We start from the raw sequence: 288358 nt of genomic DNA on the forward strand, positions 1-288358 counted from the left end.
TTTGGATGTAGGATGCGCTCTTCAAAACAATCACTGCTCTGATTTGTGGCAGTTTCAATCCATAAACTAGAGGATTAGTAATGGGAGGAAGGGCCAAATATGCCAAAGATGAAAGAATTGCAATGACTGGACTCATTTCAACAACGGTATAACGACTAAATGTTTGCTCACAGAAGAGAGAGAACATTATGGTGAAAAATGATACAGTGTGAGGCAGACAGGTTTGAAACGCTTTCCATCTGAATTCAGACGAGTTTCTTCTGCAGACAAGCAGAATACGCAGGTACGTGTACAGGACAAAGACCAGGGGGCTAAGAAACAGGATCATAAACACCTGACCCACAATCTGGTTACTCTTATAGTTGTTGTCACATGTGAGCTTTGCCACAGGCCAGTTAGAGCAGAAAGTCCTTTCCAGTTCGATTCCACACAAAGTTAAACGAGCAATAAAGAAGACACCAAACAAACACACACATGCAGAATAGATTATATTCAATAGTATCAGACCTAGTACCATTTTAGATGTCATTATATTGTGATAGTGTAAAGGCTGGCAAATAGCAATATATCTATCATAGGCCATGATAGTGACAAATTTATAATCACATGAAATATACAGGTAAATAACATACATCTGAATGAAACAAGCCGGACGTGAGATCAAATGAGTGTCAGACAGAATATCCATCAGAAACCTGGGAAAGAATCCAGACGAGCCAAACAGAGCGTTAACAGATAGACAGCAGATGAATATAAACATGGGCTGATGCAGAGACTTCTCCTGGCAGATTATTATAATTATAACAACATTAGCAAAGATTATAGTCATGTAAAACAACAGACATAGTGTGAAGAAAAAATATTTGAGGGGCCCGTAGTCTGTAAACACTGTGAACTGAAAATAATAAGGATTCACACTACTGTTGTTTGTCATGTCTGGAAAACAGCAGAGCTGCGAGAAGAAAAGTGAGAGTTATGGAGAGAAAGAAGTTGATCAGATAGATTAAATGAGGACTTAACTGTAAAAAAAAGTGTTTTTAAGAAAAGTCCTTTTTGAACATGTTGTTAACAATCCTCAAGTAAATACATACATTTAAGTTGCAAAAGCTACACGTTTCAGACACATAAATCACAACTAACACATTTTAAATGATTCCTAAACAAATAGTCAGAAATCAAATCTGGGGGGGAAATCACACGTTATGAATGCACATGAAACATTTTCAATAGAGGGTTATCAATGTGTCCATGATTAAAACATCATAACATCATAGTTCAATGAATGAGGAGGAAATGAATACAGGTTTTCAATACACCAAGATGACAGAAAGGCAAAATCTAAAAGTCACATGTTAAATTTCACAAAGTAAAAAATGTGACCAAGAAACACTATCAGCAAATGCAGTTTGAAGTGACATAAACAGTTTAAATAGTTTAAAGAAATGCGCTTACGTCCTGTGGTCTGTGCAGCTAGTGAAGGCATAGAGACGTTCAGAAAAAAGTCTTCGCAACAATGCATGAAAACTTCGATCGAACTGACATGATATACTTTTATCTTATTCTTCTGTTACACTGAGAACGGTCACATGAACCAACAAAGTCCAAAGGGAGATAAAGTACATCATTAAGGGACTACATGTGTAATTTTTCACTGGGACTGAAAAAACAAGCCAACACGGAATCCCACAGATGGCAGTTCCTGCAACATGTTGCAAGAGTAAGAAATAGTTTGAGATTATCCCATGTGACAATTATCTGTCACGCACTCCTATTTTTCCTGTTAAGAAAATAAGAGAAAAGGAGCAACCTACAGAGTGGAGATTTAAACAAGACCGGCAGGCAGTAAATAGTACTGTACGGCCAAGAGCGCCAAATGTGCCAACTCCATATACTGTTTTATCTCAAGTGCATCCTAACGCACAATATTTCTCAATTATTGATTTGTTAAATGTTTTCTTTTGTGTTCTTGTTCTTCCAGACAGTCAGTACTGGTTTGTCTTTAGCATAAAAGGCAAAGGTTACACATTTACCAGACTGTGTAAAGGCCACTGCGAAAGAAGAAAAAGGAGGAGTTGAAAATCTATACTGACTTAGATTATACTTTTGGTGTTGTTTATGACATTTGCTGCACTTTGGAAACAAAGGCTTTCATTTTTTATTCATTTTTTAGGTTTTAGAGTTTGATGGCAAACATGTCTACCTAAACTTTTTTTCCTTCCTATGCTAAGTTGAAACATGGTTTGCACCATGTGTCACAAAGGGGGGATAGTTTAAGGAATGCTATGGATACAGGTGGTGCCTGTGGTACTGATGTACATGAGAATGAGGAACAGGTCCAGAGTAAATCTCAGTTCATTTGAGATACTGTTTGGACATCCACCAGCCTTGGGAGTGGTTACTGTAACTCAATGCTTCTCAGGTATTTTCTGTTACGCCCCCCCTAGGAAGAAGAAAACATTTCGCGCCCCCCCCCCCCCCCCCCCCGACTTTCAGCCGCCACTATAAATAGTATCTTTTGTCTATAAAATTGTTATAAGTACACCTCTGCATAACATTGTTTCCTTATTAACCCCTTCATGCCTAGTGTTGCGAATTCGCGGCGCACTGTTTCCGCTCAGACTGCAGCCAAAATAATGCATGTAATACTCCAATGTCGGTTTGTGCACATTCAAAAATTTCCTGGGAACCTTTTGCAAGCACGAGTTTCTCGTGGTAAGCAAAAACACAAATAATTAATTTCTTTATATAATTGAAAAATCAATTCAGGCGTTAAGTGGTTAACATTAAAGAATAGCGTTAGCCAAGCACTACATACGCTTCGTCATATTTCCTCGTCTTAGCTTTCGGGAGACTTTCGGTTGTCTCATTATCTCTGTCTCTCTCTGCCTTTCTTTTCATCCCTGAAAAATATTTTTCCATGGTGATTCTTGAGGGTTTGTTCACTGCACTTCATATTTCCCGCTTTGTTCTGTGTGTGCGCATGCTCAGTGCAAAGAAACAAAACAAAACATACACCATAGAGCCAATACTCCCTGCGCACACTCTGACAATGAGAGCGCCACTGCCACCTACTGTAGTGGATGTGCAATTACACTTTATTCTAGTACGGCAAAAAAAAAGTGCCCCACTATTTGAAAAGCACTGCTGTAACTAGACCTCTCCCGTCTACTGAGCTGTGTGAGAATGACCTGTTACATTACTGCAAGAACTTTTCTGCTGCTCTCTCTCAGATTTCTCAACAGGTAAGAGCAGCCCTCTACTCTTTGAATCCAGGTCATTGGGTGGTGGTAAAGGAGTTTGGAAAGAAACACTGGAAATCTAGACGGTGGTAGGGATCCTTTCAAGTTCTTCTAACCAGCTACACAGTGGTCAACTACTATAAAAAAATTTCCCACAGCACAACCGCCTTTCACTCAGGACTCTGGACCATAACTCCCTCTAACTCTCCTGCTCAAACATGCTTGAACCACAATCTGGACTTCCCGTCCTGCTCCAAACCAGACAGATGACTTGGATTGTCTGTGAACTTGCTACTAACCAGTGACAATGCAGAAACTAAATGACTGACTTACAACTGAAAGAAAAAAAGATTTCACATTAAATACACTCGTTGTGCTCAAATCAATCAGTCTCTCGTCTTCTATATCACAGACCCTTTTGACAACACATCTATTTATTTATTTTTTTTTAACTGTAAAAAGCTTAACTTATTAAACTGTACAAATTATATTTATTACATTTTATCCAGCACATATTTTAACTGAACTATTAAATGACAAGGGAGACGTTTGCTTTGTATTTTAGCCTGAATAAGTGAGTGCAACCTAATACAGCAAGTATTTTTGTTCTTGTTTTCTCAAAGCTGTTCAATTCCCTCCTATAGGGCTGTCCAAATCCTGGAAAGTCTCCGTAATAAGGCCTATTCCGAAAAAGCAAGGTCCAAGCAAGCCTGAACATTTTCAACCAATTGCCATTACCTTCAATTCAATTCAATTCAATTTTATTTATATAGCGTCAATAACAATACAAATCGTCTCAAGACGCTTTACAAAAACCCGGCCTGAAACCCCCAGAGCAAGCCTGAAGGCAACGGTGGCAAGGAAAAACTCCCTTTTAACAGGAAGAAACCTCGAGCAGAACCCAGCTCATATGGAGGGACCCATCTGCCTAAGGCCAGCCGGGTACGGACAGAAGAAAGAGAGAAGAGAACAGCAAAGAGAGAAGAGAAGAGAACAGCAAGATAAACATACATCTGTCATAGATACACATATCTGACTAAAGTGTACATGTGGAATCTGATGATACAAACTGATGATGTTACATGACAGTTTGAAAATGTAAGAGGAATCATAGGCAGGTTGGAGAATTGTTCATTCAGGGAGGAGTGGATAACTGCAGGATTCCATGAAGACTGGGCAGGCTGATGAGACCACGACAACAGATGTAGTATAGAGCTCCACAGGAAACACACCACTCCAGGCCAGAGATACTCACAAGAAGAGGGGGGAAGGGGGGTGGGACACACAGCAGTAAACATTCTACATAGTAATAGCACAGAATTGTATGACTAGTAGTATATAGGAAATTAGAGGGCAAGAGCTCTGTGCCAGAGAAAAGAAAGTGGAGGATGCGAGAGAGGAGAGAGAAGAAAGAAGGAGGACATGTGTTTGGTGCATCGTCCCCCAGCAGCCTAGGCCTATAGCAGCATAACTAAGGGATGGTTTAGTCCAGCCCTAACTATAAGCCTGATCAAAAAGGAAAGTCATAAGCCTGACCTTAAAAATAGAGAGAGTGTCTGCCTCCCGAACCCAAACTGGGAGCTGGTTCCACAGGAGAGGAGCCTGATAGCTGAAAGCTCTACCTCCCATTCTACTTTTTGAAATTCTAGGAACCACAAGTAGGCCTGCACTTTCAGACCGAAGTGATCTGCTGGGATGATATGGTACAATGAGGTCTTTAAGATACGATGGAGCTAGGCCTTTAAGGGCCTTGTATGTAAGGAGGAGGATTTTAAATTCTATTCTAGACTTTAAAGGGAGCCAGTGAAGAGAAGCTAAAACTGGAGTAATATGATCTCTCTTGCTAATTCCTGTCAATGCTCTTGCTGCGGCATTTTGAATCAACTGGAGGCTTTTTAAAGAGCTATTTGGACAGCCAGACAGTAATGAATTACAATAATCCAGTCTGGACGACACAAATGCATGAACTAGTTTTTCAGCATCACTCTGAGACAGGATGTTCCTAATTTTGACGATATTACGCAGGTGAAAGAAGGCAGTCCTGGTCACTTGCTTTATGTGACATTTAAAGGATATATCCTCATCAAATATAACACCAAGGTTTTTTACAGTAGTACTGGAGGCCAAGGTAATGCCATCCAAAGAAACCTTCATGCTGCGTCAAAATATGGAGAAAGTTCTGGTGGGCCTCCTGACCTCCACGGTGGCTGGAGTTTTGGATCCACTCCAGTTCGCTTACAAAAGCAATAGAGGTACGGATGATGCTGTCCTGACTCTGTTAGATTCAGTCTCAAAGCAGCTTACACTTCCAAAAGGATATGCAAGGCCCCTTGATTTATAATTAGTGATGCAGTGCCTGCAATGCAAACTATTGACCCCTCTCATAGCAAAGCTATGGGGGTCAATAGTTTGCAGTGCGAAGCACTGCAAACTATTGTTCTTCACTACGTTTTTCTTCTTATTATTAGTGATGCAGTGCTACGCAATGCAAACTATTGACCCTCATAGCAAAGCTCACTACGTTTTTTCTTCTTCTTATTATTATTAAACTTTTTCCACACCCGATTTTTCGAAACTTTTCAACTCAAATACTGTTCGTCGCACACAGACACAAAATACATCAAAACGTGCGTCTCGATCGGACTCGGTATGCTTCTATACAGTTTTTTCAAACAAGATTTTTTCGCGACGTAGAAAAATGAATGGAGAAGCCCGAAAAAAGCGGCAACATTCCAAAATTTACAGCTTGGCTTTGTCGAGCGATTACTCGGCCATGCTTTGTAGTAGAAACTTGCTTGGAAGTTTGTACGAGGCACGGGAAGTGTGCTATTGTTCTTCACTACGTTTTTCTTCTTATTATTAGTGATGCAGTGCTACGCAATGCAAACTATTGTTCTTCACTACGTTTTTCTTCTTATTATTAGTGATGCAGTGCTACGCAATGCAAACTATTGACCCTCATAGCAAAGCTATGGGAGTCAATAGTTTGCAGTGCGAAGCACTGCAAACTGTTGTTCTTCACTACGTTTTTTCTTCTTATTATTATTATTAAACTTTTTCCACACCCGATTTTTCAAAACTTTTCAACTCAAATACTGTTCGTCGCACACAGACACAAAATACATCAAAACGTGCGTCTCGATCGGACTCGGTATGCTTCTATACAGTTTTTTCAAAAATGAATGGAGAGGCCCGAAAAAAGCGGCAACATTCCAAAATTTACAGCTTGGCTTTGTCGAGCGATTACTCGGCCATGCTTTGTAGTAGAAACTTGCTTGGAAGTTTGTACGAGGCACGGGAAGTGTAGCTTTCTCTTCCTGAAAACGGCGTTTCGATACCTTTTACGGTTTGGTCAGGGTCGCAGTTTACGTTTGGGGAAATTTGGGGAAAAAAATTAAAAATCCCTCCCTCTGAGCCTCACTCTAACTTCAGAGTTTCGGTGATATTCTGAAAAAAAAAGGTTCAATCTCATGTGGTGGCCACAGTTTTTAAGGTACAGAGATAAAAAATACATAAAAACGTAGTGATTTTTGTTGGCTTTAAGATGGTGTTGGTTTGATTTGTGTGGGACGTACGGTTTGGACTGGAGGCTCCTCTGAGCGAGGAGTGCGGCGCCAGCTTTTCGAATTTTTTCCCCATGTGTGTGTATGTGGAAATCGAGAGGGATTTCTCGACGATTTTCGTGTCGCATACTTTCTTTCCAAAACGACTACGGCCACAATTTTGGCAGTACGCGCGTGGCGACAACACTAAATTGTAGAAAACCCTTGGCTGACGCTCACGATGTGTTTGTTTTCTCGATAGCACTTGTAGTTTTTGAGATACAAGCATTTGTTCGGAGGGCAAATCCTAGTTTGCACTTTCCCTCTGACTCAGGCAGAGGTGAGAGGGAGACTTCAGCAGCAGTTGACCCTGGTAGCCATGACAACCAGACCCCAACCAGCTTACACACGCAGCAGAAGGGGACCAGAGGCGGGAAAAGAGCTCTCAGTGGAAAACAGTATCTGCCAAAACATTAAAACCCCCCAAACCATTACTGCAGTACTGTAGGGGGCCAGAACCTGACATTATGACCTTTTCCTTTATTTTAAACACAAATTATATCTGGCTGCTTTGCTGAAACTCCTGACACAACATCCCTGACCCGTTTCCTTCATCTTATTAGGTCAGTGAATAGCTCAACTGCTAACAGACGCTAACTACTAGCCGCCCAGTGATTTAGCCGACGACTAGCCTTCCAGCATAGCTCATGTATGTTAGCAAGCTAGCGGAGCTAACGGAGCTAGCTAGCCGCTAGCTAACCGCCGCGGACTCAACCGCGGAGTTAGCCTCGAGCTAACCGCGAGCTAGCCTCGAGCTAACGGCGAGCTAACCGGGATTTAACCGCTAGCTAACCGGGATTTAACCGCGGACCCGCGGGAGTTAAACACGAATTAGCCGCGGCAGTTAGCCGTGAGCTAACGCGGAGGCTAGTGGGGTTAGCCGCCGGCTAATTCGCCGCCTTGCTAGCGGGTGCTTATCACAGTAATAATGTTGAAGTTTTACAATTTAAAGGGAAGATATTTTTAAATTAAACTGTGTCAAACTGAAAAATATATTATTCCACCACATAAAGTAGGAAACATTTATGGCTTGCAACAACATTAATGACAGTATATATATATAATTGGAGTAATTTAATATAATATGATGTTTTTAATTAAATAAATAATGAGCTGTTGAACACTCATAAGAGTTATATTAAGTATGTTACATAACATTATTTGACATGTCTATTTGTCTGCCTATAGTTTTCCTCCAGCTGATCCAGACAGACTGCAGTGACGTCCAACATGAGACAAAGAGCTGGACTCGCAGGACAATTTGAAGGTCTTCACTTCATCGCTGATTCCTTGTTACAGCCTGGATGTGTTAAGTTTAATATTATTGTTTATCTAACTGTAAGACTGTGCCGTAAACTGTTAAACTATTGCTCAGGTAGGAGTAATGAGTTTTATTGTTAAAATTATTATGATTAACGATCAATTGTTACGATTTGCTCGTTCTTTGTCTGGGGATCCTAGTGAGATCCCTCCCACTCTCTTCCTTATTTGATGCTGGCTTTCAGGTGGAGCTGGGAGGGGTCTGCCGCCTGTACCTGCCCTTCAGTTTGTAGAAGGCGAAGCATAAAGGACGACCCTTCTCAGTGTCTCTCTCTCTCAGCCAGGCCTACTGCATCCTCCTCATCCTGTTTGGTTTGTTGTACCCTGCATGACATCAAACTCACACCCATCCAGTCAGAAGGAACCAGGCCTTAAATGACTATTTGAGTTGTGCTTTTTGTTATAGCTGCTGCTCATGGTAGTAAAGACATGCTACTTAGTAAAGACATTCGCGACATAAGTCGCGAATACTTTCATACCTGTCTTGACCTGACCATTACTTTTTGTAGTCAAACATGAAATTATTTGCAACGTAAGTCGCAAATATTTTCACCAGGATTATATTATGACTATATGAACAGGTGATCATTAAAGCATCATAGCATCTTAGTATAATTGCATTGTAGCATCTTAGCATCGTAGCAACATAGTATCTTAGCTTTGTAGCATCTTAGTATCATAGCATCTTAGTATCATAGCATCATAGCATTGTAGTAGCATCTTGGCATAGTAGCATCATCATAGCATCGTAGCATCGTACTGTCGCAGCAATATAGCATGGTATCGCAGACTGCTGCGGCCACTGCATCACTCTCGCGATTTCCCGCAGGGGAATTGTCTAGTTAGTGATGCAGTGCTACGCAATGCAAACTATTGACCCCCTCATAGCAAAGCTATGGGGGCCAATAGTTTGCAGTGCGAAGCACTGCAAACTATTGTTCTTCACTACGTTTTTCTTCTTATTAAACTTTTTCCTACGCGATTTTCGAAACTTTTCAACTCAAATACCGTTCGTCGCACACAGGTCAAAATACATCAAAACGTGCGTCTCGATCGGACTCGGTGTGCTTCTATACAGTTCTTCCAAACAAGATTTTTTCGCGACGTAGTCGCGAAAAAACTGCGACAAATTTCCCAATTGAAATGAATGGAGAAGCCCGAAAAAAAAAATAATTCAACAGACATTTTCAACAATGAACTGCTCTGGCATACTTTAACCGAGAGACTTCATTTAAACTTTAAAACGTAGGTACTCTTGCCTTCTCTTCAGAGATTCACTTCACTTATCGACAACTTTTATCGTTTTTAAACTATGAAGCCTCAGAGTTGTGTAGGTTTTTACTCAAATTTCAGGGTTTATAATGGGTGTGTATTGCGCGGAATGTTTGTGCTAGAGTGGATGACATCATCAGCTAGAGTGAGGAGGGGAGAAGAAAGTTAGTCAAAAAACTGCACAGAAACTGCTCCCGTGGCCACAAATTTCACACGACAGACATAATTTATACATAGAAACGTAGGAAAATGTGTCTTCTCACTCAAATTCGTCTGCTAAAGCTGTAAGTCTTATAGTTTTGGCGTCAGACACAAAGATGCGCCAGCAACACCCACCCACAGCTCCATAGGCTGCCATGTTAAAAAGGCAGGGAAATTTCTGGAGGAAAGCAGACGTAACCTTTCTTTGAATCGCTTTAAATAGGTCACATTTCTTCATTTTACCCACAAACTGCATATGTAGACGTTCAGGAAAGCCTCAAGATGCCCAAAGTTAAGTCGGTTCGATTCTTCCACCTGGGTTTTGGGGGATGGAGTAAGGTGCGTTTCGTGTGGGCCTCCGCCTGGCCTGTCCTAATTTAGCTTTATTACTGAACATTCCATCACTTTGACTGATGAAGAGTTTCAGTACTTCATCCTAAACTTAAGTTAGTTCGCTAGAGCACACAGATGGCATCGAATCTACGAAAACATAAATATACCGGATCCTCCAATAGAAGGCCTAATACATCCTCGGACCAAAGTAGCTCCGAACGCTCAGGTCGCTCGCCACCATCCCCACCGGTCTCTGGCGATATGGACACCTCAGCTCTTAAGTCTGAAATTCTTCTCTCGCTGAAAGCAGAAATCTCAGCGGTGATAAAGACGGAGCTAAAGAATGCTCTTATGGAAGATTTCAACCTTCTTAAGAGTGAATTACAAGCGGTGAAAACCGAAATAATAAACAGCACCACAGCGTTCCGCACGGAGATCGATCACGTGAAGGTCAACGTCAAGGAAGTGGAGAGCGGCCTGTCTACCTGGTCGGACGAGGTGGTCACTCTACAGAATATAGTGAGAGATCTGAAAGCAGAATTAACAGGTCTGAAGGAGCAATGTGAGAATATGGAGGGGCGAATGAGGAGGTGTAATGTAAGGATCCTTGGCGTCCCCGAAACGCCCGGCTCGAGCTCTACAGCATCGGTTGCTAAGCTGCTAATGGAGGTACTACAGCTCGATAAGGACCCATTGATTGACCGTTCACATCGGAGCCCAGGTCCGGCAAAATCAGGCGGTAAGCCCCGGGTCATCATCGTCAAATTTCATTACTACCATGAATGTGCAGAGGTGTTACGCCGCGCACGCACTCGGGGGCCACTTCGCTTTAATGGAGAGCCGATCACAATATTTCCTGACTACACTGCAAGTGTGGCTAGAGCCCAGGCCGCTTTTACGGAGGTGAGGAAGCTACTGCGCGGCCGACAAGGAGTCCGGTTTGGATTACTGTTTCCAGCTCGGCTCCGAATCACGAACGGGAGCGATGACAAGCAGTTTACCGACCCTGACAAAGCGATGGCCTATGTTAAGAGAAATATCATCGCAGCCATAGACGAATGATTCGTAAGAATGAACTCTTTAAATTTATGTAATGTCCGGGCTGATTTTCTTCTTCTTTAGCCTACAAAAGTATTTCTTTCTGGGGAGAGGACACTTTAATATTGTGTCTGTCTTGGTCTATTGATCAGTTATTATGTCTCTGTAGGCTGGTACTTTTATGTTTAGATTTGTACGAAGGATTACTACTGTAAGCCCAGTTGCTAATGTACTATCACTAGCCTACCTATATTGATGAGGAGCAACTGGGTCTCAAGGAGCTAAGTTGGCTATAATGTTGCAGCACTCGAGGGCTGCCTACAGCTGTGCATCTGCGCACACTTGGAATGTAATACATGTATCACTTTAACTTCTTTCTTCTTCATACAATTACTATTATTATTATTATTTTATTTATGAGGCTGGGCGGATGCCCGGGCAATTAGGGTTATATTCCCCCGTAATAAGCACTAGATGTGTGGATTCTTTTGTGATGGGGTGGGTAGTTATGCTGGACCTATTTATGTGTTGGGTTTATTCTGCCAGACTTTCGCATTTGTATTATTCTTTATAATTTTTTTTTTTTTCTCTTTGTTTCAATATCTATGGGTTGCATATACAGTACAAAGTTTAGGATGTACATAGGATGGCCAGCATGAGTAACTCCAGAAGGTATGGTGGTCGCCCAGTTAAATGTGTAACTTGGAATGTCAAATCCCTGAATCACCCGGTGAAATTAAAAAAAATAACTACTCATTTAAAACGACTTAATACAGCCATTGCATTTTTACAGGAGACCCATATATGTTCAGTCGATAGTCTACGTTTTGGCAGGAGGTGGGCAGGTCAGGTGTTCCAATCCAACTTTCAGTCTAAATCAAGGGGGGTAGCTATCATGATTAGTAACAATGTGCAATTTACAGTGTCTAATGTACTGACTGACCCAGCTGGGCGATATGTTATTGTGGTTGGAGAACTATATACGCTTCCAGTCATACTCGCTTGTATCTATGCGCCAAACTGTGACAACCCTATGTTTTTTAATCATTTTTTTTCTCTTTTACCAAATATGTCAACACATAATCTTATTATTGGAGGAGATATAAATTGTGTACTCTCATCTCTTGATCGGAGCACTCTCGGGAGAATATCCCTGACCAAATCTGCTCAGTCTATTAATCTATTCCTTGAAACTTATGGAGTAGCTGATGTGTGGCGCTTTCATAATCCTACTTCAAGGGCCTATTCTTTTTTCTCTCCAGTCCATAAAACATATTCGCGCATTGACTGTTTCTTTATCGATAAGAGAATTTTACATTCTATAGTAAAATGCGACTACGAAGCTATAGTTATCTCAGATCATGGGCCTTTGAGTATGACAGTTTTAATCCCTGATATACAGCCCATCTATCGCCCATGGCGACTTAATGCTTTACTTCTCTCAGAGGAAGAGTTTGTAAGTTTTATATCATCCGAAATTAAATTCTTTCTTGAGATCAATCAAACCCCGGGAATGTCGGCCTCCACTATTTGGGAGTCATTAAAGGCATACCTGAGGGGTCAAATTATTTCATATTGTGCGAACAAAAAGAAGATAAATACTGATCGTCTTAAACAGTTAACTAATGAAATATTAGAACTGGACAGGTTATACAGCCATTCCCCCTCAGTAGATTTAATTAAAAGCCGCATGACGCTACAAACAGAGTTTGATAACCTGACTACTCGACAGGCTGAATATCTTATCTCTAAAGCAAGACATGGCTACTATGAACATGGGGAAAAGGCTGGGCGACTGCTCGCACATCAGCTGCGCCAGAAATCCGTTAATCAAATAATTCCAGCAATATATGATGATCGGGGTATAAAATGTACTGATAACAAAAACATTAACTCTTGTTTTAGTAAGTTCTATCAATTATTGTATACCTCTGATTCATCCACTGATTCATCTGAAGTTGCAGAATTCTTTAAGTCCCTGAAGATACCATCTGTAAATCCTGAATCAGTTGCTGAATTGGAGAGGGATTTTTCAGTCATGGAGGTAACCTCAGCGATCAGAGATATGCAAAGTGGCAAATCCCCGGGGCCAGATGGCTACCCAACAGAATTTTTCCAAAAATTTGAGCATCAGCTCTCCCCTTTATTATTATCAGTATTTGAAGAATCCCACCTCTTAAGCTCTCTACCCCCCTCCATGCGGGAAGCAGTAATTTCGTTGTTGCTTAAAAAGGATAAGAACCCTCTTAATTGTAGCTCATATCGCCCTATCTCCCTTCTGAATACCGATGCCAAAATCCTAGCAAAAATATTAGCTCGTCGCCTTGAGAAAGTAGTTCCAACCATTATTTCCCCTGATCAGACGGGCTTTATAAAGGATCGTCACTCCTTTTTCAATATGAGGCGCTTATTTAGTATTTTGTATGATCCGTCTACACCTACCCACGGTAACAATGAGTTGATACTTTCGCTCGATGCTGAAAAAGCATTTGACCGTGTGGAATGGGACTACCTCTTTAAGACCTTGGAAGCATTTAAATTTGGTTCTAAATTCATGTCCTGGATCAAAATTTTATATACGCTTCCAATGGCTGTAGTACGTACGAATAACAATATATCTAAACATTTCATGCTGCAACGAGGTACAAGACAGGGGTGCCCTTTATCACCACTTCTATTTGCAATTGCAATTGAACCCCTTGCAATAGCTTTAAGACAGAGCTCTACGATTAAGGGGATCCAGCGGGCGGGTTCGGAGCATAAAGTATCGCTGTATGCGGATGACTTGTTGCTGTTTATCTCAGACCCTCTTACTAGCATTCCAGAATTACTGACCCTACTTGTAAAATTTGGAAATATATCTGGCTATAAAGTCAACCTCCAGAAAAGTGAGCTGATGCCTATTATTTCTGCTGATGAGACTGATATTGGGCCAAGCCCCTTTAAAATTAGCCTTAAAAAACTTAGATACTTAGGTATATGGGTAACACGCAATTACAAGGATCTCTATAAGGCCAACTATCAACCTTTGTTATCAAGTCTCAAACTGGACCTGGCCCACTGGGATGCCCTACCTCTTTCATTGGGAGGAAGGATAAATTCAATCATAATGAGTGTGCTTCCCAAATTTCTCCACTTATTTCAAAACCTTCCCATTTTTCTAACAAAATCTTTTTTCTTTAATTTGGATAGTCAAATATCTGTCTTTATATGGAATAAGAAGCAACCAAGGATAGGTAAAAATGTCTTACAGCTGCCTCGTACATTGGGAGGCATGTCACTCCCGAATTTTAGATATTACTACTGGGCTGCTAGTATCAGAACGTTGATGTATTGGATGAGGAGTGACGCTGATTACCTCAGCTGGTTGGTATTAGAGAAGGCCTCAGTTGAACATACTTCGCCTGTAGCTTTGCTATGCTCTAAACTACCGTTCGATAAGCCTTTTTCTTATTTTACATCTAACCCAATTGTTACCCATACATTGAAGATCTGGAATCAGTTTAGACGATCCTTTAATGTTACAGGGCTGTCGTTTACTGCTCCAGTGACAAAAAACCACATGTTTACTCCATCAGTGATTGATGGTGCCTTTGACTCTTGGTCACGAATCGGAATTAATTCATTATACGATCTTTACATAGAAGGTAAGTTTGCCTCTTTTGAACAGATAACACAAAAATTCTGTATTCATAGGTCGGATTTTTTTAGGTATCTTCAAGTCAGATGTTTTATCATATCTAACTCAAACTGTTTTCCCTTATGTCCTCCCATGTCACTTTTAGACTCAATCTTTAAATGTTCTACAGTCACCAAACAAATAATCAGTAAAATTTATAAATTGATCAACTCACATCAAGTAACCAAATTGGAGTCTCTTAAACATAAATGGGAAACAGACCTGGAGGAACCTATTTCTGAGCCAGTTTGGCAAAAGATTATCCAGAGGATTTATTCCTCTTCTGTATGCCTAAGACATGCTGTGGTACAATTTAAAATTGTGCATCGTCTTCACTGGTCCAAGGAGAGATTAACTAAATTTAAACCAGACCTGGATCCAACCTGTGACCGATGTAGAGAAGTTCCAGCCTCATTGTTTCATATGTTTTGGACATGTCCAAAGCTACACATATTCTGGCGATCTATTTTTGAGGCCTTCTCTAAGATATGTGGGAAAACTGTACATCCGTCCCCTCTCATCTCACTATTTGGGGTAACCCCAATGGATATCTCTCTTAATAAGGGCAATATGAACATGATCGCATTCTGTTCTTTGTTGGCCAGAAGGCTTATTCTCTTTAAATGGAAAGACTCTCAACCTCCAGCATATGGGCATTGGATTAAAGAGGTCATGTCTCATATCCATCTGGAAAAAATCAGGTATACCATCCGAGGATCTGTTGGGAAATTTTATTCTACTTGGCAGCCATTCATATCCTTTGTTGAGAATGTGGCTGTTACCAACTTTATTGAATAATTAATGTGACTGTGCACAGTAAATATGTGACCCTGTGAAATTGTTAGTGGAACATATAGATTTTTTTGTTTCTAAATACACAATAATCTCTTTTGTTTGTTAAAAAAAACAAACAAAAAAAAAACACCATCTGGCTATATATATACGTACCTCGATATTGGTCTGGCATTTTGGGGATGGGGTGGGAAGGGTGCATGTTATGTTTGTCCGGACTGTATCTGTCCATGTGGTGTTGTTTTGTTTGTATTGTTTTGTGTAATTGAAAAATTTGGAAATTGATAATAAATAGACTTTGATCAAAAAAAAGTTAAGTCGGTTCAATGATTGGAAAAACGGTTTGGCCACAAGTCCTTCCTGTTCGAGGCGATTTTTCAGCATTTTCTCTCTCTCTCTCCCCGTCTTCCAACTGACATTCTAACAGGAGCAGTTGACCCTGGTAGCCATGACAACCAGACCCCAACCAGCTTACACACGTTCACACACGCAGCTGCTGGGGACGAGAGGCGGGAAAAGAGCTCTCAGTGGAAAACATGATCTGCCAAAACATTAAAACCCCCCAAACCATTACTGCAGTACTGTAGGGGGCCAGAACCTGACATTATGACCTTTTCCTTTATTTTAAACACAAATTATATCTGGCTGCTTTGCTGAAACTCCTGACACAACATCCCTGACCCGTTTCCTTCATCTTATTAGGTCAGTGAATAGCTAAACTGCTAACAGACGCTAACGACTAGCCGCCCAGTGATTTAGCCGACGACTAGCCTTCCAGCATAGCTCATGTATGTTAGCAAGCTAGCGGAGCTAACGGAGCTAGCTAGCCGCTAATATTACAAATTACATATCTAGACGTTCAGGAAAGCCTCAAGATGCCCAAAGTTAAGTCGGTTCAATGATTGGAAATACGGTTTGGCCACAAGTCCTTCCTGTTCGAGGCGATATTTCAGCATTTTCTCTCTCTCTCTCCCCGTCTTCCAACTGACATTCTAACAGGAGCAGTTGACCCTGGTAGCCATGACAACCAGACCCCAACCAGCTTACACACCTTCACACACGCAGCTGCAGGGGACGAGAGGCGGGAAAAGAGCTCTCAGTGGAAAACATGATCTGCCAAAACATTAAAACGACTAGCCGCCCAGTGATTTAGCCGACGACTAGCCTTCCAGCATAGCTCATGTATGTTAGCAAGCTAGCGGAGCTAACGGAGCTAGCTAGCCGCTACCTAACCGCCGCGGACTCAACCGCGGAGTTAGCCTCGAGCTAACCGCTAACTAACCGCTAGCTAACCGGGATTTAACCGCGGACCCGCGGGAGTTAAACACGAATTAGCCGCGGCAGTTAGCCGTGAGCTAACGCGGAGGCTAGTGGGGTTAGCCGCCGGCTAATTCGCCGCCTTGCTAGCGGGTGCTTATCACAGTAATAATGTTGAAGTTTTACAATTTAAAGGGAAGATATTTTTAAATGAAACTGTGTCAAACTGAAAAATATATTATTCCACCACATAAAGTAGGAAACATTTATGGCTTGCAACATCATTAATGACAGTATATATATATAATTGGAGTAATTTAATATAATATGATGTTTTTAATGAAATAAATAATGAGCTGTTGAACACTCATAAGAGTTATATTAAGTATGTTACATAACATTATTTGACATGTCTATTTGTCTGCCTATAGTTTTCCTCCAGCTGATCCAGACAGACTGCAGTGACGTCCAACATGAGACGAAGAGCTGGACTCGCAGGACAATTTGAAGGTCTTCACTTCATTGCTGATTCCTTGTTACAGCCTGGATGTGTTAAGTTTAATATTATTGTTTTTCTAACTGTAAGACTGTGCCGTAAACTGTTAAACTATTGCTCAGGTAGGAGTAATGAGTTTTATTGTTAAAATTATTATGATTAACAAGCAAATTGTAATAATTGATCGTTAATCATAATAATTCACCTGTTCATATAGTCATAATATAATCCTGGTGGGGGTGTGACGATCCCTCCCACTCTCTTCCTTATTTGATGCTGGCTTTCAGGTGGAGCTGGGAGGGCTCTGCCGCCTGTACCTGCCCTTCAGTTTGTAGAAGGCGAAGCATAAAGGACGACCCTTCTCAGTGTCTCTCTCTCTCAGCCAGGCCTACTGCATCCTCCTCATCCTGTTTGGTTTGTTGTACCCTGCATGACATCAAACTCACACCCATCCAGTCAGAAGGAACCAGGCCTTAAATGACTATTTGAGTTGTGCTTTTTGTTATAGCTGCTGCTCATGGTAGTAAAGACATGCTACTTAGTAAAGACATTCGCGACGTAAGTCGCGAATACTTTCATACCTGTCTTGACCTGACCATTACTTTTTGTAGTCAAACATGAAATTATTTGCAACGTAAGTCGCAAATATTTTCACCAGGATTATATTATGACTATATGAACAGGTGATCATTAAAGCATCATAGCATCTTAGTATAATTGCATTGTAGCATCTTAGCATCGTAGCAACATAGTATCTTAGCTTTGTAGCATCTTAGTATCATAGCATCTTAGTATCTTAGCATCATAGCATTGTAGTAGCATCTTGGCATAGTAGCATCATCATAGCATCGTAGCATCGTACTATCACAGCAATATAGCATGGTATCGCAGACTGCTGCGGCCACTGCATCACTCTCGCGATTTCCCGCAGGGGAATTGTCTAGTTGATATACTAATTTCTCCACAGATATCATTTTTGTAAGTAGAATTAGGTAGGTAGGATTAATAGCTAGCCGGTAGATTTCTATAGGTTACACACCTACACCTAAATAATTCATCTAATTATAGTTTCTACTTTTTTATTAATCTCCTGTCTGGCGCCCAGCTACTAGTGTGTGTAACAGTTTCTAGCCCCTACACTACACCCTAAACCACCCTTTGTGGCCTTTTGTATTGACAAGACACTGTCCACATATTTCAGTGAAATACTGTGAAGTGGGGGAGTACAATATGTACCATTTCTTATTTGGTTAATTATCATAGACACATTACATTGTTCATAAATAACAAATGAAAATTGATGAAAGAAATCACATGAAGAGGATTTAACACTGGAGGTTGTTTGATACATAATGAATTCAACCAAACATTTAATAACATCATACAAACTGTTTAAGCTGACAAAGACATGTTTCTTTGGATATTAATGTCATTGTTGAGGTTAAGACTGCATCTATTTCCCTCATAGGAAATAAAAAGTCAACAGATTCAGCATAGATTCAGCTGGCGGTTCGACATTGAATTACTCCCCAGGCGATACACCCCCCCCCCCTCGCAAAAAGAAATAACACAAAAATTTGGAAAGTTGAAAGTTTGTTATCTGCTAACAATGTGCATGTTGACTTTTAACATTTGAATGCAGGATGTGCTCTTCAGAACAATCACTGCTCTGATTTGTGGCAGTTTCAATCCGTAAACTAGAGGATTAGTAATGGGAGGAAGCGCCACATATGCCAAAGATGTAAAAATTGCAATGACTGGACTCATTTCAACAGCGGTATAACGACTAAATGTTTGCTCACAGATGAGAGAGAACGTTATAGCGAAAAATGATACAGTGTGAGGCAGACAGGTTTGAAGCGCTTTCCATCTGAATTCAGACGAGCTTCTCCTGCAGACAATCAGTATACGCAGGTACGTGTACAGGACAAAGACCAGGGGGATAAAGCTCATGGCTGTAAATATCTGACCCACAATCTGGTTACTCCTATAGTTGTTGTTACACGTGAGCTGTACCACAGGCCAGTTAGAGCAGAAAATCCTTTCCAGTTTGTTTCCACACAAAGTTAAACGAATAATAAAGAAGACACCAAACAAACACACACATGCAGAACAGATTATATTAAGTAGTATCAGACCTAGTACCATCTTAGATGTCATTATATTGTGATAGTGTAAAGGCTGGCAAATAGCAATATATCTATCATAGGCCATGATAGTGACATATATAAGATCACTTGAAATATACATGTAAATAACATACATCTGAATGAAACAAGCCGGACGTGAGATCAAATGAGTGTCAGACAGAATATCCATCAGAAACCTGGGAAAGAATCCGGCCGAGCCAAACAGAGCGTTAACAGATAGACAGCAGATGAATATATACATGGGCTGATGCAGAGACTTCTCCTGGCAGATTGTTATAATTATAACAACATTAGCAAAAATTATAGTCATGTAAAATAACAGACATAGTGTGAAGAAAAGATATTTGAGGGGCCCGTAGTCTGTAAACACTGTGAACTGAAAATAATAAGGATTCACACTACTGTTGTTTGTCATGTCTGGAAAACAGCAGAGCTGCGAGAAGAAAAGTGAGAGTTATGGAGAGAAAGAAGTTGATCAGATAGATTAAATGAGGACTAAACGGTGGAAAAAAAGTGGTTTTAAGAAATGTCCTTTTTGAACATGCCGTTAACAATCCTCAAGAAAATACATACATTTAAGTTGTAAAAGATGCACGTTTCAGACACATAAATCACAACTAACACATTTTAAATGATTCCTAAACAAATAGTCAGAAATCAAATCTGGGGGGGGGGGGGGAATGACACGTTATGAATGCACATGAAACATTTACAATGGAGAGTTATCAGTGTGTCCATGAGTAAAACATCATAACATCATAGTTCAATGAATGAGGGCGAAATGAATACAGGTTTTCAATGCACCAAGATAACAGAAAGGCAAAATCTAACAGTCACATGTTAAATTTCATAAAGTAAAAAATGTGACCAAGAAACACTATCAGCAAATGCAATTTGAAGTGACATAAACAGTTTAAATAGTTCAAAGAAATGCGCTTACGTCCTGTGGTCTGTGTAGCTAATGAAGGCATAGAGACGTTCAGCCTTCGCAACAATGCATGAAAACTTCGATCGAACTGACATGATATACTTTTATCTTATTCTTCTGTTACACTGAGAATGGTCACATGAACCAACAAAGTCCAAAGGGAGATAAAGTACATCATTAAGGGACTACATGTGTAAGTTTTCACTGGGACTGAAAAAACAAGCCAACACGGAATCCCACAGATGGCAGTTCCTGCAACATGTTGCAAGAGTAAAAAATAGTGGACTACATGTGTAATTTTTCACTGGGACTGAAAAAATGAGCCTACACGGAATTCCACAGATGGCAGTTCCTGCAACATGTTGCAAGAGTAAGAAATAGTTTGAGATTATTTCATGTGACAATTCTCTGTCACGCACTCCTATTTTTCCTGTTAAGAAAATAAGAGAAAAGGAGCAACCTACAGATTGGAGATTTAAACAAGACCGGCAGGCAGTAAATAGTACTGTCCGGCCAAATGTGCCAAATCCATACACTGTTTTATCTCAAGTGCATCCTAACGCACAATATTTCTCAATTATTGATTTGTTAAATGTTTTCTTTTGTGTTCTTATTCTCCCAGACAGTCAGCACTGGTTTGTCTTTAACATGCTTGAACCACAATCTGAACTTCCCGCCCTGCTCCAAACCAGACAGATGACTTGGATTGTCTGTGAACTTGCTACTAACCAATGACAATGCAGAAACTTGAGTGCACATCTATTTTTTATTTATTTTTTAACTGTAAATAGCTTAATTTATTAAACTGTACAAATTATATTTTTTACATTTTATCCAGCACATATTTTAACTGACCTATTAAATGACAAAGGAGAGGTTTGCTTTGTATTTTAGCCTGAAATTGCTGTTAATTTACAGCAAAATTCCAACAGTGTTAACCTGTTATTTTTGAATACATCACTCTACTGTTAATACAAACAAAAATTGTGAAATTTTGGTGATTTACTGTTCTTTTCACAGAACTATACTGTTTTCCTAAAATACAGCATTTTACCGCTAATCATTCACCCAAACCTTCTAAATCACGGTATCATGATGTATTTTTTGCATTCTGGGAAATTTAACCCGAACTACACATGGGAAGCTGGATCTGTTCGAGCGGCACCATGGTGAGGTGGTTAGCACTGATGCCTCACAGCGAGAAGGTCGAATCCATGGGCCGACTGGGCCTTTCTGTGTTGAGTTTGCATGTTCTCCGTGTGTCTGCGTGGGTTCGCTTCAGATACTCCAGCTTCCTCCCACCGTCCAAATACATACTGGTTAGGTTCACTGCTGATTCTAAATTGGCCGTAGGTGTGAGGGTGAATGCTTGTCTGTCTCTCTGTGTTAGCCCTGAGATAGAATGGCGACCTGTCCAGGGTGTACCCCGCCTCTCGCCCGATGACAGCTGGGATAGGCCACAGCAGACCCCGTGACCCTTCACAGGAACAAACGGTTACAGAAGATGAATGAATGAATTACATGCTAATTTGTTCTTTCACAAAGCACATAGTTTGTAGATTTTGTGAAGGCTGATAATGTATTTTTAAATCTTAACAAACAGTAAATGCTGTATTTTTCAATAACAGCACAAAACTGTAAATTTTAGTGACAGTAAAAATTTGTTAATTTTACAGTAGCATAATGGCAACCCTGCTGTCAGTTCTTTACTGTTATTTCACAGGAAAATTCTTAACAGTGTAGTCATTGCCATTACCTCCATGCTGTGTAAAACTATGGAGAAAGTTCTGGTGGGCCTCCTGACCTCCACGGCGGCTGGAGTTTTGGATCCACTCCAGTTCGCTTACAAAAGCAATAGAGGTACCGATGATGCTGTCCTGACTCCTGTCCTGTCCTGTCCCCTTGATTTATAATTATATAATTATATAACTGATATACTAATTTCTCCACAGATATCATTTTTGTAGGTAGAATTAGGTAGGTAGGATAAATAGCTAGCCGGTAGATTTCTATAGGTTTCTGTAGTTTCTACTTTTTTATTAATCTCCTGTCTGGCGCCCAACTACTAGTGTGTGTAACCGTTTCTAGTCCCTACACTACACCCTAAACCACCCTTTGTGGCCTTTTGTATTGACAAGACACTGTCTACATATTTCAGTGAAATACTGTGAAGTGGGGGAGTACAATATGTACCATTTTTTATTTGGGTAATTATCATAGACACATTACATTGTTCACAAATGAAAATTGATGAAAGAAATCACATGACGAGGATTTAACACTGGAGGTTGTTTGATACATAATGAATTCAACCAAACATTTACATCATACAAACTGTATAAGCTTGTCAAAGACATGTTTCTTTGGATATTAATATCATTGTTGAGGTTAAGACTGCATCTGTTTCCCTCATAGGAAATAAAAAGTCAATAGTAGTAGCTTATTCATCATATGTCATGGGCAGTTTTCTTTTTTTGTTGTCGTTCTGCAATAAAAAGTAAAATTTCACACCACAATTAAAATTAATTTTGTGAACAACAGATGGTAAAAGCTTCATTAATAGCTAGTAATGTGTACATAGACTTCAAAGCTTGGATGTGGGGCCTACTTTGTGTACCCTAAAGAAGATCATTGTTCTAATTTGTGGCAGTTCCAGTTTCAGTCCATAAACAAGGGGAGTATTAATGGGAAGAATTAGCAAATACGTTAAAGATACAACACTTGTTATTTCTGAACTCATTTTAACAGTCTGGTAATAAGTCATTGACAGTTCACAGAAAAGAAGGAAAGAAAATGTGACAAATGATACAATGTGAGACACACAGGTTTGCAAACTTTGCAAAGAAAGTTGTGTGCAGTTTAAAGGAAAAACGAGGAACAGCACAGATACTGATGGCAGCAGAAACTGAAGCATAGATTCAGTGGCGGTTCTACATTGAATTACTCCCCGGGCGATACCCCCCAACCCCAGGTCTGCTGGAGCCTATGCCAGCTGTCATCGAACGAGAGGTGGGGTACACCCTGGACAGGTCTCCAGTCCATCGCAGGGCCAAGACAGAGAGACAGACAACCATTCACACTCACACTCACACCTACGGCCAATTTAGAATCACCAATGAACCTAATGAGCATGTCTTTGGACAGTGGGAGGAAGACGGAGTACCCGGAGAGAACCCACGCAGACACAGGGAGAACATGCAAACTCCACACAGAAAGGCACAGTCGGCCCATGGATTCAAACCCAGGACCTCCAGTTATTCAACTATTGCAATTACAACAGGAAACATACTTTTGAAGGTGCACAATCTCCACCTCTAACATAGGTAGGTAGATGGCAGGTCTTGTCTAGCAGGGGAGGTGGTTGGCTCATCCTGACCAGTGGCACAGGATTGCTCCATAATAAAACCAATTCACCTTGGTGACCACATAATCGTTTTGTATTACCTATTTTTATTTGGTCATTTCACACAATTCATGAAAACAAAAACGTGCAGGAATTATAGGGCTGTATTTATAATATTATGAATGAAATGTGCATTATATGGAAGAAAGTCAAGGTGTGACTGACTGTGAGCCCTTTTATACAGTGGACCCCCCCCCGTCCATTCAATTTGGGAAAGACCCAGAGGTGAACTGTCGCCCGCGACCTCCTCCCCTTTCCGTTTCTCACACACAGCTTCTGTGCACGGCACCTTCTCAGCAAGCAGGGGCGCCTGCAGAGCGACAGTTAGCCAATTCCCCACACAGATACTAATAGAAGTACAAGCTTCAGCACTGTCTTGCAATTCCAGTTACATTTCATTTTTGCATGTTGGGTTTTTATCTGCAAAGAGGGGAACTTTTCAAATTTCTAAAAATCACCCTTTTGAACATGTGCAACCAAAAACATAATGACAAGGTTCTTTTTTTAACAGTCCACTGTCTCCTTAATGACAGCTGGGATAGGCTCCAGCCCCCCCTCGTGACCCTTCACAGGACAAGCGGTTACAGAAGATGAATGAATGAATGAATGAATGTCTCCTTAATTTGAGTGCAACAAATAACTGAATGTTTGTTATCTGCTAACAATGTGCATGTTGACTTTTAACATTTGGATGTAGGACGCGCTCTTCAGAACAATCACTGCTCTGATTTGTGGCAGTTTCAATCCATAAACTAGAGGATTAGTAATGGGAGGAAGGGCCACATATGCCAAAGATGAAAGAATTGCAATGACTGGACTCATTTCAACAGCTTCATAAGTACTAAATGTTTGCTCACAGAAGAGAGAGAACATTATCGTGAAAAATGATACAGTGTGAGGCAGACAGGTTTGAAGCGCTTTCCATCTGAATTCAGACGAGCTTCTCCTGCAGACAATCAGTATACGCAGGTACGTGTACAGGACAAAGACCAGGGGGCTAAGAAACAGTATCATAAAGACCTGACCCACAATCTGGTTACTCTTATAGTTGTTGTCACACGTAAGCTTTGCCACAGGCCAGTTAGAGCAGAAAGTCCTTTCCAGTCTGTTTCCACACAAAGTTAAACGAATAATAAAGAAGACACCAAACAAACACATACATGCAGAATAGATAATATTAAGTAGTATCAGACCTAGTACCATCTTAGATGTCATTATATTGTGATAGTGTAAAGGCTGGCAAATAGCAATATATCTGTCATAGGCCATGATAGTGACAAATTTAAAATCACAGGAAATATACAGGTAAATAACATACATCTGAATGAAACAAGCTGGACGTGAGATCAAATGAGTGTCAGACAGAATATCCATCAGAAACCTGGGAAAGAATCCGGCCGAGCCAAACAGAGCGTTAACAGATAGACAGCAGATGAATATAAACATGGGCTGATGCAGAGACTTCTCCTGGTATACTGCCATACTTATAACAACATTAGCAAAGATTATAGTCATGTAAAACAAGAGACATAGTGTGAAGAAAAGATATTTGAGGGGCCCGTAGTCTGTAAACACTGTGAACTGAAAATAATAAGGATTCACACTACTGTTGTTTGTCATGTCTGGAAAACAACAGAGCTGCGAGAAGAAAAGTGAGAGTTATGGAGAGAAAGAAGTTGATCAGATAGATTAAATGAGGACTGAACTGTGGGAAAAAAAGTGGTTTTAAGAAATGTCCTTTTTGAACATGCTGTTAACAATCCTCAAGGAAATACATACATTTAATTTGTAAAAGATGCACGATTCAGACACATAAATCACAACTAACACATTTTAAATGATTCCTAAACAAATAGTCAGAAATCAAATCTGGGGGGGAAATGACACGTTATGAATGCACATGAAACATTTACAATGGAGAGTTATCAGTGTGTCCATAAGTAACATCATAGTTCAATGAATGAGGGCGAAATGAATACAGGTTTTCAATGCACCAAGATGACAGAAAGGCAAAATCTAACAGTCACATGTTAAATTTCATAAAGTAAAAAATGTGACCAAGAAACACTATCAGCAATGCAATTTGAAGTGACATAAACAGTTTAAATAGTTTAAAGAAATGCGCTTACGTCCTGTGGTCTGTGCAGCTAATGAAGGCATAGAGACATTCAGAAAAAAGTCTTCGCAACAATGCATGAAAACTTCGATCGAACTGACATGATATACTTTTATCTTATTCTTCTGTTACACTGAGAACGGTCACATGAACCAACCAAGTCCAAAGGGAGATAAAGTACATCATTAAGGGACTACATGTGTAATTTTTCACTGGGACTGAAAAAACAAGCCAACATGGAATCCCAGAGATGGCAGTTCCTGCAACATGTTGCAAGAGTAAGAAATAGTTTGAGATTATCTCATGTGACAATTCTCTGTCACGCACTCCTATTTTTCCTGTTAAGAAAATAAGAGAAAAGGAGCAACCTACAGAGTGGAGATTTAAACAAGACCGGCAGGCAGTAAATAGTACTGTCCGGCCAAGAGCGCCAAATGTGCCAAATCCATATACTGTTTTATCTCAAGTGCATCCTAACGCACAATATTTCTCAATTATTGATTTGTTAAATGTTTTCTTTTGTGTTCTTATTCTTCCAGACAGTCAGTACTGGTTTGTCTTTAACATAAAAGGCAAAGGTTACACATTTACCAGACTGTGTAAAGGCCACTGCGAAAGAAGAAAAAGGAGGAGTTGAAAATCTATACTGACTTAGATTATACTTTTGGTGTTGTTTATGACATTTGCTGCACTTTGGAAACAAAGGCTTTCATTCTTTATTTTTTTTATTGGTTTTTAGAGTTTGATGGCAAACATGTCTACCTAAACTTTTTTTCCTTCCTATGCTAAGTTGACACATGGTTTGCACCATGTGTCACAAAGCGGGGATATTTTAAGGGATGCCATGGATACAGGTGGTGCCTGTGGTACTGATGTACATGAGAATGAGGAACAGGTCCAGAGTAAATCTCAGTTCATTTGAGATACTGTTTGGACATCCACCAGCCTTGGGAGTGGTTCCTGTAACTAGTGTGAGAATGACCTGTTGCATTACTGCCAGAACTTTTCTGCTGCTCTCTCTCAGATTTCTCAACAGGAAAAAGCAGCCCTCCACTGGAGCCTATCCCAGCTGTCATCAGACGAGAGGCGGGGTACCCCCTGGAAAGGTCACCAGCCTATCACAGGGCTAACACAGAGGGACAGACAACTATTCATGCTCACATGCACGTCTATGGATGTTTAACCGTCAGGCATTTATTCATCTTCTGTAACCGCTTGTCCTGTGAAGGGTCGCGGTGGGGCTGGAGCCTATCCCAGCTGTCATCGGCCGAGAGACGGGGTACACCCAACTATTCATGCTCACATGCACACCTATGGTTGTTTAACCCTCAGGAATCAGTTTAATTTACTACCTTCTTGAGTCATTAAGGACAAAAATGTCCACTTTAAAAAAAGTGCTATAAAAACTTACCTTATTAATATTTTTTCTGCATGAATCTCTTAAACCACTTCACCACGTTACAAAACTATCAGAACTATTAATTCAATAATTTTAAGCATTTTAACCGTTTAAATTTAATGTTTTCAAATAAGTCTTGGATATGACCACGATTATCTAAAATATTGACTTGGAATCATTATTAGTGTAACCCAGATCTACTGTTTAATGATAATAAATGAATGTTTACTAGAATGAGACTGGGCCTGAGTTCGTAAGCAAACAATGTACCCTAACAGTTATATATGTAAATGAGGATTTTGCAAATGCAAAAAAATGAATAAATAAAATAAAATACAGGGTCTCTTTAAATTATTCTACGAACTCTCAATGTACAATTTAATTCACAGAGAAGAATAATATCAGGACCACGGGTAGTCGATCTCAATGACAACTCTTAAATGTTTCCCACAGCACAACCACCTTTCACTCAGGACTCCGGACCATAACTCTGTCTAACTCTCCTGCTCAAACATGCTTGAATCACAATCTGAACTTCCCGCCCTGCTCCAAACCAGACAGATGACTTGGATTGTCTGTGAACTTGCTACTAACCAATGACAATGCAGAAACTTGAGTGCACATCTATTTTTTATTTATTTATTAACTGTAAATAGCTTAACTTATTAAACTGTACAAATTATATTTTTTACATTTTATCCAGCACATATTTTAACTGACCTATTAAATGACAAAGGAGACGTTCACTTTGTATTTTAGCCTGAAATTGCTGTTAATTTACAGCAGAATTCCAACAGTGTTAACCTGTCATTTTTGAATACATCACTCTACTGTTAATACAAACAAAAATTGTGAAATTTTGGTGATTTACTGTTCTTTTCACAGAACTATACTGTTTTCCTAAAATACAGCATTTTACCGCTAATCATTCACCCAAACCTTCTAAATCACAGTATCATGATGTATTTTTTGCATTCTGGGAAATTTAACCCGAACTACACACGGGAAGCTGGATCTGTTCGAGCGGCACTATGGTGAGGTGGTTAGCACTGATGCCTCACAGCGAGAAGGTCCCGGGTTCGAATCCATGGGCCGACTGGGCCTTTCTGTGTTGAGTTTGCATGTTCTCCCTGTGTCTGCGTGGGTTCGCTCCAGATACTCCAGCTTCCTCCCACCGTCCAAAGACATGCTGGTTAGGTTCACTGGTGATTCTAAATTGGCCGTAGGTGTGAGGGTGAATGCTTGTCGGTCTCTCTGTGTTAGCCCTGAGATAGACTGGCGACCTGTCCAGGGTGTACCCCGCCTCTCGCCCGATGACAGCTGGGATAGGCCACAGCAGACCCCGTGACCCTTCACAGGAACAAGCGGTTACAGAAGATGAATGAATGAATTACATGCTAATTTGTTCTTTCACAAAGCACATAGTTTGTAGATTTTGTGAAGACTGATAATGTATTTTTAAACAAACCAGTTGACTGTAAAGTATTGTGAAAGTAATCTTAACAAACAGTAAACGCTGTATTTTTCAATAACAGCACAAAACTGTAAATTTTAGTGACAGTAAAAATTTGTTAATTTTACAGTAGCATAATGGCAACCCTGCTGTCAGTTCTTTACTGTTATTTCACAGGAAAATTCTTAACAGTGTAGTCATTGCCATTACCTCCATGCTGTGTAAAACTATGGAGAAAGTTCTGGTGGGCCTCCTGACCTCCACGGCGGCTGGAGTTTTGGATCCACTCCAGTTCGCTTACAAAAGCAATAGAGGTACGGATGATGCTGTCCTGACTCCTGTCCTGTCCTGTCCCCTTGATTTATAATTATATAATTATATAATTGATATACTAATTTCTCCACAGATATCATTTTTGTAGGTAGGATTAGGTAAGTAGGATAAATAGCTAGCCGGTAGATTTCTATAGGTTTCTGTAGTTTCTACTTTTTTATTAATCTCCTGTCTGGCGCCCAACTACTAGTGTGTGTAACCGTTTCTAGTCCCTACACTACACCCTAAACCACCCTTTGTGGCCTTTTGTATTGACAAGACACTGTCTACATATTTCAGTGAAATACTGTGAAGTGGGGGAGTACAATATGTACCATTTTTTATTTGGGTAATTATCATAGACACATTACATTATTCATGAATAACAAATGAAAATTGATGAAAGAAATCACATGACGAGGATTTAACACTGGAGGTTGTTTGATACATAATGAATTCAACCAAACATTTACATCATACAAACTGTATAAGCTTGACAAAGACATGTTTCTTTGGATATTAATATCATTGTTGAGGTTAAGACTGCATCTGTTTCCCTCATAGGAAATAAAAAGTCAATAGTAGTAGCTTATTCATCATATGTCATGGGCAGTTTTCTTTTTTTGTTGTCGTTCTGCAATAAAAAATAAAATTTCACACCACAATTAAAATTAATTTTGTGAACAACAGATGGTAAAAGCTTCATTAATAGCTAGTAATGTGTACATAGACTTCAAAGCTTGGATGTGGGGCCTACTTTGTGTACCCTAAAGAAGATCATTGTTCTAATTTGTGGCAGTTCCAGTTTCAGTCCATAAACAAGGGGAGTATTAATGGGAAGAATTAGCAAATACGTTAAAGATACAACACTTGTTATTTCTGAACTCATTTTAACAGTCTGGTAATAAGTCATTGACAGTTCACAGAAAAGAAGGAAAGAAAATGTGAAAAATGATACAATGTGAGACACACAGGTTTGCAAAATTTGCAAAGAAATTTGTGTGCAGTTTAAAGGAAAAACGAGGAACAGCACAGATACTGATGGCAGCAGAAACTGCAGCATAGATTCAGTGGCGGTTCTACATTGAATTACTCCCCGGGCGATACCCCCCAACCCCAGGTCTGCTGGAGCCTATCCCAGCTGTCATCGAACGAGAGGTGGGGTACACCCTGGACAGGTCTCCAGTCCATTGCAGGGCCAAGACAGAGAGACAGACATCCATTCACACTCACACTCACACCTACGGCCAATTTAGAATCACCAATGAACCTAATGAGCATGTCTTTGGACGTGTGGGAGGAAGACGGAGTACCCGGAGAGAACCCACGCAGACACAGGGAGAACATGCAAACTCCACACAGAAAGGCACAGTCGGCCCATGGATTCAAACCCAGGACCTCCAGTTATTCAACTATTGCAATTACAACAGGAAACATACTTTTGAAGGTGCACAATCTCCACCTCTAACATAGATAGGTAGACCACATAATCATTTTGTATTACCTATTTTTATTTGGTCATTTCACACAATTCATGAAAACAAAAACGTGCAGGAATTATAGGGCTGTATTTATAATATTATGAATGAAATGTGCATTATATGGAAGAAAGTCAAGGTGTGACTGACTGTGAGCCCTTTTATACAGTGGACCCCCCCCCGTCCATTCAATTTGGGAAAGACCCAGAGGTGAACTGTTGCCCGCGACCTCCTCCCCTTTCCGTTTCTCACACACAGCTTCTGTGCACGGCACCTTCTCAGCAAGCAGGGGCGCCTGCAGCAGCAGAGGGCGACAGTTAGCCAATTCCCCACACAGATACTAATAGATGTACAAGCTTCAGCACCGTCTTGCAATTCCAGTTACATTTCATTTTTGCATGTTGGGTTTTTATCTGCAAAGAGGGGAACTTTTCAAATTTCTAAAAATCACCCTTTTGAACATGTGCAACCAAAAACATAATGACAAGGTTCTTTTTTTAACAGTCCACTGTCTCCTTAATGACAGCTGGGATAGGCTGAAGCCCCCCCTCGTGACCCTTCACAGGACAAGCGGTTACAGAAGATGAATGAATGAATGAATGAATGAATGTCTCCTTAATTTGAGTGCAACAAATAACTGAATGTTTGTTATCTGCAAACAATGTGCATGTTGACTTTCAACATTTGGATGCAGGATGTGCTCTTCAAAACAATCACTGCTCTGATTTGTGGCAGTTTCAATCCATAAACTAGAGGATTAGTAATGGGAGGAAGGGCCACATATGCCAAAGATGTAAAAATTGCAATGACTGGACCCATTTCAACAGCGGTATAACGACTAAATGTTTGCTCACAGATGAGAGAGAACGTTATAGCAAAAAATGATACAGTGTGAGGCAGACAGGTTTGAAACGCTTTCCATCTGAATTCAGACGAGCTTCTCCTGCAGACAAGCAGAATACGCAGGTACGTGTACAGGACAAAGACCAGCGGGATAAAGGTCATGGCTGTAAATATCTGACCCACAATCTGGTTACTCTTATCACTTTTTTCACACGTGAGCTGTACCACAGGCCAGTTAGAGCAGAAAATCCTTTCCAGTTTGTTTCCACACAAAGTTAAACGAATAATAAAGAAAACACCAAACAAACACACACATGCAGAATAGATTATATTAAGTAGTATCAGACCTAGTACCATCTTAGATGTCATTATATTGTGATAATGTAAAGGCTGGCAAATAGCAATATATCTGTCATAGGCCATGATAGTGACAAATTTAAGATCACTTGAAATATACATGTAAATAACATACATCTGAATGAAACAAGCCGGACGTGAGATCAAATGAGTGTCAGACAGAATATCCATCAGAAACCTGGGAAAGAATCCAGACGAGCCAAACAGAGCGTTAACAGATAGACAGCAGATGAATATAAACATGGGCTGATGCAGAGACTTCTCCTGGCAGATTGTTATAATTATAACAACATTAGCAAAGATTATAGTCATGTAAAACAACAGACATAGTATGAAGAAAAGATATCTCAGGGGCCCGTAGTCTGTGAACACTGTGAACTGAAAATAATAAGGATTCACACTACTGTTGTTTGTCATGTCTGGAAAACAGCAGAGCTGCGAGAAGGAAAGTGAGAGTTATGGAGAGAAAGAAGTTGATCAGATAGATTAAATGAGGACTTTACTTGAGGATTGTTAACAGTATGTTCAAAAAGGACATTTCTTAAAACAACTTTTTTTCCACAGTTAATACATACATTTAATTTGTAAAAGATGCACATTTCAGACACACAAATCACAATTAACACATTTTAAATGATTCTAAAACAAATAGTTAGAAATCAAATCTTGGGGGGGAAATGAGACGTTATGAATGCACAAGAAATATTTACAATGGAGAGTCATTAGTGTGTCCCAAGATGAAAGAAGGCGTGGCAATGAAACACTATCAGCAATGCAATTTGAAGAGGTAAACAGTTTAAACAAATGCACTTACGTCATGTGGTCTGTGCAGCTAATGAAGGCATAGACACGTTCAGAAAACAGTCTTAGCATCAGCGCATGAAAACTTCGTATGATATACTTTTATATTGTTCTACTGTTACACTGAGAAAGGTCACATGAACCAGCAAGGTCCAAAGGGAGATAAAGTACATCATTAAGTGACTACATGTGCAGCAACCACCGGGACTGAAAAAATAAGCCAATATAGAATTCCACAGATGGCAGTTCCTGCAATATGCTGCAAGAGTAAGAAATATTTTGAGATTATCTTATCAATGTTGCTGCTAAAATGCCTGACTGCTGTCTGGCTTTCCAGAGATCACCAGCATTTTCCTCACCAATGTCCTGTCACTAGTGAACAAGATGGATGAGCTGCAACAATATTTCGCTAACCACAGAAGAGTTATGGATGTAGTATTGTGATATTTACTGAAACGTGGCTCCGCGGTAGTGCTCCAGTTAACTTCATTCAGCTGGTGGGAAGCCTCACCCACAGGGTGGACAGAATAGCAGCCAACTCTGACTACTGACCCATCAACGTCTTACATAACTTATATGCTTGCTTCAATAAGGACAGCCAAGTTTCGGCTTCCTAGGCTGTGCTCCTTATGGACCTCCAACACCTCACACTCTCTCTTGCTAATGCACATGTTGCACTGAGCAGGACTAATGCATCTAAATCTGCTGGCCCTGATAGCATCCCCTGTCACGTGCTGGTCCCTGTACCGGTCAACTGGATTTCAAGTTGGCCCTGGCCCAAGCCAGTGTCCCTATGTGCTGCAAGACCACCTCCATCATTCCAGTCCCACTGCACTGTGCTCTCAAACACCTGGACAACAATAATAATGCCAGAATGCTGTTCCTCGACTTCAGTTCAGCATTCAACACAGTCCATCCATCCAATTTAATCACCAAACTCAATACCATGGGCCCCATCATTCAGCAAATGGATAATTCAAAATGGACACACCGATTCATAGGCTCAACAGTGGAATGTGTCGATAGATTCATGTTCCAGGGAATCCACATCTCTGAGAACTTTTCTTGGTGTTTGAACAAGCCTGAACTGCACAAATGAGACTGTCCTCACCAGCTGTATTGCAGTGTGTTGCAAACTGTAGATAGATAGATAGATAGATAGATAGATAGATAGACGACTTTATTGATCCCTTTGGGAGGTTCCCGCAGGGAAATTGACATCTCCATCGCAACCAGCACTTTCAGACATACATGTAGGAAAACAGTATAAAAAGCCCAGAATACCAATACACCCAGTGAAGAATAATGAAAATAGTAATACAAAAATAAATATTGACTGTACATGCATGGTTGTTGCATAAATAGAGAAATAAATATTGTGACTGTACATGTACACTGTTATTGCACTTTACTATTGCAGATTAGTTAAAAAAGTCATTCAGGCCCTTTCCTTTTTGTCCTCCTCCCCCCAAGTGAGTGGTGGTTGTACAGTCTGATGGCACGGGGGACGAAAGAGTTCCTCAGTCTATTTGTCCTGCACCTTGGGAGGAACAGCCTCTCGCTGAAGGTGCTTCTCTGGCTACTGATGGTCGTGTGCAGAGGGTGACTGGCATTGTCCAGGATACTTGTTAGTTTTTTAAGTGTCCTGCTCTCTGCTACAGTAGCCAGAGGGTCCAGCCTCGTGCCAACCACAGAGCCAGCCCGCCTGATTAGTTTCTCCAACCTGGAGAGGTCTGCCTTGGAGGTGCTCCCACCCCAGCACACCACAGCGTAGGACAGGACGCTGGCGACCACAGACTGGTAGAAGATCCCCAGGAGCTTCTTGCAGATGTTGAAGGATCTTAACCTCCTCAAGAAGTACATCCTGCTCTGGGTCTTCTTGTACAGCTGCCCCGTGTTGCTCGTCCAGTCCAGTTTGTTGTCCAGCCACAGCCCAAGATATTTGTAGGTCTGCACGACCTCCACCTCCTCTGCTCCTATCAGAACTGGTCTGGGGTTGGGTCTGTCCCTCCCAAAGTCAATGACCAGTTCCTTAGTCTTTGAGGTGTTGAGCTGTAGATTGTTTGTGTGGCTCCAGACAACAAAATCCCTCACCAGGCTCCTGTACTCCTGTACACTCCTGTACTGTCTCAGATCAGAGGGCACCGCAGGTGGTGGTAAAACCAGCAAGACACATTACCGGTAACCACACTTTTACCAGTTTTTTACAGAAAATTATTCAGTTTAGTGTCTCATTGCACTCTGAAATGAAAGCATAGAACAAATAAGCAATTTGAGTTGAAAAAGAAATCATGGAATCAATTTATAGACCAAAATGTATTCTAAACTTTTGCTGTGCTTGAAGCTGTTGTCCTGTGAGCCGCCTATCACGCAAGCTGTTAACTCTCAGAAACTTGTCCTCTGTTTCAGTTGTGGCTTTGGGTCTGCCAGACCTCTTCCTGTCAGAGTTTCCCCCAGTTTCTGAGTGCCTTTTGATGGTGAAGAAAACTGTACTCACTGACACCTTGACTTTCTTTGCAATTTCCCTGTAGGAAAGACCTACATTTTTAAGTGTTATGATGGTCTGTCTCTCTTCCATTGTTAATTGCCTTTTTGTTCACAATCTGTCTGACTGTGATTTGTAGATTTTAAACTCTTCAGAGATGGTTTTGTAAACTTTTCCAGCCTGATGATCAACAGCAACAACCGCTGTTTTTCTAAGATCCTCAATAAGCTAATTTGTCTGTAACATCAGACAAAGCACAGGGTATCATCAGCTGCCCTCTACCTTTACTTTCAGAACATCACAGGCGGCCCCTACCTCTCATGTGGATACACAACCGTCTGGGTCTGTGGAGTCTTCAAACCTGCGTTTGGCCTCAGTACACAATTCTTGCAGTCTTTACAAGGAACATTGTCACATAAAAGGTACCTCCATTGTTGTTTCTAAATGAACAGTCCTTTCACACAGTTTCTACCCCCCTTAACAACCCAACATCTTATCCACTCAGCTTCCTAGTGTCATGGAGCTCCAGAGGTTCAGTGCCTATGGCGTATTGTGTGGTGGAGAGGGTGGTCAGGGTTATCCATGACTGATAACACTTTGTTCAGTGTCTTCCCCTCCACCACCACTTCGAAAGTTTACTGCTGCAGCCAATGATGGAGCCAGCCTTCTTGATCAGTTTGTTCAGTCTGTTGGCGTCACTGGCTGCAATGCTGTTCCCCCAGCAGATCACAGCAGAGAAAAGGGCCCTGGCCACAACAGACTGGTAAAAGATCTCCAGCATCTTGCTGCACACATTGAAGGACCTCAGCTTCCCCAGGAAATAGAGTCTGCTGCAGCCCTTCTTGTTTACAGCTGTACTGTTGGTCCTCCAGTTCAGATTGTTGTCGATGGTCACTCCCAGGTACTGTATTTGTAATCCTCCACCACCTCCACATCCCTACCAAGGATGCTGAGCTGTTCCCTTCCTCTTGAAGTCAGTCACCATCTCTTTGGTCCTGTCCACGTTAAGCAGCAGGTGATTCGTTGCAGCCCACCCCACAAATCCGTCCTCCAGCTCTTTATACTCCTCCTCCTCCACTGCTTATACACCCTACAACTGCACAGTCATCAGAAAATTTCTCTATGTGACATGACTCTGAGTTGTGCTGAAAGTCAGTGGTGTATAAAGTGAGCAGGAACGGAGAAAGCACAGTTCCCTGTGGGACTCCCACACCACTCACCACCACATCAGACAGGACATGACCCAAACGAATGAACTGTGGCCTGTCAGGTAGTCAGTGATCCAGGAGACTGTGGATGCACCAACACCCACTGACCCTAGCTTCTCACCCAGCAACAAAGGCTGGATGGTGTTGAAGGCACTGGAGAAATCAAAGAATGTGATTCTCAGAGAGCCTCCACCACCAGTGTGAGTCAGCTCGCTGCAGCAGATAGATGACAGTGTCATCCACCCCCAGACATGGCTGGCAGGCAAACTGTAGGGGGTCTAAAAACGATATCACCTGTGGCCTTAGGTGGACCAACAATCTAAAGGACTTCTTTGTCTTGAAGTCCTGTAACAATGCCCCCAAAACACTAGTTTTTGGTGTGATTTCTATGCCACTATGTTGACGTTCTCATTGTACTCCAAGTCACAATTAGTTCAACTGGAACTGAGGGAATCAGGCTGGAGTTTGAACAAATTAAATGTGAGCAACAGTTACTTTTAATAAAATCAGTGCAATGCAGTGAAGATAGAAGATGCTTGAGCAGATGTAAGACCATTGAACCAACTGAGCATGTTTTTTTTCAGTTGTTGTGGTCTGCCTTGGCACAATTAGTAGTTACATATCTAGGGAAACTTACACGAGGTTACGAGGCAGGCTATGACACAGGGTTGGGGTGCAGAAGTGTACATTTTGCTATTGTCCTCTATGTGTATTTGATCTACCCTTGTCATCTTTGCGTCCAATCATCTGCGCTGTCAGAGCCTTGGTCCAGCTTTTTGTTTATCTCTGGGCCAATGCGTAATAAAATGATAAAATATGTAAATCCAGGCAGCCAGGTAAATAACATGGTGTGTACTTGAATGAAACCACAAGGACATGAGCTTAAATGAGTCTTGGCAAGAATGTCCACTGGAAAAGCTTTCCCACACTGACCAAGCGTCTGACCAAGCCTGAGCCCCCCTTTATGAACATTTCTATTGAGAAGACACTGCAAAGTGGAACATATTTTATTTGAGTAGTTATCATACACACAATATATTGTTCACAAATATCAAGTTTAAACAGATATCCCGTAAGCAGATTTAAACAATCATGTTAAATAATGAATTTAACTATAATTCTAATAACAACATACTATGTATTCGAGAACTTAAAAATAATGTTACCGTAATTTCTCTCACTGGAAGTCTGATTAATGTGATGTGAATTTTATAACTTGGAGTCAACATATTTCATAGGCATACAAGAGTGAAGAGAATTACAATCTTAAGGCTTCATTAAGTTTTGTTTTTTAATTGTTGGGCTTTTATCTGCAAAGAGGGGAGCATTTTGAATGTCAACTTAACTTGTTCAATCAAAAACATTACAGCAAGGTTCATTTATATAGACTAAAATAATTAAAAGTTTGTTATTTACTTACAATGTGCATGTTGACTTTTAACGTTTGAATGCAGGACCCACTCCTCAAAATGATCAATGCTCTGATTTGTGGCAGTTTCAGTCCATAAATTAGAGGATTAGTAATGGGAGGAATGACCACATATGCTAAAGATAAACCAACCGCAATGAATGGACTGATTTTAACAGTGTCGTCACGACTCAATGATAGCTCACAGAAGAGAGAGAAAGAAAAAATCAGAAATGATACAGTGTGAGGAAGAAGGGTTTGCAACGCTTTCCCTCTGAATTCAGACGAGCTTCTCCTGCAGACAAGCAGAATACGCAAGTAGGTGTACAGGACATAAAACAGAGGGATAAAAATTATGATCAGAAAAGTCTGACCTGTATTGTTACTCACTAGTGTGCCTGTACATGAGAGCTGCATTACAGGCCAGTTAGAGCAGAAAATCCTGTTCAGCTTGTAGCCACAAAAAGTTAAACGAGCAATAATAGAGATACTGATGCCACATGAAAATGCAGGATAGACTACAGCAAACAGTATAAGACTTGCCACCTTCTTAGATGTCATTTTACTGTGATAGTGTAAAGGCTGGCAAATGGCAACATATCTATCATAGGCCATGATGCTGAGAATAATCAGCTCACATGAAACATACATGTAAATGACATAGCTCTGAACGAAACAAGACGGATGTGAGATCAGATGAGTGTCAGACAGAATATCCATCAGAAACCTGGGAAAGAATCCGGCCGAGCCATATAGAGCGTTAACGGATAGACAGCAGATGAATATATACATGGGCTGATGCAGAGACTTCTCCTGGCAGACTATCACAATTATAACAACATTGGCAAAGATTACAGTCATGTAAAACAACAGACATAATATGAAGAAAAGATAACTGAGTGCTCCGTGGTCTGTAAACACTGTGAACTGAAAATAATAAGTATTCACACTACTGTTGTTTGTCATGTCTGGAAAACAGCAGAGGTGCGAGAAGAAAAGTGAGAGTTATGGAGAGAAAGAAGTTGATCAGATAGATTAAATGAGGACTAAACGGTGGAATAAAATGGACTGAATGATATTTCCTATTTAAAACATTTTTAACAAGACACTTAAGTAAATCTTTTCATTTAAGTTAAAGCTTCCTGTTCTCAGCATAAATCAGAAATCGAACCTGTGTAGAAAATGTCACATGAGACAAATACAAAAGAAACCCAACAAGAAACCCAGGTTATCATGAGTAAAACACCATTGTAGTTGAATTAATGATGGAGAATGAATGCAGGTTTTCAATGTCACAAAGATGACAGACAAGTAAAATCCAACAGTCACATTTGAATGTAATGTTTTGACTATAATTGCAATTTGAATAAAATCAAACAGTTAAAATTACGAGAGACACACATCGATTGGTCTGCGCACCTAAAAAAGACATAAAGACATTCTGAAAACAGTCTTATCATCAGTGTACAGTATGTAAACATAGATCTCAGGAATACTTACAGTGCACACACACTGATATGATGAACTTTTATCTTGTTCTTCTGTTACACTGAGAGCAGTCGTCACATAATATCGTCATGTGACTGCTCTCAGGAGCAAAGACGCATGTAAAATAACCAATCTGGGAGAAATTTAGACATTAAATGGGGAGGTTACTTACATTTGTGTTCTCTGGTTGATGGGGGGGGGGGGGGGGGGGTCCCCCCACAATTGTCACAAATCCATGTATTTTTGTTTGACTCCTGAATTATTTAGATGCATAGTTTTTGTGAGATATATGTTTATTTGCATGACAGCTAGGGGTCCTTTGGGGTGAGGCAGGGGAGTGCAGATGCATACTGTGTAGCATAAACAGACATGGAGACAGGGTGAAAAGTAGCTGGAGTACACAAGGTAGGAATATTTGCTGTAACCACCTGCTCTGCTATACGTGTTTCCCCCGATTGCTCTCCCCTATCTCTCCAACCCTGACCAGGGTGCAAGAGAAGAGCCTATCAGCCATACCCATAGCTCTTTGAAGCACTGGCTGGCTGAGATAATCCAGCTCCTTCACCAGGAGCCATAGTCTCTGCTAATATACAGGGATCTGCTGTTTCATGGATGAGGAGAGATGTTTCATCCCGACCCAGAGAGGCCGGCTGGTTTGGGAGTTCTCGCAGCTTGTTCTCGACACGTCAACCAGGCGGAACTTTTTTCTCATGTGGTATTTTGAGATTGGTCAGAAATTGGAAGTAAGCATGGCTAATGCAGAGCGGAAATGTTAGCAGCTACTCTGTGAGTTCCCAGATGCTAATATTTGCAGTGTGACCGCTAATCTTTCCTGGATAGAGATCGCCATACTGTGTGATATCCGAAAATAATAAGAAAAGTGCCTCTCATTGTCTGTCTCCCAGATCTCCCACAATGCTTAGCATGTGTGACGTATGCTGCAGTGGGAGGGCCCTACGAGGACTTCTCCCAGCATTTGAGATTCTTGTGAAGTAAATGACCTGGCCAGAACGAACTTTATTCTTGTTCTTGCTCACCTCGAAAATAAAAACAAAGTTCTCACTTCTCACAGAATATGTAACAAACCTAAGATTGGTTGAGACCATCCAGAGTGCTAGGGGAGCCTCAACAAGGTCTCTTTATGGTAACAAGTGGCCAGTTTTTTAGAAATGGTGCACTGACTCACAGGAAGTTCCTTTTTAGAGTTTAGTGACTGTGATCATGTCTTTTCGACAAGACATGGTGGACAAAGGGAAGGCTTTCTCCACCATTAATGTAAAAAGCAGCTATTTCTGCTTGCCATTTCAGTTTTGAGGGAAAGCCTGTCAGACAGCACCTTCTGGTATGTCGTTTCATGTGGAGTGCCCTTACTAGGCTTCCAGTTTCCAAACCACTGGCTCCATCCCAATGTGTAGGACACCCTTTCAGTCACACCTTTTGAAACTTCATAACCGGTGGATTTAAAAATGATTGCTCAAAAGCCTTGCAGATGTCTTTTGCTTCAACTAAGAGAGTGGATGAGATTTACGCCCGTTCAGTTGAGCCACCCACCATTTTCCTCAGAGGTACATCGGTGGTTACATACAGTATGTTATGTTTGGTGCGGGCATTACGAGTTTACATGGACAGGACCAAAAGCTGCAGGAAAAGTGATCAGCTTTTTATGTCTTGAGGCAGCCAGTCTCTAAGCAACGTCTTTTTCACTGGATTGTGGGAGCACTTGCATTGGCTTATATCTCCACGCTGCTTTCACATTCCACTAGTGGCCTTGCCACATCATGGGCCTTTTAAAGAGGAATCTCCATCCGAGAGATCTACACCACAGCTTGTTGGGCCTCCCCAGACACCTTCATGAGGTTCTATACACTTGATGGTACTGCACGTTTAGCCCAAGCAGTACTCAGAGTGTCTAAGCCTTTAAATGTTTCTTTCTGGGACTGTGGGTCCTGGGGGAACATCTGCCCCGCAGTCTGGGATGTCTCTCTAATGTGAGACAGAAAACGAATGCTATCAAAGAGAATTTAAGGTTACTTGCATAACCTCGGTTCTCTGAGTAGCATGAGTGAGTGTAACCAGACCAACGTTCTTGCTTTCCGTAACGTGGAAGAGGTGTCCATCTTTTTAAATGACTAGCAGCACAGTGTCCAGCCTCGTATCTTCACCCTCTAGGACACTGACTTGCTTAGCTCCAGCCAATCTTACATGGTAGAGTGCCATAAGATCCCCTTGTGAAGTCATGCTGTAGGCGTTTCCAATGTGAGACACTCACTCATGCTACTCAGGGTACTGAGGTAACGTTAGAAACCTAAAGTTTCTGCAGACAGTTGTGTTGTTCCATAGTGATTGGTATATATGGAATATATTCTTTTAAATAATTATTTTCTGCTTCAGAGTTAAACAAGCAGAAAATAAAAAATATTGCAAGCATATGGACTCTTTGTGACCTCTCTCTTTGGCTTGGGTTTGATTGTTGTATTAAGGGACTGTAGACGAAGACCCAACAGTTTAGCCTTTTAGGATGTTCCTTCATTTTGGTTTTAAAAAAAGTCAAAACAGTAGTTCAGTTATTATGATTTTATTTATTTTTTAGCACATTCAAATGCAATTGCTGTCAATATTCATCTTATTAGTCCATCAGTCAAATAATATGGATTGGAACAGTCCTGTTTATTTTAATGCCTAAAATCACACACACAGTTTCTTAATAAGTTTCACAATCTCACAGCAGGAACAAGATGCAAAGCAAAACAAGAAACGAGAAGGAACCCACAATATGTGGGTCTCTTTTTGGTTTCTCCGAAGACTTTTCTAGTTGGGTATGGATACAGATGTTCCTATTAAACATATGACATGTTCCTTTTGTACCCACTATAAACATCAATACTAAATACAGAAACAATGATTATGTCATTGCCAGTAAGGTAGTTCAATAAAAAACTGCAGCAAATCCACAATCTGAGTTTTAACAAGAAATATAATACACCTAAAGGTCACCGAACAATGGCTGCTTAGTTACAATTAGACTATTTTGATGAACAAGCTCTTGATATGTTTATGAATTTCTTTCATTTTAAGTCCATATATAACTGGATTAAACAGAGGATGAAACAAAATTGCTTGTAATGCTATAATTAAACGCACAATTTCTGGAAAATTGACTTCCATCCGTACCAGAAGTACATCAAATGCACTCAAACAGGAGAAGTGAAATAAAACCAGTAGATGAGGTAAACAGGTCTGTGCAGCTTTTTTCCTGACTTCTTTGCAACTTCTATATGTTATCACAAATATCCTGATGTATGTAAAACATATGAAAAGCACAGGACAAATTATAACAGCTACCACACCCACCAAGCCATATATGTGTAATAATCTGGAAGTGACGCAGTGGAGCTTGAAAACTGAGCTGTTACAACTTATTCCTTTTAAAGTGAAAATACAGAGTTTGGTATTAGCACTCATCACAACAGGCAATGTAGTCTGACAAACGGGCAGAAGCCAAGCTAAGACAAGAGAAATACTGACAGTGGTTTTTCTCATGATTATTGGATATTGCAGAGGTTTACATATAGACACATATCTGTCATAGGACATGGCAGACAAAAGAATATATTCTGAACCTGCAAAAGAGTAATTTACAAACCACTGAAAGAGACAGGCTTGGTAAGTTATCATCTGTTTTTCTGATAACGTGTTAATCAGAAGCTTTGGGTAGACCACGGTGCTGAAAAGAGCAGAGTTGATTAACAAAGCTGCAATGAAAATGTACATAGGCTCATGGAGGTTTTTATGAATCACTATGATGCACACGATCATAGAATTAAAGCAAATAATAAGAATAAATGACATAAGCATGATCACAAAATAAAGATATCTGTACTTGTTCATATCCACATACCCATCAAGAGTTATATATGTTATATTTAAATCACTATCCATCTTCATTAAGGTTATCTGAAATGGAATCTTGATGAACAATAAAAGATGCATTACTGTAAGTCAAACATGTCTCATTTAGTCAGTACACAACCTTGAAACAGATTTCTTTTGTCCAGTGAAAACACAAAGACTGGCGTCAAAAAGTGATCTTTGGTCTCTTTTATCAGACTGCACCAACCACCATGGATCTCATTAACCTAACATAATTCACCAACAATCTCTGGAGATCTGAACTTTTCCAGGTTACTTCAACTGGCTGGTGAATAGACACAACATGGACTTCTTGAATTGACAAGCTTATCTTCCAATATGATCCGGGAAGAAGTGACAGTGCTGACACCAACTGAACATTGGGGCAGGCCAAAGGGTCAGTATTTATGCCTGCTAACGTCCTGCTAGCTGCAGCTCCTCAACTAAAAAAATCAAGAATTAAACATGATTAGTTAATATGTTCTTTGTTTTGTTTTGTTTTTTTAAATACAGCATGATGTCTCTATTAAAGTGGAATTAAAATGAAGGGCTACCCAGAGGGCAACAGAGTGATAAGGACCTGAAAATCTAAAAATGGGGAAACTTATAGAAATCTATTTTGTTTATTTTACGGTCCACACTTAAATAGCGTGGAATGACACAGGTCCACTGTTGGCTGGCAAATAATGACAAGTTCCCTCTTGGATAGCATAGAGCGATACTTACACTCCAAAACGGATGAATAACAGAAAAAAGCAAAATAATTTTATTTATTTTTTTAACAAAGCACAAAGAATTTCTGACCAGTTTCGAGTTTCAAATGAAGGGGAACCCATGAGGCAGCAGAGAATTTTTAAAACTTAGAAGAAAAAAGTTACAGTAAAGATGACCATGAACAATAAAAATAAAATGGAACCTGTAAATCTACAGAATTATCCATTTAAGCATTGACGGAAGCATCCGTAAAAGGTACAGCGAATAACCTGTAAATCTACGGATTATCCGTTATCAGGTTGACGGAAGTGTCCATAGAATCGAGTGCTAAATAAATGCAGAGATGGACAGAAAAAGGTTAAAGCCATCAGGTGCCCAATTTAGGAAAAAAAGAAAAGAAGAGGAGAAACGAGCAAAAGATAAAGGTATGCTATGTTCTCTCTGTATGATTACAGCATCCATGTCATGAACCACACTCCAGGCTAATGTTAATTGGTGGTATACGTTTGTTAGCCTTTTTGCTATGATGCTTGCAATGCTTATACAAAAGTAATTCATCTTAAACACCAGATCTAATTTCACCATAAGATTGTGCTTTGCAACAAAACTGTTACAAGTTCAGTTCAACCATTTTATTGTTTTTTTTTTCCCAGTTGTTTTTCTTTTCTTTCCCCATTTTTAGATTTTCAGGACCTTATCACTCCATTGCCCTCTGGGTAGCCCTTCATTTTAATTCCGCTTTGATAGAGCCATCATTCTGTATTAAAAAAAACAAATAAAAAAAAGGGGAAAGAATCAAAGGCTTGGCAGTAAACAGACACTCATTAGGTGAAACAATGGCTGCAGATAGTGTCACTCTAGTAGTGGGAGGTCCCCTGCTTGATAGGTAGAGATCGCTCAAAGATGCAAGTCCCCTCTTTTCTTTTTCTTCAAAAAAGATTAAAAAGCACATTTGAAGTAATAATATGGTAAAAGGCATTTAAAGTAAATTTTCTATGTAATTGTTTTTGTTTAAAAATGCCCAGAAACCCAAGTCCCCTGTTGTTAGTCAATGAAGAATGAGAGTCCACTGCATGGGTGTGTGTGTGTGTGTGTGTGTGTGTCTGTATGTCTCTGTGGGCCCGTCCACACGTACGAAAACGATCTTTTCCCTCTCCGTTTTCGATCATCGTTTCAAGAAATATCTGCGTCCACACAGGTCCGTTTCAGCACGACCGAAAACGCTACTTCCTATTCCAGGCCTATAAGTGGCGCTGTTTCGGTTTCAGAAATTCATCAGAAATGGAGAGGAAGATGCGGAGCATGCGCATAAAGCTTGAGCGCTGTTTACAAATCGCCTTTTTTGCTCAGCGTGGTGGCACAGGAGCATGATATTTTGCCCTAGTAACCCTAATAGGCTCAACATCGTCTCCAGCATGAAAACTAGCATGTAGTCCGCCATTGTTGTTGATGTTGTTACGAGACGTCTCGCGGGATGTGGAAAGCTGCTCGGGAGTGTGGCGATGACGTCATCGTTTTCCCCGTATTCGCCGTCCACATAGAAACGCAAGAGCTGCGTTTTCGAATTTCTCCACCCTGGGACCCGTTTTCAGAAAAGTGCGTTTTAGGGCAATGCGTTTACAGGATACGTGTGGACGAAAGGCCAAAACGATGAAAAACTTATGCGTTTCGGCGTTTTTGCGTTTCCGTGTGGACGGGCCCTGTGTCTCTCTGCGTTTTTACGGGGGTGGGAGGGTTGGGTTTTTGTCCTTGCTGTTTTTAGCCTCTCTGAGGCACTTTGTATTGCTTTTAAGTATGAAAAGTGCCATATAAATAAAATCTGATTGATTGATACAAAGCACACATACAGAAAAAACGTTAGTTAGTTAGTTTAAAAAAAAAAAGTAAAATCAACCATTTCAAAATACACATACTGTAGATTCTTGATTGTTAAACAAACACAACAGTGCCTTACTGTTTCACAACCCTTTGCCCTTTGTTTCAAGCGGATGCTATGTAGAATTTTATCCAGCAGATGTCACCACATTTAATTGTATCAAATGCTTCAAAACAGACTGATTCAGTAAGCTTCGGTTTCTCCATCACTAGATAACAGGGCAGGAGTTCCACACAACATGGGAGGATTACAGATAACACGACAGAGAACAAAGGGAAGGGCAGGGCTATGCGTATATACACACCAGTGGGAAGTGGGGTGACGAGACACAGGTGAAACTAATGAGAGTGGAGCACACAAGGAATAACCAATGAAACAAAAGGGGAAAACACAGGGAGTTACACTAAACAGGAAACCAAGGAAGAAGTTTACAAAATAAAACAGGAAACTCAGAACAGGTTCACAGAAAATCTTTAAACACAGAACCATGACACTTTGCATCTGAGAAGTCTCCTTTCTGGGGAACCAGGATAGCATTCAAGACTACTTATTTTCATTTCTTCCTGGATTCAGTGTTATTAGGCTTTAGATCTGGACCGCTCTCAGATTACTAGTCTCTAGTCATTTAAATAGTCAACTAGTTTAAGAAGTAAGGGGGCAACCGGTGCCAGAAGTAACTACTCTTCCAACTCGCTACTGTGCCAGAGTGTGTGTGATTTATTTATTAATTAATTAATGGTTAGTTATTAATTCATGAATTTGTTGTTTTATGGTGTGTTTTATCATGTTTTTGTCTTGTTTATCGGAATGTTAACGTCAAAGGTATTTTATCTGGCCTGTCTCTAGATCACGATCACCTGTCCATGGCATGTAAACGGATTTTGTTCATGACCAGCACAGCCTTTCACCACCTACTCAAGTATACTTGCTCACCTACTCACGGAGCTACCTGTTGGAGCTTGGCTGCCTTCAACTGGAGCCAGCACACATATCCCTCTATACCAACAACATGCCTTGTGAGTTACTGCTTCACAGAGACATGGCTTTCTGAGAACATGTTCAGGCAAAATGTTAAAGTTCAACTGGCCCAGAAAAACATCTACAAAAAAATCATCCTTCATTCCATCTGTAATAACTATGCTCAACACCCTGAAATAGACCCATGCCGTAATTATCCAACTGGAGGCTTGTACCTATTTGCTTAGTTAAATCCAGGTGGCAACTTTTTTTTTTGGCCAGATCTATCTATCTATCTATCTATCTATCTATCTATCTATCTCACCAGCAACCGGTTTCCTGACAGATCTTCCAACTACGATGTCCTTTTTAACCCTTTTCATCCTTTGTCAACTTTGAGTTGATGCCACACAAACAGGATGTTGCGTTTCATCAAATTCCCTGCACAGCTCAGTTCTAGGCAGCCTGGACCCATCTTTGCCTGGTTCCCTCAGATTTTCGAAGTCTCAGCCTTACCGAAGGTTCTCCGCCTCAGCCATAGCCATAGAGATATAAACATACTCAGTGAACCAGTCTCTCCCTCCTACCTATTTGTCCACGCCTGAGGTCACTTGCCTAAACTACACTATATTACCAAAAGTATTCGCTCACCCATTCAAATGATCAGAATCAGGTGTTCTAATCACTTGGCCTGGCCCCAGGTGTATAAATTCAAGCACTCAGGCATGCAGACTGTGAAACAAGACATTTGTGAAAGAATGGGCCGCTCTCAGGAGCTCAGTGAATTCCAGCGTGGAACTGTCATAGGATGCCACTTGTGCAACAAATCCAGTCGTGAAATTTCCTCGCTCCTAAATATTCCACAGTCAACTGTCAGCTCTATTATAACAAAATGGAAGCGTTTGGGAAAAACAGCAACTCAGCCACGAAGTGGTAGGCCACGTAAAGTGACGGAGAGGGGTCAGCGGATGCTGAAGCGCATAGTGCAAAGAGGTCGCCGACTTTCTGCACAGTCAATTGCTACAGAGCTACAAACTTCATGTGACCTTCAGATTAGCCCAAGTACAGTACGCAGAGAGCTTCATGGAATGGGTTTCCATGGCCGAGCAGCTGCAGCCAAGCCACACATCACCAAGTGCAATGCAAGGCGTCGGATGCAATGGTGTAAAGCACGCCACCACTGGCCTCTAGAGCAGTGGAGACGCGTTCTCTGGAGTGATGAATCACGCTTTTCCATCTGGCAATCTGATGGACGAGTCTGGGTTTGGAGGTTGCCAGGAGAACGGTACATTTCAGATTGCATTGTGCCAACTGTGAAATTTGGTGGAGGAGGAATTATGGTATGGGGTTGTTTTTCAGGAGCTGGGCTTGGCCCCTTAGTTCCAGTGAAAGGAACATTGAATGCTTCAGGATACCAAAACATTTTGGACAATTCCATGCTCCCAACCTTGTGGGAACAGTTTGGAGCGGGCCCCTTCCTCTTCCAACATGACTGTGCACCAGTGCACAAAGCAAGGTCCATAAAGACGTGGATGACAGAGTCTGGTGTGGATGAACTTGACTGGCCTGCACAGAGTCCTGACCTGAACCCGATAGAACACCTTTGGGAAGAATTAGAGCGGAGACTGAGAGCCAGGCCTTCTCGACCAACATCAGTGTGTGACCTCACCAATGCGCTTTTGGAAGAATGGTCAAAAATTCCTATAAACACTCTCCTCAACCTTGTGGACAGTCTTCCCAGAAGAGTTGAAGCTGTAATAGCTGCAAAAGGTGGACCGACATCATATTGAATTCTATGAGTTAGGAATGGGATGGCACTTCAGTTCATAGAATGAGTAAAGGCAGGTGAGCGAATACTTTTGGTAATATAGTGTATGACATGAAGTGGTGAAGCTAAATCCTCTGCCATGGTCACCAGATGCAAAACCCAAGCCCTTTCCACTTAAACTCATACACACTTGGACAAATTTACTGTAGTCTTGTATGGGCGTTAAACTGAAAACAAAAGTTCTATAATAGGTGTACGGGTCCAAACTCAGCCTGATTTGAATAACACCAGCCAACAAAGACTGAAAAAAGATTATAGATACATATTAGGTTTGGTCCATTTGCATCCTATGAATGGTATTTTTCACTGTGAAACCTTCATGGTGATTTCCACAGATTGCTATGGATTTGCATTATAAGAACCAGAAGGTAGATTGAGACCCACAGGAAAAGAAATAGTGGAAAAAATGTTGTACTTTGCAACATAAATACACTTTATTCACTTTACAGGTTTCACATTTTAAATACCTTACAGTTGTTGTAAAAGTCTTATGTATTGTATACAGCTATATCATAAACATACACATGTTCTCAATGTTACTTTAACACAGGATATACTCATTTTGTAGCCACTATACACACAATGAGAAGGATTTGCTGGTAAGACTTCTAATTTGAAGCTGTAAAAACTAATTTTCCTAAATTGTTTTCCTCAAAAACCAGTGGAAATTCTGTATTATTTTGTCCTTACATCATTGAAGTGGGTGATGCTTTGTTAAGTAGTATTTAATGCCCTTTATATCACACAGAAATAACATCTATGCCTTAATATCACACAAAACCATTACCTTAAAGTTAACATTACCACATTACAACAGTTTGCTGAACAAGCTCCTGATATGTTTATGAATTTCTTTCATTTTAAATCCATATATAATTGGATTAAAAAGAGGATGACACAAAAATAATTGCAATGCTAACATCAAACGTACAATTTTGGGAAAATCGTCTTCCATCCGAACCAGAAGTACATCAAAAACAGTCAAACAGGAGAAGTGAAATAAAACCAGCAGGTGAGGTAAACAGGTCTGTGCAGCTTTTTTCCTGACTTCTCTACAACTTCGATATGTTATTACAAATATCCTGGTGTACGTACAAAGTATGAATAGCACAGGAAGAACTATGATATTTACCAAAGCCACCAAGCCATATACACTATATTACCAAAAGTATTCGCTCACCTGCCTTTACTCATTCTATGAACTGAAGTGCCATCCCATTCCTAACTCATAGAATTCAATATGATGTCGGTCCACCTTTTGCAGCTATTACAGCTTCAACTCTTCTGGGAAGACTGTCCACAAGGTTGAGGAGAGTGTTTATAGGAATTTTTGACCATTCTTCCAAAAGCGCATTGGTGAGGTCACACACTGATGTTGGTCGAGAAGGCCTGGCTCTCAGTCTCCGCTCTAATTCATCCCAAAGGTGTTCTATCGGGTTCAGGTCAGGACTCTGTGCAGGCCAGTCAAGTTCATCCACACCAGACTCTGTCATCCACGTCTTTATGGACCTTGCTTTGTGCACTGGTGCACAGTCATGTTGGAAGAGGAAGGGGCCCGCTCCAAACTGTTCCCACAAGGTTGGGAGCATGGAATTGTCCAAAATGTTTTGGTATCCTGAAGCATTCAATGTTCCTTTCACTGGAACTAAGGGGCCAAGCCCAGCTCCTGAAAAACAACCCCATACCATAATTCCTCCTCCACCAAATTTCACAGTTGGCACAATGCAATCTGAAATGTACCGTTCTCCTGGCAACCTCCAAACCCAGACTCGTCCATCAGATTGCCAGATGGAAAAGCGTGATTCATCACTCCAGAGAACGCGTCTCCACTGCTCTAGAGGCCAGTGGCGGCGTGCTTTACACCATTGCATCCGACGCCTTGCATTGCACTTGGTGATGTGTGGCTTGGCTGCAGCTGCTCGGCCATGGAAACCCATTCCATGAAGCTCTCTGCGTACTGTACTTGGGCTAATCTGAAGGTCACATGAAGTTTGTAGCTCTGTAGCAATTGACTGTGCAGAAAGTCGGCGACCTCTTTGCACTATGCGCTTCAGCATCCGCTGACCCCTCTCCGTCACTTTACGTGGCCTACCACTTCGTGGCTGAGTTGCTGTTTTTCCCAAACGCTTCCATTTTGTTATAATAGAGCTGACAGTTGACTGTGGAATATTTAGGAGCGAGGAAATTTCACGACTGGATTTGTTGCACAAGTGGCATCCTATGACAGTTCCACGCTGGAATTCACTGAGCTCCTGAGAGCGGCCCATTCTTTCACAAATGTCTTGTTTCACAGTCTGCATGCCTGAGTGCTTGAATTTATACACCTGGGGCCAGGCCAAGTGATTAGAACACCTGATTCTGATCATTTGAATGGGTGAGCGAATACTTTTGGTAATATAGTGTATGTGCAATAATCTGGAAGTGACACAGTGGAGCTTGTAAACTGAGCTGTTACAACTTATTCCTTTGAAAGTAAAATTACACAGTTTGGCATTAGCACTCAGTATAATAGGCACTGTAATCTGACAAGCAGGCAGAAGCCAAGCTAAAGCAAGAAAAATACTGACAGTGTTTTTTCTCATGATAGTTGGATATTGCAGAGGTTTACATATAGACACATATCTGTCGTAGGACATGGCAGACAAGAGAAAATACTCTGAACTTCCCAAAGAGTAAGTTACAAACCACTGAAAGAGACAGGTTTGATAAGTTATGATCTGTTTATCAGATAGCATGTCAATCAGAAGCTTCGGGTAGAGCATGATGCTGAAAAGAGCAGAGTTGATTAACAAAGCTGCAATGAAAATGTACATAGGCTCATGGAGGTCTTTATGAGTCACTATGATCCACACGATCACAGAATTAAAGGAAATAGCAAGAATAAACGATATAAACATGATCACAAAATAAAGATACCTGTACTTGCTCACATCCACATACCCATCAAGAGTGATATATGTTATATTTAGTTTGCTATCCATGTTTATTGAGGGTGTCTGAAATGAAATGTTGATGAATAAAATGGGTATATTACATTAAACATGCCTCATCCAGTCATCAGTACCTGACCTAGAAATGGGCTTCCAGCGAACACCAGAATAAAGAAAAAGTCCCCATTAACACTGACCATGACTCGAGTTTTTATCAGACTACTTAACCCTCTCTGGATCTCATTAACGTAACACAATTTGTCTATTAAACTCTGGAGGCCTGGATTTTTCCAGGCTACCTTTAATCTGATGTTTTGATGATGACACAACTGTAAAAATTGAGCAATAATATTACAAAACATACAATTTTGGGAAACACAATTTTAATTCACAGTAAATGTACATTGTAAGCACCCAAACAAGAGAAGTTGATTAAAAAGATCAAGTGTGGTAAACAGGTTTGTGCAGCCTTTCTCCTGACTTTTTTGGAACTCTCTTAGGCTAGCACCCAACCTCCCGGTGCTACATAAAATTGCAGCCTACTGCTTTGAGTGTACACATCATGAAAATATGAATGAAAATGCATTATAAATTATTAATATTATTGACTAGTTGACAATTCACTGGAGATTCCTGAATTATCGCCTAAAACAAGATTGAGTGACATGACAGTTACATTTGACGTCTCATCCTTGAGTCTCCAACATTTTTCCCAAATATGAAAAATAATAATAAATTGATGAGATAATGTTTACATGAATGGACCAGCAACATAAGTCCTGCCTCTCTAATAAGTCTCTCTCTGCTTCTCTATCCCAAGCATTTCACGTTATATAAAACACCCTTTTATCAATTCACAAATAAAAAAGTGATACACACATGGCTGACATTGCTGGTAATAGTCTTATACTGCCAAAGTAACTTTTTTAGTGTGTTTGTAAAAGGGGAATCGGGACTACTTGAAAACACTGAGTGGAATTAACTGCAGCAAAGTGATGGTCCTTACAAAGTTTGGCCTCCGTATGTCTGTGGAGGTTCTCAGTCATCCAGGTCATGGTTTATCCAATGAAAGTGTCCAAAAAAGGCCAGCTGGACTTGTAAAATATTTTTGAGATGTTTCACCAATCATCCGAGTAGCTTCTTCAGTTCTAGGGAACTGGTGGGAAGTTTGAGGTTTAAGCAGGAAACATCTACTGAAACCCTAACCCACCAGTCCCCTCGAACTGAAGAAGCTGCTCGGATGATTGCTGAAACGTCTTCTCAAAAATATTCTACAAGTCCAGTTGCTTTTCTTAAATGTTTTTTTTTTTTTTTTTTTTTTTTGGATATTGGGCCTCCGTACACACATTTATGAGGTTTTATAGGCTTGATGTTATTGGACCTTTTAGCCCACGCTGTGCTGAGAGCGACAAGGCCTTTATAGGTTTTTTTGTATGACCGTGGGTCTAAGATGTGTCTCTAATGTGAGACACAAAATGAATGCTCAGAGACACATTGGTAACATTGGTTCTCTGAGTAGCATGAGTGAGTGAAACCAAACCAACATCCTTGTTTTCTATAGCATGGAAGGGATGACCATCTTTTTGAATGACTAGCAGTACAGTGTCCATCCCAGTGTCTTCACCCTCTGATGACACTGACGTACTTAGCTCCAGCCAGTCTTAGTTGGCGGAGTGCAATAGGATCTTCTGGTGAGGTCACACTGTAGGGCTTCCCAATGTGAGACACTTGTTTGCTTAGGCAATGCACACATTTTGAGTCCAATTACCTTTCAATAGCCAATAAATGGAATTTCTGTTACAGGAGAATGATGGTACATAATGTGTTATTGTGTGTTTCATCCAGTTTGTCTTGAGTTAAAGTTAAATAAAAAATATGACAATAGAAAATCAGAGTTGCAGTTTTTGGAATAAATAATTCTAGTTTGAATATGATAACAGTATCTATTTGTAATGTGAATTTGTTAGTGTGTCACTGTAACTGGCAAACAGTCAGTGTTGGTCATTCTTAAAAACCTGCAGACACGTAGTGATTGAGCATGGCATTGCTGAAGCAGATGATGCTCTTTATTGTATAGTTGGGTTACAGAGACAAATCCTTACATTAAAAAAATAAATTAAATTAAATAAAACTTCCTTGATCTTACATCTCAGTTTTCACTATTAAGAAACTAGACCATTTTGACAAACAACCTCTTAAGGTGTTTGTAGATTTCTTTCATTTTCAGTCCATATATTAATGGATTAAAAAGAGGATTGTAAATTATGGTCTGTAATGACATCATAAAACGTACGATTTGGGGAAAATCTGCTTCCATTCGCAGTAAAAGTGCATCATAAGCACCCAAAAAAGAAAAGTTGATTAAAACGATCAAGTGTGGTAAACAGGTCTGTGCAGCCTTTCTCCTGACTTCTTTGGAACTCCGATAGGCTATTATGAATAATCTGGTGTATGTAAAAAGAATGAAGAGCACAGGGAGAGGCAAAACATTCACAAAAATAACCAAGCCAAATATGTTATGCACAGTTGATCTCACACAGTGGAGTTTAAAAAGTGTGCTGTTACAAATGATTCCTTTGAAAGTATAGTCACAGATTTTTTTGTTGAAAGTCAGCACGAGTTGCACTGCAAACTGAAAAGCAGGCAGAAACCAAGCTAAAGCCAGCAGTGTACACACTGTGTTTCTTCTCATGATAGTTGGATATTGCAGAGGTTTACATATAGACACATATCTGTCATAGGACATGGCTGCCAACAGTAAGAACTCTGAAGCACCTAAAGAATAATAAAAATACCACTGAAAGAGACAGCCTGCATATGAGATTACCTGGCTCTCAGATAAAATGTCAATCAAAAGCTTCGGGTAGATCACAGTGCTGACAAGAATAGAGTTGATTAACAAAGCTGCAATAAAAATGTACATAGGCTCATGCAGGTTTTTATGAATGCAGATAAGATACACAACAGTAGAATTAGCGCAGAGTATCAGAATATATGCTGTAAACATGATCACAAAATAAAGATATCTGTATTTGTTAAGTTCCACATAGCCACCAATAGTTATGTATGTTACATTTGGTTTATTATCCATTATGTTTGTCTCAAGAAAACATTTCTTGCATTACATTATCTTAACAAATGCATTAACATGTCTCGTAATCATTGTTACCTGACCATGACATGGTGTTGTGTCTAATGCACACGACTGAAATATTAGAGAAGATCAGACCTCCTTTGACTCTGGCTTTGATTGGTTTTATTAGCAGATCTCATTAAAATGTCCACCAAGTTCTTACATCATCTGAGCACCTTCCTCAAACTCCAGAGGCCTGAACCCACAGGCATTGTATGTTTTGTTTACTGCACTGTTTGTCCTTATTACAAGTGTTTGTTCTCTGCAAGCAGAACTGGATAGAAGTGGACTAATATTTCTATTCTTACATTTCTGTACAGATGAAGCAAGTTCTTTTCTCCTGCTTTCACGTTTTATGCTACCAACAATGTCCGAAACTCCAAGTTTTATCAAAATTGTACGGCCTCTTTTTGCCACATTGTTGCTCGTCTTTTACTGTGTGTATGCCCATTGACCAACAAGTCCTCCAACTTATACGACCACAGTGGTCGTTCATACATGCTCTTTCTTGCGCTAGCGCTCCTACCGGTAACAGGAGAGTATTGCGGATTGCGGGGATTAATCCACTACATCGGTATGTCATAGTTGGACGAATTAAGGTAAGTACAGCAAATGTGTTTAATTAACATTTGAGAACAATATAACATGTTGTCAGCTCGTTTTAATGTTGATTCGCCTTATACTATCTAGAATTACTACGGGGGATAATTAACGTTATAAGAGCTAACGTTAAATTAAAACAACTAGCCAAAAGTTATTTTTTTGAAAAGTAAGCTAGCTAGCTAGCTAGCATGATAACAGCTATGTAAATATGACTTTTAGAAGACGTCAGGACATCATCTTCATCTTCTATACCCGTTTTGTCCTGTTAAGGGTCACGGGGGTCTGCTGGAGCCTATCCCCGCTGTCATCGGGCGAGAGGCAGGGGTACACCCTGGACAGGTCGCCAGTCCATCGCAGGGCCACACACAGAGACAGACATCCATTCACCGTCAGGACATGCAGAGGTGAATATCATGTTTGTAACCATGTTGCTAAAGCTAAATAAAGTTGTTTAAAAAGTGAAAACCTGGAATGGAAAAGGACAGACAGATAAGACAGGTGTCCATTGGTGTCTGTAAGCCAATTTTCAAATGTTATTATCATACTTTACATACTTAATTTACCAATCACAGTATCTATTGTTCTGAAGAGAAAGCGTTTGTTGAAGTAGTTTAGTAATATATTCATTTATAACTGCCCTATGTCTGAAATCAGGCATGGTCCCTGAGAACCTGAGGCCCTCTTGACAGGTCAGAGTGATCATTGGATCATTTAAAAGTGTGAAGTAGTACACAATAGATTACATACTAGATTGTGTACTACATGCATACTGTGTTACATAATGCACCTTTTTATCTAACTAGGCTGCACTAATTTATCGCGTCATCTTCAAATATAGGCTGTTGTATACATATACAGAATGTGGATCATTTTACCAGGTATTCTGATTACAAAATGCCTGCATACCTGAGGAATGTGTCGTTGGAAATTGTACATTTTCCAATAATCTTAAAGCAATTTAACAGTAATACTTAATGCTGTCTATCTGTCTGTCTTGCAGTGGGACAAAGTGGAAAAACTCCTGGGAGCCAAAAGACAACATTCAAAGGTAACTCCCTGAAATAGCCAATAAATTGTTTGACACTGTTACTGTGTCATAGTGATTTTGTTATTGTTGCTGTGTTGTATGCCAGTTATGGAGACTGACAGTTATTATGTATTCTTTGATATATTTGCTTTATGATCTGTTTTGCTTGATCTTTGAGGAGACAGGCTACATGAATTCATTAATTCATTCATCTTCTATACCCGGTTATTCCTGTTAAGGGTCGCGGGGTCTGCTGGAGCCTATCCCAGCTGTCATCGGGCGAGAGGCGGGGTACACCCTGGACAGGTCACCAGTCTATCGCAGGGCTAACATAGAGAGATAGACAACCATTCACACTCACGTGCACACCTATGACCAATTAGAATCACCAATGAACCTAACCACCATGTCTCTGGACGGCGGGAAGAAGCGGGAGTACCCGGAGAGAACCCACGCAGACACAGGGAGAACATGCAAACTCCACACAGAAAGGAACCAGTCGGCCCATGGATTCGAACCGGTGACCTTCTCGCTGTGAGGCATCAGTGATAACCACCCTGGCTACATGAATGTTAAATGTTAATGTCTGGTAATGTTTTAAAATAAAATACCTGCCACCTGTCTCTGTCTGTGTTCATTTCCATTCAATTCAGTTTCATGATTGTTTACAGATTATAAACCTGAATAGGTTTGTTTTCAGTAAAAAAGGGTGAGGGGTTAACAGACAACTTCATCCAATCACACCTTTACAGTAGCTTAGCCAGCATAAAAGACAAGCCCATGTCATCGACAAGTACATTCTTACCCATCAGCTGAATTTTTGTGCTTATATTGCTTGCTAATTACTCAGAATTTATTTAGTTTTGATTAACATTTATTGTTAAAGGCATAAGCCGTGAATCTGTAGTTACACTATAGGTGAGGATAGAAGTTACAATATTCTGAAATCAATGATGCCCCTGTCGCATATCCTCATTAGCGTTTTGTTGAGATGCTGTTTTTTCATTGAAACACACAGATGTCAGAAATTACCTGTTGGACATCATAACAACGGTATGAGTAACTGATTTACTCAAAGTCCCTTGACAAATAGCTGTTGTGATGTTAGTTTACACACAGGTTCAAGATGTCTGGTGGAATTAATTGGCAAAAACAAATGAGCAGATACAATATAAATTACTAATTCAGTTGTAAATCTGTCAGATATGATTACCTTACATGATTTTTTCTCATTGTTTAAAAAAAATACTTATATCATAGGCTGAGTCCTCAAAAAGCTCTCTGAATCTAAGCCTGTGCACAGCTGTGTTCATGAAATGTGAAAATCCATACTTTGTTGTAGGACTATAATAAAGATATTGTTGGAAAGGTCTCAACATGGGGAATAACATATCTTAGTTTAGGGGTTGTAACTGACTCCTTCTTTGACCTTTGAACCCTGACTTCTGAGAATTTTTGAAGGCTTGTAATTCTGCATCAAAAGGGCTATAGACATGGGACAAAGTGCTGTAGAAAGCTTATGAACTCTGCCTTTTGTGCCTGTGTGACTATACCGAGTGGATATAGACAGAAAGTGGGAGCGCTGTCCAAAATGGTATCTTTTCACCCACTAGACAATTATATGCTTAAATTTTGGTCACAGAAATGTGTTTCCCACACCCTTAAACCCCCGGCTATGTATTCATTTTATTATTTATAACCTCCTATTCAAGGAAATCACTAATCGTGGTAGAAACTACAAATCCCTTGAGCTGCGACATGTAGCTTGATACCAAGTCACGTGATATTTGTAGTTTTTTCAGTTTTCAAACATATATGTTAAAATAGGGTTGTAAAAAGATATATATACTGATTACATCGAATATCTAGTATTGCCGAACTAGCGATGACATTGCTTTAAGTCGATATATGTTAAGAAAAAGTAAAGAGAGTTTATTGAGGATGTGTTTAGAACCGCGCAATATTTATTTACGCCAAACAGCAATGCAGTTTGGTTCTTCCGCTTCAGTAGGCTTACAGTAGGCAGGGTTTGGATTGGTTTATCTGCTGAACACATGAAATATTTACTACAGCCGAACTTGTAATGGCAGTGATTATAGTTGCTTTAAGTTAAGAAATGACACACAACACTGCATTTTAGTCGTTTATTTGAAAATATTATGAAGCTTTGCTGTAGCTTGGTTGAGCGGCCGAAACCGAACGCAGCCAATCCACGGCGGACAGCTATAGACAGGAATCGAATGAGTCCAACGACGTCACTAGGCTTTCTGCCGATCTCATAAGATTCTTTTAATAATACAGTTCAAAATGCACCAGGTTTAACGAATGCATTGAGTAATATGGCATTACTAGCATTCACTTTGAGGATGTGGGTAGTATTTTTACACTAATCGGCTCGTTTTCTAACCTGGGATGACGACGGAGGTTGACCGGCGGATCACATCAGGAGGCCGCCGACTCGCCTCTGAGATGACTCGCTGCTCCTGGTTCCACAGGTGGCGCTTCACTTCTCCGAAAACATCGGAGCAAACTTCCAACCAGGCGTTATTTGGAACTGATCACATATTGGGGATCTGCACCGTTACTTTCTAGCATGAAAAAATATTAAAACTTAATAAAGTGATGTATTAACAGCTATAGAGCGGGAATTAAAACAGCTTTTAGCCTGCTTATTACGATGCTGCTAGAGGGCACTAGCGCGGCGAGTCACCCCCCAAACGTAACACTGGGTCGTAATTTGGGTGCAGGAAAAACGACAACTGTGGTCGTTCTGTAGAGGAGGACAGTCTGCCATTGACAGCCAGCAGCTAGCTCGCCTTCTAACGGCTTCCTACCAGACTGCTAGCAACCCACCAGCCAGCTTCTGGCTTGCTACTCATCAGACTGACCCAGTTGTTCTGTCAGCTGCAACTGAAGCTATCATTTATGTCTGTTCCTTCCTGTGGCTACTTTCTGGTAAGCCCTTTAGTACAAGCTGTGGCTTCCATAGACATCCATTCTTAAAGCATCCCAATTACTCATTAATATCTTCTCCTCACCACTGCCCAGTGCTTTGTCCTCACAGCTGCTAATGGCATCAACATCCATGGTGCTGGACATTGTGCCATCCCCTCTGCATGGATTCATTGCAGGGATGACGACAGAACATAGACTCAGTTCATGCAGTGAGTCACAGTTCTAGCCATTCCTTACATTTAGTGTTCCATCCGTATCTTATGTAATTCTGGTTTCTCTCATGGTCTAGTTTCTGTTGATTCCCTAGTATTCTTTTCTGGACCTACTGTCTCATCAACCTTGCTCGACAGTTCGGCTCCCACATTCTTGAACCTCAGCTTTTCCCTCTGCTCTACTCAGCTCCTAACCCAAGGTTATACACTACCACTCCCTGCCCCAGCCTTTAAAAAGCAATCTTAACAATTTGCTCGGCCCCCTGCCTGTTTGTCTGCACTTGCCTAAACTGTGACTGGTCACTGGAAAATTCATTCAGCAGGCATCCTTTTCGAGGGTTAACTTTTTGAGTTGTCTTACACCTTCAATAGCATTTACAGGTGCTGGTGAAAGGATCCTCGGAGGGAAAGTAAAGACTGCCATGACCTTGGCATGGGAAGTTAGCATCTGGCCTGCTAATCCTAGGCCAGGTCTTACCCCCAAGTTAGCTATCTTCCAGTCATAATCCACCTTTGCATCTGAGATGTCTCCTTTCTGGGGAACCAGGCGAGCATTCAAGACTTATTTTAATTTATTCCTGGATTCAGTGTTATTAGACTTAGCTTTAAACACAGCCCCCCCATTTGTAGCTCTCACATTTATAAAAAAACAAAAAACAAAAACAAAAACAAAAAAAACTTCTACTTCCACTGGTCACTTTATACTTTTAACATGGTTTATAGTTGTATAAAACATTTTATTTCTAGTTACTTTCTATTTTTTTTATATAGTTTTTGTATTGTATGTTCAATGTATGTTACTGCTACTGGATGCTCGAATTTCCCTCGGGATTAATAAAGTATCTATCTATCTATCTATCTATCTATACATTGACCTGTCTCAGATTGCTCGTCTCCAGTCATTTAAACAGTCAACTATCTCACCAGTAACCAGTTTCCTGACAGATCGTCCAACAATGTGGTCTTTTTTAACCCGTTTCTTCTTTTTTAATCTTTTGTCTACCTTGAGTTGATGATACACAAACAGATTGTCAAATTCCCTGCACAGCTCAGTTCTAGGCTACCTGGACCTATCTTTGCCTGGTTCCCTCAGATTTTCACCCTGCGTAATTGAGCTTCTAGTGCAAATGTCTGCCCCTTTTGATAATACCCCAAGACTCAGCCTTACCCAAAGTTCTCCGCTACCATTCCCTGCCTCAGACCTAGAGATACAAACAAACTCAGTTAACCAGTCTCTGCCTCCTACCTATTTGTTCACTCTTGAGGTCACTTTCCTAAACTATGACATGAAGTGATGGAGCTAAAACCTCTTCCATGGCCACCAGATGCAAAACCCAAGCCCTTTCCACTTAAGCTCATACACACTTGGACAAATTTACTGTAGTCCTATAATAGGTGTATGGGTCCAATCTCAGCTTGATTTGAATAACACCAGACCCCCAAACTGCCAACAAAGATTAAAAAAATAGAAGATTATACATACATATTAGGTTTTGTCTATTTGCGTCCTATGAATGGTATTTTTCACTGTAAAACCATCATGGTGATTTCAATTTGTTGTGGATTTGCATCATAAGAAGCAGAAGGCAGATTGAGGGCCACAGGAAAATAAATAGTGGTAACAAGGTTGTGCTTTACAAAAGAAATACACTTTTTTCACTTTTTAGGTTTCACATTTTAAATCCCTTACAGTTGTCATAAAAGTCTCATGTTTGTATACAGCTAAGTCATAACATACACATGTTCTCAATGTTACATTAACACAGGATATACTCATTTTGTAGCCACTATACACACACAGGGAAAAATTTGCTGGTTAGACTTATAATTTGAGGCTGTAGAAAACTAATTTTCCTAATGGTTTTTCCTCAAAAAGTGGTGGAAATTCTGTATTATTTTGTCCTTACATCGTTGAAGTGGGTGATGCTTAGTTACGTAGTAATCCACTAGTAATCACGCACAATAACCTTAAAGTTAACATTGATACCACATTACAACAGTTTGCTAAACAAGCTCCTGATATGTTTATGAATTTCTTTCATTTTAAGTCCATATATAATTGGATTAAAGAGAGGATGACACAAAAATATTTGTAATGCTATTATCAAACGCACAATTTTGGGAAAATCGTCTTCCATCCGAACCAGAAGTACATCAAAAACACTCAAACAGGAGAAGTGAAATAAAACCAGCAGGTGAGGTAAACAGGTCTGTGCAGCTTTTTTCCTGACTTCTCTACAACTTCGATATGTTATTACAACTATCCTGGTGTATGTAAAAAGTATGAATAGCACAGGAAGAACTATGAGATTTGCCAATGCCACCAAGCCATATATGTGCAATAATCTGGAAGTGACACAGTGGAGCTTGTAAACTGTGCTGTTGCAACTTATTCCTTTGAAAGTAAAATTACACAGTTTGGCATTAGCACTCAGTATAATAGGCACTGTAATATGACAAACGGGCAGAAGCCAAGCTAAAACAAGAAAAATACTGACAGTGTTTTTTCTCATGATAGTTGGATATTGCAGAGGTTTACATATCGACACATATCTGTCATAGGACATGGCAGACAAAAGCAAATACTCTGAACCTCCCAAAGAGTAAGTTACAAACCACTGAAAGAGACAGGTTTGATAAGTTATGATCTGTTTATCAGATAACATGTCAATCAGAAGCTTCGGGTAAAGCATGATGCTGAAAAGAGCAGAGTTGATTAACAAAGCTGCAATGAAAATGTACATAGGCTCATGGAAGTCTTTATGAGTCACTATGATGCACACGATCATAGAATTAAAGCAAATAACAAGAATAAACAATATAAACATGATCACAAAATAAAGATACCTGTATTTGCTCACATCCACATACCCATCAAGAGTGATATATGTTATATTTAATTTGCCATCCATTTTCATGAAGGGTGTCGAAATGTTGATGAATAAAACGCGTACATTACATTAAAGATGCCGCATTCAGTGATCAGTACTTGACCTAGAAATGGACTTCCAGCAAACACCAGAATAAAGAAAAAGTCCCATTAACATTGACCATGACTCGAGTTTTTATCAGACTACTTAACCCTCTCTGGATCTCATTAACGTAACACAATTTGTCTATCAAACTCTGGAGGCCTGGACTTTTCCAGGTTACCTTTAATCAGACATTTTGCTATAACATAACAATTCACATACTTCTGTTCTATTTTGAGGCTGGCTACAGACAACAATATGGACTTCTTGAATGAATTTCCTTCGGATCCACATATTGCAAGACATGACTGTGATGGCACAACTGAAAATTGAGCAATAACATTATAAAACATACAATTTGGGGAAATACATTTATATTCACAGCAGAGGTTGCGCTAGACTCTTTCGATGTCGGTCATTTTGACTGACAGGGCCATACAAATCCCGTCATAATCTATTTTTACCCGTCACTTTAATTTTTTAAAATGATGATAAAGACATATTCAGTAGCATTTAATTATCAATAAAGTTTCATTCAATTCAAGTACTTTTTTCAGAACAGTATTGACTTTAAACAAAAAAAAAGTTTTGGCTTCCAACAGTCAATGCTGCCGACACGCCTTGTCTGTACTCGGAACGACACTGCTAGCGTGAACAGACTTAGACGGTACCGTAGGGTTGAAGTTCTTCTGTGGTATGCAAATTCCATTTTGGTAGCCATTAGCTGCATAGACATAGACATACAGTATATACATATATATTGTATATATGTCTGTGGTCTATGGTTAGCCGAGCTCTGACGTGTGCATCAGTGTAATCGGTGTACCAGGAAACCGTGCACCGACAAAAGTTCCGCGATGTTTGAACCGCAAACTGCGATGAGAGACAAGATCCAATTAATAAGGTCACTTGCCACCAAGTGGTCAGTGGTGTGAATTGCATCTGTCAAAATGACGGATGACCTTCAGATTTTTTCGTGACATTAAAAAAAAAAAAAAAGGTCAATGACGGAAAATATTCGGTTAACACGACCCCAGATTCACAGTAAATGCACATTGTAAGCACCCAAACAAGATAAGCTGATTGAAAAGATCAAGTGTGGTAAACAGGTTTGTGCAGCTTTTCTCCTGACAACTTTAGAATTCTGATAGGCCAGCCAGCACCCAACCTCCGGGCGCTAAACAAAGTTGCAGCCTACTGCTTTGCGTGTATGCATTATTAAGTGAGAATATGGACAAGAACGAGTATAAACTAGACAATTCCCCTGCGGGAAATCGCGAGAGTGATGCAGTGGCCGCAGCAGTCTGCGATACCATGCTATATTGCTGTGATAGTACGATGCTACGATGATGCTACTATGCCAAGATGCTACTACAATGCTATGATGCTAAGATACTAAGATGCTATGATACTAAGATGCTACAAAGCTAAGATACTATGTTGCTACGATGCTAAGATGTTACAATGCAATTATACTAAGATGCTATGATGCTTTAATGATCACCTGTTCATATAGTCATAATATAATCCTGGTGAAAATATTTGCGATTTACGTTGCAAATAATTTCATGTTTGACTACAAAAAGTAATGGTCAGGTCAAGACAGGTATGAAAGTATTCGCGACTTGCGTCGCAAATGTCTTTACTAAGTAGCATGTCTTTACTACCATGAGCAGCAGCTATAACAAAAAGCACAACTCAAATAGTCATTTAAGGCCTGGTTCCTTCTGACTGGATGGGTGTGAGTTTGATGTCATGCAGGGTACAACAAACCAAACAGGATGAGGAGGATGCAGTAGGCCTGGCTGAGAGAGAGAGACACTGAGAAGGGTCGTCCTTTACGCCCTTCTACAAACTGAAGGGCAGGTACAGGCAGCAGAGCCCTCCCAGCTCCACCTGAAAGCCAGCATCAAATAAGGAAGAGAGTGGGAGGGATCTCACTAGGATCCCCAGACAAAGAACGAGCAAATCGTAACAATTGATCGTTAATCATAATAATTTTTACAATAAAACTCATTACTCCTACCTGAGCAATAGTTTAACAGTTTACGGCACAGTCTTACAGTTAGAAAAACAATAATATTAAACTTAACACATCCAGGCTGTAACAAGGAATCAGCGATGAAGTGAAGACCTTCAAATTGTCCTGCGAGTCCAGCTCTTAGTCTCATGTTGGACGTCACTGCAGTCTGTCTGGATCAGCTGGAGGAAAACTATAGGCAGACAAATAAACATGTCAAATAATGTTATGTAACATACTTAATATAACTCTTATGAGTGTTCAACAGCTCATTATTTATTTAATTAAAAACATCATATTATATTAAATTACTCCAATTATATATATACTGTCATTAATGTTGTTGCAAGCCATAAATGTTTCCTACTTTATGTGGTGGAATAATATATTTTTCAGTTTGACACAGTTTAATTTAAAAATATCTTCCCTTTAAATTGTAAAACTTCAACATTATTACTGTGATAAGCACCCGCTAGCAAGGCGGCGAATTAGCCGGCGGCTAACCCCACTAGCCTCCGCGTTAGCTCACGGCTAACTGCCGCGGCTAATTCGTGTTTAACTCCCGCGGGTCCGCGGTTAAATCCCGGTTAGCTAGCGGTTAGCTAGCGGTTAGCTCGAGGCTAACTCCGCGGTTGAGTCCGCGGCGTTAAGGTAGCGGCTAGCTAGCTCCGTTAGCTCCGCTAGCTTGCTAACATACATGAGCTATGCTAGTCGTCGGCTAAATCACTGGGCGGCTAGTCGTTAGCGTCTGTTAGCAGTTGAGCTATTCACTGACCTAATAAGATGAAGGAAACGGGTCAGGGATGTTGTGTCAGGAGTTTCAGCAAAGCAGCCAGATATAATTTGTGTTTAAAATAAAGGAAAAGGTCATAATGTCAGGTTCTGGCCCCCTACAGTACTGCAGTAATGGTTTGGGGGGTTTTAATGTTTTGGCAGATCATGTTTTCCACTGAGAGCTCTTTTCCCGCCTCTCGTCCCCTGCAGCTGCGTGTGTGAACGTGTGTAAGCTGGTTGGGGTCTGGTTGTCATGGCTACCAGGGTCAACTGCTCCTGTTAGAATGTCAGTTGGAAGACGGGGAGAGAGAGAGAGAAAATGCTGAAATATCGCCTCGAACAGGAAGGACTTGTGGCCAAACCGTATTTCCAAACATTGAACCGACTTAACTTTGGGCATCTTGAGGCTTTCCTGAACGTCTAGATATGTAATTTGTGGGTAAAATGAAGAAATGTGACCTGTTTCAAGCGATTCAAAGAAAGGTTACGTCTGCTTTCCTCCAGAAATTTCCCTGCCTTTTTAACATGGCAGTCTATGGAGCTGTGGATGGGTGTTGCTGGCGCATCTTTGTGTCTGACGCCAAAACTATAAGACTTACAGCTTTAGCAGACGAATTTGAGTGAGAAGACACATTTTCCTACGTTTCTATGTATAAATTATGTCTGTCGTGTGAAATTTGTGGCCACGGGAGCAGTTTCTGTGCAGTTTTTTGACTAACTTTCTTCTCCCCTCCTCACTCTAGCTGATGATGTCATCCACTCTAGCACAAACATTCCGCGCAATACACACCCATTATAAACCCTGAAATTTGAGTAAAAACCTACACAACTCTGAGGCTTCATAGTTTAAAAACGGTAAAAGTTGCCGACAAGTGAAGTGAATCTCTGAAGAGAAGGCAAGAGTACCTACGTTTTAAAGTTGAAATGAAGTCTCTCGGTTAAAGTATGCCAGAGCAGTTCATTGTTGAAAATGTCTGTTGGAATTGTTTTTTTTTCGGGCTTCTCCATTCATTTCAATTGGGAAATTTGTCGCAGTTTTTTCGCGACTACGTCGCGAAAAAATCTTGTTTGAAAGAACTGTATAGAAGCACACCGAGTCCGATCGAGACGCACGTTTTGATGTATTTTGTGTCTGTGTGCGACGAACGGTATTTGAGTTGAAAGGTTTCGAAAATGCGTAGGAAAAAGTTTAATAATAATAATAATAATAACTAGACAATTCCCCTGCGGGAAATCGCGAGAGTGATGCAGTGGCCGCAGCAGTCTGCGATACCATGCTATATTGCTGTGATAGTACGATGCTACGATGCTACGATGATGCTACTATGCCAAGATGCTAAGATGCTAAGATGCTATGATACTAAGATGCTACAAAGCTAAGATACTATGTTGCTATGATGCTAAGATGCTACAATGCAATTATACTAAGATGCTATGATGCTAAGATACTACAATGCTAAGATGCTTTAATGATGCTACAATGCTATGATGCTAAGATGCTACAATGCCAATTTGCCACAATGCTATCATGCTACCATGCTACCATGCTATGATGCTAAGATGCTTTAATGATGCTACAATGCTATGATGCTAAGATGCTTTAATGATGCTACCATGCTATGATGCTAAGATGCTTTAATGATGCTACCATGCTATGATGCTATGATGCTACAATGCCAATTTGCTACAATGCTATCATGCTACCATACTATGATGCTAACATGCTTTCATGATGCTAAAATGCTATGATGCTAAGATGCTACAATGCCAATTCGCTACAATGCTATGATGCTACAATGCTAAGATGTTTAAATGATGCTTTAATGCTAAGATGCTAAAATGCTATAATATACCTTTAACTAAGCTGAAACTATAAGATAAGTGATAAAACAGCCATAAACAGACAGTTTGCAACAGAAATTAAGTTTATTTTTCAACAAAACAATCAAGGAACACGAAAACATCTGATGAGTCGGTAAAAAACGTTAATCTAACAAGAAACAAAGTTGTAAAAACACGGCCACCGAACCCATCACGAAACTAAAGATACAAAGGAAAAAAAAAAGTCCTCTGGACGTCTTCTTCCTGGATCTTGGGTCCTTGATCCTGGATTTAAAAGATCAATAAGTTAGAGGTTTCAAATCATCATGGAGACATTTGATCACAAACTTAATGAAATATTACTTCCCTTATTGTTGTTGTGTTGCTGTCTTCTGGACGTCTTCTTCCTAGATCTAGTTCACACAATTTAAACAAAAACAGACATAAGTTAAAGGTTCAAAACATTAAGTTAAAACATTTGATCAAAAAATGTGAAATATTACTTCCCTTATTGTTGTTGTGTTGCTGTCATCTGGACGTCTTTTTCCTAGATCTAGTTCACACAATTTAAACAAAAACAGACATAAGTTAAAGGTTCAAAACATTAAGTTAAAACATTTGATCAAAAAATGTGAAATATTACTTCCCTTATTGTTGTTGTGTTGCTGTCATCTGGGCGTCTTCTTCCTAGATCTAGTTCACACAATTTAAACAAAAACAGACATAAGTTAAAGGCTCAAAACATTAGTTAAAACATTTGATCAAAAAATGTGAAATATTACTTCCCTTTTTTTTGGTGTTGGTTTGCTGTCTCTACTGGAGAGAGATCAGCTGTGGTCCTCTTGATGTCTCCTTCTGTTGAACATGAATGACAGTAAAGACAGAACAGACAGACAGGAGAAGAGAAGGGAGGTTAGTTCAAATATTCAATGTGATTAATCATTTTAAAGAGAGATACTCACCTTTTGATGGACCTGGTTGACACGTAGATTGTCGACCTGTAACTTACATGATTTAATTTACAATACATGATTTACATTATTTAGGTTAGCTAATGTAATTTAAATAATTACATTAGCTAAGCTAATTACAAAATATTTAACATTATACATTGAAAGCCGTTCTCATCATCTCAATAGATGATGAGAACGGCTTGATAAGATAATGCTGACCCCTTTGTTACATTAATAAATATAAAAAAACACTACATCAATACATGATTCAACTATTTCCAGCCAACACATGCCATTACAACATCATGATTAAAGTCACACTTACTTTTCTATGGACCATGTGTTGGCTGGAGAGACTTAGTCAGTCAAAATACAATAGACTGGACTGTGGTAACTGTAATAAGTTTGGAGAACACCTGATTGAAGACATTTATCAGGATGTGAAATATAAATGTGATCAATCAGAGTGTTCTTCTCAGTGGTGGATTCACTAATTAGTTGAGTGTAACCTCTGGCCTGAAACAAGTCTTTTATACTTTTTTTGCCTTTACTGAGGAGATCCTCATTAAAGTCGCCACAAACAATGATGGGCTGGTGATTTATCACGTCCAATGAGTCTAAGAGGTTTCTCAAGTTTTGTAAGAACATAGACCATCGGAAATTTGGTGGTTTGTAAACAGTCGCTAAAAGTAGTTTGACTGGAGCCTCAATTTTGATGACAACAAACTCCAAATCAGTGACCTGGTGCATGTACCTGCGAGGCTCTGCTTGCACGTTGCCTCTACAGTACACTGCAACTCCACCTCCATCTTTTCGAGCCATGTCCACACAGCTGTTGTAAGACAGCAACCTACTGCGTGTGAACATGGTGTATCCCTCCAGGTCGAAAATTGGGGATACAGAGGACCCTGACAAATGTGTCTCTGTGAGGCACAGCACGTCTGCTAGTTGCAGTTCGTGATGAGCCTTCAGGTCTGAAATGTGGGACGGAAGTCCCTGAGTATTGTGGTGGATGATTGTCAAGGTCTTTGGAGTTTGTTCCATCAATCTATAAAATGCTAACAATGGTCGACAGCTCTGGAAAGAGGCTTGAGGCATACTTTCCAGAGCTGTCTTGATTTCGGGGTCAGCATATATCTTTTTCTCGTCGAAGTCACAGATAGTGAGACCTCCCAGCGAAGTTGTGCGGCTGAGCGCTACATAAGCCATGCCCGGTTCAAACACGCGCTTCAGACACACAACCGCTGACGCCATCGTCATACCTTGAACTTTGTGGGCCGTACACGCAAAAGCCAACTTCATGGGGAACTGGCGCCGAATGACCCCTTTTGTGTTACTCAGGCTCTCCTCAGATCTTTCAATGTAGGCCAGATTGTCTGAGGGACCCAAGATCTTTTTGCGGAATCTCTGTCCTGCTGTGGGATTGTCCAGCTCGAGTCCAATTAACTTAACAGACTTTGGCTCGCTGTCCGTCATTACAATGTGCGAGATGGTTCCGAATGTTCCATTAACAATTCCGTCCTCCACGTCGAGATTCCTGGTCAACATAACGCGTACTCCTGGAGCAGCCACTATGTTGTCAGGCAAATCTCGCTTGGTGCCGTTAACGTTCGACACTATCGTCATGCAGCCGGTCGTAGGCATTTTCCTATAATCCCGAGCTGCGATGTCGATAGCGTCGTCGTGGAGGGAGGCTACAGTACCAGAGTTGTGACGGTCAACTTCTTTGTTGGTAGCAAAAATGTGTAGCCTATCTACTGGACAATCTTTGACGTCAGCCACTGCCTGTGTGAGCAACTCTCTGTCCTCATCACTCAAAGGATCCAGCTTTTGCTTCACTCTGAGGCGGTTCAAGAGTTCAGCAAAAGCTCGATCGTCCTTCTGTCGCATGATCTCTGTAAGGATGACCATCTTGAAGTGATCCTTCCAGAGATCAAACTCAGTCTCCTCATACACACACAGTGGCTTGGCTCTGCCTAAAGGCGGCAGTTGGTAAAAGTCACCAACAGCGAGGACAGAAATCCCCCCGAACGGCTTCCTGTTTCCTCGGATCTGTTGAAAACGCCAGTTGACGTAAGCAAACAGCTCCTTGGAAACCATGGAGACCTCATCGATGATGAGAATCTCCGCGTTGGAAAGTGTCGCTCGGACCTCATCCAGGGCGTTGCCGAGACCTTGATACGGTGCCTTCAAGGACCTCGGCAGTTTGAGCAGTGAGTGCAACGTGACGCCTGAAATGTTGAAGGCTGCTGTGCCAGTGAAGGCAGTCAGCAGCACTGCAGGCTGCGTCATGTCTGCTTGGTCCCTGAATCTGGGGAGCTCACGCAGAATCCTCGTTGCCTCCTGGTGAACGCACTTGATTACGTGCGATTTACCACAGCCAGCTCCCCCTGTCAAAAAGTAATAAAACGGCTCTACATCGCGGCCCCACACCAGCTCAAAGCACCACTGACGAATGCTGTAGAAGATAGAAGCCTGCGTTTCGTTCAGACTTTGATACATTTTTCTAACAAAGTCTGGACTCAACTGCGGCGCTTCTATCCTCGGCATGGAGCTCCCCCTATCTCTAGTGACCTGAAACTCTGGGACCTCTCCTGGGTCTTCGTGCTCGGCAGGTTGTCGCTCTGCAAGACACTCTAACCGTTCAGCTTCTACTTCAGGCGCAAAACAGTTCCACTCATTAACTATAGGGCCCAGCACCTGATACTGTTCTAACGCTTCGTCGATCCTTTTACCCTGACCTTCGTAGCGTTTTTTGTTACGGGTTACGAGATCTCTAACACTCATACCCGGGATCTCGCCACACGTATAAAACTGCTCATAAGTGGGGTTAGCTTCATCTCTCAGGTCGTCATCAGATCGGTGTGGGAGATAAAGTTTGAGCAGTCGTCTATAAAACTTCTCAGGAGCTTTCTTCTCTGAGAACCGAGGAAATCTGATAATTGCCGGCTTTCCAGCAGTTCTTTTCTGAATAAAGCCCATTTCATTCAGGAGGGGGATGGCGCTTTTACTTTTAGTTTGCTCACCGTACAGCACCCTGTACTCTGACGCAAACTCGGCCATGCACATACGCGCAAACTCAGCACCGCGAGGTCTGTTGACGTATTTTTCTGGCAGGCCGGACATCCACACCTCCTCTGAACCCGGTTCCATCTGTTGGAGTCTACCGATAGGGTGACTCATCCTCAGACCGTCCTCGTCGGTCTGAAGGAACACCACGGTCCGGGAGCACCTCTTCAGCCGTAAGCTGCAGGTGCGAGCAACAGCCTCTTGAGCGCTGACTTCCCTATGTTTAGCATAGGCCTGCATGATCTGCTTCATTTCGTCACGCTCGTTAACATTGGACTGTTTAACATTTCCGATGACGTTCTTAAGGAATTGCGTCATCTCGTGCTCCGGCTTGGACACGTAGGACATCATGTACATTATGCAGCTATAATCGTCCACAACGTACTGAATGTCCATGTTGGCGTTCCAGGCTCGGAGCAGGTCTGGGTTATAGGCGTTAACCCAGCAATCGTTTGGATGCCGCTTCAGGATCACGACATGGCTGCTCGCCAGGCGGTGGACAAGGGCTCGGTATTCCGTGTACGTCAAGCCGCACTGGTCGAGCAAGTCTGTCAAACTACTGAATGAAGCGTTTGCATCCAAGAGCAAGTCTCTAACTTGCTGAAGTTTGACTTTGGCTTCCTTTCGCTTCTTAGCGAGTGCCCGCTTCTGCTCCAGTATTCTGGCGACCTCATCTTGGTTCTGGTCTTGATCTAAAGGTTTTGAGGTGCCAGCACTAATGGGGGGTCTAGTGATGAATGTATCATCCATGGGCTGCTTCGGGAAGCCAAACCTACAGGCAACGTTGCCTTTTTTGCAGGACTTGGAATGTTTCCTGCTGTGAACCTGAACCTCTGAGACAATTCTGTGGAGCTCCAGGTCTGTCTCAGGATCAGGCATCTTGCATGTTATGTACCTATCTATGAAAGCCGCGACCTTCTGGTCGGACTCTTCTTCAAATTTAGGTGCATTTTTAATCCAAATTAGCATGTGGATGTGGGGACTTCCTCTAGCCTGGAACTCAACCCTATAAAAATAATCCTCCACCTCGCCAATGGGCTGCGCTGGTGAGAGGAGAAGGTTGGTCATCAGAGCGTCGACTCTCTTTTCAAACATGCGCATTACTGTGACCGGATTGCTCCGCAGAATGTCGCACTTTGATTTCCAGTCGAGCTCTGAAAAGTCCCCGTGTTCTCCCTGCTGAGCTTTGATGACCTCTATGACCTCAGGCCATCTCATCTCAGCAGCCGAGAACGTGACAAAAAATGTGGGTTTGCCTATTTGTCGCACCATGGCGTGGACGTCTTTCAGAGTCTTGGTCCAATAGGCTGGAGTGCCTCTGAGAGGCTGCATGAAGCGAGTTGCATCTTGGCTCATAATGAGCCGCTGCACCTCGTCTTGGTCCAGGAGCATGAGGTTGTTAATACGACGGCCGTCTCTAGCTCTGGACTTTCCTTTGCGCATCTGAATTGACATGCTGTTTGTCGCCAGGTGGGTTTCTGTGACAAACTGCGCAAAGAAAAGGTAGCTTTGGTCGCTAGCGAAACGTGTATCGACAGCAAACAACCTGCAGTTAAAATACATGCTAGGTGACAGGGAGAAGGTTCTGGGTTCATCCAGTGTGTTCTCTCCTGTCGGGAATTGCACAGGGAAAGCCATGGCTTCAAGCTTTGGTATGGTGAAGAAGCCTACTGGTCTGTTGCCCTGGGCGGGGGCAATGCTAAATATTCCATCACCATACGAAAGACTCTCCTGTGCAATGTCAGGCGGCTGCATACACGTGTCCAGAGTCAGGCCAGGCCTCAGCTCCTCCTGTTCGTCGTCAGCTCCCTGAGGCTGCTGACTTCTACTAGAGTCTGGGTCGTTCTGACTAGAAAAAACTTCCTCTAAGTCTTTGTCCATGTCTGGGTCTGGCTGCTGCCTTTGTGGTTGGTCTGGGTCGTTTTTCCTATTAAAGACCTCCTCGAGGTCCACGTCTGCCTCAATGTCTCCCTGATGCTGCTCTGACTGAGCAGCATCAGCAACATTGAGTTGTGAGTCGTCATCGTCGACTGACTCATCAAAAACAACACTATCGTCTATGGATACATCCTGATACTCAGAATGTATCCTTTTAAGTGTGGCGAGACTAGCTAATACATTTCTCATATTAACAGTATAAAAGTGCTGGTAGCCCTTGTAGTTAATGCGCCTCTTTAATTTAACCTGAAGTAGTTGTGACTCAGATCTGGGTCTTGGGAGACTGTTGACTGTTGCTTCCACCTCTGATGGAACACAGACAACAGCTCCATGGACTGCTTTTTGTTGTCCTTTCGGCAGAGCGACAACCTTAGCAAAAGGCAGTATTTTAGCAATTAGCTGCCTCTCGAGCACGTTGAGCCTCGCTAACTCTGGGGGGATGGGCGACAACTCTAAGTTGTTCGCCGTCGCAACCGGTGGCATCCGTCCTCTCTTCAAGTGGCTGTCACACGTGTGACAGATCCACTCTTTTAGTCGCTCGTGTGTAACAGAGCAATGTGCAGCGCAGTCGTTGTCACAAAAGTGGACATAGTTTCCTGTTAAACAGGATGCTGCCACTGCAGGTTTTTGTCTATATTTTTCTCTTTTGCACAATCTGACCTGATTAGGAAACATTGCTCTGTTACACACGGTGCAGACATACGTCGGCCCGTGTCGAATAGTTTCACGAAACACTGTGATGGCGGCTTCCATCACAGGATTTATTAACGGCTGCGGTTGGGGGGGGTTATAGGGCACGATCCTTCTATATTTTTGTTTGATCCTTAATGCGTTTTGCATCTTGTTAAAGATGCAAAAAGTAGCATTTGTTGCGAGTTTAGTTACTCTGCGTTGGATACAGCGTAACCTAAACTCAGGATCATTGTGATACCTTCTATTTAAACTTTCTTTTTTCTTTTGTCTAAGTCGAAGATTAGATTTGTACCTAGTTAACATGTACATTTTCTTTTTGGTACAAAAATCAGGATCTGCCCTATATTTCTGTTTAATGTAATTTTTGTGCCTACTCTGAAAGGCAGGATCCTCCTTATACTTTTCTTTAATATAATTTTTTTGCCTAGTTTGAAAGGCAGGGTCTGCCTTATACTTTTCTTTAATATATTTTTTTTGCCTAGTTTGAAAGGCAGGGTCTGCCTTATACTTTTCTTTAATATATTTTTTTTGCCTAGTTTGAAAGGCAGGATCCTCCTTATACTTTTCTTTAATATAATTTTTTTGCCTAGTTTGAAAGGCAGGGTCTGCCTTATACTTTTCTTTAATATATTTTTTTTGCCTAGTTTGAAAGGCAGGGTCTGCCTTATACTTTTCTTTAATATATTTTTTTTGCCTAGTTTGAAAGGCAGGGTCTGCCTTATACTTTTCTTTAATATATTTTTTTTGCCTAGTTTGAAAGGCAGGGTCTGCCTTATACTTTTCTTTAATATATTTTTTTTGCCTAGTTTGAAAGGCAGGGTCTGCCTTATACTTTTCTTTAATATATTTTTTTTGCCTAGTTTGAAAGGCAGGATCCATGTTATATTTCTCTGTAAAAATTTTTTTCTTCCTGCTCTGGAAAGCAGGATCGGCCCTGTATTTGTCTGTATAATGTTTTTTTCTACTGCTCCGGAATGTTGGGTCTTCCTTATATTTTTGATTAAGTTTTATTTTTTTTGTATTTTTAACTTTTGAATAATAATTTCTGAAAGACAGTAACCGTTGTTTCCTATGATTACTGTCTTGGGAATGTTTTATTTTGTTTGCTTCTATTTTTTTAATTCCAAATTCCGGGCAGTTGTCATACCTATTTTTTTCATTAATGTTTTTTTCACATTTGATAACATGGCTGTCACTTTCCCTCCTTTTAACTTTTTGTCTTCGTTGTTTACCTAATTTACCTAGTTTTATGACTGGAGGGAGAGCTGTCCTGGAGACTTCTAAATCTACTTCTACCGTCGGTTGTTGAAGACCTTCACTGGAACCGACGGCTTCAAATGACACAGGCACAAGCTCATAGCTGGCAGAAGGTCCACGATCAGCAAAGAGGTTGTGCAGGTGTTCAGCCAGGTCACTGATTTCAGTGAAGGTCTTCATGATTGCAGTTCCGTTGAATTTTGGAAAACCTGCCGAATCTCTGGTGTGTGAATCAAACACACCATACGTCCCTGTTTGGGTACGGAACACTGCAATGCATTCTGGATTTACTATGATAAACGCATGCCTCACATCTCCTGACAGACACTGCAGCTCTTCAGCAAGGGAAATTAAGTTGCCGTTTCCGTCGCTGGAGGCTTTGACGGTTCCACATTTAACTTCGCACATGTGGACATCGTACATTGCAGTGTCTGTCAGGACTTGTTTAGGCATTTTCTCGACGGTGAGATGATCATTTTCATACCTGTGCTCCAGGATCAGCTGTTGTTTCACTCCTACGTAGAGTGAATCTCCCTGAGCCAGCACTCTATCGAGGGTAGCTGTGTTAAAGCTACAACCCTCATTCTCGAAAGCGAGAAAAGTCAGGGACATGCAGGTACACTGACTGTTCCTAGAGAACTTACTGTACCTCCTGTCCCTCTGACTATGACTAGCCCTAACAGTGACAGCCTGACCCCCACTTACCTGAGTACCTACCTTTATGCTTGCCTGTAAAGATGTTCAATGGTTAATTATTAGTAGGTTAGTCATAATTAATTTTATTAGTCTATTAGTATTAAAATACTATTAATTACTACACATTATTAGTATCAGTATTATTATAGTTAGCTTTATTATTATTACTAGTATTAATAGCAGAAGTAGTAATGAATCAAGTTACATTGTTGTAGAACATCAATTCCAGCAAGTTTTTCAGATCAACTAAACATCTATAAAAAGCTGACACAATCTTACACACATATCATGAGCACACTTGACTAGAACACATTACTGGTATTCTGATCATTATTAATATCTTGGTAAGTTTACCAAGATATTAATAATGATCAAAAAACAAATTAAATCTCTCCTTCATTTCCTCAAGTTTTTTTTATACATTACAGTTTAAAGGAAATTACACTCTCCCTCAAACAAACACTTTATTGAGCCCACGATAAACCAGAAGGTAAATGTTCTTACCTCATTAGCAGAGGAGGTGGACAGTCCGTCGTCGATGATCCAGGGCCAGGAAGTTGATGAGGGGAACGGTGTCCGGGTCTGTGACAAGTCATAAGACCAGTATTAGAACAAGCACTAAGTTGTTACGAGAAAAGTTTTCTAAATGTCTGTGACAAGTCATAAGACCAGTATTAGAACAAGCACTAAGTTGTTACGAGAAAAGTTTTCTAAATGTATTTTTATTACTCACTTTCTCTGCATTTATGAACTGCAGAGGAAGATGAACCAGGTTAATGTAGTTACAGCTGAATTTACAGTAAACGTTGTGTGTGTGTCAGTTGTGGATTAAATACCTTAGCTGGGCGAGGAGAGGAGCGGGCCACAGCGGTGAGGGAAAGGGAAGGTCCAGCCGGGGAAGGTGTCTGGATCCTGGCCACCTGAGAACAAATCATAACAAGAATTCAGTAGAATGAAGACTTTGATGACATCATCAACTTTATTCAATAGGAATAATATGTACCTTGGCCACCGGTGAACAGGTGGGGGTCTCCGGAGATCCCAGACTGCAGGCCAACCTGGTAGGAGGGGATCCAACCAGCTGTTGACACATGAGAATAGACATGTTAAAATTCACTCAGTGAACACACTGTGTGTTCTGTGTCACATTGTGTGTGTTGTGGCAGATAAAAACGTACATTAGTCACTGTAGTCTGGGGGCGGGGGGTCCTGCGTCGTCTGGCTGCTGCTGGGGAGGCCACCTGCACAGTCAGATAGAACATAGCAACAGTAACTGTAGGGAACAAGGAGAAACTTTACAGCTGAGAAGAATCAGACAACTTACCTTCTTCCGCGCTGGAGGAGACGGGGGGTCCACGACACCAGACAGCTGAGAAGGAGACACTTCCTCCACAGCACGAAGAAGCGTGCTGCTGAACCAAACAGGGTTCAGTGGGAGGAAGGACTCCTTCTCCTGCTGCTGAGTCGCGCTGGCCGGGGAGGGAACCTGGAAAAGTTCACATCACATTTGATTAAATAGGTGCTTTTTAAGACTGTGAACCCGATCTCCAACATGTTCACAAACACATGTAAACACACATGATGATACAACAGTAAAACTTTACTAACCTTGCTGCTCTGACCAACGACCTTCCAACGGAAGGGGTCAGAAGCCAGCGGAGCACGTACCTCTCCCCTCACAACCAGCTTAGGAGAAACCTTCCTAAGTGGCTGTGGAGGAGTAGGAGACACCGGGGGGGGAGGTGGTGTCTCCAGGTACCGCTCCGTCGCGGACCACAGCAGGCTGGTCAGGATGGCCATCCCCTCACGGTCGCTCAGGTGAACCTGCACACATGAACACAAACCCACAAAGACACATACAAAGTTCAGGTATAGAACAGTAGCTCGTGTTGAATGTTTCATATCAACACACAAGACATTATAACAAATTTGACTTTTTCTATCACACATTGATTTTCTACTTACGCCGTCTCTGCTCCAGAGCTCCAGGCGCGTCAGGGGGAAGTACTCCGCCGCAGAGAAGAACCTCACACCTGAAAATACACAAAAGAAAACAACAAGCAATTACAACATGTACCATGAATCACAGACACTTTTAAGTTCTTTTTCCTTGTTTTTATTGACATGATAATTTGTACACACCCATACGAGCCGACACGCGGTGGTACTCCTGGCGAAGAAGGTCCTGGTACGTCTGGTCCTCCGTCAGGCGGGGGGGGAAGTCCACCACAAAGACCTGTAATAAAGCAAAATTTTCCAAAACAAAACATGTTCGCTACCAATTGACATTTTCTTTCAAAATCACACACGTTACAATAAATACACATTAATTTTTTTAAATCTCTTTTTTTAAATCTCATACGTTTAAGCAGAGTCAATGAACTTCGAGTCTTGTTAAACTACTACAAATACAGGACAAGTGAGACATGAAATTAAACTTACCTCTGGCCAACGGCTCCTCACCGCAGTGAGGAAACGGGCGTAGTCGACGGCCGCCTCCTCGATGGTCCTGCTGGCTGTCAGGTTGTTACTAGGAGCAAGAACACAAACAGCATCAGGTGAGAGAGGTACATTAGCATTAAGGACCTCAGTCCGCAACTGAGCGGCATGGGCCCCAGGGGTCGACATGATACCGAACGAATACTTAGTGTCTGGCATCACGGCGAATCCGTCGGCGATGGAGCGCAGGTGGGAGTCCCCGACAATCAGAATGAACTGTAACAACCAAGAAAATGTAATTAGCATGAAAATCATTAATCCCTCTAAACATCAATCACTTTCTTCATAAAGTGGCTAATAATATCACCTTCTTGTCAGGAGACTCCGGTGGGATGACCAACTTGTGGCTCCGTCCAGTGAGCGACGAAGTTGGCCACCGCAGGACCCGATGGCGGTAGCCGGTACCGCGGCCTGTTTAGTAAACGACAAAACACATCACGAGATAACGGTGTTACTGAATTGAAAACAAACCAGGAAATGTCAACAATCATTTGTTAATATGAGTACAACAGGACAGAAAAAAACAGTTTAGAAAGTTAAATACTGATGCTGAATTAATTTATTGATCATTGAGAGATACTCACGAGCACGAACGGGGGGACGAGCTTGAGAGCAGGGTCGGTGGGAAGGCTCCTCTCCGGCCGGGGGGGACGTCTGATGAAACATTAAGACCAAACACATACAGAACTCAGCAGTTAAGGAGAAAACAATAGATGTAACATTTCTAGAGCCATTTTCACGCAGACAGATGTCATTGTGGCACAGAAGCTTATCTACTGTGTAAATACCTCCAGGGGGGAAGGGGTGGACCTCAGCTCCTCCAGGTCGAGCCTCCTCCAGCGCTGCTTCACCGCCATGGAACGTCTGGACTTCCTAGGCATCCTGCTGACAAAAAATAGACAGAAAAAAAAAACAAGACAAAATACTTTTCAAAGTTTAACAGGCTATCAAACCTATCAAACTAACCTAAACCCTAGCCTTTACCTAAACTCTAACTACCTAATGTAAAATAATCTAATCTAAGACAAATTAATGTAATATGTTATATTTAAATTAAATCTGTGTAGATGAAGGTGTGGTGAATGTATGTGTGTGGGTGAGGTGGCGATACTACTCTGCGATGGTTGAGGGCGATGAATCAACTCTCAGCTGTCGAAGCACAGGAACCTTTTAATCCTATCAAAGACAATGCAAAAAAATTGAAATGTCTTTCAATTGTTATAAGTAAGTGTAAGCAACAAGCTAATAACAAAGCAAACACATGTTAAACATCTGTAGTTGTCATAAAGTGTGTGTTTTTGGGCACAATATTTCTATATTATAATAACTATGGATGATAATTATACTACTATATTAATTTATTTTAAACAGTATCATATTATAAGTTTTTTTTTTTCATAAAAACAAATAATTACTATGACAAATAGATATTCCACACAAGCAAAGATAACATCAACTTCAGCAAATGTACAGGATTGTATCAACATCTGAATGAACATTTATTACCAAAAGTAAAAAAAAATAGTCTTGTATCAAAATGCTTTTCTATTTAATGAAGGTATGATGTAAAAGTGTTTAACATATTAGCCTAGCTATTTTAACCAAGCTCTATCTACAGCCAGTTAGCCCCGTTAGCTTTTCATTAGCATAATGGCTGCCGTTCGCGCCACAGCCAGTTAGCTTTGTAGGCTTTTCATTAACACAATAGCGGCCCTTCGGGCCTTTACCGGAGCTCCGTCTACAGCCAGTGAGCTTCGTTAGCCCTTCATTAGCATAATGGCGGCGGTACAGGCCGCTAGCTTAGCTCTGTCTATAGCCAGTTAGCTCCGTTAGCTTTTTAGCTCGGTTTAATGTTCTTGTATTGAAACAAACCAACCGTAAAATCACCAGAAAGTAATATTTAGCTTTAATAATCTCTCTTTTGATAAAGATATATACATATTACCACAGTTAGAGCTGTTTGCTTTTGTCTTTGTTTAATGTTTTATATAGAAAAGGCACAGTCACTTTTACCGAGCTTTTACCGCGGCTTAATATTCTTTAATATAAACACACCGAACATAAATAATTAAATACATTTACAGAATAACGACAGAACAATATCTAGCTTCAATAATATCACTTTTCTTTAACAATTTAATAAAATATTTGTTATCTAAAGAGGAATGAAACGTACACTTACCTCTGCCGAGAAGAAAGGGGAGGAGCAGAATCAGACGAGGGTATTTAACTCCGTAGTAACGGACCTGACCAATCAGAGTCCTCCCCGTGAACACGTCATTGCTACTGTCCAATCAGATGGATGAATTTTTCGCGGGCTTCACAGATTCACAGACACGCACACACATATGCGCGTTCACGATCTCTCTGTCTCTCTCATGGACACAGGTTAGATTCCTGAGCTACGCTATGATCCTGTTATAGATAGATGTGTGTGTGTGTGTGTGTGTGTAAATGTATGCATGTAAATATATATATATACATATTTAGTGTATATATATATATATAAGTATATATACTATTTATTTTAACTCACACTATCCTTTTTTTAAAATTATATCATTAAAGCAAAGGATTATTGTAGCATCATATCATCATATCATCTTAGCATCGCAGTATCAAATCGTTATATCATAGCATCATATCATATCACAGACTGCTGTGGCCACTGCATCACTCTCGCGAATTCCCACGGCTAATTCGTGTTTAACTCCCGCGGGTCCGCGGTTAAATCCCGGTTAGCTAGCGGTTAGTTAGCGGTTAGCTCGAGGCTAACTCCGCGGTTGAGTCCGCGGCGTTAAGGTAGCGGCTAGCTAGCTCCGTTAGCTCCGCTAGCTTGCTAACATACATGAGCTATGCTGGAAGGCTAGTCGTCGGCTAAATCACTGGGCGGCTAGTCGTTAGCGTCTGTTAGCAGTTGAGCTATTCACTGACCTAATAAGATGAAGGAAACGGGTCAGGGATGTTGTGTCAGGAGTTTCAGCAAAGCAGCCAGATATAATTTGTGTTTAAAATAAAGGAAAAGGTCAAACATGACTGAGAAATTGTCATTCAGTCAATGAGAAGAGCTATAGCTAAGAGGCCCAGCAGCTGTGTGAAAGCACCATGGGAGACAGCGATGGTTTGGGGGGTTTTAATGTTTTGGCAGATCATGTTTTCCACTGAGAGCTCTTTTCCCGCCTCTCGTCCCCAGCAGCTGCGTGTGTGAACGTGTGTAAGCTGGTTGGGGTCTGGTTGTCATGGCTACCAGGGTCAACTGCTCCTGTTAGAATGTCAGTTGGAAGACGGGGAGAGAGAGAGAAAATGCTGAAAAAACGCCTCGAACAGGAAGGACTTGTGGCCAAACCGTATTTCCAATCATTGAACCGACTTAACTTTGGGCATCTTGAGGCTTTCCTGAACGTCTACATATGCAATTTGTGGGTAAAATGAAGAAATGTGACCTATTTAGAGCGATTCAAAAAAGGTTACTTCTGCTTTCCTCCAGAAATTTCCCTGCCTTTTTAACATGGCAGCCTATGGAGCTGTGGATGGGTGTTGCTGGCGCATCTTTGTGTCTGACGCCAAAACTATAAGACTTACAGTTTTAGCAGACGAATTTGAGTGAGAAGACAAATTTTCCTACGTTTCTATGTATAAATTATGTCTGTCGTGTGAAATTTGTGGCCGCGGGAGCAGTTTCTGTACAGTTTTTTGACTAATTTTCTTCTCTCCTCCTCACTCTAGCTGATGATGTCATCCACTCTAGCACAAACATTCCGCGCAATACACACCCATTATAAACCCTGAAATTTGAGTAAAAACCTACACAACTCTGAGGCTTCATAGTTTAAAAACGGTAAAAGTTGTCGCTAAGTGAAGTGAATCTCTGAAGAGAAGGCAAGAGTACCTACGTTTTAAAGTTTAAATGAAGTCTCTCGGTTAAAGTATGCCAGAGCAGTTCATTGTTGAAAATGTCTGTTGAATTTTTTTTTTTTTCGGGCTTCTCCATTCATTTCAATAGGGAAATTTGTCGCAGTTTTTTCGCGACTATGTCGCGAAAAAATCTTGTTTGAAAGAACTGTATAGAAGCACACCGAGTCCGATCGAGACGCACGTTTTGATGTATTTTGTGTCTGTGTGCGACGAACGGTATTTGAGTTGAAAGGTTTCGAAAATGCGTAGGAAAAAGTTTAATAATAATAATAATAATAAGAAGAAAAACGTAGTGAAGAACAATAGTTTGCAGTGCTTCGCACTGCAAACTATTGACCCCCATAGCTTTGCTATGAGGGGGGTCAATAGTTTGCATTGCGTAGCACTGCATCACTAACTAGACAATTCCCCTGCGGGAAATCGCGAGAGTGATGCAGTGGCCGCAGCAGTCTGCGATACCATGCTATATTGCTGTGATAGTACGATGCTACGATGCTACGATGATGCTACTATGCCAAGATGCTACTACAATGCTATGATGCTAAGATACTAAGATGCTATGATACTAAGATGCTACAAAGCTAAGATACTATGTTGCTACGATGCTAAGATGTTACAATGCAATTATACTAAGATGCTATGATGCTTTAATGATCACCTGTTCATATAGTCATAATATAATCCTGGTGAAAATATTTGCGACTTACGTTGCAAATAATTTCATGTTTGACTACAAAAAGTAATGGTCAGGTCAAGACAGGTATGAAAGTATTCGCGACTTACGTCGCGAATGTCTTTACTAAGTAGCATGTCTTTACTACCATGAGCAGCAGCTATAACAAAAAGCACAACTCAAATAGTCATTTAAGGCCTGGTTCCTTCTGACTGGATGGGTGTGAGTTTGATGTCATGCAGGGTACAACAAACCAAACAGGATGAGGAGGATGCAGTAGGCCTGGCTGAGAGAGAGAGACACTGAGAAGGGTCGTCCTTTACGCCCTTCTACAAACTGAAGGGCAGGTACAGGCAGCAGACCCCTCCCAGCTCCACCTGAAAGCTAGCATCAAATAAGGAAGAGAGTGGGAGGGATCGTCACACCCCCACCAGGATTATATTATGACTATATGAACAGGTGAATTATTATGATTAACGATCAATTATTACAATTTGGTCGTTAATCATAATAATTTTAACAATAAAACTCATTACTCCTACCTGAGCAATAGTTTAACAGTTTACGGCACAGTCTTACAGTTAGATAAACAATAATATTAAACTTAACACATCCAGGCTGTAACAAGGAATCAGCGATGAAGTGAAGACCTTCAAATTGTCCTGCGAGTCCAGCTCTTTCTCTCATGTTGGACGTCACTGCAGTCTGTCTGGATCAGCTGGAGGAAAACTATAGGCAGACAAACAGACATGTCAAATAATGTTATGTAACATACTTAATATAACTCTTATGAGTGTTCAACAGCTCATTATTTATTTAATTAAAAACATCATATTATATTAAATTACTCCAATTATATATATACTGTCATTAATGTTGTTGCAAGCCATAAATGTTTCCTACTTTATGTGGTGGAATAATATATTTTTCAGTTTGACACAGTTTAATTTAAAAATATCTTCCCTTTAAATTGTAAAACTTCAACATTATTACTGTGATAAGCACCCGCTAGCAAGGCGGCGAATTAGCCGGCGGCTAACCCCACTAGCCTCCGCGTTAGCTCACGGCGAACTGCCGCGGCTAATTCGTGTTTAACTCCCGCGGGTCCGCGGTTAAATCCCGGTTAGCTAGCGGTTAGTTAGCGGTTAGCTCGAGGCTAACTCCGCGGTTGAGTCCGCGGCGTTAAGGTAGCGGCTAGCTAGCTCCGTTAGCTCCGCTAGCTTGCTAACATACATGAGCTATGCTGGAAGGCTAGTCGTCGGCTAAATCACTGGGCGGCTAGTCGTTAGCGTCTGTTAGCAGTTTAGCTATTCACTGACCTAATAAGATGAAGGAAACGGGTCAGGGATGTTGTGTCAGGAGTTTCAGCAAAGCAGCCAGATATAATTTGTGTTTAAAATAAAGGAAAAGGTCATAATGTCAGGTTCTGGCCCCCTACAGTACTGCAGTAATGGTTTGGGGGGTTTTAATGTTTTGGCAGATCATGTTTTCCACTGAGAGCTCTTTTCCCGCCTCTCGTCCCCAGCAGCTGCGTGTGTGAACGTGTGTAAGCTGGTTGGGGTCTGGTTGTCATGGCTACCAGGGTCAACTGCTCCTGTTCGAATGTCAGTTGGAAGACGGGGAGAGAGAGAGAAAATGCTGAAAAATCGCCTCGAACAGGAAGGACTTGTGGCCAAACCGTATTTCCAATCATTGAACCGACTTAACTTTGGGCATCTTGAGGCTTTCCTGAACGTCTACATATGCAGTTTGTGGGTAAAATGAAGAAATGTGACCTATTAAAGCGATTCAAAGAAAGGTTACGTCTGCTTTCCTCCAGAAATTTCCCTGCCTTTTTAACATGGCAGTCTATGGAGCTGTGGGTGGGTGTTGCTGGCGCATCTTTGTGTCTGACGCCAAAACTATAAGACTTACAGCTTTAGCAGACGAATTTGAGTGAGAAGACAAATTTTCCTACGTTTCTATGTATAAATTATGTCTGTCGTGTGAAATTTGTGGCCACGGGAGCAGTTTCTGTGCAGTTTTTTGACTAACTTTCTTCTCCCCTCCTCACTCTAGCTGATGATGTCATCCACTCTAGCACAAACATTCCGCGCAATACACACCCATTATAAACCCTGAAATTTGAGTAAAAACCTACACAACTCTGAGGCTTCATAGTTTAAAAACGGTAAAAGTTGTCGACAAGTGAAGTGAATCTCTGAAGAGAAGGCAAGAGTACCTACGTTTTAAAGTTTAAATGAAGTCTCTCGGTTAAAGTATGCCAGAGCAGTTCATTGTTGAAAATGTCTGTTGAATTTTTATTTTTTTCGGGCTTCTCCATTCATTTCAATTGGGAAATTTGTCGCAGTTTTTTCGCGACTACGTCGCGAAAAAATCTTGTTTGAAAGAACTGTATAGAAGCACACCGAGTCCGATCGAGACGCACGTTTTGATGTATTTTGTGTCTGTGTGCGACGAACGGTATTTGAGTTGAAAGGTTTCGAAAATCGGCCGTAGGAAAAAGTTTAATAATAATAATAACTAGAAAATTCCCACGGAAATTTTTGAAGTGCCGAGTGGGCTGTTGCCGGGGTTCTGTATTGAAAAAGCACACCTCAAATAGTATTTTTTAACATGTATATTTACACACATGAGCCACTAATTCTAGCATTAGCCACAAATGTTAGCACGCTAGCTACTCATGGCAGTAAAGCATTAACCACAAACGTTAGCAATTAGCATGATGAGCTAGCCACTAATTTTAGCATTGGCTTAGTGTGGTATAGCTTCACAATACCCTCAAATAGTAATTTTTAACATGTATATTTACACACATGAGCCACTAATTCTAGCATAAGCTGCTAATGTTAGCAATTAGCATGATGCGCTAGCCACTAATTTTAGCATTGGCTTAGTGTGGTATAGCTTCACAATACCCTCAAATAGTCATTTTTAACATGTATATTTACACACATGAACCACTAATTCTAGCATAAGCTGCTAATGTTAGCAATTAGCATGATGCGCTAGCCACTAATTTTAGCATTGGCTTAGTGTGGTATAGCTTCACAATACCCTCAAATAGTAATTTTTAACATGTATATTTACACACATGAGCCACTAATTCTAGCATTAGCCATAAATGTTAGCAATTAGCATGTCTTTACTAAGTAGCATGTCTTTACTCCCATGAGCAGCAGCTATAAGAAAAAGCACAACTCAAATAGTCATTTAAGGCCTGGTTCCTTCTGTCTGGATCAGCTGGAGGAAAACTATAGGCAGACAAATAGACATGTCAAATAATGTTATGTAATATACTTAATATAACTCTTATGAGTGTTCAACAGCTCATTATTTATTTAATTAAAAACATCATATTATATTAAATTACTCCAATTATATATATACTGTCATTAATGTTGTTGCAAGCCATAAATGTTTCCTACTTTATGTGGTGGAATAATATATTTTTCAGTTTGACACAGTTTAATTTAAAAATATCTTCCCTTTAAATTGTAAAACTTCAACATTATTACTGTGATAAGCACCCACTAGCAAAGCGGCGAATTAGCCGGCGGCTAACCCCACTAACCTCCGCGTTAGCTCAAGGCTAACTGCCGCGGCTAATTCGTGTTTAACTCCCGCGGGTCCGCGGTTAAATCCCGGTTAGCTAGCGGTTAGCTAGCGGTTAGCTCGAGGCTAACTCCGCGGTTGAGTCCGCGGCGTTAAGGTAGCGGCTAGCTAGCTCCGTTAGCTCCGCTAGCTTGCTAACATACATGCGCTATGCTGGAAGGCTAGTCGTCGGCTAAATCACTGGGCGGCTAGTCGTTAGCGTCTGTTAGCAGTTAAGCTATTCACTGACCTAATGAGATGAAGGAAACGGGTCAGGGATGTTGTGTCAGGAGTTTCAGCAAAGCAGCCAGATATAATTTGTGTTTAAAATAAAGGAAAAGGTCAAACATGAAGTTGTCATTCAGTCAATGACAAGAGCTATAGCTAAGAGGCCCAGCAGATGTGTGAAAGCACCATGGGAGACAGGTATGGTTTGGGGGGTTTTAATGTTTTGGCAGATCCTGTTTTCCACTGGGAGCTTAAATAGCACTGACGCGCTAGCTGCTCTGCTTTCTCTGTCTGTCATTTTACACACGCATGTTCAAATTAAGTGCTAAGAACTACTAAAATGGCTGCCTAATGTTAGCATTAGGTTAATGCATGTCTTTAATTTTTAGTGGCAAGAAATTAGTGGCTAGCTATTCGCTAACATGCTAATGGTGCCACTAATGCTACCACCAATTTCTACCACTAAAAATTAGCATTAGCCGCTAATGGTAGCAATTAACATGACCCGCTAGCCACTAATTTTAACATTGGTTTAGTGTTAGCATGTCTTTTAAGCCACTAAAAATTAAATACATGCTAATTGCTAACATGCTAATTGCTAATATGCTATTCGCTAACATGCTAATGCTGCCACTAATGCTACCACCAATTTCTTGCCACTAAAAAGTAGCATTAGCCGCTAATGTTAGCAATTAACATGACGCGCTAGCCAATGACAGACAGACACCTGTCATTGTTCAACTTAGGTGCCAAAAGCCAAAATGGCTGCCCCACATACCAGTTACTTATGTCAGTTGGAAGTTTCCCGCCTCTTTCTGTGGAGACCCTCCTCTTCTGCTGCGTGTGAGCGTGTGTATGCCCGTTGGGGCCTTGTTGTCACGGTTACCAGTTTGAATTTCAGTTAGAAGATGGCTAGAGGGAGAGAAAATGCTGAAACGAACCTCCTCGAACAGGAAGGCCTTGTGGCCAAACCGTGTTTCCAATCATTGAACCGACTTCACTTTGGGCATCTTGAGTCTTTCCTGAACGTCTAGATATGCAGTTTTTGGGCAAAATGAAGAAATGTGAGCTATAAAGAGCGATTCAAAGAAAGGATTGCTTCTGCTTTGCTCCAGAAATTTAACATGGCAGTCTATGAAGCTGTGGATGGGAGTTGCTGGCGCATCTTTGCGTCTCACGCCAAAACTATAAGACTTTACAGCTTTAGCAGATGAATTTGAGCGAGAAGACACATTTTCCTACGTTTCTATGTATAAATTATATCTGAGGTGTGAAATTTGTGGCCACGGGAGCAGTTTCTGTTTTATTTTTTGCCTAATTTTCTTCTCTCCTCCTCACTCTAGCTGATGATGTCATCCACTCTGGCACAAACATTCCGCGCAATACACACCCATTATAAACCCTGAAATTTGAGTAAAAACCTACACAACTCTGAGGCTTCATAGTTTAAAAACGGTAAAAGGAGTCGATAAGTGAAGTGAATCGCTGAAGAGAAGGCAAGAGTACCTACGTTTTAAAATTTAAATGGAGTCTCTCGGTGAAAGTATGCCAGAGCAGTTGATTGTTGAAAATGTCTGTTGATTTATTTTTTTTTTCGGGCTTCTCCATTCATTTCAATGGGAAATTTTCTGCGGTTTTTCGCGAATAAATTCGCGAAAAACTCGTCAATCCCTTATAAAAGTAATAGCACGGGATTCGGGATCAAAACACACGTTTTGATATATCATGTGTTGGGGTCCTCTCGCCGGTTCGGGCCGCATTAATCGGCGAAAAAGGGCGGAAAATGAATAATAATAATAAAACTGCAAAGAAACACGCAGAAGATTAATAGTGCCTCGTGCCTATGGCACGAGGCACTACTCCCAGAGCTTGCTAGCTCTGGGAGTAGTGCCTCGGGTCATAGGCACTCGGCACTAACTAGACAATTCCCCTGCGGGAAATCGCGAGAGTGATGCAGTGGCCGCAGCAGTCTGCGATACCATGCTATATTGCTGTGATAGTACGATGCTACGATGCTACGATGATGCTACTATGCCAAGATGCTACAATGCTATGATGCTAAGATACTAAGATGCTACAAACCTAAGATACTATGTTGCTACGATGCTAAGATGTTACAATGCAATTATACTAAGATGCTATGATGCTTTAATGATCACCTGTTCATATTGTCATAATATAATCCTGGTGAAAATATTTGCGACTTACGTTGCAAATAATTTCATGTTTGACTACAAAAAGTAATGGTCAGGTCAAGACAGGTATGAAAGTATTCGCGACTTACGTCGCGAATGTCTTTACTAAGTAGCATGTCTTTACTACCATGAGCAGCAGCTATAACAAAAAGCACAACTCAAATAGTCATTTAAGGCCTGGTTCCTTCTGACTGGATGGGTGTGAGTTTGATGTCATGCAGGGTACAACAAACCAAACAGGATGAGGAGGATGCAGCAGGCCTGGCTGAGAGAGAGAGACACTGAGAAGGGTCGTCCTTTATGCCCTTCTACAAACTGAAGGGCAGGTACAGGCAGCAGACCCCTCCCAGCTCCACCTGAAAGCCAGCATCAAATAAGGAAGAGAGTGGGAGGGATCGTCACACCCCCACCTTTAAGAGGGGCGTCCTCACTAGGCTCCCCAGACAAAGAACGAGCAAATCGTAATAATTGATCGTTAATCATAATAATTTTAACAATAAAACTCATTACTCCTACCTGAGCAATAGTTTAACAGTTTACGGCACAGTCTTACAGTTAGAAAAACGTCAATATTAAACTTAACACATCCAGGCTGTAACAAGGAATCAGCGATGAAGTGAAGACCTTCAAACTGTCCTGTGAGTCCAGCTCTTTGTCTCATGTTGGATGTCACTGCAGTCTGTCTGGATCAGCTGGAGGAAAACTATAGGCAGACAAATAGACATGTCAAATAATGTTATGTAACATACTGAATATAACTCTTATGAGTGTTCAACAGCTCATTATTTATGTAATTAAAAACATCATATTATATTAAATTACTCCAATTATATATATACTGTCATTAATGTTGTTTCAAGCCATAAATGTTTCCTACTTTATGTGGTGGAATAATATATTTTTCAGTTTGACACAGTTTAATTTAAAAATATCTTCCCTTTAAATTGTAAAACTTCAACATTATTACTGTGATAAGCCCCCGGCTTGCAACGCGGCGAATTAGCCGGCGGCTAACCCCACTAGCCTCCGCGTTAGCTCACGGCTAACTGCCGCGGCTAATTCGTGTTTAACTCCCGCGGGTCCGCGGTTAAATCCCGGTTAGCTAGCGGTTAGCTAGCGGTTAGCTCGAGGCTAACTCCGCGGTTGAGTCCGCGGCGTTAAGGTAGCGGCTAGCTAGCTCCGTTAGCTCTGCTAGCTTGCTAACATACATGAGCTATGCTGGAAGGCTAGTCGTCGGCTAAATCACTGGGCGGCTAGTCGTTAGCGTCTGTTAGCAGTTTAGCTATTCACTGACCTAATAAGATGAAGGAAACAGGTCAGGGATGTTGTGTCAGGAGTTTCAGCAAAGCAGCCAGATATAATCTGTGTTTAAAATAAAGGAAAAGGTCATAATGTCAGGTTCTGGCCCCCTACAGTACTGCAGTAATGGTTTGGGGGGTTTTAATGTTTTGGCAGATCATGTTTTCCACTGAGAGCTCTTTTCCCGCCTCTCGTCCCCAGCAGCTGCGTGTGTGAACGTGTGTAAGCTGGTTGGGGTCTGGTTGTCATGGCTACCAGGGTCAACTGCTCCTGTTAGAATGTCAGTTGGAAGACGGGGAAAGAGAGAGAAAATGCTGAAAAATCGCCTCGAACAGGAAGGACTTGTGGCCAAACCGTATTTCCAATCATTGAACCGACTTAACTTTGGGCATCTTGAGGCTTTCCTGAACGTCTACATATGCAGTTTGTGGGTAAAATGAAGAAATGTGACCTATTCTAAGCGATTCAAAGAAAGGTTACGTCTGCTTTCCTCCAGAAATTTCCCTGCCTTTTTAACATGGCAGTCTATGGAGCTGTGGATGGGTGTTGCTGGCGCATCTTTGTGTCTGACGCCAAAACTATAAGACTTACAGCTTTAGCAGACGAATTTGAGTGAGAAGACACATTTTCCTACGTTTCTATGTATAAATTATGTCTGTCGTGTGAAATTTGTGGCCACAGGAGCAGTTTCTGTGCAGTTTTTTGACTAACTTTCTTCTCCCCTCCTCACTCTAGCTGATGATGTCATCCACTCTAGCACAAACATTCCGCGCAATACACACCCATTATAAACCCTGAAATTTGAGTAAAAACCTACACAACTCTGAGGCTTCATAGTTTAAAAACGGTAAAAGTTGTCGACAAGTGAAGTGAATCTCTGAAGAGAAGGCAAGAGTACCTACGTTTTAAAGTTTAAATGAAGTCTCTCGGTTAAAGTATGCCAGAGCAGTTCATTGTTGAAAATGTCTGTTGAATTTTTATTTTTTTCGGGCTTCTCCATTCATTTCAATTGGGAAATTTGTCACAGTTTTTTCGCGACTACGTCGCGAAAAAATCTTGTTTGAAAGAACTGTATAGAAGCACACCGAGTCCGATCGAGACGCACGTTTTGATGTATTTTGTGTCTGTGTGCGACGAACGGTATTTGAGTTGAAAGGTTTCGAAAATGCGTAGGAAAAAGTTTAATAATAATAATAATAATAAGAAAAACGTAGTGAAGAACAATAGTTTGCAGTGCTTCGCACTGCAAACTATTGACTCCCATAGCTTTGCTATGAGGGTCAATAGTTTGCATTGCGTAGCACTGCATCACTAATAATAACTAGACAATTCCCCTGCGGGAAATCGCGAGAGTGATGCAGTGGCCGCAGCAGTCTGCGATACCATGCTATATTGCTGTGATAGTACGATGCTACGATGATGCTACTATGCCAAGATGCTACTACAATGCTATGATGCTAAGATACTAAGATGCTATGATACTAAGATGCTACAAAGCTAAGATACTATGTTGCTACGATGCTAAGATGTTACAATGCAATTATACTAAGATGCTATGATGCTTTAATGATCACCTATTCATATAGTCATAATATAATCCTGGTGAAAATATTTGCGACTTACGTTGCAAATAATTTCATGTTTGACTACAAAAAGTAATGGTCAGGTCAAGACAGGTATGAAAGTATTCGTATACTTAAGTCGCGAATGTCTTTACTAAGTAGCATGTCTTTACTACCATGAGCAGCAGCTATAACAAAAAGTACAACTCAAATAGTCATTTAAGGCCTGGTTCCTTCTGACTGGATGGGTGTGAGTTTGATGTCATGCAGGGTACAACAAACCAAACAGGATGAGGAGGATGCAGTAGGCCTGGCTGAGAGAGAGAGACACTGAGAAGGGTCGTCCTTTACGCCCTTCTACAAACTGAAGGGCAGGTACAGGCAGCAGACCCCTCCCAGCTCCACCTGAAAGCCAGCATCAAATAAGGAAGAGAGTGGGAGGGATCTCACTAGGATCCCCAGACAAAGAACGAGCAAATCGTAACAATTGATCGTTAATCATAATAATTTTAACAATAAAACTCATTACTCCTACCTGAGCAATAGTTGAACAGTTGACGGCACAGTCTTACAGTTAGATAAACAATAATATTAAACTTAACACATCCAGGCTGTAACAAGGAATCAGCGATGAAGTGAAGACCTTCAAATTGTCCTGCGAGTCCAGCTCTTTGTCTCATGTTGGACGTCACTGCAGTCTGTCTGGATCAGCTGGAGGAAAACTATAGGCAGACAAATAGACATGTCAAATAATGTTATGTAACATACTTAATATAACTCTTATGAGTGTTCAACAGCTCATTATTTATTTAATTAAAAACATCATATTATATTAAATTACTCCAATTATATATATATACTGTCATTAATGTTGTTGCAAGCCATAAATGTTTCCTACTTTATGTGGTGGAATAATATATTTTTCAGTTTGACACAGTTTCATTTAAAAATATCTTCCCTTTAAATTGTAAAACTTCAACATTATTACTGTGATAAGCACCCGCTAGCAAGGCGGCGAATTAGCCGGCGGCTAACCCCACTAGCCTCCGCGTTAGCTCACGGCGAACTGCCGCGGCTAATTCGTGTTTAACTCCCGCGGGTCCGCGGTTAAATCCCGGTTAGCTAGCGGTTAGTTAGCGGTTAGCTCGAGGCTAACTCCGCGGTTGAGTCCGCGGCGTTAAGCTAGCGGCTAGCTAGCTCCGTTAGCTCCGCTAGCTTGCTAACATACATGAGCTATGCTGGAAGGCTAGTCGTCGGCTAAATCACTGGGCGGCTAGTCGTTAGCGTCTGTTAGCAGTTTAGCTATTCACTGACCTAATAAGATGAAGGAAACGGGTCAGGGATGTTGTGTCAGGAGTTTCAGCAAAGCAGCCAGATATAATTTGTGTTTAAAATAAAGGAAAAGGTCATAATGTCAGGTTCTGGCCCCCTACAGTACTGCAGTAATGGTTTGGGGGGTTTTAATGTTTTGGCAGATCATGTTTTCCACTGAGAGCTCTTTTCCCGCCTCTCGTCCCCAGCAGCTGCGTGTGTGAACGTGTGTAAGCTGGTTGGGGTCTGGTTGTCATGGCTACCAGGGTCAACTGCTCCTGTTAGAATGTCAGTTGGAAGACGGGGAAAGAGAGAGAAAATGCTGAAAAATCGCCTCGAACAGGAAGGACTTGTGGCCAAACCGTATTTCCAATCATTGAACCGACTTAACTTTGGGCATCTTGAGGCTTTCCTGAACGTCTAGATGTGTAATTTGTAGGTAAAATGAAGAAATGTGACCTATTCAAAGCGATTCAAAGAAAGGTTACGTCTGCTTTCCTCCAGAAATTTCCCTGCCTTTTTAACATGGCAGTCTATGGAGCTGTGGGTGGGTGTTGCTGGCGCATCTTTGTGTCTGACGCCAAAACTATAAGACTTACAGCTTTAGCAGACGAATTTGAGTGAGAAGACACATTTTCCTACGTTTCTATGTATAAATTATGTCTGTCGTGTGAAATTTGTGGCCACGGGAGCAGTTTCTGTGCAGTTTTTTGACTAACTTTCTTCTCCCCTCCTCACTCTAGCTGATGATGTCATCCACTCTAGCACAAACATTCCGCGCAATACACACCCATTATAAACCCTGAAATTTGAGTAAAAACCTACACAACTCTGAGGCTTCATAGTTTAAAAACGGTAAAAGTTGTCGCTAAGTGAAGTGAATCTCTGAAGAGAAGGCAAGAGTACCTACGTTTTAAAGTTTAAATGAAGTCTCTCGGTTAAAGTATGCCAGAGCAGTTCATTGTTGAAAATGTCTGTTGAATTTTATTTTTTTTCGGGCTTCTCCATTCATTTCAATAGGGAAATTTGTCGCAGTTTTTTCGCGACTACGTCGCGAAAAAATCTTGTTTGAAAGAACTGTATAGAAGCACACCGAGTCCGATCGAGACGCACGTTTTGATGTATTTTGTGTCTGTGTGCGACGAACGGTATTTGAGTTGAAAGGTTTCGAAAATGCGTAGGAAAAAGTTTAATAATAACTAGACAATTCCCCTGCGGGAAATCGCGAGAGTGATGCAGTGGCCGCAGCAGTCTGCGATACCATGCTATATTGCTGTGATAGTACGATGCTACGATGCTACGATGATGCTACTATGCCAAGATGCTACAATGCTGAATGAATGAATGAATTTATTGATCATTGAGAGATACTCACGAGCACGAACGGGGGGACGAGCTTGAGAGCAGGGTCGGTGGGAAGGCTCCTCTCCGGCCGGGGGGGACGTCTGATGAAACATTAAGACCAAACACATACAGAACTCAGCAGTTAAGGAGAAAACAATAGATGTAACATTTCTAGAGCCATTTTCACGCAGACAGATGTCATTGTGGCACAGAAGCTTATCTACTGTGTAAATACCTCCAGGGGGGAAGGGGTGGACCTCAGCTCCTCCAGGTCGAGCCTCCTCCAGCGCTGCTTCACCGCCATGGAACGTCTGGACTTCCTAGGCATCCTGCTGACAAAAAATAGACAGAAAAAAAAAACAAGACAAAATACTTTTCAAAGCTTAACAGGCTATCAAACCTATCAAACTAACCTAAACCCTAACCTTTACCTAAACTCTAACTACCTAATGTAAAATAATCTAATCTAAGACAAATTAATGTAATATGTTATACTTAAATTAAATCTGTGTAGATGAAGGTGTGGTGAATGTATGTGTGTGGGTGAGGTGGCGATACTGCTCTGCGATGGTTGAGGGCGATGAATCAACGATGATCACTCTCAGCTGTCGAAGCACAGGAACCCTTTAATCCTATCAAAGACAATGCAAAAAAATTGAAATGTGTTTCAAATGTTATAAGTAAATGTAAGCAACAAGCTAATAACAAAGCAGACACATGTTAAACATCTGTAGTTGTCATAAAGTGTGTGTTTTCCTTATACTAAGATGCTATGATGCTAAGATACTACAATGCTAAGATGCTTTAATGATGCTACAATGCTATGATGCTAAGATGCTTTAATGATGCTACCATGATGCTACCATGCTATGATGCTTTAATGATCACCTGTTCATATAGTCATAATATAATCCATGTTTGACTACAAAAAGTAATGGTCACGTCAAGACAGGTATGAAAGTATTCGCGACTTACGTCGCGAATGTCTTTACTAAGTAGCATGTCTTTACTACCATGAGCAGCAGCTATAACAAAAAGCACAACTCAAATAGTCATTTAAGGCCTGGTTCCTACTGACTGGATGGGTGTGAGTTTGATGTCATGCAGGGTACAACAAACCAAACAGGATGAGGAGGATGCAGTAGGCCTGGCTGAGAGAGAGAGACACTGAGAAGGGTCGTCCTTTACGCCCTTCTACAAACTGCAGGGCAGGTACAGGCAGCAGACCCCTCCCAGCTCCACCTGAAAGCCAGCATCAAATAAGGAAGAGAGTGGGACGGATCGTCACACCCCCACCAGGATTATATTATGACTATATGAACAGGTGAATTATTATGATTAACGATCAATTATTACAATTTGCTCGTTAATCATAATAATTTTAACAATAAAACTCATTACTCCTACCTGAGCAATAGTTTAACAGTTTACGGCACAGTCTTACAGTTAGATAAACAATAATATTAAACTTAACACATCCAGGCTGTAACAAGGAATCAGCGATGAAGTGAAGACCTTCAAATTGTCCTGCGAGTCCAGCTCTTTGTCTCATGTTGGACGTCACTGCAGTCTGTCTGGATCAGCTGGAGGAAAACTATAGGCAGACAAACAGACATGTCAAATAATGTTATGTAACATACTTAATATAACTCTTATGAGTGTTCAACAGCTCATTATTTATTTAATTAAAAACATCATATTATATTAAATTACTCCAATTATATATATACTGTCATTAATGTTGTTGCAAGCCATAAATGTTTCCTACTTTATGTGGTGGAATAATATATTTTTCAGTTTGACACAGTTTAATTTAAAAATATCTTCCCTTTAAATTGTAAAACTTCAACATTATTACTGTGATAAGCACCCGCTAGCAAGGCGGCGAATTAGCCGGCGGCTAACCCCACTAGCCTCCGCGTTAGCTCACGGCGAACTGCCGCGGCTAATTCGTGTTTAACTCCCGCGGGTCCGCGGTTAAATCCCGGTTAGCTAGCGGTTAGTTAGCGGTTAGCTCGAGGCTAACTCCGCGGTTGAGTCCGCGGCGTTAAGCTAGCGGCTAGCTAGCTCCGTTAGCTCCGCTAGCTTGCTAACATACATGAGCTATGCTGGAAGGCTAGTCGTCGGCTAAATCACTGGGCGGCTAGTCGTTAGCGTCTGTTAGCAGTTTAGCTATTCACTGACCTAATAAGATGAAGGAAACGGGTCAGGGATGTTGTGTCAGGAGTTTCAGCAAAGCAGCCAGATATAATTTGTGTTTAAAATAAAGGAAAAGGTCATAATGTCAGGTTCTGGCCCCCTACAGTACTGCAGTAATGGTTTGGGGGGTTTTAATGTTTTGGCAGATCATGTTTTCCACTGAGAGCTCTTTTCCCGCCTCTCGTCCCCAGCAGCTGCGTGTGTGAACGTGTGTAAGCTGGTTGGGGTCTGGTTGTCATGGCTACCAGGGTCAACTGCTCCTGTTCGAATGTCAGTTGGAAGACGGGGAGAGAGAGAGAAAATGCTGAAAAATCGCCTCGAACAGGAAGGACTTGTGGCCAAACCGTATTTCCAATCATTGAACCGACTTAACTTTGGGCATCTTGAGGCTTTCCTGAACGTCTACATATGCAGTTTGTGGGTAAAATGAAGAAATGTGACCTATTAAAGCGATTCAAAGAAAGGTTACGTCTGCTTTCCTCCAGAAATTTCCCTGCCTTTTTAACATGGCAGTCTATGGAGCTGTGGGTGGGTGTTGCTGGCGCATCTTTGTGTCTGACGCCAAAACTATAAGACTTACAGCTTTAGCAGACGAATTTGAGTGAGAAGACACATTTTCCTACGTTTCTATGTATAAATTATGTCTGTCGTGTGAAATTTGTGGCCACGGGAGCAGTTTCTGTGCAGTTTTTTGACTAACTTTCTTCTCCCCTCCTCACTCTAGCTGATGATGTCATCCACTCTAGCACAAACATTCCGCGCAATACACACCCATTATGAACCCTGAAATTTGAGTAAAAACCTACACAACTCTGAGGCTTCATAGTTTAAAAACGGTAAAAGTTGTCGACAAGTGAAGTGAATCTCTGAAGAGAAGGCAAGAGTACCTACGTTTTAAAGTTTAAATGAAGTCTCTCGGTTAAAGTATGCCAGAGCAGTTCATTGTTGAAAATGTCTGTTGAATTTTTATTTTTTTCGGGCTTCTCCATTCATTTCAATTGGGAAATTTGTCGCAGTTTTTTCGCGACTACGTCGCGAAAAAATCTTGTTTGAAAGAACTGTATAGAAGCACACCGAGTCCGATCGAGACGCACGTTTTGACGTATTTTGTGTCTGTGTGCGACGAACGGTATTTGAGTTGAAAGGTTTCGAAAATCGGCCGTAGGAAAAAGTTTAATAATAACTAGACAATTCCCCTGCGGGAAATCGCGAGAGTGATGCAGTGGCCGCAGCAGTCTGCGATACCATGCTATATTGCTGTGATAGTACGATGCTATGATGATGCTACTATGCCAAGATACTAAGATGCTATGATACTAAGATGCTACAAAGCTAAGATACTATGTTGCTACGATGCTAAGATGCTACAATGCAATTATACTAAGATGCTATGATGCTTTAATGATCACCTGTTCATATAGTCATAATATAATCCTGGTGAAAATATTTGCGACTTACGTCGCAAATAATTTCATGTTTGACTACAAAAAGTAATGGTCAGGTCAAGACAGGTATGAAAGTATTCGCGACTTACGTCGCGAATGTCTTTACTAAGTAGCATGTCTTTACTACCATGAGCAGCAGCTATAACAAAAAGCACAACTCAAATAGTCATTTAAGGCCTGGTTCCTTCTGACTGGATGGGTGTGAGTTTGATGTCATGCAGGGTACAACAAACCAAACAGGATGAGGAGGATGCAGTAGGCCTGGCTGAGAGAGAGAGACACTGAGAAGGGTCGTCCTTTACGCCCTTCTACAAACTGAAGGGCAGGTACAGGCAGCAGAGCCCTCCCAGCTCCACCTGAAAGCCAGCATCACATAAGGAAGAGAGTGGGAGGGATCTCACTAGGATCCCCAGACAAAGAACGAGCAAATCGTAACAATTGATCGTTAATCATAATAATTTTAACAATAAAACTCATTACTCCTACCTGAGCAATAGTTTAACAGTTTACGGCACAGTCTTACAGTTAGATAAACAATAATATTAAACTTAACACATCCAGGCTGTAACAAGGAATCAGCGATGAAGTGAAGACCTTCAAATTGTCCTGCGAGTCCAGCTCTTTGTCTCATGTTGGACGTCACTGCAGTCTGTCTGGATCAGCTGGAGGAAAACTATAGGCAGAAAAATAGACATGTCAAATAATGTTATGTAACATACTTAATATAACTCTTATGAGTGTTCAACAGCTCATTATTTATTTAATTAAAAACATCATATTATATTAAATTACTCCAATTATATATATATACTGTCATTAATGTTGTTGCAAGCCATAAATGTTTCCTACTTTATGTGGTGGAATAATATATTTTTCAGTTTGACACAGTTTAATTTAAAAATATCTTCCCTTTAAATTGTAAAACTTCAACATTATTACTGTGATAAGCACCCGCTAGCAAGGCGGCGAATTAGCCGGCGGCTAACCCCACTAGCCTCCGCGTTAGCTCACGGCGAACTGCCGCGGCTAATTCGTGTTTAACTCCCGCGGGTCCGCGGTTAAATCCCGGTTAGCTAGCGGTTAGTTAGCGGTTAGCTCGAGGCTAACTCCGCGGTTGAGTCCGCGGCGTTAAGCTAGCGGCTAGCTAGCTCCGTTAGCTCCGCTAGCTTGCTAACATACATGAGCTATGCTGGAAGGCCAGTCGTCGGCTAAATCACTGGGCGGCTAGTCGTTAGCGTCTGTTAGCAGTTTAGCTATTCACTGACCTAATAAGATGAAGGAAACGGGTCAGGGATGTTGTGTCAGGAGTTTCAGCAAAGCAGCCAGATATAATTTGTGTTTAAAATAAAGAAAAAGGTCATAATGTCAGGTTCTGGCCCCCTACAGTACTGCAGTAATGGTTTGGGGGGTTTTAATGTTTTGGCAGATCATGTTTTCCACTGAGAGCTCTTTTCCCGCCTCTCGTCCCCAGCAGCTGCGTGTGTGAACGTGTGTAAGCTGGTGGGGGTCTGGTTGTCATGGCTACCAGGGTCAACTGCTCCTGTTAGAATGTCAGTTGGAAGACGGGGAGAGAGAGAGAAAATGCTGAAAAATCGCCTCGAACAGGAAGGACTTGTGGCCAAACCGTATTTCCAATCATTGAACCGACTTAACTTTGGGCATCTTGAGGCTTTCCTGAACGTCTAGATGTGTAATTTGTAGGTAAAATGAAGAAATGTGACCTATTCAAAGCGATTCAAAGAAAGGTTACGTCTGCTTTCCTCCAGAAATTTCCCTGCCTTTTTAACATGGCAGTCTATGGAGCTGTGGGTGGGTGTTGCTGGCGCATCTTTGTGTCTGACGCCAAAACTATAAGACTTACAGCTTTAGCAGACGAATTTGAGTGAGAAGACACATTTTCCTACGTTTCTATGTATAAATTATGTCTGTCGTGTGAAATTTGTGGCCACGGGAGCAGTTTCTGTGCAGTTTTTTGACTAACTTTCTTCTCCCCTCCTCACTCTAGCTGATGATGTCATCCACTCTAGCACAAACATTCCGCGCAATACACACCCATTATAAACCCTGAAATTTGAGTAAAAACCTACATAACTCTGAGGCTTCATAGTTTAAAAACGGTAAAAGTTGTCGACAAGTGAAGTGAATCTCTGAAGAGAAGGCAAGAGTACCTACGTTTTAAAGTTTAAATGAAGTCTCTCGGTTAAAGTATGCCAGAGCAGTTCATTGTTGAAAATGTCTGTTGAATTTTTATTTTTTTCGGGCTTCTCCATTCATTTCAATTGGGAAATTTGTCGCAGTTTTTTCGCGACTACGTCGCGAAAAAATCTTGTTTGAAAGAACTGTATAGAAGCACACCGAGTCCGATCGAGACGCACGTTTTGATGTATTTTGACCTGTGTGCGACGAACGGTATTTGAGTTGAAAGGTTTCGAAAATGCGTAGGAAAAAGTTTAATAATAATAATAATAATAAGAAGAAAAAACGTAGTGAAGAACAATAGTTTGCAGTGCTTCGCACTGCAAACTATTGACTCCCATAGCTTTGCTATGAGGGTCAATAGTTTGCATTGCGTAGCACTGCATCACTAACTAGACAATTCCCCTGCGGGAAATCGCGAGAGTGATGCAGTGGCCGCAGCAGTCTGCGATACCATGCTATATTGCTGTGATAGTACGATGCTATGATGATGCTACTATGCCAAGATGCTACAATGCTATGATGCTAAGATACTAAGATGCTATGATACTAAGATGCTACAAAGCTAAGATACTATGTTGCTACGATGCTAAGATGTTACAATGCAATTATACTAAGACTATGATGCTTTAATGATCACCTGTTCATATAGTCATAATATAATCCTGGTGAAAATATTTGCGACTTACGTTGCAAATAATTTCATGTTTGACTACAGAAAGTAATGGTCAGGTCAAGACAGGTATGAAAGTATTCGCGACTTACGTCGCGAATGTCTTTACTAAGTAGCATGTCTTTACTACCATGAGCAGCAGCTATAACAAAAAGCACAACTCAAATAGTCATTTAAGGCCTGGTTCCTTCTGACTGGATGGGTGTGAGTTTGATGTCATGCAGGGTACAACAAACCAAACAGGATGAGGAGGATGCAGTAGGCCTGGCTGAGAGAGAGAGACACTGAGAAGGGTCGTCCTTTATGCTTCGCCTTCTACAAACTGAAGGGCAGGTACAGGCGGCAGACCCCTCCCAGCTCCACCTGAAAGCCAGCATCAAATAAGGAAGAGAGTGGGAGGGATCTCACTAGGATCCCCAGACAAAGAACGAGCAAATCGTAACAATTGATCGTTAATCATAATAATTTTAACAATAAAACTCATTACTCCTACCTGAGCAATAGTTTAACAGTTTACGGCACAGTCTTACAGTTAGATAAACAATAATATTAAACTTAACACATCCAGGCTGTAACAAGGAATCAGCGATGAAGTGAAGACCTTCAAATTGTCCTGCGAGTCCAGCTCTTTGTCTCATGTTGGACGTCACTGCAGTCTGTCTGGATCAGCTGGAGGAAAACTATAGGCAGACAAACAGACATGTCAAATAATGTTATGTAACATACTTAATATAACTCTTATGAGTGTTCAACAGCTCATTATTTATTTAATTAAAAACATCATATTATATTAAATTACTCCAATTATATATATACTGTCATTAATGTTGTTGCAAGCCATAAATGTTTCCTACTTTATGTGGTGGAATAATATATTTTTCAGTTTGACACAGTTTAATTTAAAAATATCTTCCCTTTAAATTGTAAAACTTCAACATTATTACTGTGATAAGCACCCGCTAGCAAGGCGGCGAATTAGCCGGCGGCTAACCCCACTAGCCTCCGCGTTAGCTCACGGCGAACTGCCGCGGCTAATTCGTGTTTAACTCCCGCGGGTCCGCGGTTAAATCCCGGTTAGCTAGCGGTTAGTTAGCGGTTAGCTCGAGGCTAACTCCGCGGTTGAGTCCGCGGCGTTAAGGTAGCGGCTAGCTAGCTCCGTTAGCTCCGCTAGCTTGCTAACATACATGAGCTATGCTGGAAGGCTAGTCGTCGGCTAAATCACTGGGCGGCTAGTCGTTAGCGTCTGTTAGCAGTTTAGCTATTCACTGACCTAATAAGATGAAGGAAACGGGTCAGGGATGTTGTGTCAGGAGTTTCAGCAAAGCAGCCAGATATAATTTGTGTTTAAAATAAAGGAAAAGGTCATAATGTCAGGTTCTGGCCCCCTACAGTACTGCAGTAATGGTTTGGGGGGTTTTAATGTTTTGGCAGATCATGTTTTCCACTGAGAGCTCTTTTCCCGCCTCTCGTCCCCAGCAGCTGCGTGTGTGAACGTGTGTAAGCTGGTTGGGGTCTGGTTGTCATGGCTACCAGGGTCAACTGCTCCTGTTAGAATGTCAGTTGGAAGACGGGGAAAGAGAGAGAAAATGCTGAAAAATCGCCTCGAACAGGAAGGACTTGTGGCCAAACCGTATTTCCAATCATTGAACCGACTTAACTTTGGGCATCTTGAGGCTTTCCTGAACGTCTAGATGTGTAATTTGTAGGTAAAATGAAGAAATGTGACCTATTCAAAGCGATTCAAAGAAAGGTTACGTCTGCTTTCCTCCAGAAATTTCCCTGCCTTTTTAACATGGCAGTCTATGGAGCTGTGGGTGGGTGTTGCTGGCGCATCTTTGTGTCTGACGCCAAAACTATAAGACTTACAGCTTTAGCAGACGAATTTGAGTGAGAAGACACATTTTCCTACGTTTCTATGTATAAATTATGTCTGTCGTGTGAAATTTGTGGCCACGGGAGCAGTTTCTGTGCAGTTTTTTGACTAACTTTCTTCTCCCCTCCTCACTCTAGCTGATGATGTCATCCACTCTAGCACAAACATTCCGCGCAATACACACCCATTATAAACCCTGAAATTTGAGTAAAAACCTACACAACTCTGAGGCTTCATAGTTTAAAAACGGTAAAAGTTGTCGACAAGTGAAGTGAATCTCTGAAGAGAAGGCAAGAGTACCTACGTTTTAAAGTTTAAATGAAGTCTCTCGGTTAAAGTATGCCAGAGCAGTTCATTGTTGAAAATGTCTGTTGAATTTTTTTTTTTTTCGGGCTTCTCCATTCATTTCAATAGGGAAATTTGTCGCAGTTTTTTCGCGACTACGTCGCGAAAAAATCTTGTTTGAAAGAACTGTATAGAAGCACACCGAGTCCGATCGAGACGCACGTTTTGATGTATTTTGTGTCTGTGTGCGACGAACGGTATTTGAGTTGAAAGGTTTCGAAAATGCGTAGGAAAAAGTTTAATAATAACTAGACAATTCCCCTGCGGGAAATCGCGAGAGTGATGCAGTGGCCGCAGCAGTCTGCGATACCATGCTATATTGCTGTGATAGTACGATGCTATGATGATGCTACTATGCCAAGATGCTACAATGCTATGATGCTAAGATACTAAGATGCTATGATACTAAGATGCTACAAAGCTAAGATACTATGTTGCTACGATGCTAAGATGTTACAATGCAATTATACTAAGACTATGATGCTTTAATGATCACCTGTTCATATAGTCATAATATAATCCTGGTGAAAATATTTGCGACTTACGTTGCAAATAATTTCATGTTTGACTACAGAAAGTAATGGTCAGGTCAAGACAGGTATGAAAGTATTCGCGACTTACGTCGCGAATGTCTTTACTAAGTAGCATGTCTTTACTACCATGAGCAGCAGCTATAACAAAAAGCACAACTCAAATAGTCATTTAAGGCCTGGTTCCTTCTGACTGGATGGGTGTGAGTTTGATGTCATGCAGGGTACAACAAACCAAACAGGATGAGGAGGATGCAGTAGGCCTGGCTGAGAGAGAGAGACACTGAGAAGGGTCGTCCTTTATGCTTCGCCTTCTACAAACTGAAGGGCAGGTACAGGCGGCAGACCCCTCCCAGCTCCACCTGAAAGCCAGCATCAAATAAGGAAGAGAGTGGGAGGGATCTCACTAGGATCCCCAGACAAAGAACGAGCAAATCGTAACAATTGATCGTTAATCATAATAATTTTAACAATAAAACTCATTACTCCTACCTGAGCAATAGTTTAACAGTTTACGGCACAGTCTTACAGTTAGATAAACAATAATATTAAACTTAACACATCCAGGCTGTAACAAGGAATCAGCGATGAAGTGAAGACCTTCAAATTGTCCTGCGAGTCCAGCTCTTTGTCTCATGTTGGACGTCACTGCAGTCTGTCTGGATCAGCTGGAGGAAAACTATAGGCAGACAAACAGACATGTCAAATAATGTTATGTAACATACTTAATATAACTCTTATGAGTGTTCAACAGCTCATTATTTATTTAATTAAAAACATCATATTATATTAAATTACTCCAATTATATATATACTGTCATTAATGTTGTTGCAAGCCATAAATGTTTCCTACTTTATGTGGTGGAATAATATATTTTTCAGTTTGACACAGTTTAATTTAAAAATATCTTCCCTTTAAATTGTAAAACTTCAACATTATTACTGTGATAAGCACCCGCTAGCAAGGCGGCGAATTAGCCGGCGGCTAACCCCACTAGCCTCCGCGTTAGCTCACGGCGAACTGCCGCGGCTAATTCGTGTTTAACTCCCGCGGGTCCGCGGTTAAATCCCGGTTAGCTAGCGGTTAGTTAGCGGTTAGCTCGAGGCTAACTCCGCGGTTGAGTCCGCGGCGTTAAGGTAGCGGCTAGCTAGCTCCGTTAGCTCCGCTAGCTTGCTAACATACATGAGCTATGCTGGAAGGCTAGTCGTCGGCTAAATCACTGGGCGGCTAGTCGTTAGCGTCTGTTAGCAGTTTAGCTATTCACTGACCTAATAAGATGAAGGAAACGGGTCAGGGATGTTGTGTCAGGAGTTTCAGCAAAGCAGCCAGATATAATTTGTGTTTAAAATAAAGGAAAAGGTCATAATGTCAGGTTCTGGCCCCCTACAGTACTGCAGTAATGGTTTGGGGGGTTTTAATGTTTTGGCAGATCATGTTTTCCACTGAGAGCTCTTTTCCCGCCTCTCGTCCCCAGCAGCTGCGTGTGTGAACGTGTGTAAGCTGGTTGGGGTCTGGTTGTCATGGCTACCAGGGTCAACTGCTCCTGTTAGAATGTCAGTTGGAAGACGGGGAAAGAGAGAGAAAATGCTGAAAAATCGCCTCGAACAGGAAGGACTTGTGGCCAAACCGTATTTCCAATCATTGAACCGACTTAACTTTGGGCATCTTGAGGCTTTCCTGAACGTCTAGATGTGTAATTTGTAGGTAAAATGAAGAAATGTGACCTATTCAAAGCGATTCAAAGAAAGGTTACGTCTGCTTTCCTCCAGAAATTTCCCTGCCTTTTTAACATGGCAGTCTATGGAGCTGTGGGTGGGTGTTGCTGGCGCATCTTTGTGTCTGACGCCAAAACTATAAGACTTACAGCTTTAGCAGACGAATTTGAGTGAGAAGACACATTTTCCTACGTTTCTATGTATAAATTATGTCTGTCGTGTGAAATTTGTGGCCACGGGAGCAGTTTCTGTGCAGTTTTTTGACTAACTTTCTTCTCCCCTCCTCACTCTAGCTGATGATGTCATCCACTCTAGCACAAACATTCCGCGCAATACACACCCATTATAAACCCTGAAATTTGAGTAAAAACCTACACAACTCTGAGGCTTCATAGTTTAAAAACGGTAAAAGTTGTCGACAAGTGAAGTGAATCTCTGAAGAGAAGGCAAGAGTACCTACGTTTTAAAGTTTAAATGAAGTCTCTCGGTTAAAGTATGCCAGAGCAGTTCATTGTTGAAAATGTCTGTTGAATTTTTTTTTTTTTCGGGCTTCTCCATTCATTTCAATAGGGAAATTTGTCGCAGTTTTTTCGCGACTACGTCGCGAAAAAATCTTGTTTGAAAGAACTGTATAGAAGCACACCGAGTCCGATCGAGACGCACGTTTTGATGTATTTTGTGTCTGTGTGCGACGAACGGTATTTGAGTTGAAAGGTTTCGAAAATGCGTAGGAAAAAGTTTAATAATAACTAGACAATTCCCCTGCGGGAAATCGCGAGAGTGATGCAGTGGCCGCAGCAGTCTGCGATACCATGCTATATTGCTGTGATAGTACGATGCGACGATGCTACGATGATGCTACTATGCCAAGATGCTACAATGCTGAATGAATGAATGAATTTATTGATCATTGAGAGATACTCACGAGCACGAACGGGGGGACGAGCTTGAGAGCAGGGTCGGTGGGAAGGCTCCTCTCCGGCCGGGGGGGACGTCTGATGAAACATTAAGACCAAACACATACAGAACTCAGCAGTTAAGGAGAAAACAATAGATGTAACATTTCTAGAGCCATTTTCACGCAGACAGATGTCATTGTGGCACAGAAGCTTATCTACTGTGTAAATACCTCCAGGGGGGAAGGGGTGGACCTCAGCTCCTCCAGGTCGAGCCTCCTCCAGCGCTGCTTCACCGCCATGGAACGTCTGGACTTCCTAGGCATCCTGCTGACAAAAAATAGACAGAAAAAAAAAACAAGACAAAATACTTTTCAAAGCTTAACAGGCTATCAAACCTATCAAACTAACCTAAACCCTAACCTTTACCTAAACTCTAACTACCTAATGTAAAATAATCTAATCTAAGACAAATTAATGTAATATGTTATACTTAAATTAAATCTGTGTAGATGAAGGTGTGGTGAATGTATGTGTGTGGGTGAGGTGGCGATACTGCTCTGCGATGGTTGAGGGCGATGAATCAACGATGATCACTCTCAGCTGTCGAAGCACAGGAACCCTTTAATCCTATCAAAGACAATGCAAAAAAATTGAAATGTCTTTCAAATGTTATAAGTAAATGTAAGCAACAAGCTAATAACAAAGCAGACACATGTTAAACATCTGTAGTTGTCATAAAGTGTGTGTTTTCCTTATACTAAGATGCTATGATGCTAAGATACTACAATGCTAAGATGCTTTAATGATGCTACAATGCTATGATGCTAAGATGCTTTAATGATGCTACCATGCTATGATGCTTTAATGATCACCTGTTCATATAGTCATAATATAATCCTGGTGAAATTATTTGCGATTTACGTCGCAAATAATTTCATGTTTGACTACAAAAAGTAATGGTCACGTCAAGACAGGTATGAAAGTATTCGCGACTTACGTCGCGAATGTCTTTACTAAGTAGCATGTCTTTACTACCATGAGCAGCAGCTATAACAAAAAGCACAACTCAAATAGTCATTTAAGGCCTGGTTCCTACTGACTGGATGGGTGTGAGTTTGATGTCATGCAGGGTACAACAAACCAAACAGGATGAGGAGGATGCAGTAGGCCTGGCTGAGAGAGAGAGACACTGAGAAGGGTCGTCCTTTATGCTTCGCCTTCTACAAACTGAAGGGCAGGTACAGGCAGCAGACCCCTCCCAGCTCCACCTGAAAGCCAGCATCAAATAAGGAAGAGAGTGGGACGGATCGTCACACCCCCACCAGGATTATATTATGACTATATGAACAGGTGAATTATTATGATTAACGATCAATTATTACAATTTGCTCGTTAATCATAATAATTTCAACAATAAAACTCATTACTCCTACCTGAGCAATAGTTTAACAGTTTACGGCACAGTCTTACAGTTAGATAAACAATAATATTAAACTTAACACATCCAGGCTGTAACAAGGAATCAGCGATGAAGTGAAGACCTTCAAATTGTCCTGCGAGTCCAGCTCTTTGTCTCATGTTGGACGTCACTGCAGTCTGTCTGGATCAGCTGGAGGAAAACTATAGGCAGACAAATAGACATGTCAAATAATGTTATGTAACATACTTAATATAACTCTTATGAGTGTTCAACAGCTCATTATTTAATTAAAAACATCATATTATATTAAATTACTCCAATTATATATATATACTGTCATTAATGTTGTTGCAAGCCATAAATGTTTCCTACTTTATGTGGTGGAATAATATATTTTTCAGTTTGACACAGTTTAATTTAAAAATATCTTCCCTTTAAATTGTAAAACTTCAACATTATTACTGTGATAAGCACCCGCTAGCAAGGCGGCGAATTAGCCGGCGGCTAACCCCACTAGCCTCCGCGTTAGCTCACGGCGAACTGCCGCGGCTAATTCGTGTTTAACTCCCGCGGGTCCGCGGTTAAATCCCGGTTAGCTAGCGGTTAGTTAGCGGTTAGCTCGAGGCTAACTCCGCGGTTGAGTCCGCGGCGTTAAGCTAGCGGCTAGCTAGCTCCGTTAGCTCCGCTAGCTTGCTAACATACATGAGCTATGCTGGAAGGCTAGTCGTCGGCTAAATCACTGGGCGGCTAGTCGTTAGCGTCTGTTAGCAGTTTAGCTATTCACTGACCTAATAAGATGAAGGAAACGGGTCAGGGATGTTGTGTCAGGAGTTTCAGCAAAGCAGCCAGATATAATTTGTGTTTAAAATAAAGGAAAAGGTCATAATGTCAGGTTCTGGCCCCCTACAGTACTGCAGTAATGGTTTGGGGGGTTTTAATGTTTTGGCAGATCATGTTTTCCACTGAGAGCTCTTTTCCCGCCTCTCGTCCCCAGCAGCTGCGTGTGTGAACGTGTGTAAGCTGGTTGGGGTCTGGTTGTCATGGCTACCAGGGTCAACTGCTCCTGTTCGAATGTCAGTTGGAAGACGGGGAGAGAGAGAGAAAATGCTGAAAAATCGCCTCGAACAGGAAGGACTTGTGGCCAAACCGTATTTCCAATCATTGAACCGACTTAACTTTGGGCATCTTGAGGCTTTCCTGAACGTCTAGATGTGTAATTTGTAGGTAAAATGAAGAAATGTGACCTATTCAAAGCGATTCAAAGAAAGGTTACGTCTGCTTTCCTCCAGAAATTTCCCTGCCTTTTTAACATGGCAGTCTATGGAGCTGTGGGTGGGTGTTGCTGGCGCATCTTTGTGTCTGACGCCAAAACTATAAGACTTACAGCTTTAGCAGACGAATTTGAGTGAGAAGACACATTTTCCTACGTTTCTATGTATAAATTATGTCTGTCGTGTGAAATTTGTGGCCACGGGAGCAGTTTCTGTGCAGTTTTTTGACTAACTTTCTTCTCCCCTCCTCACTCTAGCTGATGATGTCATCCACTCTAGCACAAACATTCCGCGCAATACACACCCATTATAAACCCTGAAATTTGAGTAAAAACCTACACAACTCTGAGGCTTCATAGTTTAAAAACGGTAAAAGTTGTCGACAAGTGAAGTGAATCTCTGAAGAGAAGGCAAGAGTACCTACGTTTTAAAGTTTAAATGAAGTCTCTCGGTTAAAGTATGCCAGAGCAGTTCATTGTTGAAAATGTCTGTTGAAATATATTTTTTTTCGGGCTTCTCCATTCATTTCAATTGGGAAATTTGTCGCAGTTTTTTCGTGACTACGTCGCGAAAAAATCTTGTTTGAAAGAACTGTATAGAAGCACACCGAGTCCGATCGAGACGCACGTTTTGATGTATTTTGTGTCTGTGTGCGACGAACGGTATTTGAGTTGAAAGGTTTCGAAAATGCGTAGGAAAAAGTTTAATAATAATAATAATAAGAAGAAAAACGTAGTGAAGAACAATAGTTTGCAGTGCTTCGCACTGCAAACTATTGACTCCCATAGCTTTGCTATGAGGGTCAATAGTTTGCATTGCGTAGCACTGCATCACTAACTAGACAATTCCCCTGCGGGAAATCGCGAGAGTGATGCAGTGGCCGCAGCAGTCTGCGATACCATGCTATATTGCTGCGACAGTACGATGCTACGATGCTATGATGATGCTACTATGCCGAGATGCTACTACAATGCTATGATGCTAAGATACTAAGATGCTATGATACTAAGATGCTACAAAGCTAAGATACTATGTTGCTACGATGCTAAGATGCTACAATGCAATTATACTAAGATGCTATGATGCTTTAATGATCACCTGTTCATATAGTCATAATATAATCCTGGTGAAAATATTTGCGACTAACGTTGCAAATAATTTCATGTTTGACTACAAAAAGTAATGGTCAGGTCAAGACAGGTATGAAAGTATTCGCGACTTACGTCGCGAATGTCTTTACTAAGTAGCATGTCTTTACTACCATGAGCAGCAGCTATAACAAAAAGCACAACTCAAATAGTCATTTAAGGCCTGGTTCCTTCTGACTGGATGGGTGTGAGTTTGATGTCATGCAGGGTACAACAAACCAAACAGGATGAGGAGGATGCAGTAGGCCTGGCTGAGAGAGAGAGACACTGAGAAATGGTCGTCCTTTACGCCCTTCTACAAACTGAAGGGCAGGTACAGGCAGCAGACCCCTCCCAGCTCCACCTGAAAGCCAGCATCAAATAAGGAAGAGAGTGGGAGGGATCTCACTAGGATCCCCAGACAAAGAACGAGCAAATCGTAACAATTGATCGTTAATCATAATAATTTTAACAATAAAACTCATTACTCCTACCTGAGCAGTAGTTTAACAGTTTACGGCACAGTCTTACAGTTAGATAGACAATAATATTAAACTTAACACATCCAGGCTGTAACAAGGAATCAGCGATGAAGTGAAGACCTTCAAATTGTCCTGCGAGTCCAGCTCTTTGTCTCATGTTGGACGTCACTGCAGTCTGTCTGGATCAGCTGGAGGAAAACTATAGGCAGACAAATAGACATGTCAAATAATGTTATGTAACATACTTAATATAACTCTTATGAGTGTTCAACAGCTCATTATTTATTTAATTAAAAACATCATATTATATTAAATTACTCCAATTATATATATATACTGTCATTAATGTTGTTGCAAGCCATAAATGTTTCCTACTTTATGTGGTGGAATAATATATTTTTCAGTTTGACACAGTTTAATTTAAAAATATCTTCCCTTTAAATTGTAAAACTTCAACATTATTACTGTGATAAGCACCCGCTAGCAAGGCGGCGAATTAGCCGGCGGCTAACCCCACTAGCCTCCGCGTTAGCTCACGGCGAACTGCCGCGGCTAATTCGTGTTTAACTCCCGCGGGTCCGCGGTTAAATCCCGGTTAGCTAGCGGTTAGTTAGCGGTTAGCTCGAGGCTAACTCCGCGGTTGAGTCCGCGGCGTTAAGCTAGCGGCTAGCTAGCTCCGTTAGCTCCGCTAGCTTGCTAACATACATGAGCTATGCTGGAAGGCTAGTCGTCGGCTAAATCACTGGGCGGCTAGTCGTTAGCGTCTGTTACCAGTTTAGCTATTCACTGACCTAATAAGATGAAGGAAACGGGTCAGGGATGTTGTGTCAGGAGTTTCAGCAAAGCAGCCAGATATAATTTGTGTTTAAAATAAAGGAAAAGGTCATAATGTCAGGTTCTGGCCCCCTACAGTACTGCAGTAATGGTTTGGGGGGTTTTAATGTTTTGGCAGATCATGTTTTCCACTGAGAGCTCTTTTCCCGCCTCTCGTCCCCAGCAGCTGCGTGTGTGAACGTGTGTAAGCTGGTTGGGGTCTGGTTGTCATGGCTACCAGGGTCAACTGCTCCTGTTAGAATGTCAGTTGGAAGACGGGGAAAGAGAGAGAAAATGCTGAAAAATCGCCTCGAACAGGAAGGACTTGTGGCCAAACCGTATTTCCAATCATTGAACCGACTTAACTTTGGGCATCTTGAGGCTTTCCTGAACGTCTAGATGTGTAATTTGTAGGTAAAATGAAGAAATGTGACCTATTCAAAGCGATTCAAAGAAAGGTTACGTCTGCTTTCCTCCAGAAATTTCCCTGCCTTTTTAACATGGCAGTCTATGGAGCTGTGGGTGGGTGTTGCTGGCGCATCTTTGTGTCTGACGCCAAAACTATAAGACTTACAGCTTTAGCAGACGAATTTGAGTGAGAAGACACATTTTCCTACGTTTCTATGTATAAATTATGTCTGTCGTGTGAAATTTGTGGCCACGGGAGCAGTTTCTGTGAAGTTTTTTGACTAACTTTCTTCTCCCCTCCTCACTCTAGCTGATGATGTCATCCACTCTAGCACAAACATTCCGCGCAATACACACCCATTATAAACCCTGAAATTTGAGTAAAAACCTACACAACTCTGAGGCTTCATAGTTTAAAAACGGTAAAAGTTGTCGCTAAGTGAAGTGAATCTCTGAAGAGAAGGCAAGAGTACCTACGTTTTAAAGTTTAAATGAAGTCTCTCGGTTAAAGTATGCCAGAGCAGTTCATTGTTGAAAATGTCTGTTGAATTTTTTTTTTTTTCGGGCTTCTCCATTCATTTCAATAGGGAAATTTGTCGCAGTTTTTTCGCGACTACGTCGCGAAAAAATCTTGTTTGAAAGAACTGTATAGAAGCACACCGAGTCCGATCGAGACGCACGTTTTGATGTATTTTGTGTCTGTGTGTGACGAACGGTATTTGAGTTGAAAGGTTTCGAAAATGCGTAGGAAAAAGTTTAATAATAATAATAATAATAATAATAATAAGAAGAAAAACGTAGTGAAGAACAATAGTTTGCAGTGCTTCGCACTGCAAACTATTGACCCCCATAGCTTTGCTATGAGGGGGGTCAATAGTTTGCATTGCGTAGCACTGCATCACTAATAATAATAACTAGACAATTCCCCTGCGGGAAATCGCGAGAGTGATGCAGTGGCCGCAGCAGTCTGCGATACCATGCTATATTGCTGTGATAGTACGATGCTACGATGCTACGATGATGCTACTATGCCAAGATGCTACAATGCTGAATGAATGAATGAATTTATTTATCATTGAGAGATACTCACGAGCACGAACGGGGGGACGAGCTTGAGAGCAGGGTCGGTGGGAAGGCTCCTCTCCGGCCGGGGGGGACGTCTGATGAAACATTAAGACCAAACACATACAGAACTCAGCAGTTAAGGAGAAAACAATAGATGTAACATTTCTAGAGCCATTTTCACGCAGACAGATGTCATTGTGGCACAGAAGCTTATCTACTGTGTAAATACCTCCAGGGGGGAAGGGGTGGACCTCAGCTCCTCCAGGTCGAGCCTCCTCCAGCGCTGCTTCACCGCCATGGAACGTCTGGACTTCCTAGGCATCCTGCTGACAAAAAATAGACAGAAAAAAAAAACAAGACAAAATACTTTTCAAAGCTTAACAGGCTATCAAACCTATCAAACTAACCTAAACCCTAACCTTTACCTAAACTCTAACTACCTAATGTAAAATAATCTAATCTAAGACAAATTAATGTAATATGTTATACTTAAATTAAATCTGTGTAGATGAAGGTGTGGTGAATGTATGTGTGTGGGTGAGGTGGCGATACTGCTCTGTGATGGTTGAGGGCGATGAATCAACGATGATCACTCTCAGCTGTCGAAGCACAGGAACCCTTTAATCCTATCAAAGACAATGCAAAAAAATTGAAATGTCTTTCAAATGTTATAAGTAAATGTAAGCAACAAGCTAATAACAAAGCAGACACATGTTAAACATCTGTAGTTGTCATAAAGTGTGTGTTTTCCTTATACTAAGATGCTATGATGCTAAGATACTACAATGCTAAGATGCTTTAATGATGCTACAATGCTATGATGCTAAGATGCTTTAATGATGCTACCATGATGCTACCATGCTATGATGCTTTAATGATCACCTGTTCATATAGTCATAATATAATCCATGTTTGACTACAAAAAGTAATGGTCACGTCAAGACAGGTATGAAAGTGTCTTTACTAAGTAGCATGTCTTTACTACCATGAGCAGCAGCTATAACAAAAAGCACAACTCAAATAGTCATTTAAGGCCTGGTTCCTTCTGACTGGATGGGTGTGAGTTTGATGTCATGCAGGGTACAACAAACCAAACAGGATGAGGAGGATGCAGTAGGCCTGGCTGAGAGAGAGAGACACTGAGAAGGGTCGTCCTTTACGCCCTTCTACAAACTGAAGGGCAGGTACAGGCAGCAGACCCCTCCCAGCTCCACCTGAAAGCCAGCATCAAATAAGGAAGAGAGTGGGAGGGATCTCACTAGGATCCCCAGACAAAGAACGAGCAAATCGTAACAATTGATCGTTAATCATAATAATTTTAACAATAAAACTCATTACTCCTACCTGAGCAATAGTTGAACAGTTTACGGCACAGTCTTACAGTTAGATAAACAATAATATTAAACTTAACACATCCAGGCTGTAACAAGGAATCAGCGATGAAGTGAAGACCTTCAAATTGTCCTGCGAGTCCAGCTCTTTGTCTCATGTTGGACGTCACTGCAGTCTGTCTGGATCAGCTGGAGGAAAACTATAGGCAGACAAATAGACATGTCAAATAATGTTATGTAACATACTTAATATAACTCTTATGAGTGTTCAACAGCTCATTATTTATTTAATTAAAAACATCATATTATATTAAATTACTCCAATTATATATATATATATACTGTCATTAATGTTGTTGCAAGCCATAAATGTTTCCTACTTTATGTGGTGGAATAATATATTTTTCAGTTTGACACAGTTTAATTTAAAAATATCTTCCCTTTAAATTGTAAAACTTCAACATTATTACTGTGATAAGCACCCGTTAGCAAGGCGGCGAATTAGCCGGCGGCTAACCCCACTAGCCTCCGCGTTAGCTCACGGCCAGCTGCCGCGGCTAATTCGTGTTTAACTCCCGCGGGTCCGCGGTTAAATCCCGGTTAGCTAGCGGTTAAATCCCGGTTAGCTCGCGGTTAGCTCGAGGCTAGCTCGCGGTTAGCTCGAGGCTAACTCCGCGGTTGAGTCCGCGGCGGTTAGCTAGCGGCTAGCTAGCTCCGTTAGCTCCGCTAGCTTGCTAACATACATGAGCTATGCTGGAAGGCTAGTCGTCGGCTAAATCACTGGGCGGCTAGTAGTTAGCGTCTGTTACCAGTTGAGGTATTCACTGACCTAATAAGATGAAGGAAACGGGTCAGGGATGTTGTGTCAGGAGTTTCAGCAAAGCAGCCAGATATAATTTGTGTTTAAAATAAAGGAAAAGGTCACAATGTCAGGTTCTGGCCCCCTACAGTACTGCAGTAATGGTTTGGGGGGTTTTAATGTTTTGGCAGATCATGTTTTCCACTGAGAGCTCTTTTCCCGCCTCTCGTCCCCAGCAGCTGCGTGTGTGAACGTGTGTAAGCTGGTTGGGGTCTGGTTGTCATGGCTACCAGGGTCAACTGCTCCTGTTCGAATGTCAGTTGGAAGACGGGGAAAGAGAGAGAAAATGCTGAAAAATCGCCTCGAACAGGAAGGACTTGTGGCCAAACCGTATTTCCAATCATTGAACCGACTTAACTTTGGGCATCTTGAGGCTTTCCTGAACGTCTACATATGCAGTTTGTGGGTAAAATGAAGAAATGTGACCTATTAAAGCGATTCAAAGAAAGGTTACGTCTGCTTTCCTCCAGAAATTTCCCTGCCTTTTTAACATGGCAGTCTATGGAGCTGTGGGTGGGTGTTGCTGGCGCATCTTTGTGTCTGACGCCAAAACTATAAGACTTACAGCTTTAGCAGACGAATTTGAGTGAGAAGACACATTTTCCTACGTTTCTATGTATAAATTATGTCTGTCGTGTGAAATTTGTGGCCACGGGAGCAGTTTCTGTGCAGTTTTTTGACTAACTTTCTTCTCCCCTCCTCACTCTAGCTGATGATGTCATCCACTCTAGCACAAACATTCCGCGCAATACACACCCATTATAAACCCTGAAATTTGAGTAAAAATCTACACAACTCTGAGGCTTCATAGTTTAAAAACGGTAAAAGTTGTCGACAAGTGAAGTGAATCTCTGAAGAGAAGGCAAGAGTACCTACGTTTTAAAGTTTAAATGAAGTCTCTCGGTTAAAGTATGCCAGAGCAGTTCATTGTTGAAAATGTCTGTTGAATTTTTTTTTTTTTCGGGCTTCTCCATTCATTTCAATAGGGAAATTTGTCGCAGTTTTTTCGCGACTACGTCACGATAAAATCTTGTTTGAAAGAACTGTATAGAAGCACACCGAGTCCGATCGAGACGCACGTTTTGATGTATTTTGTGTCTGTGTGCGACGAACGGTATTTGAGTTGAAAGGTTTCGAAAATGCGTAGGAAAAAGTTTAATAATAATAATAATAATAATAATAATAAGAAGAAAAACGTAGTGAAGAACAATAGTTTGCAGTGCTTCGCACTGCAAACTATTGACCCCCATAGCTTTGCTATGAGGGGGGTCAATAGTTTGCATTGCGTAGCACTGCATCACTAACTAGACAATTCCCCTGCGGGAAATCGCGAGAGTGATGCAGTGGCCGCAGCAGTCTGCGATACCATGCTATATTGCTGTGATAGTACGATGCTACGATGCTACGATGATGCTACTATGCCAAGATGCTACTACAATGCTATGATGCTAAGATACTAAGATGCTATGATACTAAGATGCTACAAAGCTAAGATACTATGTTGCTACGATGCTAAGATGTTACAATGCAATTATACTAAGATGCTATGATGCTTTAATGATCACCTGTTCATATAGTCATAATATAATCCTGGTGAAAATATTTGCGACTTACGTTGCAAATAATTTCATGTTTGACTACAAAAAGTAATGGTCAGGTCAAGACAGGTATGAAAGTATTCGCGACTTACGTCGCGAATGTCTTTACTAAGTAGCATGTCTTTACTACCATGAGCAGCAGCTATAACAAAAAGCACAACTCAAATAGTCATTTAAGGCCTGGTTCCTTCTGACTGGATGGGTGTGAGTTTGATGTCATGCAGGGTACAACAAACCAAACAGGATGAGGAGGATGCAGTAGGCCTGGCTGAGAGAGAGAGACACTGAGAAGGGTCGTCCTTTACGCCCTTCTACAAACTGAAGGGCAGGTACAGGCAGCAGACCCCTCCCAGCTCCACCTGAAAGCTAGCATCAAATAAGGAAGAGAGTGGGAGGGATCGTCACACCCCCACCAGGATTATATTATGACTATATGAACAGGTGAATTATTATGATTAACGATCAATTATTACAATTTGGTCGTTAATCATAATAATTTTAACAATAAAACTCATTACTCCTACCTGAGCAATAGTTTAACAGTTTACGGCACAGTCTTACAGTTAGATAAACAATAATATTAAACTTAACACATCCAGGCTGTAACAAGGAATCAGCGATGAAGTGAAGACCTTCAAATTGTCCTGCGAGTCCAGCTCTTTCTCTCATGTTGGACGTCACTGCAGTCTGTCTGGATCAGCTGGAGGAAAACTATAGGCAGACAAACAGACATGTCAAATAATGTTATGTAACATACTTAATATAACTCTTATGAGTGTTCAACAGCTCATTATTTATTTAATTAAAAACATCATATTATATTAAATTACTCCAATTATATATATACTGTCATTAATGTTGTTGCAAGCCATAAATGTTTCCTACTTTATGTGGTGGAATAATATATTTTTCAGTTTGACACAGTTTAATTTAAAAATATCTTCCCTTTAAATTGTAAAACTTCAACATTATTACTGTGATAAGCACCCGCTAGCAAGGCGGCGAATTAGCCGGCGGCTAACCCCACTAGCCTCCGCGTTAGCTCACGGCGAACTGCCGCGGCTAATTCGTGTTTAACTCCCGCGGGTCCGCGGTTAAATCCCGGTTAGCTAGCGGTTAGTTAGCGGTTAGCTCGAGGCTAACTCCGCGGTTGAGTCCGCGGCGTTAAGGTAGCGGCTAGCTAGCTCCGTTAGCTCCGCTAGCTTGCTAACATACATGAGCTATGCTGGAAGGCTAGTCGTCGGCTAAATCACTGGGCGGCTAGTCGTTAGCGTCTGTTAGCAGTTTAGCTATTCACTGACCTAATAAGATGAAGGAAACGGGTCAGGGATGTTGTGTCAGGAGTTTCAGCAAAGCAGCCAGATATAATTTGTGTTTAAAATAAAGGAAAAGGTCATAATGTCAGGTTCTGGCCCCCTACAGTACTGCAGTAATGGTTTGGGGGGTTTTAATGTTTTGGCAGATCATGTTTTCCACTGAGAGCTCTTTTCCCGCCTCTCGTCCCCAGCAGCTGCGTGTGTGAACGTGTGTAAGCTGGTTGGGGTCTGGTTGTCATGGCTACCAGGGTCAACTGCTCCTGTTCGAATGTCAGTTGGAAGACGGGGAGAGAGAGAGAAAATGCTGAAAAATCGCCTCGAACAGGAAGGACTTGTGGCCAAACCGTATTTCCAATCATTGAACCGACTTAACTTTGGGCATCTTGAGGCTTTCCTGAACGTCTACATATGCAGTTTGTGGGTAAAATGAAGAAATGTGACCTATTAAAGCGATTCAAAGAAAGGTTACGTCTGCTTTCCTCCAGAAATTTCCCTGCCTTTTTAACATGGCAGTCTATGGAGCTGTGGGTGGGTGTTGCTGGCGCATCTTTGTGTCTGACGCCAAAACTATAAGACTTACAGCTTTAGCAGACGAATTTGAGTGAGAAGACAAATTTTCCTACGTTTCTATGTATAAATTATGTCTGTCGTGTGAAATTTGTGGCCACGGGAGCAGTTTCTGTGCAGTTTTTTGACTAACTTTCTTCTCCCCTCCTCACTCTAGCTGATGATGTCATCCACTCTAGCACAAACATTCCGCGCAATACACACCCATTATAAACCCTGAAATTTGAGTAAAAACCTACACAACTCTGAGGCTTCATAGTTTAAAAACGGTAAAAGTTGTCGACAAGTGAAGTGAATCTCTGAAGAGAAGGCAAGAGTACCTACGTTTTAAAGTTTAAATGAAGTCTCTCGGTTAAAGTATGCCAGAGCAGTTCATTGTTGAAAATGTCTGTTGAATTTTTATTTTTTTCGGGCTTCTCCATTCATTTCAATTGGGAAATTTGTCGCAGTTTTTTCGCGACTACGTCGCGAAAAAATCTTGTTTGAAAGAACTGTATAGAAGCACACCGAGTCCGATCGAGACGCACGTTTTGATGTATTTTGTGTCTGTGTGCGACGAACGGTATTTGAGTTGAAAGGTTTCGAAAATCGGCCGTAGGAAAAAGTTTAATAATAATAATAACTAGACAATTCCCCTGCGGGAAATCGCGAGAGTGATGCAGTGGCCGCAGCAGTCTGCGATACCATGCTATATTGCTGTGATAGTACGATGCTACGATGCTACGATGATGCTACTATGCCAAGATGCTACTACAATGCTATGATGCTAAGATACTAAGATGCTATGATACTAAGATGCTACAAAGCTAAGATACTATGTTGCTACGATGCTAAGATGCTACAATGCAATTATACTAAGATGCTATGATGCTTTAATGATCACCTGTTCATATAGTCATAATATAATCCTGGTGAAAATATTTGCGACTTACGTTGCAAATAATTTCATGTTTGACTACAAAAAGTAATGGTCAGGTCAAGACAGGTATGAAAGTATTCGCGACTTACGTCGCGAATGTCTTTACTAAGTAGCATGTCTTTACTACCATGAGCAGCAGCTATAACAAAAAGCACAACTCAAATAGTCATTTAAGGCCTGGTTCCTTCTGACTGGATGGGTGTGAGTTTGATGTCATGCAGGGTACAACAAACCAAACAGGATGAGGAGGATGCAGTAGGCCTGGCTGAGAGAGAGAGACACTGAGAAGGGTCGTCCTTTACGCCCTTCTACAAACTGAAGGGCAGGTACAGGCAGCAGACCCCTCCCAGCTCCACCTGAAAGCTAGCATCAAATAAGGAAGAGAGTGGGAGGGATCGTCACACCCCCACCAGGATTATATTATGACTATATGAACAGGTGAATTATTATGATTAACGATCAATTATTACAATTTGGTCGTTAATCATAATAATTTTAACAATAAAACTCATTACTCCTACCTGAGCAATAGTTTAACAGTTTACGGCACAGTCTTACAGTTAGATAAACAATAATATTAAACTTAACACATCCAGGCTGTAACAAGGAATCAGCGATGAAGTGAAGACCTTCAAATTGTCCTGCGAGTCCAGCTCTTTGTCTCATGTTGGACGTCACTGCAGTCTGTCTGGATCAGCTGGAGGAAAACTATAGGCAGACAAATAGACATGTCAAATAATGTTATGTAACATACTTAATATAACTCTTATGAGTGTTCAACAGCTCATTATTTAATTAAAAACATCATATTATATTAAATTACTCCAATTATATATATATACTGTCATTTATGTTGTTGCAAGCCATAAATGTTTCCTACTTTATGTGGTGGAATAATATATTTTTCAGTTTGACACAGTTTAATTTAAAAATATCTTCCCTTTAAATTGTAAAACTTCAACATTATTACTGTGATAAGCACCCGCTAGCAAGGCGGCGAATTAGCCGGCGGCTAACCCCACTAGCCTCCGCGTTAGCTCACGGCGAACTGCCGCGGCTAATTCGTGTTTAACTCCCGCGGGTCCGCGGTTAAATCCCGGTTAGCTAGCGGTTAGTTAGCGGTTAGCTCGAGGCTAACTCCGCGGTTGAGTCCGCGGCGTTAAGCTAGCGGCTAGCTAGCTCCGTTAGCTCCGCTAGCTTGCTAACATACATGAGCTATGCTGGAAGGCTAGTCGTCGGCTAAATCACTGGGCGGCTAGTCGTTAGCGTCTGTTAGCAGTTTAGCTATTCACTGACCTAATAAGATGAAGGAAACGGGTCAGGGATGTTGTGTCAGGAGTTTCAGCAAAGCAGCCAGATATAATTTGTGTTTAAAATAAAGGAAAAGGTCATAATGTCAGGTTCTGGCCCCCTACAGTACTGCAGTAATGGTTTGGGGGGTTTTAATGTTTTGGCAGATCATGTTTTCCACTGAGAGCTCTTTTCCCGCCTCTCGTCCCCAGCAGCTGCGTGTGTGAACGTGTGTAAGCTGGTTGGGGTCTGGTTGTCATGGCTACCAGGGTCAACTGCTCCTGTTAGAATGTCAGTTGGAAGACGGGGAAAGAGAGAGAAAATGCTGAAAAATCGCCTCGAACAGGAAGGACTTGTGGCCAAACCGTATTTCCAATCATTGAACCGACTTAACTTTGGGCATCTTGAGGCTTTCCTGAACGTCTAGATGTGTAATTTGTAGGTAAAATGAAGAAATGTGACCTATTCAAAGCGATTCAAAGAAAGGTTACGTCTGCTTTCCTCCAGAAATTTCCCTGCCTTTTTAACATGGCAGTCTATGGAGCTGTGGGTGGGTGTTGCTGGCGCATCTTTGTGTCTGACGCCAAAACTATAAGACTTACAGCTTTAGCAGACGAATTTGAGTGAGAAGACACATTTTCCTACGTTTCTATGTATAAATTATGTCTGTCGTGTGAAATTTGTGGCCACGGGAGCAGTTTCTGTGCAGTTTTTTGACTAACTTTCTTCTCCCCTCCTCACTCTAGCTGATGATGTCATCCACTCTAGCACAAACATTCCGCGCAATACACACCCATTATAAACCCTGAAATTTGAGTAAAAACCTACACAACTCTGAGGCTTCATAGTTTAAAAACGGTAAAAGTTGTCGACAAGTGAAGTGAATCTCTGAAGAGAAGGCAAGAGTACCTACGTTTTAAAGTTTAAATGAAGTTTCTCGGTTAAAGTATGCCAGAGCAGTTCATTGTTGAAAATGTCTGTTGAATTTTTATTTTTTTCGGGCTTCTCCATTCATTTCAATTGGGAAATTTGTCGCAGTTTTTTCGCGACTACGTCGCGAAAAAATCTTGTTTGAAAGAACTGTATAGAAGCACACCGAGTCCGATCGAGACGCACGTTTTGATGTATTTTGACCTGTGTGCGACGAACGGTATTTGAGTTGAAAAGTTTCGAAAATGCGTAGGAAAAAGTTTAATAATAACTAGACAATTCCCCTGCGGGAAATCGCGAGAGTGATGCAGTGGCCGCAGCAGTCTGCGATACCACGCTATATTGCTGTGACAGTACGATGCTACGATGCTACGATGCTACGATGATGCTACTATGCCAAGATGCTACTACAATGCTATGATGCTAAGATACTAAGATGCTATGATACTAAGATGCTATGATACGAAGATACTACAATGCTAAGATGCTTTAATGATGCTACAATGCTATGATGCTAAGATGCTTTAATGATGCTACCATGCTATGATGCTTTAATGATCACCTGTTCATATAGTCATAATATAATCCTGGTGAAATTATTTGCGACTTACGTCGCAAATAATTTCATGTTTGACTACAAAAAGTAATGGTCACGTCAAGACAGGTATGAAAGTATTCGCGACTTACGTCGCGAATGTCTTTACTAAGTAGCATGTCTTTACTACCATGAGCAGCAGCTATAACAAAAAGCACAACTCAAATAGTCATTTAAGGCCTGGTTCCTTCTGACTGGATGGGTGTGAGTTTGATGTCATGCAGGGTACAACAAACCAAACAGGATGAGGAGGATGCAGTAGGCCTGGCTGAGAGAGAGAGACACTGAGAAGGGTCGTCCTTTACGCCCTTCTACAAACTGAAGGGCAGGTACAGGCGGCAGACCCCTCCCAGCTCCACCTGAAAGCCAGCATCAAATAAGGAAGAGAGTGGGAGGGATCTCACTAGGATCCCCAGACAAAGAACGAGCAAATCGTAACAATTGCTCGTTAATCATAATAATTTTAACAATAAAACTCATTACTCCTACCTGAGCAATAGTTTAACAGTTTACGGCACAGTCTTACAGTTAGATAAACAATAATATTAAACTTAACACATCCAGGCTGTAACAAGGAATCAGCGATGAAGTGAAGACCTTCAAATTGTCCTGCCATTCCAGTTCTTTGTCTCATGTTGGACGTCACTGCAGTCTGTCTGGATCAGCTGGAGGAAAACTATAGGCAGACAAATAGACATGTCAAATAATGTTATGTAACATACTTAATATAACTCTTATGAGTGTTCAACAGCTCATTATTTATTTAATTAAAAACATCATATTATATTAAATTACTCCAATTATATATATATATACTGTCATTAATGTTGTTGCAAGCCATAAATGTTTCCTACTTTATGTGGTGGAATAATATATTTTTCAGTTTGACACAGTTTAATTTAAAAATATCTTCCCTTTAAATTGTAAAACTTCAACATTATTACTGTGATAAGCACCCGCTAGCAAGGCGGCGAATTAGCCGGCGGCTAACCCCACTAGCCTCCGCGTTAGCTCACGGCGAACTGCCGCGGCTAATTCGTGTTTAACTCCCGCGGGTCCGCGGTTAAATCCCGGTTAGCTAGCGGTTAGTTAGCGGTTAGCTCGAGGCTAACTCCGCGGTTGAGTCCGCGGCGTTAAGCTAGCGGCTAGCTAGCTCCGTTAGCTCCGCTAGCTTGCTAACATACATGAGCTATGCTGGAAGGCTAGTCGTCGGCTAAATCACTGGGCGGCTAGTCGTTAGCGTCTGTTAGCAGTTTAGCTATTCACTGACCTAATAAGATGAAGGAAACGGGTCAGGGATGTTGTGTCAGGAGTTTCAGCAAAGCAGCCAGATATAATTTGTGTTTAAAATAAAGGAAAAGGTCATAATGTCAGGTTCTGGCCCCCTACAGTACTGCAGTAATGGTTTGGGGGGTTTTAATGTTTTGGCAGATCATGTTTTCCACTGAGAGCTCTTTTCCCGCCTCTCGTCCCCTGCAGCTGCGTGTGTGAACGTGTGTAAGCTGGTTGGGGTCTGGTTGTCATGGCTACCAGGGTCAACTGCTCCTGTTAGAATGTCAGTTGGAAGACGGGGAAAGAGAGAGAAAATGCTGAAAAATCGCCTCGAACAGGAAGGACTTGTGGCCAAACCGTATTTCCAATCATTGAACCGACTTAACTTTGGGCATCTTGAGGCTTTCCTGAACGTCTAGATGTGTAATTTGTAGGTAAAATGAAGAAATGTGACCTATTCAAAGCGATTCAAAGAAAGGTTACGTCTGCTTTCCTCCAGAAATTTCCCTGCCTTTTTAACATGGCAGTCTATGGAGCTGTGGGTGGGTGTTGCTGGCGCATCTTTGTGTCTGACGCCAAAACTATAAGACTTACAGCTTTAGCAGACGAATTTGAGTGAGAAGACACATTTTCCTACGTTTCTATGTATAAATTATGTCTGTCGTGTGAAATTTGTGGCCACGGGAGCAGTTTCTGTGCAGTTTTTTGACTAACTTTCTTCTCCCCTCCTCACTCTAGCTGATGATGTCATCCACTCTAGCACAAACATTCCGCGCAATACACACCCATTATAAACCCTGAAATTTGAGTAAAAACCTACACAACTCTGAGGCTTCATAGTTTAAAAACGGTAAAAGTTGTCGCTAAGTGAAGTGAATCTCTGAAGAGAAGGCAAGAGTACCTACGTTTTAAAGTTTAAATGAAGTCTCTCGGTTAAAGTATGCCAGAGCAGTTCATTGTTGAAAATGTCTGTTGAATTATTTTTTTTTTCGGGCTTCTCCATTCATTTCAATAGGGAAATTTGTCGCAGTTTTTTCGCGACTACGTCGCGAAAAAATCTTGTTTGAAAGAACTGTATAGAAGCACACCGAGTCCGATCGAGACGCACGTTTTGATGTATTTTGTGTCTGTGTGCGACGAACGGTATTTGAGTTGAAAGGTTTCGAAAATGCGTAGGAAAAAGTTTAATAATAATAATAATAATAATAATAATAAGAAGAAAAACGTAGTGAAGAACAATAGTTTGCAGTGCTTCGCACTGCAAACTATTGACCCCCATAGCTTTGCTATGAGGGGGGTCAATAGTTTGCATTGCGTAGCACTGCATCACTAACTAGAAAATTCCCGCAGGAAATTTTGAGAGTGCCGAGTGGGCTGTTGCCGGGGTTGTGTATTGAAAAAGCACACCTCAAATAGTAATTTTTAACATGTATATTTACACACATGAGCCACTAATTCTAGCATTAGCCACAAATGTTAGCACGCTAGCTACTCATGGCAGTAAAGCATTAACCACAAACGTTAGCAATTAGCATGATGAGCTAGCCACTAATTTTAGCATTGGCTTAGTGTGGTATAGCTTCACAATACCCTCAAATAGTAATTTTTAACATGTATATTTACACACATGAGTCACTAATTCTAGCATAAGCTGCTAATGTTAGCAATTAGCATGATGCGCTAGCCACTAATTTTAGCATTGGCTTAGTGTGGTATAGCTTCACAATACCCTCAAATAGTAATTTTTAACATGTATATTTACACACATGAACCACTAATTCTAGCATAAGCTGCTAATGTTAGCAATTAGCATGATGCGCTAGCCACTAATTTTAGCATTGGCTTAGTGTGGTATAGCTTCACAATACCCTCAAATAGTAATTTTTAACATGTATATTTACACACATGAGCCACTAATTCTAGCATTAGCCATAAATGTTAGCAATTAGCATGTCTTTACTACCACGAGCGGCTCGCACGCTAGCTACTCATGGCAGTAAAGCATTAACCACAAATGTTAGCAATTAGCATGTCTTTACTACCACGAGCGGCTGGCACGCTAGCTACTCATGGCAGTAAAGCATTAACCACAAATGTTAGCAATTAGCATGATTCGCTAGCCACTAATTTTAGCATTGGCTTCGTGTGGTATAGCTTCACAATACCCTCAAATAGTAATTTTTAACATGTATATTTACACACATGAGCCACTAATTCTAGCATTAGCCACAAATGTTAGCAAATAGCATGTCTTTACATGCAGTCAAGCATTAGCCGCAAATGTTAGCAATTAGCATGTCTTTACTACCACGAGCGGCTAGCACGCTAGCTACTCATGGCAGTAAAGCGTTAACCACAAATGTTAGCAATTAGCATGTCTTTACTACCATGAGCAGCTAGCACGCTGGCTGCTCTTGGTAGTAAAGCATTAGCCACTAATGTTAGCAATTAGCATGTCTTTACTCCCATGAGCAGCAGCTATAACAAAAAGCACAACTCAAATAGTCATTTAAGGCCTGGTTCCTTCTGACTGGATGGGTGTGAGTTTGATGTCATGCAGGGTACAACAAACCAAACAGGATGAGGAGGATGCAGTAGGCCTGGCTGAGAGAGCGAGACACTGAGAAGGGTCGTCCTTTATGCCCTTCTACAAACTGAAGGGCAGGTACAGGCAGCAGAGCCCTCCCAGCTCCACCTGAAAGCCAGCATCAAATAAGGAAGAGAGTGGGAGGGATCGTCACACCCCCACCTTTAAGAGGGGCATCCTCACTAGGATCCCCAGACAAAGAACGAGCAAATCGTAACAATTGATCGTTAATCATAATAATTTCAACAATAAAACTCATTACTCCTACCTGAGCAATAGTTTAACAGTTTACGGCACAGTCTTACAGTTAGAAAAACATCAATATTAAACTTAACACATCCAGGCTGTAACAAGGAATCAGCGATGAAGTGAAGACCTTCAAATTGTCCTGTTAGTCCAGCTCTTTGTCTCATGTTGGACGTCACTGCAGTCTGTCTGGATCAGCTGGAGGAAAACTATATGCAGACAAATAGACATGTCAAATAATGTTATGTAACATACTGAATATAACTCTTATGAGTGTTCAACAGCTCATTATTTATTTCATTAAAAACATCATATTATATTAAATTACTCCAATTATATATATATACTATCATTAATGTTGTTACAAGCCATAAACGTTTCGTACTTTATGTGATGGAATAATATATTTTTCAGTTTGACACAGTTTTAGTGGCTAACCCCACTAGCCTCCACGTTAGCTCGCGGCAAACTCCCGCGGGTCTGCGGTTAAATCCCGGTTAGCTCGCGGTTAAGTCCCGGTTAGCTCGCGGTTAAATCCCGGTTAGCTTGCCGTTAGCTCGAGGCTAGCTCGCGGTTAGCTCGAGGCTAACTCCGCGGTTTAGTCTCCCCATTGTAACAGTCTGAGAGTCCCTAATGTTTTGTCAGTCTGTGTCTGTAATGCTATAGTGGGAGGGGAGGTGGGGGGGTTGGAGTGGGGGGGTCATAGTGTCAGGTTCTGGCTCCCTACTATAGTCCTGTAATGGGTTTAGGGGGTCATAATGTTTTGGCAGTCTGTGTCTGTAATGCTTAAATGGAGTGGAGGTGGGGGGGTCATAGTGTCAGATTCTGCAGCCCAACTATAGTCCTGTAATGGCTTAAGTGGTCATAATGTTTTGGCAGTCTGTGTCTGTAATGCTATAGTGGGAGGGGGGGTGGGGGGGGGTTGGAGTGGGGGGGTCATAATGTCAGGTTCTGGCCCCCTACAGTACTGCAGTAATGGTTTGAGGGGGTTTTAATGTTTTGGCAGATCATGTTTTCCAGCAGCTGCGTGTGTGAACGTGTGTAAGCTGGTTGGGGTCTGGTTGTCATGGCTACCAGGGTCAACTGCTCCTGTCAGAATGTCAGTTGGAAGACGGGGAGAGAGAGAGAAAATGCTGAAAAAACGCCTCGAACAGGAAGGACTTGTGGCCAAACCGTATTTCCAATCATTGAACCGACTTAACTTTGGGCATCTTGAGGCTTTCCTGAACGTCTACATGTGCAATTTGTGGGTAAAATGAAGAAATGTGACCTATTTAAAGCGATTCAAAAAAGGTTACTTCTGCTTTCCTCCAGAAATTTCCCTGCCTTTTTAACATGGCAGTCTATGGAGCTGTGGATGGGTGTTGCTGGCGCATCTTTGTGTCTGACGCCAAAACTATAAGACTTACAGCTTTAGCAGACGGATATGAGTGAGAAGACAAATTTTCCTACGTTTCTATGTATAAATTATGTCTGTCGTGTGAAATTTGTGGCCATGGGAGCAGTTTCTGTACAGTTTTTTGACTAATTTTCTTCTCTCCTCCTCACTCTAGCTGATGATGTCATCCACTCTAGCACAAACATTCCGCGCAATACACACCCATTATAAACCCTGAAATTTGAGTAAAAACCTACACAACTCTGAGGCTTCATAGTTTAAAAACGGTAAAAGTTGTCGATAAGTGAAGTGAATCTCTGAAGAGAAGGCAAGAGTACCTACGTTTTAAAGTTCAAATGAAGTCTCTCGGTTAAAGTATGCCAGAGCAGTTCATTGTTGAAAATGTCTGTTGATTTATTTATTTTTTCGGGCTTCTCCATTCATTTCAATGGGAAATTTATCGCGGTTTTTCGCGAATAAATTCGCGAAAAACTCACGAATCCCTTATAAAAGTAATAGCACGGGATTCGGGATCAAAACACACGTTTTGATATATCATGTGTTGGGGTCCTCTCGCCGGTTCGGGCCGCATTAATCGGCGAAAAAGGGCGGAAAATGAATAATAAGTAAAAATAAAACTGCAAAGAAACACGCAGAAGATCAATAGTGGCCTCGTGCCTATGGCACGAGGCCACTCCTCCCATAGCTTGCTATGGGAGGAGTGGCCTCGTGTCATAGGCACTCGGCACTAACTAGACAATTCCCCTGCGGGAAATCGCGAGAGTGATGCAGTGGCCGCAGCAGTCTGCGATACCATGCTATATTGCTGTGATAGTACGATGCTACGACGCTATGATGATGCTACTATGCCAAGATGCTACTACAATGCTATGATGCTAAGATACTAAGATGCTATGATACTAAGATGCTACAAAGCTAAGATACTATGTTGCTACGATGCTAAGATGCTACAATGCAATTATACTAAGATGCTATGATGCTTTAATGATCACCTGTTCATATAGTCATAATATAATCCTGGTGAAAATATTTGCGACTTACGTTGCAAATAATTTCATGTTTGACTACAAAAAGTAATGGTCAGGTCAAGACAGGTATGAAAGTATTCGCGACTTACGTCGCGAATGTCTTTACTAAGTAGCATGTCTTTACTACCATGAGCAGCAGCTATAACAAAAAGCACAACTCAAATAGTCATTTAAGGCCTGGTTCCTTCTGACTGGATGGGTGTGAGTTTGATGTCATGCAGGGTACAACAAACCAAACAGGATGAGGAGGATGCAGTAGGCCTGGCTGAGAGAGAGAGACACTGAGAAGGGTCGTCCTTTACGCCCTTCTACAAACTGAAGGGCAGGTACAGGCGGCAGACCCCTCCCAGCTCCACCTGAAAGCCAGCATCAAATAAGGAAGAGAGTGGGAGGGATCTCACTAGGATCCCCAGACAAAGAACGAGCAAATCGTAACAATTGATCGTTAATCATAATAATTTTAACAATAAAACTCATTACTCCTACCTGAGCAATAGTTTAACAGTTTACGGCACAGTCTTACAGTTAGATAAACAATAATATTAAACTTAACACATCCAGGCTGTAACAAGGAATCAGCGATGAAGTGAAGACCTTCAAATTGTCCTGCGAGTCCAGCTCTTTGTCTCATGTTGGACGTCACTGCAGTCTGTCTGGATCAGCTGGAGGAAAACTATAGGCAGACAAATAGACATGTCAAATAATGTTATGTAACATACTTAATATAACTCTTATGAGTGTTCAACAGCTCATTATTTATTTAATTAAAAACATCATATTATATTAAATTACTCCAATGATATAGATATACTGTCATTAATGTTGTTGCAAGCCATAAATGTTTCCTACTTTATGTGGTGGAATAATATATTTTTCAGTTTGACACAGTTTAATTTAAAAATATCTTCCCTTTAAATTGTAAAACTTCAACATTATTACTGTGATAAGCACCCGCTAGCAAGGCGGCGAATTAGCCGGCGGCTAACCCCACTAGCCTCCGCGTTAGCTCACGGCTAACTGCCGCGGCTAATTCGTGTTTAACTCCCGCGGTTCCGCGGTTAAATCCCGGTTAGCTAGCGGTTAAATCCCGGTTAGCTCGCGGTTAGCTCGAGGCTAGCTCGCGGTTAGCTCGAGGCTAACTCCGCGGTTGAGTCCGCGGCGGTTAGCTAGCGGCTAGCTAGCTCCGTTAGCTCCGCTAGCTTGCTAACATACATGAGCTATGCTGGAAGGCTAGTCGTCGGCTAAATCACTGGGCGGCTAGTAGTTAGCGTCTGTTACCAGTTGAGCTATTCACTGACCTAATAAGATGAAGGAAACGGGTCAGGGATGTTGTGTCAGGAGTTTCAGCAAAGCAGCCAGATGTAATTTGTGTTTAAAATAAAGGAAAAGGTCATAATGTCAGGTTCTGGCCCCCTACAGTACTGCAGTAATGGTTTGGGGGGTTTTAATGTTTTGGCAGATACTGTTTTCCACTGAGAGCTCTTTTCCCGCCTCTCCTCCCCTCCTGCTGCGTGTGTAAGCTGGTTGGGGTCTGGTTGTCATGGCTACCAGGGTCAACTGACGCTGAAGTCTCCTTCTCTCTCTCACCTCTGCCTGAGTCAGAGGGAAAGTGCAAACTAGGATTTGCCCTCCGAACAAATGCTCATAAATCAAAAACTACAAGTCCTATCGGGAAAACGAACACATCGTGAGCGTCAGCCGAGGGTTTTCTACAATTTAGTGTTGTTCCCACGCGCCTACTGCGAAAATTGTGGCCGTAGTCGTTTTAGAAAAAAAGTATGCGACGTGAAAAATCGTCGAAAAATCGTTCTCGCTTTCCACATACACACACATGGGGAAAAATTCGAAAACTGGTCGGCGCACTCCTCGCTCGGAGGAGCCTGCAGCCCAAACCGTACGTCCCACACAAATAAAACCCACACCATCTGAAAGCCAACAAAAATCCCTACGTTTTTACATATTTTTTATCTCTGTACCTCAAAAACTGTGGCCACCACGTGAGATTGAACCTTTTTTTTTCAGAATATCACCGAAACTCTGAAGTTAGAGTGAGCGTCAGAGGGAGGGATTTTTAATTTTTTCCCCCAGATTTCACCAAACGTAAACTGCGACCCTGACCAAACCGTAAAAGGTATCGAAACGCCGTTTTCAGGAAGAGAAAGCTACACTTCCCGTGCCTCGTACAAACTTCCAAGCAAGTTTCTACTACAAAGCATGGCCGAGTAATCGCTGGACAAAGCCAAGCTGTAAATTTTGGAATGTTGCCGCTTTTTTCGGGCTTCTCCATTCATTTCAATGGGAAATTGATCGCGTTTTTTTCGCGACTACGTCGCGAACAAATCTTGTTTGAAAGAACTGTATAGAAGCACACCGAGTCCGATCGAGACGCACGTTTTGATGTATTTTGTGTCTGTGTGCGACGAACGGTATTTGAGTTGAAAGGTTTCGAAAATCGGCCGTAGGAAAAAGTTTAATAATAATAAGAAGAAAAACGTAGTGAAGAACAATAGTTTGCAGTGCTTCGCACTGCAAACTATTGACTCCCATAGCTTTGCTATGAGGGTCAATAGTTTGCATTGCGTAGCACTGCATCACTAACTAGAAAATTCCCACGGAAATTTTTGAAGTGCCGAGTGGGCTGTTGCCGGGGTTCTGTATTGAAAAAGCACACCTCAAATAGTATTTTTTAACATGTATATTTACACACATGAGCCACTAATTCTAGCATTAGCCACAAATGTTAGCACGCTAGCTACTCATGGCAGTAAAGCATTAACCACAAACGTTAGCAATTAGCATGATGAGCTAGCCACTAATTTTAGCATTGGCTTAGTGTGGTATAGCTTCACAATACCCTCAAATAGTAATTTTTAACATGTATATTTACACACATGAGCCACTAATTCTAGCATAAGCTGCTAATGTTAGCAATTAGCATGATGCGCTAGCCACTAATTTTAGCATTGGCTTAGTGTGGTATAGCTTCACAATACCCTCAAATAGTCATTTTTAACATGTATATTTACACACATGAACCACTAATTCTAGCATAAGCTGCTAATGTTAGCAATTAGCATGATGCGCTAGCCACTAATTTTAGCATTGGCTTAGTGTGGTATAGCTTCACAATACCCTCAAATAGTAATTTTTAACATGTATATTTACACACATGAGCCACTAATTCTAGCATTAGCCATAAATGTTAGCAATTAGCATGTCTTTACTAAGTAGCATGTCTTTACTCCCATGAGCAGCAGCTATAAGAAAAAGCACAACTCAAATAGTCATTTAAGGCCTGGTTCCTTCTGTCTGGATCAGCTGGAGGAAAACTATAGGCAGACAAATAGACATGTCAAATAATGTTATGTAATATACTTAATATAACTCTTATGAGTGTTCAACAGCTCATTATTTATTTAATTAAAAACATCATATTATATTAAATTACTCCAATTATATATATACTGTCATTAATGTTGTTGCAAGCCATAAATGTTTCCTACTTTATGTGGTGGAATAATATATTTTTCAGTTTGACACAGTTTAATTTAAAAATATCTTCCCTTTAAATTGTAAAACTTCAACATTATTACTGTGATAAGCACCCACTAGCAAAGCGGCGAATTAGCCGGCGGCTAACCCCACTAACCTCCGCGTTAGCTCAAGGCTAACTGCCGCGGCTAATTCGTGTTTAACTCCCGCGGGTCCGCGGTTAAATCCCGGTTAGCTAGCGGTTAGCTAGCGGTTAGCTCGAGGCTAACTCCGCGGTTGAGTCCGCGGCGTTAAGGTAGCGGCTAGCTAGCTCCGTTAGCTCCGCTAGCTTGCTAACATACATGCGCTATGCTGGAAGGCTAGTCGTCGGCTAAATCACTGGGCGGCTAGTCGTTAGCGTCTGTTAGCAGTTAAGCTATTCACTGACCTAATGAGATGAAGGAAACGGGTCAGGGATGTTGTGTCAGGAGTTTCAGCAAAGCAGCCAGATATAATTTGTGTTTAAAATAAAGGAAAAGGTCAAACATGAAGTTGTCATTCAGTCAATGACAAGAGCTATAGCTAAGAGGCCCAGCAGATGTGTGAAAGCACCATGGGAGACAGGTATGGTTTGGGGGGTTTTAATGTTTTGGCAGATCCTGTTTTCCACTGGGAGCTTAAATAGCACTGACGCGCTAGCTGCTCTGCTTTCTCTGTCTGTCATTTTACACACGCATGTTCAAATTAAGTGCTAAGAACTACTAAAATGGCTGCCTAATGTTAGCATTAGGTTAATGCATGTCTTTAATTTTTAGTGGCAAGAAATTAGTGGCTAGCTATTCGCTAACATGCTAATGGTGCCACTAATGCTACCACCAATTTCTACCACTAAAAATTAGCATTAGCCGCTAATGGTAGCAATTAACATGACCCGCTAGCCACTAATTTTAACATTGGTTTAGTGTTAGCATGTCTTTTAAGCCACTAAAAATTAAATACATGCTAATTGCTAACATGCTAATTGCTAATATGCTATTCGCTAACATGCTAATGCTGCCACTAATGCTACCACCAATTTCTTGCCACTAAAAAGTAGCATTAGCCGCTAATGTTAGCAATTAACATGACGCGCTAGCCAATGACAGACAGACACCTGTCATTGTTCAACTTAGGTGCCAAAAGCCAAAATGGCTGCCCCACATACCAGTTACTTATGTCAGTTGGAAGTTTCCCGCCTCTTTCTGTGGAGACCCTCCTCTTCTGCTGCGTGTGAGCGTGTGTATGCCCGTTGGGGCCTTGTTGTCACGGTTACCAGTTTGAATTTCAGTTAGAAGATGGCTAGAGGGAGAGAAAATGCTGAAACGAACCTCCTCGAACAGGAAGGCCTTGTGGCCAAACCGTGTTTCCAATCATTGAACCGACTTCACTTTGGGCATCTTGAGTCTTTCCTGAACGTCTAGATATGCAGTTTTTGGGCAAAATGAAGAAATGTGAGCTATAAAGAGCGATTCAAAGAAAGGATTGCTTCTGCTTTGCTCCAGAAATTTAACATGGCAGTCTATGAAGCTGTGGATGGGAGTTGCTGGCGCATCTTTGCGTCTCACGCCAAAACTATAAGACTTTACAGCTTTAGCAGATGAATTTGAGCGAGAAGACACATTTTCCTACGTTTCTATGTATAAATTATATCTGAGGTGTGAAATTTGTGGCCACGGGAGCAGTTTCTGTTTTATTTTTTGCCTAATTTTCTTCTCTCCTCCTCACTCTAGCTGATGATGTCATCCACTCTGGCACAAACATTCCGCGCAATACACACCCATTATAAACCCTGAAATTTGAGTAAAAACCTACACAACTCTGAGGCTTCATAGTTTAAAAACGGTAAAAGGAGTCGATAAGTGAAGTGAATCGCTGAAGAGAAGGCAAGAGTACCTACGTTTTAAAATTTAAATGGAGTCTCTCGGTGAAAGTATGCCAGAGCAGTTGATTGTTGAAAATGTCTGTTGATTTATTTTTTTTTTCGGGCTTCTCCATTCATTTCAATGGGAAATTTTCTGCGGTTTTTCGCGAATAAATTCGCGAAAAACTCGTCAATCCCTTATAAAAGTAATAGCACGGGATTCGGGATCAAAACACACGTTTTGATATATCATGTGTTGGGGTCCTCTCGCCGGTTCGGGCCGCATTAATCGGCGAAAAAGGGCGGAAAATGAATAATAATAATAAAACTGCAAAGAAACACGCAGAAGATTAATAGTGCCTCGTGCCTATGGCACGAGGCACTACTCCCAGAGCTTGCTAGCTCTGGGAGTAGTGCCTCGGGTCATAGGCACTCGGCACTAACTAGACAATTCCCCTGCGGGAAATCGCGAGAGTGATGCAGTGGCCGCAGCAGTCTGCGATACCATGCTATATTGCTGTGATAGTACGATGCTACGATGCTACGATGATGCTACTATGCCAAGATGCTACAATGCTATGATGCTAAGATACTAAGATGCTACAAACCTAAGATACTATGTTGCTACGATGCTAAGATGTTACAATGCAATTATACTAAGATGCTATGATGCTTTAATGATCACCTGTTCATATTGTCATAATATAATCCTGGTGAAAATATTTGCGACTTACGTTGCAAATAATTTCATGTTTGACTACAAAAAGTAATGGTCAGGTCAAGACAGGTATGAAAGTATTCGCGACTTACGTCGCGAATGTCTTTACTAAGTAGCATGTCTTTACTACCATGAGCAGCAGCTATAACAAAAAGCACAACTCAAATAGTCATTTAAGGCCTGGTTCCTTCTGACTGGATGGGTGTGAGTTTGATGTCATGCAGGGTACAACAAACCAAACAGGATGAGGAGGATGCAGCAGGCCTGGCTGAGAGAGAGAGACACTGAGAAGGGTCGTCCTTTATGCCCTTCTACAAACTGAAGGGCAGGTACAGGCAGCAGACCCCTCCCAGCTCCACCTGAAAGCCAGCATCAAATAAGGAAGAGAGTGGGAGGGATCGTCACACCCCCACCTTTAAGAGGGGCGTCCTCACTAGGCTCCCCAGACAAAGAACGAGCAAATCGTAATAATTGATCGTTAATCATAATAATTTTAACAATAAAACTCATTACTCCTACCTGAGCAATAGTTTAACAGTTTACGGCACAGTCTTACAGTTAGAAAAACGTCAATATTAAACTTAACACATCCAGGCTGTAACAAGGAATCAGCGATGAAGTGAAGACCTTCAAACTGTCCTGTGAGTCCAGCTCTTTGTCTCATGTTGGATGTCACTGCAGTCTGTCTGGATCAGCTGGAGGAAAACTATAGGCAGACAAATAGACATGTCAAATAATGTTATGTAACATACTGAATATAACTCTTATGAGTGTTCAACAGCTCATTATTTATGTAATTAAAAACATCATATTATATTAAATTACTCCAATTATATATATACTGTCATTAATGTTGTTTCAAGCCATAAATGTTTCCTACTTTATGTGGTGGAATAATATATTTTTCAGTTTGACACAGTTTAATTTAAAAATATCTTCCCTTTAAATTGTAAAACTTCAACATTATTACTGTGATAAGCCCCCGGCTTGCAACGCGGCGAATTAGCCGGCGGCTAACCCCACTAGCCTCCGCGTTAGCTCACGGCTAACTGCCGCGGCTAATTCGTGTTTAACTCCCGCGGGTCCGCGGTTAAATCCCGGTTAGCTAGCGGTTAGCTAGCGGTTAGCTCGAGGCTAACTCCGCGGTTGAGTCCGCGGCGTTAAGGTAGCGGCTAGCTAGCTCCGTTAGCTCTGCTAGCTTGCTAACATACATGAGCTATGCTGGAAGGCTAGTCGTCGGCTAAATCACTGGGCGGCTAGTCGTTAGCGTCTGTTAGCAGTTTAGCTATTCACTGACCTAATAAGATGAAGGAAACAGGTCAGGGATGTTGTGTCAGGAGTTTCAGCAAAGCAGCCAGATATAATCTGTGTTTAAAATAAAGGAAAAGGTCATAATGTCAGGTTCTGGCCCCCTACAGTACTGCAGTAATGGTTTGGGGGGTTTTAATGTTTTGGCAGATCATGTTTTCCACTGAGAGCTCTTTTCCCGCCTCTCGTCCCCAGCAGCTGCGTGTGTGAACGTGTGTAAGCTGGTTGGGGTCTGGTTGTCATGGCTACCAGGGTCAACTGCTCCTGTTAGAATGTCAGTTGGAAGACGGGGAAAGAGAGAGAAAATGCTGAAAAATCGCCTCGAACAGGAAGGACTTGTGGCCAAACCGTATTTCCAATCATTGAACCGACTTAACTTTGGGCATCTTGAGGCTTTCCTGAACGTCTACATATGCAGTTTGTGGGTAAAATGAAGAAATGTGACCTATTCTAAGCGATTCAAAGAAAGGTTACGTCTGCTTTCCTCCAGAAATTTCCCTGCCTTTTTAACATGGCAGTCTATGGAGCTGTGGATGGGTGTTGCTGGCGCATCTTTGTGTCTGACGCCAAAACTATAAGACTTACAGCTTTAGCAGACGAATTTGAGTGAGAAGACACATTTTCCTACGTTTCTATGTATAAATTATGTCTGTCGTGTGAAATTTGTGGCCACAGGAGCAGTTTCTGTGCAGTTTTTTGACTAACTTTCTTCTCCCCTCCTCACTCTAGCTGATGATGTCATCCACTCTAGCACAAACATTCCGCGCAATACACACCCATTATAAACCCTGAAATTTGAGTAAAAACCTACACAACTCTGAGGCTTCATAGTTTAAAAACGGTAAAAGTTGTCGACAAGTGAAGTGAATCTCTGAAGAGAAGGCAAGAGTACCTACGTTTTAAAGTTTAAATGAAGTCTCTCGGTTAAAGTATGCCAGAGCAGTTCATTGTTGAAAATGTCTGTTGAATTTTTATTTTTTTCGGGCTTCTCCATTCATTTCAATTGGGAAATTTGTCACAGTTTTTTCGCGACTACGTCGCGAAAAAATCTTGTTTGAAAGAACTGTATAGAAGCACACCGAGTCCGATCGAGACGCACGTTTTGATGTATTTTGTGTCTGTGTGCGACGAACGGTATTTGAGTTGAAAGGTTTCGAAAATGCGTAGGAAAAAGTTTAATAATAATAATAATAAGAAGAAAAACGTAGTGAAGAACAATAGTTTGCAGTGCTTCGCACTGCAAACTATTGACTCCCATAGCTTTGCTATGAGGGTCAATAGTTTGCATTGCGTAGCACTGCATCACTAATAATAATAATAAGAAGAAAAACGTAGTGAAGAACAATAGTTTGCAGTGCTTCGCACTGCAAACTATTGACCCCCATAGCTTTGCTATGAGGGGGGTCAATAGTTTGCATTGCGTAGCACTGCATCACTAATAAGAAGAAAAACGTAGTGAAGAACAATAGTTTGCAGTGCTTCGCACTGCAAACTATTGACCCCCATAGCTTTGCTATGAGAGGGGTCAATAGTTTGCATTGCAGGCACTGCATCACTAATTATTAATATTATTTACTGGTTGACATTTCACTGGAGATATGATTCCTGAGTTATCGCCTAAAACAAGATTTAGTGACATGACAGCTACATTTTTGACGGCTTATCCCTGAGTCCCCATTAACATTTTTCTCAAATGTGAAAAATAATAATAAATTGATGAGGTAATTAACTTTACATGAATGGACCAGCAACATAAGTCCTGCCTCACTGCTTCTTTCTCCCAGGCATTTCACGTTACATACTTTTATCAGTTCACAAATAAAAAGTGATACATACATCGCTGACATTGCTGGTAATAGTCTTGTACTGCCAAAGTAATTTTTTAGTTTGTTTGTAAAAGAGGAATCGGGATTACTTGAAAACACTGAGTGGAATTAACTGAAGCAAACAGGTTCATATTTTCATGTTCTTATTTTAAACATGTGCAAGGTATAGTGAGCATGGTGGTTGTGCCATGGGGCAAACTGTGTGAATTGAACTTGTGGGGAAGAATGGGAATCAAGCTTGTTCATGTAGTCAAAGATTGAATCCAATAAAGACAAATAAGTGAGACAATAATCATTATTGTTGTTATTATTATTATTACATAAAACAACCATTTCTTTGCAAGACAAGAAGACAGAGAATTACTGCTCTACTCATAGACACTGAAAATTAAAAAATATACACATGTTCTTACTTTCAATGCTGGAAGTGCAAATAGTTGGTGTTTACTTTATAACCAAAAAAAAAAAAAACTTAAATAATAACAGTACTACACACATGAAACACATTAGTAGTGATAAGATTATAGTCTACAGCTTGCCAAGAATTAACATCATTCTTAAAAACCTGCAGACAGATACGTAGTGATTGAGCATTGCATTGTTAAAGCAGATGATGCGCTTTATTGTACAGTTGTGTTACAGGAACAAATCCTTACATTAAAAAAAATGAAATATGACTTCCTTGAATTTATATCTCTTTTATTAGATAGCCGTATCATAGTCTCCACTGTTAAGAAACTAGACCATTTTGACAAACAACCTTTTAAGGTGTTTGGAGATTTCTTTCATTTTCAGTCCGTATATTAATGGATTAAAAAGAGGATGATAAATTATGGTCTGTAATGACATTATAAAACGTACGATTTGGGGAAAATCTATTTCCATTCGCAGTAAAAGTCCATCATAGGCAGCCAACAAAGACACGCTGATTAAAACAATCAAGTGTGGTAAACAGGTCTGTGCAGCCTTTCTCCTGACTTCTTTGGAACTCTGATAGGCTATTATGAATAATCTGGTGTATGTAAAAAGAATGAAGAGCAGAGGGAGAGGCAAAACATTCACAAAAATAACCATGCCAATTATGTATTGAGCACTTGGTATCACACAGCGGAGTTTATAAAGTGTGCTGTTACAAATGATTCCTTTGAAAGTATAGTCACAGATTTTTTTGTTGACATTCAGCATAAATTGCACTGCAAACTGAAAAGCAGGCAGAAACCAAGCTAAAGCCAGCAGTATACACACTATGTTTCTTCTCATGATAGTTGGATATTGCAGAGGTTTACATATAGACACATATCTGTCATAGGACATGGCTGCCAACAGTAAGAACTCTGAAGCGCCTAAAGAATAATAAAAATACCACTGAAAGAGACAGCCTGCATATGAAATGAGCTGGCTCTCAGATAAAATGTCAATCAAAAGCTTTGGGTAGATCGCAGTGCTGAAAAGAACGGAGTTGATCAACAAAGCTGCAATAAAGATGTACATAGGCTCATGCAGGTTTTTATGAATGCAGATAAGATACACAACAGTAGAATTAGAACAGAGTATCAGAATATATGCTGTAAACATGATCACAAAATAAAGATATCTGTATTTGTTAAGTTCCACATAGCCACCAATAGTTATGTATGTTACATTTGGTTTATTATCCATTATGTTTGTCTTAAGAAGCCCATTTCTTGCATTACATTATCTTAACAAATGCATTAACATGTCTCATAATCATTGTTACCTGACCATGACATGGTGTTGTGTCTAATGCACACGACTGAAATAATAGAGAAGATCAGACCTCCTTTGACTCTGGCTTTGATTGGTTTTATTAGCAGATCTCCTTAAAATCTCCACCAAGTTCTTACATCATCTGAGCCCCTTCCTTAAACTCCAGAGGCCTGAACCCACAGGCATTGTAGGTTTTGTTTACTGCACTGTCCTTATCACTGTCCACTGTCCTCATCACAAGTGTTTGTTCTCTGCAAGCAGAACTGAATAGGACTAATATTTCTATTCTTATTTCTGTTGACTATTTCTGTACAGATGAAGCAAGTTCTTTTCTCCTGCTTTCACGTTTTATACTACCAACAATGTCTGATACTCCAAGTTTCATCAAAATTGTACGGCCTCTTTTTGCCACATTGTTGCTCGTCTTTTACTGTGTGTATGCCCATTGACAGCCAGCAGCTAGCCTTCTTATGGCTTCCTACCAGACTCCTAGCAACCTACCAGCCAGTTTCTGGCTTGTTAGTCATCAGACTGACCCAGCTGTTCTGTCAACTGCGACTGAGGCTATCAGTTATGTCTGTTCCTTCCTGTGGCTACTTTCTGGTAAGCCCTTTAGTACAAGCTGTGCCTTCCATAGACATCCATCCTTAAAGCATCCCAATTACTCATTAATATCTTCTCCTCACCACTGCCCAGTGCTTTGTCCTCACAGCTGAGAATGGTGCCATGGTGCTGGACATTGTGCCATCCCCTCTGCATGGATTCATTGCAGGGATGATGACAGAACATAGACTCAGCTCATGCAGTGAGTCACAGTTCTAGCCATTCCTTACATTTAGTGTTCCATCAGTATCTTATGTAATTCTAGTTTCTCTCATGGTCTAGCTTCTGTTGATTCCCTAGTATTATTTTCTGGACCTACTGTCTCATCAACCTTGCTCGACAGTTCGGCTCCCACATTCTTGAACCTTGGCTTTTCCCTCTGCTCTACTCAGCTCCTAACCCAAGGTTATACTACCACTCCCTGCCCCAGCCTTTAAAAAGTAATCATTACAATTTACTCTGCCTCCTGCCTGTTTGTCTGCACTTTCCTAAACTGTGACTGTGTCTTTTCTGGCCAGAAAATTTACTCAGCAGACATCCTTTTTGAGGATTAACTTTTCGAGTTGTCTTACACCTTCATTAGCATTTACAGGTGCTGGTAAAAGGCTCCGAGGCGGGGAAGTAAAGAGGCCGGTAATGAACTTGGCATGGGAAGATAGCATCTGGCCTGCTAGTCCCAGGCCAGGTCTTGTCCCCAAGTTAGCTATCGTCCTGTCTAAATCCACCTTTGCATCTGAGAAGTCTCCTTTCTGGGGAACCACACTAGCTTTCAAGACAACTTAGTTTAATTTCTTCCTGGATTCAGTGTTATTAGATTTAGCTTTAAATCTGGGCCACTCTCAGATTGCCAGTCTCCAGCCATTTAAACAGTCACCTAGCTCACCAGTAACCAGTTTCCTGACAGATCCTCCAACTACGATGTCCTTTTTAACCCTTTTCATCCTTTGACAACCTTGGGTTGATGACACACAAACAGGATGTTCTGTTTCATCAAATTCCCTGCACAGCTCAGTTCTAGGCTACGTGGACCCATCTCTGCTGTGGTTCCCTCAGATTTTCACCCTGCTTAATTGGTTCTCCGCTATCATTCCCTGCCTCCGACATAGAGATACAAGCAAACTCAGTAAACCAGTCTCTGCCTCCTACCTATTTGTCCACTCTTGAGGTCACTTGCCTAAACTATGACATGAAGTGGTGAAGCTAAAACCTCTTCCATGGCCCCCAGATGCAAAACCGAAGCCCTTTTCACTTAAAGTCATACACACTTGTACAAATTTACTGTAGTCTTCTATGTGTGTTAAACTGAAAATAAAATGTCATCCTGATTTGAACACCAGACCCTCAAACTGTCAACAAAGATTAAGAAAATAGAAGATTATGCATACACTCCTGATCAAAATTTTAAGACACATTGAAAATTTGCAAGAATTAAATTTTGCACCGTTGGATCTTAAGAAGGTTCTAAGTAGTGCTTCAAAATGCAAAAAAGAAATGGGAGTGACACAAGAAAATAATTTGAGTAAGCAATTTATTGCAAACAACCATTAAACTGAAATAGGCTGTTCATCAGCTGATCAAAAGTTTAAGACCACAGCCTTTAAAAGCCCAAATTTTCGCAAAGATGTGGATTCAGTGTCATTTTCTGTCAGGTACCCGCACTGTCATGGCCTCCTGATTGCGAAGGCAAAAAAGCTTTCTCTCTTTGAATGCGGTCAGATTGTTGAGCTGCATCAGCAAGGCCTCTCGCAGCGTCCCATTGCTGCTGAGGTTGGACGCAGTAAGACAGTCATTTTAAACTTCTTAAAAGATCCTGAGGGTTATGGGAAAAAAAAAGTCAAGTAGTAGACCCAAAAAAATTTCACTGGCCCTGAGCCGGAGGATCCAATTGGCTGTTGTCAAGACAAGGGATGATCCTCGGCCCAGATTAAGCTTGTCACTGGTGCCAACTGCAGTCCCATAACCATTAGACGGCATCTGCAAGAGAAGGGTTTTAAGGACAAAAAACGTCTTCAAAGTCCTCGTCTCCTTCAACGGCACAAAATTGCCCGTTTGGAGTTTGCACGAGAGCACCAAACATGGGACATTGAAAGGTGGAAGAAAGTTTTATTCTCTGATGAGAAAAAATTTAACCTTGACGGTCCTGATGGCTTCCAAGGTTACTGGCATGACAAGGAGATCCCACCTGAGATGTTTTCTACATGGCACAGTGGAGGGGGCGCCATCATGATCTGGGGTCTTTTTCCTTCAATGGAACAATGGAGCTTCAGGTTGTGCAGAGGCGTCGAACGGCAGCTGGCTATGTGGAGATGTTGCAGGGGGCATCCCTCATGACTGAAGGCCATCGTCTGTGTGGTAATGACTGGGTTTTTCAACAGGACAACGCTGCAGTTCACAATGCCCGCCTGACAAAGGACTTCTTCCAGAGAAATAACATCACTCTTTTGAACCATCCTGCGTGTGCCCCTGATCTAAACCAGTTGAGAACATTTGGGGTTGGATGGCAAGGGAAGTTTACAAAAATGGACACCAGTTCCAGACAGTGGATGCCCTCCGTGAAGCCATCTTCATCACTTGGAGCAACATTCCCACTAGCCTCCTGGAAACTAGGGGTGCACCGATCCGATATTGGGATCGGATATCGGCCCCGATATTGACAAAATAGCTGGATCGGGGATCGGAAAAATTAACAGATCCACGGGCCGATCCAGTTTTTTTTTTTTTTTTTCCCTCCGTCGCAGCAGATCCTACGTCATTCGTTAGCAGCACGTGTGTCGCATGCTGGAACGAGTTGGAGATCCTGTGTAGTAGTCCAGTAGGTGGCGGTATATGTCGTGAAGATATGATCCGCCATTAAACAGAAGAAGAAGAAGAACGAGTTGGAGCATTTAAGCAACATGGAGCGAGCCAAAGAGTCGGCTGTGTGGAGATATTTCACGCTTGCCACGCCAACTAGTTCGACGGCTGTTTGCAATGTCTGCAAAGTAAATGTTTATTTATTTAAATTTATTTTAAGAAGTTTGATTACATTCTATTTTCGATTTGGATGAACAATTATTCTTTAAATAACAAATAAATAAGTATTCAATACATTACATCTATGTTATTTTGTCTTAGTTAGGAAAGTAATGTTTAGTTAGGAAAGTCTGGTGCCTTTAGTTTCTTCTACATGGTGGAAGGAAGGTATAAGGTGGAAGGTATGCAGTTTATTATTAATTCAACAATGGTATCGGATCGGTATCGGGTATCGACAGATATACAAAGCCCAGGCATCGGTATCGGTATCGGGACTGAAAAAGTCAGATCGGTGCATCCCTACTGGAAACACTCCCGCCAAGCATGATGCCAAAAACAAATTTTTGAGGTGATTAACACGAATGGCGCAGCTACTCATTACTGAGTCCTTTGTTGAAAATTTTATTTCTGTTTTAGAGGGTTTTTTTTTTTTTTTTAGATGTGGTCTTAAACTTTTGATCAGCTGATGAACAGCCTATTTCAGTTTAATGGTTGTTTGCAATAAATTGCTTACTCAAATGTTTTTCTTGTCTCACTCCCATTTCTTCTTTTTGCATTTTGAAGCACTATTTAGAACCTTCTTAAGAACCAACAGTGCAAAATGTAAATTCTTGCAAATTTTCAACTGGTCTTAAAATTTTGATCAGGAGTGTACATATTAGGTTTGGTCCATTTGCATCCTATGAATGATATTTTTCACTGTGAAACCTTCATGGTGATTTCCATGGATTGCTGTGGATTTGCATTATAGGCACCAAAAAGTAGATTGAGGCCCACAGGAAAATAAATAGTGGTAACAAGGTTGTACTTTGCAACAGAAATACACTTTATTCACTTTTCAGGTTTCACATTTTAAATACCTTACAGTTGTCATAAAAGTCTCATATTTTTTTACAGCTAAATGATAAACATACACATGTTCTCAATGTTACTTTAACACAGGGTATACTCAGTTTGTAATCTCTATACACACACAGGGAAGGATTTGCTGGTAAGACTTCTTAGTTGATGCTTAGTTAAGTAGTAATCCAATAGTAATCACAAAGTTAACATTGATACCACGTTACAACCGTTTGTTGAGCAAGCTCCTGATATGTTTATGAATTTCTTTCATTTTAAGTCCATATATAATTGGATTAAAGAGAGGATGACAAAAAAATAATTGTAATGCTATTATCAAACATACAATTTTGGGAAAATCATCTTCCATCCGAACCAGAAGCACATCAAAAACACTCAAACAGGAGAAGTGAATTAAAACCAGCAGGTGAGGTAAACAGGTCTGTGCAGCTTTTTTCCTGACTTCTCTACAACTTCGATATGTTATTACAAATATCCTGGTGTACGTACAAAGTATGAATAGCACAGGAAGAACTATGATATTTACCAAAGCCACCAAGCCATATACGTGCAATAATCTGGAAGTGACACAGTGGAGCTTGTAAACTGTGCTGTTACAACTTATTCCTTTGAAAGTAAAATTACACAGTTTGGCATTAGCGCTCAGTATAATAGGCACTGTAATCTGACAAGCAGGCAGAAGCCAAGCTAAAACAAGAAAAATACTGACAGTGTTTTTTCTCATGATAGTTGGATATTGCAGAGGTTTACATATAGACACATATCTGTCATAGGACATGGCAGACAAGAGAAAATACTCTGAACTTCCCAAAGAGTACGCTACAAACCACTGAAAGAGACAGGTTTGGTAAGTTATGATCTGTTTATCAGATAACATGTCAGTCAGAAGCTTTGGGTAGAGCATGATGCTGGAAAGAGCAGAGTTGATTAACAAAGCTGCAATGAAAATGTACATAGGCTCATGGAGGTCTTTATGAGTCACTATGATGCACACAATCGTAGAATTAAAGCAAATAACAAGAATAAACAATACAAACATGATCACAAAATAAAGATACCTGTATTTGCTCACATCCACATACCCATCAAGAGTGATATATGTTATATTTAGTTTGCTATCCATGTTCATTGAGGGTGTCTGAAATGAAATGTTGATGAATAAAATGGGTATATTACATTAAACATGCCTCATCCAGTCATCAGTACCTGACCTAGAAATGGGCTTCCAGCGAACACCAGAATAAAGAAAAAGTCCCCATTAACACTGACCATGACTCGAGTTTTTATCAGACTACTTAACCCTCTCTGGATCTCATTAACGTAACACAATTTGTCTATCAAACTCTGGAGGCCTGGACTTTTCCAGGTTACCTTTAATCTGACGTTTTGAAGATGACACTGAAAATTGTGTAAAAAGTGAGCAATAATATTATAAAACGTACAATTTGGGGAAATATTCACATATTCACAGTAAATGTACGTTGTAAGCACCCAAACAAGAGAAGTTGATTAAAAAGTGTGGTAAACAGGTTCGTGCAGGCTTTCTCCTGGCTTCTTTCGAACTGTGATAGGCCAGCACCCAACCTCCGGGTGCTGCACAAAGTTGCGGCCTACTGCTTTGTGTGTACACATTATTGTGTGAAAATATGGATGAGAATGCAATATAAATTATTAGTATTATTGACTGGTTGACATTTCACTGGATATTTAATCACTGAGTTATCACCTAAAACAAGATAAACATTTTTCCCAAATATGAAAAATAATAATAAATTGATGAGATAATGTTTACATGAATGGGCCAGCAACATAAGTCATGCCGCTCTAATCAGCCTCTCTCTGCTCCTCTATCCCAGGCATTTCACGTAGATTTCTGTGAATGATTGGCGGAGGTCCCTGTTCACAATATCTTCAACTCCCTCATCCGGAAGAGCTTCTTTTGCATCTTGGGATAGGTTGGGGACAAGGAATCCGAGTGGGCCATGTTCAAATCCTCCATTGCTGAAGCAGCTGAAGGGAGCTGTCGGCAGAAGGTTGTCAGTGCCTGCTGTGGCGGAGACCTTCGAACCCGCTGGTGGACACCAGTGGTGAGGGAGGCCATCAAGCTGAAGAAGTAGGCCTTTCAGGCCCGGTTGGCCCAGGGGACCCCAGAAGCAGCAGGTAGGTATCAGGTGGACTGCAGCTTCTGATGGCTTACATCTGTTATAAATCTAAAGTTGAAGACCCACTGAATGTGGTTTGATGTGCTGAAACTAGTTCAACCATGGAGATCACTTTACAAGGCATTTGAAGATTACAGATGACACAAACCTAATCAGAGGTATGGCCACAAATGGAGGACTGGAAAGTTTGGCCATCTCCAGAGCTTGGTGGAGAAGCTTGACTTGGTTCTGCTGTGTAGGGCTGTGTAATGTCTTTGGCAAAGTCTCATCGTTCAACTCTCTTCATTTGCACAGTAGACTTGGATCAAGATTTTCCTACCTCTTGGACAGTGCTTTCCCTACCTAGAGGCTAGGAACGTTTATTTCTGTACACAGGTGTGGGCAGGACACCTCTCCATGAAACAGCTTTTGAGACAAATGTCCAATTACCTTTGATCGACATTTTAAAGATCTTACCTCCAGTTTTAACATGAATACTCAAATGAAATCTGAAAGGTAGTCTGCACCTTAAGCCCAGATTTATTATATAACTACAACTTGAATTGTTTTTTTGTGACAGATGAAAAATTGTTTGTTTTATTGTCCAAAAACATGTGGACCTAACTGTAGGTAGGCATGGTTTATAGAATGAGGCATGGTCTTGTTATTGTTCATGATCTATTAATGATTATTCTGTACAGCAGGGGTCTCCAACGTTTTTCAGACCAATGACCCACAAACTGATAGAGAGATGGATAATGTTTTATAATAAACTCATCTTAGTGCCAGGTATAAATGTACATTGTCATTGTGCATTCACAACTAAGCTATTCTGATAATACACAGGTTCATATTTTCATGTTCTTATTTTAAACATGTGCAAGGTACAGTGAGCAGGGTGGTTGTGCCACGGGAGAAACTGTGTGAACTGAACTTGTGGGGATGAATGGGAATCAAGCTTGTTCATGTAGTCAAAGATTGAATCCAATAAAGACAAGTGAGACAATAATCATCATTATTAATATTATTATTACAAAAAACTGTTGCAAAATAATTTGTTGCAAGAAAAGAAGAGAGAGAATTACTGCTCTATTCATAGACACTGACAATTAAAAAATATGCACATGTTCTTGCTTTCAGTGCTGGAAATGCAAATAGTTGGTGTTTACTTTATAACCAATAAAAACTTAAATAATAACAGTACTACAAATAATCGTGCAAACATGAAACATATTAGTAGTGACAAAATTATAGTTTTCTGCAGCTTGCCAACAATTAACTAAAGAGGTAATTTGTTTAGTGTTGATCATTCTTAAAAACCTACAGATACATCGTGATTGAGCATTGCATTGTTGAAGCAGATGATGCTCTTTATTGTACAGTTGTGTTACAGAAACAAATCCTTACATTAAAAAAAAATAAATATAACTTCCTTGAATTTATATCTCTTATTAGATAGCCGTATCATAGTCTCCACCGTTAAGAAACTAGACCATTTTGACAAACAACCTCTTAAGGTGTTTGTAGATTTCTTTCATTTTCAGTCCATATATTAATGGATTAACCATAGGATGATAAATTATGGTCTGTAATGACATTATAAAACGCACCATTTGGGGAAAATCTGTTTCCATTCGCAGTAAAAGTCCATCATAGGCAGCCAACAAAGAAAAGCTGATTAAAACAATCAAGTGTGGTAAGCAGGTCTGTGCAGCCTTTCTCCTGACTTCTTTGGAACTCCGATAGGCTATTATGAATAATCTGGTGTATGTAAAAAGAATGAAGAGCAGAGGGAGAGGCAAAACATTCACAAAAATAACCAAGCCAAATATGTTTTGCACACTTGATCTCACACAGTGGAGTTTAAAAAGTGTGCTGTTACAAATGATTCCTTTGAAAGTATAGTCACAGATTTTTTTGTTGAAATTCAGCATAAATTGCACTGCAAACTGAAAAGCAGGCAGAAACCAAGCTAAAGCCAGCAGTATACACACTATGTTTCTTCTCATGATAGTTGGATATTGCAGAGGTTTACATATAGACACATATCTGTCATAGGACATGGCTGCCAACAGTAAAAACTCTGAAGTACCTAAAGAATAATAAAAATACCACTGAAAGAGACAGCCTGCATATGAAATGAGCTGGCTTTCAGATAAAATGTCAATCAAAAGCTTTGGGTAGATCGCAGTGCTGAAAAGAACGGAGTTGATCAACAAAGCTGCAATAAAAATGTACATAGGCTCATGCAAGTTTTTATGACTGCAGATAAGATACACAACAGTAGAATTAGCGCAGAGTATCAGAATATATGCTGTAAACATGATCACAAAATAAAGATATCTGTATTTGTTAAGTTCAACATAGCCACCAATAGTTATGTATGTTACATTTAGTTTATTATCCATTATGTTTGTCTCAAGAAAACATTTCTTGCATTACATTATCTTAACAAGTGCATTAACTTGTCTCGTAATCATTGTTACCTGACCATGACATGGTGTTGTGTCCAATGCACACGACTGAAATATTGGAGAAGATCAGATCTGCTTTGACTTTAGCTTCAATTGGTTTTATTAGCAGATCTCATTAAAGTCTCTCTTACGTCATCGAGCAACACTCCTCAAACTCCAGAGGCCTGTACCCCGCAGGTATTGTAGGTTCTGTTTACTGGAGTGTTTCTCCTTATCATTAAGTGTTTGTTCTCTGTAAGCAGAACTGGATAGAAATGGACTAATATTTCTATTCTCACATTTCTGTTGGCTATTTCTGTACAGATGAAGTGAGTTGTTTGGTCCTGCTTCCAACTTTCATGTTAAGTTGGTTCAACTTTTCGTACATGCTCTATTTAACTGTAATATCATCATGTCGTGCCATCAGATCTGCTGCCGTAAGTCTCGGAACCTCGGGTGAAGAGAGGTGCAGCGCTGTCAACTGATCACCACCTGGTGGTGAGTTGGATCAGGTGGCAGGGAAGGCTGTTGGTCAGACCTGGTAAACCCAAACGTGTAGTGAGAGTGAACTGTGGACGATTGGCGGAGGTTCCTGTTCACAAGATCTTCAACTCCCACCTCCGGAAGAGCTTCTCATGCATCCTGGGGAAAGTTGGGGAATCCGAGTGGGCCATGTTTAAATCCTCCATTACTGAAGCAGCTGATGAGAGTTGTGGCCAGAAGGTGGTCAGTGCCTGCTGTGGCAACAACCTTCAAACCGCTGGTGGACACCAGTGGTGAGGGAGGCCATCAAGCTAAAGAAAGAGGCCTTTCGGGCTTGGTTGGCCCAGGGGATTCTGGAAGCAGCAGGCAGGTATCGGGAGACCAGATGGGCTGCAGCTTCTGGTGGCTTACATCAATTAAAAACCTAAAGTTGAAGACCCACTGAATGTGGTTTGATGTGCTCAAACTAGTTCAACCATGCTGTTGGGACCTGAAGCTGGTGGTGAGCGATGGAAGCTCACCATGCATAACCAAGTTTTGAACACATGGCTTTCTTTGTCTTGGAGACAAAGGAAACCACTGAAAACCTCAAGTCCCACAATCCTCCCAATGTGAAAACTGATACAGCAGTTATCACTGGCCGACAGTGGCATGTGACCTCTGAGGTCATCAGGTCATATAAAGGCCCTGTTTGGCCTTTGTTCTCTCTCTTCCACTCCTCTCTCTATCTTCTCCACTGTGGAGACACCCAGCTGCTCAGCTGCAGCTGGTTGCCTCAGTAGCTTGCTAACCAGAGCAGCTACTCCAGGTCTCTCCTTACAGACTTCCGGCGCCAGCGCGAGCAGGACGCCGATCCAGTAGCTCTGTCCGTGTCGTGTCGTTTTTAGTGCTTAAAGTGTGTTTTTTTCAACTTTTTTTTCTTTTTTTAACTACACGTGCTGTGTAACTTATATATCCTATGGATACAATGTCTTTTTACCGGCAACACAGCGGTGGACAACTTGTTTATTCAAGGGAGAAGCTGCTTTTACTCCAAACAACGGGACGAGCCGGCATTGTTCACCCCATACCTGAGGAGCTGAGGAGGAGGCGACGAGGCCGCAGAGCCGGGACGAAGGTGAAGGCTAGGCTAGAGGCTAAGCGGTGGAAGTACAAGCCCTCGGTTCCTTCGATCATCATGGGGAATGTTAACTGTCTCACCAACAAGACGGACGAGCTGGCGGCCCTTGTGAGGACCGACAGGACATTCAGGGAGAGCAGTTTACTGTGTCTCTCTGAAACTTGGCTCACTCAGAACACACCGGACGCTAATGTGGATGTACCTGGATTCACGACGGTGAGAGCGGACAGGGACTGCAGGCGCAGCGGCAAACGCAAAGGTGGAGGACTCGCACTGTTTATTAACACCAGGTGGTGCAACCCGGGGCATGTTACGGTGAAGGAGATTGTGTGCAACAGAGACATCGAGTTGCTGGCGGTAGGTCTCAGACCGTATTACATGCCCAGAGAGTTCTCCCACGCCATTGTTGTTTGTGTTTACATCCCTCCGCATGCACACGCCGAGACCGCGTGTGACGTCATCCACTCCACCGTAGCGGGACTGCAAACGCAACACCCAGACGCCTTCATCGCCATCTCTGGGGATTTTAATCATGTCACACTGGACTCCACACTACCAGACTTTCATCAGTTTGTAAGCTGCCCCACCAGGAAGAACAGGACGTTAGACCTCCTGTATGCCAACGTGAAGGAAGCTTACACTGCCACTCCTCTGCCACCACTGGGAAAGTCTGACCATAACCTGGTCCTGCTCACACCACACTACAAGGCAAAGATCCAGAGACAGTCCACAACCACACGCTCCTTCAGGAAGTGGTCTCCTGAGGCAGTGGAGGCTCTGAGGGACTGCTTTGAATCTACTGACTGGAACGTCCTGCAGGACGCACATGGTGAGGACATCGAGGGGGTCACCCACTGCACTACTGACTACCTGAACTTCTGTATGGATGTTGTGGTCCCCATTAGGACTGTACGCTGCTTCCCGAACAACAAGCCCTGGATCACCAGTGATGTCAAGGACACCCTTAACAGGAAGAAGAGGGCATTCAAGGATGGTGACCGAGACGAGCTGAAGCGTGTACAGGGGGAACTCAAGGTCCAGCTGAGAGAGGCAAAGGAGGAGTACAGAAGGAAGGTGGAACAGAAGCTGCAGCACAACAACATGAGGGAGGTCTGGGATGGCATGAAAACCATCACAGGCTGCAAGAAGAAGGGCAGCAGCACAGAAGAGGGGGATGCTGAGAGAGCAAACCAGCTGAACCTGTTTTTTAACAGATTTGATACTCCAGCTCCCACAGACAGTGACTGCCCACTCCACACCCCCATCACGTCCATCATCACCTCGGACTGCAGAGCTCTCCCACCTACCTCCCCCACAGACAGTTCAAACCACCTCCCCCTCCCCACCACCACCCCCACAGACAGTTCAAACCACCTCCCCCTCCCCACCACCACCCCCACGGACAGTTCAACCCCCCTCCCCACCACCCCTACAGACAGTTCAACCCACCTCCCCCTCCCCACCACCACCACGGACAGTTCAACCCCCCTCCCCTTCACCATCACCAAGGATCAGGTGAGCAGAGAGCTGAGGAGGCTGCGCCCAAGGAAAGCAGCGGGCCCAGACAAAGTGTGTCCAAGGATGCTCAAGGCCTGCTCTGCTGAATTGGGGGAGCCGCTTCAGCATGTCTTCAACCTGAGCCTGCAGCTGGGGAGGGTCCCCGTGCTCTGGAAGACTTCATGTCTCATCCCGGTTCCCAAAACAAAACACCCCAGGGAGCCAGGTGACTTCAGACCAGTTGCATTAACATCCCACATCATGAAGACTTTTGAACGGCTGCTGCTCCATCTCCTCAGACCCCAGGTCCACCACGCACAGGATCCACTGCAGTTTGGATACCAGGAGAAGGTGGGCGTGGAGGATGCCATCCTCTATCTGTTACACAGGGCTTATTCTCATCTGGACAAGGAGAGCGGCGCTGTGAGAATCATGTTTTTTGATTTTTCCAGCGCCTTCAACACCATCCGGCCCTTCCTGCTGAGAGACAAGCTGACAGAGATGAGGGTGGACTCACACCTGGTGAGATGGATTACAGACTACCTCACAGAGAGACCACAGTACGTCAGACTGAAGGACTGCACGTCGGACACTGTGGTCAGCAGCACCGGAGCACCACAGGGGACCGTGCTCTCTCCCGTCCTCTTCACCTTGTACACATCTGACTTCCAGTACAACTCTGAGCTCTGCCACATGCAGAAATACTCAGATGACACTGCGATAGTTGGCTGTATCAAGGATGGACGGGTGGAGGAGTACAGGAGCCTGGTCGCGGACTTCATGAGGTGGTGCAGGTCCAACCATCTGCAGCTGAACACCTCCAAGACCAAGGAGATGGTGGTGGACTTCAGAAGGAAGAAATCACATCTCCAACCTGTGTCCATCAACGGGGTCGATGTGGAGGTGGTCAGGACCTACAAATATCTGGGGCTGCAGCTGGACGACAGACTGGACTGGACTACAAACATGGACACACTCCACAGGAAAGGACAGAGCCGTCTGTACTTCCTGAGAAGGCTGGGGTCCTTCAACGTCTGCAAAAAACTGCTGCAGATGTTTTACCAGTCTGTGGTGGCCAGCGTCCTCTTCTATGCTGTGGTTTGCTGGGGAGGAAGCAGCAAGAAGAGGGACGCTGCTCGACTGGACAGACTGGTGAGGAGGGCTGGCTCAGTGGTGGGCACAGAGCTGGACTCTCTGGTGACAGTGGCAGAGAGAAGGACCCTGGACAAACTGCTGTCCATACTGGACAACGCCCACCACCCTCTGCACAACACCTTCATCAGGCAGAGGAGTGTGTTCAGTGGCAGGCTGCTGTCTCAGTCCTGCTCCACCAACAGACTGAAAAACTCTTTCGTCCCCCTGGCCATCAGGCTGTACAACAGCTCTCAGTGATGGCAGGAGACACAATAGACAATGGACAAACCTTTTGCACCTACTTACCGGACACTCTCATTTACCATGTCTGTCTACCCCTGCTACATCTGGTGACTGTGATTTTCATTCATTTTCTCCCATTTGTAGCTCTCATATTTATAAAAAAAAAAAAAAAAAAAAACCCTTCTACTTCTACTGGTCACTTTATATTTATATTTCTAACAGGTCACTTTATATTTATATTTCTAACAGGTCACTTTATATTTTTAACATAGTTTATAGTTGTATAAACATTTTATTTCTAGTCACTTTCTATTTTTTATATAGCTTTTGTATTTTATGTTCAATGTTTGTAACTGCTATTTTATGTTCAATGTTTGTAACTGCTACTGGATGCTTGAATTTCCCTTGGGATTAATAAAGTATCTATCTATCTATCTATCATGAGAGCCTGCTGAGTAATCTGAACAAGTCTATTAGCCACCAAACAGGAGGTTTACAGGTTAACTCTTCAACCAACAGGAGCCGCATGGCTAGTTAGCACCGAGCTACTAACAAGCCACTTCAAAGGACTTCAAAGGAGCGGCCAGTTTCCCTCCAACGTCTGCCATCAGGACCATACGGCAAAGCTGAGTTTCAGCACTGGAACAACAGCTTGGCCAGCTAAAGAGCAACACACCACAGAGGGACTTTTCCCCCAAGACTGGTAATATGACCTGGACCTAGTCAAGCTAAGCTAAGCTAAGCATAGAACTTTAGAATTTGACTTGATTTTGTGTATGTTTGTATAGAGTTATTGTTATCATTTTGGTCATAAGGTTATAGTATTCATGGGTTTCACCAGGTCCCTTTCCACAGGTGTTTAAAATCAAGCACCTAGATTATGAATGTAGACTGCATGGTGCTTGATTAAAACACCTGTGGAAAGGGACCTGATGAAACCCATGAATAGCTGGTTCTGCCACGTTGTTAAATTGATGTTAGTTTAGGTCATGCAGCACATACACTCAGGGTCTTTTGCATGCTAAGCTAACCATCCTTCCTCTAACCTGGCACCTCATAAAACTCTTATCACATTCCACACATACACTCAGCCAGCACACGGTCTGAGTGACCCTACTTAGTCAGCCATCTTGTTTTCTTTGTTCAAGGCCCCAAGGCCTCAGCAGCCATTTTGACACCCCACCCACACACACACTCAGACACCACTGTATAAAGTACACTGTAGTTAGATTGTATGTTTTTACTTTTATTATTTGTTAATAAATATCTTTTAAACATTCCTGCTGTCTGTTCAGTGTTGCACAAGAATGAATTTTGCCAGTCTCTACACTGACAAGAACTCCAAATTCCTTCAACCATAACTAGATGTTAATGTGGTAATTTTGTTTATAGTTAAGTTAATTATTAATCAGAGTACCAAATTGACAATTTAGTAAATATTTTGAGACTGATTTGATGAATTGGCTATCTTTTCCCTTTTCAGAAGGGTGGTGCCCTGAGGTAATCTAGTAATTTAGAATCAATTATTTAATAATAAATAATTATTTTTGTTAATAATATTGGCGTTTGGCTATTTATGATAGCCAAGCGCCAATATTTAGTGCCCTTAGTACACAGGCCCAACAATGCACATCACTTTACAAGGCATTTGAAGATCACAGATGACACAAACCTAATCAGAGGTATGGACTCAAATGGAGGACTGGAAAGTTTTTCCAACTGGCCATCTCCAGAGCTTGGTGGAGAAGATTAACTTGGTTCTGCTGTGGAGGACCATGCAATGTTTTCGGCAAAGTCTCATCTTTGAACCTTCTTCATTTGCACAGTAGACTTGGATCAAGAACTCTTGGACAGTGCTTGCCCTACCTAGAGGCTATGAACATTTATTTCTGTACACAGGTGTGGGCAGGACGCCTGTCCATGAAACAGTTTTTGAGTCAAGTGTCCAATTACCTTTGATCCACATGTTAAAGAGCTTACCTCCAGTTTTAAGGTGAATAGTCAAATGAAACCTGAGAGGTAGCCTGCACCTTAAGCCCAGATTTATTGTATAACTGTAATTTGAATTTGTTTTGTGACAAGTCAAAAAATGTTATTGTGTTATTGTCAAAAAACAATAACTGTAGGGAGGCATGGTTTATAGAATGAGGCATTGTCTTGTTGTTGTTCATGATCTATTACTGATCATCTTGTACAGCAGGGGTTTTCAATGTTTTCAGACCAAGGACCCACAAACTAATAGAGAGATGGAGCAGAGAACCCTACTATAAATATATTGTATAAAATTGTGTTTTATATTAAACTCGTTCTAGTGCCAGGTATAAATGTACATTGTCATTACATGTGCATTCAAAACTAAGCTATTCTAATAATACACAGGTTCATATTTTCATGTTCTTATTTTAAACATGTGCATGGTACAGTGAGCAGGGTGGTTGCGCCATAGGGTAAACTGTGTGAACTGAACCTGTGCGGATAAATGGGAATTAAGCTTGTTCATGTAGTCCTTATCTAAAGATTGTATCCAATAAAGACAAGTGAGACAATAATCATTATTATTATTATTATTATTACAAAACAACTGTTGCAAAATAATTTGTTGCAAGAAAAGAAGAGAGAATTACTGCTCTATTCATAGACACTGACAATTAAAAAATATGCACATGTTCTTGCTTTCAATGCTGGAAATGCAAATAGTTGGTGTTTACTTTATAACCAATAAAAACTTAAATAATAACAGTACTACAAATAATCGAAACATGAAACACATTAGTAGTGACGAAATGATACTTTTCTGCAGCTTGCCAAGAATTAACTGAAGAGGTAATTATTTATTTTGTGTTAAACTTTTTTTAAAAACCTGCACACAGATACGTAGTGATTGAGCATTGCATTGTTGAAGCAGATGATGCTCTTTATTGTACAGTAGCAGTACAGAAACAAATCCTTACATTAAAAAACAAAATTAAATATAACTTCCTTGAATTTATATCTCTGTCAAAATGGTCTAGTTTCTTAACAGTGGAGACTATGATACAGCTATCTAATAACAAACAACTTCTTAAGGTGTTTGTAGATTTCTTTCATTTTCAGTCCGTATATTAATGGATTAAACAGAGGATGGTAAATTATGATCTGTAATGACATTATAAAACGTACGATTTGGGGAAATTCTGTTTTCATTCGCAGTAAAAGCACATCATAAGTACCCAAAACAGAATAGTTGATTAAAATGATCAAGTGTGGTAAACAGGTCTGTGCAGCCTTTCTCCTGACTTCTTTGGAACTCTGATAGGCTATTATGAATAATCTGGTGTATGTAAAAAGAATGAAGAGCACAGGGAGAGGCAAAACATTCACAAAAATAACCAAACCAAATATGTTTTGCACACTTGATCTCACACAATGGAGTTTAAAAAGTGTGCTGTTACAAATGATTCCTTTGAAAGTATAGTCACAGATTTTTTTGTGGAAATTCAGCATGAGTTGCACTGCAAACTGAAAAGCAGGCAGAAACCAAGCTAAAGCCAGCAGTACATACACTGTGTTTTTTCTCATGATAGTTGGATATTGCAGAGGTTTACATATAGACACATATCTGTCATAGGACATGGCTGCCAACAAAAAGAACTCTGAAGCGCCTAAAGAATAATAAAAATACCACTGAAAGAGACAGCCTGCGTATGAGATGATCTGGCTCTCAGATAAAATGTCAATCAAAAGCTTTGGGTAGATCGCAGTGCTGTAAAGAACGGAGTTGATCAACAAAGCTGCAATAAAAATGTACATAGGCTCATGCAAGTTTTTATGAATGCAGATAAGATACACAACAGTTGAATTAGCGCAGAGTATCAGAATATATACTGTAAACATGATCACAAAATAAAGATATCTGTATTTGTTAAGTTCCACATAGCCACCAATAGTTATGTATGTTACATTTAGTTTATTATCCATTATGTTTGTCTCAAGAAAACATTTCTTGCATTACATTATCTGAACAAAGGCATTAACTTGTCTCGTAATCATTGTTACCTGACCATGACATGGTGTTGTGTCTAATGCACACGACTGAAATATTAGAGAAGATCAGACCTCCTTTGACTCTGGCTTTGATTGGTTTTATTAGCAGATCTCCTTAAAATGTCCACCAAGTTCTTACATCATCAAGCACCTTCCTCGAACTCCAGAGGCCTGAACCCACAGGTATTGTAGGTTTTGTTTACTGGACTGTTTGTCCTTATCATTAAGTGTTTGTTCTCTGTAAGATAGAAATTAACTAATATTTCTATTTCTACATCTCTTTTGACTATTTCTGCACACGTGAAGCTAGCTGTTTTCTCCTGCTTCCAACTTTTATGTAGTTGGGTCAACTTTTCTCACATGCTTTATTTAACTGTATTATCATCATGTTGTCCATTTAGTTGGCAATAATAACCTCAAAGTACAAACCATTGCTTTGATTATGTTTGTGGTTGGACCAGGTTTTACCTTTGGCTTACATCTGTTAGAAATCTAAGGTTGAAGACCCACTGAATGTGGTTTGATGTGCTCAAACTAGTTCAACAATGCAGATCATTTTGTAAGGCAGTTGAAGACCACAGATGACACAAACCTAGCCAGAGGTATGGACCCAAATGGAGGACTGGAAAAACCAGCCAAACTATTTTTTTTTCTTAAGGCTTCACAGCTGTTCAGTCCCAATCCCTTGAGTTCCCTTCACATTGTATGTGTGGAAATGATCTTACTTTCACTTTTAAACATAGCCCTGAGTTCTACTGTTGTTTTTCTTTGATTTGATTTCACCAAACGTTTAAATGATCGCCAATCACGATCACTTAGGATTTTTTTCCGACCACATTTCTTCCTTTCTTCCGTCTAACCGATTTAGCCCGTTGTCTGCTCATGTCTGTTATTTTGCCCGCGCTGCCGTAGTCAGTAGCGGTTTTAGGCACGGGCGAACCGGGCAGTCGCCCGGGGCGGCATTTTTTCATGACACAAGGGGGGCGGCACGAGCACTTGGAAAAAAATAAAATAAACAAATAAATCTGCGCCGCTACATGGTTTTCTATTATCTGTCATATCTGTGTAGGGAATTGGCAAATTGTCGCCCCCTGCAGCTGCAGGCGCCCCTGCTGCTGAGAAGGTGCCGTGCATAGAAGCTGTGCGTGAGAAAGGGAACGGGGAGGAGGGCGCGGGGGACAGTTCACCTCTGGGTCTCTCCCAAATTGAACGGACGGGGGGGTCCACTGTATAAAAGTTAGTAACACCTTCACTTTCTTCCATATAACGCACATTTCATTCATAATATAATAAATACAGGCCTATAATTCCTGCACGTTTTGGTTTTTATGAATTGTGTGAAATGGCCAAATAAAAATAGGTTATACAAACGATTATGTGGTCACCAAGGTGAATTGGTTTAGTCTTGACTTCTGGTCGTGAGTGACAGCGCTGGAGGATGGAAATCTGTTGATTGTCGAGTGTCAAATAAACGCAGAGATGGACAGAAAAAGAAAAGATAAAGGTATGTTATGTTCTCTCTGTGTGATTACAGTATCATATCATGAATGAAGGGCTAATGTTAATTGTTGGTATACGTTTGTTGGCCTTTTTGCTACGATGCTTGCAATGCTTATACAACAGTAATTCGTCTTAACAAACACCAGATCTAATTTCACCGTAAGATTGTGCTTTGCAACAAAACTGTTACAAGTTCAGTTACTATTTATTTCCATCACGTTGGGTCCTGTAATTAGCCAACGAAATTTCCATATCTGTAGCTAGTTTCAAAGATGAACATTTACCATTTGCTACAACTCTATTTCGTGTCAAAACATAGTCTAACCAACCAAAAGTAAGCCAAGCATATAATTGGAGGCAGTAACCAAGGAGCTAATTGTTCCTCCCTGAAAGATAGATTAGTATGACAGACACTTAGAGTGTAAGGGCATGTTTATTTAAATTTGCACGGAGGTGGTCTCGCCCGGGGGCGCAATTCAATGTAGAACCGCCACTGGCCGTAGTCTACCAATACGCTGAACGGTTCCCCGCTTCCCGGGTCCTGTGTGGGCGTATCTCCCAGAGGAGAGGGCGGTGTCTGGGATCTTAGTCAGCATGTAACATGTGTGTAACATGTGGCCTTGTGATCAGCACAGCAGCGATAGGGATGGGTCCTCCCGGGTCCTTTGTGTGCACTAGGGTTGGAGGGACAGGTCCAGGCTAGTCTTGTGCTGTAAGTGAACTGGTGCCCTTGCTTGTGAGCTTGAGAGAGCTCCTGTGTGTCACTGAATGTGAGCATTAGTGATGGGCAGTTTGACTCTTTTGCAATGGCTCCCAAAGAAGATCCGTCTTTCTCGGCTCCTGAACGGCTCTTTATTTAGTACCGTTTATAGCTTAATATTTTAGCCCAACACAGCAAATACATATGGTTTGTGAGTTGACCTTTTGCATTCAATGCTTTTATGAGAAGCCTAATAATTGTCTCATTTTGTGCAGTTATTCTGTTACAAAAGCATTCTTACTTTTGTTTAATATTTCAATAAAACTTTAATTGTGCCCAAAAAAATGAATAAAACACTGCAATCAAATCCACACAAGCAAAAACAGAACCAAATTCAGTAAACAGACTGTATAAATGTCCGTGTGCAGGTTTGTGGTGGAAACTGCTATTAATATTATTTTCACTTTGCAGTGAAGACACTCTGCTCTGCTATCCTGATTTAAATTTCAGCCTGATGCTGCTTCGTTTCCGGGTGTCACTCATAACTGTGAGCACCCATACTCTCTTCCTCACAGCTACTCTGTCCGCCACAGCATCTGTTCGCCTCTCTGCTTTCACATAATAGTATGATCCTCTCATGTGATTGCCCACATGGCGTGCCCATCAAAACAAAGTTCTGTCCCCATCTTCACGCGAGCAGAGATGAATGAGCAAAGGGAAAAAAATAAATAAATAGTGGGGAGCCGGCTCTCACTCGTTGGGAATCGGCTCTTCTGATTCACCACCAAGCATCGGCCCTTAGAGCCGGCTCTTTTACGCATGACACATCACAAGTGAGCATTTCTGACTGAAAGATAACATCTTCTACCTCCATTTAACCATTCGCTACAATTAGTTTGATTCTTGTTAATGTGCACTTAAAGATATTCATTCATTCATTCATTCATCTTCTGTACTCTACCACTTGTCCTGTTAAGGGCCGCGGGGTCTGCTTGAGCCTATCCCAGCTGTCATTCGGCGAGTGTGGTGCAACTGTCTGCTTTTCTTTCTGATGACCCTGTGATAGACTACGACTGAAAACTTTCTTACAAACCTCCATTTTCACAAATGGAAGTTCAAGAAGAAATAACTAAAGACAATTGATCATCCACATCCAGGCCTTGTATAAAATATAATGTAAGCATCTTAATCCACCTGCTTCTTTAGCACACAAAGCAATATGACTGGTACTACTGGTAAACTTGTGTTTAAACAAATAGATGTTTGTGTGTTGTAAAAAGGGAAAAGGGATTAGTTTTCAGCAAACTACTAAAACAACTACAGTTAAATGATACTTATATAGTTGAAGATAGCCAAAAGTTTTGTAGCATTTCTTTAAAGAGTCAGTAAAAGTCCAGTTTTTTGTTAATGAAATTGGAGAATGACTGTAAAAAAGTTAACTCTTCTTTGTTATATTCAGTTTGCGTCGACACAACAGCCTTTTTAAATGCTTAGATATTTCTTTCATTTTTAGTCCATATATGATTGGATTAAAGAGAGGATGATACAAAATCACTTGTAACGTCATTACTAAACGAACAGTTTTTGGAATATCCGATTCCAATTTTACTACAACAACATCATATGTTACCAAAAAAGAGAAGTTGATCAAAACCAGTAAGTGAGGTAAACAGGTCTGTGCAGCTTTCCTTTTGACTACTCTGTGACTTTGGTAGGTTATTATGAATATTTTTGCGTATGTAAATAGGATGAAAAGCACGGGGAATACAGAAACGTTTAACAATACAATTACGCCATAGACAGACAGTGCTCTTGAACTCACACAGTGGAGTTGGTAAATAGCATTGTTGCAAAAGATTCCTTTCAAAATGAAGTTACACAGTTTGCTGTTAGCACTCAGTGCAACTGGAACTGCAATCTGACAAGCAGGCAAAAGCCAAGCTAAAACCAGAAAAATATTGATGGTTGTTCTCCTCATGATACTTGGATATTGCAGAGGTTTACATATAGACACATATCTGTCGTAAGCCATGGCTGCCAACAGTAAGAATTCTGCACCATTTAAAGAGTAATATAAAAAACACTGAAAGAGACAGGTTGAGTATGATATCATCTGTTTCTCAGATAAAAAATCCATCAAAAGTTTTGGGTAGATCGTTGTGCTGTAAAGAACAGAGTTCAGTAACAAAGCTGCAATGAAGATGTACATAGGCTCATGGAGGTTTTTGTGAATCCAGATGAGGCATATGATAGTTGAGTTACAGCAGATAATCAGAATATATACTGTAAACATGAGAACAAAATAAAGAAATCTGTATGTGTTCACTTGTAGGTGGCCACCAAGCGTTATAAACGTTGCATTGAACTGATCACCCATCAAGGCTGTAACAAAATAAATGTAAGTGCATAAAACAGGCAGATTATACAACATGAGTACCGGAATAGTAATTGTTAGGAAACAAGTCACACTTTTATCCAAATATGTAGAATCTGTTGGCTTGTTTCAGTAATATTTACCTGCACCTGTTGTGCGTTCACCTTCAGATTTCACAAAGTGAAGCGTCTGAATCTGTGGATACACCTCTGTTAGAAATCATATGGTTTTATCAGACTGCCTCCCTCTCCATGGAGCTTATTAAATTCAACCAAGATTGACTAACTTGCAAACATGGTGTACTCTGGTGGCCTGCAGTTAGCAACCAAATGTACAGCAATGGGCTGAAAAGGTTAATGGTGCAGTGTTTGGCAAGGGCCAAAGTTGTATAGAGACAACAATATGATCACAGTTTTGTGATTTCAATTTCAAAATCTAAATGATCCATAGTGGATTATAGTCGACCATACTTGTTGTTGGACCACTTCTTTCTTCTTTCAGTGTGTGTGTGCTTTCCTGACTCCACAGCATTGACAGCCTCACACACATTCTCCCACTCACTTCTCTTGTGTTTATTGCTTATGCCGGAGGACAGCGTGCCAAAGAGTACATTTTTGCGCACCTCCACTCCAGTGAGTAGCGTCTCCAATTCACTTCCTGTGAAGTTATTTTTTCCCGTCTTACTCATTCTTTTGTTTTAATTTTCTGACCGTGCAGAGAGGGGAATCTCAGGTGCAGGGGCCATTTAAGTATGATTTGTATATTTAAATGAGGACACTGACAGGGAGCGGTCAGGTACTCCAACATGTGCGCTCAATTCCACGTTGATTGGGATGCACAAAGGAAATGTGCTTGGATTCATGCGTACGCACAGATACATCTGGATGTTTTTGTGCATACGATGTTTTCTGGATTTGAGCGTACGCCATGAGTCAGCAGGAAATCCTCCCAAGTCTTTGTACATGAGGCCCCTGGTCTCTCCAGAATCATGTTGATCATTTGGTCTACAGTCACATTTATTCTACTTGATCATGTTGTTGCGCTTTCTGGACTTTTAGGTTTGGTTTACCCATGTCACTTATACCGCCAATACCATGGTCACAGGTGCTCTCTGAAAACCTCCCACTAGCTCTAAAGGACATAACAGTTAACACATCTTTACTACATGTGCCTCAAATGGGGGCTTTTACGTTAATGAGTTCCGTCTTCTCAAAATTATACAGTGGGAAAAGTGTAACTTAAAGAGATGCTTGGAGTGTACATTCTCACCACTTTTTGAAATGGCAGATTTCCTATATGCCACCTTTGAAAAGTATAATCAGTAAAGCAGCATGCACCAAAACGGTCAACTAATGACTAAGGAAACATTTTGAGAAGGGTTTATTTGCACAATGATAAAACATAAAATGTGTATATCAGAGAATTAGTGTTAAAGAAATATAGTCTAAAGAAACTAGTGCTCTCTCAAACACTGCAGAGCCGAAAATTAGGTTGATATTAGATTTTTATTGAAATATCTGAATGGATCAATAACATTGAGTGGCAAAGCATTTATTTCACACAGATAAACATTACATCAGCTAACCATTAGGATCTTATTATTGTCATTGAGAGCATTTACTCCATAGCATAATAAGTTTAATCTCTTAGAGCCACCAGCCTGTTGGTTCTTATAGTGTGTACAGACTACTGATAAAAAAATAAATCAACTGCATCTCATTTTGGCCTTGGTCTTGTTTTTTTTTTTTTTTTGCTTGTTTTTTTTTTCAGTGGAAGACAGCATTATGAAGCCATAAGCTGATGTCTTGTTCTTTTGCATCTAATCTAAGCTAAACCTGCCTCAAAAGCTGACCCGGCTTGAGGGCTGTAGAGTCAAAGTTACAACAGAGTTTCAAAAAATAAAGAGTTCCTTTCACAAAACAAGAGCAAAAGGCAACAAGTGAGACACGGTGAGCCTATGCAGCTGAAGTGGCGCCTTCAACAACGTCCTTTTATTCACACCTTCTCAGGTGTGGCTGATAAGGCTAATTAAGCCCCTGCACAAGCCGATGACACCTGGGGGGTATTCCAGAAAGCGGGTTATGTGAAAACTCTGAGTTTGTTAACCCTGAGATGAGGGAAACTCTGAGTTATCCGTTCCAGAAAGAGAGGTAACTTAAACTCTGGGTCTGTTACTGCGGTAACTTACTCTGTGAACATAACCTGCTCGCTGGCAGGTTTACTATAAGAAACCCAGAGTTTCTACCTGTCTCCTCCCACACGAAGAAAGCAGTTAGACATGGATTGCCCATTCATTAGAAATCCAATCGACATCGAAGCCGTATTGATTAGAAATGCATTACGTCGTGAGAGAATCTTCCGACCCAGATTAGACGTTTTATCATTTCCCGAGGATTTTCTTTTTGAACGCTACCGCTTTTCATCCAACAGTATCATTTATCTCAATAACCTTCTCCGGCCATATATCACCAACCTCACACACCGCGGACGAGCACTCACATCAGAGCAAACTTTATGCATAGCGCTACGTTTTCTTGCAAACGGCAGTTTTCTTTATAACATCGGGGATGCAGAGCATTACGGAAAGGCAACAGTGTGTAGAGCTGTGAGGAAGGTAACCCTCGTACTGAAACGCCTGTTACCAGTGATGGTGGTGTTCCCCGGACACAAACCTGTTCGCACCATCAAAGAGGAATTCCACAGGATTGCAGGTTGTGACTGATGTAGAAATCATATATTCTGTTATTTTAAATTATGATATAGGCCTACATTCTGCTGCGGCCTCAGAGTGGGGTCAGTAGCTTAATTAGCTGTCATTTTGCAGGCCTTCCAAATGTGATAGGATGCATAGATGGGATACAAATCCCTATTACCGCGCCTACACAAAATGAAGGGGACTATGTGAATCGAAAATCCTTTCACAGCATCAATGTCCAGGTATGTGACCTACCATCTTAAAAAATATGTACATGAAAATGTATACATTACAATACAACTAACTCATGTCATTCTCTGCACTGTAAAGATCATATGTGATGCAGCTTCTCTTATTACAAATGTAGAAGCTAAGTGGCCTGGCTCAGTTCATGATTCCCGGATCTACCGGGAGTGTAGTCTGAGCAACAGATTTGCACGTGGTAAGGAAGCTAAAGCTTTGTACAAATGTTCTTTGTCTCCCTTTCTAAATGCACTCAAATGTGTCCTCTATAATTACAGGAGAGTTTGATGGCTACCTGCTGGGGGATCGAGGCTATCCATGCCAGCCCTCTCTGTTGACCCCTTACCCTGACCCTGAGCCGGGGCCCCAACAACGTTTTAATGTGGCCCACTGCAGGACTAGAGCCCGGGTTGAGATGACCATAGGCATACTCAAATCCCGGTTCCAGTGCCTGCGTAAGCTCAGGGTCACCCCAGAGAGGGCATGTGACATCATTGTGGCATGTGTTGTTCTCCATAATATTGCAATTATTAGAGGAGAGCAACACCCTGCCGTACAAATCAACGACGCTGAGGATGACCATCCCATCCCTGCAGATGTTCAGGATGGAAGGGCTGTAAGGTACCTCATCGCCCGAAACCACTTTTGATTAAAAATAAAAGACAAATTCACATGTGATTTGGTTCTTCTTTATTCCCTAAAAGTACAAAAGCAACAGTCAGGACTTGTAATATAGTTCCAACCATTAACATATTTCACATATTCACCTGTTTCACCATGACAATGCACCCACCTCAACTGGCGTTCAAGTTATCGAATTTCCAAGTCTGTTTTTCTGATTTGCCGGTCCAGGTACACCATTTCTTTTTCGTTTTTTTTTAATGGTTTTCATTAGGTGCACCCTGTACAACTCTTTTACCGGCAACTGGGAAACATATGGACGACATTTAATTCCTGCAGTTCTACATACAGACTTAACATGGTATTGACCGAAAATCTCACTGTGTCAAGCTGTGCTCTAGAAGTTGATGGACCCTCCTCTTGGTGATGCCCAGCCATGTTCTGTTGAAGGACAAGAATGTGCTAGTTTGTCCATTATCTATGCTCATCACTTCAGTGTACATGTCAAACTCCAAATTCCACTCAAGAATGTAAATGAATATGAATGGGTAGAGCACTGCCAGTAGCTATACATAATATTAAGACACACTTCAGTAGGCCCCTCCGGATCTCTCCCTGTGGCAGCAGACAGCGTTTCCTCATCATCATCATCATCATCCTCCTCCTCCACCTCCTCCTCCTCCTCCTCCTCCTCCTCCTGTGATGCAGGAAAAGATACTGTTTCAGAATACTTTGAACTACCATCTGAGGCAAGATCTGAGTATGGAATATTTACAGCTGCAGGGTTAACGATTGTTTCAGTCGGAGGCTGAACCAGGCAGATGACACCATCCACAACTGTTGGGTGGGTGGATATATATTTGTTAAAAAGTAGGCTATATATATATATATATATGCAAGTTTTATTTTTAAAAAAGACATAGTGTATACTTGCATCTGATGTAGGCACTTGTGTCCTGGGGGGTGACAGGCTCAGATGAGCTTCCCCCGGGGATGCCTTCAGCCACAGGGCGACCCCTGTTTTGGCTGAGAACCAGCTCCTCAGCCTCTGTCAGAGGTGGTGGAGGTGGCCCTCCACCCGTTTTTCGGGCCTCTGCCTTCTTTCTGTTGGCTGTTGCAATCTGAATTAATATTTACTTTACGTTTAATAGCCTAAGTCAATTAAAAAAAAAAAGAAATAAATCAAAGTGAGGTGCAATCATAGCCTAGCAAAATATGCCTTACCTTTTTGAATGATGTTTTTATGTTTCATTTTGAGCTGCTTCCAAGTCCTCATTTCTCCTGTTGCATTGCACCTAAATGAAAAACTCAGATTTCATTCCTACTTATATTCATAACTATAGGCTATGCTACGATCTTACGGTTAATTGTTACGTCAATGGAATAGTACATTCAAACTTACGCGTTGACTCGGGCAGCAATTTTCTCCCATGCCGTCTCTCTCTCCTTCGCTGCTGCAGCTGTGTTGCATTTGCGGTGAAATATGTGCTCATATTCTCCGTAGGCCAGCATAAGGATCTCCAACTCCTTCTCACTGAAATAAGTTGATCTTTTTTTTTTCTCGGTTGTCATGGTGACTCGTGGTATCGGGGCTCCATTGATGATGGCTTTTTATAGTGGTTGTGCACGCGCGTAACTCGAGGTTAACATACTCAGAGTTGATTGAACTAACTCAGATCAGCTGTTCTGGAACCTGATATTCAGAGTTTCCCGACTCAGAGTAAGTCAACTCAGAGTTCAGGGATAGACTCAGAGTTTGTTGAACCTGCTTTCTGGAATACCCCCCTGCACTGCAAGGCCACTGGTGCAGAGGGAGGTGACAGCTCCAATTACTTCAGAGTTTTAGCCAGTTGGTTTGTTTCACTAGTTAACTTTAAAATGGTTGACAATAACAACAACAACAAAAAAAGAACCCTAAATGAGTGCTAAAGCCAAACTATCTGGCCACAGTGCAGTTACCTTCGCCTGGCCATTTTATAGCCTTGTTTCTCCTAGTATGAACATTACATTAGTTGTGTTTAAGCTTCTGTTTTGATCTGATCTCAGCAGTGTACAGACTAAAACTGTAAATTTAAAGAAATAAACAATTAAATTCCCAAACTGGAATTCACAAACTGGAAAATTTCACTATTACAGCAGCAATGTGCAGGCACTCAGCATACCATACACACATACATACACACACACACACATATATATATATATATATAAAATAGGAAAACAAACAAATAATCTATGTACACAATATTTATTTACACACACACACATTTAACTGTGTTACTGTCTTTAATCTGTAATCTACTTGTGTATATGTTTTTGTAATGTAAAGGGACAATTTGATGACGGTGTCCGCATTGTTTGTGCATTCACTTTTATTTTCTATTTTCTTTCTATGGTCTTTTTCTGCATTTTATATTTTGGGGCATTTAGTTTCTTTATTATTAGTCAGTTCAATTCATGATAAGTACCGTAAACCTGTATGTCACTGCAGGGCACAAAGTTTTGCCTCTGTCCTTAATATCAGGATTTGGAAAAAAAAATAAAAATAATTAATATGAACTATAGCGAAAATGAAACAGCAAACAAGATAATATTTATTTTACAAGCATATTGTCATATCAAACCTCCGATATTTAACGTCTCTAAATATGTGATTAACATCATTATTTTATTTTTTTTTTGTAATTTAATGGGGACAACTGGGTAAACATAAAATTAAAACAATGATATGTTGCCAATGTCCTGTATACATGTTGTACGCATAGGTGTTGTTTCGGGTCAATTTGACCACAGGCTCTTTTAGCTGTATAAAACATTTAAGAAATATCAAAATTTTACACACATTTGTTACGGTTGTTTTGGATGATATTGAGGTCACTATAACATGCAATTTCATAATCTTCAAAAAGCTTTAGGACCCTAACCTGTCATGCTGTGGTTGGTGGAAAATATGATATTGATAGTTTACTCAACATGAGGTGAAGCAACATATAAACACTTGCACAGCAGCCTTCTAAACCTTCTGCATTTCTCTTAGACATATTCTCACATTGAAAGAGAGCAGAAAGACAGAGCACTGAGACAGAGGATGTTGTTGAGGTGGACCCTGATAATGAGACATCCTCCTCTGATGAGAATAAGACCCTCAGTGTTGATCCCCCTGTTGTCTCTCAACCACCAGAAAAGACACTACCTTCCAAAAATGGAAAGTTATTATGGTCCAACTACCTACTCGAACAACAGGCTAGACTTATAGCTGCTAATGCCATCAGAATGGTTCCAGGCCCCAGTAGATATACCGTCAGCCATGTCCTCATCATTAAATAAGCATTTGAGCTCTTCATAACACTATCAATGAGAGATGACAAATTTAAAGTTGGGGTAAGTATATGGGGACATGTGGATAGACAATTGCAAGCCTGCATTAAGCAGATCATTTTGGCAGGAATGTAGTGTAGTCAAAAGGTAAAGATACAGCAAGCCTTTGGGCTCTTGACATTGACACGGACACAGGCCTTGAACATAATACATGCTATTATTTTTGATGACATAAATTGTTTTTCACACCAAATGTTATAGGTACAAGAATATGTACTTAGAAATTATATAAAGCAACTTAAACAACTCTTCCCAATTTAAGGTCAATCAGTGAGATTTTATGGTGAACTGCATTTCATTTCTTCATAGTTGCGGTATTCTGGGTGTGTAAAAGGGGGGTGGGGTGGGGGATTCTTTTGTTTAAAGAGCTCTTTAGGTAACGCTAAGCCTAACCCTAACCCTCGACCTAACCCCAACCCTAACCCAACAATCAAAGATAAAGCACCTGACACATAAATGTGGAAAACTATTTTAATTATAATCATTTTCTGGAGGTTTAAATTGCTGGGGTCAAATTGACCCCAAGCATAAAAGGTGTGAGTAAATTTGAAGGTAACAGGAGGGTTAAAAGTGAAATTGGAACGTATTTTGTGATTGATTTAATAATTTCAATAGCGATCTGTGCACTCAATAACATATAGACAGGAATATACCTGATGTTTATATAGTTTCATCACCCGCTAGCAAGGTTTCTTTTCTGACCAAAAAGTGCGACTTACGCAGTTACTGAACAAAATAAACATGTGCTGTTGGATGTTTAAATACCGGCAGAACATTATCAGTACTTAAACAGTTAGAGGAGCTTATGTTTAATGTCTTTTAGTCATAGAAATAGACCCCTACATGTAAATACAGTTACAATTAAACATCAAGTCCTCATATCTCTTCAGCAATTAAAATAAAGATTGTAAATGACTTAATTAGTTCACTTTTGCTCGAGAGAACAACCTTTTTAAGTGTTTCCAGATTTCCTTCATTTTCAGTCCGTATATGATCGGGTTGAAGAGAGGATTATATGTCACAATCTGCAGCGTCATTATAAAACGTGCAATTTTTGGAAAATCAGACTCCAATTTAACAATAATAACATCATACGTGAGCAAACAAGAATAGTTGATTAAAACCAGGAGGTGAGGTAAACAGGTCTGAGCAGCCTTCTTCCTGACTTCTCCGCAACTCCGGTGAGCTATAATAAGTATTCTTGTGTATGTGAAAATTATGAAGAGCAATGGAAAGAGTGCGACATTAAATAGAACAATGACACCGTATACAGATAGTGCTCTAGAGCTCACACAGTAAAGATCGTACGCTGAGTTGTTGCAAAAAATTCCTCTCAGAGTGAATCTACAGAGCTTGTTGTGACTGTTCAGCACAATAGGCACCGTAACGTGACAGGCAGGCACAAGCCAGGCTAAAGCAAGCAAAGCACTGACTGTCGTTTTCCTCATGATTATTGGATATTGCAGAGGTTTACATATAGAAACATATCTGTCATAAGCCATGGCTGCCAGCAGTAAAAATTCTGAACAGCTCAGAGAGTAAAATATAAAAACCTGAAAGAGACAAGCTTGATAAGAGATGATCTGCTTTTCAGATAAAAAGTCAATCAGAAGCTTTGGGTAGATGTTAGTGCTGAAAAGAACAGAGTTGATTAACAGAGCAGCAATGAAGATGTACATCGGCTCATGGAGGTCACTGTGAACAACAATGAGATATACAATGGTGGCATTGCAGCAGATTATCAGAATATACGCCACCAACATGATCACGAAGTAAAGATATCTGTATCTGTGCACTTCCACATGTCCATCCAGAGTTATATATGTCACATTTAACCCAGCATCCATTAAAATGGTCAAAGATGATGTAGAATCTAATGAAACAAGTTAGTGAAACAGACTGTCCTCTACAAACCATATGTGCAGCATCTTCTTCGTTTACTCTTACTTGCCCTTGAAATGCTGCTGGTGTGTGGTTGAAAATGAACCATGCAATGGTTTTATCAGACTGGGTCACGTCCTCATTAACCTCCACACCCAACATGTCAGCAGCATCGTCACACTCTGGAGGCCGGAACCCACAGAGGTAGGTGCAATTACGAATGTTTCTTCATGTTCTTGAAAATGGTCTGAATGTTCTCTTTTCTCCAACTCCAAATGGGCATCAGTTAGTGAGATTGAATCGATGCAGGGTTCCTGCCCATTGAGTTTAACTGGGCCCAGTTTAAGGCTCAAACCAAAACAAACTAACACAAGTATGTTGGTATCATGTTGCTTGTCACAATTTCAGACATTGATATTACTAATACTCAAAAATACAAACGCAGTGTCTTTATTTTTCAATTTTTGAGCAGGAAGCTAGTAACCAGCTACATGCTTAGAGACACACTTCAAATGACAAATGACCGGATAAATTAATCTGCAGCACAGTGGTGTGGTGGTTAGCTCTGATGAAGGTTCTGGTTTCAAATCCAACTCTGCGTGGGTTCTCGCCAGGTACTCAGGCTTCCTCCCAGTGTCCAAAGACATGCTCATGAGCTCATGGTTATGATTATAGGTACATTATAGGTATAGATAGCTTGGCATTCATATGGTAACATTGCCCATAAGTCATGAGAAGGCTAGCCATAATAACTGCTAGGCAACGATTGGAAAAATATAGTAAGCAATCAACCAGATAACATACACTGCCTGGCCAAAACAAAAGTCGCCACCAAAAAGGAATGTCACACACTCTAATATTTTGACCCCAGATCATAGCACTGCCCCCACAGGCTTGTACAGTAGGCACTAGGCATGATGGGTGCATCACTTCATCTGCCTTTCTTCTTACCCTGATGCCCCCATCACTCTGGAACAGGGTAAATCTGGACTCATCAGACCACATGACCTTCTTCCATTGCTCCAAAGTCCAATCTTTATGTTCCCTAGCAAATTGAAGCTTTTTTTTTTTTTTCTGGTTAGCCTCACTGATTAGTGGTTTTCTTAAGGCTACACAGCTGTTCAGTCCCAATCTCTTGAGTTCCCATCACATTGTACGTGTGGAAATGCTCTTACTTTCACTATTAAACACTGTTTCACTGTTTTTCTTCCATTTGATTTCACCAAACATTTAAGTGATCACCAATCACGATCAATCAGGATTTGTTTCCGACCACATTTATTCCTCAAAGACGATGGTTCTCCACTATCCTTCCAGTTTTTAATAATGCGTTGGACAGTACTTAACCCAGTTTAAGTAGTTTCTACAATCTCCTTGGATGTTTTCTCTGCTTGATGCATGCCAATGATTTGACCCTTTTCAAACAGACTAACATCTTTTCCATGACCACAGGATGTGTCTTTAGACATGGTTGTTTAAGAAATGAGAAACTACTCATTGCATCAGTTGGGGTTAAATAGCTACAGGACTACTTTCATACCATTCTCAGTCCAGCTGTACAACAACTCACCTTTCTGTAACAGATAACTCCATGTTAGTCATGATAATGGACACTATTGCACCTTACTATCATCCCTGTGTATATAATATATATTCTTCTATCTCCATTTCTTGTACATTTTATCTACTAATATGCTAATTTGTACATTTTGCTTATACTATTTTATTCTATTTATCTTATTTAATTCTTAAGAGTATTACTGCTACTGTGACCAAGCAATTTCCCTTGTGGATGAATAAAGTTTATCTAAGTCTAAGTATAAGTTTCCAGCTGAAAGCACCCATGCAGTAATTATCCAATAGGAGGCTCCTACCTATTTGCTTAGTTAAATCCAGGTGGAGACTTTTTTTTTGGCCAGGCCGTGTATTAGCATAATAAAATAATGAAGCGGTTGGGGAGATCAGTATTTTACCCATACATATCATAAAACTACAAAATAACCTCTTTACACCTAATTTTTATAATTGCTGCCATCTTGACCAGGACTCCCTGGTAGAAGAGACACTGTGTCTCAATGGGACCTTCCTGGTAAAATAAAGGTTAAATAAAAAAAAAAATAATAATAATAATTTACAATATATTACCCTACTATTCAGTTTTGTCATTTACAGCCTCACAGGTCTCGAATTATTACAGAATAAAGTTGATACTTATTTGCATCAGAGTGCAGAGGTTATGATGAATTAAATACATAAATAAAGTATTACATTTATGCAAGTAAGATTTAAGAAACATGGTATGTGCTTCTGTGCCAATGATTTTAATTTAAAATGCTAACAATGATGACACTTAAGATCTTTACTGAAGAGAGATAGTGACCCAAACATGAAAAACTATAAGTAAGGAGGAATCAATCAAGTCCAGAACCAGGAGTAAATTCATACAGTTAAATAAAACTAACAATTGAATTAAATAAAACACTGTAAAACATGTCAAGTCGTAAAAATTTAGAAACAAAAGTTCACCTGATGCCTTGCAAATGTGAGTGAACTCAACTTCAAACTCAAAAAGCTAACTTATAACTAATGATAATTTCTTGTTTCAACTACAAATGTAATCCAGGGACATGGTGTAACATCTTCATCTCACATAATTTGTATTTCTCCAAATACAGTATGTACAGGGCCAGTAAAAACTACATAAGCGAACAATCAAACATAGCTAAACACAAAGCAGGATGGGCCATGTATCACAAAAATAATAATAAAAATAAAATGAAATACTAATGCCAAGATTTAATGTTTACCTAAACTTCAGATTCAACTAACATCTTTTTTGTTCAGAAATTTGACATTTATTTTATTTAGACCCGTCAGAGATGAGGACATTACAACTTTAAAATACACCAAAAAGAGACACTTTGGAAGGCATTCCTGGTAGGGAAACGGTTTATAAAATACACCCATCCATTGTGCTTATGGTGCCAATATTTTTGCTGAAGTTGTAATATCTTTTGTAGAGCCTTGTTGCACAGTTACTGCCAATTTATAGTTATAGTTCTGTCTCATTAAAAAATGCAAAAATGATGGCAGCCTCCATATTTCCAAGTATTCAAATCACATCACCATTCCTCCTCCTCCGCCACACAAATTTGAAAACACTGAAGCTAAACCAAATCTTTGAAATTTATGTTAGAGTGGAAACGACTGCACACGCAACGTCATTAGATGGGTTTTCTTTCACAAACAGCCTCTTAAGATGTTTGGAGATTTCTTTCATCTTCAGTCCGTATATGATTGGATTGAAGAGAGGATGATACATCACTATTTGCAAAGTCATTATCAAACGAGCGGTTTTGGGAAAATCTATTTCCAGTCGAGCTATAACGACATCATATGAACACAAGCACGAAAAGCTAATTAAAACCAGCAGGTGAGGCAAACAGGTCTGAGCAGCTTTTTTCCTGACTTCCCTGCAGCTTTGGTAGGCGATTATACATATCTTTGTGTAAGTGAAAAGTATGAAAAGCATTGGGAGGAGTGCAGTATTGAGCAGGATAAACACGCCGTATACTGACAGTGTTTTCGGAGTCATACAGTAAAGCTTGTAAATTGCATTATTGCAAAAAAATCCATTTAAAGTAAAGCTGCAGAGCTTAATGCTGGTACTCATTGCAGCTGATGACACAAGCTGACAAGCAGGCACAAGCCAAGCTAAAACCAATAAAACATTTACAGTTGATTGTCTCATGATAGTTGCATATTGCAGAGGTTTACATATAGACACGTACCTGTCGTAGGCCATGACTGCCAAGAGCAAGAATTCAGAACCACCCAAAGAGTAATAAATAAAACTCTGAAAGGTACATAGTGAACGAGATATGATCTGCTGCTCAGATAAAACGTCAATTAGAAGTTTGGGGTAGATATTAGTGCTGAAAAGAACAGAGTTCAGCAACAAAGCTGCAATAAAAATGTACATGGGCTCATGGAGGCTTTTTTGAATCCAGATGATGCAAAATATGGTCGAATTACTGCACAGTATTAGGATATAAACAGTAAACATGATCACAAAATACAGGAATTTATATTTGTGCAGCTCTACGTACCCGCCAAAAGTTAAAAAAGTTGCATTAAAATCATTGTTAATGAGATCCATAAAAACTGAACGCAGTGCCGTACAACAGTATCTTTTTCATTCACTAAAAAAGTCTTCACCAGAGTGAGTTCACCAGTTTTTATCGGACTGCTTTGTCCTTCATAGACCTCATTAACTGTTTACAACATGATACACATTCATTAAACCCCTGAGACCTGAAGTGATGTGTTATGATATCTGTTATGTTAGTCCGTCTCCACTGTGGTGTTTCTAAGGGTGCTTTAACGCCTCTGTTTCACTGTATTCAGAGAGTGATTAATACAGTAGTCTTACAATGCTGCAAACTACTTTGTAACTGGTCATAATTTTGCGGGAATTGGATTTCCGCAAATAATCAAAATGAAAATGGAGCACTGGTATGTATTGCAATCGTGTGGTTCACGTACCAGTGTTCTGAATATGAACATATTTAGTTTGATCAAGCACTTACACTGATCAGGTATAACATTATGACCACCTTCCTAATATTGTGTAGGTCTCCGTTGTGACTCAAAAACAGAGAATGGACATGGGCCTTCTGAGGGTGTCCTGTGGTGTCTGGCAACAGGATGTTGTTAGCGAGGGACCTTTGAGCGGAGGGCCCCTGTGGATCATCCCACAGATACTTGATCAGTTTGGGATCTAGTGAATTTGGAGGCCAGGTCAACACCTTGTGCTGTTTTTGTGTGTGTGCCTGTGTCAGGCTGCATCCTGCTGGGGATGGCTGCTGCCATCAAGGAGTGTCATTGCTATGGGGTGGGGGTGCCTGGTCTGGTCCAGGTGGGTGCTACATGTCCACATGAATAAATGTCAGGTGTAAAAGTTTCCCAGCAGAACATTGTATTGTCACAAGATGGTCAATGTTATTCACTTCTCCTGTCAGTGGTCATAATGTTGTGGATGATTGGTGGATAATATGTATGTACAATACAATTCAATACATGTATAGTCACTTGCACCACATGGAGTCAGCCATGGTTTTCATGACATGTCATTGACATAGTTGTCACAGTAACCAGTAGTTGCCGGAAAGAGTTGCAACTCCTTGAATGTTGTTGTTGACCTGATTCCGCTTTGTCTTCTCATCAGTTTTGGGGAAACATCTCGTCACTGTTGTGCCATGTACAGTTTTTGATGACTGCCTTCACTGTGTTATACTATTATATCCACCACCTTGGATCTGCTTTTGTTGCCCTCATCTTACCCATGCCTTTAAACAATGAGACCCCACTGATGCTTTGAAAACATTTTGTGCTCCATGTTTCTTGTAGTATCATGCAACAAAGACCACGTCAACAACATCTCACAAGATCTATTTGCAGTTAATCAGATGAAGTCAGGAGCCCAATACACATTTATTCTGAAAAGACAAGAAGGAAGGTTATGCTGACAGTGAACCTTTTTATTTAATCCCTGCAGGGATTTCTCTGTAATCATCTGAGCAATCGATGTTAATTTCATCTGCGTGCTTTCAGTGGATTCAGTGGGCTTTGAGAGTTAGCGATTGTACGTCATAAAAACAATAACAGTGTAGAAATACTAGATCCTATATGAATTAAAACAATATTGAACAATAAAAAAAGACATGACATGTTCTCTTTTACCCCTGGCTTTAAATTTAAAGAAAATTACACTGCTTTACAATCCATACAATGTTTATTGCTGAGCTGTAGTGACAGATATAATAAGTGATAAAAGTCATTAAACAGTTCACCAAGATCTCAAGGAGGAAGTCACATGTTACAGCAGCACAGAGACAGGCCAACTATAAATAAATGAATAAATGTGAAGAATAAACACACTTAAGGTATAAAACGCTATACACAGCATCCCGTCCGTATAGTATGTACGTATAGTATAGTGGCGGTAGTAGTAGTGGTATACATCAATATAATAAGATTAACATGACAGAGATACAGTATATGCTAAAACACAGTAAATTAAGTATTATTTTGAGTATATAGTAAGTATATTACATTATTTTAGTATTAGGTGTAGAAACTTAGACACTAATTACTATTATTTTTGCCCTGATAAACAGCCTCTTAATGTGTTTGGAGATTTCTTTCATCTTCAGTCCGTATATGATTGGATTGAAAAGAGGATGATACATCACTATTTGCAAAGTCATTATCAAACGAGCGGTTTGGGTCAAATCTATTTCCAGTCGAGCTATAATCACATCGTATGAACTCAAGCACGAAAAGCTAAATAAAACCAGCAGGTGAGGCAAACAGGTCTGAGCAGCTTTTTTCCTGACTTCCCTGCAGCTTTGGTAGGCGATTATAAATATCTTTGTGTAAGTGAAAAGTATGAAAAGCATTGGGAAAAGCACAGTATTGAGCAGGATAAAAACACCGTAAACTAAATATATGGTTTTGGAAGTCATGCAATAGAGTTTGCTCAGTGCATTGTTACAAAAAACTCCATTCAAAGTAAAGCTGCAGAGTTTTAGACCACTACTCATTACGACAGATGGTGCAAGCTGAGAAGCAGGCGCAAGCCAAGCAAAAACTAGCAAAATATTGACAGTCCTTTTTCTCATGATAGTTGCATATTGCAGAGGTTTACATATAGACACATACCTGTCATAGGCCATGACTGACAAAAGTAAGAATTCAGAGCCGCTTAAAGAGTAATAAATAAAACTCTGAATGCTGCACAGTGAACGAGATATGATTTGCTGCTCAGATAAAAAGTCAATCAAAAGTCTTGGGTAGATATTAGTGCTGAAAAGAACAGCGTTCAGCAACAGTGCTGCAATGAAAATGTACATAGGCTCATGGAGGCTTTTTTGAATCCAGATGATCCAAAAAATACCCAAATTACCACAGAGTATTAGAATATAAACAGTAAACATGATCACAAAATACAGGAATTTATACTTGTGCAACTCCACATGTCCACCAAAAGTTATATAAGTTGAATTTAGTTCATCGTTCATCAGATCCATAAAAACCAAAATGCTAAGCAGTGCTGTACAACAATATAGTCCTTGTTAGCTAGTCTTTGTCACCCACTAAAAGTGTGTTTACCTGAGTCACCTCCAGCACCAACAAAGTGGACTAATGGAGACTGTAAAAAGTTTTTTTTATATCTGAGTTCTTAATCCTCCATAGATCTCATTATCCATTTATGACTGGCATGTAAACGTGTTCATTAAACCCCTTGAGACCAGAAAATATGTGTTATGATATTTGTTATTCTAGATGTTTTTCACTGTGTTGTCTTTTAAATCTCCACAAGAGCAACAATGTTTCCATCTATACGACGGAGTATTAGGGCCACACATGAAGAAAAAAAATATTTTTGCCATGACGAGATTAAACTCGACATGTCGATTTTAAAGTCGCCATGTCGACATTAAACTCGACATTTCGAGAATAAAGTTGGAATTAGTTCAAAATAGTTTGGAGAGAGAGCAACCGCTCCACAGGATACCCGCACATCTAAATGCAAATTTACACCAAATTCAAGAAAAGCATTTTAAAAAAGTGAATCTGTGTTTGTTACTGCCTGATGTTGAAGTTCATCACTAAGGAACCATCATCTACACTTGAGGTTCTTAAACTGGGCTTGGCTCAAATCTTACACTCTAACCATACCTGAAAAATGTTTTGGCAAAATTTAAAATTCAGTTGGGTGTCCACGGGTTGTGTCAGTGCACAAACTAAAAAATGAAATACTTGTAAAAACATCTGGTTGAAAACACATGTGGTGATTCTCACTCAAATTAATACATATACACAGATAAGGCATAACATTATGACCACCTTCCTAATATTGTGTAGGTTTCCCTTTTGCCTCCAAAATGGTTGTGACTCATCAGAGAATGACATGGGCCTTCTGAGGGTGTCCTGTGATGTCTGGCAACAGAATGTTGTTAGTGGGGGACCTCTGTGGATCATCCCACAGATACTTGATCAGTTTGGGATCTAGTGAATTTGCAGGCCAGGTCAACACCTTGTGCAGTTCTTCATGTTTTTTTGAGTTGTTCCGTGTGTGTGTCTGTATCAGGCTGCAAAATACTGGGGATGGCTGCTGCCATCAAGGAGTGTCAGTGCTATGGGGTGGGGGTGCCTGGTCTGGTCTAGGTGGGTGCTACATGTCTAAGTAACATCCACACCAATGAATGCCAGGTCCAAAAGTTTCCCAGCAGAACACTGAATTGCCATAACATGGTCAATGTTATTTACTTCTCCTGTCAGTGGTCATTACATTATGGCTGATCGGTGGATATACTATCTGTATGTATGTACAATACAATTCAATACATGTATGGTCACTTGCACTGCATGGAGTCAGCCACGGTTTTCATGACATGTCTCTGTCACTTGTCACATGTGATGGTAACCAGTAGTTGCCAGAAAGAGCTGCAGCTCTTTGAATTTTGTTGTCGGCCTCCCTGAACTGATTCCTCTTTATTGCCTCATCACTTTTGGAGCGACATCCTGTTCTTAATGCTGTCACTGAGGTGCCAATGCCTTAGAAAGGCACCAAGATCTCAAGGAGGAAGTTCTGTTGCCCTCATCTGACCCATGCCTTTAAACAATGATGAGATCCCACTGATGATTTGAATGCATTTTGTGCCCCATGGCTCTTGTAGTATCATGCAACAAAGACCACGTCAACAAAATCTCACAAGATCTGTTTGCAGTTAATCGGATGAAGACAGGAGTGTGCTATTTCACATAATGGTTGTTTAAAGTTTATTAAAGTATAAAAGAGTGTACAGACATTTTTTTCTTTTTTTTTTCCTATGAAATGTCTCATGTTGGTTTTCAGTGGCGTAACATCGGTAACTTTTAAAATACAGAAACATAAGTCCTGATAATGATTTACTTTTGTTAGTTGTTGTTTTTTTACATCACAAACACCTGCTGATTCGTTCAGAAAAAGCAAATAATGAATCATTTAAATTAATCCTTTTCCAACATATAATGTTTAACAAAATCCTCACAAATTTAACACAAAAAACATCAGTAAATCAATATACATTCATTCTGAACAGACAAGATGGAAAGTTTTTCTGACAGTGAATCTTTGTTTTATTTAATCCCTGCAGGGATTTCTCTGTAATCATCTTAGCAATCGATATTAATTTCATCTGTGTGCTTTCAGTGGATTTTAGGGCTTTGAGTATTATTGACTGTATGTCATAAAAACAATAACAGTGTGGAAATACTAGATCCTACATGAATTAAAACAGTATTGAACAATAAAAAAAAACATGGCATGTTTTCTTTTACTTCTGACTTTTAATTTAAATATAATTACACTGATTTACAATCCATATGTTCATGGCTGAGCTGTAGTGACAGATATAATAAGTGATAAAAGTCATTAAACAGTTCACCAAGATCTCAAGGAGGAAGTCACATGTTACAGCAGCACTGAGACAAATAAATGAATAAATGTGAAGAATAAATACACTTAAGGTATAAAACACTATACACAGTAGTATTATTTTGAGTTGTATTTTTAGTAAGTATATTACATTATTAAAGTATTAGGTGTAGAAACTTAGACACTAGTTACTGTTATTTTTTACCTGATAAAGAGCCTCTTAATGTGTTTGGAGATTTCTTTCATCTTCAGTCCATATATGATTGGATTGAAGAGAGGATGATACATCACTATTTGCAAACTCATTATCAAACGAGCAGTTTGGGTCAAATCTATTTCCAGTCGTGCTATAATCACATCGTACGAACTCAAGCATGAAAAGCTAATTAAAACCAGCAGATGAGGCAAACAGGTCTGAGCAGCTTTTTTCCTGACTTCCCCGCAGCTTTGGTAGGCAACTATAAATATCTTTGTGTAAGTGAAAAGTATGAAAAGCATTGGGAAAAGCATAGTATTGAGCAGGATAAAAATACCGTAAACTATGTATATGGTCTTGGAAGTCATGCAATAGAGTTTGCTCAGTGCATTGTTACAAAAAACTCCATTCAAAGTAAAGCTGCAGAGTTTTAGACCACTAATCATTACGGCAGATGGTGCAAGCTGACAAGCAGGCGCAAGCCAAGCAAAAACCAGCAAAATATTGACAGTCCTTTTTCTCATGACAGTTGCATATTGCAGAGGTTTACATATAGACACATACCTGTCATAGGCCATGACTGACAAAAGTAAGAATTCAGAACCGCATAAAGAGTAATAAATAAAACTCTGAACGCTACACAGTGAACGAGATATGATCTGCTGCTCAGATAAAAAGTCAATCAAAAGTCTTGGGTAGATATTAGTGCTGAAAAGAACAGAGTTCAGTAACAGTGCTGCAATGAAAATGTACATAGGCTCATGAAGGCTTTTTTGAATCCAAATGATCCAAAAAATACCCAAATTACCACAGAGTATTAGAATATAAACAGTAAACATGATCACAAAATACAGGAATTTATACTTGTGCAACTCCACATGTCCACCAAAAGTTATATAAGTTGAATTTAGTTCACCGTTCATCAGATCCATAACAACCAAAATGCTAAGCAGTGCTGTACAACAATGTAGTCCTTGTTAGCTAGTCTTTGTCACCCACTAAAAGTGTGTTTACCTGAGTCACCTCCAGCACCAACCAAGTGGGCTGACGGAGACTGTGAAAAGTTTTTTATATCCGAGTTCTTAATCCTCCATAGATCTCATTATCCATTTATGACTGGCATGTAAACGTGTTCATTAAACCCCTTCAGACTGGAAAATATGTGTTATTGGTGGCCAAGCAGCGAAGCTGCGTAGGACACCTATTGTGTTTCTACGTTTTCTTCCCTATTATTATTATTGGTGGCCAAGCAGCGAAGCTGCGTAGGACACCTATTGTGTTTCTACGTTTTCTTCCCTATTATTATTATTATTATTATTATTATTATTATTATTTTTCCGCCATGGGAGTCTATGGCAGCCCATAGAACCGTATGGTAAAAAGTTGTCAAATTTTGCACACAGCTTAAGGACAGTCTCAACTTTACATTGACTGAGTTTCATGTAAGCACTAACCACGCTCTAGCGCCACCAACGGGTCAAAGTTTGAAGTACATTTGTGCATGTAACTTTTGAACCGTATGTCCGATTTTTGAAAACAAGGTATCCTCGGCATCCTTGGACCACGCCGGGTTCAACGCACCATATGGCGTCAATTTCGGCCATGATGGATTTTCCGCCATTTTGGATTTCATCAAAAACACGAAAAAAGTTTCAGCGGTCACAAATTTTGTCCGATTCTCACGAAAATTGGCACACACCGTCTTCTGACCAATGCGCACAAAAGTTATCAGAAGTCATCTTCAGATTCGAAACCGTTTGGCCGTAACAGCCAATCAAAATTGGCGGCGAAGGCGCCGTTTTCCATTTGAGCTCATATCTCGGCAACGTTTTGGTGCAATGAAACCAAATTTGGTACCACGCTTCCAGACTCTGTCCCAAGTGCACGATAAAAATCTGGTGTCATTTCTCCACTAGGGGGCGCTATAATTAGCAAAACATTGTTTTTGCTCATATCTCTTGATGCGTTTTTATTTGAAATGAAATTACGATATCCACAGATACCGTGGGTTGCCCCAGTGACAGTTCATGCCGACTTTTCGCGTTAGCCAATCGCAGTCGGCGGCAACGCCGCCAAACAGGAAGTTTTCTTATATCTCGGCGACGCTTTGACTTCCGAAGACCAAACTCGGTCACACGCTTCGACACTCCCCTAGAAGTGCGCAATGAAAATTTGGTGTCATTCGGCCACTAGGGGGCGATGTAATTAGCAAAATTGCGTTTTCGCTTATAACTTTTGACCCGTATGCCTGATATTCAAAAACTTGGTACTGTTGGACTCCTTGGATCATGCCGAGATCGACGATACCTATGATGTTAATTTCGCCCCATTGGAATTTCCGCCATTTTGGATTTTATCGAAAACACTTCAAAGTTTTCACGGGTCACAACTTTTGTCCGATCGACACCAAACTTCACACACGTCATCTACGGACCGTGCTTCATTAATGCGTTACTTTTTGTCTTCGGAACTAAAACCGTTCTCCCGTAACAGCCAATCGAAATTTGCGGCGAAGCCCCTAACAGGAAGTGAGCTCATATCTCAGCAGCCCTTGCGTGTATCAAAGCCAAACTCGGTGCATGGACTCAGGACCCGATCAGGGGAACGCTCAATAAATTTTGGCGACCTATGACCTCTAGGGGGCGCTGCAATTAGCAACCATGCATTTTGGCCTGCAGCTGTTGATGTGTTTGGAATTCAAATGTACTAATGGTGTCTGGTAATACTGTTAGACGTCCTTAGGCCGACCCGCGTCAACTTGTGATGTCATCGTAATTGATTCGGCCGCCATATTGGATTTAATCAGAAACATCAAAACGTTTTCACAGGTCACAAATTTCATCTGATCTTCACCAAAATTGGAACAGGCCATCTTCGGACCATGCCTTATCAGTGCATTGCTTTCTGGAGCAATTGGCAAAAGCATTCGCCAAACAGGAAGTGACCTTATATCTCAACCGATCCTGGCTTTTTTGGCTTGAAACCTGCTGTGACTGCTTAATGCTTTATGTCTGATGCGACTACATTGAGTTACGTGGCAAATCTGCACTGCTGAACTTTCTGCTTGGCCACCTCAATGCTGCTTGCAGCTTTAATTATTATTATTATTATTATTATTATTATTATTTTTCCGCCATGGGAGTCTATGGCAGCCCATAGAACCGTATGGTAAAAAGTTGTCAAATTTTGCACACAGCTTAAGGACAGTCTCAACTTTACATTGACTGAGTTTCATGTAAGCACTAACCACGCTCTAGCGCCACCAACGGGTCAAAGTTTGAAGTACATTTGTGCATGTAACTTTTGAACCGTATGTCCGATTTTTGAAAACAAGGTATCCTCGGCATCCTTGGACCACGCCGGGTTCAACGCACCATATGGCGTCAATTTCGGCCATGATGGATTTTCCGCCATTTTGGATTTCATCAAAAACACGAAAAAAGTTTCAGCGGTCACAAATTTTGTCCGATTCTCACGAAAATTGGCACACACCGTCTTCTGACCAATGCGCACAAAAGTTATCAGAAGTCATCTTCAGATTCGAAACCGTTTGGCCGTAACAGCCAATCAAAATTGGCGGCGAAGGCGCCGTTTTCCATTTGAGCTCATATCTCGGCAACGTTTTGGTGCAATGAAACCAAATTTGGTACCACGCTTCCAGACTCTGTCCCAAGTGCACGATAAAAATCTGGTGTCATTTCTCCACTAGGGGGCGCTATAATTAGCAAAACATTGTTTTTGCTCATATCTCTTGATGCGTTTTTATTTGAAATGAAATTACGATATCCACAGATACCGTGGGTTGCCCCAGTGACAGTTCATGCCGACTTTTCGCGTTAGCCAATCGCAGTCGGCGGCAACGCCGCCAAACAGGAAGTTTTCTTATATCTCGGCGACGCTTTGACTTCCGAAGACCAAACTCGGTCACACGCTTCGACACTCCCCTAGAAGTGCGCAATGAAAATTTGGTGTCATTCGGCCACTAGGGGGCGATGTAATTAGCAAAATTGCGTTTTCGCTTACAACTTTTGACCCGTATGCCTGATATTCAAAAACTTGGTACTGTTGGACTCCTTGGATCATGCCGAGATCGACGATACCTATGATGTTAATTTCGCCCCATTGGAATTTCCGCCATTTTGGATTTTATCGAAAACACTTCAAAGTTTTCACGGGTCACAACTTTTGTCCGATCGACACCAAACTTCACACACGTCATCTACGGACCGTGCTTCATTAATGCGTTACTTTTTGTCTTCGGAACTAAAACCGTTCTCCCGTAACAGCCAATCGAAATTTGCGGCGAAGCCCCTAACAGGAAGTGAGCTCATATCTCAGCAGCCCTTGCGTGTATCAAAGCCAAACTCGGTACATGGACTCAGGACCCGATCAGGGGAACGCTCAATAAATTTTGGCGACCTATGACCTCTAGGGGGCGCTGCAATTAGCAACCATGCATTTTGGCCTGTAGCTGTTGATGTCTTTGGAATTAAAATGTACTAATGGTGTCTGGTTATACTGTTAGACGTCATTAGGCCGACCCACGTCAACTTGTGATGTCATCGTAATTGATTCGGCCGCCATATTGGATTTAATCAGAAACATCAAAACATTTTCACAGGTCACAAATTTCATCTGATCTTCACCAAAATTGGAACAGGCCATCTTCGGACCATGCCTTATCGATGTATTTGCTTTCTGGAACAACTGGCAAAAGCATTCGCCAAACAGGATCCTGGCTTTTTTGGCTCGAAACCTGCTGTGACTGCTTAATGCTTTATGTCTGATGCGACTGCATTGAGTTACATGGCAAATCTGCGCTGCCGAACTTCCTGCTTGGCCACCTCAATGCTGCTTGCAGCTTTAATTAGTGATGCAGTGCTACGCAATGCAAACTATTGACCCCCCTCATAGCAAAGCTATGGGGGTCAATAGTTTGCAGTGCAAAGCACTGCAAACTATTGTTCTTCACTACGTTTTTCTTCTTATTAGTGATGCAGTGCTACGCAATGCAAACTATTGACCCCCCTCATAGCAAAGCTATGGGGGTCAATAGTTTGCAGTGCGAAGCACTGCAAACTATTGTTCTTCACTACGTTTTTCTTATTATTATTATTATTATTATTATTATTATTAAACTTTTTCCTACGCATTTTCGAAACCTTTCAACTCAAATACCGTTCGTCGCACACAGACACAAAATACATCAAAACGTGCGTCTCGATCGGACTCGGTGTGCTTCTATACAGTTCTTTCAAACAAGATTTTATCGTGACGTAGTCGCGAAAAAACTGCGACAAATTTCCCTATTGAAATGAATGGAGAAGCCCGAAAAAAAAAAAAATTCAACAGACATTTTCAACAATGAACTGCTCTGGCATACTTTAACCGAGAGACTTCATTTAAACTTTAAAACGTAGGTACTCTTGCCTTCTCTTCAGAGATTCACTTCACTTGTCGACAACTTTTACCGTTTTTAAACTATGAAGCCTCAGAGTTGTGTAGATTTTTACTCAAATTTCAGGGTTTATAATGGGTGTGTATTGCGCGGAATGTTTGTGCTAGAGTGGATGACATCATCAGCTAGAGTGAGGAGGGGAGAAGAAAGTTAGTCAAAAAACTGCACAGAAACTGCTCCCGTGGCCACAAATTTCACACGACAGACATAATTTATACATAGAAACGTAGGAAAATGTGTCTTCTCACTCAAATTCGTCTGCTAAAGCTGTAAGTCTTATAGTTTTGGCGTCAGACACAAAGATGCGCCAGCAACACCCACCCACAGCTCCATAGACTGCCATGTTAAAAAGGCAGGGAAATTTCTGGAGGAAAGCAGACGTAACCTTTCTTTGAATCGCTTTAATAGGTCACATTTCTTCATTTTACCCACAAACTGCATATGTAGACGTTCAGGAAAGCCTCAAGATGCCCAAAGTTAAGTCGGTTCAATGATTGGAAATACGGTTTGGCCACAAGTCCTTCCTGTTCGAGGCGATTTTTCAGCATTTTCTCTCTCTTTCCCCGTCTTCCAACTGACATTCGAACAGGAGCAGTTGACCCTGGTAGCCATGACAACCAGACCCCAACCAGCTTACACACGTTCACACACGCAGCTGCTGGGGACGAGAGGCGGGAAAAGAGCTCTCAGTGGAAAACATGATCTGCCAAAACATTAAAACCCCCCAAACCATTACTGCAGTACTGTAGGGGGCCAGAACCTGACATTGTGACCTTTTCCTTTATTTTAAACACAAATTATATCTGGCTGCTTTGCTGAAACTCCTGACACAACATCCCTGACCCGTTTCCTTCATCTTATTAGGTCAGTGAATACCTCAACTGGTAACAGACGCTAACTACTAGCCGCCCAGTGATTTAGCCGACGACTAGCCTTCCAGCATAGCTCATGTATGTTAGCAAGCTAGCGGAGCTAACGGAGCTAGCTAGCCGCTAGCTAACCGCCGCGGACTCAACCGCGGAGTTAGCCTCGAGCTAACCGCGAGCTAGCCTCGAGCTAACCGCGAGCTAACCGGGATTTAACCGCTAGCTAACCGGGATTTAACCGCGGACCCGCGGGAGTTAAACACGAATTAGCCGCGGCAGCTGGCCGTGAGCTAACGCGGAGGCTAGTGGGGTTAGCCGCCGGCTAATTCGCCGCCTTGCTAACGGGTGCTTATCACAGTAATAATGTTGAAGTTTTACAATTTAAAGGGAAGATATTTTTAAATTAAACTGTGTCAAACTGAAAAATATATTATTCCACCACATAAAGTAGGAAACATTTATGGCTTGCAACAACATTAATGACAGTATATATATATATATAATTGGAGTAATTTAATATAATATGATGTTTTTAATTAAATAAATAATGAGCTGTTGAACACTCATAAGAGTTATATTAAGTATGTTACATAACATTATTTGACATGTCTATTTGTCTGCCTATAGTTTTCCTCCAGCTGATCCAGACAGACTGCAGTGACGTCCAACATGAGACAAAGAGCTGGACTCGCAGGACAATTTGAAGGTCTTCACTTCATCGCTGATTCCTTGTTACAGCCTGGATGTGTTAAGTTTAATATTATTGTTTATCTAACTGTAAGACTGTGCCGTAAACTGTTCAACTATTGCTCAGGTAGGAGTAATGAGTTTTATTGTTAAAATTATTATGATTAACGATCAATTGTTACGATTTGCTCGTTCTTTGTCTGGGGATCCTAGTGAGATCCCTCCCACTCTCTTCCTTATTTGATGCTGGCTTTCAGGTGGAGCTGGGAGGGGTCTGCTGCCTGTACCTGCCCTTCAGTTTGTAGAAGGGCGTAAAGGACGACCCTTCTCAGTGTCTCTCTCTCTCAGCCAGGCCTACTGCATCCTCCTCATCCTGTTTGGTTTGTTGTACCCTGCATGACATCAAACTCACACCCATCCAGTCAGAAGGAACCAGGCCTTAAATGACTATTTGAGTTGTGCTTTTTGTTATAGCTGCTGCTCATGGTAGTAAAGACATGCTACTTAGTAAAGACACTTTCATACCTGTCTTGACGTGACCATTACTTTTTGTAGTCAAACATGGATTATATTATGACTATATGAACAGGTGATCATTAAAGCATCATAGCATGGTAGCATCATGGTAGCATCATTAAAGCATCTTAGCATCATAGCATTGTAGCATCATTAAAGCATCTTAGCATTGTAGTATCTTAGCATCATAGCATCTTAGTATAAGGAAAACACACACTTTATGACAACTACAGATGTTTAACATGTGTCTGCTTTGTTATTAGCTTGTTGCTTACATTTACTTATAACATTTGAAAGACATTTCAATTTTTTTGCATTGTCTTTGATAGGATTAAAGGGTTCCTGTGCTTCGACAGCTGAGAGTGATCATCGTTGATTCATCGCCCTCAACCATCGCAGAGCAGTATCGCCACCTCACCCACACACATACATTCACCACACCTTCATCTACACAGATTTAATTTAAGTATAACATATTACATTAATTTGTCTTAGATTAGATTATTTTACATTAGTTAGTTAGAGTTTAGGTAAAGGTTAGGGTTTAGGTTAGTTTGATAGGTTTGATAGCCTGTTAAGCTTTGAAAAGTATTTTGTCTTGTTTTTTTTTTCTGTCTATTTTTTGTCAGCAGGATGCCTAGGAAGTCCAGACGTTCCATGGCGGTGAAGCAGCGCTGGAGGAGGCTCGACCTGGAGGAGCTGAGGTCCACCCCTTCCCCCCTGGAGGTATTTACACAGTAGATAAGCTTCTGTGCCACAATGACATCTGTCTGCGTGAAAATGGCTCTAGAAATGTTACATCTATTGTTTTCTCCTTAACTGCTGAGTTCTGTATGTGTTTGGTCTTAATGTTTCATCAGACGTCCCCCCCGGCCGGAGAGGAGCCTTCCCACCGACCCTGCTCTCAAGCTCGTCCCCCCGTTCGTGCTCGTGAGTATCTCTCAATGATCAATAAATTAATTCATTCATTCAGCATTGTAGCATCTTGGCATAGTAGCATCATCGTAGCATCGTAGCATCGTACTATCACAGCAATATAGCATGGTATCGCAGACTGCTGCGGCCACTGCATCACTCTCGCGATTTCCCGCAGGGGAATTGTCTAGTTATTATTATTATTATTATTATTATTAAACTTTTTCCTACGCATTTTCGAAACCTTTCAACTCAAATACCGTTCGCCGCACACAGACACAAAATACATCAAAACGTGCGTCTCGATCGGACTCGGTGTGCTTCTATACAGTTCTTTCAAACAAGATTTTTTCGCGACGTAGTCGCGAAAAAACTGCGACAAATTTCCCTATTGAAATGAATGGAGAAGCCCGAAAAAAAAAAAAATTCAACAGACATTTTCAACAATGAACTGCTCTGGCATACTTTAACCGAGAGACTTCATTTAAACTTTAAAACGTAGGTACTCTTGCCTTCTCTTCAGAGATTCACTTCACTTAGCGACAACTTTTACCGTTTTTAAACTATGAAGCCTCAGAGTTGTGTAGGTTTTTACTCAAATTTCAGGGTTTATAATGGGTGTGTATTGCGCGGAATGTTTGTGCTAGAGTGGATGACATCATCAGCTAGAGTGAGGAGGGGAGAAGAAAGTTAGTCAAAAAACTGCACAGAAACTGCTCCCGTGGCCACAAATTTCACACGACAGACATAATTTATACATAGAAACGTAGGAAAATGTGTCTTCTCACTCAAATTCGTCTGCTAAAGCTGTAAGTCTTATAGTTTTGGCGTCAGACACAAAGATGCGCCAGCAACACCCACCCACAGCTCCATAGACTGCCATGTTAAAAAGGCAGGGAAATTTCTGGAGGAAAGCAGACGTAACCTTTCTTTGAATCGCTTTGAATAGGTCACATTTCTTCATTTTACCTACAAATTACACATCTAGACGTTCAGGAAAGCCTCAAGATGCCCAAAGTTAAGTCGGTTCAATGATTGGAAATACGGTTTGGCCACAAGTCCTTCCTGTTCGAGGCGATTTTTCAGCATTTTCTCTCTCTCTCCCCGTCTTCCAACTGACATTCTAACAGGAGCAGTTGACCCTGGTAGCCATGACAACCAGACCCCCACCAGCTTACACACGTTCACACACGCAGCTGCTGGGGACGAGAGGCGGGAAAAGAGCTCTCAGTGGAAAACATGATCTGCCAAAACATTAAAACCCCCCAAACCATTACTGCAGTACTGTAGGGGGCCAGAACCTGACATTATGACCTTTTTCTTTATTTTAAACACAAATTATATCTGGCTGCTTTGCTGAAACTCCTGACACAACATCCCTGACCCGTTTCCTTCATCTTATTAGGTCAGTGAATAGCTAAACTGCTAACAGACGCTAACGACTAGCCGCCCAGTGATTTAGCCGACGACTGGCCTTCCAGCATAGCTCATGTATGTTAGCAAGCTAGCGGAGCTAACGGAGCTAGCTAGCCGCTATCTTAACGCCGCGGACTCAACCGCGGAGTTAGCCTCGAGCTAACCGCTAACTAACCGCTAGCTAACCGGGATTTAACCGCGGACCCGCGGGAGTTAAACACGAATTAGCCGCGGCAGTTCGCCGTGAGCTAACGCGGAGGCTAGTGGGGTTAGCCGCCGGCTAATTCGCCGCCTTGCTAGCGGGTGCTTATCACAGTAATAATGTTGAAGTTTTACAATTTAAAGGGAAGATATTTTTAAATTAAACTGTGTCAAACTGAAAAATATATTATTCCACCACATAAAGTAGGAAACATTTATGGCTTGCAACAACATTAATGACAGTATATATATATAATTGGAGTAATTTAATATAATATGATGTTTTTAATTAAATAAATAATGAGCTGTTGAACACTCATAAGAGTTATATTAAGTATGTTACATAACATTATTTGACATGTCTATTTTTCTGCCTATAGTTTTCCTCCAGCTGATCCAGACAGACTGCAGTGACGTCCAACATGAGACAAAGAGCTGGACTCGCAGGACAATTTGAAGGTCTTCACTTCATCGCTGATTCCTTGTTACAGCCTGGATGTGTTAAGTTTAATATTATTGTTTATCTAACTGTAAGACTGTGCCGTAAACTGTTAAACTATTGCTCAGGTAGGAGTAATGAGTTTTATTGTTAAAATTATTATGATTAACGATCAATTGTTACGATTTGCTCGTTCTTTGTCTGGGGATCCTAGTGAGATCCCTCCCACTCTCTTCCTTATGTGATGCTGGCTTTCAGGTGGAGCTGGGAGGGCTCTGCTGCCTGTACCTGCCCTTCAGTTTGTAGAAGGGCGTAAAGGACGACCCTTCTCAGTGTCTCTCTCTCTCAGCCAGGCCTACTGCATCCTCCTCATCCTGTTTGGTTTGTTGTACCCTGCATGACATCAAACTCACACCCATCCAGTCAGAAGGAACCAGGCCTTAAATGACTATTTGAGTTGTGCTTTTTGTTATAGCTGCTGCTCATGGTAGTAAAGACATGCTACTTAGTAAAGACATTCGCGACGTAAGTCGCGAATACTTTCATACCTGTCTTGACCTGACCATTACTTTTTGTAGTCAAACATGAAATTATTTGCGACGTAAGTCGCAAATATTTTCACCAGGATTATATTATGACTATATGAACAGGTGATCATTAAAGCATCATAGCATCTTAGTATAATTGCATTGTAGCATCTTAGCATCGTAGCAACATAGTATCTTAGCTTTGTAGCATCTTAGTATCATAGCATCTTAGTATCTTGGCATAGTAGCATCATCATAGCATCGTACTATCACAGCAATATAGCATGGTATCGCAGACTGCTGCGGCCACTGCATCACTCTCGCGATTTCCCGCAGGGGAATTGTCTAGTTATTATTATTATTATTATTTTTCCGCCATGGGAGTCTATGGCAGCCCATAGAACCGTATGGTAAAAAGTTGTCAAATTTTGCACACAGCTTAAGGACAGTCTCAACTTTACATTGACTGAGTTTCATGTAAGCACTAACCACGCTCTAGCGCCACCAACGGGTCAAAGTTTGAAGTACATTTGTGCATGTAACTTTTGAACCGTATGTCCGATTTTTGAAAACAAGGTATCCTCGGCATCCTTGGACCACGCCGGGTTCAACGCACCATATGGCGTCAATTTCGGCCATGATGGATTTTCCGCCATTTTGGATTTCATCAAAAACACGAAAAAAGTTTCAGCGGTCACAAATTTTGTCCGATTCTCACGAAAATTGGCACACACCGTCTTCTGACCAATGCGCACAAAAGTTATCAGAAGTCATCTTCAGATTCGAAACCGTTTGGCCGTAACAGCCAATCAAAATTGGCGGCGAAGGCGCCGTTTTCCATTTGAGCTCATATCTCGGCAACGTTTTGGTGCAATGAAACCAAATTTGGTACCACGCTTCCAGACTCTGTCCCAAGTGCACGATAAAAATCTGGTGTCATTTCTCCACTAGGGGGCGCTATAATTAGCAAAACATTGTTTTTGCTCATATCTCTTGATGCGTTTTTATTTGAAATGAAATTACGATATCCACAGATACCGTGGGTTGCCCCAGTGACAGTTCATGCCGACTTTTCGCGTTAGCCAATCGCAGTCGGCGGCAACGCCGCCAAACAGGAAGTTTTCTTATATCTCGGCGACGCTTTGACTTCCGAAGACCAAACTCGGTCACGCGCTTCGACACTCCCCTAGAAGTGCGCAATGAAAATTTGGTGTCACTCGGCCACTAGGGGGCGATGTAATTAGCAAAATTGCGTTTTCGCTTATAACTTTTGACCCGTATGCCTGATATTCAAAAACTTGGTACTGTTGGACTCCTTGGATCATGCCGAGATCGACGATACCTATGATGTTAATTTCGCCCCATTGGAATTTCCGCCATTTTGGATTTTATCGAAAACACTTCAAAGTTTTCACGGGTCACAACTTTTGTCCGATCGACACCAAACTTCACACACGTCATCTACGGACCGTGCTTCATTAATGCGTTACTTTTTGTCTTCGGAACTAAAACCGTTCTCCCGTAACAGCCAATCGAAATTTGCGGCGAAGCCCCTAACAGGAAGTGAGCTCATATCTCAGCAGCCCTTGCGTGTATCAAAGCCAAACTCGGTACATGGACTCAGGACCCGATCAGGGGAACGCTCAATAAATTTTGGCGACCTATGACCTCTAGGGGGCGCTGCAATTAGCAACCATGCATTTTGGCCTGTAGCTGTTGATGTCTTTGGAATTAAAATGTACTAATGGTGTCTGGTTATACTGTTAGACGTCATTAGGCCGACCCACGTCAACTTGTGATGTCATCGTAATTGATTCGGCCGCCATATTGGATTTAATCAGAAACATCAAAACATTTTCACAGGTCACAAATTTCATCTGATCTTCACCAAAATTGGAACAGGCCATCTTCGGACCATGCCTTATCGATGTATTTGCTTTCTGGAACAACTGGCAAAAGCATTCGCCAAACAGGATCCTGGCTTTTTTGGCTCGAAACCTGCTGTGACTGCTTAATGCTTTATGTCTGATGCGACTGCATTGAGTTACATGGCAAATCTGCGCTGCCGAACTTCCTGCTTGGCCACCTCAATGCTGCTTGCAGCTTTAATGATATTTGTTATTCTAGATGTTCTCCACTGTAGTGTTTGTTTTTTTTTTTAAATCTCCATGAGAGCAACCATGTTAATGCATGTAAGTGCAAATTTACACCAAATTCCAGAAAAGCATTTTAAAAAAGTGAATCTGTGTTTGTTACTGCTGGATGTTTAAGTTCATCACTAAGGAACCATCATCTACACTTGAGGTTCTTAAACTGGGCTTGGCTCAAATCTTACACTCTAACCATACCGGAAAAATGTTTTAGCAAAATTTAAAGTTCAGTTAGGTGTCGTGTCAATGCACAAACTAAAAAATGAAATACTTGTAAAAACATCTGGTTGAAAACACATGTGGTGATTCTCACTCAGATTAATACATTTACACAGATAAGGCATAACATTATGACCACCTTCCTAATATTGTGTAGGTCTCCCTTGTGCCTCCAAAATGGATGTGACTCATCAGAGAATGACATGGGCCTTCTGAGGGTGTCCTGTGGTGTCTGGCAACAGCATGTTGTTAGTGGGGGGCCTTTGAGGGGAGGGGCCTCTCTGGATTGTCCCACAGATACTTGATCAGTTTGAGATCTAGTGAATTTGGAGGCCAGGTCAACACCTTGTGCTGTTCTTCATGTTTTTTTGAGTTGTTCCGTGTGTGTGTGTCTGTGTCAGGCTGCATAATACTGGGAATGGCTGCTGCCATCAAGGAGGTTCATTGTTATGGGGTGGGGGTGCCTGGTCTGGTCTAGGTGGGTGCTACATGTCTAAGTAACATCCACACCAATGAATGCCAGGTCCAAAAGTTTCCCAGCAGAACATTGAACTGTCACAAGATGGTCAATGTTATTTACTTCTCCTGTAAGTGGTCATAACATTGTGGCTGATGGGTGGATATACTGTCTGTGTGTATTTACAATACAATTCAATACACGTATGGTCACTTGCACTGCATGGAGTCAGTCAAGGCTTTCATGACATGTCTCTGTCAGTTGTCACATGTGATGGTAACCAGTAGTTGCCAGAAAGAGGTGCAACTCCTTGAATGTTGTTGTCGGCCTCCCTGAACTGATTCCTCTTTATTGCCTCATCACTTTTGGAGCGACATCCCGTTCTCAATACTGTCAGTAAGGTGCCAATGCCTTAGAAAGGCACCAAGATCTCAAGGAGGAAGTTCTGTTGCCCTCATCTGACCCATGCCTTTAAACAATGATGAGATCCCACTGATGATTTGAATGCATTTTGTGCCCCATGGCTCTTGTAGTATCGTGCAACAAAGACCACGTCAACAAAATCTCACAAGATCTGTTTGCAGTTAATCAGATGAAGATAGGAGTGTGCTATTTCACATAATGGTTGTTTAAAGTTTATTAAAGTATAAAAGACTGTACACACATTTTTTTTCTTTTTTTTTTTCTCCTATGAAATGTCTCATGGTGGTTTTCAGTGGCGTAACATAGGTAACTTTTAAAATACAGAAACATAAGTCCTGATAATGATTTACTTTTGTTAGTTGTTGTTTTTTTTTTTTTTTTCCATCACAAACACCTGCTGATTCATTCAGAAAAAGCAAATAATGACTCATTTAACGTAATCCTTTTCCAACATATAATGTTTAACAAAATCCTCACAAATTTACCTCCACTTAACACAAAAAACATCAGTAAATCAATATACATTAATTCTGAAAAGACAAGAAGGAAGATTTTTCTGACAGTGAACCTTTGTTTCATTTAATCCCTGCAGGGATTTCTCTGTAATCATCTGAGCAATCGATATTAATTTCATCTGCGTGCTTTCAGTGGATTTTAGGGCTTTGAGTGTTATTGACTGTATGTCATAAAAACAATAACAGTGTGGAAATACCAGATCCTATATGAATTAAAACAATATTGAACAATAAAACAAAAAAAAAGGCATGTTTTCTTTTACCTCTGACTTTTAATTTAAATTTCAATTCCACTGCTTTACAATCCATACAATATTTAAGTCACATGTTACAGCAGCACAGAGACAAATAAACAAATAAATGTGAAGAATAAATACACCTAACCTATAAAACGCTATACACAGCATCCCGTCCATTTAGTATGTATGTATAGTATAGTGGTAGTAGTAGTAGAAGTATACATCAGTATAATAAGATTAACATGACAGAGATATATGCAAAACACAGTAAATTAAGTATTATTTTGAGTAGTTATTTTTTTTTGATTGATTAAGTTTATTTAAGTGTCAAACACCATGGTGCCCAGCCCACATGGGCTTATTAGACACTGAAGCAATAATTTACACAATAGTCTCCAGATAGCCACGTACACAGAGATACCCAACATAACACCACTAAAAATAAGTACAAAAATAAAAAAGCTTGTTAAACTGGATACAGAATACTTTGTCTTAAATACCAGGCCTTTTCTATAAATTTGGCCAAAGCAAAAACATCATTTTCAAACAGCCAGCACAAAATCTCTCCTTCATATTGCCAGTATGTAGTAGTAGTACTACTATTAGTATAATAGGTGAAAAAACTTAGAAACTAGTTATTTTTGCCCTGATAAACAGCCTCTTAATGTGTTTGGAGATTTCTTTCATCTTTAGTCCGTATATGATTGGATTGAAAAGAGGATGATATGTCACTATTTGCAAAGTCATTATCAAACGAGCGGTTTGGGTCAAATCTATTTCCAGTCGTGCTATAATCACATCGTACGAACTCAAGCACGAAAAGCTAATTAAAACCAGCAGGTGAGGCAAACAGGTCTGAGCAGCTTTTTTCCTGACTTCCCTGCAGCTTTGGTAGGCGATTATAAATATCTTTGTGTAAGTGAAAAGTATGAAAAGCATTGGGAAAAGCACAGTATTGAGCAGGATAAAAACACCGTAAACTAAATATATGGTTTTGGAAGTCATGCAATAGAGTTTGCTCAGTGCATTGTTACAAAAAACTCCATTCAAAGTAAAGCTGCAGAGTTTTAGACCACTACTCATTATGACAGATGGTACAAGCTGACAAGCAGGCGCAAGCCAAGCAAAAACCAGCAAAATATTGACAGTCCTTTTTCTCATGACAGTTGCATATTGCAGAGGTTTACATATAGACACATACCTGTCATAGGCCATGACTGACAAAAGTAAGAATTCAGAACCGCTTAAAGAGTAATAAATAAAAATCTGAATGCTGCACAGTGAACGAGATATGATCTGCTGCTCAGATAAAAAGTCAATCAAAAGTCTTGGGTAGATATTAGTGCTGAAAAGAACAGAGTTCAGCAACAGCGCTGCAATGAAAATGTACATAGGCTCATGGAGGCTTTTTTGAATCCAGATGATCCAAAAAACACCCAAATTACCACAGAGTATTAGAATATAAACAGTAAACATGATCACAAAATACAGGAATTTATACTTGTGCAACTCCACATGTCCACCAAAAGTTATATAAGTTGAATTTAGTTCATTGTTCATCAGATCCATAAAAACCAAAATGCTAAGCAGTGCTGTAAAACAATATAGTCCTTTTTAACTAGTCTTTGTCACCCACTAAAAGTGTGTTTACCTGAGTCACCTCCAGCACCAACAAAGTGGACTGATGGAGACGGCGAAAAGTTTTTTTTATCTGAGTTCTTAATCCTCCATAGATCTCATTATCCATTTACGACTGGCATGTAAACGTGTTCATTAAACCCCTTGAGACTGGAAATTATGTGTTAGGACATTTGTTATTCTAAAACACCACAAGTTCTCCAGTGTGGTGTTTGTTAAGTCTTCACAAGAGCAACCATTTCCATCTAAATACACATTTACACCAAAATTTAAAAAAAGCTTTTAAAATGAGTGAATCAGTGTTTGTTATAGCTGGATGTTAATTAACTAAAGGAACAAGATAAAACCACCATCAACTTGACTTGAGGTTCTTAAACTGGCCTCTGTGGATCATCCCACAGATACTTGATCAGTTTGGTATCTAGTGAATTTGGAGGCCAGGTCAACACCTTGTGCTGTTCTTCATGTTTTTTTAAGTGTGCCTGTGTCAGGCTGCATCCTGCTGGAGATGGCTGCTGCAATCAAGGAGTCATTGCTATGGGGTGTGGGTGCCTGGTCTGGTCTAGGTGGGTGCTACATGTCTAAGTAACATCCACATGAATGAATGCCATGTCCAAATGTTTCCCAGCAGAACACTGAATTGTCACAAGATGGTCAATGTTATTTATTTGACCTGTCAGTGGTTCTGCATGTGTGCACACATGCAGAACTAAACAAGACACAGGTGAAACTAATGGAGGGAGGAGCATGCAGACAAAAGATACAAGGCATGACAGATGTGTGCAATCACAAAGGAGATAAAAATATAAACTAATTCAAAGCACACAGTAATGACACAACATTAACAAGACATTTCTGAACTGCAGTTTAGTGGGGGAAAAAGCAAGATTTTGTGACTTGCGCTACTATGAGCCGATTAGCAGGAGGACAATATCAGTAAACAGGTGTGTTCCTAATTAAGCATTCAGTGGTTGCATGTGAACAGGCTTTTCAACATAACCTACGACACAAATAAACGCATAACTGCCTATGCCACGGTTGATAAGTAAGAAATCAGAACCTCCTAATGAGTAATATATAAAATATTGTGTCAAGACGGGGTGGTGGGGAATGGAGTTTTAGACCCAAATGCAGGACTCAAGGAAGGAGTGGGCGAAAAAGATTTTTTTAATTTAAAAAAAACAACCAAACTGACAAAAACTAAGGACGCTGCTGACGTGGCAGGATTTCCAAAGACAAAAATCAAAAAACACTATCAAAACTATGACCTGGCATAAAAAAAAAAAACTATGGCATGGAAAACATGAACAAACTATGGCATGGAACATGGACAAGACAAACAGTATGACATGACAAGGAACAAAGGGGAAGGCAGGGCTATATATACACACACGAGGAACAGAGGGGTGACGAGACACAGGTGAAGCAAATCAAGAAATAACACAAGGTGAAACCAAAGACCTAATCAAAAGGAAAAAAGACATGGAGTAACAAAAACAGGAAGTCCAGAACTTAACAAAATATAACAGGAAACAGAACAGAAAAACTAAACACTAACCATGACTATGAAAAAACCAAGAACTTAACAAAATTCAATAAACAGAATCCCAAGAAACTAAACCATGACAGAAAACATGACAGAATAAACTAAACCATGACTATGAAGACAGAAGAAACTAAACCATGACAATGAAAACCCAAGAAAGGAAGACATGACGGAAGACATGATGGAAGACATGACGGAAGACATGACGGAAGACATGACAGAAAACGTGACAGAAAACGTGACATATTGAAAGAGACAAGCTGAACATGATATGACCTCACTGGTCACTCGAATGGCCACCTGAGGCTCCAAAATAACTAATAGCTAATTTCCCAGTTGATGATAACACACAGGGGCTGTACAGTGGTGTGGTGGTTAGCACTGATGCCTCACAGCATGGAGATTCTGGGTACCACTGTTGTCTGTCTCTCTGTGTTGGCCCTGTGATAGACTGGAGCATGGTATACCCCACCTCTCGCCCAATGATAGCTGAGATACTCTCCAGTCCCCCTCCCACAACCCTCCAAAGGACAAGCAGTTACAGAAAATGAATGAATGAATGACAACAGACTGGGTGAATTAATTTATATTAAAGCTTTAATTTATGCACAATTAAAGGTAGGTGTAGTCACAAGTTGGAGTCTGGCAGTGCTAAGATGGAGAAGGCCGATTCCAATACAACCAGCTTCAAAACGGTTCTTCAGGAACCCTATGTGTGATAGCACAGAGTGTTCATCCATCTTTACATAAAGTCAATGAGTTTGATGTCCACCAAAAGACACACTAAATGTGTATTTTAAGCAGAGCTCTGATTTAGAAATGTGCAGTAGGACATCAGGGAATGGACATGGGCCTTCTGAGGGTGTGCTGTTGTGTCCAGCAACAGAATGTTGTTTAGTGTCCTATGCACAGGAAAAACAGCAGTTTAGAACATACAACAAAATTCATACTTTACAAGTCAACCATAAAAGAAACAGTAAAAAAAAAAAAGAAAAAAGAAAAAAGAATGCACTATTAAATCTAAAAAGAAAGATATATAAAACAAGTGCAGAAGAAATCAGTTAAATCAAAAGTTTAAAACCTGAGTTGGGAAAGTTGTATCTTACAATGACAATAAAGGTTTTTATATTTCTATTTTCTTCATTCAGGATTGTGCCTATATGATATGCGTGGACAACATAGATAGTTTTACTTCATGTCTGTTCTGTGATGAACTGGTCTGCTACTTTAAATAGTGGTGTACCCCAAAGCTGTATTTTGGGCCCCATTTTATTTCCATTTCACAACTGTTTTTTGAACATATAACATCCCTTACCGTTACTACACACGTGTTGATATTGCACCATGCTTGGCGCTGTCAAGGACTAATGCAGCTCTGCAAAATGTGCTAAGTAATCAAAATTTGGCACAATTGATCCCCCTCCCCCCCAGTGACACACACACTTATCTCTTGCTCTCAATCCAGGAGCTTGTGAATAAACCAGGTTTATTCATCAGAGTTTAGACTCACACTTATACATATTAACAGAAAAAAATATTACCACATTAGAATTGGTGAAGTATAATCACATAAATATATGGAACAAAGGCAAGTTTGGGCCATTACAACTTAAAAATGACGATGAACATTATGGACAGCATCAGTATGCAGTCAGGTTTGCTAGTTGCAAAAAAAGATTTAATGAATGCACAGATTAACTCGGTATAGGAAAATACAAAAACAATTTGGAGTTGATGATACTCAAAGATCAGACAAATCACATGTAATGTTATAAAAGCAGTGACTCTGTCGGTTAAAACTTTGGCACATTAGTTTTGATTGTCTTGACAGAACAACTGAACAACTTCTTGAGGTGTTTAGAGATTTCCTTCATTTTTACTCCATATATGATCGGATTAAAGAGAGGATTGTACAAAACCACTTGTAAGGACATAATTAAACGCACAATTTGGGGGAAATCAAATTGTATTCGAGCTACAATGACGTCATACGCACAAAGACAGGAGAAGCTGATCAGAACAAGCAGGTGAGGTAAACAGGTCTCTGCAGCTTTCCTTCTGACTTCTCCGCAGCTTCGATGCGTGACTATAAATATCTTTGTGTATGTGAAAAGGATGAAAAGCACAGGCAAGAGTGAAACATTTAGCAAAACTACCACACCATACACAGACAGCACTCTTGAGCTCTCACAGTGAAGTTTATACACTGAGTTATTGCAAAAGACTCCACTCAAAGAAAAGGCACAGAGCTTTCTATTAGCACTCAGTGCAACTATACTTGCAACTTGACAAGCAGGTGTGAGCCAAGCCAAACCGAGGAACACATTAACTGTTATTTCCTTCATGATTGTTGGATATTGCAGAGGTTTACATATAGACACATATCTATCGTAAGCCATGGCGGCTAAAAGTAAGAAATCTGAACCCCCTAAAGAGTAATAAATAAACAACTGAAAGAGACAACCTGAATAAGAGATGATCTGTCTATCTGATAAAATATCAATGAGGAGCTTCGGGTAGATGGTTGTGCTGAAAAGAACAGAGTTCACTGACAATGCTGCAATGAAAATGTACATAGGCTCATGGAGGTTTTGGTGAAACCAGATTAGGTACACAATAGTGGAATTACTGCAGATGATCAAAGCATAAACTGTGAACATGATTAAAAAATAAAGATATCTGTATTTGTGAACTTCTACATAACCGTCAAATTTTATGTATGTAGCATTGAATTTATCGTCCATTATTATTGTCAGAAACAAGACATTAATGAATACAACAGGTAGACTGCGTAACAGGCATAACAACTGAGGAAAGATTGTTGAGTCATGAGATACCTGACCATGAGATCCACCGTCATCTATGAGAGCAGGTACTGTTACTGAGATGATTTTATGACACGCATGGCACGTGAAACTCTGGAGGGTCCGACCCATAGGGGCTGTTGGTGCATGTTCGCTTCTGCCTGTGTGTTTTTTGTTTGTTTGTTTTTTTTTTTTTACCTGATCTTTATTAAAGATGTTATCATTAAGATTTCAGTTGTGGTCAGTGTGCCTTCATACACCGCCGGCAGCCAGGGGTCAAGAAATAGTTTGGGGCCCTGTGAAATAATTTGAGACTGAGGAAGCCCAGATGGTTACCTTTTGGCCCATGTATGGCTTTCTCTGGGGCCCAAGAACCAAGAAACACCAGGTTTGTCTGTTTTTAAGTATTATCCACCAATTATTCTTTTTATTTTTCAGTTTTGTGAAGCTGCTCTGTACAGCTAGATTAAGAAGCGACAACCTCCTACTCTGTAAAATGAAGGAAACACCAAAGTGCCAAAATCTGTAATTCCTCGAATGGCCACCTGAGGCTCCAAAATAACTAATAGCTAATTTCCCCGTTCATGATAACATACAGGGGCGGAACAGTGGCGTGGTGGTTAGCACTGATGCCTCGCAGCATGGAAATTCTGGATACCAATGTTGTCTGTCCCACTGTGTTGGCCCTGCGATAGACTGGAGTCATGTCCAGGGTGTACCCCACCTCTCGCCCAATGACAGCTGAGATAGGCTCCAATCGAGCGCCACGGTGGCGAGGTGAGTAGCACTGATGCCTCTAATCCATGTCCCGACTGAGGCTTTGTGTGTGGAGTTTGCATGTTCTCCCTGTGTCTGCGTGGGTTCTCTCCGGGTACTTCGGCTTCCTCCCAGAAATGCTTGTTAGGTTAATTAGTGATTCTAAATTGGCCGTAGGTGTGAGTGTGAATGGTTGTCTGTTTCTCTGTGTTAGCCCTGCGGTAGACTGTCCAGGGTGTACCCCGCCTTTCGCCCGATGACGTGTACCCCGCCTTTCGCAGCTCCAGCAGACCCCACAACCCTTAACAGGAATAAGCGGTTACAGAAGATGAATGAATGAATAAATGATAGGCTTCAGTCTCCCTCCCACAACCCTCCAGAGGACAAGCAGTTACAGAAAATGTATGAATGAATGACAACATACTGGATGAATTACTTTATATTAAAGCTTTAATTTATGCACAATTAAAGGTAGGTGTCGTCACAAGTTGGAGTCTGGCAGTGCTAAGATGGAGAAGTCCGATTCCAACACAATCGGCCTCAAAACGGTTCTTAAGAAACATTATGTGTGATGACACAGATGGCTCATTCATCTTTACATAAAGTCAGTGAGTTTGATGCCAAAAGACACACTAGATGTGTATTTGAAGCAGAGCTGTGATTAGAAATGTGCAGCAGGACATCAGGGAATGGACATGGGCCTTCTGTGGGTGTGCTGTTGTGTCTTGCAACAGAATGTTGTTTAGTATCATATGCACAGGAAAAACGGCAGTTTAGAACATACAACAAAATCCTTACTTTACAAGTCAACCACAAAAGAAACAGTAAAAAATAAATAAAAAGAAAATGAAAGTAGGGCGGCACAGTGGAGAGGTGGTTAGCACTGATGCCCCACAGTGAGAAGGCCCCGGGTTCGAATCCATAGGCCGACTGGGCCTTTCTGTGTGGAGTTTGCATGTTCTGCATGTTCTCCCTGGGTCTGCGTGGATTCTCCGGGTACTCCGGCTTCCTCCCACCATCCAGAGACATGCTCATTAGGTTAATTGGTGATTCTAAATTGGTCGTAGGTGTGAGTGTGAATGGTTGTCTCTCTCTATGTGTTAGCCCTGCGATAGACTGGCTACCTGTCCAGGCTGTACCCCGCCTCTTGCCCGATGACAGTTGGGATAGGCTCCAGCAGACCCTTTCGACCCTTCACAGAATAAGTGGTTACGGAAGATGAATGAAGAATAAGCAGTTACAGAAGATGAATGAATGAATGAAAATGAAAGTAATATTAAATCTAAAAGAAAGAAATATAAAACAATAGACTAAAACAAAGTGCAGAAGAAATCGGTTAAATCAAAAGTTTAAAACCTGAGTTGGGAAAGTTGTATCTTGCATACAATAAAGTTTTTTATGTTTCTGTTTTCTTCAGTCAGGATTGGGCCTATATGCTATGTGTGCACAACATAGATAGTTTTACTTCATATCTGTTCTGTGATTATGATCTGGTCTGCCACTTTAAATAGTGGTGTACCCCAAAGCTGTATTTTGGGCCACATTTTATTTCCATTTCACGACTGTGTTTAGAACATATAAGATCCCTTACCGTTACTACACACATGTTGATACTGCACCATGCTTGTCACTGTCAAGGACTAATGCAGCTCTGCAAAATGTACTAAGTAATCAAAAATTGGCACAAGTGATCCCCCTCCCCCTCAGTGACACAAACACTTATCTCTTCCTCTCAATCCAGGAACTTGTGAATAAACCAGGTTTATTCATCAGAGTTTAGACTCACGCTGTTACATATAAACAGAAAAAAATATTACCACATTCGAATTGGTGAAGTATAATCACATAAATATATGGAACAAAGGCAAGTTTGGGCCATTACAACTTAAAAAATGACGATGAACATTATGGACAGCATCAGTACACAGTCAGGTTTGCTCGTTGCAAAAAAACATTAATGAATGTACAGATTAACTCAGTATAGGAAAATACAAAAACAATTTGGAGTTGATGATACTCAAAGATTAGATAGATCACATGCAATGTTGTGAAAGCAGTGACTCTGTCGGTTAAAACTTTGGCACATTAGTTTTGATTGTCTTGACAGAACAACTGAACAACTTCTTGAGGTGTTTAGAGATTTCCTTCATTTTTACTCCATATATGATTGGATTAAAGAGAGGATTGTACAAAACCACTTGTAAGGACATACTTAAACGCACAATTTGGGGGAAATCAAATTGTATTCGAGCTACAATGACGTCATACGCACAAAGACAGGAGAAGCTGATCAGAACAAGCAGGTGAGGTAAACAGGTCTCTGCAGCTTTCCTCCTGACTTCTCTACAGCTTCGATACGTGACTATAAATATCTTTGTGTATGTGAAAAGGATGAAAAGCACAGGCAAGAGTGCAACATTTAGCAAAACTACTACACCATACACAGACAGCACTTTTGAGCTCTCACAGTGAAGTTTATACACTGAGTTATTGCAAAAGACTCCATTCAAAGAAAAGGCACAGAGCTTTCTAACAGCACTCAGTGCAACTGCAACTGCAAGGTGACAAGCAGGTGTGAGCCAAGCCAAACCGAGGAACACTTTAACTCTTATTTCCTTCATGATAGTTGGATATTGCAGAGGTTTACATATAGACACATATCTATCGTAAGCCATGGCAGCCAAAAGTAAGAAATCTGAACCCCCTAAAGAGTAATATATAAACAACTGAAAGAGACAACCTGAATAAGAGATGATCTGCCTATCTGATAAAATATCAATGAGGAGCTTCGGGTAGATGGTCGTGCTGAAAAGAACAGAATTCACTGACAACGCTGCAATGAAAATGTACATAGGCTCATGGAGGTTTTGGTGAATCCAGATCAGATACACAATAGTGGAATTACTGCAGATGATCAAAACATAAACTGTGAACATGATTAAAAAATAAAGATATCTGTATTTGTGAACATCCACATAACCGTCAAATGTTATGTATGTAGCATTGAATTTATTGTCCATTAGTATTGTCATAAACAAGACATTAATGAATACAACAGGTAGACTGCATAACTGGCATAACAACTGAGGAAAGATTGTTGAGAGGATGTACTGTTACTGAGATGATTTTATGACACGCATGGCACGTGAAACTCTGGAGGGTCCGACCCATAGGAGCTGTTGGCGCATGTTCGCTTGTGCATGTTTTTTTTTTTTTTTTTTTTTTTTTTTAAATGATCTTTGTTAAAGTTGTTGTCATTAAGATTTCAGTTGTGGTCAGTGTGCCTTCATACACCACCGGCAGTCAGGGGTCAAGAAATTGTTTGTGGCCCTGTGAAATAATTTGAGACTGAGGAGGCCCAGATGGTTACCCTTTGGCCCATGTACATCTTTCTCTGGGGCCCAAGAATTAAGAAACACCAGAGGTTTGTCTGTTTTTAAGTATTAACCACCAAATATTCTTTTTATTTTTAATTTTTGTGAAGCTGCTCTACATAGGTAGACGAAGACGCTACAGCCTACTGGTCTGCACAATGCAACACCAAAGTGCCAAAATCTGTAATTCCTCGAATGCCCACCTGAGGCTCCAAAATCACTAATAATAAAAGCCCCATTTTTTTCAAGTAGTTTAGTACATACGAAGTTTGGGCCAAAAATATGATAATTTTAAGGTGATGGTACGATATTTGTTCTCTGCCCAGATGGCACCGCTCCTACTCACTGATACTCAGGACACTTGACAGACAGACTGACAAATCTAGTACACACAAGAGCACACACATTAACACACCAGTGCCAAGCAGGATTCAGAGTCTTGCTTGAAAACGCTTCAGCACATGGTCCGTGTAGCGGGGATTCAACAGCTAACACTCTGGTTTGTGGAAAACACGCAATACCTAGTGAGTCACCACATGTGCACTCACATATTAGATCTATGTTTAGAATGAAGAAGAGTGTTATGTCGTCTAATTTACTGCCCTAATCAAATCATTTTCAAAGAAAAAAATGAAACCGTTATGAATACACATATTTTTTTTATTTAAATTACAGTGATGAGAGAATTCTCTACAATAACACTATAAGTTATATTCAACAACTGAATGTGATCGAGTTAAATCGATTTTCATTATAATTTCACTAAAAGGAATCACTAAAGCCATTAAAGTGTTGCACACAAAGACAAACTTTAAGCGAGTAGAAAAAATGTACCTTTCTAATACACAAATGATTTAATCTGCTTCATGAGAAACAGTGAGGATGAAATCAGATGAGTTTGACTGGACAGAACAACCCTTTTAAGTGTTTAGAAATTTCCTTCATTTTGAGTCCATATACAAATGGATTAAACAGAGGGTGATACAGAATTATTTGTAACGTCATCAGGAAACGTACATTTTTTGAAAAATTCGATTCCACCCGAACTATGATTCCCTCATATCCACTCAAAATGGAGAAAACGATCAAGACCAACAGGTGTGGTAAACATGTCTCTGCAGCTTTCTTCCTGACTTCTCTAGAACATCGATAGGTTATTATAAGTATCCTGGTGTATGTAAAAACTATGAAGAGCAGAGGAAGTGCTACAAGATCTAATAAAATTACCACACCAAACATAGTTATGGATCTTGATTTTACACAATGAATACTGTAAATTGCGTTGTTACAAAATACTCCTTTGAAACTGAAGTCACATATTTCTGCTTCTGCGCTCAGTATTGCAGGAACAGCAATATGACAAGCAGGAATAAGCCAAGCTATAACCAGGAACATACTCACGGTAGTTCTTGTCATGATGTTTGGATATTGCAGAGGTTTACATATAGACACATATCTGTCATAGGACATAGCTGACAATAGAAAGAATTCTGCACTCGCTAAAAAGTAAAACAGAAAAAACTGAAAGAGACAGGAAGAATATGAGATGATCTGTTTTTCGGATAAAAAGTCAATCAGGAGCTTTGGATAAACAGTAGTGCTATAAAGAACACTATTCAGTAGCAAAGCTGCAATAAAAATATACATAGGCTCATGGAGGTTTTTATGCATCCAGATAAGGTACACAATAGTAGAATTGCTGCATACTATTAGCATATATAGTGTGAACATAATCACAAAATAGACATATCTGTATTTGTCAATTTCCACGTACCCATCAAGAATTATGTAGGTAACATTTAACTCATCATCATCCATCAGTGTTGGTAAAACCTAAATGTTCAATGATGAAACAGACTGTGTAACAAGTGAACATAAGTTATCATTCAAATTGCCCCAACAACCAACCTGTTCTAAGAGTCTTATTCATTCACAGATACTTGATCTTGACATTCACGTGGTGCATGTCCACCTGCAAAATGTGAATTGTTCAAGACTGCGGAAAGTTATTATCAGATTGCTAGACCCTCAAAGGATCTCAACTCTGGAGGCCCGTTACATCATTGCTCTACCGCAATGGATAATCTTTCTTGCTCACAGTATCCTATGTTGTAGTCCACGACAGCAAACTTGTCCTTTCTTGTTTTAGAAATTTGAGGAATGCATGTCATTGTAATTTAACTCAGGCCAGACCAAAGTGTCATTGCCAGCTATACCCCTGTGTCCTGTAATCATGTGCTATGTGCCATGTTTTCTCACGGTAGATGGTACTGTGATTCTCTTTCTGGTTGGATGTGTTGTTCCCAAAAAAATTTGACTTCCTTTGCCCATCACTGATTTTCTTTTCTGGATTCAGGTGAATACTATAGATTGAACGACTTCTGATTTTTAAAAGTCCACTAATATTTGGTGAGTGGATGTAAACAGAGTCGTAAAAACAGAGTAGAAAGCAATGAAGGCTGTATTCTTGACCTGAATACATATTATAGCGTGTCACACAAAATAAGCTTTGGAGGCTTTACTACAAGGTAACTGAAGCTTGAACACAGGCTACTGTCGAGTGTAGCGTAGCACACGCCAACACCATAAACACTTAGTCTTACACTATAATATGCGGCTCTCGCTCAGTAAACTCTCAGCTCCACCATAAATTCCATCCATCGCACGGTGCATTCACCGACATCAAGGACAAAAAAACACGCTCTGCAACCACAGCAACAATGTCAACTAAGAACTAAGATATCGTGCGCCTTCGGGTTCAGTGGTAACATGTTGGAGAAAAGTTTGGAGAGAGTTTGTGTGTTTTGGTGCTCCGTTTTGGACTGTTTCTGTGTTTATTGGCTACTGATTTTGGATTACGGACATCGGACTATCTGCGGACACCCTTGGCTTGAATACTGCCTGGTTTAATGACGCTGATTTTCGGAACACAGAAGGAAATAACTGAGCTAAGTGGCTAGTTTTATCAAACTAGCTAGCGGGCAGCTAGGGTAATAGCAGACGCTACCTCGTGTTACCTAGCAACATGGGTCCGAAGAAGGCTCTGACAGCCGAAGAGGGCGATGACATTAAGAAGTCTCTCGACTTCTTGTCTGAAGAGATTTTAGTTGTGAAACTGCAGCAAGAATCCATCCTGGACCTGGTGGAGGAAGTGAAGGCTCTCCGGATCCATAATGCCGAGAAGGACCGGTGTCTGGTGTACCTGGAGAGTCGAGTGGCAGAGCTGGAGCAGTACACCAGGGTCAATGATATGATTGGGACCGGGCTCCGTATCAAACCCTAGTCATACGCCCGGGCGGTGACCGTTGACAACGGGGGGGGGGCCCGGTGAGCAGGATGTCAGCTCTGTAGAGCAACAGGTGGCTGCCTTCCTACAATCCAAAGGGATTGAAATGGACTGGAGCAACGTTGAGGCATGCCACCCTCTGCCCCGGAGAGATGACAGCGACAAACGAGCCGTGATCATGAGATTTGTCAACAGAAAACACAAAATTGCACTGTTAAAACAAGGAAGGAAACTGAAAGGATCAAACGTATTTATCAATGAGCATCTGACCAAACGAAACGCCGATATTGCCAGAAAAGCACGCCTCATGAAAAAACAGGGAAAAATTCAACACACATGGACATCAAACTGTAAAGTATTCATTAAACTAAACGAGACACCAGAGCAAGCCAAAGTGCTGGTCATCAGGAACATCGAGGAAATGGACAAACACGAATGATTATCACAATCCGGACGAAGGTATGATGACTCATACACAACACATCACCATGATACAGTCTGAAAGAACTCATTCATCTACATTTGGAGATAATAGGGATATAATTCAAAGGATTGCTGATCATGAAAAGCTGGAACTGAGAACATTTCAATACACTGACCATAATTTACTGGACTTGGAGCACGATATAGACCCGGACAATAACTTCTTCTCTAACATCAACGACAACTGCTGATATTAAACAGCTGAACAGTACAATCAGACCATTAAAATGGACAGCAAATTGTCTATAATCCATTTCAATAGCGGAAGTGTGTATGCAAACTTCAATAACATCAAGGAATATTTAGGTCAAGTTAAAAAAAACATTTAAAATAATTGCAATATAAGAAACATGGATCAATGCAGATAAAGGAATGGATTTTGAACTGGAGGGATATGAATTTAACTGTGTAAACAGAAAGAACAAGAGTGGAGGAGGAGTGGCTGTGTATGTGGATAACTTAAGTTATATAGTAGTAGAAAATATGACAACTGTCATTGATAACTTATTAGAATGTATAACAATTGAAATATGTGGAGAAAAAAAGAAAAATGAAATGTAATGATCAGCTGTATATACAGAGCACCGGGCTCCAGTGTTGAAGCATTCAAGGACTGGATAGGGGAAATGTTTTCAAAAACTAATCAAAAAGTTGTTTTCATTTGTGGTGACTTCAATATTGATTTGCTCAATCCAAATAAGCACAAAATGACTGACAAATTTATCAATACAATGTACAGCATGAGTTTACATCCAAAAATCACCAGACCTAGTAGAATCACATCCCACTGTGCCACTTTAATCGATAACATATTTGCCAATGATATTGAAAATAATACAATGAGTGGACTATTAATTAACGACATCAGTGACCACCTACCAGTGTTTACAGTTTATAACAGCAACTGCCAGAGAAATCAGCCAGAGAAAAAACTAAAATACAGACGTGTGAGGACAGAGGAAACTATGAGTATATTTAAGAATGATTTACTGGCACAAAATTGGGAAAGGTATATAATGAAGGTGATGTTGATAGTGCATATGAAACCTTTTTAAGAATATTCACATCATTATATGATAAAAATTTACTACAGAAAACAAAAATACAATGATCGACCATGGTTCACGAAGGGATTACAAAATGCCTGTAAAAAGAAAAATACACTATATAGAGAATTCATAAAACAAAGGACTAAAGAGGCAGAAAAGAAATATAAAAACTATAAAAACAAGTTAACCAATATTATAAGGGTATGTAGGAAAGAATACTATAGTAAAATATTATATTATAACAAAAGCAATATTAAAGGAATATGGGACATATTAAATAGTATTATTAAAAATAGTGCTAAACAACAGAGCTACCCTCAATATTTTATTGATAATAATATTAAAAAGGACAATATGGATGATGTGGTCAACAGCTTTAATCATTTTTTTGTAAATGTTGGACCAAACCTGGTAAGAAAAATTCCAGATTCATTGTTATCTGAGGATTGGAATGACAATCTTATAGTGAGAAATCCCAGTTCAATGTTCCTTACAGCAGTGGAAGAAAAAGAAATAAAAGATACGGTAAATAAATGTAAATACAAAACATCTACTGATTCAAATGAAATTGATAGGAAAATTGTAAAAAAGGTCATTGAGGGGATTTCTGAACCACTTACATACATGTGTAACTTATCATTCCAACCCAAAAATTTCCTAACAACATGAAAATAGCTAAAGTTGTGTCGCTGTATAAAACTGGGGATAGACACCACTTCACAAATTACAGGCCAGTTTCTTTACTTCCACAATTCTCCAAAATTCTAGAAAAACTATTCAATAACAGATTAGACAAATTCATAAACAAACATAAATTACTTTCTGACGGTCAATACGGATTTAGAGCAAACAGCTCAACATCACTGGCATTAACAGAATCAATTGAGGAGATCACAAACGCTATTGATCACAAACTGCATTCAGTTGGAGTATTCATAGATCTCAAAAAAGCTTTTGATACAATTAATCATAACATATTAATCAGTAAACTTGAACGGTACGGGATCAGGGGGTTAGTATTGCACTGGGTGAGGAGTTATTTAAGTAACAGAAAACAGTTTGTGAAGTTGGGGGAACATTCATCGTCATGCTTGGACATTGCTTGTGGCGTCCCACAGGGGTCAGTATTAGGTCCAAAACTATTTATACTTTACATAAATGACATATGAAAAGTTTCAAGAACATTAAAATTAGTGTTATTTGCAGATGACACTAGTATTTTTTGTTCTGGGGGGGATTTACATGAACTACTGGGGAGGATCACCACTGAAATGTGCAAACTGAAAATGTGGTTTGACAGAAACAAATTATCATTAAACTTAAGTAAAACCAAATTCATGTTATTCGGCAATTGCAATAAGAATACACAAGTACAGTTACAAGTAGATGGGGTGGACGTTGAAAGAGTATATGAAAACAAGTTTCTTGGGATAACAATTGATGATAAAATAAACTGTAAGTCTCATATCAAACATGTACAAAGCAAACTGTCAAGAAGCATTTCAGTTCTGAGCAAAGCAAAACACATTCTGGACCACAAATCACTCCACATTCTCTACTGTTCACTGATTTTACAATATTTACAATACTGTGCAGAGGTTTGGGGCAATACTTATAAATGTACAATACAATCTCTATCCATACTGCAGAAAAGAGCCATAAGAATTGTTGTGAATAAACTAAATTAGTCGGTTGGCCACCAGGGGTCACCCTCGTTCACTAGGAAGTGTTGTGGAAGGACTGTTCTTCTTCGTGTTTTGGGGGGTAAAACGTCTCTTCCTGTTTTACCTGTGTTTTCCTCTCAGTATGTGTCTGCTCGTCGTTATTATATAAAAGTCATATTTGATCTATACAGCGTGCATGGTCCTTTTTCCGATCAAGTTACCACATATTTTTGGCGACGAGGTGAACCGGTCTGTGGCCGTGTCGACGGGAGCATCTCCGTTTTGTTTTGTTGTTAGCGTAGCTAGGCTAAAGTGTGCTAGCTAGCGAGTTAGGCGGCTGTCTGCGAGCGGCAAGACCGAGGACGGACAGCGCCGGACGGAGGAGACTCAGGTCGCGGAGAATACGGCAGGACGAGAGGCACGAGAGGCTCCAGCGGCTGCAGCGGCTGCGGTGGGACCGTCAGCGGAGCAGCGCGAGCAGAGGAAAGAAGCGCCGGTGGCGGCAGGAGAGCCGCTGGGGATCGGAGTTCATGCTCGGATGGCTACGTATGGGACTGTCGGGGAATTTGTGGAGGGAAACGAGGACTGGACCGAGTACGAGGAGAGGTTGGGACACTTTTTCTCTGCTAATGAGATTACGGATGAGGCTAAAAAGCGCTCTATTCTCCTGAGTGCATGTGGAGCAAAGAGTTATAAGCTGATAAGGAACTTGGCCACACCGCGGAAACCAGGGGAAATCCCGTATGATGAACTGGTCGCACTCGTGGGGAACCACCACAATCCCAAACCGTCTGTGATAGTCCAGAGGTTCAAGTTCCATAGCCATTTCAGGAAGCAGGGCCAGTCTGTATCCACCTTTGTTGCTGAGTTACGACAGCTTTCAGAGCATTGTGACTTTGGGACAGTGTTGGATGATATGCTCCGGGACAGACTGGTATGCGGTATCAATAATGATGCCATTCAACGCCGCCTGCTGGGGGAAACCCCACCCCTGACGTTCAAGAAGGCGTTTGAGATTTCTCAAGGTATGGAGATGGCTGCTAACAATGCTAAAGATATCCAAAAAGGAAATGGAGGAGCACAGATAGCAGCAGTGCACCAAGTCAAGAAAGACACTGGTAAGCCGGCAAAGCGAGTGGAATGTTTCCGGTGTGGTGGGGCACACTATGCTAATGACTGTAAATTTAAAGATACTGTGTGCCATGCATGTAACAAAAAAGGGCATTTGGCCAAGAAGTGTAGAGGGTCAAAAGGGAGGGGGAAGCCGGGGCTGGGAAAAATTAATCAGAGGCTGAATGCTCCTATAACATGTTTGGGGTGGAAACAGATGAGGAACCAACTGAGCCCTATTATGCTACCATCACTGTCAGAGGGAAGGACATTAAGTTTGAAATTGATTCAGGGGCTACTGCATCCGTCATCAGTGAGGACACCTACAGACAGACCTGGGGGTCTGACCTGCCTCCCCTCAGTCCATCAAAGCTCAAACTCAGGACATATACAGGCCAGCCCATTCCTCATTTGGGGGTGCTGTATGTGGACATTTCAGCAGAGGGTCAGAAGGCAAACGCCAGGCTGGTGGTTGCTAAGGGCAGCGGCCCCAGTCTGTTGGGCCGTGACTGGCTTCACAAAATCCGTCTGAACTGGCATGAGATAAAATATGCAAGTACAACAGAGAACATGTTGCAGCGGTACAAGGAAGTGTTCGGGGACGAGCTGGGAACACTTAAGGGTTTACAGTAAAGCTCCATGTGAACCCTGAGGCTGCACCGAGATTTTTCAAGCCCAGGTCAGTCCCTTATGCCATGAAAGGCAAAGTGGAAGACGAGCTGGAACGGTTGCAGAAGCTGGGCATAATAGAGCCTGTTCAGTTCTCGAGGTGGGCAGCACCCATTGTTCCAGTTTTGAAAGAGGACAAAACTGCACGGATATGCGGGGACTACAAACTCACTGTCAATCAAGTCTCTAAGCTGGAGGAGTACCCGTTGCCACGCATAGAGGACTTGTTCGCAACCCTATCAGGGGGTAAGCTTTTCACAAAGTTGGACATGAGCCAGGCTTATCAGCAGCTGCTGCTTGACGAGGAGTCAAAAGAGTATGTCACCATCAACACGCACAAGGGACTGTTTAAATACAATCGCCTGGTGTTTGGAGTGGCATCCAGTCCTGCCATTTTCCAAAGAACAATGGACACACTGCTGCAGGGGATTCCTCATGTAGCGGTGTACCTGGATGATATTTTGATCACAGGGGCAACAGAGGCGGAGCATCTGGCTAACCTGGAGCAGGTGTTGAAGAGGCTCTTAGAAGCAGGGCTGCGGTTAAAGCGCAGCAAATGTGTGTTCCTGGCACCAAGTGTGACCTACCTGGGGCACAGGATCACAGCTGAGGGGCTCCACCCAGTGGAGGATAAGGTGAGAGCCATTAAAGAGGCCCCAAGCCCTAAGTGTGTTGCTGAACTCAGATCATTTTTGGGCTTAGTAAATTATTATGGGAAATTTCTGCCCGACCTTTCAAGAGTCTTAGCCCCACTATACAAGCTTCTTCACAATGACACCAAGTGGCAGTGGTGTGCAGAGCAGGAGGAGGCTTTTAAGGAAGTGAAAGAGATCCTCCACTCAACGACATTCCTAGTTCACTATGACCCGGATAAAGAGATAATCCTTTCATGTGATGCCTCACCCTACGGGGTCGGGGCAGTCTTGTCACATGTGATGGAGGACGGATCAGAGAAACCGGTTGGTTTTGCTTCACGTACCCTGACAGCAGCGGAGAATGGATATTCACAACTAGACAAAGAAGGTCTAGCCATCATCTTTGCTGTCAAACGCTTTCATCAGTATCTCTATGGCCGTGCTTTCAAAATCCACACAGACCATAAACCACTGATGAGTCTGTTCAGCGAGACCAAGTGCATCCCGCCGCTAGCTTCAGCCAGGATACAGCGGTGGGCGCTCACACTGTCAGCCTACCAGTATTCGATAGTGTACAGAGCAGGTAAAGATAATGCCAACGCTGATGCCCTAAGCCGGCTGCCCTTGCCTGACACGCCTGTAAGTACCTATGTGCCTCCAGAGACTGTGTTTTCGATGGAGAGGCTTGCAGAGACACCGATAAGAGCGTCCCAGATCAGGCAGTGGACAGAGAGGGACCCTGTCATGGCACGAGTCAAACTTTTCCTGTTGCAAGGCTGGCCCAGTGTGGTGGACGGAGAGGAGCTGAAGCCTTATGTTAAACGCAAATCAGAGCTGAGTCTGCAGTAGTGTTGTTTTTGGCAGCCTGTTTTAATTTTAGTTTTAGTCTAGTCTTTGTGTCAAGCTGTCATTTTAGTTTTTATTAGTTTTAGTCATGTTCATACTTTTTAGTCTAGTCAAGTTTCAGTCAACTAAAAGTCTGAGCATTTTAGTCTCATTTTAGTCAGAATTATCCATGACTATTTTCGTCTAGTTTTAGTCGACGAAAACTGATGACATTTTCGTCTAGTTTTAGTCAACAAAAACTGATGACATTTAGTCTAGTTTTAGTCAATGACAATTGTATTTGAGTCTCTTTTTAGTAATGCAATTCTATTTAACCCAGTCAATATAGTATAAGTACCTTGTAGTATAGACAAAACCAAAATTTTCTTTTAGCCAAACCTATTTCTAACAAGGTTCTTATTATATTATTGTTACCTTATAGACTCAAGAATACATCCATTCCAGACACAGAAGACGCTGATTTGAATTTACAACATATTTATTTTACTAACCAAACATGGTAGAAGTACACCCACAAAAATGTAAATAAAATTAATAAAAACAATAAATTAAATAAAATAAATAAAGAAACAATATATAAAATAAATAAAATAGTTTAACATAAAGAGAAACAAGGTCTGTTCTCTCTGTTTCTCTGGTGCCCAGTACAGATACAGTATCTCTGTTTGATTGCCATAAAACCCACATTTTTCAAACTGTTCAAAGTCTACAAATTCAGCTTTCAACTGTTAACACTGTGTTGGCTTGAACTTAATACAAAACAAAAATAAAGTCTTCACAACCAAATCAGAATCACCATTTTTTTTTTTTGCATCGATATGGGAAAGGCTGCTTATCAAAATGCTCTGTGTCTGTACAGTACATGCAAGCATGCTTCTTGCATGTCTGTTCATGGCAGCTATTAACTACTACTCCTGCGGCCACAAGAGAGGTAACCAGTTACACTGAAGACCCTCTCTGTAAATGCCTGAGAGGCTGGCATCGCAAGGAGGTCCAAGGCCAGAGGTTTCAGTGTTGGAAATGCAGTGGAACAACACTGAGTTAACCAATACTCAATGCCGGATTCCTCAACCTCAGCACTAGTAGCAGTCTGGTGGGACTCGGACAGCCCCTCTTTATATTTTAAAATCTCCTGCCTAATGTTTGTTGTCTTGGCTGTCTTGGGCCTCGATGGACGATTAGCACTGAAGAACTTAAATCTACAACATTTAGCAGGGGTTGACTCTGGAGCCTCTGTACCCTCATTTGTGACTTGCTCATCATCGGTTAACTGCTCTTCTCGTACTTGCACTCTTTGTGGCACAAGATGAGCAATGTAGTCCTCTGCCTTTCTGACAAGATTCTGTACATCAATATCATCATTTTCCAGAAGGGTTTCAGCTACACACGGGTCCACAAAGCATGCTGCTGCAGGAAGTGGTGAGAAGTTGTCAGCCGTTATGTCAAGAAACACACTAAAGCGCCTATCCATGCTGGACAGCATCTTCTGAGCCAGAGTAGCTGCATCTTTGTAGGTTCGCCCATGTGCAAGCGAGAACTCCGACAGGTGGATTTTGAGATCCATGAGTGCTGGCACAACAAGGGAAAGTGACTGAGTGTCACTTTCAAGCGACTTAGTGTGCTCTGCAAATGGCAGAAGAAGGTCTCTCAGTATCCCAATCTTCTGCCACTCACTAGGCTGCAGGCTGTCCCAGCTCATGAACTCAGCTACAGCTGTGAGGTGCTCTTTGACTTCAAGACAGCGTGAAATCATAGCAAAGCAACTTGACCACCTGGTGGGACAGTCTTTTACCAGAACCAGAGCACACTTCTGCAGCAGCTGCTCTGTGGCGACAGATGACTTCCTAAATTTGTTCACCAAGTGCCTCACTTTCTCTAACAGCCTTCGGATTGGGGGTTCCTTCTGGATCATATTCACTACAAGCTGTACGGTGTGAACCACACATGGTGTCCTCTCTATGGCTCCGTAGTCATATCTACATGGAAATAATAACATAAAAAAAGTACATATTTAATAATTTTAGCCCTTACATTATTTAACCAAATTAAATTGTTCTAGTAGTTAACTTCCTATGAACATATTTAGTCTTTATGTATATGAAATTAAATCATGACCAGTTTCATAAATGCTGAATGCATTATACTGTATATAGTATTTTTTATGTTTCTTACTGTCCCCTTGTATTTTTACTCTTTATATGTAGTGTTTGTTGTGTATTTTGAGAGCAAAGACAAACCGGAGTCAAATTCCTTGTTTGTATATGCAAACCTGGCCAATAAAGCTGATTCTGGTTCTTAGCATTTTCAGTTTCATACAGATTTACCTTACCTGTCATCCTCCCCTTCCTGATGCTCATAGTCATCACTGGCGTTGTGCTCAGCCTCTGAGTCCTCTTCGGAAGTTGTGGCAACTTCTGCATGCGTGTGGAACGAAGCCACCATATTGCTGCCATTGTCAGTAATTGTTGTGAGGACCTTCTCTCTGGGGATCCCCCATTCTTCCATTGACTCCTCCACATGTGTACTAATCGACTCTGCGGTGTGAGGGTGCACCATCTCCTTCAGGTTCAGAAGTTTGTGTTCAGCCTTGTTGTCCTCAGGGTTGAAGAAACAGGCGCTGACTCCCAGGAAGGACGCTGTAAGCCCTTTTTTTGTCCAAATGTCTAACCCTGTGGTTATTTTGCGTGCTGTGGCCAGGTTTTGTTTTAACTTTTCTTTTTCTTCTTTGTACATTTTCTCAATCAGGTTTAAAATTTTATGTCTTTTTGGCACTTTAAACTTCTTGTCCATTTTTGCCATCATGGCAATAAACTCGTCATCTTCAACAATTCGTGCTGGGAGTCCTGTGCGGCCGATCCACTGTGCCATCCCCTCCTCTTTGGTACGTTGCTCTGGGGAGTTGTCGTCGTAAGTTGTCGCGGAAAAGAAATCTTGGGCACTAGTTGGCCTGTCCATCTTCTTGGGTGGGTGCTTTACAGAAGTGATTTCTGGAATCTAGCACAGGAATAGATACAATGTCAGTACAGATGCAACCTCTATCTAACCTAAATCCAACTGTTAAATATTAAGTAGCATTAATCCATGCTATGAGTTTATGGAAACTGTTGCTGAGCTTGATAGACTGACGAGATGACAGTGCAATCGTGGCTGAAATACTTCCAAAACACTAAGAAAACAAAACAAAATATATCTATATTAGGGCTTTGACTTTTGCCCAAAAACCATATTCGAAGTTTGTTTGTTTATTAATATTCAAATATATTCGAATATTTATTAATAATACATATTCAATGCCCTAACAGTGCTGTTACCACCAGTTTTAATAACTATTTACATTTGCGATCATTACAAACAATAAGCCAACAGTGGTGGAAGGGCATTACTAAGGTTAAATCTCACTATAATCTCCGAGCTGTACTTCGATTTGTCTTCTTGACGCCCACTAGGTTATTTTGCTGTGGCGCGAACAATACATGACGTCAAGTGCAAAGGCTAGTCACATACGTTTGGCTCAGTCGTTTTCAGCTCCAGCCTAACGTTAAAATGAGACACATTAACCACAGCCTCATGAGTTGGCATGAGCTTTGTAAAATAGAAAGTAACGTTACGTTAATGTCTTGACTTACCTGAATTTCTTTATGTAATGCCTTGAGATGTCTCTTCAAGTTTGTTGTGTTCTTCCCTGCGATTTTGTCGCCGCACTTCTCCCCATCTTTCACCACAAGACATTCGGTTTTGTTTTCCTCTTCAATGTATATAAAGTTTTTCCAAATGTCTTGTCTTCTTTTTCTACCAAAGACCCCCGGCTGGCCGGCCATCGTTACCTTTCTCTGTCACGCTAGTACTCACGCAGAGTCGCAGACTCACAGACTCACTGAAGCAGCTGCATCTTCTAAATAATGCCGCGAATGGAGCTTGAGGAAGTGACGTCGCGACTAAACAAGACGAAATGACGTAACATTTCGTCTCGTCTCGTTTTGGTCAACGAAAATGGAGAGACATTTTAGCATAGTTTTTATTTTGTAAACCACATTTAGTCTCGTTTTTATTCGTCAACAATATTGCATTATACATTTAATTATAGTCATCGTCGCATGACCAGCATTTACGTTACGTCTCGTCTCGTTTTAGTCATGTGATAAAGGTTCGTTGACGACAATATTTAGTCATAGTTTTCGTTGACGAAAGCAACACTAGTCTGCAGGATGGCTGCATCTTTTGGGGGGCAAGGGTCGTTGTGCCTCCACCAGGCCGTACACAGATTGTTGAGGAACTACACGAGACACATCCAGGTGTATCTCGGATGAAAAGCCTGGCAAGATCCTATGTCTGGTGGCCGAGACTGGACCAGGATCTAGAAAACAAGGTGAAAACATGCACACAGTGTCAGACCAATCAGAACATGCCTCCACCGGCTCCTTTGCATCCATGGGAGTGGCCTGACCGGCCTTGGTCTAGGTTACATTTGGACTTTGCTGGGCCGTTTAAGGGGCAAATGTTTCTCATAATGGTGGATGCACATTCTAAGTGGATTGAGGTCCATATCATGAGCAATATCACAGCGCCCACAACCATTGACAAGCTCAGGCAGGTGTTTGCTGTACATGGGTTGCCAGACACACTGGTCACTGATAATGGCCCGACGTTCACCAGCGAGATGTTCAGTGAATTTGTGCACCAGAATGGCATACAGCACATTCGTACAGCTCCTTTTCACCCTGCCTCGAATGGCTTGGCGGAGAGGGCTGTGCAGACTGTGAAGGAGGGTTTGAAGAGGATGGCAGGAGATTCTCTCAGCACTCAGCTTTCACGGTTCCTGTTCAAATATCGACTCACACCACAGACCACAACAGGACGCACGCCAGCGGAGCTGCTGATGGGGCATAGGCCTAAGGCAAGACTGGACCTGCTGCGTCCAGACATGAAAGTGAAAGTGGTGGAGAAGCAGGAAAAACAGAAAGAGAGACATGATCGAAGTGCACGTGACAGACAGTTACAACCAAATGACTGTGTGTATGCAAGGAACTTCAGCAGTAGCATCAACCAGCAGTGGCTACCTGGGGTTATCCTCAAGCGGAGCGGGCCGGTGTCTTATGTCGTTAAGCTGACTGATGGTCGTACATTCCGCAGACATCAAGACCATGTACGCCTGCGGCATGACACAGGGACTGAGACAGAGATGTCCACTGAGTATCTGGTGGGTCCACTGGCTGTGGGAGTGGGTCTTCCAGAGAGAGAGACCCAAGGAGATGTTGCTGTGGCCCTCAGAGGGACTGGACACTCTAATACTGAGGCCCAGACAACAGGCAGTCCCCTCGCATCAGTCACACCTGGAGCACCCACATCAGCGGTGCCTCCTGGGTCCCCAGAAGTGGTGCGGAGGTCGCAGCGTGTGAGAAAACCTCCTGAGAGACTCACTCTGTGATAGAGCATGTTGAGTTTGACTGTTATATTGCCTGTTACCTTTGTTATAGTTACAGGTGTTGCATATGGTGGAAATAGCACTTTCAGTCACGGTTATGATGTTTCCCATGTTATGTACTGAAAGGGGGAAATTGAAACTAAAGGAGGGAGAAGTGTTGTGAATAAACTAAATTAGTCGGTTGGCCACCAGGGGTCACCCTCGTTCACTAGGCAGTGTTGTGGAAGGACTGTTCTTCTTCGTGTTTTGGGGGGTAAAACGTCTCTTCCTGTTTTACCTGTGTTTTCCTCTCAGTATGTGTCTGCTCGTCGTTATTATATAAAAGTCATATTTGATCTATACAGCGTGCATGGTCCTTTTTCCGATCAAGTTACCACAAGAATAATACCGGTTATAGAGACCACTCAAATTCACTATTCTTAAAATCAAACACATTAAAATTCACTGACCTGGTTCATTTCCAAACAGCACAAATCATATACAAAGCAATAAACAATCTACTTCCTGGAAACATTCAAAAATTGTTTTTTTAGAGTTGGGGGTTATAATCTGAGGGGTGACTTCAACTTAAAACATCAGCGGGCACGTACAACATTAAAAAGTTTTTGTCCTTCAGTTTGTGGAGTGAAGCTGTGGAACAAACTGGGTGTGGAGCTCAAGCAATGTCCAAGCATAATGCAGTTTAAAAAGCGGTACAAACACATGGTTTTCACGAGGTACAGGGAGGAAGAAGGGCTTTAATAATCGGGTGTTTTCATAAATGATAAATGATTTATGTATTTGTTTATTTAATCAAATTATTTTCTATTTCTTTTCTTTTTTCATTCATTCATTCATTCATTAATCTTCTATACCCGGTTATTCCTGTTAAAGGAATACTCTGGAATTTTGGATATAGGGCCTCATTTACAACTGAGCCGGTGTGATATAGGTCGGTGGAGACCGTTTTCAGCACATTTGATCCATTCCTTATATTTGCACAAATCACTGTTGCTAAACTGGTGTTGAGCTAGCGTGCGTCAACGGTAACATCCAGCCTGTCACTAAAAACAGCTATAACTGCTCCGCAGAACACCCGAGACAAATGTATTATAACGTCGGACTATCGATGTACATGTCAGTGTTGGTAGAATCATTTTAGAAATTAAACCAACCTTGCATGGCATTGGAATAGCTTACACTTTGTTCCCTGTTGTTGCTTAGGCTACGGCAGCGGCGGACTGATATTATCTCCGGGCTAGTGAGGCTACAGAGGAAATAATGTATTGCAAAACACAACATAAAGACAAATATATAACTGTAGTGGATTGTAAAGACAATAGATCTATGTGGTTTGAGAGACTGTTGGACCAACTGATAAACCACCACACTTCAAAGTTATCTTACTTAGCCTAAGTGTAAATGTCAATATTGATCAACAGCTGCATCCAGGATGGTTATCTGAACGCCAGGCATAGCCTCCGCTGCCAATGCAAGCTGGAGTACATAACGTTAGCAAACTCATGCTCTGTGACAGGGATTCATTCCACGTGCATGCGAGCTCCAACTAATTACAATCTGACAGATTATAACACACATAATGTCACCGGTACATGTAAGCACAGTCTCGATCTCAGTCTCAAGTCTCAGAAGATATCAGCAGCTAGGCTAACGTTATGAGAGGTGCGCTTTATTAGCAAGAGTAGCTTACCAAAAGTTATTTGCCTACCTGTTCATCCGTAGCTGTATCCGTCATCTGTGCATCTGGAAAGACAGCTGGGACTGCATTTTTTTTTTAAGAAATTTGTGGTCCTTCAGACTGCGGGGTTTTTCGAAGTCATCTTGTCTAAAATGATCACTGCATATTCGCAACTTCAGCACAGTCTCCGCTGGTGTCCTGAAGTCCAAGCCAGCTGCCAGTAGCCATAGTTGGTTCCTTTCTGGTTCTTGACATGGAAATCGGTGGAAACTCTGTGGTGCCCATCTGTAACTTTTATTGCCACAATTTCGGAAAGCACACTGAAGCACCATGTTTATAACCTATTTTTTACTGTCTATTTTTATAACGCGGCTACTACTAGCTGTCACGACTGTAGGGCGCTTCTGTTTTCGTTTTGACGCGCTACTACTAACACGCAAAGTAAAATTCCGCTGCTGCTGAGAAACTAGTCCCTCAAAATGTTTTATCATTGAAAATGCAAGGTTGGTTTAATTTCTAAAATGATTCTACCAACACTGACATGTACATCGATAGTCCGACGTTATAATACATTTGTCTCGGGTGTTCTGCGGACCTACGGCCAATTTAGAATCACCAATTAACATAATGAGCATGTTTTTGGATGGTGGGAGGAAGCCGGAGTACCTGGAGAGAACTCACACAGACACAGGGAGAACATGCAAACTCCACACAGAACGGCCCAGCCGGCCCATGGATTCAAACCGGTGACCTTCTTGCTGTGAGGCATCAGTGCTAACCACCTCGCCACTGTGCCGTCCTCTTTTCTTTTTTTTTTATGTAAATATATATGTTTGGGGAGAAAGATTGCTAACTGAGTAGTGGAGAAGGGGTAGGTTTAAATAAGCATATGCTTCATCCTACTCCTTTTCGGATATGTTGGGTACACATTATTATTATTTTTTTTGACTATTGTTATTGTTGTTTTGACTATTCTTATTGGATTTGTTTGTTTTCAGTTTACTTTGTTATGTTACTCGCACATGTTCGAAATAAACTAAACTAAACTACACTAAACAACAGAACTGAACATAAACACATGCGCTTATCAATACTGATATGTTTAGCCTATATAAATCAACACTGCCAATAGCGTAATTGACACCGTCAAGCATATTGTAAGATAGGATAGTGTAGCCGGGATTAAAAAAAACTAAACAAAACAGCTAAATCTCCGAAGCATTTTCCCGTGTACAGCAGCTAAAGGTCTAATAACTTTAGACAATATTGATTTGCGGCCTCCTCCTCTCTGTTACCATGGGACTTTTAGTGAAGTTGTTAACTGACTGCTGTTGAGAGGATTTGGACCGTTCCTCTGCTAGCGTTAGTGGATTCCTTTTGTGTAATGCAGTAGTAGATTTGTTGTATTTCAGGACTGATATGTCACCGTAGTATGGGCTTCATCTTAAAGGGAAACTACTGTTTTTTACAACCTGGACCTTATTTCTAGCATAAAATACCATTGTTTATTCAGCAATATCACTTTTGTTTCATTTGCACTTGTTCAGGAGATAATTAGATCATCTCTGACGACATCGTCCAGGTCAGAAGACATCATCTGGGGTCTGTAGGTCAATCTACAGACCCCAGATGATGATAACACGTAACACGGGGAATCGCATTAGCGTATCATAACAAAATATTGGCGAAATGAACGAGTTTTGTGACAGATAATGCGTTATTTAGAGCCTGCGTCTCGGTGCTATTGTTTGTCCATAACTTCAGAATCGGAAAAATATTCAGCCATGTTGCAAAAAACTAGCAGTAGGAAATTGCAGGTAAACAAGCCGACCGTAGCGGGTGAGCGCGCCGCTCAGAGACAACGTTGTCCAGGTCAGAAGGCATTATCCGGGGTCTGTAGGTCAATCTACAAACCCCGGATGATGATAACACGTAACACGGGGAATAGCATTAGCGTATCATAACAAAATATTGGCGAAATGAACGAGTTTTGCGGCAGATAATGCATCATTTAGTGGCTGCGTCTCGGTGCTGTGGTTTGTCCACAACCTCAGAATTGGAAAAATATTTGACCATGCTGCAAAAAACTAGCAGTAGCAAATTACAGGTAAACAAGCCGACCGTAGCGGGTGCGCGCGCCGCTCAGAGACAACATCATCCAGGTCAGAAGGCACCATCTGGGGTCTGAGGGTCAATCTACAGACCCCGGATAATGATAACAGGTAACTCCGGGCTCAACAAGGAATAGCACTAGCATATGATAACAAAATATTGGTGAAATGAACGAGTTTCGCGGCAGATACTGCTTTATTTAGAGGCTGTGTCTCGATGCCCCGATCACTCCTGCTATATGGATATACGCTGATCTTATCTCCTGAACAAGTTCAAATGAAACTAAAGTGATATTGGTGAGTAAACTATGGTATTTTATGCTAGAAATAAGGTCCAGGGCGTAAAAAACAGTAGTTCCCCTTTAAGTTAAGTATTTCCACACACTTGCTGCAATGACCCACTGGGTTCCCAACCTGTCTTAACGGAGGCTGCCATGTTGTTATTGTCGTCGGTGACTAGTCAACTCCCTGCTTAAAGTGTCATGGTACAACAGCAGTGATGTCAGTGCAACCCCTAGTGTATACCTTGTTTAGTTATGCACTACAAATTCATGTGAGGATGTACTACTATGATGAAAAGAACCTATGGCCCACTGAAGAAAACATGGGAAGATTTACAGCAGTCTATACATTTACATTATCATGAACTGGGTGTATGAGACGACATTCAAGGAAAAACTGCTGTATTAAGTCACTGTTAATCCAATCTATATAAACAGATAGACTGTGGCCAGTGATCTCAGAGATTGCTCCATATATAATACATTTGAAATGTTGCAGGGAATAATGGGAAAATATAGCATTTATTAAAGCCATGGAAGTATTTTAAAATCCGTATTGTACTCATCCTAATGTAGGATATACACAAGTACAAGTACTTCTCTTTGCCAAGTCAATTACACATACTTTACAATATAATAAATATAGGCTTAAAGTACAGACTCTATGCTTTTATTTATAAGACTATTTACATCCAAATAGGTCATCAGTACAATTTCACTAAAAGGAATTATTAAAGCCATTGAAGTGTTGCACACAAAGACAAATTGTAAATACATAGCAAAAATGTACCTTTTCTGATACACAATAGATTTAATCATCACCAACAGTGATGATGAAATCAGATGAGTTTGGCTGGACAGAACAACCTTTTTAAGTGTTTAGAAATTTCCTTCATTTTGAGTCCATATATAAATGGATTCAACAGAGGGTGATACAGAATTATCTGTAACGTCATCAGGAAACGTTCAGTTTTTGAAAAATTATAATCTACCCGAACTATGAATACCTCATATCCACTCAAAATGGAGATAACGACCAAGACCAACAGGTGTGGTAAACATGTCTCTGCAGCTTTCTTCCTGACTTCTCTAGAACATCGAAAGGTTATTATAAGTATCCTGGTGTATGTAAAAACTATGAAGAGCAGAGGAAGTGCTGCAAGATCTAATGAAACTATCACACCTAATATAGTAATGGATCTTGATTTAACACAATGAATACTGTAAATTGCGTTGTTACAAAATATTCCTTTAAAACTGAAGTCACATAGTTCTGCTTCTGCGCTCAGTATTACAAGACCAGCAATATGACAAGCAGGTATAAGCCAAGCTAAAACCAGGAACATACTCACGGTGGTTCTTGTCATGATGTTTGGATATTGCAGAGGTTTACATATAGACACATATCTGTCATATGACATAGCTGACAAGAGAAAGAATTCTGTAGTCCCTAAAAAGTAAAATACAAAAAACTGAAAGAGACAGGAAGAATATGAGATGATCTGTTTTTCAGATAAAAAGTCAATCAGGAGCTTGGGATAAATGGTAGTGCTATAAAGAACACAGTTGAGTAGCAAAGCTGCAATGAAAATGTACATAGGCTCATGGAGGTTTTTATGCATCCAGATAAGGTACACAATAGTAGAATTGCTGCATATTATTAGCATATATAGTGTGAACATAATCACAAAATAGACATATCTGTATTTGTCAATTTCCACGTACCCATCAAGAATTATATAGGTAACATTTAACTCATCATCATCCATCAGTGTTGGTAAAACCTAAATGTTGAATGATAAAACAGATTGTGTAACAAGTGAACATAAATTATCATTCAAATTGCCCCAACAACCAACCTGTTCTGAGAGTCTTATTCATTCACAGATACCTGATCTTGAAATTCACTCGGTGCATGTCCACCTACAAAATTTGAATTGTTTGAGACTGCGGAAAGATATTATCAGATTGCTAGACCCTCAAAGGATCTCAACTCTGGAGGCCCATTACATCAATGCTCTACCTCAATTGCGTAATCTTTCTTGCTCACAGTATCCTATGTTGTAGTCCGCGACAGCAAACTTGTCCTTTCTTGTTTTAGAAATTTGAGGAATGCAGTTCATTGTAATTTAACTCAGGCCAGGCCAAAGTCTTATTGCCGGCTATACCCCTGTGTCCTGTAATCATGTGCTATGTGCCATGTTTTCTCACGGTAGATGGTACTGTGATTCTCGTTCTGGTTGGATGTGTTGTTTTCTGGATTCAGGTGAATACTATGAGTTGAACAACTTCTGATTTTTAAAAGTTGACTAATACTTGGTGAGTCGACGTAGACTAGTCGATGACATCACATATAAAAACATAGTAGAAAGTAATGCTTTGAAACAATGAAGTCTATATTCTTGACCTGAATACATATGGTAGCGTGTCACACAAAATAAGCTTTGGAGTTTTTTCTGCAAGGTAACTGAAGCTTGAACACAGGCTACTGTTGACTGTAGCACACGCCAACACCATAAGTCTGACACTATAATATGCGGCTCTCGCTCAGTAAACTCTCAGCTCTACCATAAATTCCATGTGTCGCACGGTGCATTCACTGACATCAAGGACAAAAAACATGCTCTACAACCACAGCAACAACATCAACTAAGAACACAACAGAACTGAACAGAAACACATGCGCTTATCAATACTGATATGTTTAGCCTATATAAATCAACACTGTCAATAGCGTAATTGATACCGTCAAGCATGTTGAAAGATAGGATATGTCACAGGGAAGCAAAACTGTTTTAGCTTGGTTGTACTTTTTTTTACTTGGGTTTTATATTTTATTGAGTTTTATGATTGCATGCTTTTACTTGTGTTGTGATTTTAATTGTTTTATTTATTGTGCTGAATTTTTAGTGCATGCGTGTGGTTTTATTTACTACCTACTGTGAACACACAATTTTATTGAATAAACTGCACCTGGGAGGTTCCGCCCTTTTTCCCTAACAGACAGCCGCCAACCCAATCAGCAGCAGCAGAGAGAGTGTGGCCCAGGAAGTAAGATTGGCATCACGGGACATATAGGGGAGAGAGGCACGGACTTGGAGAGGGACGCCGGAGAGAGCTAACAAGAGAGAGCTAACATTGGAGAGGGACGCCAGAGTTAGCTAACATGGGAGAGGGACTCCAGAGAGACGCAGGGAGAGCTAACATGGGAGAGGGACGCTCGAGAGACGCAGGGAGAGCTAACATGGGAGAGGGAGGCCAGGGAGGCAAGTAAGTTTGGCCTGGGGCCAAATTTTTTCCGAGCAACTGAATGGCGGGCCAAAACATCACATCAATCAGAAACATGTTTTTTTTACTTAACAAAACATTTTCCTCTTATCCATAGGCTACTATTATATCTTGTACAAAAAAAAGTAATTTTAAGAAAGTCATCTATCTATAAATCAAGAAGCGTCTGTGTGTCTGTCTGTCTGTCTGTCTGTGGCACGCATATCTCGCGAACCGTTGGCCCAATTGATTTGAAACTGGGCAGGTGTCTCGCTACGGGCACGAAGATGTGCACTGCTAAGTTTGACGTTGTTTGGATAAGAAATGTAAAATATATCGGTAAAATAGGTTTTCTCCACTCTAATATTTCCACTACTCCGGTTGCCATGGCATCAAAAACAGCCACTTTCAGAAATTCACCAAAAACGGAGAGGAAGAGGCGGAGCATGCGCACAAATCTTGAGCACTGTTTACAAAACGGCTTTAGAAGAAACCAAACTCAAGGAGAAATGATATTTTGCCCTGGTAACCCTAATAGGCTCAATATCTTCTCCGGCAGGAAAACTAGCATGTAGTCCGCCATCTATCTATAAATCAAGAAGCGTGTGTGTGTGTGTGTGTGTGTGTGTGTGTGTGTGTGTGTGTGGCACGCATATCTCGCGAACCGTTGGCCCGATTGATTTGAAACTGGGCAGGTATCTCGCTACGGGCACGAAGATGTGCACTGCTAAGTTTGACGTTGTTTGGATAAGAAATGTAAAATATATCGGTAAAATAGGTTTTCTCCGCTCTAATATTTCCACTAATCCTCATACACAGCACCTGTAGGCTCCCACTATCGGAATACACACTTCCGACGGGCACTGCACTAGTTCATTTAAATTTGAAAAGAATGACTTTCTTAAATTACTTACTACTCCATCCCGAGGGACATCATCGCTTTTGTTCGTGACCCTCTCACTGACCGAAGTGCAGATTTATCCTCCCTGGCCAAAGAAACCATCCCCTCGTTGGATGAGGCCGCATTCAGCTGGAGCTTATTGATTTCCAAACAACCTCTCTGGTCAGCGACGCACTCAAAAGTGAGCAATCCGTGGATGACTTTTGGATGACATGCTCAGATGAGTACAGATGGATCAGGAAACTCGCCTTGTATGTGCTGACGATGTTTCCCTCCACCTATGCATGCGAGTCGACCTTTTCTTCTATGAATGCCATTAAGACGCACGAGAGGAATCGCCTGACATACAAAAATCTGGAGAACTGCTCGCGGGTTAATGTCACATCCATATCTCCTGACATTAGGGGTCGCGTTAACCGAATATTTTCCGTCATTGACTGTTTTTTTAAAACGGTGACGGAAAAATCTGAAGGCAAGTTTGACAGATTGCAGTGCATACCCCTAATAAGCTCACTTGCGACTTGGTGGATAGTGAGCTTATTAACTGGCTTATTAACTGGCTCTTGTCTCTCTTGATTAGTAGTGTAGAATTGGTTATGAGTCGGTTAAGTTTTGTTTCCCTGCATATTTTGTGTAATTGAATGAGTGGCTGAGTGCCTTAGTTTGCTAGTGGTCAAGACGGGTAGTACATTTTGTTTCTCTGCTGAGTGAGATGTAAGATGTTTAAATGGTGCAGATTATATCAATCAAACGTGGTAGGACTGAACTGAGCCTGTTAAATAGACGTCTAGATTCATGATTTTTGAGTCATCTTTGATGGCCGATTATATGAGCCGAATCTTTTTTTTCCACCGCTACTGAATATTAATTAAAAATGAATGAAAATCAGAGGCGATTGCTCTAAGACTACAGGGGAAGCTCAGCCTCCCCTAAAATATCACTGGCAATTTCGTCAAAGACTACGAATTTACGTTACTACTCAAACTAAAATGTGCTAGAACATGATCGACTTCATGGCTACTTCTTATAATAACACAATCGTTAATAAGTTTTAGCCGTTCGTCTATCGTGATTTTTTTTCTCATATCACGGTCCGTTTAAAAACCCATTGAGGCTCGGCTTCAATGAACTTTCAATGGGGCTTCAGAATGGGCCGATCTCAGGGCAAAAAAGCTCGACATTTATTGGACAAACGCTCCAAAATCGTCACTTCCAGGGAAGCCGGGCGTCTCAGGGAGTGAATGGGCAGTGGGATGTACCAGGACGCCGAGCTTCTGTATGATGATTGGATGAACTGTTAACGTGGCTGGAACTCGTCGTGATTGACAGCGCTTTAAGCCTATACCAGACTAGCTGCATCGAAGGATTTTGGGTCAGTCCCATGCGGATATTTGGCGAGTGAAGTTACAGTAATACCATAGGGTTAATACTAAGCTACTGCTAATTATCTGTTGCGATATATCGCACTATTTCCATCTGTCAAAATAAAATCGTGAATATATAGCATTATTGAGTTTGCTACTTGTTTTCATTTCAGTTTTAAAAAGTTCGTTTATTTGCAATTGTAGGGGGTAAACTAGCCAGCCAGCTAGCTAGCTGCACCCACTGTAGTTTAAAAGTTGAATGAAGTTTCTACGTTAAACGATTCAATCTGAATTAATTAAATTAATTTTGGTTAGAAGAATGATAATAATAATTCGAAGAACACTTCTGATAACAGTAGAGTGCATTTTCATGCACTGTAATTAACTAATAATAACTATAAACATAGGCCTATACAATATAAGGAGAATTAATTAGTAACCCTGTTAAATTTAATGATGTAATATTTGGCCAATTTTACAAAACTGGGCTTCCCCTATTTGAAAGACCAGCAGCCGCCACTGATGAAAATGAACTGCTATTGGATGTCATTATTATCATTTAAAAAAAAATTAAAGTGATGGGTAAAACTAGATTATAATGGGATTTTTATGACCCTGTCAGTCAGAATGACAGACAGCAATAAAATCTAGCGCAACCTCTGCCTGACATCCAAAAGTCGTTTTGTGTCCTATTGGACAAGAGAGACACCTGGCACCTTTGGTTTGATGCTTGTTTTTCCTTGACTGCATCAAGATGAAGCCCGAGTACGCTGTCATATTGGCCAAGCAAATCCACCAGGTTCAGAAAATTTCCTCTATTTGAACTTGACAAGCCTTCTTCATTTCCCCTAAAGGCCAAAGCTTGTTTTGCCAGATATAATGTGATGTCTATTAAACGGAACATAATCTCTCTGTTATTCTGCCTCTCTCTTTCTTTGGCTGCTTCCATCTGAGAATCAGCTACTGCAAAAGCCCTCTGCAGTGTATCTTTTGTGAAGGCATGCCACCTAATCATGCTTAGCATATGCAATTCACTGCTGCGGTGCTCCTTAATCTTCACTTTGGCCTGCCTCCACAAGTTTATCCCTACAGACTTCCATCCTGTCCTGCTCCGAAATCTTTCTTCATTCATAAAATTCCTGCAGCTAAAGCAATACATGGCATCATTCAGCGGAGAATATTCCAGCCAGGGGTCATCGTTATACCATTGGGCTTGAAAAGAGCGCCCATCTGGATTTTTAGGGAACTTTACCATAGGACGGCAAGGCCCGACTGAATTGGAAAATGTGATGAAGGACTGATCGTATTTAAGATTGCTGCTTTGTACATGAGCTGGATCGGTGGGATTAGCCAACCTCAGCAAAAAATCAAAATTTGTTGACTCTGCCCCACTCGTCATCTCAATATCTTCCCTTGCTGATGCTCTCGTCTCCCTCATCACATCCTCTTGCTCATCTATCATTTCCCTATTTTGCCACTCTGTCCTGATGTCATCTGGGATTGGCCCTGGCTCTGGCTCTCTGAATGCAGCTGATGCACTGGGGTCATCATCTGTCCAATTACATGTTATTGCCATTATCATTATTATTTTAATGCCCACTAGTGGTATTTATGTTCTGCTCAGGCAAGATCTTTGAAACTACTTCTAAAATAGCCTATGTTTTTTTAGATTACAATTATTTAGCATGCAGCTTTTTAACCCTGTACTTTCTAGCATGGTCCTCTCATCTCATATTTGGTGATCATCACTGAGGCGTACCTGCCCTATGTGCCTCGTCCTCCTGGTGGTCCACATTTTCCTCACATAGTTGTGACTGCTCCTCATCTTAAATGTAATGTAATTATGAAACATTGCCATTAGTAGGCTAAAATATGAGTCTGATTAATTAATCAATTCGCCTACACAGTGTCATGTCATCTTTATCACAGTGCAAAGTCTCTGTCTCACCTGCTGGTTGGCTTTTTCGCAGCCAACCCTGCAGTGATGTGCTGCCCTTTGCTGCCTGCCTTAATTGTCTCTCCCTCTCCTGAATCCGCCTTTTTTGGCTTCAAACAATACGAAAAATAGTGATAGGATTTAGGCATTTAACCATTTTGAATAAAATAATGAATGTGATGCATTACTTCCATCATTCATTCTTCTTGCTAAAACGAAATGTGAGAAACTAACTATCAGCAGACATGTAGCTTAGTTTGCCTAATGCCTAAAAAATAGCCTAGGCTGTGTGATAACGGGCTGCTTGTCTGCAAGCTATCTGTCTACTAAACGTGGCAAACTCAGCCTGGATTTATGAAGATTTTAATTCATTTAATAAAACTTGATGATGATGATCGTTCGTTTGTTATACATCACAAACTCACTTTCTCCGACAACGTTGAGTCGTCTCACCCGACAACCCTATCTTTTACCGTCTATGCGACAACCTCGACGTGCTCCTACTAGGGCCGCTGCCGGTCGCGTGCAGCGCTGCCAGTCGCGTGCAGCGCTTCTGAGTGGATTTGGACTGTTCCTCTGCTAGCATTAGCAGATGTCGTTTGAGTAATGCAGTAGTAGATCTGTTGTATTTCAGGACTGATATGTCATGGTACTATGGCCTTCGTCTTAAGTAAAGTATTTCCACACACTTGGTGAACCACTGCAAGTTTGCTGCAATGACCCACTGGGTTCCCAGCCTGTCTTCTTGGAAGCGTCCATGTTGTTATTGTCACGTGAATGGGGACTAGTCGACTTTCTGCTTAGAGCATCATGGTATAGCAGCAGTGACGTCAACTAGTCAGTGCAACCCCTAGTGCAGTGCTTTTCAAAGTGGCAGGGGCAGGGGGCACTGGGGGGCCTCAGACAATTGGAGGGAAGATATGAAAAAATTACAAAAATAAAAAAAATAGAATTATTTTTAATCATTATTATAAAATATAATCAAATTATTTTTAAATCATTATCATAAAATATAATAATAATAGTAATAATAATAATAATATTATTAGTAGTATTTGCTCCTCAAGATAGCGTGTAGCTGGCGCAAAATGGACAGGTTTTTGACAAGAAAGAGATTGAAGGAACAGACCAACAGCCCTACTGTGGAGAACACTGCTACAAAAAAACCTAAGAACTCCTGGCCAATAAGAATCAGAAAATATGAGGCAGCACTTATGCTAAACAAATAGTTATTGAATAGTGAATAAAAGTAAGAAAAAAACATTCTAAAAGTTGATGTTTCTTTACATATTTTGTAGCATTGTCTGTGGGTTTGCAAAAGGTGTCCTCGGCCAGAAGCTAATGCTGTTCGGGGAGCCTTGGCATGGAAATGTTTCGGAACCCCTGCCCTAGTGTATACCTTGTTTAGTTATGCACTACAGATTCTACAAATTTTTTCTACTAATTAAAAATTCCTTGCAATAATTATTTCCTCCTTGTCTTGCATTATGTCCCTCTTGCACCATTGCTCTTGGGAGTCTTTCCTTGCATGTTAAAAGTATTACTAAATATTAAATACTGAGTTGGCCAATTTACAAGAATTTTAATCATGCAGACACTAAACAGTCCATAAAATCCGTATTGTACTCATCCTAATGTAGGATATACACCAGTACAAGTACTTCTCTTTGCCGAGTCAATTACACATACTATACAATATAATAAATATAGGCTTAAAGTACAGACTTGATGCTTTTATTTATAAGACTATTTACATCCAAATAGGTCATCAGTACAATTTCACTAAAATTTAATTATTAAAGCCATCAGCATGTTGTACACAAAGACAAACTGTAAATACATGGCAAAAATGTACCTTTTCTGATATATAGATTTAATCATCACCAACAGTGATGATTAAATCAGATGAGTTTGGCTGGACAGAACAACCTTTTTAAGTGTTTAGAAATTTCCTTCATTTTGAGTCCATATACAAATGGATTAAACAGAGGGTGATACAGAATTATTTGTAACGTCATCAGGAAACGTTCAGTTTTTGGAAAATTAGAATTCACCCGAACTATGATTCCCTCATATCCACTCAAAACTGAGAAAGCGATCATGACCAATAGGTGTGGTAAACATGTCTCTGCAGCTTTCTTCCTGACTTCTCTAGAACATCGATAGGTTATTATAAGTATCCTGGTGTATGTAAAAACTATGAAGAGCAGAGGAAGGGCTACAAGATCTAATAAAATTACCACACCAAACATAGCAATGGATCTTGATTTTACACAATGAATACTGTAAATTGCGTTGTTACAAAATACTCCTTCAAAAGTGAAGTCACATAGTTTTGCTTCTGCGCTCAGTATCACAGGAACAGCCATATGACAAGCAGGTATAAGCCAAGCTATAACCAGGAAGACACTCACAGTGGTTCTTGTCATGATGTTTGGATATTGCAGAGGTTTACATATAGACACATATCTGTCATAGGACATAGCTGACAAGAGAAAGAATTCTGCACTCCCTAAAAAGTAAAACATAAAAAACTGGAAGAGACAGGCAGAATATGAGATGATCTGTTTTTCAGATAAAAAGTCAATCAGGAGCTTAGGATAAATAGCAGTGCTGTAAAGAATACAGTTTAGTAACAAAGCTGCAATGAAAATGTACATAGGCTCATGGAGGTTTTTATGCATCCAGATAAGGTACACAATAGTAGAATTGCTGCATATTATTAGCATATATAGTGTGAACATAATCACAAAATAGACATATCTGTATTTGTCAATTTCCACGTACCCATCAAGAATTATATAGGTAACATTTGACTCATCATCATCCATCAGTGTTGGTAAAACCTAAATGTTCAATGATCAAACAAACTGTGTAACAAGTGAAGATAAATTATCATTCAAATTGCCCCAACAACCAACCTGTTCTGAGAGTCTTATTCATTCACAGGTACCTGAGCTTGAAATTCACTCGGTGCATGGCCACCTACAAAATTTGAACTGTTTGAGACTGTGGAAAGTTTTTATCCGATTGCTGGACCCTCAAAGGATCTCAACTCTGGAGGCCCATTAAATCATTGCTCTGCCTCAATTACACAATCTTTCCAGTTTACAGTATACTATGTTGTGATGCCACTCAGTTCTAGTAGCAGCAGGGGTCGCGTTAACCGAATATTTTCCGTCATTGACCGTTTTTTTAAAAATATGACGGAAAAATCTGAGGCCGTCCGTCATTTTGACAGATTGCGATTCACACCCCTGACCACTTGGTGGCGAGTGACCTCATTTAGTGGTTCCTGTCTCTCATCACAGTTTGCGTTCCAAACATCTCGGAACTTTTGTCGGTGCACGATTTCCTGGTACACTGATTACACTGATGCACACATCAGAGCTCTATGGACTAACCATAGACCAGGGATTATTTTGAAGAATCTAAAATATGAATCATATTTGGAGTTATGCCACACTTTTTTTGTTTACTACATAATTCCATATGTGTTCATTCATACTTTTGATGCCTTCAGTGAGAATCTACAATGCAAATAATCTGTAAGTTCTGTACAGAGTACTGTAAATTGACTAGTTGATGACGTCACACATAAAAAGACAGTAGAAAATAATGCTTTGCAACAATGACATCTATATTCATGAGGTGCAATGTCCTCAAAGGATTTTTTTTTCTCCCACGGGCAGCACGGTGGCGTGGTGGTTGGCACTGATGACTCACAGCAAGAAGGTTCCATCCATGGGCCGAATGGGCCTTTCTGTGTGGATGTTCTCCCTGTGTCTGCGTGGGTTCTCTTCGGGTATTAGGCTTCCTCCCACCGACCAAAGACATGCTCGTCAGATAAATTGGTGATTGTAAATTGGCCGTAGGTGTGCATGTGGGTGTGAATGGTTGTCTGTCTCTCTGTGTTAGCTCTGCAATAGACTGGCGACCTGACCAGGGCGTACCCTGCCTCTCGCCCAATGACAGCTGGGATAGGCTCCAGCCCCCCGCGACCCTTCACAGGAACAAGCGGTTACAGAAGATGAATAAATGAATGAATGCTGAATGAATTCCAGATAGACATGTGGACCATGTTATGCCATTTGAATAGTGCCAAGTTACAGTGATTTTCCTTTAAGTGACACTTGACCATCAACTTTGACGTCACATTGCTAGTACACAATGTACAAATTTAAAAGTCCTTGCAATAATTATTTCCTCCTTCTCTTGCATTATGTCCCTCTTGCACCATTGCTCTTGTGAGTCCTTCCAATCTTGTTAAAAGTATTACTAAATATTAAATACTGAGTTGGCCAATTTACATGAATTTTGATCATGCAGGCACTAAACAGTCCATAAAATCCATATTATCCTCATCCTAACGTAGGATATACACCAGTACAAGTACTTCTCTTTGCCAAGTCAATTAAACATACTGTACAACATAATAAATATAGGCTTAAAGTACAGACTCTATGCTTTTATTTATAAGACTATTTATATCCACATAGGTCTTCAGTAAAATTTTCCTTAAAGGAATTATTAAAGCCACCAACGTGTTGTACACAAAGACAAACTGTAAATACATAGCAAAAAATGTACCTTTTCTGATACACAATAGATTTAATCGTCACCTACAGTGACGATGAAATCAGATGACTTTGGCTGGACAGAACAACCTTTTTAAGTGTTTAGAAATTTCCTTCATTTTGAGTCCATATATAAATGGATTCAACAGAGGGTGATACAGAATTATCTGTAACGTCATCAGGAAACGTTCAGTTTTTGAAAAATTATAATCTACCCGAATTACGAATACCTCATATACACTCAAAATGGTGATAACTACCAAGACCAACAGGTGTGGTAAACATGTCTCTGCAGCTTTCTTCCTGACTTCTCTAGAACATCGATAGGTTATTATAAGTATCCTGGTGTATGTAAAAACTATGAAGAGCATAGGGAGTGCTGCAAGATCTACTAAACATATCACACCAACTATAGTAATGTATCTTGATTTAACACACTGAATACTGTAAATTGCGTTGTTACAAAATATTCCTTTAAAAATGAAGTCACATAGTTCTGTTTCTGCGCTAAGTATTACAGGACCAGCAATATGACAAGCAGGTATAAGCCAAGCTAAAACCAGGAACATACTTACAGTGGTTCTTGTCATGATGTTTGGATATTTCAGAGGTTTACATATAGACACATATCTGTCATAGGACATAGCTGACAAGAGAAAGAATTCTGTCGTCCCTAAAACGTAAAATACAAAAAACTGAAAGAGACAGGAAGAATATGAGATGATCTGTTTTTCAGATAAAAAGTCAATCAGGAGCTTGGGATAAACAGTAGTGCTATAAAGAACACAGTTCAGTAGCAAAGCTGCAATGAAAATATACATAGGCTCATGGAGGTTTTTATGCATCCAGATAAGGTACACAATAGTAGAATTGCTGGATATTATTAGCATATATAGTGTGAATATAATCACAAAATAGACATATCTGTATTTGTCAATTTCCACGTACCCATCAAGAATTATATAGGTAACATTTGACTCATCATCATCCATCAGTGTTGGTAAAACCTAAATGTTCAATGATAAAACAGACAACAAGTAACAAGTGTAACAAGTGAAGATAAATTATCATTCAAACTGCCCCAGCAACCAACCTGTTCTGAGAGTCTTATTCATTCACAGATACCTGATCTTGAAATTCACTCGGTGCATGTCCACCTGCAAAATTTGAATTGTTGAGACTGTGGAAAGTTATTATCAGATTGCTAGACCCTCAAAGGATCTCAACTCTGGAGGCCTATTACATCAATGCTCTACCTCAATTGCGTAATCTTTCTTGCTCACAGTATCCTATGTTGTAGTCCACGACAGCAAACTTGTCCTTTCTTGTTTTAGAAATTTGAGGAATGCAGGTCATTGTAATTTAACTCAGGCCAGGCCAACGTCTCATTGCCAGCTATACCCCTGTGTCTTGTAATCATGTGCTATGTGCCATGTTTTCTCACGGTAGATGGTACCGTGAGACTCTTTCTGGTTGGATGTGTTGTTCCCAAAAAATGTGGCTTCCTTTGCCCATCACTGATTTTCTTTTCTGGATTCAGGTGAATACTATGGGTTGAACGACTTCTGATTTTTAAAAGTTGACTAATATTTGGTTAGGCGACGTAGACTAGTCGATGACATCACATATTCAATTCAATTTTATTTATATAGCGTCAATAACAATACAAATCGTCTCAAGACGCTTTACAAAAACCCGGCCTGAAACCCCCAGAGCAGGCCTGAAGGCGACGGTGGCAAGGAAAAACTCCCTTTTAACAGGAAGAAACCTTGAGCAGAACCCAGCTCATATGGAGGGACCCATCTGCCTAAGGCCAGCCGGGTAGAGACAGAAGAAAGAGAGAAGAGAACAGCAAGATAAACATACATCTGTCATAGATACGCATATCTGACTAAAGCCTACATGTGGAATCTCATGATACAAACTGATGATGTTACATGACAGTTTGAAAATGTAAGGGAGGGGGGGTAAACATTATATACAGTAATAGCACAGAATTGCATGACTAGTAGTAGATAGGAAATTAGAGGGCAAGAGCTCTGTGCCAGAGAAAAGAAAGTGGAGGATGTGAGAGAGGAGAGAGAAGAGAGAAGAAAGAAGGAGGACATGTGTTTGGTGTATCATCCCCCAGCAGCCAAGGCCTATAGCAGCATAACTAAGGGATGGTTTAGTCCGGCCGTAATTATAAGCTTGATCAAAAAGGAAAGTCATAAGCCTGACCTTAAAAATAGAGAGTGTGTCTGCCTCCCGAACCCAAACTGGGAGCTGGTTCCACAGGAGAGGAGCCTGATAGCTGAAGGGTCTACCTCCCATTCTACTTTTTGAAATTCTAGGAACCACAAGTGGGCCTGCACTTTCAGACCGAAATGATCTGTTGGGATGATGTGGTACAATGAGGTCTTTAAGATATGATGGAGCTAGGCCTTTGAGGGCCTTGTATGTAAGGAGGAGGATTTTAAATTCTATTCTTGACTTTAAAGGGAGCCAATGAAGAGAAGCTAAAACTGGAGTAATATGATCTCTCTTGCTAATTCCTGTCAATGCTCTTGCTGTGGCATTTTGAATCAATTGGAGGCTTTTTAAAGAGCTATTTGGACAGCCAGACAGTAATGAATTACAGTAATCCGGTCTGGACGACACAGATGCATGAACTAGTTTTTCAGCATCACTCTGAGACAGGATGTTCCTAATTTTGACAATATTACGCAGGTGAAAGAAGGCAGTCCTGGTTACTTGCTTTATGTGCAATTTAAAGGACATATCCTCGTCAAATATAACACCAAGGTTTTTCACAGTAGTACTGGAGGCCAAGGTTATGCCATCCAAAGAAACCACGTGATTAGATAATGAATCTCTGAGATGCTTAGGACCAAATACAATAACTTCTGTTTTGTCTGAGTTTAAGAGTAGGAAATTACAGGTCATCCAAGCCTTTATGTCTTTAAGGCATACTTGGAGTTCAACCAGCTGATTAGTTTCATCTGGTTTCATGGATAAATATAGCTGGGTGTCGTCTGCATAGCAATGGAAGTTTATGCCATGTTTTCTAATAATCTTGCCTAATGGCAACATGTATAACGTGAAGAGTATTGGTCCTAGCACAGAACCCTGAGGAACGCCGTAACTTACTTTTGTATGAGAAGAATCACTGTTGACATGAACAAACTGGAATCTGTCAGACAGATAGGATTCAAACCAGTCTAATGCAGTTCCTTTAATCTTGATCTCTCTTTCAAGTCTCTGTAGTAAAATATTATGATGAATAGTTTCAAATGTATAAAAAGTATAGAGACAATTCCACTGTCTGAAGCCATGAGGAGATCATTGGTAACTTTAACCAGAGCTGTTTCTGTACTGTGATGAACTCTAAAACCTGACTGAAACTCTTCAAACAGACCATTCCTGTATAAGTGGTCACACAACTGATTAGCAACAACTTTTTCTAGAATTTTGGAAATAAAAGGAAGGTTGGAGATTGGACTATAGTTGGCTAAAACATCTGGATCTAGAGTGGCTTTCTTGAGTAAGGGCTTAATTACAGCAATATTAAAAGACTGAGGCACATATCCTGTTAAAAACATAGTAGAAAGTAATGCTTTGAAACATTGAGGTCTATATTCTTGACCTGAATACATATTGTAGCGTGTCACACAACATAAGCTTTGGAGGCTTTTCTGCAAGGTAACTGAAGCTTGAACACAGGCTACTGTTGACTGTAGCACACGCCAACACCATAAACACCATAAGTCTGACACTATAATATGCAGCTCTCGCTCAGTAAACTCTCAGCTTTACCATAAATTCCATCTGTCGCACAGTGCATTCACTGACATCAAGGACAAAAAACACGCTCTACAACCACAGCAACAACATCAACTAAGAACACAACAGAACTGAACAGAAACACATGCGCTTATCAATACTGATATGTTTAGCCTATATAAATCAACACTGTCAATAGCGTAATTGACACCGTCAAGCATGTTGAAAGACAGGATATGTCACAGGGCAGCAAAACTGCTTTAGCTTGGTTGTACTTTTTTTTTTACTTGGGTTTTATATTTTATTGAGTTTTATGATTGCATGCTTTTACTTGTGTTGTGGTTTTAATTGTTTTATTTATTGTGTTGAATTTTTAATGTATGTGTGTGGTTTTATTTACTACCTGAAAACACCATTTTATTGAGTAGCTGCACCTGGGAGGTTCCGCCCTTTTTCCCTAACAGGCAGCCGCCAACCCAGTCACCGGCAGCAGAGAGAGTCTGGCCTGGGAAGTAAGAGTGGCATCACGGGACATATAGGAGAGAGAGGCACGGACTTGGAGAGGGACGCCGGAGAGAGCTAACATGGGAGAGGGACGCTGGAGAGAGCTAACAAAGAGCTAACATTGGAGAGGGACGCCAGAGAGAGCAAACATGGGAGAGGGACGCCAGAGAGACGCAGAGAGAGCTAACATGGGAGAGGGATGCTAGAGAGACGCAGGGAGAGCCAACATGTGAGAGGGATGCCAGAGAGATGCCGGGACGGCATGAGGATGCTGGTCCAAGAGAACGGAAGACACTGAGTGGGCTGGAGATGAGGCAGTGTGAGTGTAGGAGCCATTTGGCCTCTTGCCTGTTAAGTTTTATATGCCCACTAGGTGGCAGAATGATGTAATTAGGGGTCATGCCAATATAGGTAGGAACTGCTGTTCAGGTAGCAGGTGTTGCCTGACGGAGGGGAGCACACACAGTTTTTTGACTGCTTACGCTTATGCTTAAGGTTACGCTGCTTTGTTGCACTTTTGCTGTGTAGCCTACTGTGGATTTACTCAACTGAATGCATGTGAACACTGGATTATTGGAGTATCGTGGTGAGCGGCAATAAATACACTGACGTGAGACGTTAAGTCTGTTTATTTCCTTAGACATGTACTCAGTGGCTAAAGTTATAAGCGCGTCAATTAAGTGCTCGTCTAGCAACCCCTCAGGGGCTTCAAGTATTAGGCTTAGCCTCTACACTTGAGTCAAAAAACTGTCGCTTCAAGCTACCGACGCCGAAGGAGTTTAATCACACACGAAGTGGAAGGAAGCCGTTCGCGTTCGGATGGGAGCTACAGAAACGGCTTGCTGCTTATGCTAGGCTGAGGATGGCGGGTCTACGTATAAACGCTTGGGAATTTGCTTCACGCTTGCTTGGATCAAACAACAGTCATCAGCACAGCAGAGGACAACGCTGATAGTCGCCGAAAGTCTACATATTCTTTGGATGGCGCCCAACGCGAGGTAGGCCTAAATGTAGCGCTACTTAAGAATGAATGGCCATTCAGTTTGTGTGCACATATCAGGGGGCAAAATCCAATGCATTGGTGACATTCGGGGCGGGTAACTAATGTCGTTATCCTGTTGCGAACTCTGCTACGGTGCTACTTTGTTGTGAACTTCATTGCGAACTCTGGTACATTGCTAATTTGTTGCGAACATTCGAACTGAACAATGGAGTCGCACGACAACTTGGAAAGGCTTACAGAGCCGTCCGCTGAGTTGAACAGTGTTGAACATGGCGTTGATACGCAAAAGGACAAAGGAAAGCGTGTTGTTAAATTAACTGCTAAAGCATTTGCTGAAAAACTCGAACGTTTGCAAAACGAGAGGAAAACTAAGTTAAATAAGGCAGGTAAATTAAGAGATGTGTTGCAAGGTCTCATGAAGAAAAAAGATAAATCACAGGTGGAATGTGTTTTTAACGACTTTGTTAAATTATGTGATGAAACAAAAGGTGTTCATGCATCTGTAATGAGTATGTTACCTGATACTGAACAAGAGAAACATGATGTGTGGTTCAAAGCCAAAATGATTGCCAATAATGATCTTACTTTTAAGGTGCAATTATGGGTTTCTAGAGCTGATCAAAATGTCATTTCTGATTGTGCTGTTAGCAATGCTGATGATATTAACCCAGAGGACAGTATTTCAAATGTAGCCAGTAAACGCTCAGGGAAGAGTGTGGCTAGTAGCAAATCAAGCACTTCTTCCACAAGAATTAAAGCAGAGGTTGAGAAGGCCGCACTGCTTGCCCGTATCGCAGCTTTAAAGAGTAAGCATGCATTGGAGGAACAAGAGCAGCAGATAAGGAGAAAAAGGGAGCAACAAGAGATGGAAACAATGCTCGCTGAATCTGATGCTAAACTTGCAGTGTTACAGACCTTTGACAGCCAAAGCTGTGCTAAAGCATCTAACGCAATGAATTCTTACTTGGAGAAAAGGACTCAAAAAGCAGCACCTACATACACATTGGATCCAATGGCAGAAGAGTTTAATTACGCGCCTCAGAGAAAACCACAGCAAACACAGGAATGGTCAGTATCAGCCAACCAACCAATATCAACTGGTATGCAACATCCACAGACTAACGAATGGCCCATACCTAGACCAAAGGACCAGACTGGTTCCATCAGAGGGAGCTATCAACATGCCCTGGAAACAGAGCAGCAATCCCTTCAAGTCAATGCTCTAACAATGGATCAAAGGCAAACAGGAGGTCTTTTATCGGTGCTGCATAAACAAAATGAAATAACATCATCTCTCGTTCAACAACAGCGATTGCTGTCATTGCCAGCAAGAGACATTCCTTTGTACGATGGAGACCCTCTTCAGTATATCTCCTTCATGAGAGCATTTGAACAAGGAGTAGAAGAAAAGGCTAGCAAAAGTGATTGCCTGTATTATCTGGAACAGTTCACTAGGGGGCAGCCAAGGGAACTTGTTCGTAGTTGCCTACATATGACTCCTGAATTGGGCTACAATAAAGCAAAGCAGCTGTTGCAGAAACACTTCGGCAGTAAATATAAGATTGCCGTGGCATACATTGAAAAGGCATTGTCCTGGCCTCAAATAAAGAGTGAAGATGTTAATGCCTTACAAGCCTACTCCCTCTTCTTGAGAGGTTGCTGTAATGTCATGGAGGAGCTTCAATACATGCAAGAGTTGGACATGCCAAGTAACATAAGGACAATTGTCTCTAAATTGCCATTCAAACTTAGAGAGCGATGGAGGACTGTTGCACATGACATACTGGAAGTGTCAGAAAACAGAGCCCTGTTTAAAGACCTTGTCAAAATAATTGAAAGACATGTTCAGATTTTATCTGATCCGTTGTATGGAAACATTAATGACTCGCCATCTGGAATGAATGGACCAAGGGTTGTCACAAGGCCAAGATCACATCCAGACCAAAGAGTCAAAGGAAAGAGTTTTGCTACAACTGTTGAACCTGTGGAGTCTGAAAGTGCCAGAGGATCAAGGGCTGTTATAGCTAGCCGTAGCTCTAATGCTTCAGTCTGTATATGCTGTGCTCAACGTCACCTATTAGAGCACTGTCAACAATTCAAACGCAAGAAACACAGAGACAAGATGAACTTTATAAAGGAAAAGGAGCTTTGCTTCGGCTGCCTGAATGCTGGGCACAGGAGTCGGAACTGTGAGAAGCGTTTAATCTGCAAAACATGCAGTAAAAGGCATCCTACTGTGCTGCATATTGACAAGAATGACACACCTGGCATATTCACAGAGCGTGTTAAGGCTACGGCAAGCACCTCCACAGAACTTGACAAGGAGTCTGGTGCAAATCCATCTGCGTCATCGGAGACTTGTGGACATACAGGGGCCGGAACGGATCGTTGTCTGTTGTCCATCCTGCCAGTCCAAATCAAGTCTGCTAAAGGCAACCAAGTAATACAGACATATGCATTCCTAGATCCTGGCAGTTCAGCCACCTTTTGCTCGGAACAGCTTATGCAAAGGCTTTGTCTTACTGGCAAGCGAACCCAGTTCCTCTTGCACACCATGGGGCAAGAAAGAGTGGTGCCAGCGTATTCAATTTTCGGTTTGGAAGTGTCTGGTATCAATGGTGATGTTTTCTATGAACTTCCACAAACCCTCACACAGAAGAAGATGCCCGTAAGTGCTGACAACATTGCAGCTGCTGACGACTTGGCAAAATGGCCATACTTGGCAAAGCTGGATATTCCCAGAATAGAGGCTAACGTTGACCTGTTGATTGGAAGCAATGCACCCAAGTTGTTGGAACCTTGGGGGGTCATCAATAGCAGTGGGAATGGCCCCTACGCTATAAGAACAGCGCTAGGATGGGTCATTAATGGCCCTTTGCATGGAGATGACTTCAATCTGAACGCAGAGTGCACGTCAGTCCTGATCAACAGGATTTCTGTATGTAAGCTGGAGGAAATGCTGCACAACCAGTATAATCATGACTTCAACGAACAAGCTATTGAAGAGAGAGGGTTATCAAGAGAAGACAGGAAGTTCATGGAGATTATGGAAAGGTCCGCAATTCTCAAAAATAACCATTACCAATTAAATCTGCCTTTTAAGAAGGATGTGTGCTTGCCTAATAATTTTGCTGTGGCAAAACAAAGGGTAATGACACTTAAAAGGAAGTTTCTAAAGAATGAACACTTCTTTAAAGAGTACAGTGCCAAAATCAAGGAGATGGTGAGCAATGGCTACGCAGAGGAAGTGCCTCCTCAGCAGCTGAGTGGTGACAGTGGCAAGGTGTGGTATATTCCCCACCATGGGGTACATCATCCCAAGAAGAAAACTCTGCGTGTGGTGTTCGACTGTGCTGCAGTGTTCAAGGGAACATCGCTAAATCAGCAACTCTTGCAGGGTCCTAACCTCAACAGTACGTTGCTTGGAGTCCTTCTGAGGTTTAGGCAGGAACCTGTGGCAGTTATGGGCGATATACAAGCAATGTACCATCAAGTCAGGGTCTCAAAGGCAGACAGAGACTTCCTGCGGTTCCTGTGGTGGCCTGAGGGTGATCTCACCAAGGAGTTGTCAGAGTTCCGCATGGCTGTCCATTTGTTTGGTGCCGTGTCATCTCCGAGCTGTGCCATTTTTGCTCTGAGGAAAATGGCTGACGACAACCAGGCTGACTTTCCGGCAGAGGTTATCCAAACTGTGAAGGAGAACTTTTATGTCGACGACTGCCTGAAGAGTTTGGCATCTGAAGAGGAAGCTGTGTCAATGGTCAAACATCTGACCACGCTGTGTCAGAGAGGAGGATTTACTTTGACCAAATGGATCAGCAATAGTCGCTCCGTGTTGCAAGCTCTGCCAGAAGAGCATAGAGCTAAAGATTTGAAGGAACTTGACATGGACAGAGACGAGCTTCCTGTTGAGAGAGCCCTTGGCTTGCAGTGGTGTGTGGAGGAGGACACTTTCACATTCAGGTTCGAGGTGTGTCAAAGGTCCTACACCAGACGTGGAATGCTGTCTATGTCTAGTTCAGTGTATGATCCCTTGGGCTTGCTTGCACCAGTACTGCTGCCTGCCAAGATCATGCTACAGGAGCTGTGCAGAAGAAACTTTGGATGGGATGAAACTGTACCACAAGAGCTGCTGCATCATTGGACAAGATGGCTAGAGGAGTTGGATAAGCTGCCCGAGTTCAAGATCAACAGATGCATCAAGCCTAAAGGTTTTGGAAACATCATACAAGCACAGCTTCACCACTTTTCAGATGCTAGTGAGTCAGGATATGGGGCAGTCTCTTACCTCAGGATGCAAAACAGCAAGAGTGCCATGCATGTTGCATTCCTGATGGGTAAAGCTAGAGTAACACCTTTGAAGACTGTCACCATTCCTCGCCTGGAGCTGACTGCTGCAGTTCTTGCTGTTCGTGTGGACCTGATGCTGAGGGCAGAGCTTCAGATTCCATTACAAGAATCAGTCTTTTGGACAGATAGCACGTCAGTGCTCAAGTACATAAAGAACGAGGACAAACGTTTTCATACCTTTGTGGCAAACAGGGTCACAACCATAAGAGAGGCAACAACAACTTCACAGTGGCGTTACATCAACTCAAAGGAAAACCCAGCGGATGATGCATCCAGAGGTCTGAGGGTGCGGGACTTCGTTGAACGCAACAGGTGGATACAGGGTCCAAGTTTCCTGCTCAAGCCAGAAGAGGATTGGCCAGCTGACAGGGTGGACACTGCGATCAAGGCAGATGACCTGGAGCTCAAGAAAGAGGCCGTGGTGAACGCAGTCAATGTGAAGGACTCCTCTGATGGTACCAGTCGCCTTATTGCATACTTTTCAGATTGGAGGAGACTGAAGGTAGCAGTAGGCTGGTTCCTGAGGTTGAAGAGGATACTTCTGAGCAGGATTTGCAGGAGGAGGGAGTCTGAGAGTTTTAATGTTAGTATGCAGAATGCTACAGCACCTCAAGAACAAGCTTTGACCGTTGATGATTTGTGTGAGGCTGAACTTGCCATAATTCGGTACTGTCAGCAACAAAGATTTGGCAAGGAGATTGCTACCTTGTCTGCAGGAAAGAACGCAGTGAGTCGGCAGAGCATGCTGTACAAGCTGGATCCATGCTTGGATGGCAGGCTCCTAAGAGTTGGAGGGCGACTAGCCAGGGGTTCTTTGCCAGAAGAAGCCAAACATCCGCTGATTCTGTCCAAGGATCAACATGTAGCTACTCTTCTTTTGCGAGAGATCCACCAGCAGCTTGGTCATGGTGGCCGGAATCATATACTGTCCACTCTGAGAAGGAAGTATTGGGTCACAGGTGCCAGTTCAGCAGTGAGGAAGGTCATATCTGAATGCTGTTTCTGTAGAAGACATAATAGTCGGATGATGATGCAGAAGATGGCAGATTTGCCAAAGGAGAGGATTCTTCCTGACCATCCACCATTCACCAACGTAGGGGTCGACTACTTTGGACCGATAGAGGTGAAGAAGGGACGAGGCACAGTCAAGCGCTTTGGCGTGATCTTCACCTGTCTATCCAGTCGAGCAGTTCATTTAGAAGTAGCCAGCTCATTGGACACAGATGCATGCATTAACTCACTACGCCGTTTCATTTGCAGAAGAGGTCAAGTTGTTCAAATTCTGTCTGACAATGGCACTAATTTCATAGGAGCAGAAAGAGAGCTCAGAGAGGCGCTCTCATCCCTGAATCAGGCACGGATTGAAGGGATGTTGCAACAAAGGGGAATCAAGTGGAGCTTCAATCCTCCAGCAGGGTCTCACTTTGGCGGTGTCTGGGAGCGCGTAATCCGCATGGTGAGGAGGATTCTTAGGTCAGTTCTTCAGCAGCAAAGACTGGATGATGATGGACTCCATACAGTTATGTGTGAAGCTGAAGCCATTTTAAATGACCGCCCCATCACCAAATTGTCTGATGATCCGAACGACCTTGAACCCTTGACTCCTAATCATATCCTGCTGATGAAGGGAAGACCTTCATTACCACCAGGGCTGTTTGAACAGCATGACGTGTACGTCAGAAGGAGGTGGAGGCAAGTTCAGTACCTGTCCAATCTCTTTTGGAAAAGGTGGGTTCGGGAATACCTGCCACTACTTCAAGAAAGGCAAAAATGGAATGAACGGAGAAACAACCTCAAGCCAGGAGATATTGTGATCATTATGGATCCCACTGCACCACGTCGCTCATGGCCACTTGCAAGAGTCTTGGAGGCATTCCATGACAAGAAAGGACTTGTGCGCTCAGTGCGACTCCAGACAAAGAGCAACATCATTGAAAGGCCGGTGACCAAACTGTGCTTACTACATGAGCCAGGTTAGCAAGGTCTTCACTTAAATGTCCACCCTGGGTTAACGTGTACAAAATAGGGTGTATTGCTTGTGTGTGTGTGTGTGTTATGTTTTCTTTTCTATTCTTATGGCTCCTGTGTTATGGGAATTGTTATGTCTGTATGCCATCACAATTAGGGGCCGGGGTGTAGGAGCCATTTGGCCTCTTGCCTGTTAAGTTTTATATGCCCACTAGGTGGCAGAATGATGTAATTAGGGGTCATGCCAATATAGGTAGGAACTGCTGTTCAGGTAGCAGGTGTTGCCTGACGGAGGGGAGCACACACAGTTTTTTGACCGCTTACGCTTATGCTTAAGGTTACGCTGCTTTGTTGCACTTTTGCTGTGTAGCCTACTGTGGATTTACTCAACTGAATGCATGTGAACACTGGATTATTGGAGTATCGTGGTGAGCGGCAATAAATACACTGACGTGAGACGTTAAGTCTGTTTATTTCCTTAGACATGTACTCAGTGGCTAAAGTTATAAGCGCGTCAATTAAGTGCTCGTCTAGCAACCCCTCAGGGGCTTCAAGTATTAGGCTTAGCCTCTACAGTGAGCGCTGACTGAAAGAAAACCCAGAGCGTTGCAACGTGACGTACTCACAGCGGCAGAGCATAACGTTCTGCTTCCGGGATGCTCACTGCAAGTAGCAGCCGAGGTGCCTGCAGCACCTGGTGCGGCGGCAGATCTCCGCCACCACCTCTGAGCCGCCATTGTACTCGGTCTGGCTGTCACAATAGATTCTTTTACTCTCCTATTACAAATTGACTATTTTAATGTGTGTAGCTCTCATTTTAGAACTTGTTTTTTAAACCTTTTAAGGTTTTAAAACCAAGGTCACCAGGGGATGAGGGGAGGAGAACAAAAGAAAATAGTTTACGGGGAAAAGGAAAGTGACACAGAGACTGATAACTGTGTGTAAAAGAATGTTTCTTTATTCAAAAACAAAATACTAATGATAACTAAGAATGCTGGTCACAAAACTAAATACAGCAGACCAAAACCGACAGCCACAAACAAACTAAAGGCGCCACCACACCTGGGGGGAGAAAGGACATAGGCAAAAGACAAAGAAAGATTAACACTGTCTTTTCCACAGAAAAGAATAGTCAGTACTTCACCGTTGTGATTTCCAACAAACAAACCCAATCTCACGCTTCCACCACTGTGGTCCACCATCTCTCTCTCTCTCCGGGCTGCACCTCTCCTCCACTCTTTAACCAAGATCAGCTGATTACCTGAGTGGAAACGGCTGCTGGTCGGAGGAGGGGCGATCACCTGGAGGAGGAGAGTGGGAGAGAGAGACACAAACACACTAAAACAACCACAGCGGCACTAGGGCTGTAACAGTTTTAATGCTCTCTGGCCTTTTATGTCAGAATATAATACGTTGTAAAAAATGTTTGTGTAGTGCACCGGCATCAATTGTTTCCCGTGAAGTGAAGTTGTTAATTGACTGCTGCTGAGAGGATTTGGACCTTACCTCTACTAGCGTTAGTGGATTCCTTTTGTTCCTTTTGTGTAATGCAGTAGTAGATTTGTTGTATTTCAGGACTGATATGTCACAGTAGTATGGGCTTCAAGTATTTCCACACACTTGATGAACCGCTACTAGTTTGCTGCAATGACCCGCTGGGTTCCCAACCTGTCTTCACAGAGGCGACCATGTTGTTATTGTGATTGGTGGCTAGTCGACTCCCTGCTTAAAGCATCATGGTACAGCAGCAGTGATGGCGCTTACTACTCCATCCCAAGGGACATCATCGCTTTTGTTCGTGACCCTCTCACTGACCGAAGTGCAGATTTATCCTCCCTGGCCAAAGAAGCCATCCCCTCGTTGGATGAGGCCGCATTTCAGCTGGAGCTTATTGATTTCCAAACAACCTCTCTGGTCAGCGATGCACTCAAAAGTGAGCAAAGCGTGGATGACTTTTGGATGACATGCTCAGATGAGTACAGATGGATCAGGAAACTCGCCTTTTATGTGTTGACGATGTTTCCCTCCACCTATGCATGCGAGTCAACCTTTTCTTCTATAAATGCCACTAAGACGCACGAGAGGAATCGCCTGACATACAAAAATCTGGAGAACTGCTTGCGTCCATATCTCCTGACATCAGGGGTCGCGTTAACCGAATATTTTCCGTCATTGACTGTTTTTTTAAAACCGTGATGGAAAAATCTGAAGGCAAGTTTGACAGATTGCAGTTCACACCCCAAGTAAGCTCACTTGCGACTTGGTGGATAGTGAGCTTATTAACTGGCTTATTAACTGGCTCTTGTCTCTCTTGATTAGTAGTGTAATAGTCGGTTATGAGTCGGTTAAGTTTTGTTTCCCTGCATATTGTGTGTAATTGAATGAGTGGCTGAGTGCCTTAGTTTGCTAGTGCTCAAGTCAGGTAGTACGTTTTGTTTCTCTGCCGAGTGAGATGTACGATGTTTAAATGGTGCAGATTATATCAATCAAACGTGGTAGGACTGAACTGAGCCAGTTAAATAGACGTCTAGATTCATGATTTTTGAGTCGTCTTTGGCCGATTATATGAGCCGAATCTTTTTTTTCCACCGCTACTGAATATTAATTAAAAATGAATGAAAATGAACTGCTATTGGATGTCATTATTATTATTTAAAAAAAAAATTAAAGTGATGGGTAAAACTAGATTATAATGGGATTTTTATGACCCTGTCAGTCAAAATGACAGACAATGATAAAATCTAGCGCAACCTCTGCCTGACATCCAAAAGAAAACATGGGAAGATTTATAGCAGCCTATACATTTACATTATCACAAACTGGGTGTATTAGACGACATTCAAGGAAAAACTTCTGTATTAAGTCACTGCTAATCTAATCTACATAAACAAATAGACTGTAGCCAGTGATCTCAGAGATTGCTCCATATATAATACATTTGAAATATTGCAGGAAATAATGGGAAAAAAATAGCATTTTCTTCAAGCCATGGAAGTATTTTACACAGTTCTGCAAAATGGCGAAGAGGAATCCATGAGAGTAGACTACAGGCAAACATATGTTGGTCCATGATGGTTACGGTTGTTGGGGGGATTTTCCTTAAAGTGACCATTGCTCTTGGGAGTCTTTCCTTGCGTGTTAAAAGTATTACTAAATATTAAATACTGAGTTGGCCAATTTGCATGAATTTTGATCATGCAGGCACTAAACAGTCCATAAAATCCGTATTGTACTCATCTTAATGTAGGATATACACAAGTACAAGTACTTCTCTTTGCCAAGTCAATAACACATACGATACAATATAATAAATATAGGCTTAAAGTACAGACTCTATGCTTTTATTTATAAGACTATTTACATCCAAATAGGTCATCAGTACAATTTTACTAAAAGGAATTATTGAAGTCACCAACGTGTTGTACACAAAGACAAACTGTAAATACATAGCAAAAATGTACCTTTTCTGATACACAATAGATTTAATCATCACCAACAGTGATGATGAAATCAGATGAGTTTGGCTGGACAGAACAACCTTTTTAAGTGTTTAGAAATTTCCTTCATTTTGAGTCCATATATAAATGGATTAAACAGAGGGTGAAACAAAATTATTTGTAACGTCATCAGGAAACGTTCGTTTTTTGAAAAATTAGAATTCACCCGAACTATGAATACCTCATATCCACTCAAAATGGAGAAAACAATCAAGACCAACAGGTGTGGTAAACATGTCTCTGCAGCTTTCTTCTTGACTTCTCTAGAACATCGATAGGTTATTATAAGTATCCTGGTGTATGTAAAAACTATGAAGAGCAGAGGAAGTACTACAAGATCTAATAAAATTATCACACCAAATATAGCAATGGATCTTGATTTAACACACTGAAGATTGTAAATTCCGTTGTTACAAAATATTCCTTTGAAACTGAAGTCGCATAGTTCTGCTTCTGAGCTCAGTATTGCAGGAACAGCAATATGACAAGCAGGTATAAGCCAAGCTATAACCAGGAACATACTCACGGTAGTTCTTGTCATGATGTTTGGATATTGCAGAGGTTTACATATAGACACATATCTGTCATAGGACATAGCTGACAATAGAAAGTACTCTGTAGTCCCTAAAAAGTGAAACATAAAAAACTGAAAGAGACAGGCAGAATATGAGATGATCTGTTTTTCAGATAAAAAGTCGATCAGGAGCTTAGGACAAACAGTAGTGCAATAAAGAACACAGTTCAGTAGTAAAGCTGCAATGAAAATGTACATAGGCTCATGGAGGTTTTTATGCATCCAGATAAGGTACACAATAGTAGAATTGCTGCATATTATTAGCATATATAATGTGAACATGATCACAAAATAGACATATCTGTATTTGTCAATTTCCACGTACCCATCAAGAATTATATAGGTAACATTTAACTCATCATCATCCATCAGTGTTGGTAAAACCTAAATGTTCAATGATAAAACGGATTGTGTAACAAGTGAAGATAAATTATCATTCAAATTGCCCCAACAACCAACCTGTTCTGAGAGTCTTATTCACAGATACTTGATCTTGAAATTCACTCGGCACATGTCCACCTACAAAATTTGAATTGTTTGAGACTGTGGAAAGTTTTTATCAGATGGCTGGACCCTCCAAGGATCTCAACTCTGGAGGCCCATTACCTCATTGTTCTACCTCATTGACTCTACAGTGCGGCCCATTACACAATCTCTCTAGCTCACAGTGTTCTATGTTGTAGTCCACAACAGCAAACTTGTCCTGTCTTGTTTTAGAAACTTGAGGAATGCAGGTCATCGTAATTTAACTCAGGCCAGGCCGAAGTCTCATTGCCAGTTATACCCCTGTGTCTCCGAACCCTTTCCCGTGTATTGCAGCTAAAGGTCTAATAACTTTAGACAATACGGATTCGCAGCCTCCTCCTCTCTGTTACCAGGGGATGTTTAGTGAAGTTGTTAACTGACTGCTGTTGAGAGGATTTGGACTGTTCGTCTGCTAGCATTGGCAGATGTCGTTTGAGTAATGCAGTAGTAGATTTGTTGTATTTCAGGACTGATATGTCATGGTACTATGGCCTTCGTCTTCAGTAAAGTATTTCCACACACTTGATGAACCACTGCTAGTTTGCTGCAATGACCCACTGGGTTCCCAGCCTGTCTTCTTGGAAGCGTCCATGTTGTTATTGTCACGTGAATGGGGACGAGTCGACTTTCTGCTGAGAGTGTCATGGTATAGCAGCAGTGACGTCAACTAGTCAGTGCAACCCCTTGTGCAGTGGTTTTCAAAGTGGGGGCCGCGACCACCTGGGGGGGCGCCAGCGGGGCGCGAGGGGGGCCTCAGACAATTGGAGGGAAGATATGAAAAAATTACCAAAAAAAAAAAAAAAAGGAATTATTTTTAATCATTATTATAAAATATAATCGAATTATTTTTAAATCATTATCATAAAATATAATCATAATAATAATAATAATAATAATAAACCATATTATTTGCTCCTCAAGATAGCATGTAGCTGGCGCAAAATGGACAGGTTTTTGACAAGAAAGAGACCGAAGGAACAGACCAACAGCCCTACTGTGGAGGACACTGCTACAAAAAAACCTAAGAACTCCTGGCCAACAAAAATCAGAAAATGTCAGGCAGCACTTATGCTAAACAAATAGTTATTGAATAGTGAATAAAAGTAAGAAAAATACATTCCAAAAGTTGATGTTTCTTTACATATTTTGTAGCATTGTCTGTGGGTTTGCAAAAGGTGTCCTCGGCCAGAAGCTAATGCTGTTCGGGGGGCCTTGGCATGGAAAAGTTTGGGAACCCCTGCCCTAGTGTATACCTTGTTTAGTTATGCACTACAGATTCATGTGAGGATGTACTACTATGATGAAAGAACCTATGGCCCACTGAAGAAAACATGGGAAGACTTACAGCAGCCTATAGATTTACATTATCATGAACTGGGTGTATGAGACGACATTCAAGGAAAACTCCTGTATTAAGTCACAGCTAATCTAATCTATATAAACAAATAGACTGTAGCCAGTGATCTCAGAGATTGCTCCATATATAATACATTTGAAATATTGCAGGAAATAATGGGAAAAAAATAGCATTTTCTTCAAGCCATGGAAGTATTTTACACAGTTCTGCAGAATGGCAAAGAGGAATCCATGGGAGTAGACAACAGGCAAACATATGTTGGTCCATGATGGTTACGGTTGTTACGGGGATTTTCCTTAAAGTGACACTTGGTGACACTTGGCCATCAATTTTGACGTCTCATTGCTAGTATACAATGTCCAAATTTAAAAGTCCTTTCAATAATTATTTCATCCTTGTCTTGCATTATGTCCATCTTGCACCATTGCTCTTGTGAGTCCTTCCAATCTTATTAAAAGTATTACTAAATATTAAATACTGAGTTGGCCAATTTACATGAATTTTGATCATGCAGACACTAAACAGTCCATAAAATCCGTATTGTACTCACCCTAACGTAGGATATACACAAGTACAAGTACTTCTCTTTGCCAAGTCAATTATACTATACAATATAATAAATATAGGCTTAAAGTACAGACTTGATGCTTTTATTTATAAGACTATTTACATCCAAATAGGTCATCAGTACAATTTCACTAAAAGGAATTATTAAAGCCATCAGCATGTTGTACACAAAGACAAACTGTAAATACATGGCAAAAATGTACCTTTTCTGATATATAGATTTAATCATCACCAACAGTGATGATTAAATCAGATGACTTTGGCGTTAACCGAATATTTTCCGTCACTGACCGTTTTTTAAAAAATATGACGGAAAAATCTGAAGGCCGTCCGTCATTTTGACAGATTGCAATTCACACCCCTGACCACTTGGTGGCGAGTGACCTCATTTATTGGTTCCTGTCTCTCATCGCAGTTTGCGTTCCAAACATCTCGGAACTTTTGTCGGTGCACGATTTCCTGGTACACTGATTACACTGATGCACACATCAGAGCTCTATGGGCTAACCATAGACCAGGGATTCCCAAAGTGTGGTGAGCGCACCCCTGGAGGTGCGTGAACTGCCTCTAAGGGCTGGGCGAGATGCAAAATGCAATGGGGGAGAAGAAGTTATCTTCTTCTACGCACTGTATAGGCGCAACTAACTGAGCCAGCTGCGCTGCACTTGAAAATCGTCAGATGGATCATTTTTTTTATCTGTTCCAGAGCCTATCCTCTTTGTTATTTATGTCGTGGGTCGTGTGTAACTTAATTACAATTTAATTCAAATGACTGGCGTTCTAATTTTATTTCCATAACCGCTGTGTTATGATGACGCGGTTGTGTCAGCTCCACGGTCATTGCTGCAATTTTTGTTTAATCGGCTGAAAATATTATCCATATTTCTCCCAACTTATCTGCTTTCTGCCTCTGAGCCTGAGCCTGTCATCCATCCCCTTTGCTCTTAAAAGTGGAAGCTTGTGCGTAACTTTGTTTCATTATATTGAAAATGTTACAGTGTTTCAGTTTAATTCAAATGCGAGAGCGCGTTGTTGTGATCGTGATTATTTTGTTACGTGTGTTCTGGTAACTTGAGCATGATTAAACATGCTGCCTCTAATATGGATATAAAAAAGCTTGTGTTTTTTTTTGTTGTTTTTTTTTAAGTGTGGGGTGTTGGGGGTGCGTCAGCGCGGATATAGAAGGGGGTGTGCGGCCAAAAAAGTTTGGGAACTGTTGTCTATGTCTATGCAGCTAACGGCTACCAAAATGGAATTTTCATACCACCGAAGCACTTCAACCCTACGGTACTGTCCAAGAGCTATTTACGCTAGCAGTCCCGTTCCGAGTACGGACAAGACGTGTCGGCAGCCGAAATTTTTATTTTTTTTTTGGTTACCATTTAAAGTAAATACTGTTCTGAAAAAGGTACTTAAAGTTAATGAAACGTTAATGAAAAGGAAATGCTATTGAATATGTCTTTATTATCATTTAAAAAAAAAAAAATTGAAGTGACGGGTAAAAATAGATTATGACGGAATTTTTATGACCTTGTCAGTCAAAATGACCTACAACGAAAAAGTCTAGCGCAACCTCTGAGTAGCAGACACATCTCTACATCAACTGTTCAGAGGAGACTGCGCCAATCAGGCCTTCATGATCAAGTAGCTGCTAGAAAACCACTACTAAAGAAAAGCAACAAGCAGAAGAGATTTGTTTGGGCCAAGAAACACAAGGAATGGACATTAGACCAGTGGAAATCTGTGCTTTGGTCTGAGTACAAATTTGAGATATTTGGTTCCAACCACTGTGTCTTTCTGCGATGCAGAAAAGGTGAACGGATGGTCTCTACATGCACGGTTCCAAATGTGAGGCATGGAGGAGGAGGTGTGATGGAGTGGGGGTGCTTTGCTGGTGACACTGTTGGGGATTTATTCAAAATTGAAGGCACAGCATGGCTACCACAGCATCCTGCAGCGACATGCTATCCCATCCGGTTTGCATTTAGTTGGACTACCATTTATTTTTCAACAGGACAGTGACCCAAAACACACCTCCTCCTTTTTTCTTCCACGGGCAGCACGGTGGCGTGGTGGTTGGCACTGATGACTCACAGCAAGAAGGTTCCATCCATGAGCCGAATGGGCCTTTCTGTGTGGATGTTCTCCCTGTGTCTGCGTGGGTTCTCTTCGGGTATTAGGCTTCCTCCCACCGACCAAAGACATGCTCGTCAGATAAATTGGTGATTGTAAATTGGCCGTAGGTGTGCATGTGGGTGTGAATGGTTGTCTGTCTCTCTGTGTTAGCTCTGCGATAGACTGGCGACCTGTCCAGGGCGTACCCTGCCTCTCGCCCAATGACAGCTGGGATAGGCTCCAGCCCCCCGTGACCCTTCACAGGAACAAGCGGTTACAGAAGATGAATAAATGAATGAATGCTGAATGAATTCCAGATAGACATGTGGACCATGTTATGCCATTTGAATAGTGCCAAGTTACAGTAATTTTCCTTTAAGTGACACTCGGCCATCAACTTTGACGTCACATTGCTAGTACACAATGTACAAATTTAAAAGTCCTTGCAATAATTATTTCATCCTTCTCTTGCATTATGTCCCTCTTTCACCATTGCTCTTGTGAGTCCTTCCAATCTTGTTAAAAGTATTACTAAATATTAAATACTGAGTTGGCCAATTTACATGAATTTTGATCATGCAGGCACTAAACAGTCCATAAAATCCATATTATCCTCATCCTAACGTAGGATATACACAAGTACAAGTACTTCTCTTTGCCAAGTCAATTAAACATACTGTACAACATAATAAATATAGGCTTAAAGTACAGACTCTATGCTTTTATTTATAAGACTATTTATATCCACATAGGTCTTCAGTAAAATTTCCCTTAAAGGAATTATTAAAGCAACCAACATGTTGTACACAAAGACAAACTGTAAATACACAGCAAACATGTACCTTAATGATACACCAACAGTGATGATGAAATCAGATGAGTTTGGCTGGACAGAACAACCCTTTTAAGTGTTTAGAAATTTCCTTCATTTTGAGTCCATATATAAATGGATTAAACAGAGGGTGATACAGAATTATTTGTAACGTCATCAGGAAACGTTCGTTTTTTGAAAAATTAGAATCCACCCGAACTATGATTCCCTCATATCCACACAAAATGGAGAAAACGATCAAGACCAACAGGTGTGGTAAACATGTCTCTGCAGCTTTCTTCCTGACTTCTCTAGAACATCGATAGGTTATTATAAGTATCCTGGTGTATGTAAAAACTATAAAGAGCAGAGGAAGTATTACAAGATCTAATATAATTATCACACCAAATATAGTAATGGATCTTGATTTTACACATTGAATACTGTAAATTCCGTTATTACAAAATATTCCTTTCAAAATGAAGTCACATAGTTCTGCTTCTGCGCTCAGTATTACAGGAACAGTGATATGACAAGCAGGTATAAGCCAAGCTATAACCAGGAACATACCCACAGTGGTTCTTGTCATGATGTTTGGATATTTCAGAGGTTTACATATAGACACATATCTGTCATAGGACATAGCTGACAAGAGAAAGAATTCTGTAGTCCCTAAATAGTAAAACAGAAAAAACTGAAAGAGACAGGCAGAATATGAGATGATCTGTTTTTCAGATAAAAAGTCAATCAGGAGCTTAGGATAAATAGCAGTGCTGTAAAGAATACAGTTTAGTAACAAAGCTGCAATGAAAATGTACATAGGCTCATGGAGGTTTTTATGCATCCAGATAAGGTACACAATAGTAGAATTGCTGCATATTATTAGCATATATAGTGTGAACATAATCACAAAATAGACATATCTGTATTTGTCAATTTCCACGTACCCATCAAGAATTATATAGGTAACATTTAACTCATCATCATCCATCAGTGTTGGTAAAACCTAAATGTTCAATGATCAAACAGACTGTGTAACAAGTGAAGATAAATTATCATTCAAATTGCGCCAACAACCAACCTGTTCTGAGAGTCTTGTTCATTCACAGATACCTGATCTTGAAATTCACGTGGTGCATGTCCACCTACAAAATTTGAATTGTTTGAGACTGTGGAAAGTTTTTATCTAATTGCTGGACCCTCCAAGGATCTCAACTCTGGAGGCCCATTACATCATTGCTCTACCTCAATTACGTAATCTTTCCAGTTTACAGTATCCTACATTGTAGTCCAAAGCAGCAAACTTGTCCTGTCTTGTTTTCGAAATTTGAGGTATGCAGGTCATCGTAACTTTACTCAGGCCAGGCCAAAGTCTCATTGCTAGCTATTATCAATATCCCAGCATCCCGTATTGATGTGCTATACCGCGTTTTCTCATGGTGCATAGTACTCTGATTCTCTGGTTGGATGTGTTGTTTTCAAAAAAGTTGACTTTCTTTGCCCATCAATGGTTTTCTTTTCTGGATTCAGGTGAATACTAGGGGTTAAACGACTTGTGATTTTTAAAAGTTGACTAATATTCAGTGAAAGTCGGGTCGATGTCGACTAGTCGATGACATTACACATAAAAACACAGTAGAAAGTAATGTTTTTCAACAATGGAATCTATATTCATGACATGAGTACATATTGTGGCATGTCACATAATGGAAGCTATGGAGGATTTTCTGCAAGGTAAGTAAAGCTTGAACAAGAGTTACTGTCGACTGTAGTCCAAGCCAACACCATCAACACCATCAGTCTGACACTATAATATGCGGCTCTCATTCTGCAAAATCTCTGCTCTACCATAAATTCCATCTGTCACATGGTGCATGGGCTTAAAGTACAGACTCTATGCTTTTATTCAAGAGAGTATTTCCATCCAAATAGGTGTAGGAATTACAGTCTTTTTAATACACATTCCCTTATTTTAAGGGACACTGAAATGTTCCTTCATCATGTATTCATCAGTTAAGTAAATGGCCTGGAGTTGTCTCAAAGAGTGGTATATTTGTTGGACATTTCTACTGTGAGCAACAAGAACAACTGAACGTTTGACAATTTATTATTTCAGAGATGAAGTTAAATCGATTTTCATCAGTAAAATTTCACTAAAAGGAATTATTAAAGCCATCAACGTATTGTACACAAAGTCAAACTGTAAATATGTTGGAAACATGTACTTTCCTGATACACAACAGATTAAATCATCACCAACAGTGATGATGAAATCAAATGAGTTTGGCTGGACAGAACAACCCTTTTAAGTGTTTCGAGATTTCCTTCATTTTGAGGCCATATATAAATGGATTAAACAGAGGGTGATACAAAATTATTTGTAATGTCATCAGGAAACGTTCGTTTTTTGAAAAATTAGAATCCACCCGAACTATGATTCCCTCATACCCACACAAAATGGAGAAAACGATCAAGACCAACAGGTGTGGTAAACATGTCTCTGCAGCTTTCTTCCTGACTTCTCTAGAACATCGATAGGTTATTATAAGTATCCTGGTGTATGTAAAAACTATGAAGAGCAGAGGAAGCGCTGCAAGATCTAATAAAATGATCACACCAAATATAGTAATGGATCTTGATTTTACACAATGAATACTGTAAATTCCGTTATTACAAAATATTCCTTTGAAAATTAAGTCACATAGTTCTGCTTCTGCACTCAGTATTACAGGAACAGTGATATGACAAGCAGGTATAAGCCAAGCTATAACCAGGAACATAGTCACAGTGGTTCTTGTCATGATGTTTGGATATTGCAGAGGTTTACATATAGACACATATCTGTCATAGGACATAGCTGACAAGAGAAAGAATTCTGTACTCCCTAAAAAGTAAAACATAAAAAACTGGAAGAGACAGGCAGAATATGAGATGATCTGTTTTTCAGATAAAAAGTCAATCAGGAGCTTAGGATAAATAGCAGTGCTGTAAAGAATACAGTTTAGTAACAAAGCTGCAATGAAAATGTACATAGGCTCATGGAGGTTTTTATGCATCCAGATAAGGTACACAATAGTAGAATTGCTGCATATTATTAGCATATATAGTGTGAACATAATCACAAAATAGACATATCTGTATTTGTCAATTTCCACGTACCCATCAAGAATTATATAGGTAACATTTAACTCATCATCATCCATCAGTGTTGGTAAAACCTAAATGGTCAATGATAAAACAGATTGTGTAACAACTGAACATAAACTATCATTCAAATTGCCCCAACAACCAACCTGTTCTGAGAGTCTTATTCAAATACAGATACCTGATCTTGACATTCACTCAGACATGTCCACCTACAAAATTTGAATTGTTTGAGACTGTGGAAAGTTTTTATCAGATTGCTGGACCCTCCAAGGATCTCAACTCTGGAGGCCCTTTACATCATTGCTCTACCTCATTGACTCCACAGTGCCGCCCATTGCCCAATCTCTATGTTGTAGTCCACAACAGCAAACTTGTCCTTTCTTGTTTTAGAAATTTGGGCAATGCTGGTCATTGTAATGTTACTCAGGCCAGGCCAAAGTCTCATTGCGTGCTGTTATTACTACCCCAGTATCCTGTATTGATGTGCTATAACATGTTTTCTCACGGTGGATGATACTGTGATTCTCTGGTTGGATGTGTTTTCCCAACAAAATTTACTTCCTTTGCCCATCACTGATTTTCTTTTCTGGATTCAGGTGTATGCTAGTCGTTGAACAACTACTGATTTTTAAAAGTCGACTAATATGTGGTGTAAGTCAAGTCGACGTCCAGTAGTCAATGACATCACACATAAAATGACAGTAGAAAGTAATGCTTTGCAACATTGAATCAGAATCAGAATCAGCTTTATTGATCAAAGATGTGTACACATACAGGGAATTTGACTCTGGTAACTTTTGCTCTCGTACAGAAACATACAGAACTTAAATAAGCATAAAAAATTAATCTCAATCTGTACACATAAAAAAAATTTAAAAAAAATAAAAAATTGGGAAATAAAGGATAAGAGCAGATATATACAATGTTCCAGGAGTTTGTACAGTGACTATATACAATTAGTGCAGAGTTATTGTTGTTGTTCATGTGAATGGTCTCACACTCTGTGACTGCTCAGAGGTCATCTGGGGGAAGAAACTGTCTTTGTGGCGGGTGGTTTTGGCATACAGTGCTCTGTAACGCCGGCCTGAGGGGAGGCAGATTGTGTCTGGGGTGTGAGGGGTCTGTGGAGATTTTACTGGCCCACTTCCTGACCCTGGACCGGTACAGGTCCTGGATGGAGGAAATGTCAGTACCATTGATCTTCTCTGCAGACCTGACTGTTCTCTGCAGTCTGTCCCTGTCATGTCTGGTGGCAGATTCAAACCAGACCGTGATGGACGTAGTCGGGACAGACTGGATTATTGCAGTGCAGAAAATGATCAGCAGCTCCTGAGGCAGGTTGAACTTCCTGCAGGAAACATTAAGTACAACTTCTGCTGGGCCTTCTTCCGTACAGAGTCTATGTGGGAGGTCCACTTTAGGTCCCATGAGACTGTGGACCCTAGGAACCTGAATGAGTCTAGTGTAGGGACTGTTCTGTTGAGGATTGTGAGAGGAGGGGTTGATGGGGGGCTCTTTCTGAAGTTCACTGTCATCTCCACAGTTTTGAGCAGGTTTAGCTCCAGGTGGTTCTGACTGCACTAGAGGACCAGCTGTTCCACTTCCCTTCTGTATGCAGACTCGTCGCCGTCCCGGATGAGTCCAATGATGGTGGTGGTGTCTGCAATCTTCAGGAGCTTCACAGAAGGCTCCCTTGAGGTGCAGTCAGTAGTATAAAGGGAGAAGAGCGGTGGGGAGAGAACACACCCCTGGGGGGCGCAAGTGCTGAGCGACCGGGTGCTAGATGTAATGTTACCCAGTTTCACCTGCTGCCTCCTGTCAGTCAGGAAACTGGTGATCCACTGACAGGTGGAGGGGGGCACAGTGAGCTGGGACAGTCATGCATAGGTCCCTGCAGAGTCTAGGTGGTGCAGGATGTAGTGAAGAGCCATATTGACTGCATCATCTACTGACCTGTTTGCCCTATAGGCAAACTGCAGAGGGTGGAAAGTTGCTATGTGTTCCTTCATTAGGTATTCTTCACTTTAGTAAATGGTCTGGAGTTGTCTCAAAGTGTGGTATATTTATTGGACATTTCTACTGTGAATAACAAGGACGACTGAACGTTTAACAATTTATTGTTTCAGAGATGAAGTTAAATAAATTTTCATGAGTAAAATTTCACTAAAAGGAATTATTAAAGCCATCAACGTGTTGTACACAAAGACAAACTGTAGATATGTAGGAAAAATATACCTTCCTGATGCAATAGATTTAATTGGCGTCATCACCAACAGCAATGATGAAATCAGAGTTTGGCTGGATGGAATAACCTTTTCAAATGTTTAGAAATTTCCTTCATTTTGAGTCCATATATAAATGGATTGAACAGAGGGTGATACAGAATTATTTGTAATGTCATAAATAAACGTGCAGCTTTTGGAAAATTAGATTCCACACGAGCTATGCTAACATCATATGCACTCAAAATTGAAAAACTGATCAAGACCAACAGGTGTGGTAAACATGTCTCTGCAGCTTTCTTCCTGACTTCTCTGGAACATCGATAGGTTATTATAAGTATCCTGGTGTATGTAAAAATGATGAAGAGCATAGGAAGTACTACAAGATCTACTAAACATATCACACCAAATATAGTAATGGATTTTGACTGTACACACTGAAGATTGTAAACTGCATTGTTACAAAAGACTCCTTTTAAATTGAAGTCACATAGTTTTGCCTCTGCGCTAAGTATTGCAGGAACAGCAATATGACAAGCAGGTATAAGCCAAGCTATAGCCAGGAACATACTCACGGTGGTTCTTGTCATGATGTTTGGATATTGCAGAGGTTTACATATAGACACATATCTGTCATAGGACATAGCTGACAAGATAAAGAATTCTGTACTCCCTAAAAAGTAAAACACAAAAAACTGAAAGAGACAGGCAGAATATGAGATGATCTGTTTTTCAGATAAAAAGTCAATCAGGAGCTTGGGATAAACAGTAGTGCTATAAAGAACACAGTTCAGTAGCAAAGCTGCAATGAAAATATACATAGGCTCATGGAGGTTTTTATGCATCCAGATAAGGTACACAATAGTAGAATTGCTACATATTATTAGCATATATATTGTGAACATAATCACAAAATAGACATATCTGTATTTGTTAATTTCCACATGTCCATGAAGAATTATATAAGTAACATTTAACTCATCATCATCCATCAGTGTTGGTAAAACCTAAATGTTCAATGATGAAACAGACTGTGTAACAAGTGAACATAAGTTATCATTCAAATTGCCCCAACAACCAACCTGTTCTGAGAGTCTTATTCATTCACAGATACCTGATCTTTAAATTCACATGGTGCATGTCCACCAACAACATTTGAATTGTTTGAGACTGTGGAAAGTTTTTATCAGATTGCTGGACCCTCCAAGGATCCCCACTCTGGAGGCCCATTACATCATTGCTCTACCTCATTGACTCTACAGTGTGGCCCATTACATGATCTTTCTAGCTCACAGTATTCTATGTTGTAGTCCACAACAGTAAACTTGTCCTTTCTTCTTTCCTGTCCTTTCCCAGGTATTTTAAATCGATCACCAAGCAGCAGGTGACTTCTTCCAGACTAGTCCACATATCACTCCCATACAACATACATACACCCAACAAAGGCAAAGTCGTCAGAAAACCTCTGTTAGTGACATGAGTCCGAGTTGTGTTGAAAATCTGTGGTGTATAAGGTGACCGTAACAGTAATGGAGAAAGCACCATGCCCTGTGGGGCACCTTTACCACTCAGCACCACATCAGACGGGACACGACCCAACCGGACGAGCTATAGCCTGTCTGCCAGTCAGTGATCCAGAATGCAGTGGACGTGCTGACACCTGTGGTGTTGAAGAATGTGACTCTCACTCAGCCTCCACCACCACCCAGGTGTGAGTGAGTGAGCTGCAGACATGGCTAACTGTAGCAGGTCGAAAGACGATCTCACCTATGGTCTTAGGTAGGCCAACACCAACCTCTCCAGCACCTCATATGATATTTGAGGGCATGATACTTTGATTTCATACATACAAGGGCACTAAATCCAGCTTCACACAGATATGTGCTTCCAAAAGGAACCAACTGTTTTAGAGCACACAGTGAGATCTCTGGGTACTCATCTCTTGCTCCAAACCAGAATTCCTCCACTGGCACTCACGAATGTAATCGCTGATGCACTGTCGCTTGTGCAGTCAAGTGATCGCAGCCGTCAATCAAGATATCTTCAGATACATCGGATATTTTTATATGCTGCATTTTATTTGAACTCCATTTATATTCATGAAAAGTGAAAGAGTACAGTTGTTTACAGTTTTTTCCAGTTGCTAACACACTAAAATGACATGGCTAGCACAAATATTTAAACTGACACAGGGAGCAAAACCTCATCTCAAATCTCCAAAACTTTAAACACATTTTCTGCTTTACACACATTTTGCAATTCGAAATGGCACTTTTTAAGGTTAACTGAACGCAGTTCTCTGCATAAGACACAACAATCTGACATAAAGTCACATGTTTGCGATTTCAAAACACTGCCATTTAAAATGATGCACTACATGAGCTCATTGGCCACTATATGTGCTACCTGGCCAAATAGGTGTTATATAATTGTTAACACTTCAATCAGGAAGTAAGCAATAAAAGACCACAGGTGAGCATCTTTTTTTCTTTTACAACAACAATGGAAGACATTGCTGAGAGAGGAAGAGGAAGAGGGAGGGTGAGAATGTGATGTGGACGAGGCGTTGTGGTCAGACCCAGCTGTCCGGCAAGATGCTGTCTAATTATTTTGCTTTCCTCTTTATTTATTTATTTTTATCTGCACATTTTTTCTGCACATTGTATTTTTCAGCTTACTGTGTTTTGAGCATATTTTAGTTCACTCCAATGTAAATATATCTGCTGTGCATATGTTGCACTGACTTTGGTGAAAAATAAAAAAATACATATTTCAATAGCACGTGTGTGTATCTGCAAATATTTCTGTGCATGTGAACAATCTGAAGAATTCTCTACAGTTTGAACTATGTTAGCATTATGGCAAAGCATGCTAAAGATGAGAGTGCTTTTCATTATGCCCAACAGTGCGTAGTTGGTTAGACAAAAATGTGTCAAGACAAAAAAAGTGTGTGCCATCTGGTGCAAAAGTGATTTTGGTTGAAGTGCTTCATTTTGCGGGATATATGAGGTATTTTGCAGTTTGGGTGTGTGGTTTGGTGAATTGTGTTAGTATTTTGATAAAACCAGCCTAGTTTGCAAAATTGTGTTTAAGCAATTGGAAAAAACTGTAAGATTGTGTGTGGTGTTTTTAATCAGAATTTTAAAAAGAATAATTGGTTGAAAAAAAAATTATGAGTAATTTATTGTTGTCAATTACTAGACATTTCAGGTGACCCCATTTGAATTCCAGGCGACCCCAAGTGGGGTCACGACCCCAAGGTTGAAAAACACTGGGCTAAGGCATCATAAGGACATTTACAACTGGAAGACACATTATATACACACACACCATAGGTACAAGTTTAAGGGTCATAACTTGAAATGCAAAGTACTGTGATAATCTTCAGTGGAGTCACTTTGATTTATGTTTTTTCACACATAAAAGAGAAAGACAGAAATACCAAGTCCACTCTGACTGGATGGTGGGAGACACTCAAATTTAAATTCTTGAAATCTTTACTTATACTCAATACGTGCTTCAGAAATACACCCAGAGCCAATGAGACCAATATGAATGCAATCACTTGTAAACATGGTGAAATTCTGCTATTTGAATTTCTATAAGGAAAGTAAATTACAGTGTAAAAAGATGTCAGTGCAAGCCAGTATGACATGATGATGTTCAACAAAGATATTGTGTGATATGATTCTGGAAGAGTTAATACATCAGGTGATTTTAGCAGGACTAAACAACCTTTTCAGATGTTTAGATATTTCTTTCATTTTGAGCCCGTATATGATTGGATTAAAAATAGGGTGACCCACAACTAACTGTAGTGTCAATATGAAGTGGGCAGTTTTCAGAAAATTAGATTCCACTCGAACAATGCTTACATTATATACACTCAAACAGGAGAAACTTATTAGGACCAACAGGTGAGGTAAGCAGGTCTCATCGATGGGTTATTATTAGTATTCTGACATATGTAAAAGCTATGAAGATCAGAGGGAGTATTCCAAGATCTATAAAACAAATCATACCAAATACAGTAACCGAGCTCGATCTTACACACTGAAGTGTATACAGTGAATTGTTGCAAAGTATTCCTTTTAAACTGATGTCACACAGCTTTGCTTGAGCAAACAGTAGCGTTGCGACTGCGACATGACACGCAGTGACAAACCAAGCTAAAACCAGGATCATACACACTGTGTTTTTTGTCATGATATTTGGATATTGCAGAGGTTTACATATCGACACGTATCTGTCATAGGCCATGACTGCCAACAGTACGAATTCAGAACCACCTAAAAAATAAACTAGAAAAAACTGAAAGAGACAGGCAGAATATGAGATGATCTGTTGTTCAGATAAAAAGTGTAGTGGAAATTTTTAATTTTTAGTGTTGACTGTTATGCATGTAACTGTTACTGACTGCCACTAATGAGAAAGGTCTAGGGATGCGCTCGGAAGTTTCTGTGAACTGTTTCTTTCTTTTGCTCACACACGAACATCTGCAGATAACAGTTGAAATACGAGAACCTTCTCAAGGTCACACTGTTGTTGGGCAAACTAACAGAAATTATAATGTCATACGAAGGACAAGAACCAATGAATGTGAAGTAACTTGACCATATGCAAAGTGACAACGCCTAGTTCGAAGTATAAAATATCTTGTAAGACCTAAACTGCCCCGAGAGAGTCCTTGGAGCATTCACAGTCTGTGTTGTTCTGTGTATGATTCTCTCCCCCTTCGCGAACGGTACACCTTTGTTTGATGCAATAAAACTCACAAAGACAAAACCTTTGACTTGAGAACTTTTTTTGTTCAAAGTAAATAGAAAAATCCACGACAGACTTTGGTGTCAGAAGTGGGATTCCAGGCTGATCGCCGGATCCACGGCAGACGGCGACTGATCATCCAGGACAAACTGACGATCCTGCCTCAACCCTGACAGTTTAAAGGTCGAGAGGGCCGACTGCGTGGACCGCGGCTGTCACCTCGGAATCCAACGAACCAACAAGCCGCCAGAATAAACGGTAAAGACATTTTGATCTCTTAAAATTCAGTCAAGGGCTGTTGTGTGTTTTGTTGCAAATTCAAAGACATATATTTTATTACAAAGGGTAAAAGAAATACAAAACAATTAAATAATTAAATTTGGTTTGAGAGTCCGGTTTGTTCTGTTCTTACGTTCCAAACTTACTTAAAAGGAGTTCAGGGAACTCGCCAGGTCCGGTAAAGAGTTCAGGGAACTCTTTAAGTCCGGGGTATCAACCTGGAGCCACCCAAAAGAATAAGAGAATAAGTAAGTAAGTAAAAGGAGTCAGGGACTCGCCAGGTCCGGTGAAGAGCTTGGGTAACTCTTACAATCCGGGGTATCCACCTGGAAAAACCAGTGTAAAGGTAGAAGTTTACACAGATTGATTGGGGACGCCTGATAATCTTAAAGGAATAGACACCATGGGGTCTAATGGGAGTAAGAACCAACCAACCGAACTCCGGGGTCCAATTTTCGATGTCATGAGAAAGAAATATGGGGAAACAAGTTTAAATTGTGTTCAATATTGGATAAAGGAATGAATGCCTTGATCTGGGAAAAGACGGTTTAGATGTTGATTTTTATGTAATATTTGAGTTTCTGCTGAATATGCAGCCTCATTCTATAGATGACTGATATTATAAGACTTTAAATTAAATCAGGTTGTTGATTTTTTTATTATAATTCTCAAAGGTAGTTTTAGCATGAAACAGCTGCAGCAGTTGCAAACTTGTTTAAAAAAGAAAGAGGAAGAAATTAAGTCAAAAAGAAAGATCGAGAGGAAGTCGTTAGAATGTATAGAGGAAAATGTGAGATGTCTTAAACAGTGGATGACTGAAGTGGAATGTAGAGATAGAAAACAGACAGGAAAAATGTTACCAAAGGTAGATCAGGAAAAGGAGAGGAAGACAGAGACAACTGAAAAAAAAATGCTTGTACTGATACACCACACTCCCACTTCTCTTTTTCCCTCTCTGTCCGGTGGGGTCCGAGGCAAAAAGGACGACTATATTTACGACTATATTTCCCGCCCTGCCTGGTCGCCTATCTGACGGACAACAACCTCCACCGTACCCTGGACAACATCAGCAGCTTTCGAGGAAGGTCTCCGAAAGCCCATCTTCACACAAGTGCGCTCCACCCTGGTCGGCGGGTGGGCTGATAACAGACTCTCAGAGCTCCTCAAACACGGCAAGCACGGGGAGCAGAAAGAAAAAAAAAAAAAAAAAGGAGAGATAAGGCCTCCAAGCAAAGGAATGCAGCCACTCTGAATGCTCAGCTCGCTTTGGCTCACCTGGATGAGCGCCCATTCAACAGACTAAGCAGAGGATGGAGACGAGGATATGGCCGCAGGTACAGTTCGTATGAACCCAACAAATGCTTCGCATGCGGCAAAGATGGGCATTGGGCCAGAGACTGTCCGGAGGTGCCATGGGGGAATGACAGAGGAAATGACAGAGGAAATCGCAGAGGCGGATGGGACCCTCAGCTCGGACGGACCTCCTTTGCCTCGGACTGACTACCACAGAGAGGAGTTGGTAATGTAACCGCACACACAACAACACCCACACCTGCTTCTTGCAATGAAGAGCTGCTTTGCACTGATACAATGCTTGGCTTAGTACAGGATAAGATAAGGGATTTAGAGAAGCCCCCAGAGCAGGGAACATATGCATGTCTGTCTTCCTCAGGTTATAAAGAAATGCCCATAATAACATGCAGTATCCAAGGTCAGGACTTAGAATTTTTAGTTGATTCTGGGGCAACACATTCTGTGTTAAGAACCTCTGAAATGTCCCTGCCTACCAGTGATCGCTATACTTTTTCTATGAGTGCTTGTGGTTCCCATACAAAAGAAAATTATATCAAGCCAGTTACTTGCTCCTGGGTTTTTGAAGGGGACACCTGTAAAACTAAACACTCCTTTTTGATGTCTGACATGTGTCCGGTGAATCTTTTGGGCCGAGACCTGATGTGTGCATTTGGTATTGTGTTGATTTGCACCCCCTCTGGAGTGCAGGTGACTCGTCCCAAATTAGAAACAGATGAATCTTTGTCTTTCACTGGTGTGAAGTTTAGTGGTGTGAAGTTTAGTGAAGTTTCTCTGCAGAGTGCATGAAACCAGAAAACTTGCATTGTACCTCTTTTGTAAGCAAAGGAGGTCCAGATTCTGAGTATGAAAAGAAATTCTTTAAAGATCCGAATGATCAACTGACAATCACTGATATCTACACTGATGGCACACGCTGTGCTGCAGCAGTGGCACTCACACCTGCTCAGAAGAAACTCTATGATGTTCATAACTCTTATCCACATATTTCACTTTCTAAAGCTCCATCTGAACAGTGGCGTGATTTAGGTCCATTTGTAAGATTGTGTAAAGAAGCAAATGACTGGGTTCCCTCCCCCACACGTCCCGGAGCCTTTTTCTCTTTCTCTCTTCAAGCTCACAGACACCCTCTCACTATGAGAGCTCACTGTCTGCGCGCTACTCACTTAGTTGATGATCTGCGCAGACGAGTGTCCACTTACGCATTTCTATACGCAGCGCACACACATGCAGCGAAACCGACAGATATCTCCCCGCTCCTCGCAGAAGTCCCAAGTACGTTATGGGCAGCGCACAAATATGACGTAGGCCTTATACGAAATTGTGAACCGGTTCAAATCACCCCCAAATCTGCGTACAGGCCTCAACAGCGCCAGTACCCTTTGCGCAAAGAAGCAATAGATGGCATCACTCCTGTTTTTGACTCTCTTCTCAAAGCAGGTATTATAATACCATGCGAAGACTCCCCTGTACAAACTCCTATTTTTCCAGTGAAAAAGATCCGCCCAGCAGGCCAGCCCACTGAGTGGCGTTTTGTTCAAGACCTGCAAGCTGTGAATTCTGCTATTATTGCACCTACTCCGAATGTTCCCAATCCTTACACTATCAAGTGCCCTCCACGTCTCAGTGGTTTTCTGTGGTTGATCTCTCAAATGCTTTCTTTTCAGTTCCAGTGCATGAAGACTCCCAGTTTTGGTTCGCGTTCCAATTCGGAGGAAAGAGATACACCTGGACCAGACTTTGCCAGGGGCTCACTTGCAGCCCCACCCTTTTCTGTCAAGCTTTATCTCGAAGTCTCTCTTCTCTCACACTCTCCCCAGGATCGGTCTTGCTGCAATATGTTGACGACCTTCTCATCGCAGCCCCTACGAAGGAACAGTGTGAGACAGACACCATCCTCCTCTTACGCCATCTAGTGGCAGATGGTCACAAAGCTTCATTGTCAAAACTGCAGTTCGTGTAACAGCAGGTCACGTTTTTGGGTCATATTCTTACCACTGACGGCAAATCCCTCTCTCCCTCACGTGTTGAGGCGGTGGTTAACACTCCGAAACCGAAAACTAAAAAACAGGTTCTCTCATTTCTAGGCATGTGTTCCTACTGTCGCCATTTTATTCCCAATTTTTCGGAGAAAGAACGTCCGCTGAGGGATATTGCCTATCAGAGGGACCTGACGGCCCACAGCCTTGTCAAGTGGACCCCAGAGGCAGACGCAGCGTTTGAAGACCTCAAACTGGCCCTGCAGTCCACTCCTACGTTGGGGATACCTGACCCTGAAAAACCACTCACTTAGTTTGTGGATGAAAAACATGGTTGTATGACCTCTGTTCTCTTACAGGAACACGGCGGTCAGCTCAAACCAGTGGGTTACTTCTCCCGTCTCCTAGATCCAGTGGCCAGGGGTCTCCCATCGTGTTTGCGTGCCGTAGCGGCCTGTGAGTCCGCAGTGTTGGCCTCACGTGATTTTGTGGATTATAATCATCTTAACCTCTTTGTATCTCATTCTGTGGCACATATTTTGCAAGAACAGAAAACCTCACACCTCACGCCAGCACGGTGGCTCAGATATCACACCACACTCTTAGGGCTTCCAAATGTCCAGGTTAAGAGATGTTCTGTCCTTAATCCTGCTACTCTCATGCCTCTGCCAGATGATGGCGAACCTCACTCTTGTTTTGCAGAACTCCAGCACACCTGTACTCCAAGACCAGACTTAAAGGATACCCCTCTGACTAACCCTGATCTAATCTTTTATGTTGATGGTTCTGCTTTCAGAGATCCCAAGAGAGGAACGGCCCACGCTGGTTTTGCTGTTGTTGATGATGTTTCTGTGGTCTGTTCGTCTCCTCTGCCTTCTCATTACTCTGCACAGGCAGCAGAACTTGTGGCCCTGACTGAGGCGTGCAAACTGGCCAGTGGGAAATCCGTTAATATCTATCACAAGCCGTGTTTGCCTAGAAAGCTGTTTTTGCCCTATGCTAAGTTGTCTCATGGTCTCGACCATTCGTCAAAAGGAGGGATGTGTGCTATAGTGCAAAAACACTGGTTCACAAAAGGCTTTTCAACATTTGCAGATGATTTTTGTAAAACTGTCTGATTTGTGCCCAAAATAACCCAGGCAGACCAAAACCTCTGACACATCAAGCAGCACATCCTGCACCAGACAGACCATTTCAACATGTTATGATGGATTTTATTGAACTCACCCCAAGCGAAGGTAAGAAATACTGTCTGGTGATGGTGGATATGTTCTCAAAGTGGGTTGAAGCGTTTCCAGCCAAACATGCAACCGCCGTGGTGGTGACGAAAGCGCTGTTGACAGAAATCATTCCCAGATGGGGAATCCCTGAGAAACTGTCTTCAGACAATGGCTCCCACTTTGTTAATGAAGCCATACAGCAGCTGTCCGCACAGCTTAAATTTGACCTCAAAGCACATTGTTCCTACCATCCACAATCGGGAGGTGCTGTAGAGAGGCAAAATGGCATATTGAAACAAAAATTAGTCAAGTGTTGCCAAGACACCAACCTCAGCTGGCCCAAATGTCTGCCTATTGTGCTTATGTACATGAGAATGCGAGTGCGCACGCGATGTAACCTGTCCCCTTTTGAGATTTTGTTTGCAGGAACTCCGAACGTTGGGGTGGGACCTCCGGGACCCCCAATGGAAACCACTCTCTGCGAAGAAGATCTAATAACTTACTCTAACAAAATGTCTGTCTAAGATCAGAGAACAGGTAAAGGCAACCCTACCACCCTCTGCTGAGACCCCGCTGCATCCATTCAAACCTGGGGACTACGTGGTCGTTAAGAACTTCAGACGTAAGACGTGGAAGCATCAGCGTTGGCTGGGACCGTACCAGATCCTCCTCACCACCCACACGGCCGTGAAAGTTGCTGAGAGGGCCACTTGGATACACGCCACCCACTGCAAACGGGTCCCTGAGCCGACAACGAGCGTGGACACCTCCCACTAGAGACGGAGCATCCTCTTCCTGCCATTGACTGAGAGGCAGAACAACATGGAAAGACCATGCCCCTGGCATCCCTTCAGACATCCTGGGCTCTGCGGTCTGCGAGGAACGACCTGCATTCTCCTGATCCTGGCTGTCGTCATAATCACCCCATGGCTGTGGCTGCAACCGAAAGATTCTGCACCCACCTCCATCCCATCTACGACGACCCATCCAGCCGACACACCACTAGATGTCTCTAAGCGATCTGTGTCCAGGACGGACGCCTCCGGCTTCGTCGTCATCCAATGTGTTCAAGCCCCAGATGGTTCCGTGACCCGAGCCCTTGCGGGTCTGACCTCTTTAAGTGAGGAGCTGGCTGCAAACTCCGGCATAGATAACCCGTTCTCTTCTTGGATGGCTAACACGTTTGGAGAAGTTGAAGATCAAGGAGATGGATTCCATACCACCATGCATCGTATGTGCTAGTAACCGCTCCATGGTGGTGGCCTTCTACTGTGCGCTCAGCACATGGGTTGAAGATCATTCCTCCTGTCAACAGTTACTACTATTACATTATTATGATTGCTTTGTTTTGTTTACTGTAATTCCACTTTGAAGATTTCATATTTACCTTCATACATTTAGTTTGACACTGATTGCCTATAATCATCACATTAAATTGTTATGTAATCTGCGCGTATTACTGTTATTGATTCATGTGTTGTACCAAGTGATTACACACCCTTATGACATCATCCGGATGAGACTAGACTTTGGGTTTTCCTCCACGACATTGAGGTTTTTCCCGTAGGTCTGACTCCATGGTTAGAACAGTTAGCGCAGGGGTCTTTTTGCCTCCTCTCGTCAAGAAAGGGGGGGTTTTTGGCTTCCTGTAAGTAGGTTCATGTGGCTGTGATTTCCATCGTGAGCCCTTCTAACACTTAGGTGTTTCAGGGGTTCTTTATCCCATTGAGGGTTTGCCTCCAGCGGTCCTTGTTGACGGGGAGGTGGGATTCATGGATCACATGTTAGATAAGCTGACATGCTACATAAGAGGGGTGTGAATATTACTTCATGATATTATTTCACGTGAGTCAAATAATAAAAACGTGATTCTGTGTTTAATTGTGTTTTCTTTTACAACACCATCTTAATCAATGTTGATGCATTTATTTGTTTGACTGTTTATTACTTGTTTCACATTTGATCTCATTGGGTTCTTGTACTGCGTGATGGTCTTTGATTCTGATGGCTTAACATATTATTTTATATGCATATATTGTGTTGATTACATATAATCAAAAGGAGGGAATTGTAGTGGAAATTTTTAATTTTTAGTGTTGACTGTTATGCATGTAACTGTTACTGACTGCCACTAATGAGAAAGGTCTAGGGATGCGCTCGGAAGTTTCTGTGAACTGTTTCTTTCTTTTGCTCACACACGAACATCTGCAGATAACAGTTGAAATACGAGAACCTTCTCAAGGTCACACTGTTGTTGGGCAAACTAACAGAAATTATAATGTCATACGAAGGACAAGAACCAATGAATGTGAAGTAACTTGACCATATGCAAAGTGACAACGCCTAGTTCGAAGTATAAAATATCTTGTAAGACCTAAACTGCCCCGAGAGAGTCCTTGGAGCATTCACAGTCTGTGTTGTTCTGTGTATGATTCTCTCCCCCTTCGCGAACGGTACACCTTTGTTTGATGCAATAAAACTCACAAAGACAAAACCTTTGACTTGAGAACTTTTTTTGTTCAAAGTAAATAGAAAAATCCACGACAAAAGTCAATCAGGAGCTTTGGATAAACAGTAGTGCTATAAAGAACACAGTTCAGTAGCAGAGCTGCAATGAAAATGTACATAGGCTCATGGAGGTTTTTGTGCATCCAGATAATGTACACAATAGTAGAATTGCTGCATATTATTAGCATATATAGTGTGAACATAATCGCAAAATAAAGATATCTGTATTTGTCCATTTCTACGTAGCCATCAAGAGTTATATAGGTAACATTTAACTCATTATCCATTAATGTTTTCAGAGATTAAATAATTAGTAAAAACAGTGTAAATTAATCATTCAAAAAAATAATTCAACCAAACACTAACCTGTTCTGAATGTCTTATTCATTTACAGATATTACTGATATTGACTGTCCATCTACAAAATGTTCAAAGTGAACAGTTTGAATCAGTGGAAAGCTTTTTTTATCAGATTGCTTAACCCTCCAAGGATCTCAACTCTGGAGCCCTGCCGCACCATTGTTCAACTTATTTACTCTACAGTGTCTATTATGCAATTTTCCCTCGTTGCAATAACAACCTTCTGTACACAACTACAATGGATGGTTACGTGACTCTCTTGGCCTTTTACTTGCATTGTTTAGTTCCTATGGTTCTCACATGCATCCATGTGACACATGACGACTGTTTTATAATTCCTGTTTTAGGCTATGTGCACAGGTGGGGCCTTGTACAAAAGTGTGCAGATGGCTGGTCCAAAGTGCACAAGTACACTTGTTTCTAAGTTTTTAGAAAAAGCTTTTGCAAATCAATTATGTGAACATTCAAGAAGGATGATTTTAAAACACAAAACAGGAACAGCTGTGTTCTTCTCATTGAGTTTACATGGTCTTCAGTATCCCGGTTTTGATTGGGTTTTTGAAGTATCCCGTTTTTGTGTTAAAACACCATATCCGAATTCAGAAACCGGGTTATGCCCATTTCCCAGTTTCAAGAAACCCGGTTTTGCTCTGATAGAAGCTGGGATACTGGAGCATGTATACACCTTATCCCGGTCTCTGACGGCTGCCCACTGTCTGCGCAGGCGCGAGTGACGCCAGTGACGCACCAGATATACAATCAACATGGCGGCAACGAGAACTTCTCACTTTTGGAGCGACGAAGAGACTGAATTTTGCCTTAAAATAATGAAAGAACTCAACATAACTACGTGTTTTGATGGCAGAAAACACAGAAATGCTGACATATTCAAGTCTGTTGCGGAAAAGCTACGTGACGCTGGTTTTCCACCTCGCACTGTTGAACAAGTTACGTCGCGTTGGAAAACAAAAGACGTAAAATACGTAACACACGCATGCGCAGATAGGATGCAGTGATCAGAAAACGGGTTTCTGGTATTTATCATGTATACAGGGATATGAATAACCGGGTTTCTCTGTGTTCCATGTAAACACCATATCCCGGATATGCTCAAAGCCGGGATAAGCCTCAAAACCAGGATACTAAAGACCATGTAAACTCAGTCATTGCCTCAGACAGTTTTATCCAGGTGGAGCTTAGTACTGCATTTTAAACTGGTGTTCACAATATTTTCCTACATAGACTAGAACATGTCCTCAAAATGAAAAGAACAACTTTATAACGTTCTGAGTATTATTTATCAAAGTCATTTCATGTTAATAATGAGTCCTCAACACAGAAGACTGTGATTTAGTTCCAGTTTTCACATTATACTAGTTTTCACATTATAGTAGTTTTCACATTATACATGCTTCCCTTGGGCAATATTATTAGGAAACACTGCATAAATTTAATTTTCTATGCAGATGACACCCACCATGTTTTACCTAAAAAACCAGATGAAACTTGTCAGTTAATCAAACTCCAAACATGCCTTATAGACATAATGATTTGTAACCTTCCTATCTACTACTAGTCATGCAATTCTGTGCTATTTCTGTATAGCATGTTAACCGCTGTGTGTCCCTCCCCTCCCCTCCCCTCCCCTGTATCATAAGATTCCACATGTACGCTTTAGTCAGATATGTGTATCTATGACAGATGTATGTTTATCTTGCTGTTCTCTTCTCTCTTTCTTCTGTCTGTACCTGGCTGGCCTTAGGCAGATGGGTCCCTCCATATGAGCTGGGTTCTGCTCAAGGTTTCTTCCTGTTAAAAGGGAGTTTTTCCTTGCCACCGTCGCCTTCAGGTTTGCTCTGGGGTTTCAGGCCGGGTTTTGTAAAGCGTCTTGAGACGATTTGTATTGTTATTGACGCTATATAAATAAAATTGAATTGAATTGAAATCTGAACTAAAGTCACTGTGTTTGGTCCTAAGCTTTTATAGAATCCTTATATAATAATATACTTGTTACTCTTGAAGGCAATACCTTTGGTTCCAGCACCGCAGTGAAGAACTAGGGACCTTATTTAGACCAGGATATGTCCTTTAATATGAACACTAAACACATGACCAGGACTGCCAAGGTTTATTTTTTAAGGTTTATAGTTGGGGCTGGCTTAGATAACCCTGAACAATCCATTAGTTATGCTGCTACAGGCCTAGGTTGCTGGGGGAATGATTTTGAGTTCTGCTCAGGATTTCTTCCTGTTATAAGGGAAGTTGTTACTTGCCATTTTCTCCTTTGCATTTGGTTTGGGGGTCTGCAGCCCTAGAACCAATGAGTAAATACCCTCATTAGAAAGATGAATAATACAGCTAGGATTAGCTTGATGTGTGGTAGGGATTGCCATAGCATCAGTTGTGTAATTAATTAGCAACCGATCTAGGGTGTAGCCCACTTCGTCATCCAGTAGCAGCTCCTAGGGGAGCCCTGGTGTCAAATGGCTCTATCAAAGAAAAGTTATTGGGAAGATAACAGTGGTAAGAAATGTACTTCGTGTACTCCCAGGACACTTTAAGTTATGTCCCCTTCACTGTTAATATTGTTGATATGGAGGCATCCTTGATTGAAACCTCAAAAATTGCTCAAATCAACTATTAACAATGACATTTCCCTGTAGCCACAGACTCTACCAACATTATTTTCTGCATGCACAGGTTACAGGTTGCAGTTCAGGTTAAAACCTGGATCACCGCCATTCTTTATGTGTCTAAGCTACCAACAATTTATAACCCAGTCCAGTGAAAAGCCTCAATAACCAAATACAAAAAACACAGAAACATGATACAAACCCTTGATTGAACAAAAGTCTAAGTGTGTAATTAAGTTTAACAGAACTGCATTACAACATTCTTATCTATTTCCAGCATAAATAGCAAACTTTTACAACAGACAAACTTAAACAATTTAAACATGAAATAACTCAAAGGATTAGAAATATTCTCTGTTCTTCTCTGTTTTACCAATACTTTTGATATATTAGATCAGTTTGGCTTGACAGAACAACCTTTTCAAATGCTTAGATATTTCTTTCATCTTTAACCCATAAATTATTGGATTAAACAGAGGATGATACAAAACCACCTGCAAAGTCATTATCAAACGAACAATTTTGGGAAAATCTGACCCCACTCGAACAATAATGATATCATATGCACACAATAAGAAGTAGCTGACTAGAACCAGTAGGTGTGGTAAACAGGTCTCTGCAGCCTTTTTCCTGACTTCTCTAGAACATCGAGAGGTTATTAAAAGTATTCTGGTGTATGTGAAAAGGATGAAGACCACAGGGAAAAGTACAGTGACTACCAGAGCAACAGCACCAAATACAGAGAGTGCTATTGAACTCACACAGTGCAGATTGTAAATTGAATTGTTACATAAAATCCCATTCAGAGTGAAATGACAAAGTTTCATATCAGCACTCATGATTACTGGAACTGAAGTCACAAACAAAGGGACAATCCAAGCTAAAGCCAGACAAATACTCACTCTGTCTTTTGTCATGATAGCTGGATATTGCAGAGGTTTACATATAGACACATATCTGTCATAGGACATCACTGCCAGCAGCAAGAATTCAGAACAAGTTAAAGAATACGATATAAAAAATTGGAAGAGGCAGGCCGAGTATGATATGATCTGCTTTTCAGACAAAAAGTCGCTTAACAGCTTTGGATAGATATTAGTGCTAAAGACAACAGAATTGAGAAGTAAGGCTGCAATGAAAATGTACATCGGCTCATGGAGGCTTTTGTGCATCCAAATAAGATACACAATGGTGAAATTAAAACATATTATTAAAATATACACTGTGAACATGATCATAAAATACAGATACCTGTATGTTTGCAATTCCACATGCCCATCAAGAGATATGTATGTTATGTTAACTTCCCCGGCCATTAATGTTTTCTAGAAGAAATGCTCAGCTGGAAAACTTTAAGATTGCCTCACCTGCAGGAATAACATAGAGAAATAATTTACATACGACTTTCAAATGCATTTGGCATATGTCCATGTCCAAAGTTCTAAAAGTAAATGGTCTGACGATGTGGAAAAGTTTTTATTAGATTGTTTAATTCTCTGAAGAACTCATTAACGTCTTCACTAAGATAGAATGGAATTGTCAAAGAACTTTGTAAAACCTCGGAGGCGTAGCCTGACGAGCCAGACCCACATTAAATGTAGGGTCTGGGCCCTCTCCATAGACAGGGCTCAACCGGAGGGGTGGGATAAACGGTTGTCTTTCAAACTCCCTCTCCACACAATAGGATAGCGCTACAACCAATCAGAGCAACGAAGAAGGTGACGTAGTCAGAGCGACGGAAAAGAGAGTTCCTTGCATGTGTTTTGGAAAAAACTTATCCTAATAGATATTAAATAGTTCTTGTTGCATCCTGTTTTGTTTTTTTATGAGTTCGCCTACAGGTTGAGTTTCTCCTGCATTGAACATTTTTAAGCTGTGGATCAAACTTTTGCCGTATCCGGTTGGCAAAACTCCAAATACATCCTTCTTTTGTAAGAACGACCTCAGTGCAGTTTTTTGATCTTTTCTCAGAGAAAAGCTTAACTTCAAGTCTTTCAGAGTGGCAGCCAAAGCCGATTCGAAAGAAAGTTGTTCGCTAGCAGCAGCCATCGCTCTGGTAGTTCTAGCAGGATGGGGAATTCACGCGTAATTCACGGAACTTATGGTCGCAGGTCAGTCGTCATCATGTTAAGCCCGCCCACCGACTCGTGATTGGCCCGGTCCATCTTGGATTTTTCGAAATATCAAGTCAACGGAGAGTAACTAGACTGCCCCTGGAAGCAAATGTAATTTGCTGCCGCGAGGGGCGCGTCTAGATTCTAGGCTATCGGAGGCCTGCAGAAACAATGTTGTTTGATTCAATTCATTTGGGCATTGACCTCATTATAGAACTGGGATGGGCAACTGGCGGCCCTCACTCGACGTGGCCCTTAGATTAATTTTTGGAAATTATAATACAGTATCCTCAGCGGCACTGAATCAGTTGTAATGACACAGTTACCACTAGATAGCGCCTCTAATGCAGACGCCGCCTCGCACACACTTCCACCGGGTCTTCTCTACCAGTGAAGAAGAGACGTCATGGCTAAGAGCGGAGGAAAGAGAAAACTTGATCGTGTCTTTCAGGTGAAAGGTTATCTGTTCACAGAATGTAAAGGCAAACCGATGTGCTTAGTCTGCTTAGAGACGCTATCTGACATGAAAGATTTCAATTTAAGTCGCTGCTACAACACGCTGCACAAAGCTAAATACGAAGTATACTGAAGCTGCAAGGGCCGCTATCGTAGCGGACCTCAAATCAAAAGTACGCAAACAACAGCGGCTTTTTACCAGTGCCCACTACTGGTAGTGGTGAGGTAGAGTGGGTATACGGGGAAAATGTTAAACTCTTTCTTAGTGTAAAAATGCACAAATTAATTTAAAAAAAGAAAAAAAAAATCACAGTAAGTGGTTATTTGTGTTTGCTTCAATAAACACATATAATTATAAATATATATATAAATATAATCTAATTATACACACACAAACATTTAAAATGGCAGTTTTATCATATCTGGTTAAGTGCGCGGTCCTATGTGGCCCTCAGGTAGTGTCGATGAAAAATTGTGGCCCCTTCCATCATTTAGGTTGCCCATCCCTGTTATAGAAGATTACACCTTATTACACACGTGGTCATCTTTAGGAAGATGATCTGATACAATCTGCACCAATCTCATCTTGTTGACTAGTAACTGATCACGTGACAATAACAACACTGATGCCTCTGAGAAGACAGAAGAGGAACTCAGTCGGGCATCGTTCGTCAAGTGTGTGGAAATACTTCACTAAAGATGAAGCCCATATTACCGTGAGATCTCAGTCCTGAAATACAAACAAAAGTACTACTGCAATGCACACTCATCTGAAAAGGCATCCGCTGGTGCTAGCAGAGGATCATCAATTTGATGGTGAATTTCGTTGTCAAAATTATTAGACCTTTGGCTGCGGTGCACAGAGAAGGCTTCAGAGAAATGCTGCATGATTTTTTACCCGGCTATATTTTCCCATCTTCCAAAATACTGTTGAGTACTATAAAGTGCCATTGATAGTGCTGAGTTGCTGCCTGTTTTTATACAGGCTATACATAACTGCAGCTCACAGTATGTAGTACATGAGCTGTCTGTTCTCTGCATATGTATTCAGGGCCGCAATAAAGATTTCACTGTTGCAAAGCATTACTTTCTACTATGTTTTTATTAGTGATGTCACCAGAGACTAGTCGGAGTCGACTTTAGAAATTCTTAAATTGTGCATCCCCGACTAGATACAGTATATAAAATTGAATTTGACTGATATGTCATTCTAAAAGTAGTATCTTGGACCACTTCAAAAGCCCTCCCAGAGCATCTGAAATAAAACATTCACAAGTTGATTTAGGGCCATAAATGAGTTTTAATGTGGTCACACCGACCTCTGAACTTGACTGACAATAATAGCAGGATTTGCTGTGACATGCTGGGTTTTCCACAAGGTTTTAGAGCCTCAAATACATCTCATATCTCCCTGCGTCATCTAAACATTGTCATTTCCTTAACAAATGCACACAGAAAAAAAAAAAAAAAAACAGAAAGGTGGGAACAACCATTAATTGCAGATGCATCCTCTTGCCCATGTCTAACAATCTGCAGGAGATAATAATGACTGTTCACAGCACAAACGGTTTAAAAGACCTTTAAGGCACAACATAAAAATAAATTCTTATATAAAGTGATCAGATCACATCTCTGCATTAATATTATTACAAAAGAAAATGACTGTACATTTCTTTGACTAACACAAATATTACCGCAACCTTGAATACATCAGATCAGTTTGGCTTGACAGAGCAGCCTTTTCAAATGCTTAGATATTTCTTTCATCTTTAACCCATAAATTATTGGATTGAACAGAGGATGATATAAAAGCACCTGCAAAGTCATTATCAAACGAACAATTTTGGGAAAATCTGACCCCAGTCGGACAACAATGACATCATATGCACCCAGAAAGGTGTAGCTGACTAGAACCAGCAGGTGTGGTAAACAGGTCTCTGCAGCCTTTTTCCTGACTTCTCTAGAACATCGAGAAGTTATTATAAGTATTCTGGTGTACGTGAAAAGGATGAAGAGCAGAGGGAAAAGTCCCATGACTACCAGAAAAACAGAACCAAATACAGATCGTGCTATTGAACTCACACAGTGCAGATTGTAAATTGAGTTGTTGCAGAATATTCCATTCAGAGTGAAATGACAAAGTTTCATATCAGCACTTATTATTGCTGGAAATGCAATCACACAAGCAGGAACAATCCAAGCTAAAGCCAGGCAAATACTCACTCTGTCTTTTGTCATGATCGCTGGATATTGCAGAGGTTTACATATAGACACATATCTGTCATAGGACATCACTGCCAAAAGTAAGAATTCAGAACAAGCTAAAAAATAAAATATGAAAAACTGTAAGAGGCAGGCTGAGTATGATATAATCTGCTTTTCAGATAGCATGTCAGTTAAAAACTTTGGATAGACATTAGTGCTGTAGACAACAGAGTTTAGGAGTAAGGCTGCAATGAAAATGTACATCGGCTCATGGAGGTTTTTGTGCGTCCAAATAAGATACACAATGGTGAAATTACAGCATATTATTAGAATATACGCCGTGAACATGATCGTAAAATACAGATACCTGTATGTCTGCAACTCCACATGCCCATCAAGAGTTATGTATGTTATGTTAGCTTCCCCAGACATTAATGTTTTCAAGAAGAAATGTTCAGCTGGAAAACCTTATGATTGCCTCACCTGCAGGAATAACATTTTACATACGACTTTCAAATGCACTTGGTGTATGTGGTGAATGGTCTGAGTATGTGGAAAAGTTTTTATTAGATTGTTTTATTCTCTCAGGAACTCATTAACTTCTTCACCAGGACAGAATGGAATTGTCAACCTCGGAGGCCTGCAGTAACAGTGTTGTTTGATTCAGTTCATTTGGGCATTCACCTCATTATAGAAGATTACACCTTATTATGCACATGATCAACTTTAGGATGATGATCTGATACAATCTGCACCAATTTCACTTTTCCCTTGTTTGTGTTTTATACTTTTTTTTTCTGGAATCAGAAGTTTGATGTGTTTATGATCTGTGGTTACTGGCTACACCAACGGACTGTTTTATGTTTGAAGTTACTTAATGTTCATCATTCATATATATACTGGGGTTGTACAGACTAGTCGGTTTGTTGCCGTCACTGCTGTATCATGACGCTTTAAGCATCATGTTGACTCGTCATTGATCATGTGACAATAACAACATGGATGCCTCCAAGAAGACAGATGAGGAACTCACTGGGTCATTGCAGCAAACTAGCAGCGGTTCATCAAGTGTGTGGAAATATTTCACGAAAGATGAAGCCCATACTACCGTGACATGTCAGTCCTGAAATACAACAAAAGTACTACTGCAATGCATCTGAAAATGCATTTGTTAACGCCAACAGAGGAACGGTCCAAATCCTCTGGACAGCAGTCAAGTAACGTCCTGCGTTAACCGAGAGAAGGTGTCCTCTGGAAAAGGCTTCAGAGAAATACAACATTATTTTTAACACCTGGCTACACTATCCCATCTTCCAACACTCTGTGGAGTACTATTAAATGCTATTGATGTTGCTGAGTTGCTGCCTGTCTGTATACATGCTATACATATCTGAAAGCAAACAGTATATAGCACATGAGCTGTCTGTTCTCAGCGTATGTGTTCAGGTCAAGAATATGAATTTCACTGTTGCGAAGCATTACTTTATACTAGGTTTTTATTAGTGATGTCATCAGAGACTAGTCTGTGTTGGCTTGACTTTCATCACAAAACAGTTGACTTTAAAAAATCTGAACTTGTGCAAACCTTCATATATAAATAAAATTTACTTTGATTTGTCATTCAAATCAAATCAAATTTTATTTTTGTGGCACTTTTCATACATAAAAGCAATACAAAGTGCCTCACAGAGGCTAAACACAGCAAGGACAAAAGCCCAACCCACCCACAGAGAGGCACAGAGACATACCGACACACCCACCCACACACAGGCTCACACCCACTGTACATGCTAGAGAGAGACATGGCCGGGCACCGAGATCTGGAACAAGGAGAAAGCCACCTTTGGGGGGCAACCACACCGAGAGGGCCTCCAGCCCAGGGCTGCAGGGAGCGCCGCCATAGAGACATCCCCGACCCGGGCAGACAGGAGGCCCCACACCACGGTGCAGAGCCCTCCAGCCACCCGGGGCAGAGCCACCCACAGGACAGAACCTCCGTCAGTATACCAGCTGGCCTTCAGGACCAAAGACTAAAACCTCTGTTTTGTCCTGGCTGAGCTGCAGGAAATTTGCTGCCATCCATGACTTGATATCTAAGATGCAGTTAAAAAGGGCATCAATAGGCTCTGTGTCATCAGGAGACACAGCGATATACAGTTGTGTGTCGTCAGCATAACCATGAAAGCTGATCCCGTGCCTCCTGATGACATCCCCGAGGGGAATCATGTAGAGATTAAAAAGAATTGGACCTAAAATTGACCCCTGGGGAACCCCACACTTGATCTCATGGGTTCCTGAGGAATATGTATCCATACTTACAAAGAAGTGTCGATCTGTGAGGTAAGAGACAAACCAGTTGAAAACAGTACCAGAGAGGCCGACCAGGTTCTTCAGTCTATTTAAAAAATTGTGATGGTCTACTGTATCAAAGGCGGCGGTTAGATCCAGTAGTACCAAGACTGTGAGTTTATGTTTATCCAAGTCGAACCTGATATCATTTAAAATCTTTAAAAGGGCTTTCTCAGTACTGTGGTTCGTCCTAAAACCAGACTGATGGCTCTCTAAAATGTTGTTTGTCTTTAAAAAATCATTTATTTGGTTAAAAAATAGTTTTTCTAAAATTTTACCTATAAATGGTAAGTTGGATACAGGAGGTGGGGAAGACACCTATCTGAAGAGAGCAGTTCACAATGTTTAAAAGCTGTTCCTCAAGGAATCCATAAAATGTTTTAAAAAACGGTGTGGGAATTGGATCTAAAAGGCAGGTTGTAGGGTTTACCTGGGAGAGAACTCGACCAAGTGTCCTTGCATCAACCTGGGCAAAACTCTCCAGTGTTTCCTCAGGTAAAATCAAACATCCAGGTGTGGCGACAGTTAAAATCTGTTGAGATAAAAAACTGGATCTGATATCATCAATTTTACCTCTGAAGTGGTCGGCAAAGTCCTCACAGAGGGTATCTGTTGTTATTTTGTGGAACCTGTTAAAATTACTATTTGTTAAAAGATCTATGGTGGAGAAGAGGAATTTAGGATTGTTTTTTTGTTTTTTTAAATGGGACATTCTTGCCTGCTCGATTGCATTATTGGAGGTTTTGAGTTGTTGACATAAAGTTTCATGGTAGACTTTTCGTGGTTTCATGTTGGTCCTGGATAGTATTCTAGAAATACTACTCAGGACCACTTGAAAAACAGTACTGGTTCCTTTTAATGTGCAGTGAAGGTTTGCCTCAAGCTATCTACTTCATCTTCTGTAACCACTTATTTGGTTACAGAATTTAGTTAAAGGTGCAGTAGGCAGGATTGCGAAGATCCAGGACTTAGCCAAAAATTTTGAACATCGACAACTACTCAGTCCCTCCCCACTTTCCGCTAAAGCCCAAAAAGTTCTCGCAAGCCTCCCCCACAAGGGAGAGCTGTGCATATTGGCCCTGGAATACTGTGCACGAGCAGAGAACCGAGAGAGAGCGAGTAAACAAACTAGCATGGAACACACCGACGTAACAACAACAAAATAGTTTTTATAATACCCTTCGTTATTGCTAAATAATTTTAGGTCAAAATATTTAGCAATAGTCAACTTTAGGACAAAACCAAGGTTAGGATGTTTCTGAAAGTAGCCTACATCGGTGATGTTTGCTATCAGTAACAGTTAGAAGCATTCATTGTGGCGTTTTATTCCACAGTTTAGATTTATCAATTTGCTATGTGGTAGATATGTGACCGCTACCTGTTGATGTGGTTAGACGTTTGAGAGTGAAGCTGAGGCACAGGCCTCAGACGAGGATTACGTCCTGGCTCCTTCTACACGCCCGCGGCCAAGTGGTGCGAGGTGGTGGAGGGAGGGGAGGGCGCTATGAAATGCGTGTCCATGAGCAGTGATTGACACTCTGTTAGATACACCCCTGGACGTGATTGGTGCATCTGGATGTGGAGCGGTGGATGTCTTGCAAATCGCGCTACAGGCTCTAGGAGGGGCCAGAGGAGCCGAATTTTTTTTTAAATGACCTGCTTTATGCAATTATACCTGAACATAGGGTCAGTTTCAGCAAAAGTTACCTACTGCACCTTTAAGGGTCGCGGGGTCTGCTGGAGCCTATCCCAGCTGTCATCGGGCGAGAGGCGGGGTACACCCTGGACAGGTCGCCTGTCTATCGCAGGGCTAGCACAGAGAGACAGACAACCATCACACTCACTCACACCTACGGCCAATTTAGAATCACCAATTAACATAATGAGCATGTCTTCAGACGGTGGGAGGAAGCTGGAGCACCTGGAGAACCCACGCAGAGACAGGGAGAACATGCAAACTCCACACAGAAAGGCCCCAGTCGGCCCATGGCTTCGAACCTAGGACCTTCTCGCTGTGTCTCACTGACCTCTGAACTGCAAAGACTAAATTTGACTCACTTCATCATTGAATCCATGTTGACTTTTGTGCCACTTTTGTGTTCTGGTTGCATCTATAGATGTAGTTGTAGGTGTGATTGGTTGCATACATACCTGTGGAACCACTTGCTTTAGGAATGGTCAAGCAGTCATTACTGTAATGGATCCCAAGGGTTTGTGATTCAATTCAATTCAATTTTATTTATATAGCGTCAATAACAATACAAATCGTCTCAAGACGCTTTACAAAAACCCGGCCTGAAACCCCCAGAGCAAGCCTGAAGGCAACGGTGGCAAGGAAAAACTCCCTTTTAACAGGAAGAAACCTCGAGCAGAACCCAGCTCATATGGAGGGACCCATCTGCCTAAGGCCAGCCGGGTACAGACAGAAGAAAGAGAGAAGAGAACAGCAAGATAAACGTACATCTGTCATAGATACACATATCTGACTAAAGTGTACATGTGTAATCTTATGATACAAACTGATGATGTTACATGACAGTTTGAAAATGTAAGAGGAATCATAGGCAGGTTGGAGAATTGTCCATTCAGGTAGGAGTGGATAACTGCAGGATTCCATGAAGACTGGGCAGGCTGATGAGACCACGACAACAGATGTAGTATAGAGCTCCACAGGAAACACACCACTCCAGGCCAGAGATACTCACAAGAAGAGGGGGGAAGTGGGGGGGAAGGGGGGTGGAACACACACAGCAGTAAACATTCTACATAGTAATAGCACAGAATTGTATGACTAGTAGTAGATAGGAAATTAGAGGGCAAGAACTCTGTGCCAGAGAAAAGAAAGTGGAGGATGCGAGAGAGGAGAGAGAAGAAAGAAGGAGGACATGTGTTTGGTGCATCGTCCCCCAGCAGCCTAGGCCTATAGCAGCATAACTAAGGGATGGTTTAGTCCAGCCCTAACTATAAGCCTGATCAAAAAGGAAAGTCTTAAGCCTGACCTTAAAAATAGAGAGAGTGTCTGCCTCCCGAACCCAAACTGGGAGCTGGTTCCACAGGAGAGGAGCCTGATAGCTAAAAGCTCTACCTCCCATTCTACTTTTTGAAATTCTAGGAACCACAAGTAGGCCTGCACTTTCAGACCGAAGTGATCTGTTGGGATGATATGGTACAATGAGGTCTTTAAGATACGATGGAGCTAGGCCTTTAAGGGCCTTGTATGTAAGGAGGAGGATTTTAAATTCTATTCTAGACTTTAAAGGGAGCCAGTGAAGAGAAGCTAAAACTGGAGTAATATGATCTCTCTTGCTAATTCCTGTCAATGCTCTTGCTGCGGCATTTTGAATCA

General features: G+C 41.0%; 29 protein-coding genes and 1 pseudogene across 30 annotated transcripts in view; all 30 read right to left on the bottom strand.

Annotated features, from left to right (window-relative positions):
• Positions 1-1416, bottom strand: part of LOC311488061 (olfactory receptor-like protein OLF4) — a 1782-nt gene extending 366 nt beyond the window's left edge. Inside the window, exon 1 of the mRNA XM_084544566.1 lies at positions 1-1416. This exon is cut by the window's left edge and continues 366 nt beyond it. Coding sequence (XP_084400692.1) covers positions 1-934 — 934 coding nt within the window. The 5' untranslated portion in view covers positions 935-1416.
• Positions 1417-18655: 17239 nt separating this feature from the next.
• Positions 18656-19933, bottom strand: LOC311488526 (olfactory receptor 4E2-like). The gene has a single exon (XM_084545284.1). The coding sequence runs from the start codon at positions 19792-19794 to the stop codon at positions 18826-18828; it is 969 nt and encodes a 322-aa protein (XP_084401410.1). The 5' UTR covers positions 19795-19933; the 3' UTR covers positions 18656-18825.
• Positions 19934-24361: 4428 nt separating this feature from the next.
• On the bottom strand, positions 24362-25330 carry LOC311488290 (olfactory receptor-like protein OLF4; the record flags this gene model as incomplete). The annotated part of the gene is made up of 1 exon (XM_084544912.1): positions 24362-25330. The coding sequence occupies one exon, from the start codon at positions 25328-25330 to the stop codon at positions 24362-24364; it is 969 nt and encodes a 322-aa protein (XP_084401038.1).
• Positions 25331-31105: 5775 nt separating this feature from the next.
• Positions 31106-32232, bottom strand: LOC311487735 (olfactory receptor 4E2-like). Its single transcript, XM_084544098.1, has one exon. It carries the CDS (start codon positions 32083-32085, stop codon positions 31117-31119), a length of 969 nt encoding a protein of 322 aa, XP_084400224.1. The 5' UTR covers positions 32086-32232; the 3' UTR covers positions 31106-31116.
• A 5313-nt stretch (positions 32233-37545) lies between these two features.
• On the bottom strand, positions 37546-174934 carry LOC311488762 (olfactory receptor 5M5-like; the record flags this gene model as incomplete). The annotated part of the gene is made up of 3 exons (XM_084545611.1): positions 37546-38152; positions 174100-174183; positions 174917-174934. The coding sequence occupies 3 exons, from the start codon at positions 174932-174934 to the stop codon at positions 37571-37573; spliced, it is 684 nt and encodes a 227-aa protein (XP_084401737.1). The 3' UTR covers positions 37546-37570.
• Positions 42077-43532, bottom strand: LOC311488325 (olfactory receptor 2K2-like; the record flags this gene model as incomplete). The annotated part of the gene is made up of 1 exon (XM_084544954.1): positions 42077-43532. The coding sequence occupies exon 1, from the start codon at positions 43046-43048 to the stop codon at positions 42077-42079; it is 972 nt and encodes a 323-aa protein (XP_084401080.1). The 5' UTR covers positions 43049-43532.
• On the bottom strand, positions 43382-51607 carry LOC311488708 (olfactory receptor 4C11-like; the record flags this gene model as incomplete). Its single annotated transcript, XM_084545559.1, has 2 exons — positions 50729-51607; positions 43382-43410 (listed from the first exon to the last, which is right to left on the bottom strand). Exons 1-2 carry the CDS (start codon positions 51321-51323, stop codon positions 43382-43384), a joined length of 624 nt encoding a protein of 207 aa, XP_084401685.1. The 5' UTR covers positions 51324-51607.
• On the bottom strand, positions 52887-54575 carry LOC311488331 (olfactory receptor 6N2-like). The gene has a single exon (XM_084544959.1). It carries the CDS (start codon positions 54361-54363, stop codon positions 53443-53445), a length of 921 nt encoding a protein of 306 aa, XP_084401085.1. The 5' UTR covers positions 54364-54575; the 3' UTR covers positions 52887-53442.
• Positions 60905-62139, bottom strand: LOC311488328 (olfactory receptor 4N2-like). The gene has a single exon (XM_084544957.1). It carries the CDS (start codon positions 62118-62120, stop codon positions 61194-61196), a length of 927 nt encoding a protein of 308 aa, XP_084401083.1. The 5' UTR covers positions 62121-62139; the 3' UTR covers positions 60905-61193.
• On the bottom strand, positions 66196-73849 carry LOC311488324 (uncharacterized protein). Its single transcript, XM_084544953.1, has 2 exons — positions 67752-73849; positions 66196-67644 (listed from the first exon to the last, which is right to left on the bottom strand). The coding sequence occupies exon 1, from the start codon at positions 73749-73751 to the stop codon at positions 68100-68102; it is 5652 nt and encodes a 1883-aa protein (XP_084401079.1). The 5' UTR covers positions 73752-73849; the 3' UTR covers positions 66196-67644; positions 67752-68099.
• Positions 138376-139380, bottom strand: LOC311488333 (olfactory receptor 6N2-like; the record flags this gene model as incomplete). Its single annotated transcript, XM_084544961.1, has 1 exon — positions 138376-139380. Exon 1 carries the CDS (start codon positions 139294-139296, stop codon positions 138376-138378), a length of 921 nt encoding a protein of 306 aa, XP_084401087.1. The 5' UTR covers positions 139297-139380.
• LOC311488709 (olfactory receptor 13C2-like) lies at positions 144044-145472 on the bottom strand (the record flags this gene model as incomplete). The annotated part of the gene is made up of 1 exon (XM_084545560.1): positions 144044-145472. The coding sequence occupies exon 1, from the start codon at positions 144968-144970 to the stop codon at positions 144044-144046; it is 927 nt and encodes a 308-aa protein (XP_084401686.1). The 5' UTR covers positions 144971-145472.
• LOC311488332 (olfactory receptor 6N2-like) lies at positions 147383-149282 on the bottom strand. The gene has a single exon (XM_084544960.1). It carries the CDS (start codon positions 148388-148390, stop codon positions 147470-147472), a length of 921 nt encoding a protein of 306 aa, XP_084401086.1. The 5' UTR covers positions 148391-149282; the 3' UTR covers positions 147383-147469.
• On the bottom strand, positions 155923-157121 carry LOC311488334 (olfactory receptor 10J5-like). Its single transcript, XM_084544962.1, has one exon. The coding sequence runs from the start codon at positions 156867-156869 to the stop codon at positions 155952-155954; it is 918 nt and encodes a 305-aa protein (XP_084401088.1). The 5' UTR covers positions 156870-157121; the 3' UTR covers positions 155923-155951.
• Positions 160558-161737, bottom strand: LOC311488330 (olfactory receptor 4B13-like; annotated as a pseudogene). The gene has a single exon. The product of its transcript is annotated as an olfactory receptor 4B13-like (transcript).
• Positions 169098-170782, bottom strand: LOC311488327 (olfactory receptor 6N2-like). The gene has a single exon (XM_084544956.1). The coding sequence runs from the start codon at positions 170291-170293 to the stop codon at positions 169367-169369; it is 927 nt and encodes a 308-aa protein (XP_084401082.1). The 5' UTR covers positions 170294-170782; the 3' UTR covers positions 169098-169366.
• Positions 174935-176538: 1604 nt separating the features above from the next.
• LOC311488763 (olfactory receptor 6C3-like) lies at positions 176539-177325 on the bottom strand (the record flags this gene model as incomplete). Its single annotated transcript, XM_084545612.1, is given in 2 exon segments — positions 176539-176559; positions 176561-177325. Coding segments are annotated over 2 exon segments (786 nt in total).
• A 2618-nt stretch (positions 177326-179943) lies between these two features.
• Positions 179944-180954, bottom strand: LOC311488329 (olfactory receptor 51E1-like). The gene has a single exon (XM_084544958.1). It carries the CDS (start codon positions 180937-180939, stop codon positions 180013-180015), a length of 927 nt encoding a protein of 308 aa, XP_084401084.1. The 5' UTR covers positions 180940-180954; the 3' UTR covers positions 179944-180012.
• Positions 180955-195223: 14269 nt separating this feature from the next.
• LOC311488326 (olfactory receptor 4B13-like) lies at positions 195224-196930 on the bottom strand. Its single transcript, XM_084544955.1, has one exon. It carries the CDS (start codon positions 196602-196604, stop codon positions 195660-195662), a length of 945 nt encoding a protein of 314 aa, XP_084401081.1. The 5' UTR covers positions 196605-196930; the 3' UTR covers positions 195224-195659.
• A 3165-nt stretch (positions 196931-200095) lies between these two features.
• LOC311488764 (olfactory receptor 4D6-like) lies at positions 200096-200963 on the bottom strand (the record flags this gene model as incomplete). The annotated part of the gene is given in 2 exon segments (XM_084545613.1): positions 200096-200119; positions 200121-200963. Coding segments are annotated over 2 exon segments (867 nt in total).
• A 2885-nt stretch (positions 200964-203848) lies between these two features.
• Positions 203849-207619, bottom strand: LOC311488765 (olfactory receptor 11A1-like; the record flags this gene model as incomplete). The annotated part of the gene is made up of 2 exons (XM_084545614.1): positions 206650-207619; positions 203849-204483 (listed from the first exon to the last, which is right to left on the bottom strand). Exons 1-2 carry the CDS (start codon positions 206969-206971, stop codon positions 203849-203851), a joined length of 957 nt encoding a protein of 318 aa, XP_084401740.1. The 5' UTR covers positions 206972-207619.
• A 17327-nt stretch (positions 207620-224946) lies between these two features.
• On the bottom strand, positions 224947-226161 carry LOC311488287 (olfactory receptor 6N2-like). Its single transcript, XM_084544909.1, has one exon. It carries the CDS (start codon positions 226154-226156, stop codon positions 225227-225229), a length of 930 nt encoding a protein of 309 aa, XP_084401035.1. The 5' UTR covers positions 226157-226161; the 3' UTR covers positions 224947-225226.
• A 7595-nt stretch (positions 226162-233756) lies between these two features.
• On the bottom strand, positions 233757-237582 carry LOC311488766 (olfactory receptor 4B13-like; the record flags this gene model as incomplete). Its single annotated transcript, XM_084545615.1, has 2 exons — positions 237220-237582; positions 233757-234496 (listed from the first exon to the last, which is right to left on the bottom strand). Exons 1-2 carry the CDS (start codon positions 237422-237424, stop codon positions 233757-233759), a joined length of 945 nt encoding a protein of 314 aa, XP_084401741.1. The 5' UTR covers positions 237425-237582.
• Positions 237583-250616: 13034 nt separating this feature from the next.
• LOC311488253 (olfactory receptor 6N2-like) lies at positions 250617-252651 on the bottom strand. The gene has a single exon (XM_084544851.1). It carries the CDS (start codon positions 252457-252459, stop codon positions 251530-251532), a length of 930 nt encoding a protein of 309 aa, XP_084400977.1. The 5' UTR covers positions 252460-252651; the 3' UTR covers positions 250617-251529.
• A 4535-nt stretch (positions 252652-257186) lies between these two features.
• Positions 257187-259267, bottom strand: LOC311488252 (olfactory receptor 4B13-like). Its single transcript, XM_084544850.1, has one exon. The coding sequence runs from the start codon at positions 258454-258456 to the stop codon at positions 257527-257529; it is 930 nt and encodes a 309-aa protein (XP_084400976.1). The 5' UTR covers positions 258457-259267; the 3' UTR covers positions 257187-257526.
• A 9-nt stretch (positions 259268-259276) lies between these two features.
• Positions 259277-261080, bottom strand: LOC311488254 (olfactory receptor 4B13-like). Its single transcript, XM_084544852.1, has one exon. It carries the CDS (start codon positions 260666-260668, stop codon positions 259739-259741), a length of 930 nt encoding a protein of 309 aa, XP_084400978.1. The 5' UTR covers positions 260669-261080; the 3' UTR covers positions 259277-259738.
• A 1818-nt stretch (positions 261081-262898) lies between these two features.
• LOC311488099 (olfactory receptor 13C2-like) lies at positions 262899-265940 on the bottom strand. The gene has a single exon (XM_084544608.1). It carries the CDS (start codon positions 263824-263826, stop codon positions 262900-262902), a length of 927 nt encoding a protein of 308 aa, XP_084400734.1. The 5' UTR covers positions 263827-265940; the 3' UTR covers position 262899.
• A 141-nt stretch (positions 265941-266081) lies between these two features.
• On the bottom strand, positions 266082-276662 carry LOC311488768 (olfactory receptor 13C9-like; the record flags this gene model as incomplete). The annotated part of the gene is made up of 3 exons (XM_084545620.1): positions 274930-276662; positions 266961-267123; positions 266082-266136 (listed from the first exon to the last, which is right to left on the bottom strand). The coding sequence occupies exons 1-3, from the start codon at positions 275180-275182 to the stop codon at positions 266082-266084; spliced, it is 471 nt and encodes a 156-aa protein (XP_084401746.1). The 5' UTR covers positions 275183-276662.
• Positions 276663-278260: 1598 nt separating this feature from the next.
• On the bottom strand, positions 278261-279204 carry LOC311488105 (olfactory receptor 11A1-like; the record flags this gene model as incomplete). Its single annotated transcript, XM_084544613.1, has 1 exon — positions 278261-279204. The coding sequence occupies one exon, from the start codon at positions 279202-279204 to the stop codon at positions 278278-278280; it is 927 nt and encodes a 308-aa protein (XP_084400739.1). The 3' UTR covers positions 278261-278277.
• Positions 279205-282168: 2964 nt separating this feature from the next.
• LOC311488098 (olfactory receptor 11A1-like) lies at positions 282169-283206 on the bottom strand (the record flags this gene model as incomplete). The annotated part of the gene is made up of 1 exon (XM_084544607.1): positions 282169-283206. The coding sequence occupies exon 1, from the start codon at positions 283093-283095 to the stop codon at positions 282169-282171; it is 927 nt and encodes a 308-aa protein (XP_084400733.1). The 5' UTR covers positions 283096-283206.
• Positions 283207-288358: the final 5152 nt, after the last annotated feature.

The sequence above is a fragment of the Chelon labrosus genome (genome assembly GCF_963514085.1).
Source record: "Chelon labrosus genome assembly, chromosome: 5".
In the NCBI taxonomy this organism is placed as follows: Eukaryota; Metazoa; Chordata; class Actinopteri; order Mugiliformes; family Mugilidae; genus Chelon; species Chelon labrosus.

Bases quoted from the DNA above. Each gene is read 5' to 3' on its own strand.
- LOC311488526 (XM_084545284.1), bottom strand. From the start codon at position 19,794: ATGACAAACAACAGTAGTGTGAATCCTTATTATTTTCAGTTCACAGTG.
- LOC311487735 (XM_084544098.1), bottom strand. From the start codon at position 32,085: ATGACAAACAACAGTAGTGTGAATCCTTATTATTTTCAGTTCACAGTG.
- LOC311488331 (XM_084544959.1), bottom strand. From the start codon at position 54,363: ATGGATAATAAACCAAATGTAACATACATAACTATTGGTGGCTATGTG.
- LOC311488328 (XM_084544957.1), bottom strand. From the start codon at position 62,120: ATGAAAATGGATGGCAAATTAAATATAACATATATCACTCTTGATGGG.
- LOC311488324 (XM_084544953.1), bottom strand. From the start codon at position 73,751: ATGTACATGTTAACTAGGTACAAATCTAATCTTCGACTTAGACAAAAG.
- LOC311488332 (XM_084544960.1), bottom strand. From the start codon at position 148,390: ATGGATAATAAACTAAATGTAACATACATAACTATTGGTGGCTATGTT.
- LOC311488334 (XM_084544962.1), bottom strand. From the start codon at position 156,869: ATGGATAATAAACTAAATGTAACATACATAACTATTGGTGGCTATGTG.
- LOC311488327 (XM_084544956.1), bottom strand. From the start codon at position 170,293: ATGGATGCTGGGTTAAATGTGACATATATAACTCTGGATGGACATGTG.
- LOC311488329 (XM_084544958.1), bottom strand. From the start codon at position 180,939: ATGGATCTGATGAACGGTGAACTAAATTCAACTTATATAACTTTTGGT.
- LOC311488326 (XM_084544955.1), bottom strand. From the start codon at position 196,604: ATGGATCTGATGAACAATGAACTAAATTCAACTTATATAACTTTTGGT.
- LOC311488287 (XM_084544909.1), bottom strand. From the start codon at position 226,156: ATGGATGATGATGAGTTAAATGTTACCTATATAATTCTTGATGGGTAC.
- LOC311488253 (XM_084544851.1), bottom strand. From the start codon at position 252,459: ATGGATGATGATGAGTTAAATGTTACCTATATAATTCTTGATGGGTAC.
- LOC311488252 (XM_084544850.1), bottom strand. From the start codon at position 258,456: ATGGATGATGATGAGTTAAATGTTACCTATATAATTCTTGATGGGTAC.
- LOC311488254 (XM_084544852.1), bottom strand. From the start codon at position 260,668: ATGGATGATGATGAGTTAAATGTTACCTATATAATTCTTGATGGGTAC.
- LOC311488099 (XM_084544608.1), bottom strand. From the start codon at position 263,826: ATGGATGATGATGAGTTAAATGTTACTTATATAATTCTTCATGGACAT.